The 288358-nt window shown below is 43.4% G+C and overlaps 6 protein-coding genes and 1 pseudogene across 6 annotated transcripts; 4 read left to right on the plus strand and 3 right to left on the minus strand.

The window, feature by feature from the left end:
* Positions 1-12108: 12108 nt before the first annotated feature.
* On the minus strand, positions 12109-23052 carry LOC133379001 (vomeronasal type-2 receptor 26-like; the record flags this gene model as incomplete). The annotated part of the gene is made up of 4 exons (XM_061613613.1): positions 22936-23052; positions 19042-19851; positions 16615-16741; positions 12109-12986 (listed from the first exon to the last, which is right to left on the minus strand). Coding segments are annotated over exons 1-4 (1932 nt in total), but the record flags the coding sequence as incomplete, so codon positions are not given.
* Positions 22032-63238, plus strand: LOC133381675 (vomeronasal type-2 receptor 26-like; annotated as a pseudogene).
* Positions 63239-74049: 10811 nt separating this feature from the next.
* On the plus strand, positions 74050-94999 carry LOC133379002 (vomeronasal type-2 receptor 26-like). Its single transcript, XM_061613614.1, has 5 exons — positions 74050-74061; positions 74281-74526; positions 78885-79112; positions 91317-91443; positions 94089-94999. Exons 1-5 carry the CDS (start codon positions 74050-74052, stop codon positions 94997-94999), a joined length of 1524 nt encoding a protein of 507 aa, XP_061469598.1.
* Positions 95000-129740: 34741 nt separating this feature from the next.
* On the plus strand, positions 129741-134942 carry LOC133379004 (vomeronasal type-2 receptor 26-like). The gene is made up of 3 exons (XM_061613615.1): positions 129741-129764; positions 130997-131123; positions 134032-134942. Exons 1-3 carry the CDS (start codon positions 129741-129743, stop codon positions 134940-134942), a joined length of 1062 nt encoding a protein of 353 aa, XP_061469599.1.
* A 19710-nt stretch (positions 134943-154652) lies between these two features.
* LOC133379005 (vomeronasal type-2 receptor 26-like) lies at positions 154653-188970 on the minus strand. Its single transcript, XM_061613616.1, has 4 exons — positions 188960-188970; positions 170776-171067; positions 170496-170670; positions 154653-155563 (listed from the first exon to the last, which is right to left on the minus strand). The coding sequence occupies exons 1-4, from the start codon at positions 188968-188970 to the stop codon at positions 154653-154655; spliced, it is 1389 nt and encodes a 462-aa protein (XP_061469600.1).
* Positions 188971-204281: 15311 nt separating this feature from the next.
* Positions 204282-210512, minus strand: LOC133379006 (vomeronasal type-2 receptor 26-like). The gene is made up of 3 exons (XM_061613617.1): positions 209757-210512; positions 205819-205945; positions 204282-205198 (listed from the first exon to the last, which is right to left on the minus strand). Exons 1-3 carry the CDS (start codon positions 210510-210512, stop codon positions 204282-204284), a joined length of 1800 nt encoding a protein of 599 aa, XP_061469601.1.
* A 36232-nt stretch (positions 210513-246744) lies between these two features.
* LOC133379007 (vomeronasal type-2 receptor 26-like) lies at positions 246745-262131 on the plus strand (the record flags this gene model as incomplete). Its single annotated transcript, XM_061613619.1, has 9 exons — positions 246745-247183; positions 248817-248940; positions 252203-252345; positions 252451-252730; positions 255075-255366; positions 255633-256442; positions 257591-257818; positions 258812-258938; positions 261254-262131. Coding segments are annotated over exons 1-9 (3321 nt in total), but the record flags the coding sequence as incomplete, so codon positions are not given.
* Positions 262132-288358: the final 26227 nt, after the last annotated feature.

Raw genomic sequence — 288358 nt, forward strand, 5'->3', positions numbered from 1 at the left:
ACTCTGAAGTGGCTTCCTCTGCCTCCTGACATAGAAGAACAAGCCTTGCTGAAGCAGAGCCAGCATGGCTTCTGCAAGGGAAAGTCCTGTCTCAGTAACCTATTAGAATTCTTTGAGAGTGTCAACAAGCATATAGATAGAGGTGATCCAGTGGACATAGTGTACTTAGACTTTCAAAAAGGGTTTGACATGGTACCTCACCAAAGGCTTCTGAGGAAGCTTAGCAGTCATGGAATAAGAGGAGAGGTCCTCTTGTGGATAAGGAATTGGTTAAGAAGCAGAAAGCAGAGAGTAGGAATAAATGGACAGTTCTCCCAATGGAGGGCTGTAGAAAGTGGAGTCCCTCAAGGATCGGTATTGAGACCTGTACTTTTCAACTTGTTCATTAATGACCTAGAATGAGGAGTGAGCAGTGAAGTGGCCAAGTTTGCTGACGACACTAAATTGTTCAGGGTTGTTAAAACAAAAAGGGATTGTGAAGAGCTCCAAAAAGATATCTCCAAACTGAATGAATGGGCGGAAAAATGACAAATGCAATTCAATATAAACAAGTGTAAAATTATGCATATTGGAGCAAAAAATCTGAATTTCACATATACGCTCATGGGGTCTGAACTGGCGGTGACCGACCAGGAGAGAAACCTCGGGGTTGTAGTGGACAGCACGATAAAAATGTCGACCCAGTGTGCGGCAGCTGTGAAAAAGGCAAATTCCATGCTAGGGATAATTAGGAAAGGTATTGAAAATAAAACAGCCGATATAATGCCGTTTTATAAATCTATGGTGCGGCCGCATTTGGAATACTGTGTACAGTTCTGGTCGCCTCATCTCAAAAAGGATATTCTAGAGTTGGAAAAGGTTCAGAAGAGGGCAACCAGAATGATCAAGGGGATGGAGCGACTCCCTTACGAGGAAAGGTTGCAGCATTTGGGGCTTTTTAGTTTAGAGAAAAGGCGGGTCAGAGGAGACATGATAGAAGTGTATAAAATTATGCATGGCATTGAGAAAGAGAAAAGTTCTTCTCCCTCTCTCATAATACTAGAACTCGTGGACATTCAAAGAAGCTGAATGTTGGAAGATTCAGGACAGACAAAAGGAAGTACTTCTTTACTCAGCGCATAGTTAAACTATGGAATTTGCTCCCACAAGATGCAGTAATGGCCACCAGCTTGGATGGCTTTAAAAGAAGATTAGACAAATTCATGGAGGTCAGGGCTATCAATGACTACTAGCCATGATGGCTGTGCTCTGCCACCCTAGTCAGAGGCAGCATGCTTCTGAAAACCAGTTGCCGGAAGCCTCAGGAGGGGAGAGTGTTCTTGCACTCGGGTCCTGCTTGCGGGCTTCCCCCAGGCACCTGGTTGGCCACTGTGAGAACAGGATGCTGGACTAGATGGGCCACTGGCCTGATCCAGCAGGCTCGTCTTATGTTCTTATGTTCCAACTCTACTATTCCATGATTCTATGAGTTCCCTTTTGCCCTAAGAAAAGCAGAGAGGTGGGGAGAGTTTAAGGAGCCTCACATTGCATTCATGGGGCCCTGCATGGGTCCTGGACATCTGCCTCATAGTCCAGCCCTGAAGGTGCCACTGCTTTAAGATCCTGGGTTCATACCATAAAGGCCAGCATCAGCAACTTGAATTGGTCTCAGAAAGCAACCAGTGAGGTGTCCAAGTTAAAAGTCTTGCAGCCACGTTTTGTAGTGGATGCAGTTCCCAACCTGTCTTTGTGGGGGGGGGGCATGTACAACACATTGCTTTAGTCCTGGTGGGGAAACAGCACCCCATTCTCAGTACTAGTTGCCTGGCAGCTTCCCATTCTCATCCAAATACAATCCATACATGGAAGTATTCAAAAACTGGATTCCTTTTAAGAAATGGTGAAGCTGGAATGACAGAGGAAACGCAGCATTAGGAAACCTTGAAACTGAGTTGGATATCTCAGCCATGCTCGCTTTGAGCTCTTATGAATAGGGGCTGGTGCATATCTCATCTAGACCCATAAGCCCTATTAAAGCAGTCTGCTTTATTTGTTTAACCATTTCTAGACCCCCTTTCATACAAAATAACAAGGTGGTTTGCAGAGTAAGGAACAATGAAATGCTTTTCTCCAAAACTGATCAAGAAGATAGGAGTCTGGTTCATAGTAGTCATGTACGGTCCTTTTTTTGGTCTTCTTTACAAAAGAGAAAGAACCACAAATATACTGGAAATCCTCAGGATCATAATACAAATTCACACTGATGTCATGAAAAGCTGTTGTGTTCCAGACTTTTGGCCCAATTTCTTTCTCAAAAAATGTTTTATTCCAATGATTATTATCAATCCCATGTGCATGGTTTTATAGTAAACAGATACAGGGACTTGTCTCCATGTTACAAATAGTTCACTCGACCAGAGCATTTCATGCAGACTCTTTTCTGATAGTTGTTTTGTAAGACAACATAAATTCCACACCTGATCATCAGAGATGTCAAGGCACTCAAGAACCTTTCTCCATTGTTATTGTCTGGAATAAAAATGGGGAATGGGGAAACCACATCGAGCTCTTTGGGAAAGAAGTGAAATAAAATGTAATAATGTTGGTAATCATCATCATAGTACAGACGTGGAGGGGCTGTCCTGGCTACCTGGACTTGCTGTGAGGAATAAGAGAGCAATTGTTGTCTGTCTGTCACTTCTTTGTGAGCAGAACTGCCCCCCCAGGCCAGGTTTATGCCACACCTTGAGCCATAACTGACTTTCTGCTGGTGGTTGTTGTGCAGTAAATTATGACCACCTTTTCAACTTTCCCAGTCATCAGAGTAGCCCTATACGAACCTGGCACTGGTGGCTGGCATCCCTAGGCAGATACTCTGGAGGGGACCACAGATGATGCCAGCCCTGGGTCTCCTTTCATTTTGAGCTGGCAGCAACTAGACACTCTTTCAGTTTCTCATGAAGCCACCAAACTAACATCTCTCTAGAGCAGCCTTTCCCAACTTGGGTGCCCTCCAAATGATTTGGATGGCAACTCCCATTGGAGTGGTGGCTGCTGAACATCTGGCTGGTCAACAGCTGTGAAATGGGAGAATTCTATCTTCGGGATTGCTGGGAATGGGATTAAAAACAATACCACCAAAATAATCATGCCTTTATAGAAATCTATGGTGCGAACACAATGCTGTGCGCAGTTCTGGTCACCTCACCTCAAAAAGGAGCTGGAGCTGGTTCCAAAAAGGGCAATGAAATTATCATAGGGCTTGAACAATTCCCGTCTCAGGAACAGGTACAACTCTTCAGCCTTTTTAGATTAGAGGAAGGGATATGGTTAGGTGTATACGGTTATGCATGGTGTATAGAAAGAATGGCCACCCACCTGGATGGGTTTAAAGGGAAATTAGGCAAACACACTGAGGATAAGGCAGTCAGTGGCTACTAGCCATGATGGCTATGCACCACGTCCACTGTCGGAGGCAGTGTGACTGTGGATCATACTGTTGGAAGTGGGGCAAGAGCAACACCTGTTTTGCTCTTTTGTTTATGTTTATTTGTTTGTTTATTCAATTTGTATCCTGCCCTTCCTCCCAGCAGGAGCCCAGGGCAGCAAACAAAGCACTAAAACACTCTAAAACATCATAAAAACAGGTCTTAAAATACATTAAAACAAAACAGCGTTAAAAACATTTTTAAAAAACTTTAAAAATGGTTAAAAACACTATTAAAAACATATTAAACAATTTTGACACAGATGCAGACTGAGATAGGTCTCAACTTAAAAGGCTTGTTGAAAGAGGAAAGTCTTCAAAAGGCGCCGAAAAGATAGCAGAGATGGTGCCTGCCTAATATTCAAAGGGAGGGAGTTCCACAGGGTTTATGTTCCAGAAGGGAGATAGAGTTAGGGTCCTCCAGATGGATAGTCTTGATTACCTTTACCTGTGATGCTCTGACTGACTTCCTTCCATCGCTAGACTGTGTCGTCTTTGGGAAGCTGACCTGCCCCTCCTCCTTCTACCCTTTCCTTTTTCTCTTCTCCACTGTCCGAGAGGGAGGAGACACCTTTGTCTCTGCTCTCTCCCTCCTGAGCCATGTGGGCTACTCCCAAGCCTCGGCGTTGCGCCTCCAACTTAGTTAGTTAGTTAGAACTAGGTATGCCTTTCTATCTACTATGTATTTCTAAAAAATAAAGTAGCTTTTTGAGAATGTAATGCTACACTAGAGAAGATTTTGGTCCGATCCATCAGGGATCTTCTTACGCTCTCTTTCCCGAGGAAGCCTTTCGTGAGTTTGCAAGCCGTGCTATTAGGTGGAGAATGAAGTTCTACCAGCATCCCGCGTTGGTGCTTCACTGGCAAAATGCTTCTCAGCTTGAGATTTTGGATAGCTCCTGCGTGCCAGAGTAGACAATATTGATGTTGATGGCTGCATTTTCTGCCTCAGTAAATCAGGGGAGAGGAACCTCAGGCCTAAGGGCTGAATGTGGCCCTCCAAGCCTCAGTATCTGCCCGCAGTACTCTCCTTAGGCAACACACTCTTCCCTAGCCATGTCCCCTACTGGCCATGATTTGCACCCTCCTTGAGTGTTTGTGCCTGACTGGAATGTGCCCCTGAACCTTGCCTGCATGGATGGGGGGTGCAGAGGGGTGTGTGACTGTGGGTAGAAATGAGTCTACTGTACCAAGGTTAAATTTACATTCATTGTTCTGCTCACTTTTGCCTCTGGGACTGCCCACCACTGGCATGTGGCGCCCTGAAGGTTGCCCAAAAGGGAATGCGGCCCTTGGCCTGAAGAAGGTTGCTGGTAAAAAGTAGTTTCATGAGCTCATAATGTTCAGAAGTAACTACTCCATGTAGTGCGTGTATATTCACGTACATCCTAAAAGTGTTTCTTGGTCCTGACTCTTTTGAAGGTGCTTTGTCAGTAAAGGCCAGGCCAGGCTCACCTTTTCCCCCCCAAGCTGACCCATGTCAAGACCAGGCAGCCACTTCTGTGAGTTCTTGCAAACATGCTTTCCTCCAGCTCTGCACCTGCGTCACACAGAGATGTTGTCGAGGTGATGCTTTCCCCCTTATAATTATTCTTACTATTGCCAAAGCTCCGGGGATTTATTTATTTAATTTATTTATTTATTCTATTTGTATACAGTCCCATAGCAGAAGCTCTCTGGGCGGTTTACAGTAATGGTTTAGCAGTTTAGCAAAATATTGCCTGTGAGACAAATCACCTAAACATCAGAATCAAGAACAATGTACCTAAAAAGTCTGGTGCATGAAATATCCCCTGGGCTACTGAGAGTCTGTCTTTTCCATTCCCTAGAGCCCTGATTGATCACTATGTTGTCCGAGTCCCTGAGGTCCCATCCCTTAAGGGACCACTGTTTGATACACCTTTTCAGCTTCCCCCCCCCAAACTCTGACCAAGTTTTCCTACCTCATCACCAACTTCTGCTGTTGCATCAATATGTCTCTCTTCCCTTTGTTAAATGGACTGTTACCAATTCCTGTTCTGATTCCCCTCAAGCCTAAGCATTTTTTTTTATCTTTATCCTCTTTTTGCAAGTCTGTCTGGTCTTTCCCTTCAAATCCTTGATTCCAGCTCCTGCAGCATAGGAGTCATGACTGTTTCCACACAGTCTTTGTTCCAGCCTGCCTTCACAGCTTCAGGGGGCAACAGAGTAAACATCCTATATCAGAAACCAGGTTCTGACACCTTTAAGTGACCTTCTCCTCATTTCTGACCATAATGAATGTGTTTTGATTCCCCCCTGACCCATGTGTCCCTCGAACCTCCTTTTGGTTTAAGGTCCCAGTGAACCTGAGTATTATTTTGGAGTGTTCTGTAAACTCTCCATGAACTTGTCTTATTGCCATGGAGGGATCCTAAGGAAGAGGTTTTGTGTCCTCTGCAGCCATCTATGTTGCAAACAGGAGGGCCCTCCATGTTGGGAAATATTGCTTCACATAATCTCTCTGTGATCCAATCCCATCATCCCCGATTCTGAGGGAAAGGTTTTTGAACTGCCCAGGACTGCCTCACCCGTAAATGCTTACATTTACTTCTCCTCCATATTCTCCAGGCAATGAACGTTGATGGGACATTGGTTTCAGGGGTCCATTATGAATTTAACTTATTTCATAACGCGGCTTTCACAGACACCACTTGCCCTGTGGGAAGGGAGAAGGGAGGCAGGCAAGCAAGCACGCAAAACAACATCAGGGCCTCCTCTCCTCAGATGGTCCCCTCACCACACAGGGCCAAGTTTACATTTTAATATCATATGTTTGTTTTAGTATTTTAAAACTGTAAACCACCATGTATGCCTTGGCAGAAAGGCAGCATATTAATGGAATAAATCATAATCCGGAGAGAAATATTCCTTCCCTCATTTATAGCAATAGTTTTCTTGCATAAAAGAGTTTGTGTTTGCTTCCAAACTCACTCCCCAGGTGATGATCTTGGAACATGGACTTCCACCTGTCACGTTTCCTTGGCAGCCATAGCCTGAATTCAAAAAGAACTCATTCAGCACTCACTTCCCCCCCCCCCCTTTCCCCTTCACCGGGTGCATTCCTCTCTTCTCCTTAGCTTATTCTCCTCTCCCACAACATTCCCATCACCCTGGAAATGATTGCCTGGAGGTCTGCACCATCTCCAGAAAAAACTGTTCCATCACTGCAGCCAGTGGGACTTTCCAAGTGTTTTTCTCTGGAAGTGAAATGAGGGACGTTTGACATTTTGCATGTGGTGTAGGGAGAAGAGGACTAAACTGAGATTCAGTGGCGTCACTAGGGTTGGTGTCACCCGGTGCGGTAACTCATGGTGTCATCCCCATGAACCTCCTCCTGTACCAGACCATACAGAATCCTTAGTAATGTTTTTTGTACTAATGTTACTCGTAAATCGTTCAGAGCTTGGAAAAGTTACTTTTTTGAACTACAACTCCCATCAGCCCAATCCAATGGCCATGCTGGCTGGGGCTGATGGGAGTTGTAGTTCAAAAAAGTAACTTTTCCAAGCTCTGATATATCACTGAATGTAATGGCAATAGTAGTGACATAAACAACTAGCAAAATTAAAATTACACCTTTAAATTACAATATCATACGCACAGCCCAAATTCTTGCTCTTATCACTAATGGGAGTTAATTATCTTGCATATGCCCATAGTAAATTTTCAGATACTTTCAGACCCTCAGCAATTTTCAAGTGGTCTATGTAGAAGAAAAGTTTGGGAATCCCTGGTATAAGACATCTGCTTATGTCCCTATGCTGCTCTCACCCCTCATTTAGGTGCCTGGGATGCATGCATGTGGACATACCTCCTTACAGTTATGGAAAGTGATTCTTAATAATAAGTCTCCAGACACAAAGTTACATAGGTATTTATCAGTTGTTTAGTAGAAAATTCAGAAGTGCAGAGTCCCTTCATGATAGTTGCAGCCACATAAACCCTTTTTTACTCTTGGATTAAGAATGAGATCTTTGTTAATGCATTCTCTCACAACAACAAACATCTCTAGGAGCCAATCAGCATGTAAGTGGAGAGCGTTAGCAACTGAGAAGAGTCTTCTTAGTGGCTGACTCACCTCCTTTCACTCTGATTGGCTCCAATCAGCAGGAAAGGCAAGGAAGCCTATTAGAAGACTCTTCTCAGTGACTAACACACTCCCTTTTCATGCTGACTGTAGGATGCTTGGAGACATAGGGACCCTGCTCCCAAAAAAGCAGAGGGACTAAGATCCCCTGGGCGACTACCCTCCTGGTGCTTATGGACATGACCATAATATATTTTGTGATGTGCAAGTTCGATATTATTTATTAAGTGTGTTTAGGATTACACTGATGGCATTCCCAAATATGTACTTTCACACAGACTTTGGTTTTCCATAACACAATGTTTGTCCAAGCCTCCACACTTGGGGGGGAACTACTTGCACACCCCTTCCATAAGCACATCAAAGTTGGATACACACCTGAACCAAGACCCAGACAAAAGGGCACTCAAAACAAAAAGGTAATTACAGTGGCTGAGTAGATCTTGTACAGTGGTTATACTGACTGGGCAGCCACTGTCCTTCATATTTTACAAAATACTTTTTCCTATACAAAGATTAAATTTCTGTGTATGAAAAAGTATATGCAGCGGTCTCAATAGTGAGAAAAGTAAACAAGTGAATGGTGATCCAAATGTTTTTCATTCTCACGTTATGAAGCTAGCTGCCAGATGATGTATCATCTTCGCTACGCATGCAGCGTAGACTGAAAAAACAGCACCCAAGCCACCATTCAATACGTGCACGTGTTCTTTCCGACATGAATCTACAGGTCTCAAAAAGTAATGTGTGACAAAGTCCTCAAACACCTTATAACATGCCTCAAACATGGTCTCTTGTTCTACCAGCATGCCTTCACACCATCACTTTGCCAAAACATAAGGATAGGTAAATTGCTTTTAGGGAGGTTCACAATTACGATTTCCTATTTATTTAATCTGAAAATATTTAAAATACATAAAAAACAGCCAGGGGAAGATATTGGAGAAATATAAAATAAATACAAATAAAAAAGGGGGGGAGGTGAAGAGACCTTAAATGTGCTACCCACTATCTCTCAGCCTATCCTCCCCTCAGGATGAAAACAACGGAGAACCATGACCACCCCCAGGAAGAAGGGCACACTTAAAATGTAGAGGAAAAAATCATCTACAACCATAGTGTGAAATCAAATACTGATTGGGACACAGTATGAAGAAATATTTATATAAACATGACTCTCAAATATGTTTATGAATTACACAATCTGTAAATATATTTATAGTGCAATCCGATGTTTGTTTACTCAGAAGCAAGTCCCAATGTATTCAATGGGGCTTACTCAAACTGGGAAGTGTGGAGAGAACTACAGCCTCAGGTGATAAGGAACTTGTTCTTTCAACTTGTTCTTTTAAATTGAGATGTTATCCCAGTCTGAGTCTGTGTTGGAATTGCTTTTTAATATGTTTTTAAGCCTTTTCTTCTTCTTCTTTTTTAAAAAATGTTTTTTTAAAGCTTTTAAAAAATATTTTCAAAGATGTTTTAATATATTTTAAAGTCTGTTTTTATGATGTTTTAAAGTGCTTTTAGTGCTTTTGCTTGCCGCCCTGGGCTCCTACTGGAAGAGCGGGATATAAATCAAATAATAAATAAATAAAGTTCATTCACCCAACCCAAAATTCAGAAATGCCTCTTTAGGTTGTTTTCCAACTGTTTATTCTTGCTTTATAGTTATTGGATTTTAAATGGCTTTATTTCTTGTTGTGAGCTGCCTTGGTTTCCAACCCTACCTCACAGGGTTGTTGGAAAGACACACACACACACACACACACTGCAGATGTATAAATACATAGAGCCCATATAATAGTTTATTGTCAAACCAGTTGGTCATTGCAGAAAAATCAGTATTAGTTTCCTACAGAATAAACTGTAATACCTAAGTAAGCCCTGCCTACTTGCTTTAAAATAGGACTGGGGGGGGGGGACCAAAAGAGAACACAAACACAATTCTTTTTATCATTCACACCAAAGTCCCATTGATTTTCAGCACATTCATAACCATGTCTACTCAAAAGTAAATCCTATTGAATTCAATGGGATTTACTCTGGAGATATGGGATTAGCAATGCTTTTACCCCCACAAAAGCAAGTATTGGGAAGGTTTTCAAAACACTGCCTAGGATCTGACTCCTACACGTAAGAGGGGAAAAAACAAATGTATATATTTACCCAATTTATGAGATGTTCAGATAAACAGGGGGGGAAACCACCATTTTCTGGCCTTGCAATGAGGTTTACTAGACACTGCCACAGGTCAACCCAACACTTCACTGATTGGCTGCAATTCTGAACAGGCGGGGTTAAAGCTACGAAGTGCTATACAGTAGTTTAAAAAAAGATTTAATGGGGGCAGCTGACGTTTTTATGTATATCTCAAGAACCGGACCACCTAGACACTTAATTTTTTTAAAATTAAAGCTGAGAATCACCCCCTCTGATGGTGTCACCTGGTGCTGTCTGCACCCCCTGCTCCCCCCTCGGGACGCCACTGGGTTCAGGTAAAAATTGAGGGGAAATGTTCAAAATTGGAATAGTGAAGTCTGAGCATCACAAATGAGCAAACAGAAAGCAAAGTAAAAAAATGAAATGAAAAGGATTTTAGGGAACTCAGCATCTATAAAAACGTATACCCATTTTAGGATGGAAGATCCCAAGGGCCATTCCTATCCTATACATTTAAAGAGGGTGGTTCTTTGCTGTTCACATTTTCTGCCTTGTTCAGATGTGTGTCCTGTTTTGCAGAGATGCCACAAAGTGACCCTGAGACCTTCAGTGGGCAGCATATGACACCTGATTTATGAATTTTTAGGATTCACCCTAATTGTGCCATAATATCCTTGTTCAGATGTTACGGTAGCAACGGGACATGCCTGTGGAAGGAAGGTGTGCACGCATTGCTTGGGAACAGAGGAGTTTATTATTTCTCTAGTTTCCTTTCTGTGCTGCTGGCGCAGTCCTTGTGTTGCTTGGAAGGTCCTAATGAGAACATGATTCCCTCACCACTACTCCTTTTATTCCCTGGCACCAAAATGGGAAGTTGACAAAGGCTGTTTCTAGAAAGTTGACAAAGGGTCCCTCCAGGCGGGTCTTTTATTGTGGGTGGCCCTGCAACATGTCATAGATTTACTCTGCTTGATTAGTGGTTGTACAATGCTTCTCCAATGCAACTAATGGGGATTTTTTTTTAGATACAAACAGTGTTCCAAAGCACAGTGTGGTGAAGCAGCTATGAGTCACCTCATGGCACAGCAGAAATACAAGTGCAGAGGAAGTGGTTCTCTTTTCTCTAAAAGTTCGCAAGGGGGTATTTGCAAGAGGTACAAAAGAAAATGAGAAGAGCAAGGCACATTTCCAGATAAGTTTTAACAGGCTTATGACAGGTCAAAGTCATTTCTACCGCACAAAATCATAGCCTCTTAGTGTGACTGACCAAACCCCCCCCCAAAGGTTTTTGAAACAGTTGTGAGAAAAAGAGACCTGCTTCATGAGTCTGCTTATATTCAGCCTGAGCTGTACAGCAGCGACTGTGTTTGGCTTTGTGCGAGAGTTTTCCTGCAATGAAATAGTTTAAAAGACAGACGGCACTAGCATGGCAGGCCGATCCCAGTGGGTCAGCTCTGAAGGGGTAACACTAAAGGGGGGGTTCCCTTTGAGGATCTACATTTCAGGAGGCTCCACAAGGGTGCTACTACTTGAGATCTTGTTTGTGGCTCCAGCTTGGATGAGCTGGTGGGAGAGTGTAGAAGGAACATTTTTGGTCGCCACATGGAGTGAATACACAATATTGGTGGGCAAAAGCCTCCTCTGGGTGAGAAGCAAGGTGGAAGTGTCTGCTCTACACCTAGTGAGAGATGGGATGTTCCAAGACTGAGTCTCAGATCCAAACTATTGGATACAAGCGCATTATCTGGAATGTGGTGATCATTTGGAAGCTACTGAACTATTTTTGTGTTGGAATTATTATTTAGCTATGAAAAGTAAACTATTATTTAGCTATTAAAATTAAGTTAGCTTCTTTGTATTGTTTTATTGAATGTTGGATTGTTTTTTTTTAATTTACCCACTGATATTATGATTATTTCTAATAGTTTATTTGTTATATTTATTCTTCATTTGTTATATTGTGATCTACCTTTAGCACAATTTTGTAGAAAGGGTACCATAAAATTAAACAGAAGATAATGATGATGTCAACACCAAAGTCCAATAGCAGAATATTTGCTAGAAAATAAGACTGCAAAGCCAGTGAGGGTGACCCCAGATGAGCGTTAGCAGCACAAAGACATTGTGGCTGATCAAGTGAGAATCAGGCTGTGACAAAGCAACACATGCCAAACATAAAGCCCAAAGCGCCTGTGGCCATTGCAGTCATGCTGCATTCATTTTCATCATTCATGATTTAGGCAAAATGAAGGGATAGTTATATCAAAGGAGCTGTATTCCAAGAGAAGCATGTGAGTTTCATTTCTGTTGTGCTGGACATACTCAAAACAGTATTTTAAGAATCAGATGCCATTTTTATTTTTGTTGTCAGATGCTCCTTTGTATTCAGATCAGGCCTCAGCACAATAATGTAGCACTTGGGAATGAAGATGCAGCCCAGAAGGCCAGCACTGGAGGCCAAAATAGAGAAGACCTGCACGGCTACCATGTATTTCCCCTTCGTGCTCAGGTAGGTGGGCACAAAGGAGACCCAAACACTGCAGAAGACCAGCATGCTGAAGGTGATCAGCTTGGCTTCATTGAAGGCCCCAGGCAGCTTCCTGGCAAGGAAAGCCACCGTAAAGCAGATGGCAGCCAGGAAGCCCATGTAGCCAAGGGAACCATAAAACATGGCAATGGACCCTTCGTTGCATTGCAGGATGATCCCCCCAGGTTGGGAGTGCATATCAGAGTCTGGAAAGGGTGGAGAGATCCCCAACCAGATGGTACAGATGACAACTTGGACAGTGGAACAGGAAATGACAATGGAATTGCCCAGACTCTTCCCCAGCCATTTCCGCACCCTGTTCCCTGGCTTTGTGGCCAGGAAGGCTAGCACCACAGTGATGGTTTTTGCCAACACAGAAGTGACGGCAACTGAGAAGATGATGCTGAAGGCTGTTTGTCTGAGAAGACAGGTCACTTTCCTTGGCTGGCCTATGAACAGGAAGGAAGACCAAAAGGAAAGCAGGAGAGAGATGAGGAGGATGAAGGAGAGGTCCCGGTTGTTGGCTTTGACTATGGGGGTTTCTAGAAATTTAATGAAGATTCCTAACACAATTCCTGTGGTTAAAGCGAAGAACAGGGAAATGGAAGCTAAGATGATCCCCAAATGTTCTTCATAAGCCAGGAAGGTGATAATCTTGGGGATACACTGATCTTGGTCGATGTTTGGATATTGATCTTCTGGACATTTGGTGCAATGGTCTGCATCTGTGTAGGAAAAAATGAGTGGTTTCAGCATTGCTTACATCCAAAATCAATTTTAATCTATTAGATCTTTAAAAAGATGCTGATGTGGGAGAAGTCATAAAATCAAAATGCATAATAAGGAGGGGAAGGCAAACATCTATTTATTTATTTATTTAGTTGGTTAGTTAGTTAGTGTTTACACTTAATCTTATTTTTCCTCCAATGACCCAAAGTGGGGCACAAGGTTGTTCATGCGCTCTATCGTCAAAACTACCTTGTGTTACAGGATAAGCCTGAGAAAATGTGATTGGTCCAAGATTACCCAATGAGTTGCATAGCTGAGAGGGAATTTGAACCCAGGCCCCTTGTGTTCTAGTGCAACTCTCTGACAGAGGACATGCTTTGTACTCAGAATGTGCCCTCACCAATAAAAAAAAAAGGATTTCAGTTGGTGGGGCCAGGAAATTTCCTCTGTGAGACTTTCCATAGTAGACAAAAACAGAGCAAGGTGGATCACTTGGCAGAAAGACAGATTCCTGCATTTTTCAAATCTGGAAGTGACAGGTGGGTAACCCACCATTACTTCAGAGAAAATAAGACTAGCATAGAAAAAATCTACATGTTAGAGGTAAACCGTATTCTTCCTCCAAGGAACTCAGGGTACCACCTATGTGAGGATCATGAGGCTGAGTGTTAACAAATGGCCTGAGGCAGTAAGAGCCTTTGTTCCTAAGCAGAGGTCTGCACTTTGGTCTGGTCCATCCATTCCATCCATCAGGCTCCTTCCAAGGAAGTTCTATGATGTTTCAAACCACAAACGCCGACCCTTCATGCAGCCTCCCTCTCTTATCACAGTCTTCCTGTCCCTGGGGCCCTCCAGATGTTTGGGGCTACAGTGCTCATTAGCCCCAGCCATCATGACTGCACTGGTTGGGGCTGATGAAAACTGTGTAGGAATTTGAAATGCTATCAGTTCGGGGTCTTAATTAAAAAATATAAAGGGGCTGTAACAACAGCTTTTGAGAAGCCTGACGACATGAGTAGAATAGTAAAATTCACCCACACACACTCAGTGAGATTTGTAAGAATTGCATTGCATTTGGAAACTTGCAAACTCACTGTGACTTTCTGTAGCTCAGTTGGCATTTGGAATAAACCAAGGTCAAGAGAAATATGGAACTCCATGGCGCAGAGTGTTAAGCTGCGGTAATGCAGCCGAAAGCTCTGCTCATGGCCGGAGTTCGATTCCAATGGAAGGAGGAAGTCGAATCTCCGATAAAAGGGGTCAAGGTCCACTCCATCGTCAGCAAAATGAGTACCCGGCATATGCTGGGGGGTAAAGAAAGGCCGGGGAAGGAACTGGTAATCCCACCCCATATATACGGTCTGCCTAGTAAACGTCGCAAGACATCACCCTAAGAGTCGGAAACGACTTGCACTACAAGTGCGGGGACACCTTTACCTTTACTGGCACAAAGACGCTATGGAGCCCTGAAGTATTTGTAATGGTTTACGCAGAAATTCTAAGGGGGATCTGGTTTTGACGGAATTTGATAGAGACCCTGGGACTCGGATACCCTCTTAATAATACAAGGAAGTGAGTGTGGGAAGGAATGAGACCACCTGAGCCCTTTTTTGGAAGTCTGTAAGGGGTTCAGGTATCATATAAGCAAAACTTGAAAACCCACAGCAGGTTTTACATTTGTGACTGGTGTATGGAGTAGGTAAATGAAGGGAATTTAGTCAAAGCTTGAGTGAATAAAGCTTCATAGAATGCAGAGGTAGTATTTTAAAACAAGTAAAACCGAAAGTAAATTAAAGTAGAAATATTAAAAGCCTCTGGATGAGAGCATAGTAATAGCTGTTACCCAAGCAGGCAAGGTGCATCCATTTGAACGGAGCAAGCAGAAATGATGATGTTCATGCCAAAGCCTGATATGCATCTGTGCGTGTCTGTGTGTCAAACGTAACATGTAAACTACATTTAATATAGGTGCTTTGCATAAATAAAATTTATAGTGTTAGGGGTTCAAGATGATAATAAAATACTAAAGGTACATTGCAAAGAAAGGGGGAGACAGTGAAGGTCATGTTCAGGTCATGACAATTGGCAGTTGAGCGTTGGAAAGTCCAAAAGTCATGTGAAAAGCAGAATCAAAAGTAGCAGTTAGCCACAAGGTTAGCCACAAAAAGGGAACCTAGTGAATACTTTGTGATCAACAACATACCATAGTCAGGGGTGGACATTTCCCAGGAAAAGGAGATGTCATGGACCAATTAACTTTAGAATTTTACCATCAATTAATACATTATCAGGTATGATGGTAGATCTTCTGTGAGGATGTATAAGTCCTGCACACAAGGAAGCTGGGTCACACTCCGGACTTCTGAAGGCAGGATCCATGTTGCCTGAGCCTAATGACTTGGGCCTGGACATTGCTTTTGGAACATCAATGTGTCCCTTTGCTGGTTGGATGGATATGAAGGATCTTTCTTACCTAAGTTGCTTCAGAGCTAGTAAGTAAATATTTTATTTGGCTTGCTGACTGAGAGTGAGCGTGCATGCTTGCATTTTTCTTTTTCTTGTCTTTAGTAAAGCATTGATATCTTATGTCCATTGGTTTAGCTTTACTTGCACTAAACAGGGCAAATTAGGGCACTTGAAGGAAAGGGGTGTTGGCTGGCAAAGCAGAGGCTAGGGTTCTTTGGCCTCTGGGCTGGCCGCGAGCCCTCCTCAGACAGGACTAAGAAGTGAGACTACTTTTAGCTATTGTTGCAGAGGTCCATTAGTAAGCACCCTGTGCACACAATTGCCAAACCTACACCTACGTTTGGGGGGAGAGGAGGAAAGATGTCGGTGGGTTGGGGTTGTTTAGGGTACCCTCTGGGCTTCCCTGGATCCATCTAAATTCAGTGCTTTAAAATCCTCCTACAACTGTTGTCCAACACATCTGCTGGAGGACAGGCTGCCTTACCCATTCCTGGAAGGCTTTGCTAAAGGGTTTTTAAGGAACAGGAGAATGAACCAAAGGTAGAATAGGGGTGATCTGCTCAATAAAAAAACAGGGGGTTGTCCTGGTGAAGTGGCCTTTATTTATGTTCTGAACTTTGCACATCAACTTTACTGCTAAGTAACCTCTGCTTGTCTGACACGGAATCACAGCATGTTGAGGAGGATTCTCAGCATATTTTTATGTTCACTGAAATTCCCAATCTGAGTCAATCCCTGCAATTGCATGAGGGATCTTGTGGCACATGTGCAAACCAGAGAAATTATCATAGGTACCCCGCAGTGCAGCACACACCTCAGTCTGTTTTATTGGCTGCCCCAGATTGCTTCTCTCAGTGAAAGGAGGGAAGGGATAAATCTGTGGGCGCATCATGCTGGTGATCCCTGTACAAAGCAGAGCATGGAGGGCATAGGTTAAATTAGAGAAGAGAGATGCATTCTGGGCAATGCATGATGAATCCTCCCCCTGATCTCAGCTTGGTAGCCCAAAGGTGATAAAAATTGCAGAAACCAAGACATTATCCATATTCAGAAATGTCTTTAGAATCATCACAGAAAGGGTCTCGGAGTGAATCTTTGTCCTATTTCTATCCTGCCAAGGACATCTTGGACTCCACCATCTCCCTTGGAGTCACCCACCTTCCTGAGTGGAGATTGTCCCTTCCGCACAAGGAGCGCAAGCATAGCAGCAAACCGGCTCTCCCTCTTGAACCACCTTCTTGTATCCAGGGCGACAGCTTTCAGTACACCTGGAGCGAGGCACGGTCTAGCCACAAAGAGAAGAAGGTGCACCAAGGGGAAAGGTTTAGGAGTATGTGTGTTTATGGAAATAGTTCTTAGAGTTTGGAAAGGACAGCAAAGGATCTCCTGTCCCTGTAACCCCAGGCTCACCCTCCCCCAATCCCGGAAATACGTTGGATGCAGAACAGCACGAAAAGGAAACCTTTTTGGTGTGGTTGCTTGCTTCTTTGAACATCTGTATCCTGCTCATTTTTGTCTCTCTAATCCCTCCTTGTCTCATTTTCAGTCTTAATCTGTATCTCTCTTTGCACTTCCTCCTTCCCACAAAGTCTCTTATCTCCACCGTCAACCAGACTTTCACTTCTGCCTCCTTCCAGCTACCTGCAACCTTGATTTCTCCTGATTTCAAAGTCATAACTGTCTTTTCTCTCGGCTCTCTGTCCAGAGCGACTTCCTTTCTCCTCCTCAATCTCTTTCCCATTTGTTCTTTCTGTCCTTCATGTTTAAAGTCACCCTTACTTTCTCTCTAATCACCTTCCGTTCTTCTTCTGCATCATCTCTCACACACTATGCCACACAGTGTTTGCTCAATCGTAGCTTCTCAGCTCCTTTAACCCACTTCTTTGTCAGTCCATCTTGGGACCCACAGCTTTATCTCCACCTGCAGTCCTTTGGACGTTTCTCTGGCATCGGGATTTCCTCCCCATCTACTGACACACCCTAATGACAACAGAATATGAGCTCCGAGGACTGATGATGCTACTGCTTCATCTCTCATTCCAAACATCATCTTCATCTTCATCATTATTAAATTTCCCATCTTTCCTCCAAGGAGCTTGAGGCGGCATCCAGGGATCTCTCCCACATTCAATTTTATCCCCAAAACAACCCTATTGGGTAGGTTAGGCAGAAAGTCTGTGACCTGCTCAAGGTCACCCAGTGAACTTCACCATGGCTGAGTGGGGATAAGAACATAAGAACATAGGAAGAGCCTGCTGGATCAGGCCAGTGGCCCATCTAGTCCAGCATCCTGTTCTCACAGTGGCCAACCAGGTGCCTGGGGGAAGCCCACAAGCAGGACCCGAGTACAAGAACACTCTCCCCTCCTGAGGCTTCCGGCAACTGGTTTTCAGAAGCACGCTGCCTCTGACTAGGGCGGCAGAGCACAGCCATCATAGCTTGGGATTAGAGGGTAATAGATGTTACGTGGAATACAAGTGTCCTCTACCTTTTTAAACCATGTTGGCCACACAATGGCTTCTGGGTCAATGGTGAACTTTATGTCAGTGGATGCTACTCTCTCTACGCTCCCAATTTTCACTCTAACACGAGACTCATTGGGAAACATCACCCAGTTCTCAATATTGAAGGTGGCCGGCAGCTCCCCATTCTCATCCAAATACAGTCCGCCTATGGAAGTATTTGAAAACTGGATTTCTCTTAAGAAATGGTGAAGCTGGAATGACAGAGGAAACACCAGCATTAAGAAAGCATGAAAGCATGTTGGATATCTCAGCCCTGCTCACTCTGAGCTTTTCTGAACTGTGGCCAGTGCACATCTCATTTGGACTCATAAGTTCTATTCGGGTATTCTATTTTATTTATTAAAACATTCATAGACCACATTTCATGGAAAATAAGGCAGTTTTAAGGGTAAGATCAACTCAAAAGGCGATAAAATACTTTTTAAAAACCCTCATTTACAATAGGTACCCAAACCTTCTTTCTAATAGAGATGGTATTATTACGGCAGATGCCCGCTATTCTTTAGAGAAGGTTTTTTCACAGCAAGGTCACTGCAGAGAGTGTCCTCATAGGTCTACTCACAGTCAGGAACAGCATATGAATGCGATGTTCAGCTGTGCCAAGAAGTAATACACTTTTGTTTCAACAAGCAACATGAATACCACTCTCCTGTAGATTATCTTTTGTAGTTCTCTGTTTCATATCCTCCATAGTTTTGTATTTTTTTTTTTAAAAAAAACTATTTTTAGCTGTTCTTATCTTGTTGTTTCAATATATTGTAAACCTCCTGGTGATTTTTTGACAGAGGGGGAGAACTGGAGAGCTCAACTTTAGCTGAGAAAGATAGATCTCTCTCAGGAAACCAGGGAGAAGACACTGGATAGGGGAGTCTTCTGACATAATCATAGCAGGCAAAAAGGTTGATCACCACCAGGAGCCTCACAAATTGGATTTGCCTCAGGAATGGGCAATAGCTTTTCCTCACCACTATATTTTGGAATGGACTCAGGATAATAATGATAATGATGATTCCAGAATTTGGGGGATGAGTTGCAGTTTGCAAAAAGGGAAAGGAAATACCTGCCATGGCTGCAGCCTTTGAGATTCCAACCTGCCTCCTGCACCCACCATCAACATCTGCTTTGATCTAGATGAATACGCTGCATTTAAGGCATGTGCAACGGCTTGGACACTGAAGTAAGTGCTGTAGCTGTCTTGAGACAGGGTACTCTCCACCTCCTCCTGGGGCAGCATATCCAGCTTCTCCTCCTCTGTGCATCTTGTCCAACCTCTCACGGACAACACATGCTTTGAATATAAACAACTAAATGCTTTCTTGGAAAACAGATGGAAAAGATACACATTTGGTTCATAGTACTCGTGTTTGGTCCTTATTTTGGTCTTCATTACAAAAGACAAAGAACCATGGAAGTATTGGAAGAGTTCAGGTCCAGCAGACAAGTTCATGTTGATGTCCTGAAACCCTGTTGTGACCCAGACTTTTGCCCCATTTCCCCCCTCAAAGCTTCTTTGCAGTGTTATGATTGAAATCAATCCCCTGTGAGTGTTTTCATAGTAAACAAATACACTAATTTGTCTCCATATGAGAAATGGCTTACTCTCGCTGAGTATTTTGTGCAGATCCTTTTCTGATAGCTGTTTTGATATGGCAACACAAATTCCACTGCTGATCATCAGAGGTCTCATGGCACTCAAGAACCTTTCTCCATTCTCATTGTCTGGAGCAACGAGACCGATCCACGTCCAACCAAAATGCAGGAGCAACTTGACAATCCCTGGGTATTGTGTTTCTTCCCTGGGGACCAGCCGGTAGACAAAAGGGAACTGGGTTTTGTCATCAATAGTCTGAGCAGTAAAGCCATAGCTGATCTAATGAGGAAATTAGGAACAGATATTTAACAACCTGAATGATAAATATCTAACAAATATTTTTGCTGCCTGATGCTAATAGTTTTCGTCTGAAACATCTGGAGGGTGCCAGGTTGGCAGAGGCTGAGGGAAGAAGAAAGAACCCTGGAACCACAGCTCAGGATTTTCTCACCTATTGATGTTGCTTATTGACTCTCCTAGAGAGAAAGAGGAATTTTATGCAGCTGAAGTTCTCCTCTGTCTCTGTGTGCCCCCCCCCGCCATTCATACCTGTGGGATTTTGTAGATGCCTGACCTGGTTGAAATCTCTTTTGAGATGACAGAATTGGCTCCTTCAAGAACAGCCAGCAAATGATTCCATTTTCCACAGGCATAGTTTGGAATATTGCTTTCCCCACCCGCAAGTAGGTCTGTCATGGCATCAGAAGTCATCCTTGCATCAAAGTAGTTCTCATACAGATTGTATCCCAGGGTGATGTTGGGTAAGAGCCTGGGATCTCGATTGATCTCATGAAGTGTGAACAAGAAGGACAAGATGTGCCAGTAGAACCTAGGTGATGAACTGCAATCAATCAATCAATTATTAAGTGTCAAACTACTGTTCAGGAATTAATTAAAACAAACATTATTTGATCCCCAAGTAATGATTTGTATGTTTGTAGAAGGGTGGGGGATAAGAAGAGGCATAATATTGCTGCAAGGTGGAAATCCATTTGCCACTTAAGAATAAAAATGGGGAGATATGCATGCTCCATTGCAGAAGAGGAGAAGCACCCATACTTCAAAGAATTATATATAATATATATACGGAAGGTTCATGAAATACAGGGAAATTGCTGCGAGGGCCGCAGCTGCTTCAGTGGTCTTTTTCCTTGAAAGGGGGTGCCTGTATGCCATTTTCCTGAAATTTACATCTCAGCCTATAGTCTAGGAAGAGAATAAAGCTGCAATCTGAACTCAGTTTACCTGTCAGGAAGTCCTGTTTAATCAGTAGGACTTACTGATTTATGTGTCAGTAGAAATGATTATCATCATGCTGAAAGTCAGTAAATATCACTTTCAGCCTGGCTAGTTATGGGCAGTCCAGCCCTTTTGTGAAACAAACCATCAGGAGACTGCAAGGACTTTTTGTGCCCTTTCTTTGACTTTCTCTTGTGCAAGTGAAATCAGCTGAGACTAGGCACAGCGACGAGGGAGAATCCTAAAGATTGTGGACTGATGTCAGGGGGAGACAGAGAAAAAAAATCTCAGAGCCAAATTGTGTCCCCAGATGCATTGCACTTGATTAAGCTTGCAATTGCATATATTATTTTGGACCTGAGGTGGTCTCAGGCTATGGTCTGAAGGCACATGAGCCCAGCACACTGAAGCTAAGCAGGGCAGGTCTGGTCAGTGCTTGGATGGGAGACAGCCTGGGAACCATATGTAAGCCGCCTTGGGTTTCTATCAAGAAAAGAAAAGTGGGGTATAGATGTAATAAATAAATTCTTGGGTAGATTCCGTTAAGAGACAAAAAACTCTCCAAGTAACATTGCACCCAGCTATAAAGGACAGACCTGCAGAAGCACATTTGTCTCTTTTAAGGAACCGTTTTGTTGCAAGGGCAGTGCCAGATGTGGCTGGGACACTCATTCTGCTGATACCTTCCAGGAGGTTACTTCAGACTGGAGAATGTAAATATAAAAAAAAAGCTAAATAAAAATCACATGCCCTCCAAAATATCAGAAGAAAATACTTGAAACAAACATCTGATTCTCAAGCCAGAGCACTCACTCACTCCTCCCCACTCTCCAAATGTTCAATTGCACAATGGATTTGGTTCTGCTGACTAAAGAAGAGATTTAGGGCTGGTTCACACAGAGTTTTAGTGTGGGTCTGGTGCTACTCACAGCCCCTTTTAATTTGGTTCGCATGACATGCCTGGCAACCAGCAGCTAAAACACAGTTTCCCCTTTAAATCCAACATAAAAACATGCTGTTTTAATCTGAAAACGGAAGGGGAAAACGTCTCCAGTTCTGTATCTCTAGGGGTTTGTAGATGCTTTAATCCAATGCTTCCCTTCTCCACGCCCACTCCCTTCCCCTCCCTTTGTTCATGTCACTTCCTGATTGGCTGCTGGCTCCCATTCTGCAAGCCTGCATGGTCATTAGGAAGCTACGTGATCGATCCTTTCCCTTCAGTATGAATGAAAAGCACCGTGTTTGAAGCTGGCTTTGAGCCCCCTATGTGGACTGTGCAAACAGAAAACAAAGGTAAAAGCAGCATTTTTGCTATGATGTTTTGCTCCATGTGGATAAGCCCTTAATGCAAACACTTGCAACCTTTATACTAGACTAGGGTTGCCAGGTCCATGGCCTGAGACTGATCCTGTATATTTAGGAGAAGAGAAGGTCAGCCAAGTGCAGGTGTTCTTGCAATACTGTAATGGGAAAAACCACAAAGTGGAATTCTCTCTGCTCCCTCCACAACTTTTAAAGATACAGAAGACCTCTTGGAGGCTGGGCCTGGCAACCAGGAGGTCTTCTGTATCTTTAAAAGTTGGACAGGGGGAAGGGAGATTGCCACCTTGTGGTTTTTCCCATTACAGAGTTGCAAAAACACCTGCACTTGGCTGACTCTCTCTTCTCCTAAATATACAGGATCAGTCTCAGGCCATGGACCTGGCAACCCTATACTAGACAATTAGGCTGGGGACAGAAGGGAGAGCTGTGCACTGGCATCTGTGTTGAGACCACTAAGACCAAGCCATCTTAGCTGCAGCCTGTGCCTAAGCAAAGGGGCTGTTCTTTTGGTGGTAAAGATGCCACAATCCCCTCATTCGCCATTCAGATGTGATTCTTCCTGGATTAGATGCTATCTCAGTGTTCATGCAATCCCCAGCTGTTCTCAAAATGGCAACAAGAGTCAAGTATGGGGATTGTTTTGCCAGGGATGGCAGGAAGGGGTTGAAAATAGGAGATGTCCCTGGTAATTAGGAGCACATGATTACACCTATACTTCAGGGGCGTCCCTACCGGGGTGCGGAGTGTGCAGCCCGCACCCGGGTGTCACCATGAGGGGGGTGACACCCAGAGCCATCCTGCCCCGTGCCGTTGCCTGGCAAGTCTGCGCCGACTCCTCCTCGGAGGCGGGCAGGCGGGCGGACAGGTGAGAGCGGGAGCAGGAGCAGCGTCGGTGGGGCGAGGGAGGCGCACCGGCATTCTAGGCCTTCTGCAGCTGGGTGCCCTCCAGCGTGCGTCCTCCCAGGGGCATAGACAGGGTAGCTGGCCTTGAGTGCGTGTGCGCAAGTGCGCGTGCACAAGCCCAGCCACCTCGTCCATGCCCCTGGGAGGGCGCGCACCGGAGGTCCGCACCCCCCTGCACTCCTGCTAGTGACGCCACTGCTATACTTGAATGAAGTCTGATGGACTGAAGGGAGGAAGGATTGAAAAAGTGGAATAATGAGGTACAGTAGGGCCCTGCTTTATGGCGTTCCATTTTCCGGCGTTCTGCTGATGCGGCGGCTTTCAATTAGGGGAAATTCCCTGTTTTAAAGCTGATTTTGCACTTTTGTGGCATTTTTGCGTGACGTGACTGTGATGTTGCTGCTTATATTGTAAATATGGTAAGTGCTGGTTATATAGAAGACATATGGTAAGTGGAGTGAAAGAGGAAGGGGAGTACATGAGCAATAGAATGCTGGATGATTGGCTGAGTGCTTGAATGGCTGGGAGTATAAATGGAAGAATGACAGTTGAATCTGAGAGGTGGTGAATTGGAGGTGGGGGTGTTTGGAGGTGAATTGTGAGGTGCAGGTTGGAGAGAGGTGGATGTTGGAGGGTTGTTGTTGTTGAGAGTGAGTCGGAGTTCTGAGGCAATTAGTAAGAAGTCAAGTACATGTCAGAACATATATGAAACCATAAGCTTGTCAACAAAGTAATTAAGTAATCTTGTTATTTCTAGTTCTTAATAAATATTTCTTGGTTAAACAAAAGCCTGATTCCTTCAGCTGGGATACACATACCAGGGGGAATAGCAAAGTAACCAAGGCTGAACAGTTGTATCGAATGGTGGCAGCGGCGGATCAGAGGAAAGTGCATCCAGTCCCACAGAGAAACCCAGGGCTGTAAGCTTCAGTGCAAGAGTCTGCAGGGTTTTTTGGGAATTACCTATACCCATAGACACAAGGTATCGAGATAGCCTGGCAGAGACTAAGGCACAGTCTAAAGGTTATAAGAGATACAGAGTGTGGGGTAGTAAGGCCTAGCAGGGGGATTTGTTGAAATCTGTGCTAGAGCTGTAAAGGGTAAGAATAAACCTGACGTTCCTATCTGCTGGTAGCCACAAAGTGAGAGCTTCACAGGTGGTGCCGGGGAAGGACATCACATGACCCATTATAGTCAATCGGTTCTGCTTTATGGCGATTTCTGCTTTACGGCGGGGGGCCTGGTCCCTAACCTGCCGTATAAGTGGGGCCCTACTGTAATCCCCTGGCCTTCTATATTTTACTTATTCATTTCATTTCAAGTATTTTTATCCTACTCTTCTGCCAAAAAAAAAAAAAAAAATCCCCCAGAGCAGCTTATAAATGTCATTTTTAAGACAGTCCCTGTCCTCAGACTTATAGTTTAAAGACAGAACATAAAAGGAAAGAGGATTAGGAGGAAGGAGGAAAGGTTTAAGTTTGCTAAGAGGGATTTTCCCCTGAGCTGCTGGGTTAGGAAGGAAGCCCATTCTACCCTCTCATCCAATGCAAAGCCTGGCATCTACTTGCGTGTAGGAAGCCATACAACTTGGGTTAATTCAGTGCATGGTTTTGATCCCTGATCAGACTCATTTGCATTCCTGTGTCACATTCTTCAACAGGCAACACAGCAGAATATCAGGGAGAGTGGTTTACTGTGGATGAATAAGGAAAACAGAAAATAGGACAGTGTGGCCAGTGGCCAGATACGATGGGAGCAGCTACATCTGGAGGGCTACAGGCTGCCCAGCCCTGAAACAGGGGCTACTTCCCTGGTAAATTGGACCACTTGAGAAGAAGGGAGACATAATGCCCATCTGCAGATAATCACTTACCGCTCAAGCCTGATTAAAGGGGTTTGGGAAAAGATGTATGGAAGTTGCCGAGCAAAATATTTTGGAGAGATGATCCCGCTGATGAGGAAGTCTCCAGACCGGTAGAAATTGAGTGCTCCATTTTGTTCCCTGATCAGATTCAAGGGGCATTTTGCCTTCAGGTTCCCACAGATTCCATGGGGCATGAGCAGCAGAAGTAGCAATAGAAACAGCAGGGAGATCATTCTGGCTTTGCCTCCTGCACCTGTCTTGAGAATCCTCCTCTCTCCTCCAGAGTCAGCTAAGCAGAAGAAGCCAAACACTTGCAAGACACAACCTTCAGTGGCTTCACAAATATGAGTGGCTTCAGAGTCATTAAATCCATGCAGGAACATCCCGCACCCCCCTTTGACCTGCTCTAAATCTTGACTCACTCTTTCTCTGACACAGGACAGGAGATATTCTGTGCACCACCATTCTTCCCCAGGTACAGTGGAATAAATAACCTCATTCTGCCCTTGATTCTGATGTTTGTACACTCTCCAGAAATATCTCTTGAGCTTTGGAAAGAATAATGATAAATCACTATGATTTTCATCATTATATGGGGGAGAAAGTTAATCTCTCCAACATTCTGGACTCTCTGAGTGATTCAAGGGGCAGGTGCAGAGCTGGAGATAAACATGTTTGTGGAAAATTGCAGATGTGGCTCCAAAGTTTGGCATGAGACAAAGTGTGTGTGTGTGTGTGAGAGAGAGAGAGAGGGAGAGAGGGAGCGAGAGAGAGAGAGGGGGAGGTGTTTGGTATGAACAATCCTGACAAGTGCATTGAAAGAGCCCTGTGTGATGTTCCCACCTTTGGCTCCACCTGTCAGGTTCCCATCTGCTTGTGGCTACCGCCTTTCACTAGGCACCACCTCAGGACACCACCAGTCAGGATCGTCATTTTTATTTTTTCTCACTCTGCTCTAGCACAGATCTCTCAAGATCCCACTGCTAGGCAGCACCACCAGGCACTCCCTGTAAACAATACTGCTAGAGACTTCGCCTAGTCTCCCTATGGCTTGTTACTTTGTGTCTGGGTGCCCTTGCTGTCCACAACCCCCTTGTATCTTTGTCTATAAAGCGTACAATCCTGGGTTGCTCTGGATACTTGACGATGTTACAATATCTCCCTTCACCGCTGCCACCATTAGAGGAGGTACGCCTGGCGCCTACGTTGTTATCCTTTCGGCGCCAGGCTAAAACCTTCCTATTCTCCCAGGCATTTTAATGCATTTTATATATTTTAATATTTTAATGTTTTAGTTATCTCAATACTGTTTAGTGTTATTATGTATCTGTATTTTATATCTAGTGATTTTTGTTGATTTATTGTATTATTGTATGTTGTACACCGCCCAGGGAGCCATTGGCTATGGGCGGTTTATAAATGAAATTAAATAAATAAATAAATAAATAAATACAGTTTCCCTTCAGCCTTGGTAATTACCCTGCCCTCCCTTCCGGTCTGTATATCCCCAGCCAAGGATCAGGCTTTCGGTAAACCAATAAAAGTATTTATTTGATAACACTAGGAAATAACAAGATTACTTTAGGAATGTTTAACAGGCGTACGGTTTCATACAGTGTCACTCTTTATGTTTCTGGTCATATATATACTGTCTAAATATCAGCCAAATATAATCCAACCCTCCCTCAGAACTCTGCCAACCAACCCATCCAAATAACTCTCCACTAACGACTCTCCAACAACTCTCACCAACCGACCCCCTCTCAACTGTCATCCTCTCATTTATACCTTCAGCCATTCAAACACTCAGCCAATCATCATCCAGCATTCTCCAGCCTTCCAACCCATGCTCTCCCCCCTCTCATTCAATTCACTTACCATATATCCCTTAATAAACCCACACTTACCACATTTACAGGTTTTAACATATAAGGACATCACAGCCTGCAGTTGTATCATCCTAAAGGCCCATCTAGTCCAACATCCTGTTTCCCAGAGGACACCTCTGGAAAACTCACAAGCAGGGCATGAGCGAAACTGGTGTTCTTCCCAGCGAGTGGCATTCAGGGACATGCAGCCTCTGATCCTGGGAGTTGGGTAATCCTCTTTCAAAACTCTCTAAGTTGGTAGCCATCACCATGTCCTGTGGCTGTGAGTTTCTCAGTCTGACTTTATGCTCTGTGAAGAAGTCCTTGGGTTCTTGTACTATGAGAAAAAACTTCTCCCTCCCCACTTTCTCCACACCATGAATAATCATATGCCGTTCTCTTGTGTCCTTCCTTTACTCAGTTTCCCCCCTAAGCCAGAGTTTGCCTACATTTTTAGGCCCATGGCCACATTTGGGATTTTGAGCAAGTGCTGTGGGTGCCACCCCATCTGGTCACTCCTCTCCCCCCTCCTCAAGACCTCCACCATCTCAGGGACAGAAAGAGAGAAGGTCTGTGCACTCTCCCTGGTAAAACGCTGATCCAGGAAATTAATCTGAGCCTTGATAGGCACATAGAGCTAAAATAGGAAATGGGAAAGAGTGTCACTTTTGCAACTTCCTCTTCAGCTCCAGGTACATTTCAACCACTCTCTCCACCTCATGACCCAAGTGGGCAATGCTTGTGTGGCCTCAGAGGATTCACAGCCAGCAGAGGAGGACGTCAAAGGAAGCATTGTGGCCGTGGGCACCACATTGGTGACCCCTGTTCCAAGTATAAAAGCTCCAGACATTCTAAGCTTTTTTCATAAGTGATGGCTATCCCCTAGATAAATTTGGGAACCCTTTTCTGCATTGTGTGGGATGGGATGTGCCCATGCTACTCCCCCCCCCACACACAAATGATTACTTGGATCTGTTTTAGTCTGGCTTCAGGCCTGGCCATGGCAATGAACTTGCCTTGGTTTCCCTGGTTGATGACATTTGTCAGGAGAGAGATAAAGGGAATGTGACCCTACTTGTTCTCCTGGATCTCTCAGTGGTTTCTGATACTGTTGACCATGGTATCTTTCTGCAATGTTTCGAGGAGGTGGGAACTGGGGGCACTGTGCTTCAGTGGTTCTGTTTATACCTCCCTGGTAAAGCTCTGATCCAGGAAAATTAATCTGAGCCTTCATAAGCTCACAGAACTGAAATACAGTAGGGCCCCACTCATATGGCAGGATAGGTTCCAGACCCCCGCCAGAAAGTGAAAACTGCCAAAAAGCAGATCAGCTGTAGCATGCTGGTCTGGAACCTAACCCGCTGATCACACCAGGGGAGGAGAAGATGAGATCTTCCCCTCCTCTGGCATGATCAGCTGGAGTGTGGGGAGCTCCAGGCCCCCTCCAGCTGATTGCTGAGAAGCGGGGCCCTACTGTAGGAAGTGGGAAAGAACATAACTTTTCCATCTTCCTCCTTCAGCTCCAGGTGCATCTCCAGCACTCTCTCCACCTCATGACCCATGTCATGAGTGGGCAATGAGTGCCTGGCGTCATTCACAGAGAGAAGAGGAAGACCTCAAGGGAAGCATTGTGCCCATGGGCACCACATTGCTGACCTCTGGCCTAAAGGTAAAGGCTCCAGACATTCTAACCTTTCTTCAAAAGGGATCATTATCTCCTGCATAATTTTGGGAAGCCTTTTCTGCGCGCGCACACACACACACACACACACACACACACACACACACACACACACACACACACACACACACACACACACTCTCTCTCTCTCTCTCTCTCTCTCTCTCTCTCTCTCTCTCTCTCTCTCTCTCTCTCTCACGGGGCTGATTGCGTTAGTTTAACAGATTAAAAGGGTAGTGCTTCTGTCCCGATTTCTAAAATCCCTTTCACACTGCAGTACCTCTAGTGTTAAGGAAGACCAGCTTTTTCAGCAGATATACCGGCATTTTGCGCAACGGTCTTTCACATGGCTTGTTTTCATCTCTCACCCATGCACACTGTTCCCCACTGTGTAGGAGGTCTAAGATCTCGCCCCATCATCATGCAAGCCCTCTCCCTTTAGGATCTGACTTTTTAAATTGTTTTAGTTGTATCAAGACAAGGGTGTGTGGGGAAAATGCTGCTGCTATCTGTGCCAATGCCGGAATACCGGTACAGCGTTCGTCAGGCAAAACAAACAAACAAACCCTGCTTGACTAAGGGTGGGAATTCAGAGCTTGGAAAAGTTACTTTTTTGAACTACAACTCCCATCAGTCCAATCCAGTGGCCATGCTAGCTGGGGCTGATGGGAGTTGTAGTTCAAAAAAGTAACTTTTCCAAGCTCTGGAGTGCATGCTGGGATGCTTGTCATGTGAGCGGCTGCAGCTAAGCAAGAAACTCCAGCTTTCCTCCGGGTTCCCAGCCTTGCAAACAAATTATTTCTGGTATCATTTATCATGGAAATTAGTGCTAAACTTGCACTACATTCCACTAGAATTCTGGAGCTAGCTTGTGCGTCCTGTGAAAGATCAAATATAATTACCAGGTAAGAAATCATCAGAATAACGGAGTAAAGTGCAGTGGAAAGCACCCACAGACAGAATATTACTGGTTCCATCCCAAATTCATTTGAGCCTTCACTTTTTAAAATTCTTTCCTCTCCCCTGACCCCCACCCCTGTTTAGAACATAATAAGAATGAATTCTCCAGTTTAAGGGTGTGCTGGGAGAAGTCCTTCCTTTTGTCTGTCCTCAATCTTCCAACATTCAGCTTCATTGGATGTCCCCAAGTTCTAGTATTATGAGAGGTAGAGAAACAGGATGTGCCCTGACCTTCTTCAGCCTCACAGTGCAAACGAGAGAGAAGGGAGGGGAAGAGGAGGCTGATCCATGAGCCTCAGCCTGGCCTCCTCACCCAACCCCCACCTGCCACCCTTCTTACTCAATCCCATGTTCAGAACCATTAGGAAAGTAATTGAAGATTCACTAATAGGCACCAGACCCATACAAAATCTCTGTGTGAACCAGCCCTAAATCTCTTCTCTAGTCAGCAGAACCAAATCCATTGTGCAGTTGCACAATTGGAGAGTGGGGAGGGGAGAGTGAGTGCTCCGGCTTGAGAATCAGATGCTAGTTTCAAGCATTTTCTTCTATGTTATTTTTATTTAGGTTATTTTTTTACATTCTCCAGTCTGAAGTAACCACAGCACCAGCACCCAGATGCTCTGAAAATGGAATGGACTGCCTTCAAGTCGATCCCAACTTATGGCTACCCTGTGAATAGGGTTTTCATGGCAAGCAGTATTCACAGGGGGTTTACCATTGCCTCCCTCTGAGGCTAGTCCTCCCCAGCTGCCTAGGGCCTGCTCAGCTTGTCACAGCTGCACAAGCCAGTCCCTTCCTTGTCTGCAACTGCCTGCTGGGGGGCAACTGGGCTCCTTGGGACTATGCAGCTTGCCCACAGCTGCACAGGTGGCAGGGCACGTAGCCCCTGAGCCACTGACTGTGGGGGTGATCTTTAGCTGGCTCTTTACACCAAGACACAGGCAGGATTTGAATTCACAGGCTCTGAATGTACCAACAAAAGTGTACCACCAGACAGATTTGCTTACCTCATGAGAGATGAACTTCCAGAGACAGAGACCTGGAAAGAGTTTGAAGCCAAAACTGAAGCTGGAAGCTCTACACAAGAATAAAACTTGAACACTGACCAAACTTCCTCAAGGAAGAAAAGCTGTAGGCTGCAAGTGGATATTCAAGAAAAAGCCAGATGCTGAAGGAAACATTGAGAGATACAAGGCAAGATTAGTAGCCAAAGGATACTCTCAAAAGCATGGATAAGTCAAACATACAACCATCAGAACTCTTCTAAGTGTTGCTGCTAACAAGAAAATGAAGATGGAGCACATGGATATAAAAATAGCATTCTTGCACAGAGAAATAGAAGAGGAAATCTACATGTAACAACCACCAGGGTTTGAAGTTCCAGGAAAAGAAACCCTTGTGTGTAAACTTGGAAAATCCATCTATGGACTTAAACAGGCTGCCAAAGTCTGGAATGAGAAACTGAGCAAAATGAGGGCTTTGTACAAAGCAGAGCAGAGCCATGCCTGTACAGCAGATTCAAGAACAACAGATGGACTGACTTACTGATTTACTTGGATGATCTACTGGTGGCTTATCAAGATCCACTGGACAAGCAACAACTAGTGAATCATCTCAACAAGGAGGTTGAAGTGAAGTGCCTAGGTGATGTCACTCACTACCTCAGAATACAAATTGAAAGAGAAGATGATGGATCCTTCTTGCTGAGACAAAAATAAAATATCCAAGACTTTCTCTTTTTTTTTTTCAATTAATTTTTATTCAAATTTTCAAAATCAAAACAATACAAAAAGAAAAAACACAAATTAATAAATAATACAATAAAAGAAAAAAACTAATACAATTAAAAAAAACGAAAAAAAACCTATTGACTTCCAATTTGTCGTAGTTCAGCTATAGGTCTATAATATATAACAAGCCTGTCTCTTAATAGATTATAAAATCATCTTCCTCCAGCGGTTATCTTAGTTGGTATCAAATCTCATTAACATCATATCATTTTATTCTTCCACAAAAAGTCAAAGAGAAGTTTCCAATCCTTGAGATATATGTCCATCAATTTTTTTCTAGATAGACATGTCAATTAATCCAACTCATCAAGTCTACTAAGTCCAGTAATTTCAAATCGCTCTTCTTCCATTATCCGTGTTGATTCCATCTTCCATCTTCCATCTTTGCACACCCAATAATCTTGCTGTCACAGTCATATAATAAGAGTCTGATAGGAATTTCCTTCATCACAAATATTTCCTTGCCATCAATTCCGAACGTATCACTGAAGTATTGTTGCAAAACCGGATCTCTGTTCCTCTTTTTTACAGAATGCACTAGCACATCTCTTGAAGGTTTTTCCATTGTCACAAAACAAGAATTAATTCTGTAAACTTTCTCCATTTCAAGTTCCATCAAATCCTTCCAGTCCAGGAATTTTTTCGAACCGATGATATCTTTATCTCCAATCTCTTCACCAATTCCTTCAGGGACAGCGCTGAGTTCCAAACAGTAATATTTGTCTCCAGGATCCATCACAGCCAGGAAATCCAAATCTTTTTCCAAGTCCATATTTAATCCAATCTCCATAGTTTGAACCTTCCCAAATATCCAAGACTTTCTCGAGAGTCTAGGACTGAAGGATGCACATCTAACACCTACTCCAATGGAAGTAAAAGGTAAAGGTAAAGGTGTTGACCCTCAGGCAGGACTGTCACTAGTGTTTCCATCAAGCCTGGAAGCAAGGAAGAGCAACAGCAGGGGTTAAGCTGCTTGAAGATCCTTGCTGAGCCTTGGCACGGCCTGTCAAGGCCAGCACCTGCTGTCAAGGCAACCAGGGAGATAAAGGCTGGGAAAGTTCTGCCAGCCTTCTTGTGTGGGGGTTTTGCTTCAGAGTGGAGAGGTTCTTGTTAGGAGGTGTCGTGGGGGAAAGTGAAACCGCTTGTATGCTGTATGCCTTAATGTCTGAAGTAAAAGACTCTTAACCAAGTTCTTTGTCTGTGGATTTCTGGATATCTTGCTCTTTAGTAGTAACGCGCTGGACACGCAAATCACCGCACACGCCAACAAAAGGTGCCCCCGCACTTATAGTGCGAGTTGTTTCTGACTCTTAGGGTGACATCTTGCAGCGTTTACTAGGCAGACCGTATATATGGGGTGGGATTGCCAGTTCCTTCCCCGGCCTTTCTTTACCCCCCAGCATATGCCGGGTACTCATTTTACTGACCATGGATGGATGGAAGGCTGAGTGGACCTCGACCCCTTTTACTGGAGATTCAACTTCCTCCTTCCGTTGGAATCGAACTCCGGCTGTGAGCAGAGCTTCGGCTGAGTTACCGCTGCTTACCACTCTGTGCCACAGAGGGTTTTTCCAATGGAAGTAGGATACCTGAAACCAGGCCACAACAAACAACCACGGCTAGACCATGAGAGCTACAGACAACCCATCGGGAAACTTCTCTATATCAGCACTGTTACCAGGCCAGATGTGGCAGCAGCAATAGGATACTTGTGCAGAAAAACCAGCTCACCATCCAAGAAAGACTGGGAAGAAATCAAGAGAGTGGCGAGATATCTGAAGGGCACTGCAACCATGAAACTAAAGTTAGTGGCTACCCGAGAACCCAAATTGGTGGGATATGCAGATGGTGATTGGGCTACAGACACTACACATTGAAAATCCACCAGTAGAAACATCTTCTACTATGGAGATTCAGTGATCATTTGGGCAAGTAAGAAACAAGAGATTGTAGCACTCTCTTCCACAGAAGCTAAGTGTGTGTCAGCTTTTGAAGCAAGCAGACAGTTGACATGGCTACTTGAACTGTTCAAAGATTTAAGCATCTCTATATCTGGGCATGTCGTGATGCATGAAGACAACCAAGGATGCATCAGACTCATGGAGCCAGAAGGGGTGAGTTCACAAACCAAGCACATAAACTTGAAGCACCATTTGAAGCACCATTTCATTAGAGATGGTTACCACAGAGGACTGCTCAAGATGGAGTATTGTCCAATGGAAGACTTGACTACAGACACTCTGACGAAGGCTTTGGGCAAAGTCAGATACTGCAAGCTGTGAGACAAGAAGAACCTCATGGACTGAACCAAACACTCATTGAGAAGGGGTGTTGGAAGCGAGGGCAAGAGCTCTCTGGGCAGTTTACAGCAATTAAAAACAAATATACAAATTTAAAAACACATTTTTAAAAAACAATTTAAAACACAATTTAAAAAATTTAAAAACAATTTCAAAACAAATGCTAAAATGCCTGGGAGAAGAGGAAAGTCTTGATCTGGTGCCAAAAAGATAACAGTGTTGGCGCCAGGTGCACCTATTCAGGGAGATCATTCCATAATTTGGGGGCCACCACTGAGAAGGCCCTCTCCCTTTTTGCCATCCTCCAAGGTTCCCTTGTGGTAGGCACCTGGAGGAGGGTCTTGGATGTTGAGCGTAGTGTACGGGTGGGTTCATGTCGGGAGAGGCTTTCCATCAGGTATTATGGTCCCAAGCCATGTTAAAACCAGCACCTTGAATCAAGCTTGGAAACATACAGGCAGCCAATGCAAGCAGGCCAGAATCGGTTTTATCTGTTCGAACCATCTGGTCCCTGTTACCAATCTGGCCACTGCATTTTGCACAAGCTTCAGTTTCCAAACCGTCTTTGAAAGGCAGCCCCACATAGAGTGCATTGCAGTAATCTAGAGGTTACCAGGGCATGGACAACTGAAGCCAGGTTATCCCTGTCCAGATAGGGGCATAGCTGGGCCACCAACCGGAGTTGGTAGAAGGCATTCCATGCCACCGAGGCTACCTGAGCCTCAAGTGACAGAGATGGTTCTAGGAGAACCCCCAAGCTATGAACCTGCTCCTTCAGGGGGACTGCAACCCCATCCAGGACAGGTTGGACACCCACCATCTGGTCAGAAGAACCACTCACTAACAGCATCTCAGTCTTGTCTGGATTGAGCCTCAGTTTATTAGCCCTCATCCAGTCCATTGTCGCAGCCAGGCACCGGTTCAGCACATTGACAGCCTTACCTGAAGAAGATGAAAAGGAGAAATAGAGCTACGTGTCATCAGCATACTGATGGCAATGCACTCCAAAGCTGCGGATGACCACACCCAATGCTTTCATGTAGATGTTGAACAGCATGGGGGACAGAACCAACCCCTGCAGAACCCCATACTGGAGAGTCCAAGGTGCCAAGCAATGTTCCCCAAGCACCACCTTCTGGAGCTGACCCGCCAAGTAGGAGCGGAACCACCGCCATGCAGTCCCTCCCACTCCCAACTCAGCCAGTCTTCCCAGAAGGATACCATGGTCAATGGTATTGAAAGCCACTGAGAGATCAGGAAGAATCAACATGTACTTTCTTTCTTGTTTAAGATAGACACCTCTCTCTTTCATATTCCTTTAAGCACGAATACAGGGCAAACGGAACAAGCTAGGTAAGCGAAAGGCACATCAAACAAATCCTCATCGTGACCATCTTCCATCTGGAAACTTATGTTCTCACTGTGGGAGGCTGTGTGGATCCTGAATTGGCCTCCACAGTCCCTTACGGACCCACTGTTAAAGACCTTATCTTGGAAGACAATCTTACTCAGCCACAAGTGATCGCCAATGAAAATGAATGAATGAATGAATGACATCTCCAATGAACTCTGCTGCATAAAGCAAACATCTTCATGGATAAGGTCTCTACTTAAAAGGCTTGTTCAAAGAGAAAGGTCTTGTGTAGGTGCCAAAAAATAACAGAGATGGTGCCTATCTAATATTTAAAGGGAGGGAATTCTAAAGGGTAGGTGCCACTATACTAAAGGCCTGCTTCCTATTGAGGAAGGAGCTGACCTTGACCCTTCCCAAAATAATAAAAGCTGGGATAATCAATATGCTGAAATAGATGTTATTGTTTGCTATGGCTTTCTTTGTCAGCACATATTTAGCTGAAACAGCAATGTACCAAGGAAAGGGTGAAAGGACAGGTGATGCCTGCTAGCTCTGGGAAAGGGAAGTTGTGGTTAGAAAAAAATTGCTTCTTCCAAACTGCTAACATCAGTCCATCTGTCTTCCCAAATAATTTGCAGAATTTTCCAGAGGCAGCGTTGGTGGAATCTTTCAAGAAGTTGGGAGTGACGTTTATAGATGGTCCATGTTTCACAGGCATTCAGTAAGGTCGGTAGTACAATGGCTTTGTAAATAAGCATTTTGGTCTCCCTGTGAATATCCCATTCCTCAAACACTATGCTTCCTTCGGGAGAATGCTGCACTTGCAGAGTTCAGACGATGTTGAATGTCAGCATCGATGTCAGCTTTTACAGAGAGATGGCTGCCAAGGAGTGATCAACGTTCTCCAGCGTCACACCATTAACGTACGATGCTTTGTTAGACCTGCTATCTACTGGGCAGGCTAACATTCCAAACTACAAGTGTGGTAGATGGAATAGCTTGCTGGCTTTTCTTGAAGGGACTGATACTCAAAACATCGAAATTTCAAGCTTATTGGGGCTCTATAAAATCCCACAGGTAGGAATGGAGAGGGGTGGGCCATTTGCTTCTGAGCCATGTTCCAGAGAACTCAGAAATGGGTGTGGTAGATGTCAAAAGTGAGATTGGCTTCAGGCACTCATTTTTAGAAGTGCTGAAAGTAATTTGAGAGATGTTTCACAGCTCTTTGTGGACAGACACAGACCTTTCTTTCCTCACACAATCATCTCTACTCAAATGTGTTTTTAGAATTTCAAAACAAGACAGAGGATGCTTCCGCACAGCAGTTTATGTGGCCTTGATGTTGCTCAGGCAGGGAAGTTTTGTGAGGTGTTGATACAATGTTGTCCTCAACCAAATGAAGAAGACCTGGGAGGTGAAGGCATTGAATAAAATTTTCAGTCTAAGGATACTGATCAAATGATGATTATGGACATATTAAATATGTAATGATTTGTTTTGGTATTGTAAATCAGGCAAAAAAAGAGAAAATTCTCAAAGAAATGCAGATATTGGCAGTAGTTTTATTTATCTAATGATCCCTAGCGTGGAATTTGCCTTTTTCACAGCTGCCGCACACTGGGTCGACATTTTCAGTGACCTACCCACTATGACCCCAAGGTCTTGTTCTTGGTCAGCCACTGTCAGTTCAGACTCCATGAGGGCCTGACTGGGCTTAAAAGCAGAAAATAGGGAAAGAGGTTTTGGCCAGCTGATTGATAGGTTTGAGAGAGAGTTTAATATATCTTTCCTTATTCTGCAAGGCTGGAGGTGAGTGGTGGTACGTGGTGGAGGTGAAAGAAAACACCTCTTCAGCAACAGAAAGTAATATTCATTCATTCATAATAGTAATCCGTAACATATTCATTCATTGGCGATCACTTGTGGCCGAGTAAGATTGCCTTCCAAGATAATTTGGTTGGAAGACTCCTGTGCGTGAATTTGTTTTATGTGGGGATATGGGTGCACAATGACCAACACACAATCTTGACAGAAAAAGGCTTTGATCTAATGGCATGGATACCATGACAATTGGAAGTCTTTTATCTGCTACAGCCTTCATCCTCCTTTACAGCCATTGTAGCACACACATTGTTATCCTCCGCCTGTTCTGCCATTGAGGACATTCTTGGATTGTTCTTTGTCTGGTTTCTCTCCCTTGACCTTACCGCCATGAGTGACTCTGCTGGGAGTACATGACTCCTGACAGCATCACTCACAGGGTTCATTGGAACATGCAAGCCCACTCACCACTGCAAGGTGATGATCCATCAAGTGGGAGAAAGTAATATAAAAAGGAAAAGACAAAGGAGAGAAAATCCACAAAGGAGAGTTCCTGGGCAGAGAGATGCAGCCTCTTTGGTTTCCAAAAGATTCCTAAGTACTAAATTGAAAAGGATCCACTCTTATGCCAGAATTGGGCTTCAAATTAGCATAAAGACTGCAAATCCTCTCTTGCTTTTCATTTCCATTCCCTTTCCTAATGATCTCTAGCACCAAAATTGCTTTTTATCACAGCTGCCACACATGGGGCCGACATCATAATCAAAAGATTCTCTGTGACCCCAAGATCTCATTCCTGGTCTGTTCAGACCCCATAGTGAATACAGGGACTGAACCACCAGTGACTGATGAGAAAGATGTTGGGGTCATAGTGGGTGGTGCGTTTAGGGTTGCAGTTTTTAATCTATTTCTTTTTTTAAGGTCACATGGGTTGTTATGTGCTCTTTGATAATATCTGCCCTTTTTCCCCTTTGTGTCTGTCTGTCTGTGCATGGATCAGCATATGTTTGGGAACAGAATAAAGCTGATGGCCATGCCACTAATTATTGGGGAAAGTGGATAAGTTTCCCCCGAGTGAAACATTGAAATTTAAAGTATTTATAATCAGCTAAATGCTATAAATATCTCTAAATGGTGTTCAACAAAAAAAATTAAAACAAAAAATATAATATACAGTAGGGCCCCGCTTTTCGGCGCCCTGCTTTTCGGCATTCTGCTAATACGGTGCCAGTGGAGCAATTAGCTGTAGCGCGGGGACCACTGTCAGCTGAAGTGCAGCGGCTGGAGCTCCCTGCGCTACAGTTGATTGCGCCAGAGCAGAAGCGGGCAATTACTTTTTCACACTGGGACATTGGGTGTTCCTTAACTTTCTTTAATAAATAAATGAAATAAGTATCAAAATTTTGTGTTGTTTGTTCACTCAGGATCCCTTTTCCCTAATATTAGGTTTGGTTCAAGATCTGACAACATTCAGTGACAAAAATATGCAACAATGCAGGAAATCAGACAGGGGGCAAATACTTTTTCACGGCACTGTATTTATTTTGCCTTTCATTTCTGTGGTGGTTGTGGGGAAGTAGCCATACGAAATAAGTTAAATCCAAAACAGAAACATGAAAAAGCCACCCCATCAAGACTTGCTGCCTGGAGAAAATGGAGGAGGAGTAAATGTAAGCAGTTAAGGGTGAGGCTCTGAAGTTCCTCACTGCTGCTTTTTTACTGAGTCACAAAATGGAGCCATCAATATGGTCCATTCTGGCAGGATTAAGGGGATTGGAATGTAGGTTAAGGGACTTTGTGGGGGCAGCTGGGCCAAGGGGAGGAAAAAAAGAGGTAGTAGAGGGCTAGCAAGAAATAAGAGTAGTGGGAGGTACCCTCTTGGCTGCTTATACTAGAGAAGAATAGAGTATACAACCTAGAAATGAGAATTGGGAAGTGTCCTGCTCCCATTAGCTTAGGATTCCCCCTGTATGGATTCCCCCTGAATTGGAGTGGCTTGTGACCCACCGATGCGACCATCTCATCCATCCTAATCCTAAGCAATGGGTCTTGAGTCCTTCTGAACTTCTGTTTGGGCCTGGAACCCACCCAAGGGGCTGGAAGCTCAAAACCTTTTCCTCAGAATCAGAGATGATGGAATCATAGAGAGGTTACATGACATCCTGAAAAAAAATTAGTTTCCATCACAGAGAAATAGGAACAGGGGCCCTCCTGTTTCCAGGGCAGCACAGATGGTTTAAGGGACACAAAACCTCTTCCGTAGGGTCAGTGGTGATAGGACAGGTTCACAGAGAGATTACAACACACCCCAAAACAATATTTAGGTTCATCGGGCCCTTAAACCAGAAGGGTTCAGGGGTCACATGGAAGGTCAAGCAGGACTAAAAAAAAATCCTTATGATCAGAAATAATGAGAAAGTCACCTCAAAAACAATTAGGTTAATTGGACCCTTAAACAAAAATGGGGGTTCAGGAGCCACAAGGAAGTTCAGGGGAAATAAAAACACATTTCTTATTATCAGGAATGACGAGACAATCACTTAGAGGGGTCAGAACTCAACTCACAAACAATATTTAAATTAAACAGGCCGTTAAACACAAATGGGTCTTGAGGGGCCATGAAGAAGTTCAGGGGGACTCTAACCCCATCCCTTTGGATTGTGGGAGGATGAGACAGTTGCATAGAGTGGTCAGAAGCTCCCTGAAAACAATATTTCGGGTGTCACCTTGAAATAGCCATGCAGGCTGAATCCTAAAGGCAAAGCGATCCCAGAAGGGGGCAGGACTTCCAGTGAAAAGGGGCCAGTCACTATTGATCTGTGATGTAGGATGTGTACTCTTTTCTTCTTCTGAACTGCTGATGTTGTTAGCGAAAGTTGGAAGAAAGTTTGTATGGGAAAAGCCATGACTTCTATGGCACAGGGCGTGGAAGCAGGGATTGTAGGACAAGGCTGGACGGATCTGCAAAAGCAGAAGGAAGATTTTGCCTGGGTAAAAACAAAATGCTTAGACTCAAGGGAAATCAGAACAGGTATTGGTAAGAGTCCATTCAACAAAGGGAAGAGAGATCAGTTGCAGGAATATCAGAAATTGGTGCTGAAATAAGGAAACATCCAAAAACAGCTGAAAAGGTGTGCCAGATAGGGGTTCCTTCAGAGGCTGGACCTCAGGGACTCAAACAATCTTAGGGTCTCTCAGGGAACTGGGGAATGGTCAAGACATGCTTTCGGAAGGTTCGGAAGCTCTTGTCCCGCGATAATTTTTTTTAGTTTATGCACGGGCCCCCAAGAGCCCCAAGAGCACAAGGGACGTTTTATGCACCATTGCAAGAAATCACCTCATCTTGCCCTTGGTTTTGATGTTCAGGCAACTGGTCTCACAGGCAATCTTTGGGTAAATCCCTTGAGTTTTGGCAACAAGAAAAATAATTATAAGGGAAAGAAGCATTACCATGGCAACATTTGGGAGTCTCTGAGTGACACAGGTGCAGAGCTGGAGGAAAACATGTTTGCGAGAACTCACAGAAGCAGCTCCCGGGTCTTGAGGTGGGTCAACGTGGGGGGAAAGGTCAGGTTGGCCTGGCCTTTACTGACAAAGCACCTTCATAAAAGTCAAGATGAAGAAATATATGTGAATATACATGCACTGCATGGAGTAGTTACTTCTGACCATTATGAGCTCGACACCACATTTTACTGCGGAGGTTGACAACCTTTTTCTGACCTTTTTCAGAATTTCTTTCTGGGCAATCTCCAAGGGGTCACATGCCAATGGTGGGGAGTTCCAGAGGCAAAAGTGAGCAGAACAATGACTATAAATGTACAGTAGGCTCATTTCTACACATAATCACACAACCCTGTCTATCCTCCATTGTGACAGATATTCCCACTTCTAACCAGAGATGATGAAGGATTCAGAGTTACTATTAATAATTCCCCTCAACCAAATGGGGCACAACTAAGTTTAATACACTGGGAATGAAGCATTCCTTTGTCTATTCATGGGGGTCTCACCATTATGACAGAAAGCACACCCACAATCCAAGGTTTGGGTACCCCAATCCCAATGTCTCTAGTCATAAAAAGATAAACCTCAAGCTTATTTCAAAGACGTAAAATCTCACAGTGACTACCATCAATTAGGAGCAACTCAATCACACAGATAGCAATGCAATATCGTAACTTGGTAAGTAGTTCTAGTTAGTTGGACAATTGTTTGTATAAACATTGAAAAACATTAATGAACGGATAATTCCTTAGTGTGTTCAGATGCAAACCAGATATCTTCCCATGCCTAAGAGATTTAATATACTATTCTGTTACTGAAATTTATTGTTTTATTTCTTTCATGTATTCAGATAGATTGAGGAATGTACCTTCTTGTTATATTTTAGAATGGTTAATTTTTCTCTGACAATTGCAATAAGCAGCAATTAAGGTAGGAATTGTTCATAAGCTTGTAATCTTCAAAGGAGAATTTAGTATAAATATTCCTATATTTTAATATCAAGCCAGTCTTCTCCTAGGAGAGGCTCATTAATGCTTGCATTCCCAGATACCCTTGTGAGATCCAAGTAGTTAAAGATACCTCAGCTCTGCATCAAATAGATCGCATCAATGTGTTTTTTCTGGTCTATATATCAGGACTTTAGATCTGTTAGGCTTTAAGATGTGTAATGCCTTCACCTGCTTTTATTTTGATTTTATGCTGATTAACTTATTCTTTCTTATGTAATGTTTGCTTAAGCTTTATAAGTAAAGGAAATGTGTTAGCTGGTCTTCTCTGTCTGAAGACTTGTTCCCGACAGGGCCGGATTAAGCTGAGGAGGGCCCCTAGGCTGATTGGTGTTTGGGGCCCTCTTCTCCCTACCTTTCTGCTTTTTTTCGTGCAGGTTTGCCATCAATCAAGATGGCAGCCGAGGTTTCCCTAAGGGGCTGAAGCCTCTGCCACCATCTTGGTTGATGGCAGCAATGCGCGCATGTAGGACGCATGCGTGCCATCAACCAAGATGGCGGCAGAGGCTTCAGCCCCTTAGGGAAACCTTGGCTGCCATCTTGATTGATGGCAAACTGCAAAAAACAGTGGAGAAAAAGGTAAGTGAAGCAGGGGGATGGCGGGTGGTTCGGAAGCTCTTGTCCCGCGATAATTTTTTTTAGTTTATGCACGGGCCCCCAAGAGCTCCGGGCCCCTAGGCTTTAGCCTAGTAAGCCTAATGGATAATCTGGCCCTGGTTCCCAAATCTTAAATTTCATGTGTGCTAATGTGAGGAGGGGGGCATCACTCTCCGCTTTTACGTGGCATCTCTCGCAGGGAGATCTGAAGCTTGCATCTTAACTGCCAGGCTTACAGCCTTCTACACAAACAGCACTCTGAGACTTCTCCCCTGGACAGAGCAAATCCATCACATGATCCATCCAGGGAAGCAAGAAGCATGAGGATAGTTCAAAGGCAGAGTCCAGCCAGGCAAAAACACTAAAGGAAGGAGCAAAGCAGGACCAGTAGGGGGCATGGCTGGGTAGGGGTGTGTGGCCTAGAGATAATATCAAGGGCCAGGTAGAGGGATGTGGAGGGCCACTTTCAGCCCCTGGGCCAAAGATTCCCCCTCCTGTTTCACTGAGTGGGAACATTGAGCAATCCAGACCAATATTATGTATGCTACCGGTTAGCTCATCAACACCTTCCTTTGGAAAGAGAGCATAGAAAGAGCCCAAAGGCCTGTCTAGTCCGGCATTTTCTTCTCACGGGCCTGAGGACAACACCGCTCTCTCACTCACCTTGTGCAGCAACTGGTGTGATTCAGTGGCATGCTGCCTCTCACAGTGGAGGTAGTGCATAGCCATCATGGCTAGTAGCCGCTGGAAGTCTTTCTCTCAGTGAATCTATGAGTGAGGATGGGGAGGGAGAAACTGCTTCTCCCCCAAGTGGTGGTTGGTGCTCAGTGGGACCCATAGGCAGGGAGACCCACAGGAGGCGCAGTCAGAGCCAACGATGGTCAGAACCACCACCTGAGGCCTGACAGGTTGTGGGGCAGATGGGGGTTGGATGAGGGGGGCAGGCTGAGGTTGGTGGGTTAGTCCCCCATTCAATCTATGGAGCCTGCCTCCGCTTCCCCCCATCTCACATATTTGCACTGTGAGGCTGGAGAAGGCCTGTTTCTCTCCAAATCTTATATACTCAAAGTCAGAGACATCCAGCTAAGCTGACTGTTGGAAGATTAAGGACAGACGGAAGGAAGGACTTCACACAGCACACCCTCAAACTGTGGAATTTTGTTCTAAAGGGTCGGGGGAGAAGGAGAGAATTTAAAAATGAGAACGCTCAAATGCATTTGGGATGAGAAAGGAAATAGTAACATTACCTAATATGGGGCCCATCCCATTCCACACACATTCAGAAAAGAGTTCCCAAATTTATCCAGGGAAGAATTATCGTTTATGAAGAAAGGTTGAATGTCTGGAGCTATTACATTTAGAACAGGGGTCGCCAATGTGGTGCCTATGGGCACAATACTTCCCTTGAGTCTTCCTCTGCTGCCTGTGAGTCCTCTGAGACCACACACTCCTTCCCCGCTTGGGTCACGAGGTGGAGAGAGTGATTGAAATGTACTTGGAGCTGAAGGAGGAAGTTACAAGTGTGACACTCGTTCCCACTTCCTGTTTCAGCTCTTTGTGCTCAGATACATTTCCCTGGATCAGACTTTTACCCAGAAGTGTACGCACATTTTCTCTCTTTCTCTCTGAGATAGTCTTGGGGAGAGAGGAGTGACCAGAAGAGGTGGCAGCCGCAGTGCTTGCTCAAAAACGCAAATGTGCCCATGGGCCTAAAAAGATTGGCAGACTCTGACTTAAAGAAAAAAGTGAGGAAGGGATAAAGGTGCATATGGTTATTCATGGTGTGGAAAAAGTGGGGAGGGAGAGGTTTTCCTCATAAAACTAGAACCCAAGGACTTCTTCACAGAGCACAAACTGAGAAATTCTCAGCCACAGGATGTGGTGATGGCTACCAACTTAGAGAGTTTTGAAAGAGGATTACCCAAATGCCAGAACCATTGGTTGCATGTCCCTGAATGCCAGTTGCTGGGAAGAACACCACTTTCCCTCATGCCCTGCTTGTGAGTTTCCCAGGGGTGTTTTACTGGCCTTTGTGGCAAACAGGATGTTGGACTAGATGTGTCTTTACAATGATGCAACTGCAGGACTTTTTTAATGCTCTTGTCTGGAAAGTTCACACCAAACTCCATACACAAAGACACACTTTGTCTCATGCCAAACTTTGGAGCTGCATCTGCAGTTTCTCACAAACATGTTTATCTCCATCTCTGCACCTGCCCCTTGAGTCACTCAGAGACTCCAGGATGTTCGAGAGATTAACTTTCTTCCCTGTATAATGGTCACAATCATGGTGATTTATCTTTGCTCATTCCAAAGCTCAAGAGATATTTCTGGAGAGTGCACAAACATCAGAATCAAGGGCAGCATGAGGTTATTTATTCCACTGTGCCTGGGGAAGAATGGTGGTGCAGAGAATACCTCCTGTCCTGTGTCAGAGAAAGAGTGAGTCAAGATTCAGAGCAAGTGAAAGGGAGGCAAGAGCGATGCATGCATGAGTTTAATGGCTCTGAAGCCACCCATATCTGTAAAGCCACCGCAGGTTGTGATTTGCAAGCTTTTGGCTTCTTCTGCTTAGCTGGGTCTGGAGGAGAGAGGAAGACTCTCAAGACAGTTTATCTGAAGGAGCGCCTCCAGCATCACCAATTATGCCGCCTAACAAGATCAGCCACACAAGACCTTCTCTCGGTCCCACCAGTTAAGATAGTGAGGCTGGTGTGGACCAGAGAGAGGGCATTTTCAATTGTGGCCCCCACCCTCTGAAACTCCCTTCCTTTTGACCTCCGCCATGCCCCTTCCTTGATAGGTTTCCGCCGGGCCTTAAAGACCTGGCTGTTCAGGCAGGCCTACGGGACCTCTGGGGTGGGTTAGTTTTTAATATGGTAATATTATTATTGTTGTGGTCCTCATTGGCTTTTATTGTATTTTTACTGTGAAGTTGTACGTCGTCTAGAGTGGCCGTTAATTCGGCCAGATAGGCGACTCACAAATAAAATTTTATTATTATTATTAAGATAAGCACAGGAGGCAGAGCCAGAATGATCTCCCTGCTGTTTCTGTTGCTACTTCAGCTGCTAATGCACGATGGAATCTGTGGGAACCTGAAAGCAAAATGCTCCTTGAATCTGATCAGGGAAAAACATGGAGCACTCAATTTCTACTGGCCTGGAGACTTCCTCATAAGTGCGATCATCTCTCCAAAGCATTTTGGTTGGCAAAATTCATACAACTTTTCCCATCCCCCTTTCCTCGAGCTTGAGAAGTAAGTAATTATTTGCAGATGGGTGTTACATTTCCCCTGCACTCCAGTGGTTCCACTTTATCAGGGAAGGAGCCCTATTTTCAGGGCTCAGCAGCCTGTATCCCTCCAAATTTTGCCAGACGATAGCTCTCATCGTCTCTGGCCACTGGCCACACTCCTATCCTATTTTCTCTTCTCCTTATTCATCCCTTTTAAAACACTTACCCAGCTATTCTACTGAGTTGCCTTTTGAAGAATGTGACACCAGAATGCAAATGAGTCTGATCAGGGATCAAAACCACACACTGAATTAACTCAAATCATGCAGCTTCCTACAGGGAAATAGATGCCAGGCTTTTCATTGGGGGAATGGGCTTCCTTCCTAACCCAGAGGCTCAGGGGAAAATCCCTCTTAGCCAAATTAAACCATTCCTCCTTCCTCCTAATTCTCTTCCTGTGTTTCTGTGTAGGGATATATATTTTAACATGTAGCACAACTCCGCCTCCCTTTCTATTCCTTCTTTTTGAACGTTACATCCCTCAGTTGCTATATTTCAGTCATAGAAGTCATCCCACCAAATTTCAGTTATACCTATCAAGTCATATTTACTCTCCTCTATTAAGAGTTCAAGAGAACCAGAGTGATGTAGTGGTTAAGGCAGCCTTTCCCAACCAGTGTGCCTCCAAATGTTGTTGGATCACAACTCCCATCTTTCCTGACCATTGGCAATGCTGGCTGAGGCTGATGGGAGTTGTGGTCCAACAACATCTGGAGGCACACTGGTTGGGAAAGCCTGGGTTAAGGTGTTGGACTATGACCTGGGAGACCAGAGTTCGAATCCCCACACAGCCATGAAATTTGCTGGGTGACTTTGGGCCAGTCATTGCCTCTCAGCCTCAGAGGAAGGCAATGGTAAACCCCCTCTAAATACCACTTACCATGAAAACCCTATTCGTAGGGTTGCCATAGGTCGGAATCAACTTGAAGGCACTCCATTTCCATTGTCATTAAGAGTTCAAGTTCGTCCTGCTTGTTTCCCATACTCTGAGCACTAGTATACAGACATCAAACACCATGTGATTTACGGCCCTGCTTCCTTGTCAGATTCTTATGAAGACTACTACTGGGTCCCATTAGAGCCATTTTCTCTGTTCCTCTTGCTGTGTACAAGCCTTTGTTAGTTGTTACCATCAAGTTAACGTCTCCCTCCCCCTTAGGATTCAGTTTAAAGCTCTCCTGATGAATTTCTCCTTGCTGTGGTCACACTCATTCTTCCTGGTCCAAGTACATTCACACCATAGATTTTTATCTAACGTATCTAACTATATAATATTTTTTAATCCCCACTAGTGGTCACCTCTGGTAAACACTTCCCCTACTTGACCCCTCTGTTGCCTTGTGAAGAACAGTTGGGGGCTTCGTGAACACTGAGAGCATCTAATCCTGGCAAGATCACATGCGACTGGATAATTAGCAGATTCCAGCATCGTTTCCACCCAAAGAACAGCCTCTTTGCTTAGGCACAGGATACAGCTCAGATGGGTCTTTCTTAGTGGTCTAAACAGAAATGGCAGTGCACAGTTTTCCCCTCTGTCCTTAGCATAACTGCCTAATATAAAGGTAGCAAGTAAAGTATTTGAAATGTGGTGTTGGAGGAGACCTTTGTGGATACTATGGACTAAGAAAAAGACAAATAATTGGGTGTTAGAAGAAATTAAACCAGAACTATCACTAGAAGCTAAAATGATGAAAATGAGGTTATCATACTTTGGACACATCATGAGAAGACATGATTCATTAGAAAAGACAATCATGCTGGGGAAAACAGAAGGGAGTAGAAAAAGAGGAAGGCCAAACAAGAGGTGGATTGATTCCATAAAGGAAGCCACAGACATGAGCTTACAAGATCTGAACAGGGTGGTTCATGACAGATGCTCTTGGAGATTGCAATTGCAGCTCCCCCCTTTTTTTAGTATAGCCTGAGCTCTCCGTTTCATCAAAGGAGCATTTATGCACCCCCTTTGAAGCAGTCAAGACCACTGAAGCAACTGCAACCTTTGCAAAAATTTCCCAATACTTCAGGGCATGCATATATATATATATATATATATATATATATAAATTGTTTTTATATTGTTTTGAATTTTAAAATTGTGTTTTAAATTGTTTTTAAAATATGTTTTTAAATTGTGTATTTGTTTTAATGTTTTTGATTGCTGTAAACCGCCCAGAGAGCTTCGGCTATGGGGCGGTATACAAGTGCAATCAATCAATCAATCAATCAATCAATCAATCAAAGGTTGTGTACTTCTTCTCTTCTGCAAAGGAGAGTCCATCTCCCCATTTGTATTCTGAAGGGGAAAATGGATTTGTCTCTTCTCACCCTGCCCCCAGCACAAGCATACAGATTACTATTTGGGGATCAGCAATTGTGAGATTTATATTGCCTGGAAAGACCCTGACGGATAAAAGAAAGAATGTGTTCATCGAATTGACATTTTTATTTCCTTGAATGGTGAATAGCAGTTGGACACATTTTAGCTGATTAATTCTTACAGGTTTTTCCCTCTGTACTTCTGGCACAACTTGCCCTCCCTGTTCACCATTCAGGAGATCAACCAGGATCCCAGGCTGTTACCTAACATGATTTTTTACCTTGCAACAGGGATATGTCTCTTCTTTGTCCCCTCCCCACTACAAACATGCAGACCATCATTAAATCTTGAATAGTAGTTTGACACTTTGTAATTGATTGATTTATTACAGAGTGTCAACTAGACTTTATTGGCCTTCCTGTTCACCATCCAGGAGATCAACCAGGATCCCAGGCTCTTACCCAACATCTCCCTGGGCTACAACCTCTATGAGAACTATTTTGATGCCAGGATGACCTCTGATGCCATGATCGACCTGCTTGCTGGCGGAGGAAGCAACATTCCAAACTATAACTATGGAAAAAGGAACAAGTTGCTGGCTGTTCTTGAAGGGGCCAATTCTGCAATCTCAAAAGAGATTTCAACCATGTCAGGCTTGTACAAAATCCCACAGGTATGAAGGGGGAGCCATGGAGGGACAGGGAATTGCAGTTGCTCCAGGGAGTCAAGAAGGGGCAACAGAAAATTGGGAAAGTCTGACCTATGCATTTAGGGCTCTTTCTTCAAATGCTAGCCTCCACCAACCTAGATCCCTCCAGATGATTGGGACCCAAACTGCCATCAGCCAAAGCTATCACAAATTTTGTTAGATATTAATCATTTCAGCTTAATAAATGTCTGCTTCTTATCCTGAAATAAAACAAAACATTCATCTCTTCCTTTCCTCACTAGATCAGTTATGGCTTTAATGCTCAGGTTCTTGATGATAAGACCCAGTTCCCTTTTGTCTACCGGATGGTCCCCAAAGATGAAATTCAGTGCCGGGGGATTGTCAAGTTGCTCCTTCATTTTGGATGGACGTGGATTGGCCTCTTGGGTCAAGACAATGACAATGGAGAAAGATTCTTGAGTACACTAACCCCTCTGTTGTTGAGCAGTGGAATCTGTATAGCCTTATCAAAAAAGCTAGTTGAAAAGAATATTTTTGAAACACCCGACCTGTTTGAAGCGGTTGATATATGGAAAGAAGTCAGAGTAATTATTCACTATGAAAACACTCTGAGAGGAAGGAATCTATTTATGGTATTACTGCAGATACTTGAGAAACAATTTCAGTCAAGATTCTGGATTACAACACATTTTCAGGACATCGACAGCAATTTGATTCTTGCTCCTGAGAAATTCAAGTGCATCCATGGTTCTCTGTCCTTTGTCATGAAGTCCCAAAAAATAACAAAAAATGTCTACTATGCTCCAGTTTCCCCTGTTATTCTACAGTTTTGGGGGAAAGCATTTCGTTGTTCCTATTCAGAACATGTGTTATCAGTGAGAGGTTGGACAAGATGCACAGAGGAGAAGGAACTGGACGCTCTGCCCCAAGAGGAGCTGGAGAGAGTCCTGTCTCAAGACAGCTTCAGAACTTACTTCAGTGTCCAAGCCGTGGCTCAGGCCTTATGTGCTGCATATTCAACTAGTTCAAAGCAGATGTTGATGGTGGGTGGAGGAGACAGGTTGGCATCTCAAAGGCTACAGCCATGGCAGGTATTTCCTTTCCTTTTTTGCAAACTGCTATCCATTGTTCCATCTGTAGCATCAAATTTAGTGCTGAGACAAAAATAATTTGTCCATCTTTGAGGAAAATCTAATTTGTGAGGCTGCTTGTGAAGGACAGCCTTCTTACCCGTAATGGCTATGTAAGAAGACTCATCCGGTTTCAAGTGCTTCCTTCCTGGTACCCTGATAGAGATCCATCTTTCCCAACAGAACCTGGACTCTTCCCATCTCCCCCTCTGACTCTGCCATGCCTTGAATTTTCTTACCAACATTCTTCCCCCTATGTTGAGGTGTACTGTTTGCTTGTTTGTTTATGTATATTTAAGCATTTCTATACCGCCCTTTGTCAAGAGACCCCAAGGTATTTTGCAATATAGCAAAAACCCAATATAATAAAAACAGCTAAAAAAAGTGTTTAAAACACCAAAAATGCAGACATTATAAAACACAATACAAAAACACAAAGGAACATCTAAGCCAGAGTCATTTTCATCTAGATAGAAAACCCTGTCAAAACAAAAATGTCTTTAACCGTTTCTGGAAAGCACAGATAGGACCTGTTTCAAAATTTGCATCTATGCCCGTAAATGAGCATGTGCAGATTTTTCACAACACTGTGTCATCTTTCATGGTGCTGTGTAAGTTGTACTGAAAGCTGTCACAGTCTGAACAGAAGGGAGAAACTTTGCATTTGCAGACTTTCCCATGATCTGAAACCCTGATCGCTCACTGTTGCAGATCACATGGGAAACTATGCATGCAAAAGCTCCCTTCTCCCTTCAGACATTTCTGCAAGACACTCACATGATGATCTTGACTGTGGGTAGACCTGTGAGGACCCTCTTTGCAGTGGCCTCCATACTGTGGAATAACGTTCTACAGATATACACTGGGCATCTAGGGGAATGGTTTTCCACTTGCTAGTTGCAGGATCCTCAGTCACAAAAGCATTCCCAAATGCTGATTTTAAGTACTTTCTATTATTTTCAAATGTTTGAAATTTTTGTGGGTTTTTAAGAAGCATTTTAGTAGTGCTGTGGTTCATATTCAGATGAGCATATTTAAGAACATAAGAAGAGCCTGCTGGATCAGGCCAGTGGCCCATCTAGTCCAGCATCCTGTTCTCACAGTGGCATTGATTTGTGCTGATACAGATCAGGTTGTGTCAGTTGCTGCTTCGTATGGGCAGATGATGCATTTCTGGATATTCACTTACAAATAAAGCTTATTCGGAGTTTTAAAAAGCCACTGGTACTCATGTGGCAACATCTTTTACTGACTCTCGCTCCTTCAGCAGAGTAGTACTTTCCAACACACCCACACTCACACCCCATATTGCTGAACAACAGGGTGAGGGAAATCTGTTTTATTGACTCTGTGTTGTCTCCCAGATGGGTTAGTTGCCCGGTGCGCAGTACAGCCAAATGACCACACCCAAGTTGAAGGGTCCAACAAGCTTTATTTCATTCTGGCCAGAAGAGGTGCAAGGCGATAATTTGCAAAACAAGCACACCCCTTATGGGAGGGTGCTACAGTTTTATACAATGCAAGAAAAAAACTCATAGCACATTCTAATTGGCCCCCTAATGCCATCCTGCCACCTTTCCATTGGTCCATCTTCTAACTTATGCATGCCCATCATTTCTTACGCACCCGGCACATTAATTTCTCCACCCATATCTGCATTCCAAGCTAGCCATTGCACCTCCCAGCACGTATTTTACTGATAAGCTTCTGCAAGGCGTGTAACTCCTCTAGGCCTCCTAATCTTAGTTTCTTTTTCCTTGAAAACACTGGCCCTTGAAAACGCTGGCCCTGAGTCATCAACTGCACGACAGCTCTTCCTGCCAGTCAGAACAGAAGCCCTGCTGTGAAGACAGCTTTGCTCCTCCAATCATAGTGCTTGGTGTGGGATCACAAACCATGAATAAAATGCTGAGTCTCTGCGTTTTATTGACAGCTATTTGTGCAAATGAGGATGGAGAAAAGGGTTGGGAGAGGAGGAGCAGGGCCTACTGTCTAATGGTGCTTGTTTTTGTGGGGCTGGGTGGGCTGTGTTGCTGACCTGTAAGGCGGATTCTGCTTGGCTCTCTCAGTCTTGTAAATCTCCAAGCAGAATACTTCTAAGACTAGTGGCTGTAGCAGATCTTGTCTCTTAAGCCTGCCTTATCTGCTTCCCCCCATTTCTTGATAATTGTTTATAACTCTTTCTCACTCTGTGTGTGACTGTGTATGTGTCACACCAGTTTTTTCAAAGGTTGCTAAGCTTACATTTTCTTCCCACAAACCCCCATTCACTCTTCTGTTTATTTGGCTATTTGTTTACTGCTGAATTCTTTCATTCTTATTTTTTTAGGAATCAACGCAGCCACATCATGCCTAGCTGTGTGTTTGTTACACACATTATCTTGAATGTCAGATTTTATTTACTAGCAGCCATTTCAGTCTTTTAAAACATATATTTTTATTTTCCAAACAGCCCAGTATTCTAGCTTTTATTAATTTTCTATCACTCACTGCTAAGAAATATTAGCACAGCCACCCACCCCACATCCACAGCATTTCTGTGGTCTTTTCTTTTGTTGATTACTCATCTCAGAGTTTATTGAGTGCCAGCCATTCTTAAATGTTAATATTATTACTTCAGTTGCTAACCACAAGCCATAAGAAGAAGCCAGCTTGCATGGTACAGCCTTGGGGGATACACAGTATTACTATTACCTAACCAGCTAAACCATGTGAGCATTTCTTAGCCTGCCAATTGGCAAGACTGAATGAGCACTCACAGTCTTTTTATAAATCTTTTTTGAAAAAAGGAAACTTCAAAGATGGCTAGCATGAAATACCCTGGATCTACCAACCTGATATTTGGAAGGGTTAATCTTCTCTGTGTCTCCAGATTTGAAGTCCCTATATGAAAAACAAACTGAGATGTCTCCATTTTAAATATTCAACCTTTTAAATTTTAAAGGGGGTTAGCATGTATACTCCTGTCGCTACCCACCTGATATTTAGAAGGGTTCATCCCCTCTTTAGGGGCCACCATGTCGCCAAATGTCATGTCTACAAGTGCATATATTATCTCCATGGTGCTGCCCACCTGTACCGGCTTGATGCTGCCAACCAGTGTCTAGTGATTCAAAAACCTATTTTATTAAAAAAAATAACCTCAGGGTTTTTTTTGTCAAAGCTTTGAAGGAACGGGACAAATACAGGAGCATGAGAACTGGCATGACTGAGCACTCAGAGGTTTTTCTTTTTTAAAAAATGGAAAAAGCCATCTTTAAAGGTGGCTAGCATGACATCTGGAGCTACCCAGATGAAATTTGGCAGGATTACTCACCTCCACAGAGACTACTATGCCTCCAAATTGCATGTCCCTATGTGAAAAAAAAAGAATGTTGTGTCCATTTTAATTTTAAAACCTTTAAAACTTAGAGGAGGCTAATATGAAAATCCTCATAGCTACCCACCTGGTATGTGGCAGGATTAATACTCTCTCTAGGGACTGCCATATCCCCAAATTTCATGTCCTTATGTTCAAAACCAAGAAGGTTATGACTATTTTTGTTTTGTAATGCAAGTTAATGGGATTTCTGGATACTTAATATCTGTATCTGGTTTGGAAAGGGTACAAATATGTCCAGACCAAATCAGGATTTATATATATTTACAAATCGAAGCCACAAATTGGGTTGGGGAGGTGTGTGTACAGTCCTACAGTTAATTGTAATTTGTACTGATTTTGTTTTGTAAACTGCCTTGCTATTTTTTTTTATAAAAGGTGGTCTGTAAATGTTTAAATCAATGAAAACGAATGTCTGAATAAGGTTTATAATCTAAACCAGCCTTTCCCAACCAGTGTGCCTCCAGATGTTGTTGGAGCACAACTCCCATCAGCCTCAGCCAGCATTGCCAAGGTCAGGAAAGATGGGAATTGTGGTCCAACAACATCTGGAGGCACACTGGTTGGGAAAGGCTGATCTAAACGATATGTGCAGTGGCCCCAATTCATAAGGGCTCAAACTGAGAAGGAATGAGTTAGCCAATGTGGTTTCATGCTTTGTTAATGCTGGAGTTTTCCATATCATTCCAGCTTCACCATTTCTTAAGAGAAATCCAGTTTTCAAATGCTTCCATAGGTGGCCTTCATTTTGACGAGAATGGGGAGGTGCCAGGTCACTATAATATTGAGAATTGGCTGATTTTTCCCAATGACTCTCTTGGTAGAGAGAAAATTGGAAGTGTAGCGAAAGAGGCATCTACTACCATAAAGTTCACCATTAACCCAGATGCTATTGTGTGGCCTGAGTGGTTTAACAAGGTAAGGGGCACTTTACTCAATGTATCATTTGTTAAGGTCTAGTAATTTGTTGGATAACTCACAGAGGATTTCCACTGAAATCCTTTCCACACTTACCAGGATGTATGTCCTGTTGAATATAGTTCAGGGGTGGATGGTGGCGGCCCAGGGTTCACCCTTGTATAGCAATTATGTGAACTGAGGAGCCTCTTACATTTGTAGAAGTTCCACATGTATTTTTCAGCCCTGGAGCTTATAGCTGGCCCAGCCATGGTGGTTGGCTATTGGCCTTAGCAGCTCAGAAGGACCTCTAACCAGTCTGACCCAGCTGTACTGCCTTCATTAAGAACATAATAAGAGCCTGCTGGATCAGGCCAGTGGCCCATCTAGTCCAGCATCCTGTTCTCACAGTGGCCAACCAGGTGCCTGGGGGAAGCACACAAGCAGGACCTGAGTGCAGGAACACTCTCCCGTCCTGAGGCTTCCGGCAACCACTTTTCAGAAACACACTGCCTCTGACTAGGGTGGCAGAGCACAGCCACCATGGCTAGTAGCCATTGATAGCCCTGTCCTCCATGAATTTGTCTAATCTTCTTTTAAAGCCATCCAAGCTGGTGGCCATTACTGCGTCTTGTGGGAGCAAATTCCATAGTTTAACTATGCGCTGAGTAAAGTAGTACTTCCTTTTTTCTGTCCTGAATCTTCTAACATTCAGATCTTTGAATGCCCACAAGTTCTAGTATTATGAGTATTGCCCTTTGTAGTGCCAGGACATAGGGCAGGTTTTTAGGATTCAGCAGGTGTGGTGTGGCTTTTGAACAGGAGCCAAGTTTGGTTTCCATTGGCAGTGAACGGCCACCATTTTAGTTTACCCAAAATGTAATTGTCTGGCCCACAGAAATATAAAGTGTTACCCACCACTAAAATGAGGAAAAAATACATGATAATCCATCCATCAGACCTTAATTCACCCATGTCCATTTCAGTGAGATTTTCCATGCAAAAACGGTGTGGGGATCACTTATGGTCAGTGGAACATCCACTTCTTAACAAGCCTTTCCATTTCTAGCTTTGGCATCAGGTTTCCTTCCCTTTCCGTGCCTTCTGCCCTGATACTGATAACAGTCAATATCCTTCAACTATGATATTACACAGTGTAAGACCTGTAATTACACAAAACCAACACTGAGCAATCCTGGGCCAGCCACAGTCTCTCTGTCTATCCTACCCCATGTCAGCTCTGCACTGAGACAGCAATGCACACGGGGCTGGAAATTCCTGGGTATTTACCAGGCCGGGAAAGTCGTTAGCTGGTAGCTTGGTTGTAAATCTGCCAGGCTAACAAGGATGAAGATGATAAGGGCAAGGCCCTTTCCAAGCTTACATGCCAAGCCAGAAGTCCAGAAGCGAGAACAGTAGAGGTCTAGGTTCAAGTGCTAAGGGGTCAGTCCAAGATAAGGTTCAGGGAATCTGGAAACACACAAAGCCACACCTGACATTGTAGTCAGCAACAAGCTGAACCCAAGGTTTGTCTTTTAAGGAGCAGGTTTGTCAGCAGGTGTGAGCCATCAGCGTTTTGGCCTTAAGTGGACAGGCCTGCCCCTCTTCTGCCTGACCTTCTGCTGTCTACGTTCTGCAGGTGAGGGGGGAGTATCCTGTTCACTTTCTGCATCTGGCTGAAGGGCTTCAGCTGTGCCTGGGGTGCTCTGCAGCTGAGGGGGAGAAGGAGCTGGGTTCTCAGGAGTTTCCTCCGTTTCTCCTGGGTCTGCTGCTTCTGGGTCTGCTGCTGTTACTCCTGAGTCATCCTTGTCTGATGAGTCCTCCGACGGGGCCATGACACCCCACAGGGTTGTTGTGAGGATAAGATGGAGGAAGAGGACCATGGACACCATCTTGAGCGATTGTAGAGAAAGGGTCTTTTCTATTGTTGAAAGAAGTAAGCAAATAAACCAAAGAAGTATTCTTGCCATGCAGTTCTGCATCAAAAGTGATTCCTTCTAAAAAGTGTGTGGGGGTCACTTATGGTCAGTGGGACTGGAGATCCTGATGGGTCCTTTCCAAACTCTGTGCATGAATTCCATAGACACAAATACTCTTAACACTTTCTCCTTGGCGCACCTCCTTCTCTTTATGGCTAGACGGTGCCTCGCTCCAGGTGTACCGAAAGCTGTCGCCCTGGATACAAGAAGGTTGTTCAAGAAGGAGAGCCGGTTTGTTGCTCTGCTTGTGCTCCGTGTGCAGAAGGGACCATCTCCACTCAGGAAGGTGGGTGACTCCTAGGGAGAGGGCATTCCTTGGGAGAATAGAAATAGGGCAAAGATTCATTAGAAACACTTTCTGTGGAGATCTGAGAGAAATTTCTGAACGAGGATCCTGTCTTGGCCTTTGTAATCTAGTGAGTTGAAAGAAATGACCTTGAGGAATCAATATTTGGGTACAGAGTGTGTGTGTATGGGAGGGGGCTCAGCATGCAGTGCCCACAATATGTCTCTCTTCTCTAGTTTAAACCATGCCCTCCACAATCTGCTTTATTCAGGGATCACTAATGTGGTGTGCCCATGGGGGCCTTCCCTGGCACCCACAGAGTCACCTCCCCCCATTGAAATTAGTCTTGAAAGAAGCATTATATAGTATCCCATAGAATAGGCTGCAATATTAGTCTGGTTGTGGGTTGCCTGTGAGAGTTTCTTTGGTTTGCAAATGTGTCACGAGATCCTTCATGCTATTGGAGAGATCAACTCAGACTGGGAATTTTAGCCAGTGGTAACAATACATAGAGAATCTTCTGCAAAGTGGGGAAGACCAGCAAAGTGGGGAAGACCAGAAAAGGATCCTTGGCAGTAAAACTGATGTACCAAGTTCAGGATAGAAATTTGAAGCACTCTTCACCCCGAACACCTCCCGGATTTCTATTTATCAGACCATTCCCTGCCATATTTGATTCACTCTTCTGATTCACTCTTTTGCAAAACCTTCCATGAATGGGTGAGGCAGGTGTCTTCAGACTGGGACCCTCCAGACGTTTTGGACTGAAGCTTCTATCAGCCCCAGACAACACAACCATGCTGGTTGGGACTTATGGGCAATGTAGTCCAAAACAGCTGGAAGGGCCCAGGGGCAGAAAAAGACTGTAGTAAGATAAGGAGGCTTTATGAAGGATTGCTGTTTCTGGTGTAAAACATCATGGGAGCCCTTGGTTTGATGATGATGATGTTGCTTGTTCCTTTAAAGTCTCCAAGTGACTTTCAGGATTGTTAAATCAAAAGTAAATATATAATAAAACAGCAACAACCATCCCTATAAAGCCACAGAAAGCTCTGGTCACAAACTAATACCAAACACATCATCTTACTCAATCAAATGTCTGGGGGGGAAATATAAGTCTTTACCTGGAACTGAAAAGATGGCAATGAAGGCACCACACAGACCTCTCTGGGGAGCATATTCCAGAGATGGGGACCCACAAGTGAAACCAGTTGTGGCCAGATAGATGAGGTAGCAGGAGTTTGGGCTTTGGACTCTCTGGATCTCTGCTCAGTGACAAGGGAGCTTGCTGCCTCAGGCCATTCGCTACTATTCAGCCTGACATATCTAAATGTGAATATAAAAATAAGATAACCACATGAATGGTAACTTGAACTCCTTGAAGGAAGGGTACGATTCAACTGTGACCCACCAATGTATTTTTTTCTGTCCTAGTCTCATTTTCTCCTAAGTAATGGTGGGCTTAACCTACTTTCCACTTCCAGATTTGAACAAAACAGTACCCTGTCTATACACCAAGCTAACAAACGGTTTCATCTTGCCCTGTGTGGTCTCCTCTAGAATGTCTCCCCCTTCTATCTGAAACCCTTTCTTGGGTGATGAGGCCATAGACTGAAGGGTGACCTCTGCTGGAAAATGCTAGTGTGGTATAGTTGCTGGAGTGTTGCATTAGGATCTGGAAGAACAGGGTTCAAATCACCACTCTTTTTTGAAACTCATTGGGTAACTACTGTTGGTCAGTGAAGCATGCTGTGAGACTCACAGACAGGGTTTTTAGCAGAGAGAGTGAAACCTGAAGCAGAAGGGTTAAGCTGTGAGAACAGAGTGCCAGGTTTGCCAAGGTCAGTAGCTGGCTGGGAAGCCTGATAAGGTGGGGAGCTTGGAAAAACTCAGAGAGTGGGGGAAACTGTCTGTGGAGAGAACTGTGTCTAATGTCTTTGCCTAGTAAAGACTCTTACAAGAAACTTGCCTGGCCTGGCTTATTCCTGTTCTATGCGGCTCTTGGATTCCATCCTTGTATGATCTACACACGCACACACGCAACAGGGGTTATGGGCCCAGCTTATCATACAAGGTAGCGGGTTCGAGAGCTGTTGACGTGGCGTTGTTGCAGAGAGAAACAAAGTGCAAGTGAGAGGCAAGTAAGAGTGGGCAACATGGCTGTAAACCTGTTATCCGGGATGCCGATGGAGAGACTGAATGCTGTAAACTACTCCAGCTGGAAATGGAGAATGAGAGCAGTTCTGATTAAAGAAGAGTTGAATGATGTCGTAGAAACCCCCCTCCGGCAGCTCCTTCAGCAGCGTGGTTGAAGAAAGACGAGAAAGCGAAGGCTTTTATTACTCTGGGGCTGTCTGATTCTCAACTGTTGCTGGTGAGTAATGAGCCGACAGCTAATCAAATGTGGGAGAAGCTAAGAGCCGCTCATGTGCAGCAAACTGCTGGGAGCAGGCTGTGTTTAGCACGGAAACTTTATCAGATGCGTTTTACAGATGAAGTGACTATGACAGAGCATCTGGCTGAATTTCGTAGATTAAATGCTGAGCTGCAAGATAGAGGAGTGCATCATAGTGACATTCAGATGGTCTATATCCTGTTATCTTCATTTCATCAAAAATGGGATGTCCTGGTCTCTAGCCTGGAAACTTTACCCGACGGACATCTGAATTTGGACTTTGTAGAACAGAAACTTCAACAAGAGTGGAATAGAAGACAAGAGAATAAGAAAACAGAGTTAAAAGAGACTGTGGCTGTACAACAACAACAAAATCAAAGAAGCAGGCAAGAGAATAAAATATGTTATTTTTGTGGGTCCCGTGGACATATACAGAGACATTGTTTAAAGAAGAGAAATAACAGGGACTTTGGAAGTCAGAGAACAAGCATGAACTTTGTTACTAAGGAGGACAATAAACTCATTAACTCTAAGTGGCTTCTCGACAGTGGAGCGTCTAATTGCCTAATCACAGACTCTAGTTTATTTTACACTTCAAAGCCGGCGCAGGAGAAGCTTTATCTGGCTGACGGATCGACTCAGGACGCGATTGCAAAAGGCACTCTCAGGTTATGTAATTTGGGAACTATATTGACAGATGTATTACTGGTGTCTGGTTTAAAATATAACATTCTATCAGTGAGAAAATTGGCTCAAATAGGTTGTAAAGTTACATTTGAAGGGGATAGATGTTTTGTGAGAAAAGATGGTGAAATATGCATGCAAGGGAAATTACAGAACCAAATGTTTATGGTTGAGTGCAATCTTGATAAACACACATGTGCTTGGATAGGAGTTAATAAAAATAAACATGATAATTGTTTACATGAATGGCACAGAAAACTGGCACACGCACATTTCAAAAAGGTACAAAACACCCCAAAGCATAGTCAAGATTTGAAATTAACACATTGTGAGCATGTGGATGAGTGTGAGGTATGCTATAAAACAAAAATGACTGTGACTCCAGTAAATAAGAGCTGTGAAAGCACGACCACTGAACCCTATCAGCTCATACATGTGGATTTGGCTGGACCTGTCCAGAGCTCAAAAGGTGGAGCAAGGTTTTATTTAGTGATTGTGGATCATTTCTCCAGATTTACACATGTGTTCTTATTGAAAAAGAAAAGTGAAGCAGAAGAGAAATTAAAGGCGTTTATACAGAGGACAGAGACACAATATGGGGTTGTTATTAAAAATATCAGATCAGATCGGGGTGGAGAATTTACCAGTAATTCATTTAAAACATATTTGGAAAAGAAGGGAATAATACAGAGTCTTACTGCTCCCTTCAGCCCATCCTCCAACGGAACTGCAGAGAGGAGGAACCGGTTATTGCAGGATTCAATGAGAGCCATGCTAGCAGATGCAGATATGAATAACACTTATTGGGGTGAATGTATTCTGTACACTGTTTATATTCAGAACCGCCTTATGCACAGAACAATAGGCATGTCTCCCTATGAGAAACTGACTGGAAGAAAGCCCAGGGTGAAACACATAGAGCGTTTTGGGGCAAAATGCTGGGTACATATTGCAAAACAGAAAAGGCATGGTAAATTAGGCTCAAGAGCTCAGGCAGGACGCATTTTGGGATTTCAGAATTCATACTATAGAGTTTGGTTGCCTGAGAAACAACAAGTAGTGTTAAGCAGAAGCATAAAGGTGATAGATAAACCTTGGAGAGACAGTCAAACAGTTATCCTAGATAGTGCAAGCAAGCAGGAAGCAGCAGATGTTCCTTTTGGGCAGCAAATTCCATTAAGAACTGCATTGACTGATCTAATACACGGTGGCAAACGTACTGTGAAAAGGCTGAGAAGTGAAGACATGGCAATGCAAGATACAGAAATGCCAAATACCAGTGCAGGAACAGGTGCAGGTCCAAGTAAAATAGAGAGTGAGGAAGAAATGGAAATAGATAATGTTAGGAGATCAGAAAGAAAAACGAAAGGTCAACCACCTCAAAGATTCACATTTAATGTTACACAACAGAATAATGAAACAGACAAATATCCAGTAGAATGGGAAAAAGAAGGACCAATAGATAAAGAAACAATGGATCTCATGTGGAAGTTTTGTGTTGAGGAATGAAATATAAATGTATTATTAAATAAAAGTGCACAAAATGAATCTGTGAAACTTGTGTGAATAAAGAAATAAAGAAACAAGAACTGAACTGAAAATGTAAATAGAAACTGTAAGGAAACAAACCATGTACTGATATGTATTGTAATGAAAAGTTAATATTGTAGAAATGTAATGATGAACAATGAACAATTTGTAATCTGTGAATCTGTGAGTCTCAGGTGGGGGCTGTTGGTCAGTGAAGCATGCTGTGAGACTCACAGACAGGGTTTTTAGCAGAGAGAGTGAAACCTGAAGCAGAAGGGTTAAGCTGTGAGAACAGAGCGCCAGGTTTGCCAAGGTCAGTAGCTGGCTGGGAAGCCTGATAAGGTGGGAAGCTTGGAAAAACTCAGAGAGTGGGGGAAACTGTCTGTGGAGAGAACTGTGTCTAATGTCTTTGCCTAGTAAAGACTCTTACAAGAAACTTGCCTGGCCTGGCTTATTCCTGTTCTATGCGGCTCTTGGATTCCATCCTTGTATGATCTACACACGCACACACGCAACAACTACCTCTCATCCTAACCTACCTCACAAGGTTGTTTTAAAAACTTTGAGTCCCACCTCCATGTACTTAGAGGAGCGGCAGCATACAAGGGTAAACATTAAATAAGTAAATGAACCAGGAATGGGTGAGAATTCTTTTCAGTTCCGAATCCATAGAATTCTCACGTTCTGAAACAATATGAGAACGGAAACACAACCATCTTTTGAAATTTGCACTTATTTAAATTTTACGATGCAGTTCAATAACCCCTGTTTACAAAAATGCATCTGATGGGGGAAAGTGTGCAGAAAAATGAATATATGAGTGAAAATAAAATGCAAAAATGTATGATATGACAATTGACTTGCAAAATGTGTGCAGTAGTAAAAACGTCAGTAAAATGTGTTTATTAGGAGAAATTAGCACTAACATCCTGTAGAAATTTGATGATGATTTTTTTTTTAAAAAATGCAAATTGCTGCAGAAATGTGGAGAACTGAATTTAAGTTTTGAAAAAGGAGCAACTGAGAGAAGTGAAATGGACAGGTCTTTCCATTTCTAAAATGAACAAGGTTTTTCCCTCCCCTTCCATTTCACTCATTCTTATTTCCTGAATTCTCCCACGTCAGCATCTTTTCCCCATAACTAATACAACACAAGTGGTTCTGGATGTAAGTCATGCTGAAGCCATTCTTTTTCTCCTTTGCAGATGCAGACCATTGCATGAAATGTCCAGATGATCAGCATCCAAACATGGAGCGAGATCAATGTATCCTCAAGACTACTACCTTCCTGACTTAGGAAGAATATTTGGGGATCATATTAGTTTCCTTTTCCCTATTCTTGTCCTTAATGACGGGCTTTGTGTTAGGAATCTTCATCAAATTCCTTGAAACTCCCATAGTGAAAGCCAACAACCGGGACCTTTCCTTCATCCTCCTCGTCTCCCTCCTGCTCTCCTTTCTGTCCTCCTTCCTTTTCATTGGCCAACCAAGGAAAGCTACCTGCCTTCTCCGACAAACGGCCTTCAGCATCATCTTCTCAGTTGCCATCTCTTCTGTCTTGGCAAAAACCATTACTGTGGTGCTGGCCTTCCTAGCCACAAAGCCAGGGAACAAAGTGAGGAGATGGCTGGGGAAGAGTCTGGCCAACTCCATTGTCATTTCCTGCACAAGTGCCCAAGTTATCATCTGCACCATCTGGCTGGGGATCTCTCCCCCATTCCCTGAGTCTGATATGCATTCCCAGGCTAGAGAGATCACCCTGCAATGCAACGAAGGGTCTGTGACCATGTTTTATGGTTCCCTTGGCTACATGGGCTTCCTGGCTACCATCTGCTTCACGGTGGCTTTCCTGGCCAGGAAGCTGCCTGGGGCCTTCAATGAAGCCAAGCTGATCACCTTCAGCATGCTGGTCTTCTGCAGTGTTTGGGTGTCCTTTGTGCCCACCTACCTGAGCACGAAGGGGAAATACATGGTCGCCGTGCAGGTCTTCTCCATCTTGGCCTCCAGTGCTGGGCTTCTGGGCTGCATCTTTATTCCCAAGTGCTACATTATTGTCCTGAGGCCTGATCTGAATACAAAGGAGCACCTGACCACAAAAACAAAAGATGGCCTCTGATTCTTAAAACATTCAGTTTTGAGAATTGATGTCCACCGCAGCAATAATGAAATTCACATACCTTGGGAATTTAGCTCACAAGATCTAAATCTCTCTTCCTTTTGCAGAAATCATGAATTAATCACAAAATAGGTACTGCAATGAGCTTAATGTTTTACATGCATTGCTTGATCACAACATGATCAACCACATTCATCTTTACACAGTCAGTGGCCATCTAGGGTCACTCTCACTGGGTTTGCACGGTCTTATTTTCTAGCAAATATGCACGCATGTGCGGCATGTTAACATCATTGTCACCATCATCATCTGTTTTATTTGTATGGTAACTTTTCCGAAAAGTAGGTAACATGTGAAATGAAAAATAGATAAAAAATGAACAACTAGAAGCAATCCTAACATTGATAAGTAAATCCATTCAGGATAAGCTAATTTTAATAGATTGAAAACACAAAAGAATAATATTTTCTTATTGTTTTATTAATGTTTATGCCACTTTTCAACAAGAAGTCTCAAAGCAGTTTGCATACTAGGACAACAACTTCAACATCCTGATAACAGCAACACAAAAACTGGAACAGTAGTATACAGAAACCGCCATCTTCTAGGCCATAAGTTCCCAAATATGGATTTTCAAATTGTAATACAATAAAACGGAATATAAAAAATAGCAGAAGCAGCAATGTGTTGCTGTAGGAATGAGGGTGTCCCTCCCCCTCATCTGGTTGGGGCAGAGGGTAGATTTTGTGTTAGTCTGATGTGGAGCTGGAAGCTGGAAAGACACAGTGAGGTTTGCTCTCTGGGCTGAACCCCAAGCCATGGATTTGGGATCTCCCCTAGAAACCTTATAGGGAAGCAAGATCTGTTGGAGTGTTACTGCTGAGAATATTTCCATCTTAAGCTCAGGTTGTGTATAAGTGTAAATCAACCATACATCATAAAGGCTCCTCTGTCTCCATTGACCTTCATTCCATGGAAACCAAACCCTCGGCAAGCACTGGAGTCCTGGAAATCTCACACCACACAGAGATTGGGATGTGTGCAACAGTATTTGTTAAGGAAGACACCCATGTACACAGCCAGTTGAGAATACATTTGCACACTGTCAAGGGCAACATAGCTTCCACATCTTTTAAATAGCTCTTTCCAATGAGGGATCTGTGAAGAAATCCTGGGTTTGACCATACTAAAATGGCTCTGTTATGAAGGATTTTGGGTTACTTTCTCTATATGTGTGTGGGGGGGCTCGTTCACATGCTGACTTACTGTGAGATTGGTGCTACTTGCAGCCCCGTTTAATTCACATGACGTTTTAGACAACACAATGGTATGTCGCTGCTTTCCCCTTTAAACCTGAATTAAAGAAATCCAATTCAAATGGAAAAAATGAAGGAGAAACTGTCTCCACTTAGCTGTACTCTTGCCATGTAGGCACTTTGCTCTGATGTTTCCTGCTGGGGGGTGGGTCGTCACTTGTAGGTACTCCCCTTTCTCTGCCCAATGAACTCCCCATGAATTCCATTTTGTTTCTGTTGGCTTAACCAGCCACTTCCGGTTGCTCTAGCCTTTCTTCCCCTTTCTCCCCCGTTAAGTTCCTTCCCTTCTTCCCGTTAATGCAGGTTTGTGGATGTGCAAAAGGGCAATGCTAATGCACCCCCCAGTGCAAGCCAAATAAACATCTGGGTTGTTTCAGGCTTGGAGGAACAGAACACAACTTAGTGCATACTCTCTCTCACACTCACACTCACACTGACACACTTTCACTTTCTCTCTCTCTCTCTCTCTCTCTCTCTCACACACACACACACACACACACACACACAGAGAGAGAGAGAGAGAGAGAGAGAGAACTGTCTGCCTGGAGGTAGAGAACCTGATCTCCCCTTCCTCATGTTCCCCATTTTTTATCTCCCTCTCCCCTCCCCATCAGTTGTTTTGACTGCTGCTGCATTGGCTGCAAGATCAATGCCACATTAAAGCACTAAAGCTTATCCCTTTGCCCCCCTTCCCCCTATCAGCCCAAGGAAACTGAGTTAAAAACCTCCTCTAAACTCCGTGTTTTCAATGAATTGTTTGTGTAATAACACAAAATTGCTTTTGTGGAAACATTATTCATTTAACATTTGATTTTACGTTTGATCGCAGCATAGCAGATTTTGTAGAAACAACAACCCAATGTGATACAGTTACAAAAGCCAGAAGGAGGAAGTACCCCAGAAGCAGGAATGAATTGTAAGGAAGAAGGAGGAGGTGTGGACAGAGGGTGGGGGGAAGGAGAAGGCTTCAGAGTGCAATTGACCAAAAAAAACCCTCCCCTTCTCAACTAGCAATATGGATACTCAGGAGGGAGTAAACATGTACATTTGGGGGCAGGGCCACAAGGAAACAGCAATACTAAACCTTTCCAGATGAACACATGACTGGAATTTTGTAGTTCATTGGACATGAGTAAAATGGAAGAACACAGGTTTGCAGCAAAAAGTTGGCCTTTATTGGATGACAAGTATATGCTTGGTCAGTCTCCCTCTTAGTGAGTGGAGAACTGCAACTTGGCACTGGTTGCCTGGTGTTTTTACACATTTCAGGACAAAGACTTTAGCATCTACCAATCAGGAGTTAACACATCAGTATGACACAGTATGACATAGGCATTACAGTATTGCACAGGCATTTGCATATGCATTGCACAGCTACTGTACTTTCTACATCATGTTCTGGTGAATTTGGCAATGTTCAGTACTTTACATAAAAGTACATTGTCACAGTGAGCTAAGCATTTTAGCGACTGCAATTCTTTCTACGTCTTAGAGACACCGAAATGTTCAGCACAGTGTTCTATGGTATCTTATCTATTAGAGTTGAAGCTGTGCCAAACATACCAGCACAGAAAGAAAAAGACACCTCTAAAGAGAAAAGGATTCTGGCTGACTACTAAACTTATTAAAATATTATAAACCTTTATAAAATAATGTTTCTGGTTACTGTTTGTATATAATAATTTCTCCATCAGTTCCCTGCTTTGAAGCTAGCTATAACACTAGCTTCACACATGTGAACAGGGGTCACTAACATGGTGCCCATGGGCACAATGATTCCCTTGAGGACTTCCTCTGCTATCTGTGAATCCTCTGAGACTACACACTCATTGCCCACCTGGGTCATGAGGAGGATAGAGTGATTGAAATGTACCTGGAGCCGAAGGAGGACGTTGCAAGAGTGACACTCTCCCATTTCCTATTTCAGCTCTATGTGCTTATCAAGGCTCAGGTTAATTTCCCTGGATCAGACTTTTACGAGGGAGTGTGCACAGACCTTCTCTCTTTCTGCCTCAGAGATGATGGTGAGGTTCTGGGGAGGGGGGAGAGGAGTGACCAGAAGGGGTGAACCCACAGAGCTTGCTCAAAATCCCAAATGTGGCCATGGGCCTAAAAATATTGGCAAACTCTGCCTTTTTTAAAAAAAGAAAATGATGCAACTGCAGGGCTCTTTCAATGCTTTTGTCAGGAAACTTCAGATCAACCCCCCCTACACACACACACACACACACACACACACACACACACACACACACACTTTGTTTCATGTCAAACTTTGGAGCCACATCTGCAGTTTCTCAAAAACATGTTTATCTCCAGCTCTGCCCCTGCCCCTAGAGTCAGTCAGACAGTCCGCGATGCTGTAGAGATGAACTTTCATCCCTGTATAATGATCAAAATCATGGTGATTTATCATTATTCTTTCCAAAGCTCAAGAGATATTTCTGGAGAGTGTACAAACATCAGAATCAAGAGTAGAATGAGGTTATTTGTTCCACTGTGCCTGGGGAAGAACGTTGGTGCACAGAATATCTCCTGTCCTGTGTCAGAGAAAGGGTGAGTCAAGATTTAGAACAGATGAATGGGGGCTGGGGGATATTCCTGCATGGGTTTAATGGCTCTGAAGACACTCATAGTTTTGAAGCCACTAAAGGTTGGGCCTTGCAAGTGTTTGTCTTCTTTTGTTTAGCTGACTCTGGAGGAGAGAGGAAGACTCTCAAGGCAGGTGCAGGACTCAGAGGCAGAATAAGATTCCTGTTGCTTATGTTGCTACTTCTGCTGCTACTGTCCCATGGAGTCTGTGGGAACTTGAAGGCAAAATGCCCCTTGAATTTGATCAGGGAGGAAAATGGACCACAAAATTACTACCAGCCTGGAGACTTCCTCATCAGTGGGATCATATTTCCAAAATATTTTTTTCGACAACTTCCATACATCTTTTCCCAGACCCCTTTAAACAGGCTTGTGGGGTAAGTAATTATTCACTAATAGGCAAAAAAAACCTTGTGATTTAAGAAGGTACCTATAGCCAACAGATATTTCTATCGAACTTTAAAAAGCAGGGAAATTGGGCAGCTATAGTGAATGCACCAGAGCAGTAGGAGACCTGACCTCCTCTCTGAGATATTGTACTCCCTACAAATTTGTAAAAATGCAAACATCATTTGGGTTGGTCTTTCACAGTCCAATCCACTTCCTGTGCAGCTTGGAAGAATTTGGTAACGAGTCTCTGAACAACAATTGAGTGACATCCACCCCTCTCTATCTCCAGACCACCCCTTCCTCCATCTGGAGCAAAAACCAAGTCAAGTGTGTGCCCTGTCCTATGTGTTGAACTGGTGACAAAGTGAGACAGTCCCATGATTGCCATGGAGGCCATGAAGTCCCGAGTCAGAACACTAGAGACAACTTCAGCATAAACATCAAAATCACCCAGGACTATTGTTTTGGGCTCCTCCAATACCACAGCCAAGATGGCCTCCACCAGCACAGTCAGAGAAGCTGCCGGGCAGCAGGGTGGATGGTACAATAGCAGCAACCCCAGTTTACTGTCTCCTTCCCTGACATCAGGTGCTGGTCTTCACAGCCAAGTCCAAGACAGAGTGGTTTCCTGGTGACAGAGATGGAAGTTCTGTAGACCACAGCATCTCCTCCCCCCGTCCCTGCAGCCTGTTTTGGTGTTGTATAGAGTATCCAGGTGGGCAAATCTGGGTGAGATCAATTCCTCCTAGCTCACCCACCCAGGTCTTGGTGGTGCACACCAAATCGGCACCTTTATCCATGATCAAATAATGGATGAGTGTGGTCTTATTGTGTACTGCCGTTAACAGCACACAGGCCGTTGGGCAGCAGAGGGGAGTGTGAGTGCTCAGGCAGTGCCTGTTGGTGGAAGGATCAGGCTGTTACTTTCAAGTGTTTTCTGCTGATGTTTTGGAGGGCATGTGATTTGTGGCACAGCCATTGCAATGAGAGTGAGGAGAGAACAGTTCCTTCAGGGAGAAAAATGAATGACAAGGGAACTCTCTTTCTGCAGGTCTCTCCTTGAGAGTTTGATGCAATTTTAGTCTGAGAGAATATTTTTCCCCACTGCAACTACTCAAGAGTTTACCTCAGCCCCAAATAATGTATGCTATCACAAGCCTAGACAGGTTCATCTGGGGGATCCCTTTGAGTCTAGGCATCCACACACAGTCCTGAGACTTCCTTCTTCCCACCGTGCCCCTCAGCTGATTTCTCTCAAGGAAATGACACAAGAAGTCCTTTCGGCTCCCTCTTGCTTTATTTCACTGAAGGGTTGGACTGCCTGTAGCTACCCAGGCTTGAAGTGGCATTTGTTGACCTATAGTGCAATCCTAACCATGTCTGCTGGAAAGTAAGCCCTACTAATGTGTGTACGTGGAATTGCAATTGCAGCTTCCCCCCCTTTTTTGAGAATAGCCTGAGCTCTGAGTTTCATCAAAGGAGTATTTATGCACCTCCTTTGAAGCAGTTTTTTTTTTGCAGTGTGCTGCATCCAAAGATCTGGCACATCTTGTCCTTCCTGTTCACCATCCAGGAGATCAGCCAGGATCCCAGGCTGTTACCCAACATGATATTTACTTTGCAACAGTGATATGTCTCTTCTTTTTCTCCCTCCCCACTACAAATATGCAGACCATTATTTGGGGGTCAAATAATGTTTGTTTTCATTAAATCTTGAATAGTAGTTTGACACTTTGTAATTGATTGATTTATTGCAGTTTGTCACCTACACTCTTCTGGCACATCTTGTCCTTCTTGTTCGCCATCCAGGAGATCAACCAGGAACCCAGGCTCTTACCCAACATCACCCTGGGATACAACCTCTATGAGAACTATTTTAATGAAAGGATGACTTCCAATGCCATGATAGACCTGCTTGCAGGAGGCGGAAGCAATATTCCAAACTATAGCTGTGGAAAACAGAACAAGTTGCTGGCTGTTCTTGAAGGGGCCAATTCTGTAATTTCGAAAGAGATTTCAACCATGTCAGGCATCTACAAAATCCCACAGGTATGAAGGGGGAGCCATGGAGGGACAGAGAATTGCAGTTGCTCTAGGGAGTCAAGAAGGGGCAACAGAAAATTGGGAAAGTCTGACCTATGCATTTAGGGCTCTTTCTTCAAAAGCCAGCCTCCACCAAACTGGCACCCTCCAGATGTTTCAGATCCAAACTGCCGTCAGCCGGACCTAACACAAATTTTGTTAGATATTAATCATTTCAGCTTTAAAAATGTCTGTTTCTTATCCTGAAACCAATACAAAACACCCATCTCTTCCTTTCCTCACTAGATCAGTTATGGCTTTAATGCTCAGGTTCTTGATGATAAGACCCAGTTCCCTTTTGTCTACCGGATGGTCCCCAAAGATGAAACTCAGTGCTGGGGGATTGTCAAGTTGCTCCTTCATTTTGGATGGATGTGGATTGGCCTCTTGGGTCAAGACAATGACAATGGAGAAAGATTCTTGAGTACACTGACCCCTCTGTTGTTGAGCAGTGGAATCTGTATAGCCTTATCAAAAAAACTAGTTGAAAAGAATATTTTTGAAACATTCGACCTGTTCAAAGCATTGGAAATATGGAGACAAGTCAGTGTAATTATTTACTATGAAAACACTCTGAGAGGAAGGAATCTATTTATAGGACTACTACAGGTATTTGGGACACAATTTCAGGCAAAAGTCTGGATTACAACACATTTTCAGGACATCAACTGGAATTTGTATTTTGTTCCTGAGGACTTCAAGTGCATCCATGGTTCTCTGTCCTTTGTCATGAACTCCCCCAAAAGAACAAAATATGACTACTATGCTCCAATTTCACCTGCTCTTCTACAGTTTTGGAGGAAAGCGTTCCTTTGTTGCTATTCAAAACATGTGTTGGCAGTGAGAGGTTGGACAAGATGCACAGAGGAGAAGGAACTGGAAACTCTGCCCCAAGAGGAGCTGGAGAGAGCCCTGTCTCAAGACAGCTACAGCACTTACTTCAGCGTCCAAACGATCGCACACGCCTTAGATGCAGTGTATTCAACCAGATCCAAGCAGATGTTGATGGTGGGTGGAGCGGACAGGTTGGAATCTCAAAGGCTGCAGCCATGGCAGGTATTTCCTTTCCTTTTTCGGAAACTGCTATCCATTGTCCCATCTGTAGCATCAAATTTAGTATTTCAAATTCAAGAATATCCAATCAACCAATTATAACACATGGGCAGGTGAGGAATTGAACTATTCTGGTGCGGATGCAATCCCTGCAGACCCCTGGGCAAGTATCACAGCTGATAGCTGTGAAAGGTTGTCACATAGAGGAGGGCCGGGATGTCTTCTCGATCATTCCAGAGTGCAGGACATGGAATAATGGGCTCAAGTTGCAGGAAGCCAGATTTCAACTGGACATCAGGAAAAACTTCCTAACTGTTAGAGCCATACGACAAAGGAACCAATTACCTAGTGAGGTAGTGGGCTCTCCGACATTGGAGGCATTCAAGAGGCACCTGGACAGCCATCTGTCGGGAATGCTTTGATTTGGATTCCTGCATTGAGCAGGGGGTTGGACTTGATGGCCTTATAGGCCCCTTCCAACTCTACTATTCTATGATTCTATGATTCTAGCTATGGCTCCTCAGGCAAGGACATGGGCTAAGGCTCCCTCCTTGCTAGGTGAGCCTTGGTAGTGGATCCCCCATGTGCATCCTTGCTCCACTGTACACATATTCACCCTGATGCCCATGACAGTCCACATGGGCATCCTACAGACCCAGAGGCCTGCAAGAGTCCTGAAGGACATCCTTACCCAATAATGCCTCAGTATACCTACCTGTACATCTCTCCCCCCAAATACCTTACCTCCCCAAACTCAATGCCATGAGAGGCATATAGCTCATGCTTAAATACCTCATCCCACTAACCCCAACAACTCTGCCAACCCCTTGAGCTAATCCTCCAATAACATACCACATCCTAGTTCAGAGAGGTGAATCCCATCATCCCTAAATAATTGGGGGAAATTAATGCAAGTCCTCGGATGTGCGATGTAACCCCACACTTTTGCTGGTACAAGCTTCTTAACCCTCCTGTTCACTCCCTGCCTAGCCCAATCAATTTCATGACCCTCCAAACCTGCAGCTCCTTACCCGTTGCTCCAGTAGTGCAGACCAGGGAACCAAACAATGGGAGAAATTGTACTTGATCCATCCCAGATCATGCACCACATTATAGAATGGATCTAAGCCAGGTCGCTGTACAAGACCATTCTCACCCAAGTGAACAACTAAGATGTTAACTGGGGGTCTGGCTGAGAATGCCCACCACAGTGTAGGAAGAGGTTCACCCCATAGTATTCCTCTCCTAGCCTGCCAGTGCAAATTAGCCCTGCCTGAAAGATAGAGCTGGGTTCCCAGGTCTGAGGATGAATCCCTACTGAGAGCCCAGAAGAGAATGGAATGCCCACATAACAAAACACACACTGGGTAAGGGAGGAGCCTGAGACCTGGAAGAAGGGAAGAAAACAATTACCAAGCAGAACAACTTCAACATACCAACTGGACAAAACTGTGCAGATCTCTATCTGCCCTTGGCTGCAACTCCATGCACACCAGCATTTGTATGAGTCATGAGACTGAAGATCGCTATCTGCCCTTGACTATCCACTCATATGCACTACCACCCACAGGTCACCGACTGCCTCCTCACAAGGTGCTCCATCATATAGGACAGATGCTTTGTAAGCTGCAGATTACCATCTGCCGATAGCCCATATTTCGGAGGCTGAGAGGCCCATTAGGGCCTTGGCAGTAGCTGCCCCTATGCGAAAGCAATGCAGGCCAAATACTGCTGGGTCACAGCAACACATCATCAAAGCCCGTTTGAGGACTGCCCAAAATTGAGATTGCATGAATGGAAACCGGTCTCTGTGAATGAAGAAGTAACCTGGGCCTGGAGGCCGAGCTTCTAGGTAACCCCGCAAGGTGGCAACAGAGCATAACTGCAAAATCAGGCAAGGACCTAGTACAACCTGCTTCCCATTGTGATCTGTTTTGGACAGAGCTTGGAAAAGTTACTTTTTTGAACTACAACTCCCATCAGCCCCAACCAGCATGGCCACTGGATTGGGCTGATGGGAGTTGTAGTTCAAAAAAGTAACTTTTCCAAGCTCTGGTTTTGGACATGGGTAAGGTAAGACAGGCTGCTGACTCGGATAATCCACAGTCACTAAGCTGGAGGATCCTGGCAGAGAGATCCCTCTTTGAACCAGCCAGCAGCTCTCTAGGGCGAAAGGCCCCATAAAATGCTGTAAGAGAAGCTGCCAAGAAGAGAGTTGCATCGTATGAAGATGAACAGAGGCCCTGAAACTGTGGAAACAGTTGCAAAATAATAGCAGGTGTAAACGGCTGCCTCTTATCAGGGATGGTGGGTGATATTTAGGGATGGGTGAGAATTTCGATTCAGTTCACATTTGAAGAAGAATTCATCAAATTCACACTTTCTGAAACCATATGAGAACTGGGACATAGCCACCCTTCCAAATTCATTTATTCAAATTTTGGGATGCAGTTCGCCAACTAAACAACATTTACAAAAATGCATATATTAGGGGAAAGTGTACATAAAAATGAACACTTGAGTGACAATAACTTGCAAAAAGACATGAAATGATGAGAAATGGCTTGCAAAAATGTGTACCTTTATCAAAACTGCCTACAAAAATGTGTTTGGAGAAATTCGCACTAAAATATTGAAGAATTTTCATGAGGATTATTCTTTTAAAAAATTGCAGAAATGTAGAGAACTGAATTTAACACTGGAAAAATGAGAAAAGGAAGGAACCGAAATTGACAGATCTTTCTATCCCTAGTGATATTCTGGCCCATCCTTCTAACATCTTCTGGATCCTGAAGTCAGCCGTGACCACAAGAAAGTCCCTGGCCTTTGACTGAAATGCCAGGGCTGACAATTGACCCGTGAGGGTGGTGACTGCCTTACCCCTAGCCTTTAAGGGAACTAAAAATTGTATAAAGTGGCTCAGTGGGATGGGCCACTGCTGTTGTAGATCGTTAGCCTCTCAAAACTCCCAGAATTCAGCACAAGTGAGCTGGTAGGCTCTCCAAGTACTGAGCACCAAGGCTATGGCAATGCTTGCTTCCATCTGCCAAGGCTCCAGAGGCTGGCAGGCGTCTGGGTCAGGACGGATGAAGTGCCTGGAGCCAACTTCCAGAAACGCTCCATCTGGAAGCAAGAAAGGGCGTCAGCAGTGCTGTTCTGGAGGATTGGAACATGCCTGGCCACATAAAGGATGTTAAAACGTAAGCACTGCGAAACAAAAGCCCTAACTAGGTGCATTGCTCATGCCTACTGAGAAGTCTCTGTGTTAATAACATGGACGTGGCCTGATGGTCACACCAAAACTGTACCGTACGGTTCTGGAATGCAAGAGGCCAGATGTGCGCACTACAATGGGGAAAAACGCCAAGAAGGTTAGATCAGTAGTAACCACCGCCTTTCACCAGTCAACAGGCCACCTCTCAGTGCACCACTCAATGCAGAAGATAACTCCAAAGCCAAGACTACCAGCTGCATCGGACTGGACCTGAAGCTCCGCCTCCAACAGCGTCTCATGGCACCAGAAGGAAACTCCATTGCTTCAGAAGTGGAATATGATATGGAGCAACCCACAGGCATGGCTCGGTCCACATAGAATTGTCCGCAGAACTGGAAGCCCAAAAGGTCAATGTCCTTGGGGGTGCATGGGCAGGAGGCGGAAGGCTGACTTGATGTCACACTTTGCCAGCAGAGCCCCTCTGCCAGCTCTTCTCACCACCCTGACAACCTCATCAAAAGATGTGTACCTGACTGAGGCTGCATCAGGAGAGATGCCATCAGGAGAGATGACAGAACTACCCTTCGGGAGGAGAGATTCTGAATGAGCCGGTACTCACCCAGCTGTTTTTTAGGCATGGTACCAAGGGGTGAGATTCGAAGCTCTGGCGGGGGGGGAGAAGGGAAGGGACCCAAAATTCTATTGGCAGCTATCTCCTTGGCAAGCTTTGTGGCCACCATCACTTCCAAGCTCCTTATGGAAGCCTGGTCAGGTGCCCAGACTGGAACCTTAGATCCCTCATGAAAAAAAATGGAAATGGACTGCCTTCACGTCGATCCCAACTTATGGCGATCCTATGAATAGGGTTTAAATGCGGCCACTCCACTTCCTCCCTTTGGCGTGAGACATCAGGTCACCCAGGGCCGGTGTAACATGGTAAGCAAGGTAAGCATGGCAGGAGGATGCAACGCTTGAGGGGTGCCGGAGGAGCCTGGCCGCTCCTTCTTCCTTTGCCTGACGTGCACAGCGGGGGAGAGAAATGTCTCTGAAATGGAGTGCACCCGCTAGCGGTGGCCAAGCTGCCCCAAAGGCTGCCTCCTTCCCTGGCGGGACTGGGAGGGCTCCACTGGAGCAGGCCGCCCGGCTCTCCCATGGCACCCAAAGGATGCCCCTGTGGGGCGGCTCCTTTCGCCTGCCGAGCTCCTGCCTTTGAACAAGCACTCGAAGCTCCTTGGCGTTGTCTGCCTCCCGTGCTCACGTGCCATGAGGGGGCGATCGGAGAGACTGCCCCGGCCCTCCCTCAGCCGGAGCCGGCTCTACTTCTTCAGAGAGTGCTGTCGGCGAACGGACAAGAAGGAATGCACCATAGACCAGGGGGAGAGTGCTGGCTTCTTAAGCAGGCAAGAAGACGTATGCTCCTGGCTCTCTACCCCAGAGGAAACCCCAGGGCACTTTACCTCGGGGAAACTACTTCGGAGTAAGAGTGCGAGGCAGCTCCGTGGTAGTTTGTTGTCCTCAGGTTTGTGTGTTCTTTTTCTGCCTCCCGGGAGGGTTTCTCTGAGAGCAGTGGGAGATTTTTGGCGCTCAGTTGGAGAAATCCTGGCTTCTGCGTAACATGACTATGATAATCAGAGCTTGGAAAAGTTACTTTTTTGAACTACAACTCCCATCAGCCCAATCCAGTGGCCATGCTGGCTGGGGCTGATGGGAGTCGTAGTTCAAAAAAGTAACTTTTCCAAGCTCTGGTGTTGTTGAGCATGGACAGAGGGCCCCCGCCTCAGCACTGAAGGGTGGTAACTATATTGAGGTGGGTTTAAAGATTGATGGGTGGCTACTGCTCAGTGTGGGGCTGTCAGGCGGTCATTCAGGAAGTGCGGCTTTACCCTGCCTGGCCATGCAGAGATGGGGAAGCCTGCTTCTGTTGGATTTCTGACAGCCCCACAACTGTGAAGAGGGCAGGAACCCTCCCACCAATCTGGTGCCCACGTTCTGCGATCTTGCCCGCCACAGCAATGGTGGTGCCTGAGACCTCCCCCATGAATCTGCCACCTCTAAGCAGGGCCCCCTCTCCCCACTGGCTGGAATGGGGCGAGTCCTGCACAGCAGGTGTCTGCTTGCGGTTACCAACTTCCCTGGCTTGGCCATGCTCTTCTGCCTTCTAAATTAGCCAGCTGTAATAGACAGAACACAACTATGGAAGCACTCTTCCTGTCTTTCTCTCCTTGTTAGGATAATCTTTGTCTGCTAGATTTTTGCCTGTTACGAGCCAAAAAGCTGACATCTCATATCTCTGTGTGTGCCTGTTTGAGAGAGAAAAATCTTATAGGGGTGCAGACTTGGTAGTTGTGAAATGCTGGGGGGGGGGACTCCTGTTAGAAAAAAAAATATTTTTTAGAAGTCAGGCTATAAATGCATTAGAATAAATTGATAAAACCAATAAATTCACATGCACTCCCAGCATCTTGGAAACTCAGCAGTTGGCATAGTTTCAACTGAAAAATGAACAGAAAAAAATATAAAAGGTAAGGGTGCGGATTTATAATTTGCAGGGGTGTGCTGAACACACCAGCACCGGCCCTGAGGTCACCCCACTCACTCAACCAATCGGGAGTGGCCCTCCTGAATCTTCCATGACCAGTGGGGTGGGAACAAACCCGCCCCCATGTGACTGGGGGGAACGCCATATTCAGAGTTTGAAAAAACAACTGGTGCTCATGTGTCGACATCTCTTTGCCTGGCTCTTGGGCACACACAGGCACACACAGACATCCACAAAGACACACACCCTAATACTGAGACATTAACAACAGGGTGGGGAACGCTGCGTTTTATTGACACCACACTACAGCTCTCCCTGCCAATCAACACAGGAGCCCTGCTGTGGAGATGGCATTGCTTCTCCAATCATAGTGCTTAGGGTGGGATCACACACCATGAAAGGAAAACGCTGAGTCTGTGTTTTATTGACAGCTAGTTGTGCAAATGAGGATGGAGAAAAGGGGTTGGGAGAGGAGGAGTGGGACTTTGCTGTCCAATGGTGCATGTTTTCGGGGCTGGGTGGGATGTGTTGCTGACCTGTAAGGCGGATTCCACTTTGCTCTCTCAGTCTTGTAATTCTCCAAGCAGAACACTTTTAAGACTAGTGGCTGTAGCAAATCTTGTCCCTGAAGCCTGCCTTATCTGCTTTCCTCCTCTTTCTTTATAATTGTTTACAACTCTCTCTTCCTCTCTCTCTCTCTGTGTTACAGCAGCTTTTTTAAAGAGTGCCAAGCTTACATTTTCTTTCCACAAACCCCCATTCACTCTTCTGTATTTTTGGCTGCAGCCAAATTCTTTCCTTATTATTATTTTTAGGAAGCATCACAGCAATATCATGCCTACAATGAGGACATTGAACTTGTCAAGGATACCTCGGCACAGTCATTAACCAAAATGGAGACAATAGTCAAGAAATCAGAAGGCAGCTAGGACTGGGGAGGGCAGCTGTGAGAGAACTAGAAAAGGTCCCCAAATGCAAAGATGTATCAATGAACACCAAAGTCAGGATCATTCAGAGCATGGTATTCCCGATCTCTATGTATGGATGTGAAAGTTGGACAGTGAAAAAGGCGGATAAGAGAAAAATCAACTCATTTGAAATGTGGTGCTGGAGGAGAGCTTTGCGCATACCATGGACTGCAAAAAAGACCAATAATTGGGTGTTAGAACAAATTAAACCAGAACTATCACTAGAAGATAAAATGATGAAACTGAGGTTATCATACTTTGGACCCATCATGAGAAGACCTGATTCACTAGAAAAGACAATAATGCTGGGAAAAACAGCAGGGAGTACAAAAAGAGGAAGGCCAAACAAGAGATGGATTGACTCCATAAAGGAAGCCACAGACCTGAACTTACAAGCTCTGAACAGGGTGGTTCATGTCAGATGCTCTTGGAGGTCGCTGATTCATAGGGTCGCCATAAGTCGTAATCGACTTGAAGGCACATAACAACAACAACAACAAATGAGCACTCACAGTCTTTTTATAAATCTTTTTGGAAAAAAAGGAAAGTTCAAAGATAGCTAGCATGAAATATCCTGGAGCTACCCACCTGATATTTGGAAGGGTTAATCCCCTCTGTGAGGGCTACCATGTCTCCGGATTTGAAGTCCCTATATGAAAAAACAAAACTGTGATGCCTCCATTTAAAATTGTAAACCATTTAAACTTTAAAGAAGGCAAGCATGTAAACATGTGGCCTTTGTTGACCTACAGTACAATCCTAGCTGTGTCTGCTGGAATGTAAGCCCTACTGATGTGTGTATGTGGAATTGCAATTGCAGCTCCCCCCTTTCTTAGTATAGCCTGAGCTCTCCATTTCATCAAAGGAGCATTTATGCACCCCCTTTGAAGCAGTCAGGATCACTGAAGCAACTGCAACCTTCGCAGAAATTTCCCAATATTTTAGGGCATATATATATTATTTATACCTAAAAGGTTGTGTACTTCTTCTCTTCTGCCCCCAGCAGAAGCATACAGATCATTATTTGGGGATCAGCTATTGTGAGATTTATATTGCCTGGAAAGACCCTGAGACGGATATAAAAAAGGATGTGTTCATTGAATTGACATTTTTATTTCCTTGAATGGTGACACATTTTAACTGATTAATTCTTACAGGTTTTTCCCTCTGTACTTCTGGCACAACTTGTCCTTCCTGTTCACCATCTAGAAGATCAAGATTTGAAGTCCCTATATGAAAAAACAGAACTGTGATGCCTCCATTTAAAATTGTAAACCTTTTACACTTTAAAGAAGGCAAGCATGTAAACATGTGTGGCTAACCACCTGATATTTGGAAGGGTTAATCCCCTCTTGAGGGGCCATCATGTCCCCAAATTTCATGTTGCTACATGCATATAATATCTCCATGGCGCTGCCCACCTGTACCGCTTGATGCTGCCAACCAGTGCCTACTAATTCACAAACCTTTTTTTTTTTAAATAATCTCAGTATTTTCTTCCAAAACCTTGAAGGAAGGAACAGGACAAACACAGGAACATGAGAACTCGCATGACTGAGCACTCAAAAAAAAATGGAAGAAAATTTAAAGGTGGCATTCATTAAATCTTTTGGAGCTACCCAGATGAAATTTGGCAGGATTAATCCCCTCCACAGAGGTTACTATGTCCCCAAATTTCATGCCCCTGTATGAAAAAAAGAAGAAAGTTGTGTCCATTTTAATTTTAAAACCTTTTAAAATGTAAAGCAGGGTAACATGAAACCCGCTCTGGCTACCCACCTGATATTTGGAAGGATTACTCCTCTCTCTAGGGACTACCATGTCCCCAAACTTTCATGTTCCTATGTCAAAAACCAAGAAGGTTATGGCCATGTTTGTTTTGTAATGCAAGTTAATGGGATTTCTGGATGTTTGTAATATCTCGAACTGGATTGGAAAGTGTACAAATATGTCCGGATCAAATCAGGAATTATATGTATTTACAAACTGAAGCCACAAATTGGGTTGGGGGGGGTCTGTGCACAGTCCTAGAGTTTATTGTAACAGATACTGATTTTGTTTTGTAAACTGCCTTGCTATTGTTTTATGAAAGGTGGTCTATAAATGTTTTAATCAATACAATTGACAGTCTGAATAGGTTTTGTAATGTAAATGGCATGTGCAGTGGCCCCCATTCATAAGAGCCCAAAGTGAGCAGGAATGAGTTAGCCAATGTGGTTTCATGCTTTTTTTTAATGCTGGTGTTTTCCATGTCATTACAGCTTCACTCTTCCTTGAGAGAAATCCAGTTTTCAAATGCTTCCATAGGTGGCCTGCATTTTGATGAGAATGGGGGGCTGCCAGGCCACTATAATATTGACAATTGGGTGATGTTTCCCAATGGCTCTCATGCTAGAGTGAAAATTGGGAGCATAGAGAAAGAGGCATCTACTGATGTAAAGTTCACCATTAACCAAGAAGCCATTGTATGGCCCACGTGGTTTAACAAGGTAAGGGGCACATTACTGAATGTGTCATTTGTGAAGGTCTAATAATTTGTTGGATAACTCATGGACAACTTCAACTTACAGGAAGTAAGTCCTATTGAATATAGTGCAGGGGTGGGAGGTGGCATCCCAGGGGTTCACCCTTGTATAGCAATCGAGTCAAATGAGAAGCCTCTTGCATCTGCAGATGCTCCCCATGCATTTTTCAACCCTGAAAATTCAGAGTTTATAGCAGGCCCAGCCATGGTGGTTGGCTATTGGCCCTAGCCGTTCAGAAGGACCCCAGCCAATCTGACCCAGTTGTGCTGCCTTTACCGCCCTCCTTATCAACAGGATGTTGCAAACATTTTTATGATTCAGCAAGGGTGGTGTGGGTTTGAACAGGAGCCAAGTTTGGTTTCCTTCTGCAGTGAACACTCTTTTAGTTTGCCCAAAATATAATCATTTGGCCCACAGAACTAAGAAATTTACCTCACCACAAAAATGGGGCAAAAATACATGATAATTCATCCATAAAATCTTAATTCACCAATGTCTATTTCAGTGAAAGCTGAAAAATCATATATATACAGTGCAGAGTGGCCATGCATCAGAACCCAAAAGTCATCATTCACTCATCCAATGTGGATAAATCCATCATGTACATACACAAACACAAACACACCCAACTCATCCACTTCTTAACAAGCCTTTCCTTTCCTAGCTGTGGTATCAGTAGGGTTGCCATATTGCCCGGTTAGCTGGGTTTTGCCCGGATTCTATGCATGCCACCCAGCGCCCGGCTAGCCCCTTATGTGGCCCGGATTCTCAGCTTTAATTTTTTTAAAAAATTAAGTTTCTAGGTGGTCCGGTTCTCGAGATATGCATAAAAACGTCAGCCGCCCCCCGACTGTTAAATCTTTCTTTAAACAGTACTGTATGCACTTCCTAGCTTTAACCTCGCCCGTTCAGGATTGCAGCCAATCAGGGATTGTGTTTCAGTTTCATTGATCTGAGGCAGTGTCTAGAAAACAAAATGGTGGTTTCACCTCCTGTTTATCTGAAAATCTCATAAATTGGGTAAGTATATACATTTCAGTTTTTTTCCCTCTTGTGTGCATGTCGAGAGGCAGAGCTGGGGTCCCGGGGGGTTGGCAGAAGAGGATTCAGACGGATGGCAGAGGGGAGGGGGAGGAACTTCCCCCCTTTGGAGTGAAGACGAAACAGAGGAAATGCCAGTGATAGGGTCGTCTAGCAACGGGGAGCCTGAGAGCTTTGAAGTTTCAGAATCCTCCTTGGACATTCTCACGCCTCCCCTTGTCCGAAGCTCAGAGCAAGAGGGAGGGCTGCCCACAGCAGAAAAGCGGCGAGACAGTTTACCAGGCAGTTTACCATCAGCCCCTTCCCTATCCCCCATACTGGAATCGGAAACTTCAGAAGAGGAGGGGCCGATGCTTCCCCCCTCACCGCGCACACGTAGACAGCTGAAAAGACAGGAGAGAAGGGGGGGAAGGCGGGCAGTACCTGAGGAGCAGTTAAGGAGGAGCGAAAGGTTGCGCGCCCGTTTGGCCCCTTCTTAAAGAACAGGCAGGAAGCAGCCCCTTGCTCTGTCAACTTTCTCCCAATGCCGCAGGACCTGTATCCCTGTATTGCTTCATGAGAAGACGCAGTCTTTGCTTGGACATTACCCTAATAAAACACGAATTACTTACAACCTGTGGTCTGGTTCCTGAGTCTCATCCTGGGCCTGACAGCTTGACAGAGCCACCTAAATCACCCTCAACGCTCTCTTCACTTGACTGGGACAAGATGTCAAAGGGAGCAGCGGGGGGGACGAACCCCACTTCTGAGATGGAAGAAGTGAAACTCTTGAGGACTAAGGTAGCTGATTTGCAGATGGATGTTCAAGCCCTGCTAGCAGCAGTCAAGGTGCTGAAGACGGATAATCAAACCTTGAAGGCCACGATAGACCAGATGCGTACAGCCCCTCCAGCTGCTGCAGTAAAAGTTCCCATTGGACTGCCCCCAAAATACGTGGGACAAAGTGATCAGTTGGCAACCTTCATGGCTCAATGTGAGTTATATCTGGATGTCAGGCACACGGAATTTCCAGACGATGGGGCTAAAGTAGCCTTCGTGATTAGCCTCCTGGAGGGAGAAGCTGCAAAATGGGTGACTCCGTATCTCGTGAGAAAGGATACTGTCTTAAGAAGGTACAGAGGATTTATACAGGAGATGACCGAGATGTTCCAAGACCCCCAAAGAGCTGAAACAGTAGCGCAGCAGCTAGGCGCTCTGAAGCAAGCTAAAGGGACTGTTTCCGAGTACACTAACGCTTTTAAAATTCTGTCCCAGGAAACTGGTTACAATGACGCCGCCCTGATGTTTATGTACCGGAGTGGATTAAATGCTGAAATCCTGGATGAGCTGGCCAGGACCTCCCCCCCCCCCGCTGACCTACCAGGGCTCATCCGGCTATGTCTACAGATAGATCACCGGATGGAAGGGAGGCGCCTGGAAAGGAAGCAGGAGGCCCCGAGGTACTCAGCCTCGGCATCCTGCAGCAAGACCCTTCCCGCTGCAGGGATGGCAGGTAATACAACTGAGGGACAGGGAGGGGCTAGGCCAAGACTGTCGGAAGAAGAAAAGGAAAGACGACGCCGGGAACATTTATGCTTTTATTGTTCAAAGCTGGGCCATGTGGCCAGAGACTGTGGACTAAAAGGGGGGAAAGCCGAGCCGTCGGGAAACTAGAACACCCAGTCCACGTGCAGGCCGATGGACTGGGGGCAGCATTGTATAAAGGCCCCCAACGACCCAACATCCCTCAAAAGGGGTGTTGGTCTTGCCTATTCAGATTACAACTTCCAGAGGAGTGGTGTTTAACTCTACTGCCTTAATTGACAGTGGAGCCTCCACAAATTTTATTGATGGAAAGCTAGTCAAGCGTCATGGAATTTCCCGGTGGAAACTGGACGCTCCCCTAGCTGTGGAGACCATCGATGGGAGACCCCTGAAGTCAGGAGGGGTGACACAAGCCACGGAGGAAGTGAAACTTCAAATCCCTGGGCACGAAGAGTTCATTTTGCTATACGTGTCAGATCTCTCGAACTTTGAGGTGATTCTGGGAATGCCCTGGCTAGCAAAGCATGAACCCACAATAAGTTGGAAGGAGGCGGTGGTGTGGTTCACCTCACAGTATTGCCAGGAGAACTGTCAACCTGAAGGAATTAAGGATACCTTAGCGGGGGCAGTGCAAGAGATCGAGCAAGTGACCCTACCGCCGAAGTATGAAGAATTCAAAGATGTGTTTGATGAAAAAGAGGCAGAGACTTTACCCCCCCACCGCCCTTACGACTGTGCGATTGATCTCGTGCCAGGAGCCAGCATCCCATCGGGGAGAATCTACTCTCTCACAGAGATTGAGAGGGAGGCCCTGAAGGAATTCCTGGATAAAAACCTGAGGCGAGGATTCATACGCCCCTCACAGTCCCCTGCTGGAGCACCACTATTGTTTGTGAAAAAGAAGGGGGGGGACTCAGACCTTGTAATGACTACCGCGCATTGAATCAGATCACCATCCCCAACAGCTACCCGCTGCCCCTGATTTCAGAGCTGCTAGACCGACTGCGCTCCGCAAAAGTCTTCACGAAGCTGGATTTGAGGGGAGCGTACAATCTGATCAGAATGAAGGAGGGAGATGAATGGAAAACAGGATTCTTGACCGCTTATGTTCAGTTTGAATACCTGGTCATGCCGTTCGGGCTTTGTGGAAGTCCAGGAGTTTTTCAAAAGTTCATGAACGACGTGTTTAGAGACTTGTTGGACACGTATGTAATCTGTTACTTAGATGATATCCTGGTGTTCTCAAAGAACCGGGAAGACCACGACCAGCATGTGAAAACGGTGTTGAAGAGACTGAGAGAAAATCACCTGTATGCTAAGTTAGAGAAATGTGGATTTGACCTCAAGTCTCTAGACTTCCTTGGGTATCGAATCTCAGCGGAAGGCGTGGAGATGGATCCAGGGAAAGTAAGCTGTATATTGGACTGGGGCCAACCTGTCACCAAAAAGGATGTGCAACGGTTTTTAGGAGAACGCGGCCCAGACATGTAGTGGCTGTGCCGCGTTCTGGTCCTTCTCATACCCACAGGGTTGTTGGTTGTCCTATCAGCCAACTCTCATATCTCCAGCTGCTGCTCTTTAATGCCAGATCGGTACATAATAAAACCTCCCTCGTCCATGATTTGATTATGGATGAGGTGGCCGATCTGGCATGTATAACCGAGACCTGGGTGGGCGAACAGGGAGGAGTTAGTCTCTCCCAGCTCTGCCCACCGGGGTATCTGGTTCAGCATCATGGTAGATCTGAGGGTCGGGGAGGTGGGGTTGCTGTGGTCTATAAGAGTTCCATCTCACTCACCAAGCACCATGTCCATGCAATCACTGGTCTGGAGTGTTTGCACCTTGTGCTAGGCCAGAGGGACAGACTGGGAATCCTTTTGGTGTACCGCCCACCTTGCTGCCCAATGGCTTCCCTAACTGAGCTGACGGAAGTGGTCTCGGAGGTACCGTTGAGATCCTCCAGACTGTTAGTACTGGGAGATCTCAGCATTCATGCTGATGCTACTTTGTCTGGGGCAGCTCAGGACTTCATGGCCGCCATGACAACCATGGGGCTGTCTCAATATGTTAGTGGCCCAACACATACATCGGGGCATACTCTTGACCTGGTCTTTGCTACCGGACATGGGGATAGTGATCTGGATGTGGGGAGTTTTACATTTACGTTGTCATGGACAGATCATTGCTTGCTGAAGTTTAGACTTTCAGTAGCCTTTTCCCTCTGCAAGGGTGGGGGACCTATTAAATTGGTCCGCCCCCGGAGACTAATGAATTCTGAAGGTTTTCAAAAGGCTCTGGGGGTTTTTCCGGCTGATAAGACTGGCGCTCCTGTCGAAGCCCTGGCCAATCTGTGGAATACAGAGATGACCCGGGCTGTTGACACGATCGCTCCTGCGCGCCCTCTCCTATGTAGAGCTCATACAGCTCCTTGGTATACTCCGGAGCTGAGAGCGATGAAACAAGACAGGAGGCGACTTGAGCGGAGATGGAGACGAACTTCCAAAAAATGCAATTATGAGCTGGTTCGTGCTTCTACTAAGCTCTATGTAGGAGCGGTGAGGGCGGCAAAAAAACATTTCGCCGCCACTATTCAGTCATCTCTCTCACGCCCACAGGAGCTTTTTAAAGTGGTTCGTGGCCTACTCCATCCAGGCCTACAAGATACGCCAGATACATCGGTAGCTTGATGTAATAAATTTGCTGAACACTTCCAGCATAAGATCTCATGCATTCGCCGGGACTTAGACTCCTATTTAATAGCAGTTAATCCTACTGAGGTGTCCGGAGCACAGTCTTGTCATGTTTTGTTGGATGAGTTTCAGTTGGTTCAGTTCGAGGACGTGGACAAGGTGTTGGACAGGTTCGTGCGACCACTTCGGTACTGGATCCTTGCCCCTCTTGGCTAATTAAAACTAGCAAGGAAGGAACAGTTGGCTGGGCCAAGGAAGTGATTAATGCCTCTTTACGAGAGGGAGTGGTCCCTGGCTGTCTGAAAGAGGCGGCAGTGAGACCACTCCTGAAAAAACCTTCCTTGGACCCAGAGGATTTCAGCAGCTACAGACCAGTAGCCAATGTTCCGTTCCTGGGCAAGATCCTGGAACGTATGGTTGCTGACCAGCTCCAGGCGCTATTGGATGAAACCGATTGTCTAGATCCATTTCAATCGGGGTTCAGGCCCGGTTTTGGCACTGAGACTGCCTTGGTCGCCCTGTTTGATGACCTATGTTGGGAGAGAGACAGAGGGAGTGTAACTCTGTTGATTCTCCTTGACCTCTCAGCAGCTTTTGATACCATCGACCATGGTATCCTTCTGGAGAGGCTTGCGGAGTTGGGAGTTGGAGGCACTGCTTGGCAGTGGTTCCGCTCCTACTTAGCGGGTTGTCTCCAGAAGATAGTGCTTGGGGAACATTGCTCGACACCGTGGGTTCTCCAATGTGGGGTCCCTCAGGGTTCGGTTCTGTCTCCCATGCTTTTTAACATTTATATGAAGCCGCTGGGGGCGGTCATCAGTAGTTTTGGAGTGCGTTGTCATCAGTATGCTGATGACACGCAGCTCTACTTCTCCTTTACATCTTTTTCAGGTGAGGCAGTCGACGTGCTGAACTGTTGCCTGGCTGCGACAATGGACTGGATGAGAACTAACAAACTGAGACTCAATCCCGACAAGACTGAGATGCTGTTGGTGGATGGTTTCTCTGACCGGATGGTGGATATATACCCTGTCCTGGATGGGGTTACACTCCCCCTAAAAGAACAGGTGCGTAGTCTGGGAGTCATCTTAGACTCTTCCCTCACACTTGAGGCTCATGTAGCCTCGGTGGCCCGGAATGCGTTCTACCAACTTCGGTTGGTAGCCCAGCTACATCCCTATCTGAGTAAGGAGGACCTCACATCAGTGGTACATGCTATGGTAACCTCGCGTCTGGACTACTGCAATGCGCTTTACTTAGGGCTACCTTTGAAGACGATTCGGAAGCTATAGCTAGTGCAAAATGCGGCGACCAGACTGCTAACAAGGACTAAGCGGTCTGAGGATATAACACCTGTGCTAGCCCGTTTGCACTGGCTTCCAATATGCTTCCGGGCCAGATTCAAAGTGTTGGTACTTACCTATAAAGCCTTATACGGCGCGGGACCACGATATCTGTCGGAACGCCTCTCCCGATATGAACCGGAACGTACACTACGGTCTACTACGAAGGCCCTCCTCCGGGTTCCGACTCATAGGGAAGCCCGGAGAGTGGTGACAAGATCTAGGGCCTTCTCAGTGGTGGCCCCCAAACTATGGAATGGTCTCCCCGAAGAGGTGCGCCTGGCGCCGACACTATCATCTTTTCGGCGCCAGGTTAAAACCTTTCTCTTCTCTGAGGCATTTTAATTCCTTTTAATTCCTGTTATTTCTAAATTATTATATTTTGATTTTAGACTGTACAGTTTTTTGTACAGTTTTGTATTGTGATATACTGTATTGTGTTATTTTTATTGTATTTTTAATGTTCACCGCCCAGAAAGCTGTTGCTAGTCGGGCGGTATATAAGCTTAATTAAATAAATAAAATAAATAAATTAGGGTTTGCCAATTATTACAGAAAGTTCATTCCAGGGTTTTCCAAATTAACAGCTCCTCTGACTGACTGTTTAAGGGGGAAGAAGAAGTTTCAATGGACAGAGAACGCCACCGAGGCCTTTGAGGAGCTGAAGAGAAGGTTTGCTACCGAGCCCATTCTGCGCTTTGCTGATCCGAACCGCCCTTTCATCGTGAAAGCAGATGCTTCAGATTTTTCCATCGGGGGGGTGTCCTTCTGCAATTAGACCAAGAAGGGAAGGAGCTGCACCCCTGCGCGTACTTCTCTCGGAAGTTAAAGCCTGCAGAGAAGAACTACACGGTATGGGAGAAGGAACTGCTGGCCATCAAGGATTCTTTTGAAAACTGGAGACAATACCTAGAGGGGGCCTCTCATCAGATTGAAGTGCGCTCCGACCACAAGAATCTTAAAAGCCTCCAAACAGCCAGAAAGCTGAACCAGAGACAGATAAGATGGTCCCAGTTCTTCACTAGGTTTAACTTCAAGATTACTTACTATGCCCAAGCCAAAAACCAGAGAGCGGATGCCTTATCCAGACAGCCACAATACAAAGAAAGTGAATCTGAGGACCAGCCTCAGTACGTGATTCCGCCAGAGAAATTAACGTTGGGAGCATGCCAGCCCTCATGGGAAGAGGAACTCAAAAAGGCACAACAAGAAGATGCGGACATGCTAAAATATCGGCAGGAGACGGGACAAGGTCAAGACTCAGAAGTAACCTTTCACTGGAGAAATGGACTGTTATGGTTCAAAACAGCCAGATATGTGCCAGAAGGGGAATTAAGACTCAGAATCCTACGCCAGTGCCATGATTCCATCACAGCGGGGCACTTTGGGATTTACAAGACCATTCAGAACGTGGCCAAGGACTTCTGGTGGCCTAAAATGCGTCGGGATATTGAGAGCTATGTAAAGTCCTGCTCTGTCTGTCTGCGGACAAAAACACAAACAGGAAAACCAGCAGGACTGTTACAACCATTACCTGTCCCACACAAACCCTGGAAGGACCTCTCCATGGATTTTATAACTGATCTACCCAAGTCCCAAGGAATGACAGCCATCTTAGTAGTGGTAGATCTACTTATCAAAATGGCGCACTTTCTTCCTTGTGCAGGGGCCTTAGAGGCTAAAGAAACGGCCAAGTTATTCATCAAAGGAGTCTACCGGCTGCATGGATTGCCAAACAGCGTAGTCTCAGACCGAGGAACTCAGTTCACAGCCAAATTTTGGAGAGCAATGTGGAAGCAGTTGCAGACGGAACTAAAACTCTCCTCCGCCCATCACCCCCAGACACATGGGCAGACGGAACGCTTGAACGCCGTTTTGGAAAGATATTTACGAAGCTATGTGTCCTATCAACAGACTGACTGGGTAGCATATTTGCATTTTGCAGAGTTCGCCTATAACCATTCTCTGCACTCCAGCACTCAACAAACCCCGTTCTTCGCTAATTAAGGATTCCACCCTAAAGTCTTTCCAAGCAGCTCAGAAGGAATGCTGGTACCGGTAGCTGAGGACTTCCTTAAAGAATTGCAAGCGGTGCAACAGACACTGAAACAGCAGCTAAACGAAGCCAAAACGGAGTACAAGCGAGTTGCTGACCTGCACAGGAAGGAGGGGCCCCCCCTTCAACCGGGAGACCAGGTATGGCTGTCCACCCGCTTCCTCCAGATGCCGGGCAAATGTAGAAAATTACAAGACAAGAGGGTGGGTCCTTTCGAAATAGAAACTCAAATTAATCCTGTGGCGTACCAACTGAAGCTACCTGACACGTTTAAAATACATCCTGTGTTTCATCGATCCCTCTTAATGAAAGCCGCCCCTCCCAGTGAGTTGCGGCCGGAGGAGCCTCCCGGAGCTCCACTCCTGATAAATGAGCAGCTTGAGTTTGAAGTTGGGGAAATCTTAGATTCCAGGATCAGATGCCACAAGCTGCAGTACTTGATTCACTGGAAAGGCTATGGAGTGGCTGACAGATCATGGGAAGATGCAGCTGATGTGCATGCTCCAGATTTGGTAAAACTTTTCCATCAATGTTTTCCCCACCGCCCCAAGCCAGACAGGGGGAGGGGGGCACAGCTTGGGAGGGGGGATGGTGTCGAGAGGCAGAGCTGGGGTCCCGGGGGGTTGGCAGAAGAGGATTCAGATGGATGGCAGAGGGGAGGGGGTGGAACTTCCCCCCTTTGGAGTGAAGACGAAACAGAGGAAATGCCAGTCTAGCAATGGGGAGCCTGAGAGCTTTGAAGTTTCAGAATCCTCCTTGGACATTCTCACGCCTCCCCTTGTCCGAAGCTCAGAGCAAGAGGGAGGGCTGCCCACAGCAGAAAAGCGGCGAGACAGTTTACCAGGCAGTTTACCATCAGCCCCTCCCCTATCCCCCATACTGGAATCGGAAACTTCAGAAGAGGAGGGGCTGATGCTTCCCCCCTCACCGCGCACACGTAGACAGCTGAAAAGACAGGAGAGAAGGGGGGGAAGGCGGGCAGTACCTGAGGAGCAGTTAAGGAGGAGCGAAAGGTTGCGCGCCCGTTTGGCCCCTTCTTAAAGAACAGGCGGGAAGCAGCCCCTTGCTCTGTCAACTTTCTCCCAATGCCGCAGGACCTGTATCCCTGTATTGCTTCATGAGAAGACGCAGTCTTTGCTTGAACATTACCCTAATAAAACACGAATTACTTACAACCTGTGGTCTGGTTCCTGAGTCTCATCCTGGGCCTGACAGTGCAGGAGTCAGATCTTGGGCAGTGTTTTGAAAACCTTCCCAATGCTTGCTTTCTGTAAGAGCAATGCTAATCCCATATGCCCAGAGTAAATCCCATTGAATTCATTAGGACTTACTTTTGAGTAGACATGGTTATAAATGTGCTCACAATCAATGGGACTTTGGAGTGAATGTAAAAAAGAATTGTGTTTGTGTTCTAACTCTTTCTGCCCCCTTCTCCAGTCCTATTTTAAAGCAAGTAGGCAGGGCTTACTTAGGTATTACAATTTTTATTCTGTAGGAAACTAATACTGATTTTTTTAAAACTAATACTGATTTTTCTGCAATGACCAACTGGTTTGACAATAAACTATTATATTGGCTGTATGTATTTATACATCTGCAGTGTGTGCGTGTGTGTGTATGGAGTCTTTCCAACACCCCTGTGAGGTAGGGTTGGAAACCAAGGCAGCTCACAACAAGAAATAAAGCCATTTAAAATCCAATAACCATAAAAACAAGTATAAACAGTTGCAAAACAGTGTAAAGTTGCATGATTCAGAATTTTGGGTTATGTGAATGAAGTTGCTTATCACTTGAGGTTGCATTTCTGTCCCTGTTTGAGTAAGCCCCACTGAATACGCTGGGACTTGCTTCTGAATAAATAAACCTATAAATATCTTTACAGTTTGTGTAAATAATAAATATATTTGATAGTCATGCTTATATAAATCTTCATTTATCTTATTTTTGGTTTTTGGTTAGGAATCCTGACTGGTTGTGAGATGCTTAGTTTTTTGCCTTACTCATAGGAATCTTGTTGTGGTTGGTATGGTATTACATTTAGGAAAGTGTTACTGCCTTCTGTGTTTTTTTTTCCTATTTGCATTTCACATCATTAACCTCACTCCGTTACAGCCATAGAAGCAACAGCAGCATATGCAAGATAATTAACTCCCATTAGTGATAAGAACAAGAATTTATAATTATTATTTCAATTAAAACAAAAGGCTTATCAATACTTTGAAGAGGACCAGATATTTATTTTGTTTCTGAGCCCAGGACTGGGTCTTTCATGATGCCCGGGGGGGGGGGAGCAGGAGAGTAGTCAATAAGACAGACATCCTGGCGTTGATAATTTAATTAGCAAGGTATGTGTGGGGTTGTTGCACACTTCCAGGCCCAGTTTCATTTTGAGTATGGAGGTGGAACCTGTGTAGATGTGGTTGAGAAATTTTGAGTTAAGCAAAGCTCTGCTTTTATAAAACCTAAGAAACATACAGTACTTTGAATGTCTGAGTGCCTGCACCAGTGGAATACTGGAGGAACTTGTAAAACTTGCTGCAACAGTATTTAGAACTGAGGATGTGGTGTGAAAGACTCCTTTTCCTAACATTTTGGCTTCTTGTTTTTCTCCACCCACTGCACCTTTGAAATATATCGTATATGGTTAACCGTACTGCTGCCCTGACTTACTTTATGTTTGTTGCTATTTTGTGTTTTTATTATGTTTTTATATTGATTGTGTATTTTTATTGTTTTTATTATATTTGTAAGCTGTGCTGAGCTCTGTTTTGAACAGCAAAAGGGCAGGATATAAATTCTCTTAATCAATCAATAAATACTCCATAGTGTTGGAAACTAGAGTCTAGGCATTTAAGGCTGAAAATGTTGCTTTTAAAAAAAAGATTTCTCACATCTTTCCCCAGCTTTTGGTGGTAATTCCTAGGCACAAAAACAAAACAACTGGACAATCCAAATATTAATATGCAGGTGTTTTGCATAATATACAAATAATATGCAGATATTTGCATAATATGCAAATACTTTACATAGTATGCAAATGAACCTGCCCGGATTTGTGGAACTGGAATATGGCAACCCTAGGCATCAGGTTTCCTTTCCTTTCTGTGCCTCCTGCCCTGATACTGATAACAGTCAATATCCTTCAAGTGTGGTATTACACAATGTAAGACAGAAAACCAACATTGAGTGATCCTTGGCCAGTCACAGTCTCTCTGCCTATCCAATCCCATGGAGTTGTTGTGATCATAAAATGGGGGGAGAGGACCACAGATACCACCTTGAGCATCTTGGAAAGGGTCTTTTCCATTGTTGAAAGAAGTAAGCAAACAAACCAAAGTTTCCCTGCCATTCAGTTCTGCATCAAAAGTGGTTCCCTCTAAAAAGGGTGTGTGGGTCACTTATGGTCCGTGGGACTGGAGATTGTGATGGGTCTTTTCCAAACTCTATGGATGAATTCCATAGACACAAATACTCCTAACGCTTTCCCCTTGATGCAACTTCTTTTTATGGCTAGACGGTGCCTCGCTCCAGGTGTACTGAAAGCTGTCATCCTGGATACAAGAAGGTTGTTCTAGAAGGAAAGCCGGTTTGCTGCTTTGATTGTGCTCCATGTGCAGAAATGACCATCTCCACTCAGGAAGGTGGGTGAGTCCTAGGGAGAGGGCATTCCTTGGGAGAAAATAAATAGGGTAAAGATTCACCCAGAGACACTTTTTGTGGAGATCTGAGAGACATTTCTGAACAAGGATCCTGTCTTGACCTGTACGTTTAATCACCTCCATTAAATTCAGTAAGTGAGTTGAAATAAATGACCTTGAGGAATCAGTCTTTGGGCTACAGAGTGTGTGTATGGGGGTGGGTGGGTTCAGCATGCAGGGCCCACAATGTGTCTCTCTTCTCTAGTTTAAACCATGCCCTCCACAATCTGCTTTATTCAGGGATCACTAATGTGGTGTGCCCATGGGGGCCCTCCCTGGCACCCACACAGTCACCTCCCCCCACTGAAATTAGTCTTGAAATGAGCATTCTATAGTACCCCATAGAATAGGGTGCAGAATTAGTCTGGTTGTGGGATGTGTGGGTTGCCTGTCAGAGTTTCTTTTGTTTGCAAATGTATCATGAGGTCCTTCACGTGCTCAACTTCTAAGGCCCTCCTCCGAGTGCCATCTCATCGAGAAGCTCGGAGGGTGGTGACCAGATCTAGGGCCTTTTCAGTGGTGGCCCCCGAATTGTGGAATAGTCTTTCTGATGAGGTGCGCCTGGCACCGACGCTGCTATCCTTTCGGCGTCAGGTGAAAACCTTTTTATACTCCCAGGCATTTTAAAGTGTATTTTAATCTGTCTTTTAAAGGGTATTCTAATAGTATTTTACTAGTGTTGTATTATGATGCTGTTTGCTTTTTGTTGTTGTTTGTTTGTTTTTGGCTTTTGACTTTGTTATATTTATTGTAGTTATATACTGTGTTGTTTTATCTTTTATGTACACCGCCCAGAGAGCCGTTAGGCTTAGGGCGGTATATAAAATAAATAAATAAATAAATAAATAAATAAATTTCTATGTATCAGACCATTCTCTGCCTTACTTTGATTCACTCTTCTGTTTTGCCCTTTCAGAAAACCTTTCATGATGTTTTGGACTGTAACTTCCATCTGCCCCAGACAACTCAGCCATGCTGGTTGGGACTTATGGGCATTGTAGTCCAAAACATCTGGAAGGGCCCAGCGACAGAAAGACTGCAGTAAGATAAGGAGGTTAAATGAAATATTGCTGTTTCTGGTTAAAGACATCATGGAAGTCCTTTGGGATGATGATGATGATGATGATGTATGTTATGTGAAGGTCTCTAAGTGACGTTCCAGATTGTTAAATCAAAAGTAATTATATAATAAAAGAACAACAGCCATCCCCATAAACCCACAGAAACCTCTGGTCACACACTAATACTGACCACATCTGTCAAATAACTGCAAAAAAATACGGCTTTACCTGGAACTGAAAAGAGGGCAATGAAGGCACCAGGCAGACCTCACTGGGGAGCATATTCCACAGATGGGCAGCCACAAGTAAAACCAGTTCTGGCCAGACTGATGAAGCAGCTGGAGTTTGGGCTTTGGACTGAAGAGTACCAAGTTCACACCTCTGCTCAGCAACAAGGGAACCTCCTGCCTTAGGCCATTTGCTACTATTGAGCCTGAAGTACCTAACTGTTGCAAATATAAAAATAAGATAACTATGTGCATGGTAAGCTGAAGGAAGGGTAAAATTTAAATGTAACCCACAAATGTATTTAATTCTATCCTAGTCTCATTTTCTCCTAATTGTGAGCTTAATCCACCTTCCACTTTCAAATTTGAACATTATCTGTCTATACACCAAGCTAACAAACTGCTTCATCTTGCCCTGTGTGGTCTCCTCCAGAAGATCTTGCAGAGGCAGATTTCCTGCCATTGCTATCTGAAAGCCTTTCTTGGGTGATGAGGCCATGGACTGAAGCATGTCCTCTGCTGGAGAAAGCCAGTGTGGCATAGTTCCTGGAGTGTTGCATTAAGACCTAGGAGAGCAGGGTTCAAATCCCCACTCTAACTTGAAACTCATCCGGTAACTAACTCTCATTCTACCCTACCTCACAAGGTTGTTTTAAAAAACTTGAGTGCCACTTCCATATACTTGGAGGACCAGGGGCATACAAGGGGAAACATTAAATAAGTAAATGAACCAGGGAGGAGTAATAATTTCTGTCTAGTTTGCTTTTCAACCTGAATCTATCAGATTCTCACATTCCGAAACAATATGGGAACTGAAACACAATCATCTTTTGAAATTTGCACTTATTTGAATTTTGTGATGCAGTTTGCCAACCCATGTTAACAACAATGCATCTCTTAGGGGAAAACGTGCATAAAAATGAACATATGAGTGAAAATAAAATGCAAAGATGTATTATATGACATTAAATGACTTGCAAAATGTATGCAGTAGTAAAAACTTTATTTAATATGTTTATTAGGAGAAACTTTCAAAAAAATTCGGGAGAAATTTCATGAGGATTCTTTTTAAAAAATGCAAATTGCTGCAGAAATGTGGAGAACTGAATTTAAGTTTGGAAAAATGAGAAACTGACATTTTTCCATTTCTAAAATGAACAATTTTTTTTGCCTCCCCTTTCTTAACACTCATTCTTATTTCTTCACCTCTCCCACATCTATATCTGTTCTCCAAATGTAATAGAACACAGATGGTTATGGATATAAGTGATGATGAAGCTATTCTCTTTCTCCTACACAGATGCAGATGACTGCATGAAATGTCCAGATGATCAGCATCCAAACATGGAGCAAGATCAATGTATCCCCAAGTCTACCACCTTCCTGACTTATGAAGAACATTTGGGGATCATCTTAGTTTCCATTTCCCTATGCTTGTCTTTAACCACAGGTTTTCTGTTAGGAATCTTCATTAAATTCCTAGAAACCCCCATAGTCAAAGCCAACAACAGGGACCTCTCCTTCATCCTCCTCATCTCCCTAATGCTTTCCTTTTGGTCCTCCTTCTTGTTCATTGGCTGTCCTAGGAAAGCAACCTGCCTTCTCAGACAAACAGCCTTCAGCATCATCTTCTCAGTTGCCATCTCTTCTGTGCTGGCAAAAACCATCACTGTGGTGCTGGCCTTCCTGGCCACAAAGCCAGGGAACAGGGTGAGGAGATGGCTAGGGAAGTGTCTGGCCAACTCCATTGTCATTTCTTGTTCCAGTGTCCAAGTTGTCATCTGCACCATCTGGCTGGGGATCTCTCCCCCATTCCCTGAATCTGATATGCATTCCCAGGCTAGAGAGATCATCCTGCAATGCAACGAAGGGTCTGTGGCCATGTTTTATGTTGCCCTCGGCTACATGGGCTTCCTGGCTGCCATCTGCTTCACGGTGGCTTTCCTGGCCAGGAAGCTGCCTGGGGCCTTCAATGAAGCCAAGCTGATCACCTTCAGCATGCTGGTCTTCTGCAGTGTTTGGGTGTCCTTTGTGCCCACCTACCTGAGCACGAAGGGGAAATACATGGTAGCCGTGCAGGTCTTCTCCATCTTGGCCTCCAGTGCTGGCCTTCTGGGCTGCATCTTCATGCCCAAGTGCTACATTATTGTCCTCAGGCCTGATCTGAATGCAAAGGAGCACCTGACCACAAAAATGAAAGATGGCCTCTGATTCTTAAAACATTCAGTTTTGAAAATGCATGTCCACTGCAGCACGTGCCAGCACATACTCACATACTGTGGAAATGTAGCTCCTTAGACCTAAATCTCACTTTCTTTTGCAGAAATCATGAATGAATTGCAAAATAAAGGTTGCAAATAGGTTAATGTTTGACATGCCTTGCTTTATCACAACATGATCAACCACACTCGTCTTTAAGCAGTTAAGGGCTTTCTGGAGTCACCCTCATTGGGTTTGCACAGTCTTATTTCTAGCAAATATGCACACACTTATGGCATGTTAACATGATCATCACCACTATCATCTTTTTATTTGTATGGTAACGTTTTCAAAAAGCAGGTAGCATACCAAATGGAAAATAAGTAAAAGATTTAAAAATTAAACAATAAGAAACAATCATAATATTGATAAGTAAATCCATTCCGGATAAGCTAATTTAAATAGATTAAAAAACAGTAAAGAATATGTTTTATTTTATTAATATACCACTTTTCAACAAGAAGTTCTCAAAGCAGTTCACATAATAGAGCAACATCCTAGGAATAGCAACACAAAATGGAATAGTAGTGTAGAACACATTGCCATCTCTAGGCCAGCAATTCCCAGATATGTTCTTATACTATATTATTCTATGGATTTTCAAATTGTAATACAATAAAATTGAATATAAGCAACAACAGAAACAGCAATGTGTTGCCATCGGAATTAGGGTTTCCATCCTCCCTCATCTGGTTGGGGCAGGGGGTAGATTTTGTGTTAGTCTGATGTGGAGCTGGAAGCTGGAAAGACACAGAGAGGTTTGCTCTCTGTGCTGAACCCCAAGCCATGGATTTGGGAAAGACCCTAGAATCTTGATCAGGAAGCAAGATGTGTTGGATTGTTAAACCTGATAAATTTTCCATCTTAAGCCAGTGTGGTGTAGTGGTTAAGGTGTTGAACTACAACCTGAGAGAATTAGGTTCAAATCCTCACATAGCCATGAAGCTCACAGGGTGACCTTGGGCCAGTCACTGCCTCTCAGCCTCACAAAAACCCTATTCATAGGATCGCCATAAGTCGGAATCGACTTGAAGGCAGTACGTACACATATAAGTGTAAATAAACCATACATCATAAAGGCACTATATTCCCCACTGACCTTCATACCATGGAAACCAAACCCTGGGCAAGCCCTGGAGCCCTGGAAGTCTCACACCATTCAGAGATTGGGATGTGTGCAACAATATTTGTTAAGGAAGACACACATGCACACAGCCAGTTGAGAATACATTTGCACATTGCACATCCTAAACTCAGTCTTCAAACATGCAGAAGCTTCACCCCATCTCTCAACATTGATGGGGCAGATACACGTTCCCTGGCTCTCACCCAGATGGGTCTTCTGCCCACCATTATTGTGGGCTTTCACCGAAAGCTGTAGCCAATAACTTTCCCTCCACACTGTCCTACTGACCAACAGAGAAAGATTGAGCCTGGGGCAATAAAAAGGGGCTCAAGGGGTAGTGTCCTCATGGAACCCCCTGAAGTGCATCTTCAAAGGAGCAATTACTGCTTTAATATTGCCTCTTCAGGGTTGACCCACTGGGATTGGGTCCCCAGGCTAGCACATTCTGCATCTTAAGTTCTTTCATTGCAGGGACACTCCCACCAAACCAACCACCACTTCTGCTCTCCAGCTGGGCTCATTAAAAGCAGTTTAATCAAGCATCAAGGAAGTGTCTGCCACCCAAATATTATTTATTTTTCATTTCCTTTATAGCCTAGCTTTCTTCTGCTATGGAACCCAACAATGTAGTAAGTAACCAGGAGGTCCTCACTTGGTCTCCCATCCAGACTCTGACCAGGCCCAGACCTTTTTAGCTTAAGCAAGCCTCAGGCGCCTTCAGATCAGATTCACTGGCATCTGAATTCACATTTCTCCAGAACCTCACGGTATACCCTTTTCCTCCCCACACAGCAAAAAAAAGAAAAAAGAAAAAAAGGAAAAGTCAAATATCACTCATTTCACTTCCTGAGGAAAAGACTTTGAATGTCCCACTGGATGGACCGAAGGAAAAGTGTTTTCACAGATGGTGCAGACCTCCAGGCAACCATTTCCAGGGTGATGGGAATGTTGTGGGAGAGGAGAATGGCACTTAAGCTGAGAAGAGTAGAGGATTGTGGCAGGTGAAGGGGAAAGAGGGAAAAAGTTAGTGTTGAGTGACTTCTTTTTGAATTCAAGCCATGGATGCCAAGGAAACGTGACAGGCGGAAGGCCAGACTTCCAGTTCACTGTCTGCGGAGGAAGTTTGGAAGCCAACACAAACTCTTTTATTTATTTATTTATTACATTTCTACCCCTCTTTTCTTTTCATGATTGAAACCCAAGGCGGCTTACATATGGTTCCCAGGCAGTCTCCTATCCAGGCACTGAGCAGACCTGACCCTGCTTAGCTTCGGCAGGGAGCTGGCCTTATGTGCTTTCAGACCATAGCCTGGGTCTTATGCAAACCAACTATTTCTATAAATGAGGGAAGGGATAATTCTTCTCCAGCCTATAATTTATTGATTTGTTGCATTAATATGCTCCCTTTCTGCCAAGGCACACAAGGTGGTTTACAATACTAACATACTAAAAGAAATATATGATCTTAACAGAGCTTGGAAAAGTTACTTTTTTGAACTACAACTCCCATCAGCCAAAAGTCAGCATGGCCACTGGATTGGGCTGATGGGAGTTGTCATTCAAAAAAGTAACTTTTCCAAGCTCTGGATCTTAAAATGTAAACTTGGCCCTGTGGGGTGAGGGATCATCTGAGGGGCGCAGGACCCAATTTTGCCTTGGCCTCCCTCCCTCCCCCCTTCCCACATGGCAGGTGGTATCTGTGGAAGGAGCCTTATGAAATAAGTTAACTCCAAAACAGAAACATGAAACGGCTGCCCCATCAAAGCTCATTGCCTGGAGAAAATGGAGAAGAAATAGCTATAATCAGTTAAGGGCGAGGCAGTCCTGCCCCTGGGGATTCACCCCCTGGGTCTGAGGTTCCTCACCCCTGCTTTTTACTGAGTCACAAAATGGAGCCATCGAGAAAATATGGTCCACTCTGACAGGATGAAGGGGATTGGAATATGGGTTAAGGGACTGTGTGGGAGCAGCTGGGTTGAGGGAAGAAAAAAGAGGTAGTGGAGGGATAACAAGAACTAAGAGTAGTGGGAGATGCCCTCATCTGCGTGTATCAGAGAAAAATTGAGTACACAACCTGGAAATGAGAATTGGGAGGTGCCCAGCTTCCTTGAGGTTAGGATCCCCTCTGTATGGATTCCTCCTGAATTGAGGTGGCTTGTGAGTGACCCATTTATGTGACCATCTCATCCCTCCCAATCCTAAGGAAGGGGTTTGGGGTCCTCCTGAACTTCTGTTTGGGCCCTGAACCCATGCAGGAGGCTGGAGGGACTCAAACCCTTTCCCTCAGAATCAGGGCTGATGGGACTGGATCATAGAGACATTACATGACAACCTGAAAAAATTTATGTGGCAACACAGATGGCTTGAGAGACACAAAACCTCTTCCGTAGGGTCAGTGGGAATAGGATAAGTTCACAGAGAGATTACAACACATCCCAAAACAATATTTAGGTTCATTGGGACCTTAAACCATAAAGAGGATTTAGGGCCCACATGGAAGGTCAGACGGGACTCAAAAAACATTCCTTATAATCAGGAATAATGAAACAGTCAGAGTTGTCAGAACCCACCGTGAAAACAATCTTTCAGTTTATTGGGCCCATAAGAAAATTGGGGGTTCAGGAGCCACATGGAAGTTCAGGGGAAATAAAAACACATTTCTTATGATCAGGAATGATGGGACAATCACACAGAGTGGTCAGAACTCAACTCACAAACAATATTTAGGTTATGCAGGTTTTTAAATCCAACTGGGCCACACAGAAGTTCAGAGTAGGGTTGCCAGGTCTCTGGTTTTCTCCCAGAGACTCCAGGTTTTTTTGGTCAGCTCCAGGTCTCCGGGTGAGTCACCCCAATCTCTGGACTCCTAGCTTTCATTTTTTTTAAAAAAGTTTCTAAGTGGCCTGCACTCTCCACAACTTCTGTTAGTACTAGCTGCTCTCAGCCCTGCCCTTCTGGGTTTTTAGCCAGTAAGTAAAGTCAAGGTTGTGACTGACAAGTGATTTGTTGACCTTAAGGCAATGGCTAAACCCATTGTAAGTTCTGAAAAGAGTTTTGTTTTCCTGCTTGTCTGCACTTCAGGAAGTCAGTAAATTTATAGCTTTCAGCAACATCAAGAGTTCTTTCTCTGTGCAGGAGATCTGAATACATTGGGACTGGCTTCTGATTAAACATGCATGGGATTGCACTAGAACAGAAGATCTCGGTGGGATCTTGGTAGGCATACACTCACTTTTCTGGTAGTAAACCTGTAATGCTAATCCCACGTACCTGGGAGTAAACACCATTAAATTCAATAGGGCTTGCTTTTGAGTATACTTGGTTAGGATTGTGCTGAAAATCAATGGGACTTTTGAGTGAACATAGCAATGGATTGTGTTGTAAATCATTTTCTCTCTCTCCAATCCTTTCCCCCAAGCAATTAGGCAGAGCTTACTTAGGTGTCATAGCTTTCATTTGGTAGGAAACTAATACTGATTTTTTTTAAAAAAAATGATCTGCAATGACCAACTGGTTTTGACAAAAAGCTGTTACATGGGGTGTATGTATTTTTACATCTCCAGTGTGTGTGCATATATGGAATCTATCCAACAACCCTGTAAGGTAGGGTTGGAATCCAAGGCAGCTCACCACAAGAACTAAATCCATTTAAAATCCAATAACCATAAAACAGGCACAAAACAGTTGCAAAGCAGCTTAAAGTGGCATGATTCTGAACTTTGGGTTTGATGAGTGAAGTCCCTTTTCACCTGAAGTTGCAGTCTTGAGCACGGTTTCCTGTTTGAGTAAGCCCCACTGAATATATTGGGACTTGCTTCTGAGGAAACATGCATAGGATTGCACTTTAAATATTTTCACTGGTTGTGCAAATAGCAAACATCTTTGACATTCATACGTCCAGAGAGCTTCGGCTATGGGGCAGTACAGAAATTTAATAAATAATAATTATACTAATAATACTATGTCTTTTTATGTATCTGGTTTCATACGATGGTTGTACATCATTATTATTTCCTCTTCATTTCATGTGTGCCCTTCTTCCTTGGGGTAGTCATGGGGGCCCCTCTGTTCTTTTTACTTTGAGGGGCAGATTAGGCTGAGAGATTATGAGTAGCAATCTTGGAAGCAGGGATTGTAGGGAAAGTCTGGACAGATCTGCAAAAGGAGAATGAAGATTTTGCCTGGGTTTTGAAATAAATGCTTAGGCTTGAGGGGATTTGCCAAAGGTCTATGAAACAAAAGGAAAAGAGATCTGTTGAAGAAAGAGCAGAAGTTGGTGCTGCTGAGGTAAGGATGCTTGCTCAGAGTCATTGCATATCCAAAAGCAGCTGAAAAGGTGTGCCAAACAGGTGTCCCTTCAGAGGCAGGACCTTAGGGGTTCAAACAATCTCATGGTCTGTCAGGGCACTGGGGAGTGGACAAGGAGCACAAGGGATTTTTTATGCACCAAACTTTTCAGGCACGTTGGAAGACATCACCTATCCTTCCCCTTTACTCTGATATTTAGGTGACTGGTCCCACAGACAATCTTTGGGTAAATCCCTGAAGCTTTGGCAAGGAGAATAATTATAAGGGGGAGAAGCATCACCTGGCAACAGGAGTCTCTGTGTAACGCAGGTGCAGAGTTGGAGGAAAACTCACAGAAGTGACTTCCTGGTCTTGACATGGTTCAGTGTGAGGGGAAAGGTCAGCTTGGCCTGGCCTTTACAGACAAAGCACCTGCATAAGAGTCAGGACAAAGAAATATTGTTAAGATGTATGTGAATATACATGCACTACACGGAGTAGTTATGTCTGAACATTATGAGCATATGACACCACATTTTACTGTGGAGGTTGGCAACCTTTTTCAGACCTTCTTCAGAATTTCCTTCTGGGCAACGTCCAAGGAGCCACATGCCATTGGTGGGCAGTCCCAGAGGCAAAATTGATAAATTATAAATGTACGCTAGGTTCATTGCTACACACAGCCACACACCCCTGTCTTTCCTCCATTGTGGCAAATATTCCTTCATGGAAGAAGAGTCAGTAGGGGGCATGGCTGGGAAGGGTGGTCTGGCCTAAAGAGGGTATTGAGGGCCAGATAGAGGGATATGGAGGGCCACATACAGACCCTGGGTCAAAGGTTCCCCCTCCCATTTCACTGAGTTGGAACATCGAGCAATCCTGACCAATATTATATATGCTTCCGGTTGGCTCATCAAAAGGCAGGTGGGGGTTGTTTGGTTTTTAAATGAAATGGGAACAATATGTAGTCCTATTTCTTAGCAAAGTATAAATGCAACAGCGGATTTTGAGAATAACCAGTCCCAAACATTCTCTCAGGTATATTAGTTAATCAAATAAATCAACAGAGACAATCTTCTTAGGTAAAAAGAATATTTACTCAAGACCTTCATACGTTTAAGAAAACATAGGCTCTAGTTTAGACAGAAAGAATCTGCAGTCTCAGTCCATTTTCAGTCACTGGTGAGGATGCCCCTGGAAGGAATGTCTGCCTGCTCCCTCTGCTAGAGGTTAATGGAGAATATGCAAAAGGATCAATATCCCCAGACAAAGGAGGAGGAAGAAGAAGATAAATAAACCCACCCTTTCAGGAAGTTACATCGTGGTAAACAAACATATAGAGATATCCCCAATACTGGTTAGAGGGAACATCTCCCTATCAAAGGGTGCAGCATGCAAGCTTGCTTAAGCCCAACAGGGGTTGGGTGAGGGGGCAGGCTGAGGTTGGTGGGGCAGTGCCCCATTCACTGTCCACCAGTGGCATAACTAGGGTTGGTGTCACCCAGTGTGGTAACTCATGGTGTCACCCCCATGGACCTCATCCCGTACCAGACCATACAGAATCCTTAGTAATGTTTTTTGTACTAATGTTACTTGTAAATCGTAATTCCCATATATCACTGAATGTAATGGCAATAGTAGTGACATAAACAACTAGCAAAATTAAAATTACACCTTTAAATTACAATATCATACGCACAGCTCAAATTCTTGCTCTTATCACTAATGGGAGTTAATTATCTTGCATATGCCCATAGTAAATTTTCAGATACTTTCAGACCCTCAGCAATTTTCAAGTGGTCTATGTAGAAGAAAAGTTTGGGAACCCCTGGTATAAGACATCTGCTTATGTCCCTATGCTGCTCTCACCCCTCATTTAGGTGCCTGAGATGCATGCATTTGGACATACTTCCTTACAGTTATGGGAAGTGATTCTTAATAATAAGTCTCCAGACACAAAGTTAAATAGGTATTTATCAGTTGTTTAGTAGAAAATTCATGATAGTTGCAACCACATACACCCTTTTTTACTCCTGGATTAAGAATGAGATCTTTGTTAACGCATTCTCTCACAACAACAAACATCTCTAGGAGCCAATCAGCATGAAAGTGGAGAGTGTTAGCAACTGAGAAGAGTCTTCTCAGTGTCTGACTCACCTCCTTTCACTCTGATTGGCTCCAATCAGCAGGAAAGGCAAGGAAGCCTATTAGAAGACTCTTCTCAGTGACTAACACACTCCCTTTTCATGCTGACTGTAGGAGACATAGGGACCCTGCTTCCAAAACAGCAGAGGGACTAAGATCCCCTGGGTGACTACCCTCCTGGTGCTTATGGACATGACCGTAATATGTTTTGTGATGTGCAAGTTCGATATTATTTATTAAGTGTGTTTAGGATTACACTGATGGCATTCCCAAATATGTACTTTCACACAGATGTTGGTTTTCCATAACACAATGTTTGTCCAAGCCTCCACACTTGGGGGGGCACTACTTGCACACCCCTTCCATAAGCACATCAAAGTTGGATACACACCTGTGTTGGTCAGTGAAGCAGGCTGTGAGACTCACAGACAGGGTTTTTAGCAGAGAGAGTGAAACCTGAAGCAGAAGGGTTAAGCTGGAAGAACAGAGCGCCAGTTTTGCCAAGGTCAGAAGCTGGCTGGGAAGTAGATAAGGGAACATCTTGCTGTGTCTCAGTGTGGGGGAAGGTTTCTGGTTAGAGAGAACTGTGTCTAATGTCTTTTGCCTAGTAAAGACTCTTACAAGAAACTTGCCTGGCCTGGCTTATTCCTGTTCTATGCGGCTCTTGGATTCCATCCTTGTATAATCTACACACGCACACACACAACAGGGGTTATGGGCCCAGCTTATCATACATGGTAGCGGGTTTGAGAGCTGTTGACGTGATGTTGTTGCAGAGAGAAACAAAGGGCAAGAGAGAGGCAAGTAAGAGTGGGCAACATGGCTGTAAACCTGTTATCCGGGATGCCGATGGAGAGGCTGAATGCTGTAAACTACTCCAGCTGGAAATGGAGAATGAGAGCAGTTCTGATTAAAGAAGATTTGAATGATGTTGTAGAAAAACCCCCTCCGGCAGCTCCTTCAGCAGCGTGGTTGAAGAAAGATGAGAAAGCGAAGGCTTTTATTACTCTGGGGCTGTCTGATTCTCAACTGTTGCTGGTGAGTAATGAGCCGACAGCTAATCAGATGTGGGAGAAATTAAGAGCCGCTCATGTGCAGCAAACTGCGGGGAGCAGGCTGTGCTTAGCACGGAAACTTTATCAGATGCGTTTTACAGATGAAGTGACTATGACAGAGCATCTGGCTGAATTTCAGAGATTAAATGCTGAGCTGCAAGATAGAGGAGTGCATCATAGTGACATTCAGATGGTCTATATCCTGTTATCTTCATTTGATCAAAAATGGGACGTCCTGGTATCGAGTCTGGAAACTTTACCTGACGGACATCTGAATTTGGACTTTGTAGAACAGAAACTTCAACAGGAGTGGAATAGAAGACAAGAGAATAAGAAAACTGAGTTAAAAGAGACTGTGGCTGTACAACAACAACAAAATCAAAGAAGCAGGCAAGAGAATAAAATATGTTACTTTTGTGGGTCCCGTGGACATATACAGAGACATTGTTTAAAGAAGAGAAATAACAGGGACTTTGAAAGTCAGAGAACAAGCGTGAACTTTGTTACAAAGGGGGACAATAAACTAATTAATTCTAAGTGGCTTCTTGACAGTGGAGCGTCTAATTGCCTAATCACAGACTCTAGTTTATTTTACACTTCAAAGCCGACGCAGGAGAAGCTTTATCTGGCTGACGGATCGACTCAGGACGTGATTGCAAGAGGCACACTCAGGTTATGTACTTTGGGAATATTGACAGATGTATTACTGGTTTCTGGTTTAAAATATAACATTCTATCAGTGAGAAAATTGGCTCAAATAGGTTGTAAAGTTACATTTGAAGGGGATAGATGTTTTGTGAGAAAGGATGGTGAAATATGCATGCAAGGGAAATTACAGAACCAAATGTTTATGGTTGAGTGCAATCTTGATAAACACACGTGTGCCTGGATAGGAGTTAATAAAGATAAACATAATTGTTTCCATGAATGGCACAGAAAATTGGCACACGCACATTTCGAAAAGGTACAAAACACCCCAAAGCATAGTCAAGATTTGAAATTAACACATTGTGAGCATGTGGATGAATGTGAGGTATGCTATAAAACAAAAATGACTGTGACTCTGGTAAATAAGAGCTGTGAAAGCACAACCACTGAACCCTGTCAACTCATACATGTGGATTTGGCTGGACCTTTCCAGTGCTCAAAAGGTGGAGCAAGGTTTTATTTAGTGATTGTGGATGATTTCTCCAGATTTACACATGTGTTCTTATTGAAAAAGAAAAGTGAAGCAGAAGAGAAATTAAAGGTATTTATACAGAGGACAGAGACACAATATGGGGTTGTTATCAAAAATATCAGATCAGATCGAGGTGGAGAATTTACCAGTAATTCATTTAAAATATTTGGAAAAGAAGGGAATAATACAGAGTCTCACTGCTCCCTTCAGCCCATCCTCCAACGGAACTGCAGAGAGGAGGAACCGGTCATTGCAGGATTCAATGAGAGCCATGCTAGCAGATGCTGATATGAATAACACTTATTGGGGTGAATGTATTCTGTACACTGTTTATATTCAGAACCGTCTCATGCACAGAACAATAGGCATGTCTCCCTATGAGAAACTGACTGGAAGAAAACCCAGGGTGAAACACATAGAACGTTTTGGGGCAAAATGCTGGGTACATGTTGCAAAACAGAAAAGGCATGGTAAATTAGGCTCAAGAGCTCAGGCAGGACGCATTTTGGGATTTCAGAATTCATACTATAGAGTTTGGTTGCCTGAGAAACAACAAGTAGTGTTAAGCAGAAGCATAAAGGTGATAGATAAACCTTGGAGAGACAGTCGAACAGTGATACTTGAGAGTGCAAGCAAGCAGGAAGCAGCAGATGTTCCTTTTGGACAGCAAATTCCATTAAGAACTGCATTGACTGATCTAATACACGGTGGCAAACGTACTGTAAAAAGGCTGAGAGGTGAAGACATGACAATGCAAGATACAGAAATGCCAAGTACAAGTGCAGGAACAGGTGCAGGTCCAAGTAAAATAGAGAGTGAGGAAGAAATGGAAATAGATAATGTTAGGAGATCAGAAAGAAAAACGAAAGGTCAACCACCTCAGAGATTCACATTTAATGTTACACAACAGAATAATGAAACAGACACATATCCAGTAGAATGGGAAAAAGAAGGACCAATAGATAAAGAAACAATGGATCTCATGTGGAAGTTTTGTGTTGAGGAATGAAATATAAATGTATTATCAAATAAAAGTGAACAAAATGACTCTGTGAAACTTGTGTGGATAAAGAAATAAAGAAACAAGAACTGAACTGAAAATGTAAATAGAAACTGTAAGAAAGCAAACCATGTACTGATATGTATTGTAATGAGAAGTTAATATTGTAGAAATGTAATGATGAACAATGAAGTTTTGTAATCTGTGAGTCTCAGGTGGAGGCTGTTGGTCAGTGAAGCAGGCTGTGAGACTCACAGACAGGGTTTTTAGCAGAGAGAGTGAAACCTGAAGCAGAAGGGTTAAGCTGGAAGAACAGAGCGCCAGTTTTGCCAAGGTCAGAAGCTGGCTGGGAAGTAGATAAGGGAACATCTTGCTGTGTCTCAGTGTGGGGGAAGGTTTCTGGTTAGAGAGAACTGTGTCTAATGTCTTTTGCCTAGTAAAGACTCTTACAAGAAACTTGCCTGGCCTGGCTTATTCCTGTTCTATGCGGCTCTTGGATTCCATCCTTGTATAATCTACACACGCACACACGCAACAACCTGAACCAAGACCCAGACAAAAGGGCACTCAAAACAAAAAGGTAATTACAGTGGCTGAGTAGATCTTGTACAGTGGTTATACTGACTGGGCAGCCACTGTCCTTCATATTTTACAAAATACTTTTTCCTATACAAAGATTAAATTTCTGTGTATGAAAAAGTAATATATGAAGTGGTCTCAATAGTGAGAAAAGTAAACAAGTGAATGGCGATCCAAATGTTTTTCATTCTCACGTTATGAAGCTAGCTGCCAGATGATGTATCACCTTCCCTACGCATGCAGCGTAGACGGAAAAAACAGCACCCAAGCCACCATTCAATACGTGCATGTGTTCTTTCCAACATGATTCTACAGGTCTCAAAAAGTAATGTGTGACAAAGTCCTCAAACACTTTGTAACATGCCTCAAACATGGTCTCTTGTTCTACCAGCATGCCTTCACACCATCACTTTGCCAAAACCTAAGGATAGGTAAATTGCTTTTAGGGAGGTTCACAATTATGATTTCCTATTGATTTAATCTAAAAATATTTAAAATACATAAAAACAGCCAGGGGACGATATTGGAGAAATATAAAATAAATACAAATTAAAAAAGGGGGGGAGGTGAAGAGACCTTAAATGTGCTACTCACCATCTCTCAGCCTATCCTCCCCTCAGGATGAAAACCATGACCACCCCCAGGAAGAAGGGCATGTCATGAATCCCTACCGTCAGGGCACAGGGATCATGCGTCAGACCCAAACCCCACCCTTAGGGAAATGGGACTGGAACCAAAAAATACCACTTCACCCTTGCCAAGGCTGTGTACGCTCACAACAACACTGCAAGGTAGAAGATAGGCTGCCACCACCCCTGTTACTGGTCCACTCAGAGCCAGGGGATCTCTGAGCCCAGGAAATAGGTAAAACCAAGATCCTATAAGGCAAGAGCCACAGTTACACTCCTTGTCAGGAACCTCTGGTTTAACACCTCAAATTAGAATTAAGCTTTTAACTCCTTTTCCCTCTTTGGTAGTTATGTGACTGAGATTGGCCAAGGTACTGAATCCAGAACCACCCTTTCTCTCAAGGAACACACCAGGTTAAATAGAAGTAGCTTTATTAAAAGTATATAACTGCACATAAAACATACAGCAGCAAGTAATCCTTTAAGACCCTTCACCCAACAGGGGGTTCAGGTACAAACAAGAGAATTCAAAGACACAACAGAAAATAATAACCTTGCTAGCCTAATACTTACACATGAGGTAGATGGTTGCAAAGGCTACTCTCCTAAGAGAGGTTGGCATCAGAACAAGAAGAATGGAACCCTGTGTAGTTGCCTCCCATAGGCAACTCTTGGGGAACCAGGAACCCCTTAGGTCAACTTCAGGGAACAAAGGCTAGGGGTTTTCAGCCCTATACTTAAGGAAAAGAATCCTAACGGTCCAAGATTAACTTGACCAATCAGGAACTGGCTGATGTAACTTCTTTCTAGGTGTTTCTCACTTTTTCGCACCTTCCAGGCCCCCCTCCCAACTGTGTTTCAAACTTCACAGGCCAGGGATGACCTTGAGTGCCAGGCACTTGTTAATCAGCACAGATAACCAGGCTCGTTGAGGCTTCTCCCTAACCGACTTCAGCTGGAAAGTGAAACTCAGAATAGTACTTTGTCAGAGGCCAGTCTTTTCTAACTGTAAACTCTCCCAGAGTCCCTTGCTTGAGCCAAGATATTACTTATGAGATTTTTAATAACTCATGAACATATACAGGTTCATGACAGGGCACACTTAAAATGTAGAGGAAAAAATCATCTACAACCATAGTGTGAAATCAAATACTTATTGGGACACAGTATGAAGAAATATTTATATAAACATGACTCTCAAATATGTTTATGAATTACACAATCTGTAAATATATTTATAGTGCAATCCGATGTTTGTTTACTCAGAAGCAAGCCCCAATGTATTCAATGGGGCTTACTCAAACTGGGAAGTGTGCAGAGAACTACAGCCTCAAGTGATAAGGAACTTGTTCTTTCAACTTGTTCTTTTAAGTTGAGACCTTATCCCAGTCTGAGTCTGTGTTGGAATTGCTTTTTAATATGTTTTTAAGCCTTTTTTTTTTTAAAAAAAATGTTTTTTTAAATCTTTTAAAAAATATTTTCACAGATGTTTTTAATATATTTTAAAGTCTGTTTTTATGATGTTATAAAGTGTTTTTAGTGCTTTTCTTTGCCACCCTGGGCTCCTACTGGGAGGAAGGGCAGGATATAAATCAAATAATCAATAAATAAACTTCATTCACCCATCCCATAATTCAGAATCATGCCTCTTTAGGCTGTTTTCCAACTGTTTATTCTGCTTTATGGTTATTGGATTTTAAATGGCTTTATTTCTTGTTGTGAGCTGCCTTGGTTTCCAACCCTACCTCACAGGGTTGTTGGAAAGTCTACACACACACACTGCAGATGTATAAATACATACAGCCCATATAATAGTTTATTGTCAAACCAGTTGGTCATTGCAGAAAAATCAGTATTAGTTTTTTAAAAAATCAGTATTCGTTTCCTACAGAATAAAAACTGTAATACCTAAGTAAGCCCTGCCTACTTGCTTTAAAATAGGACTGGAGGGGGGGGGACAGAAAGACAACACAAGCACAATTTTTTTCCATTCACTCCAAAGTCCCATTGATTTTCAGCACATTCATAACCATGTCTACTCAAAAGTAAATCCTATTGAATTCAATGGGATTTACTCTGGAGATATGTGATTAGCAATGCTTTTACACCCACAAAAGCAAGTATTGGGATGGTTTTCAAAATACTAACCAGGATCTGAATCCTACACACAAGCGGGGGGGAAAACTGAAATGTATATACTTACCCAATTTATGAGATTTTCAGATAAACGGGGGAGGGGCACCATTTTCTGGCCTTGCAATGAGGTTTACTAGACACTGCCACAGGTGAAACAAACACTTCAGTGATTGGCTGCAATCCTGAATGGGTGGGGTTAAAGCTACAAAGTGCTATACAGTAGTTTAAAAAAAGATTTAACTGGTGGGCTGATGTTTTCACGTATATCTTGAGAACCGGACCACCTAGAAACTTATTTTTTTTAATTAAAACTGAGAATCACCCCCCCTCTGATGGTGTCACCTGGTGTGGTCCACATCCCCCGCACCCCCCTAGTGACGCCACTGCTGTCCACTTTCCCCTTTTCTCCCATTTGAACTTTGAGGCTGGAGAAGTGCAGTGGGCATCCTCTTCTTCTTATAATACTCGAAACTGGGGACATCCAATGAAGCTGAATGTTGGAAGATTGAGGACATAGAAAAGAAAGGACTTCACACAGCACATCCTTAAACTGTGGAATTCATTCTTAATATGTTCTAAATGGGGAGGAGAAGGAGAGAATTTAAAAAAGAGAAGGCTCAAATGAATTTGGGATGAGAAAGGAAACAGTAACATTACTTAGTATTGTTTATTTGTGGCAGTGTGGGGCCCACCCCATTCCACACAAATGCACAAAAGAGTTCCCAAAATTATTTCGGGGATAATTATTCCTTATGAAGAAAGGTTGAATGTCTGGAGCTTTTACGCTTGGAACAGGGATCACCAATGTGGTGCCCATGGGCACAATGCTTCCCTTGAGGTCTTCCTCTGCAGTCTGTGAGTCCTCTGAGACCACACACTCATTTCCCATTTGGTCATGAGGTGGAGAGAGTGATTGAATGTACCTGGAGCTGAAGGAATGACATGCGTTGCCACTTGCTCTTTTATCTCTATGTGCTTATCAAGGCTCCGATTAATTTCCCTGGATCAGACTTTTGCTGGGGAGTGTGCACAGAGTTTCTCTCTTTCTATCTCTGATGGTGGAGGTCTTGAGGAGGGGGGAAGAAAAGTTACCAGAAAGAGTGGCTCCCACAGCACTTGCTCAAAATCCCAAATGTAAAGATGGGCTTAAAAACATTGGCAAACTCTGGCTTAGAGAAAAAAGTGAGTAGTGGAGGGTCATGATACAGGTGCCTAAAATAAGAATGGTGTGGAGAAAGTGGGGAGACAGAGGTTTTTCTCATAGTACTAGAACCCAAGGACTTCTTCACAGAGCATAAAGTCAAACTGAGAAACTCACATCCACAGGACATTATGGTGGACACTAACGTAGAGAGTTTTGAAAGTGGATTACCCAATTGGAACAGCTGCAGCATGAGGGGACTGAAGAAGTCCTGCCCTAGGAGTGAGTGCTAGCTACTAGCTCATTTGGGCTCCTCTCTGTCCCTGGGAAGTGCTGCAAGGACTGGGACCCCCTGCCTGGCCCTTGCTCCAGAGAGAGGCTGCAGTTAATCTTGCAGCCTCTTGCAACAGCTGCTGGCTGGGCCAGGAGGCATAAAAGCCCAGCTGCCCTTGGGGAGCCCCTTAGGGAGTCCCGAAGGCGAGGACGCTACCCCCTTCTATTACTTTTTCTTGTTTTGCATTTCTTAATTTTTTTTCCTGTTAAACCAGTCTAGAGGAGATTGGTGGTGTGGAGGGCAAGTGTAGTTCCTGCACAGGGTGGGAGCCTGTGCAGTGAACTGATTGGTAGGAGAAAGTCGCCAGATGCCTTCCGAGTGAGAGTCTGTAATTGGCAGAAGGCTGGTCCTCCCTGGGTGTGAAACAGGAGGGGGTGTAGATGGGCCCTGTGTGAAAGATTTTGAATGTGTGTGACTGTTCCCAATCCTTGCAGAGGCCTACTGGGATAATTGGCTCTGGCAAGCTTTGTTGGTGGGCTCGCGTTGAGCCCATATCAGGTGTTTAGGAGGAGTCTTAGCACAGAGGGACATGGGTGATGCCACCCCAATTTCAGTGATTACAGGCAGAGGGAAATATAGCCATGGGGAGGTGGTGAATTACCATTGAAGGCAAAGGCAAGGCTACCTGTCTCTGATGGTGGAGGTCTTGAGGAGGGGGGGGGAATTGACAAGAAAGAGTGGTTCCCACAGTGCTTGCTTAAAATCCCAAATGTACCCATGGGATTAAAAACACTGGCAAACTCTGGCTTAGAGAAAAAAGTGAGCAGTGGAGGGTCACAATAAAGACGCATAAAATTAGGATGGTGTGGAGAAAGTGGGGAGGTAGAGGTTTTTCTCATAGTATTAGAACCCAAAGACTCCTTCACAGAGCATAAACTCAAACTGAGGAGCAACAGGACGTGATGGTGGACACCAATTTAGGGAGTTTTGAAAGTGGATTACCCAACTGCCAGGATCAGAGGCTGCATGTTACTGAATACCAGTTGCTGAGGAAAAAGAGCAGGAGTAGACTCTTCCCCTCATGCTCTGCTTGTGAGTTTCCCAGAGGTGTTTTATTGGCTACTGTGGCAAACAGGAAGTTAGATTAGATGGGCAGTTAGGATGATGCACCTGCAGGGCTCTTGTCAATGCTCTTGTCAGGAGAGTGTTATGGAAATGTGTATGCAGAGATCCTCAGCGGTCTGAGCTGCATGTGTGCCAGTGTGTATTTACCTGAGTAGCAGGCTTTTACCCTGCATCAGCATCACTGAGACTTAAGACTTAGTAAAATAAGAAAAGCTACTTTATTTATAGAAATACATAGCAGATCGGAAAGGCATACATAGTTCTAACTAAGTTGGAGGAGCAATGCCCAGACTTGGGTCTTGCCCTCATAGCTCAGGAGAGAGAGCAAAGACAAAGATGTCTCCTCTCTCCTTGGACAGTCAAAGAAGATGACAAAGGAAGGAGGGGCAGGTCAGCTTCCCTCAGCTTATCAGTTTACAATGGAAGGAAGCTAGGTAGAGAAGAGCACAGGTCAAGGTAGGCAAGCCTAGCCAGCTGGAGGTCCCTAACTGTGTCTTCCTTCTGGAATACAAGCAAAATAACCCAAACAGGAGTTGTTCTTGCCCCCAAGTCCAACAGAAAGTTCATTCCAAACTCCACACACTCACACACTTTGTCTCATGTGAAACTTTGGAGCCACATCTGCAATTTCTCACAAACATGTTTATCTCCAGCTCTGCCCCTAGAGTCACTCAGAGAGTGCTGGATGTTGGGGAGATGAACTTGCTTCCCCGTATAACGATGAAAATCATGGTGATCTATCTTTGCTCTTTCCAAAACTCAAGAGATATTTCCAGAAAATGCACAAACATCAAATCAAGGGCAGAATGATGTTATTTATTCCACTGTGCCTGGGAAAAAACAGTTGGTGCACAGAGAATCGCCTGTCCTGTGTCAGAAAAAGAGTTTTTAGCTTCTTCTGTTAGCTGGCTCTGGAGGAGAGAGAAGAACTCTCAAGACAGGTGCAGGAGGCAGAGCCAGAATGAGATTTCTGTTGCTTCTGTTGCTACTTGTGCTGCTCATGCCCCATGGAATCTGTGCGAACTTGAAGGCAAAATGCCCCTTGAATCTGATCAGGGAAGTATATGATGCACAGAATTACTACCAGCCTGGAGACTTCCTCATCAGCGGGATCATCTCTCCAAAATATTTTGTTCGGCAACTTCCATACATCTTTTCCCAGCCCCCTTTCTTCAGGCTTACGCAGTAAGTGATTATTTGTAGATGGGCTTTATGTTTCCCATTTCCTCCAGTGGTCCAATTTACCAGGGAGGTAGCTTCTGTTTCAAGGCTGGGCAAACTGTAGCCCTCCAGTTGTATCTGGACAACAGTTCCCATTGTATCCGGCCATTGGTCACATCTATTCTTGGTTTCTCTTGGTCATCTCTGGAAAAATGTTCTCCCTGCTATTCTGCTGTGTTACTTTTTGAAGTATGTGATACAAGAATGCAAATGAGTTTGATCAGGGATCAAATCCATGCACTGAGTTAACCCAAAACACACAGCTGCTTCAACCTACTCCTCTTCCTGTATTTCTGTGCAGGTCTATATATATATATATATATATATATATATTCCCTCTGTCCTTTTTGAACAAGTTATATCCTTCAATTGCTGTATTCCAATCATGAGAGTCATCCCACCAAGTTTCAGTTATACCTATCAATTCGTATGTACTCTCCTGTATTAAGAGTTCAAATTTGTCCTGATTGTTTCCCATACTCTGGGCATTATTATACAGACACTGAAGACCATGTGATTTGTGGCCTGGCTTCCTTCCTACATTTTTATGAAGACTATTACTGGGACCCATTAGAGCCATTCCCTCAGTTCCTCTTGCTGTGCAAAAACCTTGCTTAGTTGTTACTGCCATGTTTACGTCTCCCTTCCCCTTAAGATTCAGTTTAAAGCTCTCCTGATGAATTTTTCCTTGCTGTGGCCAAACACATTCTTCTCAGTCCAAGTACATTCACTCCATAGAGTTCTATGCAACCTATCTAAGTATATAATATTTTTGTAAGCTATGATGCCATCATGCACGGGGGAAGGGTGTGGTAGCTGGATGGCAAGCAAGCGGGTTGGGGAAGGGGAGAAGTAAGAATGTCTGGTGAGGGGGCAATGGCAGGTGGGGGTGTGCAAGTGGCAGGGGCAGGCGGGCAAGCGGGCAGTGGGTGGGTGGAGGGAGAGCAGGTGGAGGGGAGGGTGAAGTTGTGAGGGGCAAGTGGGGGCAAGTGATTGGGGGTGAGTAGGTGGGTGGCAGCAACAACTCAGGAGGCAGTCAGGTTTTGAGGTGGGTGGCGGTGGCAGCAGCAGCTTGTGCAGGGAGAAAACTTAAACAGGCTGGCGTCAGGTGCCTGGGATGTGATTTTTGCTTCCCTGTCATAAATTCAAACTGAACTCCTGAAGAGTGCTCAGTTCTCTTCACTGGGAAAATGGAATCCCCCAGTTGAGGCCCTGCTGTCAAGAAAGCATCACAGAGTCCACATTGCTCCGGACCTGCCATTTTGTGTCAGGTTCTGAAGCCAACAGGGCAGGGCAGGAGTTGCACAACCAGTTGGAGACCTCTGTGTGAGCAACGTGCACTAACAAACTCAACATGAATATTTTAAAGCCATGCTCAGCAGATTCCCTCTCCCATACTGTGCCCCTTGTATGAGAACTTACTTTCTTAAGGAGCCAGGCCTCTGGTCTGAAGACGGACACTCCTTCTGCTTTCCGTGGCTCGTGCCTGGTATGCTTCCTGGGCCCTTGGACCACTGGGGTTGTCTACAGGCCCTGTTGCTACGGGAGGATGTTCTGTTGACTCCTGCCTGTCAGCCTCAGTGGCCTCCTGATCTCCAGCAGCAGCCTCAGAGCTCTGCACCTGGTCCACCTGCTGAGTCAGAGGTTCTCTCAGACCCTGATTCTGAGTCTTGATCACTGCTGAACTCTGGGTCATGAGAAGTTGTAGAGTCCCTAAAGTTCAGGATCCAACACCTAAGTGCCTTTGCACATGACCCCTCTTCCCCCTCTTCATGTTTCACATCATGTGAGAATAGGTCCAGAGCTGACTCCGGGTTACTGCAGGATTCTGGAGAAAGACAAGTCCTTCCTGGAGACTGGACCCCGGAGGAACAGCCTGGCTTTGGCACTCCAAGGAGCCCTGGGTGGCTAAGGCTAGCAACCCTTTTAGTTCCCACAATGTCTTTGTCACACTGGGATCCTCCAGATATTTTGGACCACAGCTCCTACCAGCCCCAGCTGGCACACCAATGGGAGCTATAGTCCAAAATATCTGGAGGGCACCTGGTTAGCAAAAGCGGATGTACAGCAAAGCTAGGTTGGGGGCTTCATGGAAACTGGAAAGAGTGGCTAGTTCCTGCCAACTCAGAATGAAAGGAGACCAGCAGTGGATCCCCACCTGGGTAACTGCCCAAGGATGACAGGTACTGATGCCAGTCTCAGATAGGGCTACTCTGCTGACTGGTGTGCAGCTATAGAGAAAAGAGTACGCTCCACCAAGTGGTGGAAGCAGAAAATGGAGAGAAAACATAGCATCTGACCCCAGGATGCCACATTCATCTGCATGTTGGATACAGCTGCACTTGATGTTTTACTGTAGTGGTTGAGTAAGTTAACAGACTGAAGGGCACTTGTGCCACTTGTGCCTTCTTGTCAGCTAGCTATGGATGAAATCACACCTCTAATGAGAAGCTTGCAGTTGAGCTGTTCCTATTGTCTTGGAGTTGTAAAGTTTCTCTGCTGTTTTTCCTGGCATTATTGCCTTTTCTAGTGAATCCTGTTTTCTCATTATGTTTCCAAAGTATGATATTATTCATTTCACATTTTAGTGATAGTTCTGGTTTAATTTGTTCTAACACCCAATTAGTTGTCTTTTTCACGGTCTATGGTATCCTCTCTCTTCCACCACCACATTTCAAATTAGTTGTTTCTTCTATTATTCACTTTTTTTCATTGTCCAACTTTCACGTCCATACATAGAGATCAGGAATACCATGGTCTGAAAGAACCTAACCTTAGTGTTCAGTGATACATCTTTGCATCTGAGACCTTTTCTTGTTCTCTCATAACGTAACTTGCATGGAATATTAAGGTGATAGTTTGATAATTACTGCATTCCCTGGGATCCCCTTTCTCTTGTATTGGGTTGATATTAAATGTTTCCAGTCTGTGGGCTATTGTTTTATTTCCCATATTTGTTGACACATTTGTCAACATGAGACTGAATCTGTCCAAATTTTGACAAGAATCTGTCAAGAAATATGGAAAAACTGAACAATGGACCACAGACTGAAAGTGTTCAATATACATCTCAATTCCAAAGAAAAGTGATCCCAGGGAATGCAGTAATTATCGAACTATTGCCTTAATAACCCATGCAACTAAGATTCTCCAACAAAGGCTCTTACCATATATGGAGCAAGAAATGCCAGACGTCCAAGCTGGATTTAGAAAAGGAAGAGGCACTACAGATCATATTGCAAACATATGTTGGATAATGGAATGGACCAAGGAATTTCAGAAGAAAATCACCCTATGCTTTATAGATTACAGCAAAGCCTTTGACTGTGTAGATCATGAAAAACTATGGAATGCTTTAAAAGAAATGGGTGTGCCACAGCATCTGATTGTCCTGATGTGCAACCTGTACTCTGGTGGCTAGTGTAAGGACAGAATATGGAGAAACCAATTGGTTCCCCATTGGAAAGTATATGAAACAGGGGTGTATTAATCAAAATGGGGACAATAGTCAAGAAATCAGAAGAAGGCTAGGACTGGGGAGGGCAGCTGTGAGAGAACTAGAAAAGGTCCTCAAATGCAAAGATGTATCACTGAACACCAAAGTCAGGATCATTCAGACCATGGTATTCCCAATGTCTATGTATGGATGTGAAAGTTGGACAGTGAAAAAAGCGGATAAGAGAAAAATCCACTCATTTGAAATGTGGTGTTGGAGGAGAGCTTTGCGGATACCATGGACTGCGAAAAAGACAAATAATTGGGTGTTAGAAGAAATTAAACCAGAACTATCACTAGAAGCTAAAATGATGAAACTGAGTTTATCATACTTTGGACACATAATGAGAAGACCTGATTCACTAGAAAAGACAATAATGCTGGGGAAAACAGATGGAAGTAGAAAAAGAGGAAGGCCAAAGAAGAGATGGATTGATTCCATAAAGGAAGCCACAGACCTGAACTTACAAGATCTGAACGGGGTAGTATATAACAGATGCTATTGGAGGTCGCTGATTCATAGGGTCACCATAAGTCATAATCGACTTGAAGGCACATAGCAACAACAACAACAACAACAACAGTAGTAGTAGTAGTAGTAGTAGTAGTAGTAGTAGTAGTAGTAGTAGTAGTAGTAGTAGTATCATGGCTGAGTTGCTTGTGGATCTCCAGATGTTGCTTGACTACATCTCCTGTCTTCCATGACCTTTGGCTATGCTGTCTGGGGCTGATGGGAGTAGGGACCTAGCAACAACTGGAGGGCCACAGGTTCCCACCCCTGTCCCCTTTTCTTCTTCCCTCGGCATCTTTGGTAAAATAGCACCTATACTATGCTGCTGTGTTGCGTTTTGAAAAATGTAAAGAAATCTGATCAAGGATCAAATGTTTCCTTTTCTGTTATGTCTTTTTAAATCTTAAGCCTGAGAACAGGGACTGCCTTAACAATGTGAAATGCTCTCAGAGACTTTTTTTGACTGAAGAGTGGGATAAAAATGCTTTAAATAAAATACAAGCCGGTGGACTTTCTCATTAATGGAGCCAGAGCTCCAAAATTTGATAAACAACTTTTTCACACAAGCCATTCATTCAACCAGTATTCATGTTAAGTAAAGATGGATTGATATATTTAGTGTTTCCACACTGCCTGCACTCAAATTGTTCCTAGAACATCCCCAATTTTCTAATCTGCACTGGTGGTCACCTCATGCAAAACGCTTCCCCTACTTGACCCCTCTCTTCCTTTTGAAGAACAACTGGGGACTTCATGAACACTGAGACAACATCTAATCCTGGCAAGATCACATATGACTGGGTAAGGGATTCCAGCATAATTTCCACCAAAGAACAGCCTCTTTGCTTAGGCACAGGCTACAGCTCAGACGGGTCTTTCTTAGTGATCTAAACAGAAATGGCAGTGCACAGCTTCCCCTTCTGTCCCCAGCATAAATGCCTAATATAAAGGTAGCAAGTATGTTTGAATGTGTTTGAATGACATCTATTTAAGGCCCCATTAACATGGGAAGTGAATATCAGATTAAAGACAAAGTGTTCCCCATTGCGATAGATTTCCAAGATTCACACTGCCAATCCGCTGTTTTCCATTCATGTTTTAGTATCACTTTTTCCTTATGACCCCACCCCCCAATTTACATGTTTGCTCCTTCCAGAGTATTGCTAATGAAGAAGGGGGGGGGGGTTGCTGAAGCCCGGAGAGTGTGGGGGTACAATTGACACAAAAACTTCATTTTTATGTCAATTTCATTTCCTCCTGATATATATCTGTCACATACGGAACTCAGAATGAAGAGGGGGGTGCAATCTCCATGACTATTCAGGCATAAAAGTTGAAGCCAAGAGATCACCTCAGCATGAAATTGTCATGACATTGACCAGACCCCCCTCCTATTCCTAGTAAAACCCTTTCTTCCTTTTTCTTTTTTTTAAATTAGGTTGCCGGAACCAGGTTTTGTGTGTGTGTGTGAGAGAAACAATGCTGCAATAAACAGTAGCCGCTGCTGCCTCTGCTGCCCCCATTATGCAGGAAAGTCATGGGGGTAGTTCAGCTTCGCTTTTGTAAAGCCTAAGGGAATTTGGCTGGAAAAAGTATGAAAGAACAGGAGTGAAGGAAGGCACTTTACTGGGTGAGCAAGGGGTGAGAAAAAGGAGGGCTCCAGCAGTTCTGGAGCAGCCAGTTGCTAGTTGCTTCTTGAGCCACCGGAAGTAAAATTGAGAGTTTAGTGGGCAGAGAAAGGGGAGTATCTGAAGTGACGGTCGACCCTCCAGCAAAAAAACTCAGAGCAAAGCGTTTAAGAACATAAGAACATAAGAAGAGCCTGCTGGATCAGGCCAGTGGCCCATCTAGTCCAGCATCCTGTTCTCACACTGGCCAACCAGGTGCCTGGGGAAAGCCTGCAAGCAGGACCTGAGTGCAAGAACACTCTCCCCTCCTGAGGCTTCCAGCAACTAGGCAGAGCACAGCCATCATGGCTAGTAGCCATTGATAGCCCTGTCCTCCATGAATTTGTCTAATCTTCTTTTAAAGCCATCCAAGCTGGTGGCCATTACTGCATCTTGTGGGAGCAAATTCCACAGTTTAACTATGCGCTGAGTAAAGAAGTACTTCCTTTTGTCTGTCCTGAATCTTCCAACATTCAGCTTCTTTGAGTGTCCACGAGTTCTAGTATTATGAGAGAGGGAGAAGAACTTTTCTCTATCCACTTTCTCAATGCCATGCATAATTTTATACACTTCTATCATGTCTCCTCTGACCTGCCTTTTCTCCAAACTAAAAAGCCCCCAATGCTGCAACCTTTCCTCGTAAGGGAGTCGCTCCATCCCCTTGATCATTCTGGTTGCCCTCTTCTGAACCTTTTCCAACTCTATAATATCCTTTTTGAGATGAGGCGACCAGAACTGCACACAGTATTCCACAGTATTCCGCACCATAGATTTATACAACGGCATTATGATATCGGCTGTTTTATTGTCAATACCTTTCCTAATTATCCCTAGCATGGAATTTGCATTTTTCACAGCTGCCGCACACTGGGTTGACATTTTCATTGTGCTGTCCACTACAACCCCGAGGTCTCTCTCCTGGTCGGTCACCGCCAGTTCAGACCCCATCAGCGTATATGTGAAATTAAGATTTTTTGCTCCAATATATATAATTTTACACTTGTTTATATTGAATTGCATTTGCCATTTTTCCGCGCATTCACTCAGTTTGGAGAGGTCTTTTTGGAGCTCTTCGCAATCCCTTTTTGTTTTAACAACCCTGAACAATTTAGTGTCGTCAGCAAACTTGGCCACTTCACTGTTCACTCCTAATTCTAGGTCATTAATGAACAAGTTGAAAAGTACAGGTCCCAATACTGATCCTTGAGGGACTCCACTTTCTACAGCCCTCCATTGGGAGAACTGTCCATTTATTCCTACTCTCTGCTTTCTGCTTCTTAACCAGTTCCTTATCCACAAGAGGACCTCTCCTCTTATTCCATGACTGCTAAGCTTCCTCAGAAGTCTTTGGTGAGGTACCTTGTCAAGCGCTTTTTGAAAGTCTAAGTACACTATGTCCACTGGATCACCTCTTTCTATATGTTTGTTGACACTCTCAAAGAATTCCAATAGGTTACTGAGACAGGACTTTCCCTTGCAGAAGCCATGCTGGCCCTGCTTCAGCAAGGCTTGTTCTTCTATGTGCTTAGTTAATTTAGCTTTAATAATACTTTCTACCAGTTTTCCAGGGGCAGAAGCTAACTGGCCTGTAATTTCCAGGATCCCCCCTGGATCCGTTTTTGAAGATTGGTGTTACATTTGCCACTTTCCAGTCCTCAGGCACGGAGGAGGACCTGAGGGACAAGTTATATATTTTAGTTAGCAGATCAGCAATTTCACCTTTGAGTTCTTTGAGAACGCTCGGGTGCATGCCATCTGGGCCCAGTGATTTGTCAGTTTTTATATTGTCCATTAAGGCTAGAACTTCCTCTCTTGTTACCACTATTTGTCTCAGTTCCTCAGAATCCCTTCCTGCAAATGTTAGTTCAGGTTCAGAGATCTGCCCTATATCTTCCACTGTGAAGACAGATGCAAAAAATTCATTTAGCTTCTCTGCAATCTCCTTATCGTTGTTTAGTATACCTTTGACTCCCTTAACATCCAAGGGTCCAATCGCCTCCCTAGATGGTCTCCTGCTTTGAATGTATTTACAGAATTTTTTGTTGTTGGTTTTTATGTTCTTAGCAATGTGCTCCTCAAATTCTTTTTTAGCATCCCTTCTTGTCTTCTTGCATTTCTTTTGCCAGAGTTTGTGTTCCTTTTTATTTTCTTCATTCAGACAAGACTTCCATTTTCTGAAGGAAGACTTTTTGCCTCTAAGAGCTTCCTTGACTTTGCTCGTTAACCATGCTGGCATCTTCTTGGCCCTGGCGGTACCTTTTCTGATCTGTGGTATGCACTCCAGTTGAGCTTCTAATATAGTGTTTTTAAACAACTTCCAAGCATTTTCGAGTGATGTGACCCTCTGGACTTTGTTTTTCAGCTTTCTTTTTACCAATCCCCTCATTTTTGTGAAGTTTCCTCTTTTGAAGTCAAATGTGACCGTGTTGGATTTTCTTGGCAATTGGCCATTTACATGTATGTTTAATTTAATAGCACTATGGTCACTGCTCCCAATTGGTTTGACAACACTTACATCTCGCACCAGGTCCCGGTCCCCACTGAGGATTAAGTCCAGGGTTGCCGTCCCTCTGGTCGGTTCCATGACCAACTGGTCTAGGGAATAGTCATTTAAAATATCTAGAAACTTTGCTTCTTTGTCATGACTGGAACACATATGCAGCCAGTCTATGTCTGAGTAGTTGAAGTCACCCATTACTACCACATTTCCTAGTTTGGCTGCTTCCTCAATTTCATATCCCATCTCAAGGTCTCCCTCAGCATTTTGATCAGGGGGACAATAGATCGTTCCCAGTATTAAGTCTCTCCTGGGGCATGGTATCACCACCCACAACGATTCTGTGGAGGAGTCCGCCTCTTTTGGGGTTTCCAGCTTGCTGGATTCAATGCCTTCTTTCACGTATAGAGCGACTCCGCCACCAATACATCCTTCCCTGTCCTTCCGATATAGTTTATATCCAGGGATAACCGTATCCCACTGGTTTTCTCCATTCCACCAGGTCTCCGTTATGCTCACTATATCAATGCTCTTCTCTAAGACCAAGCACTCCAGTTCTCCCATCTTGGTTCGGAGGCTCCTAGCATTAGCGTACAGGCACTTGTAAGCAGTGTCTCTCTTCAAGTGTCTTCGGCACTTGTGGTTTGGCCTGTGGTAATTTTGCCCTTCTGAATTGATATCCTGTGCCCCTGCTCTCACAATGCCTACTTCTAGGCCTACCCTTTTTAAAATTTCATCATTTCTTTGGTCTTTATCCCAGCGGGGGAGGTTTATTCCAAACCGGACCTTCCTCAGCTCCCGTTGGATTTCCCCCCTCAGTCAGTTTAAAAGCTGCTCTGTCACCTTTTTAATTTTAAGTGCCAGCAGTCTGGTTCCATTCTGGTTCAAGAGGAGCCCATCCCTTTTGTACAGGCCCGGCTTGTCCCAAAATGTTCCCCAGTGCCTAACAAATCCAAACCCCTTCTCCCGACACCATCGTCTCCTCCATGCATTGAGACTACAAAGCTGTGCCTGTCTGGCTGGTCCTGCATGTGGAATTGGTAGCATTTCAGAGAAAGCCACCTTGGAGGTCCTGGCTTTCAGCATCCTACCTAGCAATCTAAATTTTGCTTCCAGGACCTCACAGCTGCATTTCTGCATGTCATTTACATGGGAGGGGGGTACAGCAAAGTGGAGACTGTTTTTTCTTCTCTTAATGCATTTTCAGTGGGTTGCTTTGATCCAGATTTAAAGGGAAAAGCAGCGACACACCGTCCCCTTGTCTCCAGCGTCATGTAAACTGTATGAATTAAAATGGGGTGCAGGTGGCACACATCTCACAGTAAATCTCCATGTGAACCAGCCCTTATAACAAGCAGAACCAAACTCCATCTCACAATTGAGTGTTTGGAGAGAGTGGAGGGGAGCGTGAGTGCTCAGGCACTGCCCTTTGGTGGAAGAATCAGGGTGTTAGTTTCAAGTATTTTCTGCTGATATTTTGGAGGGTGTGTGATTTATGGTACTGCCATTCCAAAGAGAGTGAGGAGAGAACAGTTCCTTGAGGGAGTAAAATGAATGACAAGAGTGCTCTCCTTCTGTGGGTCTCTCCTTTATAATTTGATGCAATATTAGTCTGAGAGAATATTTTTCCCCAGTGGAACTACTCAAGACCGTACCTCAGCCCAAAATAATGTATGCTATCACAAGCCTAGACAAGTGCATTTAGGGACTCCCTTTGGGTCCTGAGACTTCCCCCTCACTGCTGCACCCCTCAGCTGATTTCTGTCAAGGGGTCCTTTGGGGTCCCTCTTGCTTTGTTTCACTGAAGGGCTGGACTGCCTGTAGCTAGCCAGGATTGAAGCAGCCTTTGTTGACCTACAGTGCAATCCTAACCATGTCTGCTGGAAAGTAAGCCCTACTAATGTGTGTATGTGGGATTGCAATTGCAGCTTTCCCCCCTTTTATGAGAATAGCCTGAGATCTGTTTCATCGAAGGAGCATCTATGTCCCCCCCTTTGAAGTAGCCAAGACCAGAAAGCAACTGAAACCTTTGCAGTAGTTTCCCAATATTTTTGGACATATATATATTATTTATATCAGAAAGATTGTGTGCTTGTCCTCTTTTGCAATGGAGTGTCCATCTCCCCATTTATATTCTGAAGGGGGAAATCGATTTCTACACTGAAACAAGGATATGTTTTTTCTCACCCTGCCCTCAGCGCAGGCAAACAGATAAACATTTTGGGATCAGCTATTGTGAGATTGCCTGGAAAGACCCTTAGACTGTTAAAAGAAAGAATGTGTTAATTGAATTGACATTTTTATTTCCTTGAATGGTGAACAGCAATTTGACACATTAACTGATTTACTTATTGCAGTGTGTTGCATCCAAAGATCTGGCACATCTTGTCCTTCCTGTTCGCCATCCAGGAGATCAACCAGGATCCCAGGCTGTTTCCGAACATGATTTTCACCTTGCAACAGGGATATGTCTCTTGTTTGTCACCCTCCCCAATACAAGCATGCAGACTATTATTTGGGGGTCAAATAATGTTTGTTTTCATTAAATCTTGAATATCACTTTGACACTTTGTAATTGATTTATTTATCACAGTGTTACAATTAGGCACTACTGGCACATCTTGGCCTTCCTGTTCACCATCCAGGAGATCAACCAGGATCCCAGGATCTTACCCAACATCACCCTGGGCTACAACCTCTATGAGAACTATTTTGATGCCAGGATGACTTCCCATGCCATGATAGACCTGCTTGCAGGCGGGGGAAGCAATATTCCAAACTATAACTGTGGAAAATGGAATAAACTGCTGGCTCTTCTTGAGGGGAGCAATTCTGAAATCTCAAAAGAGATTTCAACCATGTCAGGCTTGTACAAAATCCCACAGGTATGAAGGGGGAGTCATGGAGGGACAGAGAACTACAGATGCATAAAATTCCTCTTTCTGCTCTAGGGAGTCAAGAAGGGGCATACAAAAATCAGGAAACGATGACCTATGGATTTGGGGCTCTTTCTTCAAAAGCCAGCCTCCACCAACCTGGCACTGTCCAGATGTTTTGGATCCAAATTGCCATCAGCAAAAGCTATCACATATTTTATTAGATATTAATCATTTCAGCATAAAAATGTCTGTTTCTTATCCTGAAACCAAACCAAAACATTCATGTCTTCCTTTCCTCACTAGATCCGTTATGGCTTTAATGCTCAGGTTTTTGATGATAAGACCCAGTTCCCTTTTGTCTACCGGATGGTCCCCAAAGATGAAACTCAGTGCCAGGGGATTGTCAAGTTGCTCCTTCATTTTGGATGGACGTGGATTGGCCTCTTAGGTCATGACAATGACAATGGAGAAAGGTTTTTGAGTACACTGACCCCTCTGTTGTTCAGCAGTGGAATCTGTGTTGCCTTATCAAAAATAATATATGAAAAGAATATTTCTGAAGACTTCAGATGGCTTGATGAATTGGAAATATGGAGACAAGTCAGAGTATGTATTTTATATCAACCCACTTATGTGGGGATGGTTGTTGTTATGTCACTACAACATATATTTGAGAATAAAAAGCAGCCAAAAGTCTGGATTTCAACATATTTTCCGGATATCAAATTGTTTTTGGATTTTGGTCTGAATTACAGGTACATCCATGGTTTTCTGTCCTTTGTCGTGAAGTCCCCCAAAAGAACAAAAAATGACTACTATGCTCCAGTTTCCCCTGTTCTTGAACAGTTTTGGGGGGAAGCATTTCATTGTTCCTATTCAGAACATGTGTTGGCAGTGAGAGGTTGGACAAGATGCACAGGGAAGAAGGAACTTGAAACTCTGCCCCAAGAGGAGCTGGAGAGAGTCCTGTCTCAAGACAGGTACAACACTTACTTCAGTGTCCAAACTGTGGCTCAGGCCTTAAATGCTGCTTATTCAACCGGATCAAAGCAGATGTTGATGGTGGGTGGAGGAGGCAGGTTGGAACATCAAAGGCTGCAGCCATGGCAGGTATTTCATCTGCATTGGAAAGGGTACGAATATGTCCGGGCCAAATCAGGATTTATACTTATTTACAAATTGAAGCCACAAATTGGGTTGGGGAGGTCTGTGCACATTCCTACAGTTTACTGTAATTTGTATTGATTTTGTTTTGTAAACTGCCTTGCAATCTGTTATGAATGCTGGTCTGTGAATGTTTAAATCAATACAATTGAATGTCTGAATAAGTTTTATAATCTAAATGATATCTGCACTGGCCCCAACTCATAAGAGCTCAAAGTGAATGAGTTAGCCAATGTGGTTTCATGCTTTCTTAATGCTAGTGTTTTCCATGTCATTCCAGCTTCACTCTTTCTTGAGAGAAATCCAGTTTTCAAATGCTTCCAATGGTGGCCTCCATTTTGATGAGAATGGGGAAGTGCCAGGCCACTATAATATTGAGAATTGGGTGATGTTTCCCAACAGGTCTCAAGTTATCATGAAAATTGGGAGTGTAGAGAGAGAGGCATCTACTGACATAAAGTTCACCATTAATGAAGAAGGCATTGCATGGCCCGAGTGGTTTAACAAAGTAAGGGATACTTTACTAAATGTATCATTTGTTAAGGTCTAATAATTTGTTAGATAACTCACAGATGACTTCAGCTGCAATCCTTGCATGCTTACCAGGAAGTAAGTCCTATTGAATATAATGCAGGAGTGGGAGGTGGCAGCCCAGGATATATTTTCCAACCCTGGAAATTCAGAGTTTAATGCAGGCCCAGCCACTGTGGTTGGCTATTGGACCTAACAGTTCAGAACCAGTCTGACCCAGCTGTACTGTCTTTATCCTTACCACCCAGTCATAGGACAGATTTTTAGGATTCAGCAGGTGTGGTGCGGCTTTGAACAGGAGCCACATTTGGTTTCCATCTGCAATGAACACCCTCCATTTTAGTATACCCAAAATGTAATTGTCTGGCCTACAGAACTATGAAGTGTTACCCACTACTACAATGAGGAAAAAAATACATGATAATCCATCCATAGACCTTAATTCACCAATGTCCATTTCAGTGAGATTTTATTTTCAGCTTGAAACCTGTGGAAACATGTATATGCAGTACTGGGTGTCCATGAATCTGAACCCAAACGTCATAATTCATTCATCCAATGTCGATGAATCATAGAATCATAGAGTAGTAGAGTTGGAAGGGGCCTATAAGGCCATCAAGTCCAACCCCCTGCTCAATGCAGGAATCCTAACCAAAGCATTCCTGACAGATGGGTGTCCAGCTGCCTCTTGAATGCCTCCAGTGTTGGAGAGCCCACTACCTCTCTACGACATTGGTTCCATTGTCGTATGGCTCTAATATAGCATTTCCCTTTTTTTGCAGCCACATCACACTGTTGACTCATATTCAGCTTATGGTCAATGACAATTCCAAGATCCTTCTCACATGTCTTATTGCTGAGCCAAGTATACCCCATCTTATAACTGTGCATTTGGTTTCTTTTTCCTAAGTGTAGAACTTTGCAGTCATCCCTGTTAAATTTCATTCTGTTGTTTTCAGCCTAATGCTCCAGCCTATCAAGGTCTATTTGAATTTTGTTTCTGTCTTACACTGTATTAGCTGTGACCCCCAATTTTGTATCATCTGCAAATTTGATAAGCATCCAAGTCATTAATAAAAATGTTGAAGAGCACTGGGCCGAGGGCCGAGCCCTGTGGTACCTGTGACGTCCTTCCCTGGTTCTCCCTGTCAGGTTCCCACCTGCTTGTGGCTACTGCCTTTCACTAGGCACCACCAGGGACACCACCAGTCAGGACCGTCCTTTATATGGTTTCTCACTCCGCTCTAGTACAGATCCCACTGCTAGGCAGCACCACCAGTCACTTCCTGTAACCAATACTCCCAGAGACTTTGCCTAAGCCTCTCTATAGCTTGTTACTTTGTGACTGTGTGCCTATGCTGTTCCCGACCCCCTTGTATTTTTATATATAAAGCATACAACTCTGGGTTGCTCTGGATACTTGACTTGTTACAATTTCTCCCTTCACCGCTGCTACCATTAGATACAGTTTCTGTTCAGCCTTGGTAATTACCTTGCCCTCCCTTCTGGTCTGTATATTCCCCAGCCAATGATCAGGCCTTTGGTGAACCAAATAAGTATTTATTTACTAACAACAGGAAATAACAAGATTACTTTTAGAATGTTTCACAAGCGTATGGTTTCATATATGGTCACTCTTTATGTTTCTGTTCATTTATATGCTCTTTAAATATCAGCCAAATCCAATCCAAACTTCCCTCAGAACTCTGCCAACCAACCCTCACCAAATGACCTCTCTCAACAACTCAACTCAACAACTTCTCTCCCTTAACCGACTCAACTCCCTCATCACTCACAAACCTCCATTTATACCTTCAGCCAGCCAGCCACTCAGCCAATCATCATCCAGCATACTTACCCCACTCATTACGTCTGCCCAGTTTGAGAAGGAACCATTAATAAGCACTCCGAGTAAAATACTGGAGCCAACTGTGGATCCACCTGATAGTTGTTCCATCCAGCCCACATTTAGCTAGCTTGCTAATCAGAATATCATGGGGCACTTTGTCAAAAGCTTTGCTGAAGTTGAGATGTATTATGTCCACAGCATTCCCACAGTCTACCAGGGAGGTTACCTGATCAAAAAATGAGATAAGTTTAGTTTGACAGAATTTGTTCTTCATAAATCCATGTTGGCTCCTAGTAATCACTGCATTGTTTTCAAGGTGCTTACAGATTGACTGCTTTATAATCTGCTCCAGAGTTTTTCCATGGATTGATGTTAGGCTGACTGCTCTGTAGTTCCTTGGTTCCTCCTTCTCGCCCTTTTTGAAGTTAGGGACAACATTAGCTGTCCTCCAGTCATCCGGCACTTCACCAGTCCTCCATGATTTTGCAGATAATAGACAGTGGTTCTGAGAGTTCTTCAGCCAGTTCCTTCAATACTCTAGGATGCAGGTTATCAGCCCCTGCTGAATTGAACTCTTTCAAAGTGATTACGTGTTCCTTGACTGTTTATCTATCAATGTCAAGCTCCAATCCTGACCGTTCTACTTCACGTTTCCCGGGAGGGTCATAGGCCCTTTTTTGGGAGAAGACTGAGCCAAAGTAGGAATTGAGCACTTCTGACTTTTCTTTATCATCTGTTATCATTTTGCCATCCTCATTGAGTAGCTGTGCCACCATTTCTTTTCTCTGTCTTTTACTATGGACATACCTGAAGAAAGCTTTTTTGTTGCTTTTAGCGTCCCTTGCTAGTCTCAGCTCATTCTCAGCTTTAGCCTTCCTGGCACCATCCCTGCAATTCCGTGATACCTGCCTGTACTCTTCCTTTGTGGCCTGCCATTCTTTCCACTTCCTGTATGTGTCCTTTTTTGTTTTCAGGTCATCTCTAAGCTTTTTGTGAAGCCACATAGGCTTCTTCTGTTGTTTCCCCCCTTTTACCCTTGTTGGAATTGCTTGCCATTGTACTTTTAGAATTTCCTTTTTTAGAAACTCCCACCCATCTTGGACTCCTTTTCTCATTAGGGTCACTTGCCATGGAGCTGTACTTACAATTGTTCTGAGTTTATTAAAATCAGCTTTCCTGAAGTCTAAGGTGTGCGTATGGCTACTCTCAGCTTTTGCTTCTGTTAAAATCAAGAATTCAAATATGAGGAAATTCTTGGAGGGGCCATGTTTGGCAGAATTTGTCTCCCAACAGATATCGGGATAATTGAAGTCCCCCATTACTTCTATATCATGCCTCCTTGAAACATTGGCAATTTGCTTTTCAAAAGTTACATTCTTGTCTTCTCTTTGATTGGGTGGTTGGTAGTAGACTCCAAGCACAACATTTTTTTTATTACTTGCCCCATTAATTTTAATCCAGATACTCTCGGTGAAGCTACCAAGCTCATCTTCCTGTATTTCTGTGCAGGGATATATATTTTTAACACATAGCACAACTCCACCTCCCTTTTTATTCCTTCTGTTCTTTTTGAACAAGTTATTCCTTCAGTTGCTGTATTCTACTCATGGGAGTCATCCCACCAAGTTTCAGTTATAGCTATCGTCGTAATTACCCTCCTGTGTTAAGAGTTCAAGTTTGTCCTGCTTGTTTTCCATGTTCTGCACATTAGTATACAGACATCGAAGACCATGTAATTTATGGCTTGGCTTCCTTACTACATTTTTCTGTTACTGGGACCCATTAGAGCCAATCTCTCTATTCCCATTACTGTGCACAAGCCTTCATCAGTTGTTACCACCAGGTTTACGTCTCCCTCCCTCTTAGGATTCAGTTTAAAGCCCTCCTGATGAACTTCTCCATGCTGTGGCCAAACACATTCTTCCCAGTCCTTGTGAGATGCAACCCATCACTTGCCAGCAGTCCATCTTCCAGGAAGCATAGCCTGTGGTCCCAGAATCCAAATTTCTCACATTGGCACCACCTTCCTTGCCATTCATTCACACAGAGTGTTTTTCTTTCCCTTTCTACTCCTCTTCTAAGTGCTGGCAGGATGGATGAAAAAACTATCTGGGCCCCAAAGTCCTTGAGTTTCCTTCCCAGAGCTTCAGAGTCTGATGTGATTTGTTCATAGGTCCATTTGGCAGGATCATTTGTTCCCGCATGGATGAGGAGAAAGAGATATCTGTTGGTGGGTATGATGAGTGATGGCAACTCTTCAATCACATCTCTAATCCGTCCTCCTGGAAGACAGCATGCCTGGCGAGTCCACAGATCTTCTCAGCATACTTGGGTTTTGATCCCTCGCAGTAGGGAGTCTCCCACTACTAGTACTCTTCTCTTTTTGTTGTGGGGTGTGGTTTCATTGCCCCTGCTTGACTGAGCCTCAGCCTCTTTCTCATTGTCGCATGGGGTCTCCTGTCATACTTCCTCCACAGGCTGTCCTCCAGTCTCATCCTCAAGTGGTTGAAAGCAGTTCCATCGTTCCTCTGGTGAAGGGTGTCTGCTAGCTCTTCTGCTCCTGTCACCCTTTCCCATGGAATTTCCTCCACTTTGTTGTTCCTCTCCAAAGCAGTCTCCTCTTCCACTACTACATGCTGTTGCTCCTCCACCTCCACTTCTCTTTGCTGCTGTTGTTCCAGTGTTGTAAGAACGCTTCACTTTCTCTTATGGCCCTCGGTGTGGCCACCCACCATTCCAGGCTTCTCACTTTTTCTTCCAATAGTGCCATGAGCTTGCACTTGTTGCATGTGTATGCCATGTTGTTCTCAGGCAAGAATACAGACATGGCACACACCTTTCAGGTCACAACTACTGAAGTATCCTTCCGATTTATTCTTCTTCTACCTTTTGTTTCTTTCTAACTAAATCCACCATGTACGTGCACAAACACACAAAACACACCCATTTCTTAATGACCCTTTTCTTTCCTAGCTCTGGCAGCAGGTATTTTTTCCTTTCTGTGCCCCTGCCCTGATACTGATAACAGTCAATATCCTTCAAGTGTGGTATTACACAGTGTAAGACCTGTAATTATAGAAAACCAACACTGAGTGATCCTAGGCCAGTCACAGTCTCTCTGTCTATCCTATCCCATAGGGTTGTTGTGAGGATACAATGGAGGGAAAGGATCACAGACACCACCTTGAGCACCTTCAAGGAATAATTATGATAATGATACAGGGATGGTAAAGGGCCTTTTCCATTGTTGAAAGAAGTAAGCAAAAAAAACCAAAGAGGTTTCCCTGAAATGCAATTCTGCATCAAAAGTGGTTCCCTCTAAAAAGGGTGTGGGTGTCATTAATGTCAGCGGGACTGGAGATTGTAATGGTTGCTTTCCAAACTCTATGCATGAATTGCAAAGACACAAATAATCCTAACACTTTCCCCTTAGTGCACCTTCTTCTCTTTATGCCTAGACATTGCCTCACTTCAGGTGTACTGAAAGCTGTCACCCTGGACACAAGAAGGTTGTTCAAGAAGGAGAGCCGGTTTGCTGCTATGCTTGTGCTCCGTGTGCAGAAGGGACCATCTCCACTCAGAAAGGTGGGTGAGTCCTAGGGAGAGGGCATACCTTGGGTTCCCAAGGCAAACTGGAGATCTGAAGGACATTTCTGAACAAGGAAACTGTCTTGTTTCCTGTACTTTTAATCACCTCCATTAAATCCAGTGAGTGAGTTGAAACTGAGACTCAATCCTGACAAGACTGAGATGCTGTTGGTGGGGGGGCTCTCTGCCCAGATGGTTGATGTCCGACCTGCCCTAGATGGGGTTACACTCCCCTTAAAGGAGCAGGTCCGTAGTTTGGGGGTCTTATTAGATCCGCTCCTGTCACTGGAGGCTCAAGTAGCCTCGGTGGCACGGAATGCGTTCTACCAGCTTCGGCTGGTAGCCCAACTACGACCCTATCTGGATAGGGAGAACCTTGCCACAGTTATCCATGCTCTGGTAACCTCTAGATTGGACTACTGTAATGCACTCTACGTAGGGTTACCTCTGAAGACGGTTCGGAAACTTCAGCTGGTGCAGAATGCTGCGGCCAGAGTTCTTACTGGGACAAAAAAATTTGATCATATAACACCTGTCCTGGCCCAGCTGCACTGGCTACCAATATGTTTCCAGGCCAGATTCAAAGTGTTGGTTCTTACCTATAAAGCCCTTAACGGCATCGGACCGCAATACCTGGCGGAACGCCTCTCCCGCTATGTACCTACCCGTTTGCTGTGCTCGACGTCGAAGGCCCTTCTCCGTGTCCCAACGCATAGGGAGGCACGGAGAACGATAACTAGAGCTAGGGCCTTCTCAGTGGTGGCCCCCGAACTATGGAACGCCCTCCCTGATGAGATACGCCTGGCGCCTTCTTTGTTATCTTTTCGGCGCCAGGTAAAGACCTACCTCTTCGCCCAGGCATTTTAAAAATTTAAAAAAATTTTTTTTTAAAAAAAATTGAATTAAAATTGAAAATTTTTAATTATGTTTTATTGTGTATTGTTTCCACTTGTATTTTAACCTGTTTTATTATGCTGTACACCGCCCTGGGAGCTTATTGCTATAGGGCGGTCTAAAAATGTAATAAAATAAAATAAAATAATAAATAAATAAATAATAAACAGATGACACTGGAGTTTTGGCTTTGGATTGAGGAATATCAAGTTCACATCTCTGCTCAGGAAGAAGGGAGCTTCCTGCCTCAGGCCATTTGCTACTATTCAGCCTGATGTACCTAAATGTTGTGAATAAAAAAAATAAGGTAACTACATGAATGGTAAGCTGAACTCCTTGAAGACAGGGTACAATTCAACCGTAACCCACAAATGTATTTTTTTCTGTCCTAGTCTCATTTTCTCCTAAGTAATGGTGGGCTTAACCCACCTTCCACTTCCAGATTTGAACAATACAGTTCCTTGTCTGTACACTGTGCTACAAAATCGATCCATCTTGCCCTATGTGGTCTCCTCTGGAACGTCTCACAGAGGCAGATTTCCTGCCGCTGCTGTCTGAAAGCCTTTTCTGGGTGATGAGGCCATGGACTGAAGCATGTCTTCTGCTGGAGAAAGCCAGTGTGGTATAGTGGCTAGAGTGTTGCATTCGGACCTTGGAGAGCAGGGTTCAATTCCCCACTCTGCCTTGAAACACATTGGGTAACTACCTCTCATCCTATCCTACTTCACAAGGTTACCTTAAATGAGCACCATCTCCATGTGGATAGAGGAGTGGCAGCATACAAAGGTAGACATTAAAAAAGCAAATGAATTAGGGATGAGTGAGAATTTCTATTCAGTTTGCATTTCAGCCTGAATGTATCAGATTCTCACTTTCTGAACATTGGGCTCATCCAGACGACTGGATAACGTGCAACATGATTGCTTTGTGTACTCATATTTTTTTTGGTGGTCCATATGATGTTGTGCGTTTTTGCACATTTTTGCTTTTTTAAACCGGTAATCATCTGCTGCAACATGGGCGGTCCGATGCAATACCACATACTTTACAGCTGTGGGCGTTTGATGGGCAGTTCTTGGGCATTTCCCCATACCCCTTCCCTCATTCCGAGCCAATCACATATTTCCATTTTTGCGCATGTGCGCGAATGTCTGGGGAAAGCCCAGGAAAATGGAACCAATCAGAGCAATGGTGTGGTGTTGGGGGGGCTCCTTGTCCTCTCCTTGCCTATGCAGGCTTCCTTGAGAGAGCTGCTGCTGTACAGCCAGCTGGTTTGGCAGCTGCAGGCATGGTGTTGACAGCCCACCTGCCCGCTGATCCAACAGCCCCCAGACATGGCACTATTGCCCACTCCCCCACCCCTGGCATCACCTGTTGGACTAGCAAGCCCCCAACTACCCTGGCGAGTGACTTACTTGCCAAGGGTTTCTAGCTGGAGGGGGGTCTCCTGGCTATCAAGGGACACCCCCTTTCCTTCCTGTGGAGCCTCTGACACCCCTTCTCCCTCTCCTTCTGGGGGATCCCCCACTCCGCTCTCCTCTTTGTTGCTCTTGCTTTCTGGGAATCTCCTTTTGGTGACCCGCTCCACAGTTTGTGGCTCACCCTTCGTTTCCCAGTCTCCAGCCTCCGAGAGCCTGGCCACACCCCCACTGCTCCAGCCCTGGCCTTGGAGAGCTGGCAAAACAAGCCTCCAAAGTCTCAAAAGTTTATTAGGAAAAATTCACACTAAAATTCTGCAGACATTTCATGAGGGTTTTTTACATATATAAAAAAACGCAAATTGCTGCAGAAATGTGGAGAACTGAATTTAAGACTGGGAAAATGAGAAACTGAGAGAAATGAAATTGACAGATTTTTCCATTCCTAAAACGGAAAACTTTTCCCTCCCATTCCCTAACACTCATTCTTATTTCTTGACCTCTCCCACATTCACATCTTTTGCCACATTTAATAGAACACACGTGGTTATGGATGTAAGTGATGCTGAAGCCATTCTCTTTCTCCTCCACAGATGCAGACCACTGCATGAAATGTCCAGATGATCAACATCCAAACATGGAGCAAGATCAATGTGTCCCCAAGACTACCAGCTTCCTGACTTATGAAGAACTTCTGGGGATCATCTTAGTTTCCACTTCCCTATTTTTGTCCTTAACCACAGGCTTTGTTTTAGGAATTTTCATTAAATTCCTAGAAACCCCCATAGTCAAAGCCAATAACCGAGATCTCTCCTTCATCCTCCTTGTCTCCCTCCTGCTCTCCTTTCTGTCCTCCTTCCTGTTCATTGGCCGGCCAAGGAAAGTGACCTGCCTTCTCCGACAAATGGCCTTCAGCATCATCTTCTCAGTTGCTGTCTCTTCTGTCTTGGCAAAAACCATCACTGTGGTGCTGGCCTTCCTAGCCACAAAGCCAGGGAACAAAGTGAGGAGATGGCTGGGAAAGAGTCTGGCCAACACCATTGTCATTTCCTGCACCAGTGTCCAAATAGTCATCTGCACCATCTGGCTGGGGATCTCTCCCCCAATCCCTGAATCTGATATGCATTCTCAGGCTAGAGAGATTATCCTGCAATGCAGCGAAGGGTCGGTCGCCATGTTTTACAGTGCCCTTGGCTACATGGGCTTCCTGGCTGCCATCTGCTTCACGGTGGCTTTCCTCGCCAGGAAGCTGCCTGGGGCCTTCAATGAAGCCAAGCTGATCACCTTCAGCATGCTGGTCTTCTGCAGTGTTTGGGTGTCCTTTGTGCCCACCTACCTGAGCACAAAGGGGAAATACATGGTAGCCGTGCAGGTCTTCTCTATTTTGGCCTCCAGTGCTGGGCTTCTGGTCTGCATTTTTGTTCCCAAATGCTACATTATTGTCCTCAGGCCTGATCTGAATACAAAGGAACACCTGACTACAAAAATGAAAGATGACCTCTGATTCTTAAAATATTCAGTTTTGAATTGATGTCCACTACCGGAGACATGAAACTCACATACCTTTGGAATTTAGCTCCTTGGACCTATATCTCTCTTCCTTTTGCAGAGATCATGAATGAATCACAAAATAAAGACTGCAATGAGCTTGATGTTTTACATGCATTGCTTTATCGCAACATGATCAACAACACTCATCTTTTCACTGTTGATGGCTGTGTGGAGTCACCCTAACTGGGTTTGCACAGTCTTATTTTCTAGCATGTTATCATCGTCACCATCAACATATTTTTATTTGTATGGTAACTATTCCAAAAACTGGATAGCATACTAAATGAAAGACAAGTAAAAAATTTAAAAAATGAACAATTAGAAACAATCATAACATTGATAAGTAAATCCATTCAGGGTAAGCTAATTTTAATACATTAAAAACACTAAAGTTTAATATTTTATTGTGTTATTATTTTATTAATATCTATACCACTGTTCAACAAGAATTTCTCAAAGCAGTTTATATTATTGGGCAACAACTTCAATTTCCTAATAATAGCAACACAAAACGCCATCTTCTAGGCCAGCAATTCCCAAATACATTTTTTGTTATATTATTCTATGGATTTTCAAATTGTAATACAATAAAATTGAATATAAGCAATAACAGAAACAGCAATGTGTTGCCATCGGAATTAGGGTTTCCATCCTCCCTCATCTGGTTGGGGCAGAGGGTAGATTTTGTGTTAGTCTGATGTGGAGCTGGAAGCAGGAAAGACACAGAGAGATCTGCTCTCTGTGCTGAACCCTAAGCCATGGATTTGGGAATTCCTCTAGAAACCTAATAGGAAAGCAAGATCTGTTGGAGTGTTACTGCTGGGAATATTTCCATCTTAAGCTCAGGTTGTGTATAATTGTAGATAAACCGTACATCATAAAGGCACCACAGTCTCCACTGACCTTCCTTCCACGGAAACCAAACCCTGGGCAAGCACTGAAGCCTGGAATTCTCACACCACTTGGAGATTTGGCTGTGTGCAACAATATTTGTTAAGGAAGACACACATGTACACAGCCAGTTGCGAACACATTTACACACTGTCAAGGACAGCATAGCTTCCATGCCTTTTAAATGGCTCTTTCCTATGAGGGATCTGGGAAGAAATCCTGGGTTTGACCATACTAAAATGGCTCTGTTATGAAGGATTTGGGTTACATTCTCTCTCTGTGTGAGAGAAGGATGAAATCTGGGCCGAGAAGCAAGCCGTTCTCACAAATAAGCTGTCAGTTCAGTAATTAGAGACACATGCGTTATCTAGTCACTGCCTGGATTTCAAGGCCAACCACCTCAGTTGACTGTGGGAACACAGATAGGAGATTGTCCCCAACCCGCTGGAATATCACATCTTCCAGAGGCCCCTTGATTGGCCACAGTTTGCCCTAGAGACTTGTCGTAGGTCTCAATGGTTCCAGCCTTTGATCTTTGATTGGTAAAGTCTGTCCCCAGTCCAGAAGATTCTGCCCATTTAGCTCTCTGATTGGTTCTAGTTGGCTAGGTCCAGAATGTTCTGTCCATTTAACATTCTGATTGGCCTCAGGATCTGTCCTGCTGCTGCTAGGCATATCTTATAAAAGTATTTTGGAATCCTTGGTTCATTTCCCCATTCCCCCTTTCCCATTCTTTCTGCCCTGATGTTGGATATTCCTGATGACACCAAACCACCTTCTGCTTTCCTGAATTCTGATGGTATGTTTAGTGTTACTGTCCAGACCCTTATCTAGTGGATGCACAGGGATGGTTCTACAGGTTCTTCCTAGCCTTATGTCTATCAAGAGTCTTATATGCCAAACATTGTCCTCACCTGAGTCCTGTTATTGACTGCAGATAACTAGCTAAGTAAAAAGATAAAAAAGAGGTCCTACCCAAGTTCCCCTTGGGACTCAGGATTTACCAAGAAAATACTAATAGGATTCCGCAGCTGGAAAAAATATATATTTGTATACTATACTCTGGTTCAGAAATATAAGTAGCTGGCTTCAGCCACTGCAGAAATTGTGCACACATATTTATAGTAATAATGAAGACTTACCCAGTAGCTTAACAGTTAAAGAGATGTATGCTGTTGGCCGTAACCAGGACATACAATGCTAACAAGCATATAGCTGGCTCTATCTTACATCAAATGGGCTAAAGCAGCACATAGCTGGCTCTATCTTATACCATAATGGTTAAATCAGCACATAGGTGCCTTTAGCAAGTTTACTAGTTAGTGCTGATAACTGTGAGGCAATTACACAGTGCCTTAATATGGCTGGCAAATAACATAATAGTACACTATATCAGTGACTAGCTTCAGGGCAAATACACAGTGTCTTATACATAAAAGCATTTATTAATAACAGCCTTATACAAAGAGCTTTATCTGTTTATTGCCACCACGCCAAAGGAGACTCAGAACACATATGGTATAATGTTATATTTATTAAAATATAACAAATATTAAGCCAAAATCCAATTCAATCAAATTAATCCAATTTAACTCCTTCGGGCAGGTGAGGTGCAGACTAACTAGTAGGGAATACTCCCTCAATCTTAAAATAGGTCAGTCACCTTGGACTGCAACTCCCCACCAAGGATGTGGGAAAAGTCATCCCACCTTGCTATTGGAGTCAGGCATGTGGTTCCAACTTCTGCATCCTGGACCCACTGTACAGGCATTCATCATGATGCACAAGCCGGTCCCACTAGGACACTCCCCAGATCTGCACTAGACATTAAGCACTGATGGTTCCCTAGGGAGTGCCCTTTACCAAAATGCCTCAGCCTCCTTACTTTTTCCCAAAATACCTCACCTGCCCAAATTCCATGCCACGAGAGGGGATCAGCTGAAGCTTGGTCCCCTCAACCCAAAGAAAACAAAGTCCCCAAACCCGACCTAAGATCCTCCAGTAACAAATCACACCCACACTCCGAGAGATGAACGCCATCATCTCAAAAGAAATGTTGGGAATAAAACTGAATCCTGTTGTGGTGAATGAAAGCCCCACCAAGAGAAAAAACCATGTCCCTAACTTTTCTATTAACCCACCTTTTGGACCTATCAATCCTGTTGGGGTAATCGCACCCCTCCACACTCTTATCACCAGCATATCTGACCATACTAGAATGAGATCTGGATAAGAATGTATGAGCCAGGTGGAAGCATGAGTGACCTTGAGCAGCAAATCCATACCTGGCCGCTGCACCAAGTCATTCTCCCCCAAATGAACTAACAAAATGTGGGGCCAGTTAGCCAAAGACATGATTTGGCATACCAAAGGCATCAATGCATCCCACAACATGCCCTCTGAGCCTCCCAGCTAACTGTTGCTCGAACAGAAAGCTGCAGCTGTGTCCCGGCAAGAGAAGAGAAGGCCCTCTGGTGGGCCCAAAACAGAATAGAATGGCCACACTGGACGATCCTTGCAGGGACTGGAAGGCTCTGTGCACCTAAGGAAAACAGAAAAACACGAGGCTTTAGAATTATTACCTGACATATGACTTGAAAGCTGAAGATCCCCACCTGCCAAGCGCCTGGATACCATCAACACTCATGCCCATGAGGGCTGTGGCTGTGGCCACCCTAATACGAAAAGAATGCAGCCCACAGACTCCAGGATTGTGACCACTGGCCAACAAGGCCCGCTGAACAACAACCCAAAACTGAAACTCAGTCAGGGCGGAACCATCCACATGTATGTAGAGATAACACTGGCCCGCTGGCCTGATAGACAGAAATTGATGCACTGCAGAAACTGGGCATAATTCAGTTAACAGGCAGCTGCACAGACATACAACACTGCCACAGCCCTTTCGATCAGTCTTAGAGACTCTTAGGGAGAATCTCACTACATCAGCACCTAATGTGCAAATGCCAGAGCATAAGGCTCGATAGGACACATCACTCTTCGAAGAGTCTAATGCTTCACAGAGACTAATGCTTCACTAGGGCGAAAGCACCATGGAACATCGTCAGAGCTAATGTGGTGAAAGGTGCGACATACTGAGATGAGCATATAGAATGAAAAAAGGCAGGATCTGGAGGAGGACATCGGGTATGATTAGCCTCCTCCGGTCAGTGGGCCTGTGAGCGAAACGTAACCAACCCTGAAGGACCTTTCTGACCCTAAAAACTACAGAATGATCCTGCAATTCTCTTGCCTTGGAAATAAAAGCCAGTGTGGAGAGGTGTCCAGCAATAGTTGGATGAGCTGGAGGGAGCCCCAGCTGACGAAGCATCAAGGCCCCAGCTGACAAAGCGTCAAGGCAAGTTAAGCAGCAGAGCGAGAAGAGGGTAAGTAGCTCCCATTTATTCCATTATTTAATTGAATTAAAACAGCTCAGAGCAATAAGTAATAAGGGCAGCCTAAGGTCACCCTGAGCTAGGAGCCAAATCCTGAAAGAACCTATATCTTAGGAGACAGATCCTAGGAGAAGGAAGCCTATAGAAAGCTAGTTTTCAACACCACCCTAGCAGGAAAGCTTCAGGGGACACTGTAAACAAGGCTAAATTCCAGTCGGAGCGAAGGGGGGAAAGGAAACTCCACCAATACATACAGGGAGAGAGTCAGCTCAGTTGTTGCTAAAAAGGGCAGCTTTAGCTTTCCTTAAACACAACCACAAGCTCTGTTTCCCTAGGTTAAAGAAAGGTCAGGCTGTTTGAGGTGGGAAAACAACAAACAAACTAAAGTCCTTAAACAGCCCCACCCCTCGCTAAGGAAGGAAGCCTGCCTTCCTGCCTTCAAAGGAAGGAAGCCTGAGATAATCCTAAGGAGTTAAGCCCCAGCTGATAGTTGAGCCATCAGCCTCAAGTAACACATCATTGGCTGGCAGCAGTAGCTGGGAGACACCAGCCACACATATAAATTCAGAGCACCCTAGCAAGGGAGCCTGCTCCACAAGCTAGAGGGAGCCCCAGCTGACAAAGCGGCAAGGCCCCAGTTGACAAAGCGTCAAGGCGAGTTAAGCAGCAGAGCGAGTTTGGCAGCAGGGTGAGGAGGCCAGGGCCTCCCACTCTGCCCGTCTGTTCCCTGATGTCAACTAAACCGCAGTCCCCAACACATTGATGTAATAAACCTTAAACAAAACTATGCAGGTAAGAAGCCAGCAGGGGTGGGGGGGGCTTTCCAGTGTTTTGCACTGCCTGCAGCATGTACGACTATCTGCCTGTTGGACAGAAGTCGTGGGTGTGCTCTCAGTACACTGAGCTCCTGGCTCTCCAGGAACAACTTCATTTCCTTGAGGCCAAGGTGGCTGACCTGGAAAAGCTGAGAGAGGCAGAGAGGTGTGTGGAGGAGGCCTTCAGGGATGTTATAGCTGTGTCCCGCTCCAAGGGTGATAGCTCTCCTGCTATCATGAGGAATGATGGTCTCGGGGAAGGAGAGCATCCAGCCAAGGAAGAGAGAAACAATCCCTTTACAAGGGACCCATTCCTTGGGGGATGAGCAGCTATCCTCTTGTGCCGAGGATATATCTCCAGGGGATGCAGGGATCCTTGTAGTGGGTGATTCGATCATTAGAAACATAGACATTGGGGTGTGTGATGGGCGTGCAGACCGCAAGGTGTTTTGCTTCCCTGGTGCAAAAGTTGTGGATATCGCCCGTCATTTAGATAGTTTGGTAGACAGTGCTGGGGAGGAGTCAGTGGTCGTGGTGCATGTTGGCACCAACGACATGGAGAAATGCAGCTGTGAGGTCCTGGAAGCCAAATTTAGGTTGCTAGGTAGGAAGCTGAAAGCCAGGACCTCCAAGGTGGCTTTCTCTGAAATGCTACTGGTTCCACTCGCAGGACCAGCAAGACAGGCACAGCTTTGCAGTCTCAATACATGGATGAGACGATGGTGTCTGGTGGAAGGGTTTGGATTTGTTAGGCACTGGGGAACATTTTGGGACAAGCTGGGCCTGTACAAAAGGGACAGGCTCCACTTGAACCAGAATGGAACCAGACTGCTGGCACTTAAAATTAAAAATGTGTCAGAGCAGCTTTTAAACTGACTGAGGGGGGAAACCCGACAGAAGCTGAGGAAGGTCCTGTTCAGAATAAACCTCCCCCGCTGGGATAAAGACCAAAGAAATGATGAAATTTTAAAAGGGGTAGGCCTAGAAGTAGGCATTGTGAGAGCAGGGGCACAGGATATCAATTCAGAAGAGCAAATTTACCACAGGCCAAACCACAAGTGCCAAAGACACGTGAAGTGAGACACTGCTTACAAGTGCCTGTACGCTAATGCTAGGAGCCTCCGAACCAAGATGGGAGAACTGGAGTGCTTGGTCTTAGAGAAGAGCATTGATATAGTGAGCATAACGGAGACCTGGTGGAATGGAGAAAACTAGTGGTATATGGTTATCCCTGGATATAAACTATATCGGAAGGACAGGGAAGGACATATTTGTGGTGGAGTCGCTCTATATGTGAAAGAAGGCATTGAATCCAGCAACCTTGAAACCCCAAAAGAGGCAGACTCCTCCACAGAATCGTTGTGGGTGGTGATACCATGCCCCAGGAGGGATTTAATACTGGGAACGATCTATCGTCCCCCTGATCAAAATGCTGAGGGAGACCTTGAGATGAGATATGAAATTGAGGAAGCATCCAAACTAGGAAAGGTGGTAGTAATGGGTGACTTCAACTACTCAGACATAGAGTGGCCGCATATGTGTTCCAGTCATGACAAAGAAGCAAAATTTCTAGATATTTTAAATGACTATTCCCTAGATCAGTTGGTCATGGAACCGACCAGAGGGACGGCAACCCTGGACTTAATCCTCAGTGGGGACCGGGACCTGGTGCGAGATGTAAGTGCTGTTGAACCGATTGGGAGCAGTGACCATAGTGCTATTAAATTAAACATACATGTAAATGGCCAATTGCCAAGAAAATCCAACACGGTCACATTTGACTTCAAAAGAGGAAACTTCACAAAAATGAGGGGATTGGTAAAAAGAAAGCTGAAAAACAAAGTCCAGAGGGTCACATCACTCGAAAATGCTTGGAAGTTGTTTAAAAACACTCTATTAGAAGCTCATCTGGAGTGCATACCGCAGATCAGAAAAGGTACCGCCAGGGCCAAGAAGATGCCAGCATGGTTAACGAGCAAAGTCAAGGAAGCTCTTAGAGGCAAAAAGTCTTCCTTCAGAAAATGGAAGTCTTGTCCGAATGAAGAAAATAAAAAAGAACACAAACTCTGGCAAAAGAAATGCAAGAAGACAATAAGGGATGCTAAAAAAGAATTTGAGGAGCACATTGCTAAGAACATAAAAACCAACAACAAAAAATTCTATCAATACATTCAAAGCAGGAGACCATCTAGGGAGGCGATTGGACCCTTGGATGATAAGGGAGTCAAAGGTGTACTAAAGAACGATAAGGAGATTGCAGAGAAGCTAAATGAATTCTTTGCATCTGTCTTCACAGTGGAAGATATAGGGCAGATCCCTGAACCTGAACTAACATTTGCAGGAAGGCATTCTGAGGAACTGAGACAAATAGTGGTAACGAGAGAGGAAGTTCCAGGCTTAATGGACAATATAAAAACTGACAAATCACCGGGCCCGGATGGCATCCACCCGAGAGTTCTCAAAGAACTCAAATGTGAAATTGCTGATCTGCTAACTAAAATATGTAACTTGTCCCTCGGGTCCTCCTCCATGCCTGAGGACTGGAAAGTGGCAAATGTAATGCCAATCTTCAAAAAGGGATCCAGAGGGGATCCCGGAAATTACAGGTCAGTTAGCTTAACTTCTGTCCCTGGAAAACTGGTAGAAAGTATTATTAAAGCTAGATTAACTAAGCACATAGAAGAACAAGCCTTGCTGAAGCAGAGCCAGCATGGCTTCTGCAAGGGAAAGTCCTGTCTCAGTAACCTACTAGAATTCTTTGAGAGTGTCAACAAGCATATAGATAGAGGTGATCCAGTGGACATAGTGTACTTAGACTTTCAAAAAGCGCTTGACAAGGTACCTCACCAAAGACTTCTGAGGAAGCTTAGCAGTCATGGAATAAGAGGAGAGGTCATCTTGTGGATAAGGAATTGGTTAAGAAGCAGAAAGCAGAGAGTAGGAATAAATGGACAGTTCTCCCAATGGAGGGCTGTAGAAAGTGGAGTCCCTCAAGGATCAGTATTGGGACCTGTACTTTTCAACTTGTTCATTAATGACCTAGAATTAGGAGTGAGCAGTGAAGTGGCCAAGTTTGCTGACGACACTAAATTGTTCAGGGTTGTTAAAACAAAAAGGGATTGCGAAGAGCTCCAAAAAGATCTCTCCAAAGTGAGTGAATGGGTGGAAAAATGGCAAATGCAATTCAATATAAACAAGTGTAAAATTATGCATATTGGAGCAAAAAACCTGAATTTCACATATACGCTCATGGGGTCTGAACTGGCGGTGACCGACCAGGAGAGAGACCTCGGGGTTGTAGTGGACAGCATGATGAAAATGTCGACCCAGTGTGCGGCAGCTGTGAAAAAGGCAAATTCCATGCTAGCGATAATTAGGAAAGGTATTGAAAATAAAACAGCCGATATCATAATGCCGTTGTATAAATCTATGGTGCGGCCGCATTTGGAATACTGTGTACAGTTCAGGTCGCCTCATCTCAAAAAGGATATTATAGAGTTGGAAAAGGTTCAGAAGAGGGCAACCAGAATGATCAAGGGGATGGAGCGACTCCCTTACGAGGAAAGGTTGCAGCATTTGGGGCTTTTTAGTTTAGAGAAAAGGCGGGTCAGAGGAGACATGACAGAAGTGTATAAAATTATGCATGGCATTGAGAAAGTGGATAGAGAAAAGTTCTTCTCCCTCTCTCATAATACTAGAACTCGTGGACATTCAAAGAAGCTGAATGTTCGAAGATTCAGGACAGACAAAAAGAAGTACTTCTTTACTCCACGAAACGCTATGTGAAGGCGGTGAGGATGGCAAAGAAGCAATACTTCGCTACCTCCATTCAGTCATCTTGTAACCGCCCAGCGGAACTTTATAAGGTTGTCCGGAGACTTTTACACTCTGGTTCTCCGGACGCAATATTACCATCAATAGCCCGCTGTAATGAGTTTGCGAGGCACTTCCAAGACAAGATCATAAACATCCGTCGGGACCTTGACTCCAATATTGTAACAGTTGAATCTAATGAGGTGTCCAGAACACAGTCTTGTCCTGTTTTATTGGATGAGTTTCAGTTGGTACAGCTCGAGGATGTGGACAAGGTGCTTGGACAGATACGGGCGACTACTTCCGCTCTGAACCCTTGCCTTTCGTGGCTAATAAAAGCTAGTAGAAATGGAACGGCCGGCTGGGCCAAGGAGGTAATTAATGCCTCGTTACGAGAGGGAGTGGTCCACCTTGCCTGAAACAGGCGGTAGTGCGACCGCTCCTAAAAAAGTCCTCCTTGGACCCTGATAACTTTAACAACTATAGGCCGGTAGCAAATGTTCCATTTCTGGGCAAGGTTCTAGAGTGCGTGGTCGCTCGCCAACTCCAGGCCCTCTTGGATGAAACTGATTATCTGGATCCATTTCAATCCGGCTTTCAGCCGGGGTTTGGTTCAGAAACAGCCTTGGTCGCCCTGTATGATGACCTCTGTCGGGAGAAAGACAGAGGGAGTGTAACTCTGTTGGTTCTCCTGGATCTCTCGGCGGCTTTTGATACCATCGACCATGGTATCCTTCTGGGGCGACTCGCGGAGTTAGGAGTTGGAGGCACTGCTTGGCGGTGGCTGTGCTCCTATCTTGAGTGTCGTCTCCAGAAGGTGATGCTTGGGGAACACTACTCGAGTCCTTGGGTGCTCCAGTATGGGGTCCCTCAGGGCTCAGTTCTGTCCCCCATGCTTTTTAATATCTATATGAAGCCGCTGGGTGAGGTCATCAGGAGTTATGGAGTGCGTTTCCAGCAATATGCTGATGATACGCAGCTCTATTTCTCCTTTTCATCTTCTTCAGGTGAGGCTGTTGCTATACTGAACCGCTGCCTGGCCGCGATAATGGACTGGATGAGAGCAAACAAACTGAAACTCAATCCTGACAAGACTGAGATGCTGATAGTTGGGGGGCCCTCTGCTCAGATGGTTGATGTCAGACCTGTCCTAGATGGCGTTACACTCCCCCTAAAGGAACAGGTCCGTAGTTTGGGGATCTTATTAGATCCGCGTCTGTCACTTGACGCCCAGGTAGCCTCGGTGGCACGAAATGCGTTCTACCAGCTTCGGCTGGTAGCCCAACTACGACCCTATCTGGACAGGGAGAACCTAGCCTCAGTTATTCACGCTCTGGTAACCTCTAGATTGGATTACTGTAATGCTCTCTACGTAGGGTTACCTTTGAAAACGATTCGGAAACTTCAGCTAGTGCAGAATGCTGCGGCCAGAGTTCTTACTGGGACGAAGAAATTCGACCACATAACACCTATTCTGGCCCAACTGCACTGGCTTCCAATATGTTTCCGGGCCAGATTCAAAGTGTTGGTCCTTACCTATAAAGCCCTTAACGGCACTGGACCGCAATATCTGATGGAACGCCTCTCCCGCTATGTTCCCACCCGTTCACTCCGCTCGACGTCTAAGGCCCTTCTCCGGGTCCCAACCCATACAGAGGCCCGGAGAACAGTAACAAGATCTAGGGCCTTTTCGGTGGTGGCCCCGAATTATGGAATGCCCTCCCAGATGAGATACACCTGGCGCCTTCTCTGTCATCTTTCCGGCGCCAGGTAAAGACCTACCTCTTCACCCAGGCATTTTAAAATATTTAAGCTTTTAATCTTATTTTTTTTAGTTTTCTTTCACTTTGTTTATATAATGTTTATATTGTCTGCGCAATACACACTTGCTGTATTTTAAATATTGTGGTTTTATCATGTTGTACACCGCCCTGGGAGCTGCTAGCTATAGGGCGGTTTAGAAATGCAACTAAATAAATAATAAATAAATAAATATACTTAGCACATAGTCAAACTATGGAATTTGCTCCCACAAGATGCAGTAATGGCCACCAGCTTGGATGGCTTTAAAGGAAGATTAGACAAATTCATGGAGGACAGGGCTATCAATGGCTACTAGCCATGATGGCTGTGCTCTGCCACTCTAGTCAGAGGCAGCATGCTTGTGAAAACCAGTTGCCAGAAGCCTCAGGGGGGGAGAGTGTTCTTGCACTTGGGTCCTGCTTGCGGGCTTCCCCCAGGCACCTGGTTGGCCGCTGTGAGAACAGGATGCTGGACTAGATGGGCCACTGGCCTGATCCAGCAGGTTCTTCTTATGTTCTTATGTTCTTATAGTTGTAACAGAAATATTTTGCCTTTTTAAATATAACATAAATTGCAGCAAATGAGATAAAGGAATTGGAAAATCAAAAGGCCAAGCATTGTGAGCTCAAAACACCTGGAATTTTCCGAAAGTACACTGGTAGGCTCTCTGAGTGCTGGGAGCAAGGCAGAGGCTATGGTGGCCCGCACTTCTAATTCCAAGGCTCCACAGGAAAGGAGGTAATGCTGGCTCGTATGGCCTGAATATGATCTGAATGCATGCCCGCAAGGGTGGTGGCTGCTGCCACTCCAGTTTGAAGGAATGTAATTCATACTCTCCTGTATCTCACCACATCCCTGTAAGGGCCCCCCAAACGTGAGATCAGCATTGCAATTGGGTTAGGGTGGACACATCGAGATGTATGAACAAGTAACGCTGGCTTGGGTGATCAGAACGCTTCCAGAACGCATGTCCACGAGGGCAGATGCCACAGCCGCTCCTATATGAGAGCAATGTAACCCCTAAACTCATGGATCTCACCACAGGCCCTAATGGCCCTGTGAACAACATACCAATAATTAAAATTGAAACAATGCATAGCCATCGATGCATATGAAGAGATAGCTCTAGCCCACTGGCCTAACAGAAAGAAAGCTCTGTTAGAGTGAAACTGGAGACAGAATGGGCGATGGGCAGCCCCCCAACTTCACCACCCAGTCACTACCCCACTGGTCTATCTTAAGGATATGCACTGAAAACAGCACAGAAATGTCAGCGCAGGGCTCAAATATGACGTGACTTGCCTGGAAAGGTAATTTTACCAGATTTAAAACAGAAAGAAACAGCTAGAAACCATTAGCAATTTTTCAGTTCTTCTAAAACAGGCAAACTAATATCAGATATCCTTTTACGTATGGACTGAGCTACATATAAAAATTTTGCAACAGATTTAGTAGTAGCTTTATCTGTATCAGATAGAAAATGCTTTAAAAGCCAATCGGTAGATCTACCAGGAAAAGTTTTAATAATTGGTAAAATAAGTCTAGTTCGGGCATCCTTATACATATCACAGGCGAAAAGAATATGTGGAATTGTTTCAATCTCTCTCAATGTACAAATACAAAAACGGCTTTCATATGAGACACCATTAAAGCGGCCTTCTAACATCGCCGACGGAAGGCAATTAAATCTTGCCTTGGCATATAAATTCCGATAGCGAGGAATGAAGAAATCATCCAAATAGGCCGCATGGTTGGGAAAAAGGAAATTTAAGCCAAAATAGGATGGAGAGCAGGTTTTATGAGCGTTGGCCATAGAATATTGAAGGTCAATGTCCTTAATACGCTGGCCAATAATATGGTTAGCTGTGCCAATATCCATAGTGGATAGAAGATCCATTTGAAAGGCCAAGAATCTTTATTTTCTCATTGAAGCTTTTAGACCAGGAGCTGGTATATGAGTCACTCCAGATTAAGTTTGGGAGTCCTGAAGGAAGGTTTGCATAGGTTATTTTGGTCCAAAATCTAAACGCCTGGAGGCAGGCAGAACACTTAATTGAGATGAATCCCACTTCAAGATGCAAACCAGCTGCGGAAACACAGCGTGGCATTCTAAATATTGATCTCAGGAAGCCAGAAAGTACCGATTCGATCTTGGCATTAAAACATGGTACCCAAATTGGAATTCCATATAAGAGTTGCGGAAGTATTTTAGTTTTGAAAATTTGAAGAGCAGCTGGAATATACTGACCGCCCTTTATGAGAAAAAAAACAAAGGATGGCCTTTAGATTGTTTTTTTTTACAGATTGAATAGTAGCCCGAATATGTGTGGACCAGGAGAGTGAAGCACAGAACAAGATCCCTAAGCATCTGTACTGTCTGACCTGGTCTATCTTTTTGCCGTTTATTAACCATGGATGCAACGAAGACCGATGAGAGAAAACCATAATTTCAGTCTTATTGAAGTTGATAGTAAGCAAATTTTTATCACAATAAGTCATAAAGGCCTGTAGCAGCCGTTTAAGGCCAACCTTCGTAAAGGACATTAACACAGCATCATCTGCATATAGCAGTACCGGACACTTAATACCAGCCAGCTTTGGAGAATGAAAATGATCGGCAAGACGGTGCTTAATCAGATCATTTAGAAACAAATTAAATAAAGTGGGGGCCAAAATACATCCCTGTCATACCCCTTTAGTAGCGGGGATGGAATTTGTCAAACTGCCATCAGCCCCACAGCGTACCCGAAGTGTTGTGCATTGATAGAGGCATTTAATCAAGGACAGAAGTCGCTTCTCCACTGATGTCTGGGATAGCTTAACCCATAATAATTTTCTTGGAATAGAGTCGAAGGTGGCCTTAAGATCAATAAAGGCAACAAAAAGGCCCTTACCATAGGAGTTCTTATATTTCTCCGCCAGATGACTAAGAACTAGGCAATGGTCAATTGTAGATCTGTTTTTCCTAAAACCCGCCTGCTCCCAGCCCAAGATATCCTCCTCCTCTATGCAAGATTTCAGTCTCTCATTTAGTAGGCTAGCATACAGCTTTCCCACAACAGATAAAAGGCTGATCGGTTTATAATTTGAGGGATCGTCCCTGTCCCCTTTCTTGAACACTGGAATAACAACCGCTTCAAGCCAATCTAGGGGGAGTTTTATCTGGGTAAAAAGATTTGCCAGTAGTGGAGCCCACCAATCAATACGTGCCTTGATTAATTCTGGGGGTATGATGTCAATTCCCAGGGCCTTCCCTGTTTTTAAGTTGTTAACCAGGGTAATTATCTCCTGCTGCTGTATGGCTCTTTAACATTTTTATTAACAACTTGAATGAGGAGGTACACAGCATGCTTATCAAATTTGCAAATGATACAAAATTGGGGTGGGCACAGATTATACCGTGGACAGACACAAAATTCAAAGGGACCTTAATAAGCTGGAGTATTTGGCTGAAAACAACAGAATGAAATTCAACAGGGATAAATGCAAAGTTCTGCACTTAGGAAAAAGAAAACAAATGCACAATTATAAGATGGGGGATACTTGGCTCAGCAATACGACATGTGAGAAGGAACTTGGAATTGTCGTTGATCACAAGCTGAATATGAGCCAATGGTGTGATGTGGCTGCAGAAAAGGCAAATGCTATATTAGGCTGCATTAACAGAAGTACAGTAGGGCCCCGCTTTACGGCATTCTGTTTTCCGGAGTTCCCCTGATGCGGTGGCTTTCAATTAGGGGAAATTCCCCATTTTTAAAGCCGATTTTGCACTTTTGAGGCATTTTGCGTAGTTTTTGTGTCATTTTCATGTGACGTGACCCATTATAGTGAATGGGTTCTGCTTTATGGTGATTTCCGCTTAACAGTGGGGGCCTGGTCCTTAACCCACCATATAGGCAGGCCCTATTGTATAGTTTCCAAATCGCGTGAAGTACTGGTTCCCCTCTATTCAGCACTGGTTAGGCCTCATCTTTAGTACTGCATCCAGTTCTGGACACCACACTTCAAGAAGGATGCAGACAAACTGGAACAGGTTTAGAGGAGGGTAACAAGGATGATCAGGGGACCAGAAACAAAGCCCTATGAGGAGAGACTGAAAAAACTAGGTATGTTTAGCCTGGAGAAGAGAAGACTGGGGGGAGACATGATAGCACTCTTCAAATACATGAAAGGTTGTCACACAGAGGAGGGCCGGGATCTCTTCTTGATCATCCCAGAGTGCAGGACATGGAATAATGAGCTCAAGTTGCAGGAAGCCAGATTTTGACTGAACATCAAGAAAAACTTCCTAACTGTTAGATCCATATGACAATAGAACCAATTACCTAGAGAGGTAGTGGGCTCTCCGACGCTGGAGGCATTCAAGAGGCAGCTGGACAGCCATCTGTCGGGAATGCTTTGATTTGGATTCCTGCATTGAGCAGGGGGTTAGACCTGATGGCCTTATAAGCCCCTCCCATGTCTACTATTCTATGATTCTATGAAATACTAATAATTGTCCCACTAAATGGAACAACTTAACAATTTACGATATTGTATTGATATCAGTGTGATTTAATTGCTGCTAATTAATGGTTGGGATTTTATGTCTTTGAAATAAGCTTGAGGTTTATGGTTTTATGGCTAGAGACATCAGGAATGGGCTACCCATACCTTGGATTGTGGGTGTGCTCTCTGTCATAATGGTGAGACTCCTATGAATAGACAAGGAATGCTTCAATCCCAGAGTATTAAGCTTAGTTGTGCCCCATTTGGCTGAGGGGAATCATTAATATTAGGTCTGACTCCTCCATCATCTCTGGGTCCAGCTAGGTTAGAAGTGGAAATATTTGCCACAATTGAGGATAGACAGGTGTGTGTGACTATGTGTCGGAATGAGCCTACTGTACAAAACTAACTTTTATGTTAATTGTTCATCTCACTATTGCCTGCCCACCACTGGCATGTGGCTCCTTGGAGGTGACCAGAAGGGGATTCTGAAAAAGGTCAGAAAAAGTTTGCCAACTTCCACAGTAATGTGAACAGGTCGTAATGTTCAGAAGTAACTACTCCATGTGGTGCATGTATATTTGCATACAGCCTAAAAGTATTTCTTGGACCTTACTCTTATGCAGGCACTTTGTCAGTAAATGCCGGCCCAGGCTGACCTTTCCCCCCATGATGACCCATGTCAAGACCAGGAAGCCACTTCTGGGAGTTCTCACAAACATGTTTTCCTCCAGCTCTGCTCCTGCGTCACACAGAGACTTCCGAATGTTGCCATGGAAATGCCTCTCCCTCTTATAATTATTCTTCTTGCAAAGGCTTTACCCAAAGGTTGCCCATGAAACCAGTCACCAAAACATCAGAATGAAGGGCAAGGTGAGGTAATGCCTTGCAAGGTGCCTGAAAAGTTTGGTGCATAAAATATCCCTTGTGCTCCTGTCTTGTCCATTCGCCAGTGTCCTGACAGACCATGAGATTGTTTGCACCCCTGAGGTCCAGCCTCTGAAGGGACACCTGTTTGGCACATGTGTTCAGCTGTTTCAGGATGTGCAATGACTCTGAGTAAGCACCCTTACCTCAGCAGCACCAACTTCTGCTCTTTCTTTAATATATCTCTTTTCCTTTTTTTTTTTCATGCAGCTTTGCCAATTCCCCTTCTGATTCCCCTCATGCCTAAGAATTTTTTTTAACCCAGGCAATATCTTCATTCTGCTTTAGCAGGTCTCTCCAGCCATTCCCTACAACCCCTGCTTACAGGCCCTGTGGGATAGGAGTCATGGCTTTTCCCTCACAATCCTTCCTCCAACCTTTACACATCCTACATCACAAATCAACAGTGACAGTGCCTCCTTTTCACTGACTATGCCTGAGAAGATTTCCTCTCCTGACAACAAAGCTCAAAAGCATCTGGAAACTACTGGAAAGGGTCCTCCGATTGAAACCAGTCTCACACCCCATACGCAATATCATTGCTTAGAAATCCACCTCTCAAGGGCTGAACTTTCTTCCTCTTCTTTCAAGAGTCATTTCACCACACTCACTGATGAAGTTATGCCCTCTGCCATATCTTCTGTTTTTATATGCAATTATTTCATTGCCTTAGCAAACACAATGGGCAAAGACTTAATCTTCGTAATGCGAAGTTCCTTCCTAATTCCTCCAACTTGTTCACCTATTAGCACTGAAATTGCCCAACAGCTCTGCCAAAAAGCAAGGAAGCTAAAGGACTTTAATCCAATTTAAAGGGACAGGTACAGAAAACTTGGGAACTCTGCAGGATGGTTCCTTGCCCTCAGGGTTTTTAATCTTTCCTATGGAAATTCTTCTCCAAAGACTAGCCCTAGTCAGGGCCTATTCCTAAAGTTACTCTGATCCCAGTTGTAAAAACCCCAAAGTTGCTGAAGAGGAGAGAAGAAAAGACACTGCCTTTGGAAACCACAACACCATTTTCCAAAGAGGAGAGGGTTAATCCTGGACAAATCAGCATCCCAGGATCTTAAATCAGCTTTGCCCAAGTGCCCAGTTCCAAGGTGAACGTTTGCCCTCAGTCATCATTCACCAATTGATCACTTTCAGGGGTCGAGGAGCGTTTGTTTGGGAAAAGAAATACTTCCAATTCCTAACCTTTTACATTAACCATAACCCACCACACACCTTAAACATTCAAGGAGAGAGGGAGAACATGCAGGAACATTCATACAAAAACGCTGTACACAATCAGAGCTAACTGCATGGTACTCCAAGTGTCTGGGTTCTTTCACGTGTTGCAAAGCCACATGTCAACACTTATGTACAGGTCACAGAGCACCCTCACTGCCCACCATTCTCCACCAAGCTGTTCCATGTGGACGTTTGAATCCCCATACTGGTGTATACTTGTTGAAGACTCAAATGCCACCCCTGAGAGTAAAGCAGAACCTTTTGCTGGAATTAAACCTGCACGTCACTCTTACACTTGTATAACCTTACCCTTAACCATCAAAACGCACACAGAAAATAAAATAAAGCTTGGTTCATTAGAAGATAAAACAGGAAGAATATTGCCTTTACAAATACAGTAAATGTGAGCAGTGTCTAACTTTACTTCTGTCGTTCATTCCCTAATGCTATCGATAGAATAAGACAGAGATTCTCAACCTCTGAGGGTACATTCAGAGTTGTGGGAAGTCATACAGAAGTCAGAAAGGAACTTTCGGACTTGGCCTGTAAGCCAAACCTCTGCCCTTACTGAAAGCTTTACAAGACCCACAATTTCTCACCCTTCCTTTGTGCTGGTAGTTCTGTGCAGCCCCAATGTTGTTCCTAGAGTGGAATGTGTAGAGTAAGGCTGCAGTTGAGCCCCCAAGAGAGGTGCTACGTGACCCCTCTAAACTGTTAGATTAAAATACACTTTGTGCCCCCTTTGGGCTTGAACATAAATTGGGAGGGGGAATACGGCTGTGACAAATGGAGAACAAAGGAAAAATTTGAAATTCTTGATAGGGGTTCTGGCTTTACCAGATATGTTTCCTGTTAAGACTCCTGTTTCCTAAGGAATGTCACTGTAAATTCCTGGTTTGGGGTGATTGATCTCTTACCCCCTAAAAGACAAATAATATTGTAACCTTTATTGAGATGGCTCCATTTTTAGAAGCGTCTGTTCTCTAATGACAGAGAAACTCATAATTTTTAGGTTTCTTCTTGTCTCTGTGATCTTTGGCTCCCGGCAGTTACAGGTAGCTCATGCTTCCACAGAAGGGCTGTTTCCCAGGATTCTTTGCAACTCTTAGACTTCCAAACTTTGAGATGAATCAAAGAATGAAAAATTGCCCAAAATATTATTATTATTATTATTATTATTATACTTGTACACCACCCCATAGCCGAAGCTCTCTGGGCGGTTTACAGTAACATCCTTTGTAACAGTGTCTTTATGATATATGGTTTACTTACGCATATATACAACCTGAGCTTAAGATGGAACAATTCTCACTGTTAACACTCCAACAGATCTTGCTTCCCCTTTTGGTTTCTAGGAGTTTTCCCAAATCCTTGGCTGAGGATTCAGCCCAGAGAGCAAATCTCTCTGTGTCTTTCCAGCTCCATATCAGACTAACCCAAAATCTATCCCCTGCCCCAACCAGTTGTGTGGGAAGGGAAACGCTCATTCCTACGGCAACATATTGCTGTTTCTGTTATTTCTTATACTCAATTTTACTGTATTACAGTTTGAAAATCCACAGAATAATAAAATATAAGAACATATTTGAGAATCCTTGGTCTGGAAGATGGCAATATTTCATACATGGCTATTCCACTTTGGATTGCTATTCTTTAATCTTGTTTAATCTAGTAAAATCATAGAGCCAGTGTGGCATAGTGGTTAGAGTGTTGGACTAGGACCTGGGAGACCAGGGTTCGAATCCCCACACAGCAACGAAGCACACTGGGTGACCTTAGGCCAGTCACTGCCTCTCAGCCTCAGAGGAAGGCAATGGCAAACCTCCTCTGACTACTGCTTACCAAGAAAACCCTATTCACAGGGTCACCATAACTCGAAAACGACTTGAAGGCAGTACATTTACATTTCTTTTAGTAAAATTAGATTATCTCGAACAGATTTACTTACTGATATTATGATTATTTCTAATTCTTTCTATTTTCTATTTTCTTTTACTTATTTTTTATTTGAGATGTTACACAGTTTTTGGAAAAGTTACCGTACAAATAAAAAGATGATAGTGGTGATGATGATGTTAACATGCCATAAGTGTGTGCATATTTGCTAGAAAACAAGACTGTGCAAAATCAGTCAGGATGATGACAGATGCCATTAACTGCATAAATATGAGTGTGGTTGATCATGTTGTGATAATGCAATGCATGTAAAACATTAAGCTCATTGCAGTCCTTGTTTGTGATTCATTCATGATTTCTGCAAAAGGAAGAGAGACATCAATTCAAAACTGAATATTTTAAGAATCAGAGGTCATCTTTCATTTTTGTGGCCAGGTGCTCCTTTGCATTCAGATCAGGCCTGAGGACAATAATGTAGCACTTGGGAACAAAAATGCAGACCAGAAGCCCAGCACTGGAGGCCAAGATAGAGAAGACCTGCACGGCTACCATGTATTTCCCCTTCGTGCTCAGGTAGGTGGGCACAAAGGACACCCAAACACTGCAGAAGACCAGCATGCTGAAGGTGATCAGCTTGGCTTCATTGAAGGCCCCAGGTAGCTTCCTGGCTAGGAAAGCCACTGTGAAGCAGATGGCAGCCAGGAAGCCCATGTAGCCAAGGGAACCATAAAACATGGAGACAGACCCTTCATTGCATTGCAGGATGATCTCTCTAGGCTGTGAGTGCATATCAGATTCAGGGAATGGGGGAGAGATCCCCAGCCAGATAGTGCAGATGACAACTTGGACACTGGTGCAGGAGATGACAATGGAGTTAGCCAGACTCTTCCCCAGCCATCTCCTCACTTTGTTCCCTGGCTTTGTGGCCAGGAAGGCCAGCACCACAGTGATGGTTTTTGCCAGGACAGAAGAGATGGCGACTGAGAAGATGATGCTGAAGGCTGTTTGTCGGAGAAGGCAGGTTGCTTTCCTTGGCCTGCCAATGAACAGGAAGGAGGACAGAAAGGAGAGCAGGAGGGAGATGAGGAGGATGAAGGAGAGGTCCCAGTTGTTAGCTTTGACTATGGCAGTTTCTAGGAATTTGATGAAGATTCCTAAAACAAATCCTGTGGTTAAGGTCAAGAATAGGGAAATGGAAACTAAGATGACCCCCAAATTTTCTTCATAAGTCAGGAAGGTGATAGTCTTGTGAATACACTGATCTTGTTCTGTGTTTGGATGCTGATCATCTGGACATTTTGTGCAGTGGTCGGCATCTGAGGAGAAAAAAAGTTGCTAAAGCGTTAGTTACATCCTTAACCATCTGACTTCTATTAGACATGGACAAAATATGCAGATGAGGGAATAAGAATGTGTGTTTTTGAAGGGGAGGCAAATACCTTGTTGATTTTACAAATGAAAAGATCTGACAATTTCAGTTCTCCATCCCCTAACAGATGCCTTGTTGTAAACATTGTGTGGTTGGCAAAGTGCATCGCAAAATTCAAACAAGTGCAAATGCAAAAGATGGTTGTGTTTTGGTTCTAATATTGTTTTGAAAATTGAGAACCTGATAGATTCAGGTTGAAAAGCAAACGGAATAGAAATCCTCACACATTCCTTATTTCCTTATCTAATGTTTACCCTCGTATGCTGCTGCTCCTCCAAGTTTATGGAGGTGACACTCAAGTTTTTTAAAACAACCTTGTGAGGTCGGTTAGGATGAGAAGTAGTTACCCAATGTGTTTCAAGGCAGAGTGGGGATTTGAACACTGCTCTCCTGGGTCCTAATGCAACACTCTAGCAACTATACCACACTGGCTTTCTACAACAGAGGGCATGCTTCAGTCTTTGGCCTCATCACCCAAGAAAAGCTTTCAGACGGCAGGGGCAGGAAATCTGACTCTGTGAGATTTTCCAGAGGAGACCACAGAGGGCAAGATGAAGCAGTTTCTTAGCTTGGTGTATATAGATAGAACTGTGTTGTTCAATTCTGGAAGCGTAAGGTGGGTTAAGCCCACCGTTACTTAGGAGAATGAAATCCATTTGTGAGTTACAGTTGATTTGTACCCTTCCTTCAAGGAGTTCAGCTTACCATGCTTGTGGTTATCTTATTTTTATATTCACAACATTTAGGTACAAAAGGCTGAATAATAGTGAATGGCCTGAGGCAGCAAGCTCCCTTGTTCCTAAGCAGAGATGTGAATTTGGTACTCCTCAGTCCAAAGCCAAAACTCCAGCTACCTCATCAGTCTGGCCACAACTGGTTTCAGTTGTGGCTGCCCATCTGTCTGGTGCCTTCATTCACATCTTTTCAGTTCCAGGTAAAGACTTAATCTTTCCCCCAAGCATTTCGCAAAGCAAGCTGGAGGCCAAAGCTTCCTGAGGTTGTATGGGGATGGTTTCTTTTTATGATTATTTACATTACTGTTGTTTTTATCAATGTTGTAAGTAGCTTGGAGACATTCAGGTAACAAGCAACATCATAAACATAATCATAATTCTGATACTAATTATAATGTTTTAAACAAATTAACAATACAGAATTGGGATTTTGTATCCGAGTCTAAAAATATTGATACCCAAGTTAATGAAATAGCTAAAAATGTCCAAATTGAATCTCAAATAATTAATGTTTGTGTAAACAATAAAGGGGAAATACCAGTGAATTGACATGTATATGGAATATATCAAAATATCAACTGATATATATATATATATATATATACACACCACCCCATAGCCGAAGCTCTCTGGGCAGTTTACAGCAATTAAAAACAATAAAAACAAATATACAAATTTTAAAACAGAAAAACAATTTAAAAACAATTTTAAAAAAATTTTTTTAAAAAAATTTAAAATCACATGCTAAAGTGCCTGGGAGAAGAGAAAAGTCTTGACCTGGTGCTGAAAAGATAACAGAGTTGGCGCCAGGTGCACCTTGTCAGGGAGATCATTTCATAATTTGGAATGCTATAGTGAATGCACCAGGGGAGCAGGAGACTTGACCTCCTCTCTGAGATATTGGACTGCCCTACAAATTTGTCAAAATGCAAACACCATTTGGGTTGGTCTTTCACACTCCCGTCCACTTTCTGTGTAGCTTGGAAGAATTTGGTAACATGTGCCTCTGAGCATATGGTGAGTGGTGGCAACCCCTGCAATCAGCCCAAATAATAGACATGTGCTGTGCTGATCTTGTTTTAGCCGGGAGGAAGCAACATTATTAAGACAGTTGATATAGTTCAGATGGTCGCTTTAAATATGCCTGATATACTTTGCAATTTTAGTGAAATGTCCTATAGGAAATCATTTTCTTTTGTTTCTATTTCTGTGACTATGTGAAGTACAGCAACACTTTGCAAAATTTACACTAAAAAATCTCCAAACATAATTGTGGAATAAGGGCACTGACTTCTGCAGAATAGTCACCAGTGGACCTCAGAAGTGTCTCAATTTGCACAAGATAAAACTGTGGGAGGTGAAATTTATTCTAGCAAAATTCTAGGTGTACTCTATGTGTTTAATTGACCGTGCCCACCTTGCCTTAAATGAAATGGTTTAAACATAGCAGGCTGAAAACATGCACCCTCTTTTTTTCAACAGCTAGAGTCATTGCTGAAGGAGCAACATATTTTAATCACTCTGATTTTACATCAAACTGCAGTTTCAGATTCAACTGTTAATGTACGCAAAATAGAAATATAACCTCCAATTCGAAACACAAAAGGCTGTCTTCACCATCATATGACACTGACCAATAAAAAGGCTTTGAAATTAATAAAAATAAATTTGACACAGATTTCTAGGATGAATAATGAGGGAAATAAAATGTTCTAGTTTAGATTCTCTGTAGAAACATTAGTAACACAGGAAAGAAGCAAAGTAAGAACACCACCAACAAACATACAAAAATATACTTCTTTATCTTTGGAGATGGCAGGTGTTGCCAGCACTCCCCATATGCTCAGAGGCACATGTTACCAAATTCTTCCAAGCTACACAGGAAGTGGATTGGACTGTGAAAGACCAATCCAAATTGTGTTTGCATTAATTTGTAGGGCAGTCCAATATCTCAGAGAGGAGGTCAGGTCTCCTGCTCCCCTGGTGCATTCACTATAGCATTCCAAATTATGGAATGATTTGCCTGGCGAGGTGTGACTGGCACCAACACTGTTATCTTTTCAGTGCCAGGTCAAGAATTTCCTTTTCTCCCAGGCATTTTAGCATGTATTTTAAAATTATTTTAATTTTTTTTTAATTGTGTTTTTAAATTGTTTTCCTGTTTTAAAATTTGTATATTTGTTTTTATTGTTTTTAATTGCTGTAAACTGCCCAGAGAGCTTCGGCTATGTCGCGGTATATAAATGTAATAAATAAATAGCTACCCAATTTCCCTGCTTTTTAAAGTTTGATAGAAATATCTGTGGGCTATAGGTACGTTCTTAAACCACAAGGCTTTTTGCCTAGTAGTGAATTAACCTGCTTTTTAATCGGGGAGGTAAGAAATGGGATCCTGTGCAAGTTTGCTGAGAATGGATTGATCATTTGCATGCTTATTGAGTTCAGTGGGATTTACTCCCCTGCAATCATGCTTAGGATAGGTGAAACTGACCACAGGGGATGGGGAGGGGAGGGGGAGGGGGAGGAGGAAGGAGGGAGGGGACAAAATGCAGAGGGGAGGACTGGGATGGGAGCAGGCAGGATAGGGAGGGAAGGAGGACAGGCTTGATCATTTGCATGTTTATTGAATGCAGTGTGATTTACTCCTGTGCAATCATGCTTAGGATAGGTAAAACTGACCAGGAAGGGAGGGAGGGAGGGCTGGAGTAGGCAGGGGAGGAGGAAGAGAAGAGGGGAGGAGGAAGGGAGAAGAGAGGGGAAGGAGGGGGAAAGCAGGTCTGATCATTTGGAAGGGGGTAAAGGAAGGAGGAGGGAAGGGTAGGTTTGATCATTTGCATGCTTAATCATGCTTTAGATAGGTAAAACTTAACATGGGGAGGAGGAGGGGAAGGGGAAGGAGGGGATGGGGATGGGGAGGGAAGGGGAGGGAAGGGCAAAGGAAGGGGGAAGGAAGGGGCAACCAGGAGGGGATACGAGGGAGGGTGGGTTTGATCGTTTGCATACTTGTTGAATTCAACGGGATTTATTTCTGTGCAATCATGTTTGAAAATGGAAATGGACCGCCTTCGAGTCAATCCTGACTTATGTTGACCCTATGAATAGGGTTTTCATGGTAAACGGTATTCAGAGGTGGTTTTTCCATTGCCTTCCTCTGAGGCTGCAAGGCAGTGACTGGCCCAACATCACCCAGTCAGCTTCATGGCTGTGTGGAGATTTGAACCCTGGTCTCCCAGGTCATAGTCCAACACTGACCTGGGGGAGGAGCAGGAAGGGGAGGGGGAGTAGATTGGGTGGGTGGGCACTGGGCAGAAGGGAAACCCCTTTCCTTTCCAAAAGGAAAACATTCTGAACGGTATCTTTGCTTTTCAGCATTTCCGCCACCTTTTTATTCTACAGCAGGCACATGTAGCCTCCCACCTAAATTTAAACCAAAGCTGTGCCTCGCCACATCCACACCAGGCCTTTATTTTACTTTGGACAGTCATGGCTTCTCTCAAAGAACCCTGGGAAGTGTAGTTAGGGAAGGGTGCTGAGAGTTGCTAGGAGATGCCCTGTTCCCCTCACTTCAATCAGAGTGGCTGACTGTTAAACCAGTCTGGCCGCTGGAGCTCTCTCAGTGGAACAGGAGTCTCCTCTCAGCACCCTTCACAAACCACACTTCCCAGGATTCTCTGAGGGAAGCCATGACTGTCTCAAGTGAAATCAAAGTCTGGAGTGGGTGTGGTGCCCTGAGTAGGCGTCCAGCAGCTGCGAGTCTGGCTTTTAGAATGCTGACAGTTGGTTCTTACTGAGCATGCCTGACACTATAATAGGGTTCCAGCCAAAATTTCTGAAATTAATTAAAAATCAGCCAATCATTTTTTTAAAAACTTTTATACTGCAGAAGGTGAAGGTCAGAGTATGGGGCAAGGTCAGTGTTAGGATTACAGGTACTCTGTGAACATGGCTGATTTTTAATGAATTTCAACAGATTATGAGAACTCTCAGAGAAAGTCCGAAAGGGCTCTAGAGTTTTTCTCTCTCTTTTTAGACTTTGAACTCTTTATTCTCTGACTGTTTTGTGTATCACCATGAAAATTGACAGCGTTGTTAAGCAAGCATTTCTGAGTTCAGGACTATAAGTTTTGTAAGGTTTTGTTTTGAAAGGAGCTTATGGGAAGCATCAGAATGGCGTGGGGGTATTTTTAATTTAACATTGCGGAATGTGAAAAATCCATGCTGGCTATAGTACACAGCCACTCTTGTGGCTGTATAATCCAAATGTAATATACAAATACTTAGATAGTAGGTGAGCCGGGCTGTATATTTAGCAAACCTTGAGCTGTCCTACATGCCATTTGCTGGCTGACCTGTGAGAGACTTACTATTTGGAAAAGGCCCCAAATGGTGAGTGACAACGGAAAGTGGCTAGCATCCAAACCAGGAGAAAAAGACGGGCAGAAACCAAGATGCTAGAAACGTAGAAATTTATTGTTTGTAATACCCAACACGTTTCAGCCTGTTGATTTTCAGGCCTTCATCAGGAGCTATAAATAAATGAAACAGCAGGGACAAATTACTTACATAAACATGTAAAATCATACATATGAAATCTATAAATCAATCTGAGACTTACATTATAGGCTGGCAAGAAGTTCAAATGAGCAGACCGCTTCCAACAATATAAATGCCTCAAAGAAGAGTACATAGGCATATGTATATATACAAGCAACCAGAAATGAGATGTAGGTGAAATCACTTAAACGTTCTTCTTATGGTTAAATAAGAAACACCTGAGAGTGGAAAACAAGTAAGGGACCATGGATATTATCTGGATTTCATAATAGAAGAAGGAACCCTAGTGGTTTAAATGAGGAACTCGAGTTCTATAACGTAAGCCTATAATGCCTATAGTCTCAGTTTGATTTATATATTTCATATGTATGATTTTACATGTTTATGTAAGTAATTTGTCCCTGCTGTTTCATTTATTTACAGCCCCTGACGAAGGCCTAAAAATCAACAGGCTGAAATGTGTTGGGTTTTTACAAACAATAAATTTCTACTTTTCTAGCATCTTGGTTTCTGCCCCTCTTTTTTCCTAAATGGTGAGTGCCCACTGGTAAAATATTTGGAGGTATCACCTCACATTAAATCTGGACAATTTTGAACCAGTTAATACCTATTTTTCAGATTGCGCAAACCACATGTTCATTCAAGATGCTTCAAAGGATATACATATTTTCTCAGGAGAAGATAGGTTAGTAGTATAAAGATTTAGGTTCGTTCAGCTCTGGTGGGCTTACTGATTTGTTTGTTACATTTTTCTCTCTAGGTGATTATATTATGCTTTGTTACAACAGCAAACCGTCTTTGTAGTGACAAAATCGAATCATATATTGTATCTATATTGAGCACTGAACAAGACCCATTTAGGGTAGAAATGTATTTGGTCTACTATCTAGGTATTTATATGTTTCATTTGGTTTGTCACAACATTGCTGGCTATATCAGTTGATATTTTGACATACTGCATATACATGTCAATAATATAGAACTTTTAGACATTTTAATTATTTGTATTTTCCTTGCATTGTTATATACATGCATAGAAAAAGGAAATGGACTGCCTTCAAGTCAATCCCGACTTATGGCTACCCTGTGAATAGGGATTTCGTGGTAAGCGGCATTCAGAGGGGTTTACCATTGCCTCCCTCTGAGGCTAGTCCTCCCCAGCTGGCTAGGGCCTGCTCAGCTTGCCACAGCTGCACAAGCCAGGCCCTTCCTTGTCTGCAACTGCCAGCTGGGGGGGCAATTGGACTCCTTGGGACTATGCAGCTTGCCCATAGCTGCACAGGTGGCAGGGCACGTAACCCCTGAGCCACTCACTGTGGGGGTGATCTTTAGCTGGCCCTTGACACCCAGGAGATTGACATAAAAGTTGGATACTTTATTTTATTACCTTCGTAATCAATATTTTAAACCCAGATACTCAAGCCCAATTCTGCATTGGTATCCATTTTTGTAGGTTGGGTTTACATTCCCTTGTTCCTTAAATCAGAAACAGGAATCCTTCTTAAAGCCTCCTTCTCTTACTACAGTGTATCTGCACCCAGAGCTGTTCCAGATGTTTTGGCCTACAATGCCCATAAGTCCGAACAACATGGCTGTGTTGTCTAGGACTTGTGGAAAATGATTTTAATCTTGTTATAAGTTGTTCGTTAGGATGTTAAAAGAAATAGATGCCCACATCACCCTGAGAGAAATTCCTTGACGTAGCTCTTGTAGAAAAGCCTGTAGCATCAGGGAAGATGTGTGTCAAGGTCGCTTAATTTGCTTAGGCATCGCATTCCTATGTTAGAGTAATGGCGCTTATACCCCTACCAACGCCCTAACCTGAAGAAGAGAAAACCAACACCATATAAGGAAAATGGAAACTGGACAGGGGTCTTCCATGAGGGGAGAACGAAACTACACGTATGGAATTTCTTGTAAATGGGCTGATTTCGGGGAAATGGGCAGGGGCATATGTTGTACTTTCTATACGTAACCTTCCTGTGAGTAAAAAAGGCTGGCTGCGCCCAGCCCAAGCAGAATCGGCCTGGCTGCTTCTCCTCTTGCAAGTGTACTAATAAACTTGGCATATTTTTACCTTACTTGTTTCATTGTTCCTGGGTTTATTGGAACCTTGTGATCTGGGAGCGAGCCTTAGCCTATCAATATTTAAAATATTGAGGCGTTATTGTTATTATTGTTAACAGACTGATGGAAGTTGAAGCTCAAAATGTCTGGAGGGTCCCAGGCAGCAGAAGCCTGCCTCACCCATTCCTCTAAAGCTTTGTGAAAGGCTGAATCAGAAGAGTGAATCAAAATAAGGCAGGGAATGGTCTAATAAATAGAAATCAAGGGATTGTTTGGGAGGTAAAGGACCATCAAACTTACTATCCTGAACTTTGTACATCAGTTTTACTGCCAAGGATCCTCTGCCTATCTTCCACAGAATCACAACACTTTGCAAAGATTTCTTTACTTATTGTTACACTCGGCAAAATTTCCAATCTGAGTTTATCTCTGCAATTGCATGAAGGATCTCATGACACATTTGCAAAGTAAAGCAACTCTCACAGGCAACCCCACAACCAGACTAATACTACAGCCTATTCTATGGGCAACTATAGAGTGTTTCTTTCAAGCCTAATATCAGTGGGGGGAGGTGACTGTGGGTGCCGGGGAAGGCCCCCATGGGCACATCACATTAGTGATCCCTGAGTAAAGGAGATTGTGGAGGGCATGGTTTAAATTAGAGAAGAGAGACACACTGTGGGAAATGCATGCTGAACCCCCCCCTACACACTCCCTCTGTAGCCCAATGAATGATTCCTCAAGGCCATATGTTTCAACTCATGTACTGGGTTTAATGAAGGTGATTAAAAGTACAGAGGCCAAGACATGATTCTTGTTCAGAAATGTCCCTCAGATCTCCACTGAAAGTGTCTTTGAGTGAATCTTTGCTCTACTTATATTCTCCCAAGGAATGCCCTCTCCCTAGGACTCACCCACCTTCCTGAGTGGAGATGGTCCCTTCTGCACATGGAGCACAAGCAGAGCAGCAAACCGGCTTTTCTTCTTGAACAACCTTCTTGTATCCAGGGCGACAGCTTTCAGTACACCTGGAGCGAGGCACCGTCTAGCCATAAAGAGAAGGAGGTGCACCAAGGGGAAAGCGTTAGGAGAATTTGTGTCTACGGAATTCATGCACAGAGTTTGGGAAGGACCCATCATGATCTCTGGTCCCACTGACAATAAGTAACCCCCACACCCATTTTACAAGGGAAATCTAACTGAAATGGACATTGGTGAATTAAGGTTTGGTGAATATATTATCATGTCTTTATGTCTCATTTTAGTGGTGGGATAAAATTTCATAGATCTGTGGCCCAGATGATTACATTTTGGGTAAACTAAAATGGTGTGCATTCACTGTAGATAGAAACCAAAGTTGGCTCCTGTTTAAAAGCCAAGCTCCACCAGATGAATCTTAAAAATCTGTCCAACATCATAGAATCATAGAACAGTAGAGTTGGAAGGGGCCTATAAGGCCATCAAGTCCAACCCCCTGCTCAATGTAGGAATCCAAATCAAAACATTCCTGACAGATGGCTGTCCAGCTGCCTCTTGAATGCCTCTAGTGTCGGAGGCATCCTGTGGTAACAAGGGCAGTAAAGCAGTACAGCTGAGTTGGCCTTGTTAGGGGTCCTTTTGAACTTCTAGGGCCAATAGCCAAACCCTGTGGCTGGCCTTGCTGTGAGCTCTGGATTTCTAAGGTTGAAAAATGTATGGGGAGTTTCTACAGATACAAGAGGCTTCGCTTGTGCCTGCTTTTTGAGACGAGCTCTCGTCTCAGAAGAAGCTTTTTCAGTTTTAAAATCAGTCAGAACGTTCTTTTTGACTGGTAAAGATTTTCTCCCAGGCAGGGAGAAACGTAGAGATTAACCACAAAAGCCTGTTTTTGTTGGGAGGACTGGATTTCATTAATTTATGAGAGAAGGTTCAGCCAGCAATGCCGGACGGACTTCCAAACAAGCTCTAACTGATTAATGCAACACGTTTATCTTTTCTTCAAAGAAAAACGGACTTTAACAGGCAAGCATCCTTCTTTCTATTTTTTTTTCACTTGGTTTAAATTGTTGCAGCAAAAAGAGATTTGTCAATGAATCAGCTATAAAGAATTTCTGGGTGAGTTATAACTCTTCTCTATTATTCACAAAATTAAGGAGGAAAGAAATTGAAAAAGCTTATCTTTGTTTTTATTGCAAAAAGCTGTCCTGGAAGTGCATTCTAAAGATATAAACGGAAGAGGGATTTCTATTCCGAGGAGAAAAAAATAAATTTGATTTATGAACTTTGGAATATTATATGTCTGGGACTATTTTCTTTTTGGTCTATTTCATTTTGACGAATCTGCTTGTTCACGACGCCACTAACTGTTTTGATGCTGGGAACTAAATTTGTTTTGTATTCTTGAACATATAAGAGATAAGGCAGGCTGTTCTGTCTACACTGTGATGTCATCAAGCCTGGAATATTAACCCAATTGTTGCTGAAATAAGAAGTGGTTTTTGTTTTGTTTTGTTTTCGTGGTTTTAAGAATGGCAATCAAGGAAGTGGCTGAGAATCTGGAAGTAATTATGTTTCAGAAAATAATGGATGAGATTGAGATAACGAAACAAACCCTGAGACAGGGTAGAAAGGAGATGAAAATTGAACTGAGCAAAATGACGCAGGAGCTTAAAAAAATAGGGGATCTTGTGAGAGAGGAGATTGATGAGATTAGAGATGAGAAAAGAAAAATTAAAGGGAAGATACAAGCCCTGGAGATTGGAACAAATGTGGAATTGGAAAAAGATCTGGAGTTTATGGATATTAGAAACAAAGTTTACTGTTTGGAATTCAACGTTGTTTCTGAAGAAATTAATGAAGATATTAGAGATAAAGTTATCAATGTCTTGGATAATTTTCTGGACTGGAATGATGTGATGGAGCTTGACATAGAAAAAATCTATGGAATTAACTACAGATATGTGACAATGGAAAAACTCTCAAGAGATGAGCCAGTGCATTTTGTAAAAAAGAAGAACAGAGATATGACTTTACAACAATATTTCAGCAACATATTCAGAATTGATGGCAAGGAAATATTTGTGATAGAGGAAATTCCCATCAGACTCTTATTATATGACTATGGCTATGACAGCAAGATTATTATGGGATACTGATAATGGAAGAATGGACACTGAAATTACTGGACTTAACAGGACTATTGAAGATGGAAGATGGAATTAATATTGATAATGGAAGAATGGCTATTGAAATTATTGGACCTAACAGATTTGATGAGATGGATTAATCAATATGTTTATTTGGACTATGGCTATGACAACAAGATTATTATGGGATACTGATAATGGAAGAATGGCTATTGAAATTATTGGACCTAATAGATTTGAATGAGATGGATTAATCGACATGCTTATTTGGAGAAGAACTGATAGATATATTTCTCAAAGAATTGAAACCTCTCTTTGACTTTTTGTGGAAAGAATAAAGTAATGTTTATGAGATTTGATGATTAATTAAGATAACTACTGGAGGAAAGTGATTTTATAATATAATTTAAGAGACAGGATTGTTATATATTGTAGACCTATAACTGATCTGCGACAAATCGGAAGTCAACATTTTATTTTACTGTTTAATCATTTTTGTTTTGTTTTGTTTTTTGTCTTTGAATGTTTTTTTATTTTGTTTTGTTTGTTTTATGAAAACTTGAATAAAAATTATTGACACAACAAGAGGCTTCTCAATTCACATCATCGCTATACGAAGGTGAACTCCTAAGCTGCCACCTCTCACCCCTGCACTATATTCAATAGGACTTACTCCCTGGTAAGTGTGCCAAGGATTTCAGTTGAAGTTGTATGTAATTTATCCATCAAATTATTAGACCTTAACAAACGTCACATGTGCAATAACATGTCCCCTACCTTGTTAAATAACTTGGGCCACGCAATGGCTTCTCGATTAATGATGAACTTTATGTCATTAGATGCCTCTCTCTCTACGCTTCCAATTTTTACTCTAATGCGAGAGCTATTTGGAAGCACCACCCAGTTCTCAATATCATAGTAGACTGGCAACTCTCCATTCTCATCAAAATGCAGGCTACCCATAGAAGTATTTAAATACTGGATTTCTCTCAAGAAAGAGTGAAGCTGGAATGACATGGAAAATATCAGCATTAAGACCCCATGAAACCATATCTCAACCTTGCTCACTTTGGGCTCTTATGAACTGGGGCCAATGCACATATTTAGATTATAAATGCTATTCAGACAATCAGTTTTACTGATTAAAACATTTATACACCATCTTTCTTAGAAGATAGCGTGGTGGTTTAGAATAAGATCAGTACAAAATATAATAAACTATATGGCTGTGCACAGACCACCCAAACCAATTTGTGGCATCGATTTTCAAATACATATAAATCCTGATTTGGTCCAGACATATTTGTACCCTTTCCAATCTAGATCCAGATATTACAAATATCCAGAAATCCCATTTATTTTTTCATTACACAACAAAAACATCTATAATCTTCTTGGTTTTTTACATAGGAAGATTAAATTTTAGAACATGATAGTCCCTAAAGAGAGGGTTAATCCTGCAGAATATCAGGCAGGTAGTTACAGGTGTTTTCACATTACCCTCCTCTAAATTTTAAAAGGCTTTAAAAGTAAAATGGTCATAAAGTTCTTGTTTTAACACAGAGACATGAAATTTGGAGTCATTTGGCAGGATTAATCCTGCCAAATTTCATATGGGTATCTCCAGGAGATTTTATGCTAGCCAACTCTAAACTTTGCTTTTTCCATATTTTTTTTAAAGACCCTTTGAGTGCTCAGTCATGCCAGTTCTCATGCTCTGGTGTTTGTCCTGTTCCTTCCTTCAAGTTTGTGAAAAAAACCTGATATTTTTTTTAAAAAAGGTTTGTGAATTACTAGGCACTGGTTGGCAGCATCAAGCAGGTACAGGTGGGCAGCACCATGGAAATAATATGCATGTAGAGGCATGAAATTAGGGGACATGGTGGCACCCAAAGAGGGGCTTGTGACCTGGCAAACCTAGTGCTAATACTTCTTAGCAGTGACAGAAAATTAACAATAATTAGAATACTGGGCTGTTTGGAAAATAAAAATATTTTTTAAAAGGCTGAAATGGCTGCTAGTAAATAAAATCTGACATTCAAGATAATGTAAGTTATCAGATTTAGGATTTAGGAGACAAGATTTGCTACAGCCACTAGTCTTAAAAGAGTTTTGCTTGGAGAATTACAAGACTGAGACAGCCAAGCAGAATCCGTCTTACAGGTCAGCAACACATCCCATCCAGCCCCACAAAAACAAGCACCATTGGACAGCAAAGTCCCACTCCTCCTCTCCTGCCCCTTTCCTCCATCCTCATTTGCACAAATAGCTGTCAATAAAACACAGAGACTCAGCGTTTTCCTTTCATGGTATGTGATCCCACCCCAAGCACTATGATTGGAGAAGCAAGGCTGTCTCCACAGCAGGGCTTCTGTGCTGATTGGCAGGAAAGGCTGTTTGCAGTGTCAATAAAATGCAGCATTATCTCACCCTGTTGTGAATATCTCGGCATTATGGTGGGTGGGTGTGTTTCTGTGTGCATGTGGATTGGAATATAGTGCTATGTTGCAGCATGAGAGCCAGGCAAAGAGATGTCAACACATGAGCACTAGTTACTTTTTACAACTCTGAATAAGCTTTCTTTGTAAGCAAATATCCAGAAATGGATTATGTGCCCCGTTTGAAGCAGCAACTGACATAACCTGATCTGTATCAGCTAAAATCAGTGATAAATATCTGAATATGGACTGCAACCCTACTAAAATGATTCCAAAAAACAAGTAAACATTTTATACAAGGGAAAATATTTAGAATCAGCACTTGGGAATGCTAGGTACATTATAACTAGCTGGTGGAACACCATTACGCCAGATGCGCACTGTATTTCTGGGGAAGGTTATTCCACAGTATGGAGCCCAAGGCAAAGAGGTCTACTCATAGTCAAGATCATCATGTGAGTCCCTTGCACAAAAGTCTGAAGGGAGGGGAGAGCTTTTGCATGTATAGTTTACCATGTGATCTAGAACCCTGATCACTCAGGGTTCCAGATCATGGAGAAGCCTGCAAATGCAAAGTCTCTCCCTTCTTTTCAGACTGTGACAGCTTCCAGTACCACTTACACAGCACCACGAAAGATGACACAGTATTGTTGAAAATCTGCACATGCTCATTTATTGGCATAGTTAAAAATTTAGAAACAGTTCCTATGATTTTTAAAAATATCTATGCTTTCCAGAAACAAAGACATTTTTGTTTTGACAAGATTTTCTATCTAGATGAAAAGGTCTTTGGCTTAGATGTTCTTTTTGTATTGTGTTTTATACCGTCTGCCATTGTTCTGTGCTGTTTTAAAAAAGGGTTTTCAGTTGTTTTTATTAAATTGGTTTTTTGCTATATTGTAAAATGCCTTGGGGTCTTTTGACAAAGGGTGATATAAATATCAATAAACAAACAAACAAATATAAAGTACATCTTAACATAGTGGGACGACTGTGACCAAGGGACCTCTGTGTCTGCTCAGTCTGTGTTCCTAATGAGGAGAGTCCAACTTTAGCTAAGAAAGCTGCATCTCTATTGGGGGACCAGGGAGGAACCACTGGAGATCATACGAGTCTTCTGATATAACCATATCAGGCAAGAAAGCTGTCCTTCCCCAGGAGCCTCACAAACTAGATTGTCCACAAAACCAGGCATTGTTTTGGTCTCACTGCTAAATTCGATGCCACAGATGGGGCAATGGGTACCAGTTTGCAAAAAGGGAAAGGAAATACCTGCCATGGCTGCAGCCTTTGAGATGCCAACCTGTCTCCTCCACCCACCATTACCATCCACTTTGATCTGTGTGAATATGCTGCATCTAAGGCATGTGCAACGGCTTGGACACTGATGTAAGTTCTGTAGCTGTCTTGAACCAGGGTATTCTCCAGTTCCTCTTGGGGCAGAGTTTGCAGGTTCTCCTTCTCTGTGCACCTTCTCCAACCTCTGACAGACAACACGTGCTTTAAATATGAAAAGTGAAACGCTTCAAGCCAAAACTGTACAAGAGCAGATGAATTTGGGTTATAGTAGTTATGTTTTGTTCCTATTTGGGGCTTCATGACAAAGGACAGAAAACCGTGGATGTACGGGGATTCCTCAACATCATAAAACATCATGTTGATGTCCTGAACATTTATTACAATAGAAACTATTGGTATATTATATCGCTGAAATGTTTTTTGTTGTGACATAGGTATAGTTATTCCAAAACGAAGGAATTCATAATAAATAACTACACTGACATTTTTCCATGGTTCTGATCCTTCATAGAGCATGGGTGATTGAAACATGAAGCTTTCATATAGTGTTCTTAATATAGCAATACAGATTCCACTATTAAGCAGCAGAGGTGTCAGTGTACTCAAGAACCTTTCTGCATTGTCATTGTCTGGAGTAACAAGACCGATCCACGTCCATCCAAAATGCAGGAGCAACTTGACAATCCCCCGGTACTGAGTGTCTTCTCTGGGGACCATCCGGTAGACTAAAAGGGACTCGGTCTTATCAACATCCTGAGCACTAAAGCCATAACTGATCTAGTGAGGAAAGGAAGACATTTTGGTTACAGATCCTCAGAACAGAAAGAGGAATTTTATGCATCTGAAATTCTCCTCAGTCCCTCCATGGCTCCCCCTTCGTACCTGTGGGATTTTGTACAAGCCTGACATGGTTGAAATCTGTTTTGAGATTTCAATACTGGCTCTTTCAAAAACAGCCAGCAGCTTATTCCGTTTTCCACAGTTATAGTTTGGAATATTGCTTCCGCCGCCTGCAAGCAGGTCTATCATGGCATCAGAAGTTATTCTTTCATTAAGATAGTTGTTATAGAGGTTGTACCCAAGAGTGATGTTGGGTAAGAGCTTGGGATCCTGGTTGATCTCCTGGACGGTGAACAAGAAGGCCAAGATGTGCCAGAACTTTGAAGAGGACCGACTGCAAAAAAATTTAAAAAATAGTTAAAAAGGCAACAGGGGGATCAAGTAGAGGAAGTGTTTTGCCAGAGGTGACCACCAGTGGGGATAAGAAAACTGGGGATGTTCTAGGAGCAATATGAGTGCAGGTAGGTGAGGAAACACTAAATATATCAATCTATCTTTACTTACAGTAGAGAGCCAGTGTGGTGTAGTGGTTGGACTACAACCTGGGAGGCCAGGGTACAAATCTCCACATAGCCATGACGCTCACTGGGCAACCTTGGGCCAGTCACTGCCTTTCAGCCTCAGAGGAAGTCAATGGTAAACTCCCTCTGAATATCGTTTACCATGAAAACCCTATTCATAGGGTTGCCATAAGTTGGAATTCATTTGAAGGCAGTCCATTTTTACTTACAGTATGGGTAACCTGGTGGGTTGAAGGGTTTGTGTGAAAAAGTCGTTCATCACATTTTGGGGCTCTGACTCAGCTAATGAGGAAGTTCACTGGCCTCTATTTTATTTAAAGCATTTTTATCCCACCCAAAACCCCAATAAGTCTCCCAGAGCATCTCACATTATTAAGACAGTCTCTGTCCTCAGTCTTAAGATTTAAAAAGACGTGACATAAAACAAAAGGTTTGATCCTTGATTCCTTTACACTCTTCAAAAAGCAAAACAGCAGCATAGTGTGTGGGCTGTTTTATCAGGAATGTCCAGCAAACCAGAAGAGAGGATGGGGTGGGAACCTGTCGCCTGCCAGTTGTTGCTAGATTCCTACTCCCATAAGCCCCAGCCAGCATGGCCAAAGGTCATGGAGGACATGAGATGTAGTCCAGCAACATCTGGATGGCCACAGGCAACTCAGCCATGATACTACTACTACTATTTGCCCTTCACCCAAAGCTCCCAAGGTGGGTCACAACAATATTAAAATACATTTAAAACCATTTAAAATCAGTCTAAAATCCAAAACTAGGATGAGTCCTAAAAGTAAATGTCTCAGGTGTCAAAGACTGGGTACAGAGGTGTGTTTTCAGCATTCACCTAAAACTATACAGTGAAATTGCCAGTCACACTTCGGTGGGCATAGATTTCTACAACTTAGGGGCCGCCACAGAGAGTGCCCTTTCCTGGACCACCCACCCCTCTGAGATACTGAGGGAGGCAAAACTACCAAAACGGCCCCCTCTCCTGATCTCATAACCTGGGAAGGTCTGTAGGGAAGGAGGCGGTCTTTCAGATATTTGAGACCTAAGTTAAGACTTTCAACACTAGCGTGAACACTTTCAATTAGACCCAGAAACTAACTGGCAACTAATACAGCTGTTCTTAAGCAGGGGTTGTATGAGAACTAAAAGGAACACCTGCTAGTAACCTGGCTGCTGCATTTTGGACCAGTTAAAGTTTCTGAGTCATCTTCAAGGAGAGCCCCACATAGAGCATTGCAATAATCCATTCTGCATGTTACTAGAGCATGGAGTACTATGGCCAATTCATCTCTGTCCACAAGGGGACGAAGCAGGCAAATCAGCCAGAGCTGGAAAAAGGGACTCCTAGCCACTGAGGCTCCCTGATCCTCCAGTGACAATGATGGATTCAGGAATACCTCCAAGCTGTGAATCTGCTCCTTCCAACAGAGTGCAACCCCATCCAAAACAGCCCATCGCCCCAGCTCCCAGACATGAGAACTCTGGACAAATATTTGGCTTATCCACATGGGAGCATTACCTGGCACTAAAGATGCTGTTTTTACCTCTGTTTTCTATTTGCACCGTCCACAGTAAGGGCTCAATGCCGGCTGCAAACATGGTGCTTTCTGTTCACACTGAGAAGAAGGATCAATCATGCAGTTTCCTAATGCCCACACCCTCTAATTTAACATTTTCACTCATTCTGGTTGCTTGGTAATCAAGCATGCTGCAGTGGGTTCCTTTAATAAAAAAACCCCGGAAGTGCAAATATCCTTTTTCCCTTGTAGGATACAGGTGAAATACAAATCTTTGTTTGAGCAGTGTTATGCTTTTGCACACATGTTGGGGGAGGGTGAAGAAAATAAAGAGACTGTTTGCCATGACATAAAAATGCTAGCAACATGAGAGAAACCAGCTGGGAGTTGCTTTTCAGCCTAGAGGAAATAACATGAATGAAGGGAGTAGGAGGAGGGAGTAGGCGTAGAGAGGGGAATGATTGACACACTCACCTAAAACCACTGGAGCAAAGCATCTGGAAGCACTAGAGACATGGAGTGAAGACTTTTCCCTTTCTTTTTCATATTATCAGAGGATTGAGTTAGTAGGGATTTACAGGGTGAAAACTGCATGATAGCTTCAGTTTGCTGGTAACATCATGTGAACCATGCACATTAAAGGGACATGTGGTTAGCTCTAAACACACAGTAAATCACCATGTAGATGAGCCCATAACACCTCTGTGTTTTCAGAATTCAGGCTCAGTTTCTCAGCCAACATCCAGCCCATTACCGCCTCCAAGCACCTCAACCTATCTTCCAATTCAGACGGAACAGAGTGATAGAGTTGGGTCTCATCTGAATACCAATGGCACCTTACTCCAAATCTCCTGATAGCAGCTCACAGAGGCTTCCTATAGATGTTAAATAGCATGGGGGACACCTCAGGAAAGCTCTCATGTTGCCAAAGAGGACTCCTTATGGAATAAAGGGTATGATATAGATTTAATCACAAAACAAACAAACAAACAGTAGCCTCCCATAACAAAATTTTGTTATGCCGCCCTGGGCTCCTGCTGGGAGGAAGGGTGGGATATAAATCAAATAAGAAATAAATAAAATTTTGGAAGCAGCCCTGGAGGTACACACAGAAGCACTGAAGCAGAGTGACACCAACCCGCACCTCCCTGAGATGCTCTAGAAGTATGCCATGGTCAACAGTATCTAAAGCCACAGAGAGATCAAGCAGGGTCACATTTCCCTACCCCTCTCCCAACGGATGTCATCAACCAGGGTGACAAATGTAGTTTCAGTGCCACGGCCAGGCCTAAAGCCACACTAGAATGGAAAGTAATTCTGAAAACAATCAGTTTCCTCCAAGCATGCTTGAAGCTGGACTGCCACCATCTTCTCAAGCGTGTTACCCAAAAAGGGGATATTTGCCACTGGGTGATAGTCGTTTAACATTTCTAGGTCCACAGAGATTGTGACGTTCCTGTGTCTCTGGGATTAGAACCTACTGATTCCTTCTTTAGCTCTGCCCTTTGAACCACAGGCTTCAGCCCCATGATCTTCTCACCAAACGTTACCACTAGTATAACCTGTATGTAAAACTGGTATACAGAGAAGTTCAGAATCGGACCTTAGTATGGTAGCACTCTTGACCAAGATAGCACCTGGGATTTTGAATCAAACAAATAAAGTTTATTATATACAAGATGTTCCTTCTCTAGGATACACACCTTAACATGGTGAGGGGGGTTGAGAGTGTGGAAGAAGCTGAGAGCAATGCCGTCAGGAGTCTAGACCAAGAGGCTAGACACCTAATAAGGTCACCCAAGGTGGAATGGTCAAAGCTGAGACACCAGACTAAGATGCATCCAAACTCAGAAGAAGGCAATGGTAAACCACCTCTGAATACCTCTTACCATGAAAACCTTATGAACAGAGTATCCAAAATGCAACACAAGATGGCGCTGGAAGATGAGACCCCCAGGTCAGAAGGCACTCACTGAGCTACTGGGGAAGAACAAAGGACAAGCACGAATAGTGCTGTGACTAATGACACAGCTGGGTCAAAGCCAAAAGGGAGCCCAGAGGCTGATGCGCAAGATATGAAAGGAGAGTCCAGAGTTGTACGACACACACAGTAGGAACCTGGAATGTGAGAAGCATGAACCAGGGAAAGTTAGAAATTGTCAAGCATGTCCCCCATGCTGTTCAACATCTACATGAAGCCATTGGGTTTGGTCATCTGGAGCTTTGGAGTGCATTGCCATCAGTATGCTGATGACACACAGCTCTACTTCTCCTTTTCATCTTCTTCAGGTGAAGCTGTCAATGTGCTGAACCGGTGCCTGGCTGCGGCAATGGACTGGATGAGCGCTAATAAACTGAGGCTCAATCCAGACAAGACTGAGATGCTGTTAGTGGGTGGTTCTTCTGACCAGATGGTGGATGTCCAACCTGTCCTGGATGGGGTTGCACTCCCCCTGAAGGAGCAGGTTTGTAGCCTGGGGGTTCTCCTAGAATGATCTCTGTCACTTGAGGCTCAGGTAGCCTCAGTGGCATGGAGTGCCTTCTACCAACTTTGGTTGGTTGCCCAGCTGCGCCCCCTATCTGGACAGGGATAACCTGGCTTCAGTTGTCGATGCTCTGGTAACCTCCAAGTTAGATTAATGCAATGCATTCTACGTGGGGCTGCCTTTGAAGACAGTTTGGAAACTGCAGCTTGTGCAAAATGCAGTGGCCAGATTGGTAACAGGGACCAGACAGTTCGAACTTATAAAACCCATTCTGGCCCACTTGCATTGGCTGCCTGTATGTTTTGGAGCTCGATTCAAGGTGCTGATTTTGACCTATAAAGCCTTACATGGCTTGGGACCACAATACCTGATGGAACACCTCTCCTGATACAAACCTACCCATACACTACGCTCAACATCTAATGCCCTCCTCCGGGTGCCTACTCCGAGGGAAGCTCAGAGGGTGGCAACAAGGGAGAGGGCCTTCTCAGTGGTGGCCCCCAAATTATGGAATGATTTGTTTGACAAGGTGCACCTGGCGCCATCACTATTATCTTTTCAGCACCAGGTCAAGAGTTTCCTCTTCTCCCAGGCATTTTAGCATGTGTTTTTAAATTGTTTTAAATGTTTAAATTGTGTTTTCAATTGTTTTTAAAAGATGCGTTTTAAATTTGTATATTTGTTTTTAATGTTTTTAGGTACTGTAAACTGGCCAGAGAGCTTCAGCTATGGGGCGGTATATATATATAAATAAATAGATAAATAGATAGACAGGCAGACAGACAGGCAAGCAAGCAAGCAATGGAACGTATCAACATTACAATACTTGGTGTGAGTGAATTAAAATGGACGGGAATGGGACATTTTCAATCAGGCAACTACAAAATATTTTATGCAGGAAATGAGAAATCAAGAAGAAATGGGGTTGCTTTAATAGTGAGAAGTGATGTAGCAAAAGCAATTAGGATTTATAATGCAAGCTCTGAGTGAGTGATATGAATAAGATTAAATGGAAAACCATTAACATAACAATCATCCAAGTCTAAGCTCCAATGTCAAACACAGAAGAAGAGGAATTGGAGAGATTTTACACAGAACAACAAGAAGAAATTGATGATGCACCAAAACAACATGTGCTGATAATCATGGGGGACTGGGATGCAAAAGTAGGGAACAGAGAAGAACTAGGAATTGTGGGAAAATTGGGCTTAGGAGACAGAAATGAAGCAGGAGAGAGACACTGAATTCTGTGAAGCCTATAATTTGTTTCTTCCTAATACATTTTTTGAGCAACTGAAAAGATGACTATACATATAGACATCACCAAATGGTCAATATTGGAATCAAATTGATTATATAATTGGTAGCAGAAGATGGAGAACTTCCATACTTTCTGCAAAAACAAGACCAGGAGCAGACTGTGGTGCAGATCATGAACTGGTAATTAAAAAAACAGAGTAACCCTAAAGAAGAAAAGCAAAGCAATCATAATGCTAAAATACAATTTAAATACCATCCCAGAAGAATATAAAGTTCAAATAAGAAACAGATTTGAGGCTTTAAACTTTGTTGATACAGAACCAATAGAACTATGGACTGAAGTCAGAGACATGATCAGGGAAGAATGCAAAAAGACAATACCTCTAGTTAAAAAGAGAGAAAGACCTCAATGGATGACTGAAGAAACTCTTAAAATGGTGAAAGAGAGAAGGAAAGCAAAAGCAAAAGGAGTTAGAAACACAGTCAGAACCCTAATGCAACTGTTCAGTGACTAGTACATAGGAACAAAGAGAACTATTGCAATAATTATTGTACAGAAACAAAAGAGGACAACAAAAAAAGTAGAACAAGAGCCCTGTTCCAAAAGATTAGAGAAATGAAATGGAAATTTAAACCAAGAGTAGGAATGTTGAATAATCAACAGGGGAACACACTGACTGACCGAGATGAAATAAAAGGAAGATGGAAGCAATACACTGAAGAACTCTGTAAAAGAGATGCCAGGATGACAGATTCATTCATGGAGGAACCGTATGATGAAGAACAAGAAATTTTAGAATGTGAGGTGAAAGCTGCTCTTAAAATTCTTGGAAGAAATAAATCACCAGGAACTGATTGCACACCAATAGATTTGCTACAAGCTACTGAGACTGAATCTGTCCAAATTCTGACAGAAAATTGTCATCAAATATGGAAAACTAAACAAAGGCCCACAGACTGGAGGTATTGAATATATATCCCAATTCCAAAGAAAGGGGATCCCAGGAGATGCAGTAATTATCAAACTACTGCCTTAATATTCCATGCAAGTAAAGTAATGCTTAAGATTCTACAACAAAGGTTCTTACCATATATGGAGCGAGAAATGCCAGATGTCTAAGCTGGTTTTAGAAAGGAAAGAGGCACCAGAGATCATAACGCAAACATATGTTGCATAATAGAACGGACCAAGGAATTTCAGAAGAAAATCACTGTGTGGTTTATAGATTACACCAAAGCCTTTGATAGTGTAGATCATGAAAATCTATGGAATGCTTTAAAAAAAATGGGGGTGCCACAGCATCTGATTGTCCTGATGCACAACCTATACTCTGGACAAGAGGCTACTGTAAGGACAGAATATGGAGAACCCGATTGGCTCCCCATCGGAAAGGGTGTGAGACAGAGGTGTACAGAATAAATTTTTCTGAAAAGTTTCCTCCCTTCCATCAGGAACTCCAGCAGCTTTCTTGCAAACTGAATCTGGTTGGCCATCAATAAAGACTACAGCAGATTGGGTTCAGTTAAAGTACTTTAAACGAATAGCCACTCTGTTAAATGAACGCCTTCCAGCATTGTGCTATATGGAAATGAATAACAATCAAAACTGGAAGTTAACTTCCCACAGACTTTTATATAGTTACTACCTCCCTGAGCTAAACTCAGGGCGAGAGGATTCAGAGTCGAGTGGGAAGATTTGAGGGGGCCCCAATTGGCGTGGTGACAGGCAGGGGGAGATATGGCGTTGTGAGGAAGACTTGCCAGGTAAGGGGAACTCGGCCCAGGCAGCTAATGGCTGTGCCTTGTTCCAGTCTTCCTCACACCCACAGGTCTTTTGGTTGTCCTATCAGCCAGCCCTCAGATCTCTGGATGCTGCTCCTAAATGCCAGATCGGTACACAATAAGATCTCCCTCATCTACGATTTAATTGTGGATGAGGTAGCCGATCTGGCATGTATAACTGAGACCTGGGTGGGTGAGCAGGGAGGACTTAGTCTCTCCCAGCTGTGTCCACCGGGATGTCTGGTTCAGCATCAGGGTAGATCTGAGGGTCGGGGAGGGAGGGTGGCTGTGGTCTATAGGAGTTCCATCTCCCTCTCCAGGCACCCTGTCCATGTGGTTACTGGACTGGAGTGTTTGCATTTTATGTTGGGCCAACGAGACAGATTGGGGATTCTGTTGGTGTACCGTCCACCCAGCTGCCCAACGGACTCCCTAACTGAGCTGACAGAGGTGGTCTCGGATGTACTGCTGAGATCCCCAGTCTGTTGGTGCTGGGGGATGTCAACATTCATGCCGAGGCCGCCTTATCTGGGGCGGCTCAGGACTTCATGGTCTCCATGACAACCATGGGGCTGTCACAATACGCTGTTGGCCCAACACATATAGCAGGACATACTCTAGATTTAATTTTTGCCACTGGACAGGGAGATGGTGATCTGAATATAGGGAATTTTACATCAGTCCCTTTGTCATGGACAGATCACCGCTTGTTGAGGTTTAGACTCACAGCGACTTTTCCCCTCTGCAAGGGTGGGGGATCCATTAAGATGGTCCGCCCCCAGAGACTAATGATTTCTGATGATTTTCAAAAAGTTCTGGGGAGTTTTCCGGCTGATAGGGCTGGCGCTCCTGTCGAAGCCCTGGTGGAACTGTGGAATACAGAAATGACCCGGGCAGTTGACATGATTGCCCCTGCGCGCCCTCTCCTGTGTAGAGCCCATGCAGCTCCATGGTATACTCCGGAGCTGAGAGCAATGAAACAGTCTAGGAGACAGCTGGAGTGCAGATGGAGGCGAACTCCTGATGGATGCAATCATGCACTGGTAAGTGCCTATACTAAGTTGTATTTATGGGCAGTGAGGGCAGCAAAAAAGCAATATTTTGCTGCCACTATTAAATCATCTATCTGCCGCCCAGCGGAGCTTTTTAAAATTGTCCGAGGGCTATTTCATTCTGGCCCTATGGACATGGTGGAGTCATCTGAGGCACGCTGTAATGAATTTGCTAAGCATTTCCAGCATAAAATCTCTTGCATCCGCCAGGACTTGGACTCCAATGTTATAGCAGTTGAATCGAATGAGGTGTCCAGAGCACAGTCTTGTCCCGATTCCTTGGATGAGTTTCAGTTGGTACAGCTTGAGGATGTTGCACAAGGTGCTTGGACTGGTGCGTGCAACCACTTCTAGGTTGGATCCTTGCCCTTCTTGGCTAATAAAAGCTAGCAGGACCGGAACAGCTGGCTGGGCCAGGGAAGTGATTAATGCCTCATTGCGAGAGGGAGTGGTCCCTGGCCACCTGAAAGAGGCGGCAGTAAGACCACTTCCGAAGAAACCATCCCTGGACCCGGAAAATTTTAACAATTATAGGCCGGTAGCTAATGTCCCATTCCTGGGCAAGGTCCTGGAACGAGTGGTTGCCAGCCAGCTCCAGACACTCTTGGATGAAACTGATTATCTGGATCCATTTCAGTCAGGCTTTAGACCCGGTTTTGGCACGGAGACAGCCTTGGTCACCCTGTATGATGACCTTTGTCGGGAGACAGACAGGGGGAGAGTGACCCTGCTGATCCTCCTTGACCTGTCAGCGGCTTTTGATACCATCGACCATGGTATCCTTCTGGGTCGACTCACTGATCTAGGAGTAGGCGGTACTGCTTGGCAGTGGTTCCGCTCCTACTTGGCGGGCCGTCTCCAGAGGGTAGTGCTTGGGGACCATTGCTTGGCACCCTGGGACCTCCAGGATGGAGTTCCACAGGGGTCAGTTCTGTCCCCCATGCTCTTTAATATCTACATGAAGCCGCTGGGTGCGGTCATCAGGAGCTTTGGAGTGCATTGCCATCAGTATGCTGATGACACGCAGCTCTATTTCTCCTTTTCATCTTTTTCAGGTGAGTCTGTCGACGTGCTGAACCGATGCCTGGCTGCAACACTGGACTGGATGAGGCTTAATCCAGACAAGACTGAGATGCTGCTGGTGGGTGGTTCTCCTGACTGGATGGCGGATGTTTGACCTGTTCTGGATGGGGTTGCACTCCCCCTGAAAGAGCAGGTCCGTAGCTTGGGAGTCCTTTCAGAACCATCCCTATCACTTGAGGCTCAGGTAGCCTCGGTGGCACGGAATGCTTTTTACCAACTTTGGCTGGTGGCTCAGCTATGCCCCTATCTGGACAGAGAGAACCTCGCTTCAGTAGTTCATGCCCTGGTAACCTCTAAATTAGATTACTGCAATGCGCTCTACGTGGGGCTGCCTTTGAAGACGGTTCGGAAACTGCAGCTTGTGCAGAATGCAGCGGCCAGATTGTTAACGGGGACCAGACGGTCTGAACATATAACACCGGTTCTGGTCCACTTGCATTGGCTGCCTATATGTTTCCGGGCCCGGTTCAAAGTGCTGGTTCTAACCTACAAAGCCTTACACAGCACAGGACCACAATACCTGATGGAATGCCTCCCCCGATATGAACCTACCCGTACACTACGCTCAACATCGAAGACCCTCCTCCGAGTGCCTACTCATAGGGAAGCTTGGAGGGTGGCAACAAGAAAAAGGGCTTTTTCAGTGGTGGCCCCCAATTTGTGGAACAATCTCCCTGAGGAGATACGCCTGGCGCCAACACTGCTATTTTTCCGGTGCCAGGTTAAAACTTTCCTCTTCACCCAGGCATTTTAATATGTTTTCGTATGTGTTGGAACTGTTTTATCTTTTTAAAATTTTTTAAAACTTTTAATGTGTTTTAAATTGTTAATATGTGTTTATTGTATTTTGATGTTGGTCTTGTGAACCACCCAGAGAGCTTCGGCTATGGGGCGGTATATAAGTTTAATAAATAAATAAATAAATAAACTCTGTGTTGGGTACATATAAGAGTTATTTAAGGGGCTGGCTTTTCTGGATAGATGCTAGAAGGGACTTACAATTAATTAAGACCTCCAGATTCTCTCCATGGTTCTCTTCTGTGAAAACTGAACATTTTAGAGCCAGTTATTTGATAAAATTAATGCCAGTTTCCCTAAGAAATGCTTTTATGGAAATTCATTTCCAAGTCATGCCAACTGCAGTATTAGGTGGAAGTTACAAAAAGGTGCCATTTGAAAATAGATTGTGTATTTGCGACCAAGGTCAGGTGGAGGACATTGTTCATTATATGTTAATTTGTCCTCTGTACAGATACCCAAGAGAGAGATTTTTGAAACCTCTGTTGTCTCAGGGAAGTGGGAATGCCCTTCTCGAATCAGTACAATTCCTTCTGAGCGATACTCATGGTTATGTGACATGCAAAGTGGCTCTTTTTGCCCTTGCAGCAAAAAAAGATTAGAAAAAAAGAACTTGATAAAATCGCTACAAATTGTTTAGGAGATTCAGAGTCTTAAACTGAGCTCGCTGATGGTAACTCTGAAATTATTTCATATTATTGGTTGCAACAGCAATTTGTTCTCTGTATACTTCTGTATGTTTTTCTGTTTTTAATGTATTTGGCTAGTATAATAAAATTGAATTGGTTGATTGATTGATTGATTGGTTCCCCATCGGAAAGGGTGTGAGACAGGATTGTATTTTATCACCCTATTTATTTAATCTATATGCAGAACATATCATATGAATTAATCTCCCAGCATCCATCGCAACAGTCCTTCTATGAAAATCATGTAACTAATCAGGAATCATCTGCGCACTCTGCCCCCCCCCCGACTACAGAAGGCCCCTCAATCAATCGATGGCTCTTCCTGATTTCAAAACTCATTGAGTTAATAAAATCCTTTTTGGATAAAAGTAATAGCCTGTTAACTACCCTCACAGAACTCTTAAGGGCGGTGAATCCGGTACAATTCAGAGAGGGGCCAATAAGCCAGACAAGTGTGAATAAGTCCATTAATTATAATTCAAGGACATTAAATAAAAGAGGACTAAACAAAACCTCTAGGAAAAAGAGATCTAGTATTCTGAAAAAGAGCAAAAACGTCAAAAACCAAAAGCCCCTAAAACAGTGGTTCCCAACCTGGGGGCTAGGACCCCCAGGGGGGCCACGAAGTAATCCACAGGGGGCCGTGAACAGTAAAGAAATGAATTATTTATTAATTTTTTTAAAAAATCTTCACTCCTTCTACACTGTCTGCTTTCCACTGCCGCTGCAGATGACACCTCCCCCTTGCCCCAAACAAGAGGGGAGGCCTTTTGCTGAAGCGCCAGATTGTCTTTCAGGTGCACTAAGGGCAGGCATCTGCCTATAAAATACATGGCAGATGCCAAAGGAGGCTGAGGGTGGAGCTACCAGGAAGAAGAGGGGATTACTATCACTGATTCCCATCTCCTTGCACTGCCGCTACTGGCATATCCTTACTTAGAATGAGAGGAGAGGGCTTTTTGCGAAGCCAAAAGAAGCAAGCCTGCAAAGAAAGGCTGCTTTCCCCCTTCCTTCCTGGCAGCCAGCCTGCCTCCCTGGGGGGAGGGGGTCACAAAAAAAATTCAGCTTATAAAGGGGGTCCCGTGCTCATAAAGGTTGGGAACCACTGCCCTAAAATATAAGAAAATGGAATTTCGGAAACTGTTCAGACACCTAGACCCTGAGCCTAAACAGAGAGCTCTGCAACAGGACTACATGGCCTGCAGAAGTATGAAAAGTTCTAAGGACAAGATCTTATTGCACTCTCCTAATGTCCCTGGTTCTATTTTGCACCCAGCCTCTCTTCTTCTAGTTTCTAGGCTGAAAATAACACCACAGGGTGAGCAGACCAACACCAACACCTTATCTGAAATCAACAGTGACAAGGAAAAGCATCTTATTTATTTATTTATAGAATTTATTAGTCGCCCATCTGGCTGGCTGTCCAGCCACTCTGGGCGACGTAGAACATAGGCATATAATACCTAGACATTGACAATCTAAAAACAATGAAGATAAAATCTAGCCCACCCCAAAAGCCTGCCTGAAGAGCCCGGTCTTCAAGGCCCGGCAGAAGCTCATCATAGAAGGGGCATGGCGGAGATCATTTGGGAGAGAGTTCCACAGGGTGGGGGCCACAATTGAAAAAGCCCTCTCTCCCGTTCTCACCAGTTTGGCTGTTTTGACTGATGGGATGGAGAGAAGGTTTTTTGAGGCTGATCTTGTTGGGCGGCATAGCTGATGATGCTGGAGGCGCTCCTTTAGATAGACTGGGCCAAAACCGTATAGGGTTTTAAAGGTCAAAACCAACACCTTGAATTGGGCCCAGTAAGCAACTGGTAACCAGTGCAGCTCTTTTAGCACTGGAGTGATATGATCTCACCGACAGCTGCCTTTAATCAGGCGCGCCGCCGCGTTCTTGTGAAAAATAAATGGAACTTAACCCTGATCCGGACAAAATTGGTGCTTTGTAATTTCTGACTCAAGAAGAATGAAAACTTCATCTTATAAATGTTCTAAAGCAGATATTACCGGGTACGTTTTCATTAGCCAATATAGTCTGAGTCAAATACCTTTACTATGATGGATTTACAGCTAGAGCGATGATCACCTTAAAAGAATGGAGTTTAGCCACTGCCTGCTATGCTCGCAGAGATGCTTTCCACAGTCTTAAGATCTCTGTTTTGCGAGTCTTTGAGAATGCGGCTCCCCCCTTGGCGCTGATCTCCCTCTCCCCCAATTACTTATGCAGCACTGAAGTGGAGGAAGCGCCTAACCCTACGAATTTAATAAAAGTGGACATGGGCAAAAATTCTTTCCACCCATATGTTGAACGTGATGCAAGTGCTCATATGATGATTGAGGATGTTGGGGATGCAAGTAAAGCTCAGTCCTCCGGCGACGAGGCACGGTTTTTCGACAAGGAGGAACTTAGATTATTCAATTCGTTTGGAGCATTACCAGATGCAGCCCAAATGGAAACTATAGCACGTCTGGAATCCCTAAAATCCTGTCTGACATCACTTTCTCTTGCTAAAAGTGGATCAAAAAATGAAAGCCTCAATGCTGTAGCTGAATATTCAACTTCAACTCAAAGGGAGACCTGCCCGATGGTTTTGAAGGATGTGCAAGGTAGAGTACCTGGGGCATGTATGCTCCAGGTTTTTGCGGATGTGAATCCTGCAATTAGCAACCTTCTCTGCAGTGATATCTTGAATATCTCAAAACACATATCTACCAGCAATAGTCCTGTGAGGTCAAAAGCGATCCCCTCCTGGTTAGAGATGAGAAGGTTGGAGCCGATGGAATTGGGTATGCTGGAACCAACACTCTCCACGAATGAATACCCGAATATGAACTTTAGTCGACCACACTCTAATGTTAGCAGGTAGAGTCCATGTTTGGAGGAGACTGAGCTTCTCGAAAAAGACGTTGAGGTTTCAGAGAGCCACGGAGTCAAGTCTGAAGTGAGAAATAAGCAAATACCAAAACCGGGAAAACACTGAGTTCTAGCTGAGACCATATTGGTCCCTCCCACCAGTGTTCCTCCCCAGGCCTAAGTGGACCCCAGAGAGCAGGAAAGTCTAAGCAATCACAGAAGGACGTATATGGTGTCATGGCATCTAAAAAAGAACAGGATAGCCACAGGAACAAAATGGCAGGAAAGCCTCTTAGTCCCTCTTCCTGACAGAAATTTCCCCAGTCAAATGAGCAAGTCTCTTTACTGTCATGGAACATTGCCGGTTGGGCGAATAAGAGCTTCGACCCCTCCTTTTTTGCGTTTCTCAATGTACAAGACATCATCTTAGTATAAGAGACTTGGCTCTGAGAGGAATTAGTCTTGAGTGACTTTGCAGTCCATTCACTCGAGGAAGCTCCTAGCGACAGAGGGGGTCGTCCCAAAGGAGGCATAGCCATGCTGGTGTCAACCAAACTTGGTCTCTTTACCACAAGGATAGGAGAGCTGGAAAATCTTGAGATGGCCCTGCTGCTCAAACTCCCTTCGTTCCATTTATTGTTGATCAACATTTACCTTTCTCCTTTGCAGCGGAAACTCCTAATAAAGGGTATTTGGAGGAAATTGGAGGAATTTATTGCTAACTTGATGAGTGAATACCCTGAGGCTTATGTTACCCTGGCTGGGGACTTTAATGCAAGGATAGGCCCCAACAATGCAGCTCTATATTCCCATTTCCATCTGGTCCCACCAGAAGTGGAGATAGCTCAGCTCCTCCCTACCAGGCAATCCAAGGATAGTAGATGCAACTATGCTGGACTTTACTTTATACAGTTGATAAACAGATAAAAACTGGTGATATTGAACGGGAGTGTGGCAGGTGATAGGTGTGGGGAATTTACTTGTATTAAGTCCTCGGAGGCCTCAACGATAGATTATATCAGCATGCTTCTGAAAACCGGTTGCCGGAAGCCTCAGGAGGGGAGAGTATTCTTGCACTCAGGTCCTGCTTGCGGGCTTCCCCCAGGCACCTGGTTGGCCACTGTGAGAACAGGATGCTGGACTAGATGGGCCACTGGCCTGATCCAGCAGGCTCTTCTTATGTTCTTATGTTCTTATATTGTTGTCTCACTCAGCTTTTTAGTATGTGTGCTCAACTGTTGTGTGGGGACAAGTGGGATAGTGACCATCTACCCTGATTCTTTCTCTTGATTTGGGGAACCAGCTGCTTGGGGTGCCCTCCGAGCCTATGCTAAATTTAGCTGCTGAACAAAGAGCCCTGCGTATCAAATAGACCCCCAAGTTAGCAAATAATTTATCAAATTTTTTGCATTCGGCTGGTCCTTTCAGTCTGTGCGAGTCCCTATTATCCACCAAGGGCCCTGAGACAGTTGTAGATCTCTTCCAGGAGATGATCAGTTCTTTTGACACACAATTGACTGTCAAAAATCTAAAAAAGCCATATGCTTCTTTACTTGGCTCCAAATCCTGGTTTGACCAGGAATACATGGACTTAAAGAATTCCCTTGTAGACAAATATAAATTATACAGAAGTCTTGAGTTAACTTCCATGCCCGCAGAATACCTGGAGCTAAAGAAAAGTTATAGATCTTTAATTAAGCAAAAAAAGAAGCAGGCCCAACGAGAGGAGTGGCAAAACCTAATACCGCTAGAGCAAAGGACATGGCCACATTCTGGAGACTGGTCTCCAGGGGATGGCAGTCTAATTTTGTTAGTATGGATTTCTACATCCCACCCAGTGCTTGGGAATCTCATTTCAGATCCATCTTTACGAAAGGGCAACATACTTCATTTTTAGGTTGGGAGGATATCAACACTCTCCCTACTTGGCCCCAGTGTCTATCTCTGAAACTACCACTCTTCTTAACAACCTTAAATTGGGCAAGGCCCCCGGGGGTGATGATATCCCCCCGGAACTTCTTAAGGATAACATAGAGTGGTGGGCGCCAATCTTGGCAGCCTTATTCACATCTATTGACCAAGCAGGTTACATCCTGGAGGACTGGAGATTAGCCATTATAATCCCTATTTTTAAAAAAAAGAATAGAGCCAATCCGGCAAATTACTGACCTATCAGCCTGCTGAGTATCATCAGAAAGTTCTACGCAACCCACCTTCTAGGGAAACTAACGGATTGGATGGAGGCTGAAAATATCTTAGCTGACAAACAAGCCAGATTCAGAGTAGGATGATCCACAGTAGACCAGTGTTTGGTGCTCCAACATTTGGTGGATAAGTACACCTCAAAGCCCGGGGGGATCTCTCCATGCAGCATTTATAGACTTCAAGGCAGCTTTTGGTCCAATATTGATACACGATTATTAACTCTCATCCGGAGTCTTTATGAAAACACCCATCTAAAGGTGAAATGTAACCGCGCTGGACATCTGACTGCCCCGATTCCAACTACTAATGGAGTCAAACAGGGTTGTGTACTCGCCCCTACCCTTTTTAACTTTTACATCAATTCTCTAATTACTAGTATAGCGGCAGTAAACTCTCACCCTCCCAAATTGGCTGGTAGATCTATATCTGCTTTGCTTTATGCCGACAATGCAGTTCTCCCGTCCCTAATGATCGTGGGACTCCGGCGTCTCTTGAGAGTGCTAACTGCTTGCTGCAAGGAAGAGAGGCTTGAAATTAATTATGATAAATCTAAGATCCTGGTCTTTACCCAAAAAAGGACCAAACACCACTGGCAGTTAAATGATCATCGGATTGAACAAGTCTCAACCTTTAGATACTTAAGAAGATTATTTCATTCCTCAGGATCGTGGTCTGCGCATATGAACAGTGTGGCTGAGAATGCTAAAGGCAGCTAGTTCATCCCCTTGGGTCTACAGGTGTTCAACGCTAAGGTCGTCTCCCAAATGTTATATGGCTCACAGCCCTGTATACAGAGCGCTTACTCCGCATTTAAGTGTATACAATCTAGATTTTTCAGAAGCATTCTCGGTGTTCCTAACTGTGGCCCAAATGTAGTGTTGCACTTGTTATTATTATTTATTATTATATGTATTTATACCCCGCCATTTTTCCAAAATTGGAACTCATGGCGGCTTCCAGATTTAAAAAAAAAAACATATAATTAAAAACATACAAAGTTTACATTAAAATAAGATTAAACTATTTCCAATATTAAAAACCATACACACATATAGCTAAAAAAGTTCAAACTAGTTTAAAAATGATATAATAGACATTAACAATGCAGCAGCTTTCACGCCCTATCCTTGGCCTTCAATGCCAAAGGCTTGTTGGAATAGGAAGGTCTTTGCTTGTCGGCGGAAGGACTGCAAAGAGGGGGTCATTCTTACCTCCCTAGGAAGGGAATTCCAAAGCCTAGGGGCAGCCACCGAGACAGCCCTCTCACACGTCCCCACTAGTCGTACTTGAGAAAATGTGGGTATTGAGAGAAGGGCCTCTCCTGAGGATCTCAGGGCCTGGGCAGGCTCATACAGGGAGATACGGTCTGATAAATAGCCTGGGCCTAAGCCCCTAAACTTGGGTCACTTTTGGTAGAGACTCGTGCCTGGATTTACAGGTTTAACCTTTGGCTAAAATGGTTATTCCTCCCCTCAGTGCTTGCCCCACTAATTATGGTAGACACTTTTCAATCACGGTGGCAAACCATCGTAACTAATAAATTACACTCTATTGGTCTATCGAGGCAGGTGGGGCTAGGCCTAGGTTACCATAAGGCCAAGGAGTCATCTGCCAATGTATTAGAGACATCAAGCTACAAAATAATTTGAGTTGTGTGGCTGCATACCCTTCTTATCAGTTCAGCGTGATACCCTTTGTGCCTGTGGGCTACCTAACCAACTTGACTATTGCCAAATACAGAAAATCATTCACATTGGCACAACTCAATGTACTTCCCTCAGCACTCTGGGAAGGAAGGTACAAGAAAATCCCCTACGCTGACCGGGTGTGCCCTTGTGAGAGCGGTGCAGTGGAAACCACGGACCACATTTTATTACACTGCCCGTTATATTATGATCTCCATGATCTTTTTATTTCCCCTTGTCTGGCCAAAATGCTGAGAGACCTAGAGGCAACATATGTCTATCGCTTACTCGAGGATCATCGCCCCGGGGCCACAGATTTGGTAGTGAAATTCTGTGCAGCAGCTATCGCTTGCAGGAGGGTCTTAGTTAAAGATTTTAAAACGTCTCTCTAGTTTTTATTGAGAATAGTTTTAACGACAGTTTTGCAAATCGAGCCTCTACTTAGTAAATATTTATTTTATAAGTGAGCTGTTTTGTATTGTTATTGCTGGTATATGACTGAAATAAATTATTCATTCATTCATTCATATCATACAGAAAGTGGGATTGGACCAAGATGAAGGAGGTGTGAATATTGGAGGGAGAAATATCAATAATTTAAGATATGCAGACGATACCATACTACTAGCAGAAACCAGTAATGATTTGAAACGAATGCTGATGAAAGTTAAAGGGGAAAGCACAAAAGCAGGACTAGAGCTGAACGTCAAAAAGACTAAAGTAATGACAACAGAAGAGTTATGCAACTTTAAAGTTGACAACGAGGACATTCTCCGAAGCATTTTAATCTAAATTTGATTTAAATTTAAAATGTTACTGCATTGATTTAGATTGTGTTATTTTATATTATATTGTGTTATTTATTGTATTTTTTATGCTTTGTATTTCTATGTTCACCGCCCAGAGAGCTATTGCTAGTCAGGCGGTATATAAATTTAATAAATAAATTAAATAAATAAATATTGAACTTGTCAAGGATTATCAATACCTTGGCAGTCATTAACCAAAATGGAGACAATAGACAAGAAAAGACATGATGTGAAACATGAAGAGGGGAAAGAGGGATTGTGTGCAAAGGGTGCCTCAGAATCAGGGACTGACAGAGCATCTGGCTAAGGATGTGAACAAGATTCAGAGCTCTGAGGCTGTTGCTGGAGATCAGGAGGCCACTGAGGCTGACAGGCAGGAGTCAACAGAACAACCTCCTGTAGCAACAGAGCCTGTAGACAACCCCAGTGGTCCAAGGGCACAGGAAGCATACCAGTGAGGAAGGCAAATTCGGCCTTCCCTCAGGAATCACTTGGGAATACTTTAATTAATAATCGGTATTACTTATGAAGCTAAATGGCTTTTTTGTATCCATATAATAAGTGCAGGAGCAGAGCCGCAGAAGAAACTGGGAAATAGTAGATTGTGCCAGCTAGCTCCTGCAAAAGGAGAAGTTGTGGTTAGAGAAACAATACAGTGATTGAGGGATATAACTTGTTCAAAAAGAAGAGAAAGAATTGAAAGGCAGATGGAGTCATTCTATAGTTTAAAAATATATATCCCTGCACAGAAATACAGGAAGAGGATGAGGAGGAATGAGGAATGGTTTAATTTGGCTAAGAAGGATTTTCCCATGAGCTGCTGGGTTAGGAAGGAAGCCCATTCTCCCCTCTCCTCCAATGCAAAGCCTGGCATCTACTTGCCTGTAGGAAGCCGTGTGACTTGGGTTAATTCAGTGCATGGTTTGATCCCTGATCAGTCTCATTTGCATTCTTGTGTTGCTTTCTTGAAAAGGCAACCCGGTAGAATAGCTGAGACAGTATTTTATCAGAGATGACAAAGGAAACCAGAAAATAGGGCAGAGGTGTGACCAATGGCCCAATAAAATGGGAGCTGTCATCTGGCAACATCTGAAGGGCTACAGCCTTCCCATCCCTGAAACAGGGGCTACCTCCCTGGTAAATTACACCACTGCAGGAGAAGGGAAACATAATGCCCATCTGGAAATAATCACTTACCGCTCAAACACGATAAAAGGGGGCTCGGAAAAGTTGTATGGAAGTTGCCAACCAAAAATATTTGGAAACATGATCCCGCTGATGAGGAAGTCTCCAGGCCGGTAGAAATTGGGTGGGTTAAGTTTTTCCCTGATCAGATTCAAGGGACATTTTGCCTTCAGGTTCCCACAAATTCTATGGGATATCGGGAGCAGAAGTAACAACAGAAGTATCATGGAAATCATTCTGGCTTTGCCTCTTGAACCTGTCTTGAGAGTCTTCCTCTCTTCTCCAGAGTCAGCTAAGCAGAAGAAGCCAAACACTTGCAAGACACAACCTGAAGTGGCTTTACAAATATGGGTGGCTTCAGAGCCATTAAACTCAAGCAGGTATATCTCCCAGCCCCCTTTCACCTGCTCTGAATCTTGATTCACTCTTTTTCTGACACAGGACAGGAGATAATCTTTGCATCAACTGATTTTTCCCAGGCGTAGTCGAATACATAACCTCATTCTAACTTTGATTCTGATATTTGTGCACTCTCCAGAAATATCTCTTGAGCTTTGGAAAGAATAAAGATAAATCACCATGATTTTGATCATTACATAGAGAAGAAAGTTTCTCTCTCCAACATCCTGGGCTCTCTGAGTGACTCAAGGGGCAGGTGCAGAGCTGGAGATAAACATGTTTGCGAGGAATTGCAGATGTGGCTCCAAAGTTTGACATGAGACAAAGTGTGTGTCTGGGGAGTTTGATCTGAATTATCCTGACAAGAGCATTAAAGAGCTCTACAGTTACATCATCCTAAAGTCAGCCAAGTGTAGGTATTCTTGCAATGCTGTAATGGAAAAAACCACAAGGTAGAATTCTCCCTTCCCCCTGCACACCTTTTAAAGATACAGAAGACCTCTTGGTCCTCCAAGGCTGGGCCTGGCAACCAAGAGGTCTTCTGTATCTTTCAAAGGTGTGCAGAGGGAAGGGAGAATTCCACCTTGTGGTTTTTCCCATTACCATGTTGCAAGAACACCTGCACTTGGCTGACTGTCTTTTCTCCTAAAGATACAGGATCAGTCTCAGGCCATGAACCTGACAACCCTAGGCCTCTCTCTCTCTCTCTCTCTCTCTCCCTCTCCCTCTCTCCCTCCCTCCCTCCCTCCCTCAGATTTGCCAGTTCCATTGTGTCTCCAACTCTCTCTTCTAAAATGAGGACACATAACATTAGTGAAACCCCACATCTTTTTACTGTAAAACCTAGTGGGAGCAGCTTGGGTGCATTTTTGAAAAATTCATCTTCAAAGAGATTTTTCAACTAGGATTACCAGAACTCTGGTTTTTGGCCGGAGTCTTCGGTTTTTGGGGGGCCCTCCAGCTCTCCGGCTAGCACCCCTTAATCTCTGGACTCCTTAATCTCCAATCCAGTGGCCATGCTGGCTGGGGCTGATTGGAGTTGTAGTTTAAAAAAGTAACTTTTTCAAGCTCTGGCTCTAACCCTGCCCTTTCAGGATTGTAGCCAATAAATGAAGCCAGGTTGTGACTTCTTGATCCAGGCATGCCTATGCTTCATTTCAACGTCAGAAAATGGTGGCTTTGAGATTTTGCAGTTTGCATAAGTAATATGGCTTAACATTTTTTTCCTCTTCTGTGCAAGAGTCAGACCCTGGGCTATGAAATATGAAAGTATTTAATCCAATACCTGCTTTTCTGGGAGTAAAGCAATGCTAATCCCATGTACCTGGAGTAAACCCCATTAAATTCCATTAGGACCTACTTTTGAGTAGACATGGTTAGGATTAGATGGGGTGTATTTTTACACCAGAGAGAGAGAGAGAGAGAGAGAGAGAGTGCGCTCACAATAAGAAATAAATCACTTGCGGAGTTAGGAGTTGGAGGCACTGCTTGGGCTGTGCTCCTACCTCGAGAATCGTCTCCAGAAGCTGGTGCTTTGGGAGCATTACTCGAGTCCCTGGGTACTCCAATATGGGGTCCCACAGGGTTCAGTTCTGTCCCCCATGCTCTTTAATATCTATATGAAGCCGCTGGGCGAGGTCATTGGGAGTTTTGGAGTGCGCTTCCAGCAATATGCTGATGATACGCAGCTCTACTTCTCCTTTTCAACTTCTTCAGGTGAGGCTGTCAATGTACTAAACCGCTGCCTGGCCGCGATAATGGACTGGATGAGAGCTAATAAACTGAGACTCAATCCTGACAAGACTGAGATGCTGTTGGTGGGGTGACTCTCTGCCCAGATGGTTGATGTCCGACCTACCCTAGATGGGGTTACACTCCCCCGAAAGGAGCAGGTCCGTAGTTTGGGGGTTTTATTAGATCTGCTCCTGTCACTGGAGGCTCAGGTAGCCTCGGTGGCACGGAATGCGTTCTACCAGCTTCGGCTGGTAGCCCAACTACGACTCTATCTGGACAGGGAGAACCTCGCCTCAGTTATCCATGCTCTGGTAACCTCTAGATTGGACTACTGTAATGCACTCTACGTTGGGCTATCTTTGAAGACGGTTTGGAAACTTCAGCTGGTGCAGAATGCTACGGCCAGAGTTCTTACTTGGACTAAAAAATCTGACCATATAACACCTGTCCTGGCCCAGCTGCACTGGCTACCAATATGTTTCCGGGCCAGATTCAAAGTGTTGGTTCTTACCTATAAAGCCCTTAACGGCATCGGACCGCAATACCTGGCGGAACGCCTCTCCCGCTATGTACCTACCCGTTTGCTGTGCTCGACGTCGAAGGCCCTTCTCCGGGTCCCAACTCATAGGGAGGCCCGGAGAACAATAACTAGATCTAGGGCCTTCTCAGTGGTGGCTCCCGAATTATGGAACGCCCTCCCTGACAAGATACGCCTGGCACCTTCTTTGTTATCTTTTCGGCGCCAGGTAAAGACCTACCTCTTTGCCCAGGCATTTTAATTTTAATTTTAATTTTAAATTTAATTGTAATTGTAATTTTATCTCAATTTTTGTTTTAATCTTGCTCTTAAATGTTTTTATAGTTGTACATTGTAACCCACACTCGCTGGTATTTTAATGTGGTTTTATTCTGTTGTACACTGCCCTGAGAGCCTGTCGCTATAGGGCGGTCTAAAAGTGCAATAAATAAATAAATAAATAAATATTAAAAACCAATAACCAGAAAACAAGTATAAACAGTTGCAAAACAGCTTAAAGTGGCATGATTATGAATTTTGGGTTGGGTGAATGAAGTTTATTTATTTATTTTTATTTATTTATTATTTGATTTATATCCTGCCCTTCCTCCCAGTAGGAGCCCAGGGTGGCAAACAAAAGCACTAAAAACACTTTAAAAATAATAAAAACAGACTTTAAAATATATTAAAACAAAACATCTTTAAAAACATCTTTAAAAGCTTTAAAAACTTTTTTTAAAGAAAAGGTTTAAAAACATATTAAAAAGCAATTCTAACACAGACAGACTGGGATAAGGTCTCAACTTAAAAGGCTTGTTAAAAGAACAAGTTTCGTATCACTTTTCCCTGGTTGAGTAAGCCCCATTGAATACATTGGGACTTGCTTCTGAGTAAACAAACATAGGATTGCACTACAAATACCCTTACAGGTTGTATAAATAATAAACGTATTTAATAGTCATGCTTATATAAACATTTTGTCATTCTGTGTCCCATTAAGTATCCGATTTCACACTATGGTTGTACAACACTTCCTTTACATTTTAAGTATGCCTTGGGGTGGTCATGGTTCTCCATTGTTTTCATCCTGAGGGGCAGATAGGCTGAGAGATGATGAGAAGCCCATGGTCACCCACTACAGTCTATAGCTCATTTCCATTTTGAAAAAAATAATTAAAACAATTTACATGCAGGCAAAATTTATTAAGTGGATTCACACAATACGTTTAAAGCACATCCAACTCTCATTTAAAGTGCACGACTTTCCCTAAAGAATCCTGGGAAGTGTAGTTTTCCCCTCACAGTTATAGTTCTCACCACTCTTAACAAACTGCAGTTCCCATGATTTTGTGGTGGGATTCATGTGCTTTAAATGGGTGTTGAATGTGCTTTAAATGAATGGTGTGGATCTGCCCTAGGTATGATGTGTATTCAAAAGTGAATTGAAAAGAACAATTTTAAAAGATACTTCTTACTCTTACTCATTTCTCAGACCTCTTTCTGAAGTGAAGGGTCAAATCTGTAAAGAAGTTTGGAGCAGACATGTTAAAAGATAAGGGCAGGGCATTCCAGGCAGGGGGTTGCCAACCCTGCTTGGATATGGATGTCTTTGCAGAGGATCCCTGGTCAAGGTTTACCAACAGCACAATCCAAACTATATCTACTAGAAGTCAGTCCTGTTGAGTTCTATGGGGGCTTAGTCCCTTAGTAAGTGTGTTTAGAATTGCAGCCTTCAGGAGCATCCATCTTTACTCCCCAAAGCTCCCATCTAACATCTCCACAACACTAAGCTCCTTTGTCCCTAAAGTGACCTTCTGGTGACTGGCCTGGCCTGAAGGCACTTCACCTTTCTTGCTGAAAGCACGTAGGCTAAATTAAATGTTCGCTACCCAGGCTCCATCTTTTAGCTAAGATTTCTATCTTAATTTCCAATCAGATATTTATTTTTAATTGTATGCTCCAAGCAACTGTGATTGATGCTTAATGTATCATGCTTAATGACATCACTCTGGCCTGCCCTGTGATATCACTCTGGCCCGCCCCATGACATCACTAGGGCGCAGAGCTTGGAAAAGTTACTTTTTTGAACTACAACTCCCATCAGCCCCAGCCAGCATGGCCACTGGATTGGGCTGATGGGAGTTGTAGTTCAAAAAAGTAACTTTTCCAAGCTCTGCAGGGCCTGCCCCTCAAATCTCAGGTTTTGGGATGCTTCTGACCTGGCAACCCTATTTGCAACTGATCGGCCGATCAACCCATTCCCCCTCCAGGGTATTCCCAGGGCAAGATCATTAGCCACACCTGGAGAGGGCACGGGTTGATCTGCCAATTGGTTGCAAAATCTCTTTGAAGATGATTTTTTTAAAAAACCACTCAGGCTGATCCCACCAGGTTTTACAGTAGAAGGGGATGGGGTTTGACTAACATTGTGGGACCCCTAACATTGTGGGACCCCTTTTTTAGAAGACCGAGGTGAAGACACATTGAAACCTACAGGGCTGGTTCTTAAGGGCAGCTAGGTGGGGCACTGACCTGAGGGCCCTGGAGCTACAGGAGCCCCTGAAGGGCCCTCCACTCCCCTTTCATGATCCGCACCCCCCATGCACCCCACCTACCTGTCTCCTGCCTTTTAGCATTGCCCTTCATGAAGATGGCGGCTGCAGCTTCCCTAAGGTACTGAAGCCGCTGCTGCCATCTTAGTTGATGGCAGAGATGCATGTGCGTAGCACGCACATGTGCCATCAACAAAGCTGGCTGCGGAGGCTTCATCCCCTTAGGGAAACCGCAGCCGCCATCTTCATTAAGGGAAATGGTAGGTGGGGTGGCATGGGGGGGCGTGCACGCTGGGGTCCAGGGCAAGCTGACGCCCAAGGGCCCTGGCATGCCTGGAGCTGGCCCTGGGAACCAGAGCAGTGAGTGTGTTTCTACCATTGGTTGCTGGCTATCACCACGCCCTGTAGCTGTGAGTTTCTCAGTCTTACTTTACGCTCTGTGAAGAAGTCCTTGGGTTCTAGTACTATGAGAAAAACCTCTCCATCCCACTTTTTCCACACCATGAATAATCATATGCCCCTTTATTTTGACTCTCCCTTACTCCCTTTTTTCTCTAAGCCAGGGTTTGCCAATCTTTTTAGGCCCAAGGGCACTTTTAGGTTTTTGAGCAAGCACTGTTGGTGCCAACCCTTCTGCTCATTCCTCTCCCACTTCCCCAGACCATCGCAGAGAGAAAGAGAGAAGGTGTGTTCATACTCCCTTATAAAAGTCTGATCCAGGGAAATTAATCTGAGCCTTGATAAGCACATAGGAAGTGGGAATGAGTGTCACTCTTGCAACTTCCTCCTTCAGCTCCAGGTACATTTCAACCACTCTCTCCACCTCATGGCCCAAGTGAGCAATGTGTGTGTTGTGTTACAGGATTCACTGACAGCAGAGGAAAGCCTCAAGGGAAGTATTGTGCCCATGGGCACCACACTGGTGTCTCCTGTTCTAAGCCTAACCAGACATGCTAAGTTTTCTTGATAATGATTCACTATCCCATGGGTGACCTTGGGCCAGTCACTGCCTCTTGTCGAATATACCTCACAGGGTTCTTGTGAAGATAAAACTGGAGATGGGGAAATCCATGTGTTAAGCTCCTTGGAAAAAGTGTTGCATAAAATACAATTCTAAGGATAATAAGAAACGGAGGGGTCATCCTGGATACCTGAACTGCTGTGAAAGAGGCAGTCCCATGTTCAGGATCTCTAGGAAAGGAACTGAAAACAAACCTGCCCAAATAATGATGCTTTGATGGAACTCTATGGTGCAAGGTTCAAACACACTTGGAATAGTGTGTACAGTTCTACTCGCCTCACCTCAAAGATGATCGGGAAAAGGTTCAGAAAAGTGCAACCCAAGTGTCCAAAGAGCTCGTACAATTCCCATATCAGGAATTGCTACAACATTTCAGCCTTCTAGCTTAGAGGAAAGGCAACTAATGGGGGGCATGGTAAAGTATGTAAATAGTGGTTAGAAAGAATAGCCACCAACTGCAATGGCTTTAAAGGGGATTAGACAAACTGACTGAAGAGAAGACTATTGATGGCTATGCATGACTTCCCTTGTAGAAGGCAGAGTGCACTGAATCTTACTAATTGATACAGACAAGTGGGAGAGTGCTGTTGCCCTCATGTCCTGTGAGAAGACAACGCTGGACTAGATCGTTTTTTTGTCTGATACAACAGGACTCTTTTGACATGTTCTTTCCAAAGGAAGATTTTGATGAGCCAACCAGTAGCGCTATTAGATGGATTTTTACCAGCATCCCACTATTTGTGCTTCACTTGCAAAATCAGTTTATCCAGCAATTGAGGTGGAATTTGGAAGGCCAGGAATGGAAGTGAGGTTGGGGGAAATCCTCCTGTGTTTGGCATCTCATGTAGCTCCTGCCGGTCAGAGTACAAAGTATTGATCCCGATGGCTCCATGTTCTAAATCAGTGAAGCAAGGGTGGGGAATCTTAGGCCCAGGGGCTGAATGTGGCCTTCCATGTCCCTCTACATGGCCCTTGATACTCCCCCCTCCCCAGCTATGCCCTCTATTGGGTCTGCTCTGTGCCTTCCTTGAGACATTTTGCCTGGCTGGACTGTGCCCTTGAACTCTCCTCATGCTTCTTGCTTGCCTGGCTGGCTGGAGAATAGAGAGGGGAGTGTTAAATTTACATTCATTGTTCAGTCCACTTTTGTCTCTGGAACTGCCCACCACTGGAATATGGCCCTCTGAAGGTCACCCAAAACAGAAAGAGGCTCTTGGTCTGAAAACGTTTGCCAAGCCCGGCAGTAAAAGGCAGTTTCATGAGCTCATAATGTTCAGAAATAATTGCTTCATGTAATGTGTGTATATTTGCGTTCATCCTAAATATCTTGGTCCTGACCCTTATAAAGGGGCTTTATCAGTAAAGGCCAGGACAGATTAAACTTTCCCCCCATGCTGACCCATGTCAAGAGTATGCAGCCACTTCTGTGAGTCCTCGTAAACATGTTTTCCTCCAGCTCTGCACCTGCGTCACACAGGGACTCAAGGATGTTACTGAGGTGATACTTTTTGCCTTATAATTATTCTTCTATTTGCCAAAGCTCCAAGGATTTACCCAAAGATTTCCTGAGCATCAGAACCAAAAGAAAAATGAGTTAATTTCCTGCAATGTGGCTAAAATGTTTGGTGCATAAAATATCCCTTGTGCTACTGAGAGGTTGTCTTGTCCATTCCCCAGTGCCTTGAGGGACACATTGTTTTTCAGCCCCTGAGGTCCAGGCTCTGAAGGGACCCCTATCTGGCACACCTTTTCAGCTGTTTTTCAATGTGCAAGTTTCGTTATCGCAGCCCCAACTTTTGCTCCTCCTTCAACAGATCTCTCTTTCCTTCGTTTCATGGACACTTACTAATAGCTTTTATGATATCCCTGCAGCTCAAACATATTTTTAGCCCAGGCAATATCTTCATTCTGCTTTAGCAGGTCTGTTCAGCTTTTCCCTACAATCCCTGTTTGTAGGCCCTGCATCATAGGAGTCAAGGCTTTCCCCATGCAGTCTTTTCCAACCTGCTGAAATGGCCTCAGGCCATTTCTATCTTGTGAATGTACTGGATTGAGGGTTCTTGAGTACTCCTCTTAGTACATATCTACACAGACAACTTACATGACACAATTTGTGGTTACCTGAGCTTCCACAGTTTTTGCCAGCAGTTACATCTGTCTAGGAGAACTAACGGTCAGAGGTCTCAGGAAAAAATGGAGTTCAACAGCAGATTATCTTTATAAATCTTATAATATTTATTCTTTCACACATTAAACATATTTGCTAGTAATGCATCCAGTGGCCTTAGCCATTGGGTCACAATTTATTATAATCAGTAGTCAAATATCAGGCTTATAAATCAGTATGCCCCTTCTATGATGAGCTTCCGCCGGGCCTTGAAGACCTGGCTCTTCAGGCAGGCTTTTGGAGTGGGTTAGGTCTTTACTGTTATGGTTTTAAATTTTAACATTTTAATGTATTGGTTTTTTTTTATCTTGTACGTCGCCCAGAGTGGCTGGACAACCAGCCAGATGGGTGACTAATAAATTTAATAAATAAAATAATAAAATAAATAAATACATATATATCAGTTCAGTCATTTATGTTATACAAGTTACATTGCAATATTTGTGAAGTCATATTGCAAGGAATCAACATGAAACAAGTTATATCTCCCTTTTTGTATAATGAAATGGAGCCATCTCACCCTTGTGGGAGGCAGACCTATGGTTATCAGAAGCAGCAGTGTGTGTTTGGCCCAGTCTCCAGGGAGACTGGCGCAATACTGCTCCTGAACTCCTCTAATTATTGGAGTGTTTCAAGGCTGTGACCTTGCTCAACAGCTGTCTGCTAGCATTTGCTGCCTTATCAGCTGCTGTGTCCCTGTGTCGCCTGCCGGGGGCAGCAAGTGGGACCAGCTAAACCTTGTCCAACAACAACTAGTCACTTGAACCAGAAGCAGGTGTTGTCCACACCATATAAGGCAGCTGCAGCTGGCAGCTATGTGTTGCTATCTCTTTTTGTTTATATGAGCAAGAGTACATTGGTTGACTGCCCAGAATAGCAAAAAGAGGGGGAGGAGCAGAAAAACCTTTTCCAGTTTGAACTTTACAAGGCTTGGCTGGAAACTATGTGGAGGTCTGCATACCTGGGCATATAATAACCTATACATTGGGAGTAAAGGCTCTTAGATGGGAAATGTAAATACATTGAACATGGGGTCAGCCCATAACACAGCCCTCACAACTTCAGCTGGTAATAAAAATACACACCCTGTATCAGAAACAAGTAGTGACTACCCCCTTTTCCCTGGAAGTCCTACCCCCTTTCAGGATTGCTTTTGCCTTTAGGATTCACTCTAAATGGGCACTTTATTTCAGACTTAGGAATCTGCTCAAGCATATGAAAGGTCCAACACAAATGTGAATTCATGGTGACTGTGGTGATTACATGAACTCAGCTGTAATTATAAAGCAACTGCAACTGATGTATAACCATCAGAGGCATTTAACAACTGTTTTTAAGGTTACTTTTCTGCTTCTCCTCTAGTTTAGTTTATTCATATACAGTCATAGACCCATTCAAATAAAATAGTCAATAAAAACATCAGAATACTTAAGATACAGAAATATAAAAGTACATCATAAAAGAAATAGAAATTAAGAGAGAAGAATCCTCTTGCGACTCCCTTGAGCAGAGAAAAGGAACTTAGCCACTGTCTCTGTTGTAGACTTATTAAAATCAACTAGGAAATATTTCAACAGAACCCACAGAAAGTATTCCAAATGGGCTTTTTCAGAATGCCACACCAAACTTTGTTGTGGGGGAGGTTGTGACCCCTCTATGCAACTGTATCATCCTCCCACAATCCAAGTCTCCCTGACTTTGTGTGGCCCCTCAACCCCCTTTTTGTTTAAGGGGAAGATGGTCTGTGAGCTGGGTTCTGACACCTCTCAGCGACTGTCTCATCATTCCTGCTCATAACGAATGTGTTTTTATTTCCCCTGACCTTCCATGTGGCCCCAACCCCCCAGTTTGGTTGAAGGGCTCGATTAACCTAAAGATTGCTTTTGAGGTGGGTTCTGACTTTATGTGACTTTCTCATCATTCCTGATTATAAGGGATGGTTTTTGAGACCCGTCTGACCTTCCATGTGGGCCCTAAACTCCCTTTTATGTTTTAAGGACCCAACGAACCTAAATATTGTTTGCAGGTGTCTTATAACCTTTCTATGAACCTATCATATTGCCATTGATCATCTAAAGATAAATCTAAAGTGGTGATATTCACCAAGCAAAAGATCAGACACCGATGGTGAATAAACGATCGCCCGATCCAACAGCTTCCATTTTACAGGTACCTGGGAATAGTCTTCCATGCCTCCGGCTCCTGGAAGCCCCATTGTATAAATGTTTCTGTGAAGAAACCTTGTAGGCATTTTTAAAAAAATAACTGAAATGTAATTGTAGTGATTACTTTTGAGAAAAAATAATCAGTTACTTTCAGAGCAATTGTAATGGTAATTACTACTTTTTGGTCCATGTAATTGTAACTGTAATTTATTACTTTTTAAAAGTAATCTTCCAAGCTCTGGTCCAACATCCTGTTTGCCACAGTGGCCAATCAAACACCTCTGGAAAACTCAGGAGCAGGGCATAAGGAAAACTAGTCCTTCCTGCTGTTCTTCCCAGCAACTGGCATTCAGGGACATGCAGCCTCTCTAAGGTGGTGACCATATGGGCCTGTCAGTGTCTCAGTTTAGACTTCACGCTCTGTGAAGAAGTCTTTGGGTTCATCATCCTAATTTTATGCACCTTAATCGTGACCCTCTGTTACCCACTTTTTTCCTCTCAGCGACATTTTGCCAACCTTTTTAGGCCCATGGGCACATTTGAGTTTTTGAGCAAGTGCTGTGGGTGCCATCCCTTCTGTTTACTTCTCTCCCCCCTCCTCAAGACCTCCACCATCTCAGAGACAGAAAGAGAGAAGGTGTGTGCACCACACTCCCTGGTAAAAGTCTGATCCAGGGAAATTAATCTGAGCCTTGATAACCACATAGAGCTGAAACAGGAAGTGGGGACGAATGTCATACTTGTAACGTCCTCCTTCAGCTCCAGGTATATTTCAATCACTCTCTCCACCTCATGACCCAAGTGGGGAATGAATGTGTGGTCTCAGAGTATTCAGAGACAGCAGAGGAAGACTTCTAGGGAAGCATTGTGCCCTTGGGCACCACGTTTGTGATCCCTGTTCCAAGTGTAAAAGCTCCTGACATTCAACCTTCCTTCATAAGGGATAATTATTCCCTAAATAATGTTGGGAACCCTTTTCTGCATTGGTTTGGAATGGAATGGGCTCCATTCTGCAACACACACAATATTAAGCAATGTTACTGTTTCCTTTCTCATCCCAAATGCATTTTGTTAATGAGACTCCTCTATAGACACACATTTCATATTCACATGTTCTTCAAGTCTTGTGAATTGGCATGTTTTGACATTGGCAATAGTGTGTCTTGGCAGATTTGCCCAGTAGCTTGCACTCATACAGATTTTAAACATGGGGGTACTTATTGAGCATAGACACACAGAGAATCAAAATATATGCATTTAACACTTCAATGGGAAATAGCTCAGTAACAGTACATATCCATTGACATTGGTGGGGCTAATTCAGTAACAATATGCATGTGGGAATTACCTAAATAAACCTAATCATAACTAAACTCACATAGACCCTCAAAATACACACACACACACAAACGAAGGAGCAAGCACATAAGGCACAAGAGGAGAAGGGGGTTGAGTTCAGCACAACTGAGGAAGGCATACTAGCCTGGCCTTTCTCTCTCTCTGGGCTCACTTTGCAGACTAGGCCTCAGTCATGTGCAGCTAGGCAGAGAGGACCAGAATATGGCTTCTGAACACAGTCACACAGTCAAATATAGGCAAAGGGAGCAGATGTGGATGCTACAATTTGTAAGGAAAGGACTTCCAGAAGACAGGACCTGACAGATGTCTTTGCAGATGATCCCTAGTCATGCTTTACCAACAGCACAATCCAAACTATATCTACTCAGAAGTAAGTCCTGTTGAGTTCTATGGGGCTTAGTCCCTTAGTAAGTGTGTTTAGAATTGCAACCTTCAGGGGCATCTATCCTTACTCCTGAATGCTCTCATCTAACATCTCCAAAGCACTAGGTTCCTTTCTTCCTACAGTGGCCTTCTGGTGACTGGCCTGGATTGAAGGCACTTAAACCCTTCTTGCCAAAAGCAAGTAGGGTAGGTTAAATGTTCCCTACCCAGGCTCCATCTTTTAGCTAAGATTTCTAGCTTAATCTCCAATCAGATTTTTTTTAATTATACGCTCCAAGCAACTGTGATTGATGCTTAATGTATCATGCTTAATGACATCACTTGGGCCCACCCCATGACATTACTTGCCCCCCCTAAAATCTCAGGTTTTGGGATTCTTCTGACCTGGCAACCCTAAATGGGTGGTTGCCCCTTTGAAGGGGTTTCCATGAGGGAACTAACCCTTCAGCCCTTGTTTACATCCACAGTCTAGATCAGCCTTTCCCAACCAGTGTGCCTCCAGATGTTGTTGGACCACAACTCCCATCTTTCCTGACCATTGACAATGCTGGCTGAGGCTGATGGGAGTTGTGGTCCAACAACATCTAGAGGCACACTGGTTGGGAAAGGCTGATCTAGATGTTTCTACGTTGGTCAGTTGTAGAGTGCGGAAGGGATGTTATTGGCTGCAGTTCTGGGTGAGAGCCCACAATAATGGTGGGCAGAAGACCCCTCTGGGTGAGAGCCAAGGAGGGCATGTCTGAACTATCCTTGTTGAGAGATAGGGTGCAGCCTCTAGATGTTTGAAGATTGAGTCTAAGATCCAAATTATTGGATACAAGTCCATTGTCTGGAGCATGGTGGTTTTAGCTATTCTCCTATTCTAATGATAAATTTGGTTACTTTATTTGTCTTGGTTTATACAATACTGGATGGATTAATTCTTGTGTGTTTACTAATTGGCATCAAAACATATTTTACTTTAAAAAAAAAACGCTTACGCTTATGTTCATTTCTTTTGTTACGATCCAGTTAAGGCACAGTTTTGTGGGAAAGTTGCCATAAAAATTAAAAAAACCGTGATGTTAAGAATTTTCCCTAGAAGACTATTGAGAGTGACTCCAGTTGAGGATTAGCTGCATAAAGACCAGCGTGGTTGATCAGGTACCTAGTTCAATTCAGGTTGTGATAAAGCAAAATGTGTAAAAAAACCTCAGTTTCATCATTCATATTTCCTGCAAAACAAAGAGAGATTTATATTTAGGGAGCAGTATTAACGACACAAGTATGTGGGTTTCATTACTGCTCTGCTGAACAACACATGTCAAAACTAAATATTTTAAGAATCAGATGCCATTTTTATTTTTGTTGTCAGATGCTCCTTTGTATTCAGATCTGGCCTCAATACAATAATGTAGCACTTGGGCATGAAGATGCAGCCCAGAAGCCCAGCACTGGAGGCCAAGATGGAGAAGACCTGCACGGCTACCATGTATTTCCCCTTCGTGCTCAGGTAGGTGGGCACAAAGGAGACCCAAACGCTGCAGAAGACCAGCATGCTGAAGGTGATCAGCTTGGCTTCATTGAAGGCCCCAGGAAGCTTCCTGGCCAGGAAAGCCACCATGAAGCATATGGCAGCCAGGAAACCCATGTAGCCAAGGGAACCATAAAACATGGCAACAGACCCTTCGTTGCATTGCAGGATAATCTCTCCAGGCTGGGAGTGCATGTCAGAATCTGGGAAGGGTGGCGAGATCCCCAACCAGATTGTGCAGATGACAACTTGGACACTGGAACAGGAAATGACAATGGAATTTGCTAGACTCCTCCCCAGCCATCTCCTCACTTTGTTCCCTGGCTTTGTGGCAAGGAAGGCCAGCACCACAGTGGCAGTTTTTGCCAACACAGAAGAGACGGCAACTGAGAAGATGATGCTGAAGGCTGTTTGTCGGAGAAGGCAGGTCGTTTTCCTTGGTCGGCCAATGAAGAGGAAGGAGGACAAAAAGGAAAGCAGGAGGGAGATGAGGAGGATGAAGGAGAGGTCCCGGTTGTTGGCTTTCACTATTGGAGTTTCTAGGAATTTAATGAGGATTGCTAACACAAAGCCTGTGGATAAGGACAAGAAGAGGGTGAAGGAAGCCAAGAGGATCCCCAAATCTTCTTCATAAGCCAGGAAAGTTATGATCTTGGGGATACAGCAATCTTGCTCCTTGTTTGGATGCTGATCTTCTGGGCATTTGGAGCAACGCTCTGCATCTGCAAAGAACAAGAGAAACATCTTCCTTATATCCATTTGTACCAGAAAGTACAATGAAAGTGGTTCAGAGTACAAGAAGACATAACTATATCCAATAAAAAGAAATAAAAGTAGTAAAATCATTGCATATATTATCTTGAATAAAATCATTACATAATATTAAAAATATTACGGGGCAGGGATAGCCTGGGGAACTGGTACATCTTCAGTTGGTAGTGAAAACACCCCACAGTTGACGTTCATATGATCTCAGCAGGGAGAGAAATCCACATTGGGGGAGTACCCGAATAGAGAACAACCCAGGAATACTACACAAATTGGACCAGCTTTATCCTGTCTCACTGGTCAGGAATGATTTTGGAAATGCTTTTAAAAGGCACCTGCAAGGCATTTTTTAATGGGCGGCCAGACCAAATATTGGCAGCTTATGAGCAGAAGCAGTGATATTGGGTGGTGCTGCCTTGCAAGCCACTTCCCTGCAGCCTGCAGGGTTACTCTCTCTGCTCAACAGCTGGCAGTGGGAGTTATATGTGCCTGTAAATATCATCACAAGTTGGAATTCAGGTTGCCTCTTGCGTGAACTTTGACTACAACACTTTTTTTGCCTGGAGTCACCCACCTTCCTGAGTGGAGATGGTCCCTTCCATGCAGGGAACGCAGTCATAACAGCAAAGTGGCTTTCCTTCCTGAATCACCTTGACAAATCCAGGACTGCAGCTTTCCACACACCTGGAAGGAGGGAGGGTCTAAGCATAAAGACAAGGAGCATCAAGGAAAATGTGTTACTGGTAAAATATCTTTGGAAATGAGGCACAGGATTGGGAAGGACCAAATGGGACTTCTAGCTGTGGGCTTGGCTTGAAGCTTGTAACTAAGGATAAGCTGGCAAAATTGAAACAACAGTGTTGCTGCTTGGAGCCCAGGTGGCCTCAGTGGCATGGAGTTCCCCTTTCCAGCTCTGGCAGCTTCACCAGGTACAATTGCTCGAGGACAGGGTCATTCTGGCCTCAATTATCCATGCTCTGATAACCTCAGGACTGTATTATTACAATATACCCTATGCAGGGCTACCCTTGAAGATGGCCCAAAAGCTGCAGCTGGAGCAAAAATGCAGCTGGCAGGCTGTTCAGTTTGGGATGGCCAAGTGGGATCGATCGATCGAATTTTGCAGCTAATGAGTATAAAAATGCATGCACCGTAAAAGCATTCATAAATACGTTCACTAGTGAAAATTCCCTACAAAAATGCATCATATAAGGCGGAACTGGTGGTGAAATAGCATGCAAAATGGATTTTAGGAAAAATCACACAAAAATGTTGATTATCTTTTTTAAAAAAAATCTCAAACTGACACAGAAAGATGGAAAGTGAGCTCAAGAATGGGAAAAACAAGCAGAGCTTGGAAAAGTTACATTTTTGAACTACAACTCCCATCAGCCCAATCCAGTGGCCATGCTGGCTGGGGCTGATGGGAGTTGTAGTTCAAAAAAGTAACTTTTCCAAGCTCTGAAAACAAGTAATTGAGAAGGACAGATTGATCCATTCTTACATATCACTAAACCTTCAATAACTAACAGTTTAAATATGGCAGGGATTGGGGAAACCCTTGGCAACCACATCCAGTATTTTCTTTTAATTTTATTTAACAAAATGTATATGCCACTTGTTTGTAATAAAACCTGTAAGTAGTTTACAACACAAGTTACTAAAACAACAACCCCATTGAAAACTTAAGGGGGAAAATGCCCCTCCTCAGACAAACCAGCTGACCCCTCCCCATACGACACTGACAGGGATCCACTGCTAGATCTTCAAGAAATCCGGAATGTTGGAGTTGACAGGCATTGGAAGGCAGCCCCACACAGAACACAATACTCTAATTGGAGCTTAAATGATGAAAATACAATGAAATGAAAGACATTATTTTCCCCCACCTGGTTGAGCCATTTGGGCCACACAATGGCATCCTGGTCAATGGTGAACTCTATGCCTTGGGGTCTCTGTCTGCATAAACTCCCAAACTTCACCCTGAGAATGGACTTATTGGGAAACTTCACCCAGTTCACAATGCCCATGTCAGCTGCCAGCTCCCTGTTCTCATTCAAATACACTCCTTCCATGGAAGAATTGTAAAATTGGGAGCTTCTCAGGAAAGGGTGGAGCTAGAATGGCAGAGAAAAGAGCGGCATTTAGAATACAGAGAAACCACACTGGCTATCAGGGCAGGTGCCAGAGGGTGGCCAGATTAGGCACTGGCTGAGGGCCTCTGCTGCCCTGAAGGGCCCTTCAGGGCTTCTGAATTCCCCCCCTTAGGGTCAGGGGTAGCACTCCCATTCTGCAATCCACTGTAACATCGGTTCCCAACCCTGCCTTGGATTGCAGAGAGGGAGTTCCCAGGGACCCCCTCATATAAGTGTGCAGGCCTGTGACACCCACCTGCATGCCCCACCTACCTCTCCCATTGTGGTGAATGGTGTGCATGCTGTGTGTGCATAGCTCCCATCATCCAAGATGGCGGCCAAGGCTTCCCACAGCATTCAGCGCAGTCGTAGAAGTAGGTGATGCATGCAGGCAGCTGCCATGGGCCTGGGGCAGGCTGGTACCCAAGGGCGCAATCTTGCCTGTTGCCAGCCCTTCTGGCTATCCAATTCTGTCTATTTCATGCTTGGATCATCGATGACTCAGGGCTTGTAGCTGTGTGTCTTTTAAAATGTTTGCTTCATTGAGACTACTCCCAATAACAGTTACTTCCTGGTAAGTGAGGCTACGCTGCCATCCTATACACACTTATCTGGGGAGTATGTCCCATTGAAAATAGGATTTCTGGCTAGCAATGCATATGGTAATGTTGCAAAATATTATATTTTTATTATGCAGCTGGGAGAGATATCTGAATTTCTTGCCACAGCATCAAATTGTTCTAGTTTAATTTTTTTTAAATCCCAGTTCACAGCTATTTTCTAATCTATATAAAAACAAGTACAAGGAACTCTGCTACATATAAATGAAAACTTTTTAAAAATATATATATATCCCCAATACATACCTTTTTTAACCTATTTAGAAGATTAAAGTAATGACAACAGAAGATTTATGAAACTTTAAATTCGACAATGAGGACACTGAACTTGTCAAGGATTATCAGTACCTTGGCACAGTCATTAACCACAATGGAGACAAACGTCAAAAAATTGGAAGAAGGCTAGGACTGGAGAGGGTAGCTATGAGAGAACTAGAAAAGGTCCACAATGCAAAGATGTATCACTGAACACCAAAGTCAGGATCATTCAGACCATGGTATTCCCGATCTCTATGTATGGATGTGAAAGTTGGACAGTGAAAAAGAAGATAAGAAAAAGATCAACTCATTTGAAATGTGGTGTTGGAGGAGAGCTTTACGTATACCATGGACTCCGAAAAGACAAATAATTAGGTATTAGAACAAATTAAATCAGAACTATCAGTAGAAGCTAAAATGATGAAACTGAGGTTATCATGCTTCGGACACATCATGAGAAGACATGATTTTTATTTATTTATTTATTTATTTATTATTAAATTTGTTAGTCGCCCATCTGGCTGGATGTCCAGCCACTCTGGGCGACGTACAAGATAAAACAGTACATAAAACAATTCACTAGAAAAGACAATAATGCTGGGGAAAACAGAAGGGAGTAGAAAAAGAGGAAGACCCAAAAAGAGATGGATTGATTCCATAAAGGAAGCCACAGACCTGAACTTACAAGATCTGAACAGGGTGGTTCATGACAGATGCTACTGGAGGTTGCTGATTCATAGGGTCACCATAAGTCGATTGACTTGAAGGCACATAACATAAGACAAGGTTTATAAACTGCTTAATCAACAAAAACCTTAAGCAGTTTACACAAAACAATAATAAATGTTAATAATGCAATGCCAATAAAACAAGTATTGAAAACAAGTAGATATAAAATTTAATTGTTGAGAATCATTTTGGTATTATTTCTGAGTATACAATTAAATGGTCGAAGTATTAGTTAATGCCAGTGGACAATTGTAGATAACTTACTTTGCATGCTATGTGGCAATTTTGTTCATGCCCAGAGACAGGTCTTAACATACTTAGGTATTTTGGTTCTGAGAGATATTTTTCAAGTGATTAAACTGAATTTGAACTGTTTCCCAGTGATTTGGAAAGTTGCCCCTTAATTAAATTTAGTACTTGGGATAAGGTTAATACACTTAAGGTGAATATTCTCAGTTTAGTGCATATTAATAGGGAAACAATATTAAGACATGAGAAATATTATAAATGTACATATATATCAAAGGATATCATAATGAGCTCAGACTCTGACTACATGTCCCAACATCACACATAGTCCTTTGGACAGAAGTAGGCAGGTATTATGACCTATGCAAGTATGGGGGCTGTTAACAGAAGGGTTGTGAAGCAAAATTTCACCTCCTTACTATATTTACATTTTCTCTGTTTCTAATTCCACAGCAATGATTCTGGAATTGGACTGTCAATTGTCGTGTGCAGCAGAGACTGTGTGATGGAAAAGTAACTACCTGCCATGGCTGTAGCCTTTGAACTTCCACACCATCACTGTCTACCTCTATCACCTTCCTCTTAGATCTAGAGGAATACATAACTTTTAAGGTAAGGGCCACAGCTTGGACAGTGTTGTAAATCCTGTAGCTGTCTAGAGAGAGGATTCTTTCCAGATCATCTTGGGGCACCATCTCCAGGTCCTCTCTCTCTCTGCATCTTGTCCAGCCTTTCACCGACAACGCATGCTTTAAATATGAACAATTAAAAGATTTCTCCACAAATTGCTTCATAGCAAAGAAAAATGGCTCAACATCATCATATTTTATCTGTTTATTTGTCTCAATATAAAAGGAAAAAATACCATGGATGTGTTGGAAAGATAAGCGACTGTACATTAAGTCAAAGGAGATGTCCCATACAGCTGTTGTGATCCAGATTTTCCCTACAATGGGTTTTGTTAACTTGTCAAATATTTTTTCTATAATTGTTATTCCCAAGGAGAAATAAGTTGTCTCTGCATTGTAAACAAATGCATGGACTTGTCTCCACTTGAGGAACAGAAAAGAACTGATCTTCACTTTATTCGTATTCAGTCGTGGGATGCTTTGTGAGAAGGCAACACAAATGCCATTCCTGAGGAGCAGAGGCATCAAGGTCTTCATGAATCTCTCTCCATTGTCAGTGTCTGGAGCAAGGAGACCAACCAGCGTCCATCTGAAGTGCAGGAGCAGCTTGACAATCCCTGGGTACTGGGCTTCTTCGTTGGGGACCATCCGGTAGAAAAAAGGGAACTGCGTCTCATCACTTAGAACACGAGAGACAAAAGCATAACTGATCTGGCAAGGAAAGGAAGACAAGTGGCTTATGGTGGTTTTGGATCAAAGCCCAAATACTTTTTACCGCAATTAACAAACATCTACCTTGCAAAAACAAATCTTTTTGCCCAAGCTTTCCTTGACACAAAAGATCAGACCTTGGTTTATCTCTATGAATTCTCTGAATCCCTGTTTTTATTGTTTTTAAAGAATACGCTTTTATCCAACACTTTTACTGGTTTTATATTATATTTTTTGTTTTAATTAGTGTTTTTTTTATGTTGAACACTGCTTGTAGATATTTATAATGTTATGGGGATTATAAATACTTTAAACTTCAATGTTGCACTCAGGGAAAATCTATCCACTTTCCCCAATAATTAGTCACATGGCCACCAGTTATATTCTGTTCCCAAAAATATGCACATGCATGCACAGACAGACAGGCAAAGAGTGCTTAGAATCCCCTTTTGGCACAAAGGGGAGGAAGGACAGGTATTATCAAAGAGAGCACAGCAGCCCTTGTGACCATAAAAAAAGAAATAGTCTGAAGACTGCAATCCGAAACACACCACCCACTATGCCTCCAACATCTCTTTTCTCATCACTCACTGCTGGTTCAGTCCTTGTATACATTAATGAAGTCTGAATGGACCAGAAATGAGACCTTGGGGTCATAGTGGATACCTTGATGATGATGTCAACCCAGTGTGTGGTAGCTATGATAAAAAAGCAATTTTGTTGCTAGAGATCGTTAGGAAAGGGAATGGAAACAAAATGGAAGAGAGGATTGCAGTCTTTGTGCTAATATCATTCCCAACTCAGGCATAAGAGTGGATGCTTTTCAATTTTGGGCTCATTCACATGGGAGATAAATTTCACAGTAAAGACACAGCTTTTGCCATTGCGATAGATTTGAAAGGTTCACACTTCCTACCTTCAAATCCACTGTTTTCCTTTCACACAAGTAGGCATTCCTCTGGAAAGGTTTAGTATTACTGTTTCCTTGTGGCCCCGTCCCTAACTTTTCATGTTTGATACTCCCTCCAGAGTATTGATATTGCTACTGGAGAAGGGGAGGTTTTTTGTCAGTTTCATTGTTTCTTGTCAATTGCATACCTATCCCAGCAAAGCCAGGAGAGCTTTGGGGTGCAATTGACACAAAACTGTATGAAACTGAATAGAGAGGGGAGGGAGTGAAAGGCAAAGTAGGCAGCAGCTGCTGCTGCTTTTGTGAGCAGCAGAGAGAGAGGAAGCTGGTGATGGGGCATAAGAGAGCTCATCCACTAAAAAAAACATTGAGGCAAAGTGCCTACATGAAGGAGCGCAGGTGAGATGTTTTTTCCTTTCCTTTTTGCATTAGAATTGGAATGGATAGATATGGGAAAATTGTGCAATGCCTGCTGATTGACTGCAACGTCATGTGAACCATGCAAATTAAATGGGGTGCCAGTAGCACCAATCTCACAGTAAGTCGCCATGTGAAGGAGCCCATAGTACTTAAAAATCTGCATCTCTTTGCCCAGGAACTCTCCTTTGTGGACTTTCCTTTGTCTTTTCCTTTTATATTACTTTCTGCTGCTGAAGAGGTGTTCTTTTTTACCTCGACCACATACCACCACCAAACTCCAGTCTCACAGAGTAAGGAAAGATATATTAATTTTTCTCTCTCTCTCAAGCCTATCAATCAGCTGGCCAAAACTTCACTCTATCTCTTTCCCTATTTTCTGCTCTCAGGCCCTCATGGGGTCTGAACTGGCAGTGGCTGACCAGGAACAAGACCTTGGTGTCATAGTGGGTAGGCTCAATGAAGATGTCAACCCAGTGTGCAGCAGCTGTGAAAAAGGCAAATTCCATGCTAGGGATCATTAGGGAAGGGAAAGGATCTACTGCCAAGTTCTATATTTCTTTTGAGAATTTTTTTTGCCTGATTTACAATTCCAAAATAAGTCATTACATGTTTTATATGTCCATTAGAGTAATTTCATTTGTTTCCTTTGACTGATAATTTCATTCAATGCCTTGACCTCCCAGGTCTTCCTCATTTGGTTGAGGGCAGCATCATGTCAACACCTCACAAAACTTCCCTGCCTGAGCAACATCAAGGCCACATAAACTGCTGTGCGGAAGCATCCTCTGTCTTGTTTTGAAATTCTAAAAACCCATTTAAGTAGAGATGATTATGTAAGAAAAGAAAGGTGTATGTCTCTCTCAAATTACTTTCAGTACATTTGAAAATGAATGTCTGAAGCCAATCTCACTTTCGACATCCACCTCCCTGACGTTTGAGTTCTCTGGAACTTGGCTCAGCAACAAATGGCCCGCCCCTCTCCATTCCTACCTGTGGAATTTTATAGAGGCCCAATAAGCTTGAAATCTGGATGGAGTTTTGAGAGTCAGCCCCTTCAAGAACAGCCAGCAAGTTATACCATCTTCCACACTTGTAGTTTGGAACATTCGCCTGCCCAGTAGACAGCAGGTCTAACAAAATATCGTAAGTCACCCTTCTGTTAAAAAAGTTCTCATAGATGCTGTAGCCTAGGGTGATGTTGGGTAAGAGCCTGGGATGTTGGTTGATATCCTGAACGGCAAACAAGAAAGAGAGAACCTGCCAATACTTTGTGGATGCTTTCCTGCAAAAATAATAATATACATAGTGCAACATCATCGTGCATTCAATGAATATACCAGATTCATCTCTGGCTTTTTTTGACCAGCTTTTGCAGAAAATATGCAGCTGTGGATTTTATTTCTTGCAGTTTACTTATGCTAATACTGATCCAGAGCAAAAAGACACAAAATCAACAGCCAACCCTCACTTAATGATGTATTAGCAGGGGGGGGGTAGCCTTCTTCATGAATCAATAGTCACTATACTTTTGAAAACAAAACTAAGGCAGACAATCATTCTAGTGATGGAATTAGGCAAGCACAGCTCCTTAAAGGACAATAGCAAATAAAAGGTTCAGGAACTTCATTAAATGATTGGGAACATTTACGGCTATCTATGTGATTTGGGCTGTGAGGACACTAGCAATGTACAGCAAAGAGTTTCTTTTGGCTGCACCTGGAGGGGAAACAGGTTGATCTGCCAATCATTTGTGAAATCTCTTTGAAGCATTGCTTTAAAGAGAGGTGGAGACGCGTTGGAACCGGCCAAAAAATAAGTGGTTCTCTACCCTTTGGCAGAGCTTGGAAAAGTTACTTTTTTAAACTACAACTCCCATCAGCCCAATCCAGTGGCCATGCTGGCTGGGGCTGATGGGAGTTGTAGTTCAAAAAAGTAACTTTTCCAAGCTCTGCCCTTTGGCTATGCTTTAAAATGGAAGATTCAGTCTCTAAGTTAGGGAGTAAATAATCTCTCTTTCTCAACTCATTTGAAATGTGGTGTTAGAGGAGAGCTTTGTGCATACCATGGACTGCGAAAAAGACTAATAATTGGGTTTTAGAACAAATTAAGCCAGAACTATCACTAGAAGCTAAAATGATGAAACTGAGATTATCATACTTTGGAAACATCATGAGAAGACATGATTCACTAGAAAAGACAGTAATGCTGGGAAAAAACAGATGGGAGAAGAAAAAGAGGACAGGCCAAACAAGAGATGGATTGATTCCATCAAGGAAGCCACAGACCTGAATTTACAAGATCTGAACAGGGTGGTTCATGACAGATGCTCTTGGAGGTCACTGATTCATAGGGTTGCCATAAGTCATAATTGACTTGAAGGCACATAACAACAAAACTCTCTCTCTCTCTTTCTGTTGGGAACGAGACAGTGGGGAGATTTGGGATGGCTTCATTTGAATTGCAGTGTCTTGTGCTCTTGACTTGTACTGCTTCTCTTCTGAGATTTGGGTCCTCTTCACTTGATTTTGAATCTGTGATAACAACACTGTAGTAGGCTACACATGCAAGGATGTGTCACAGTTTTAGCCACCACCACTACCTCCACTCCAGTTCTGCATCTTTGAAATTCTGGATTTAGAAAAAGAAGAAAGAGCAACCGAATTACAAGAGCCATGTGTCTCTGTGAGTGATGTAATTCCACTGCAGCTTGATATGTCTTAGCACTCCGGGGATGCATCCACGTTTTGTTTCCTTGGGGGGGGGATTACTGGAGGTTTGCGATGTTTTTGTGATATGCATTTTTATTGACACAGATAAACAGGCTGAACCTAAGTAGAAGGTTCACAGCATTAACACTCCAATACATCCTCCTCCCCATTCAGGTTTTTTTGGGGCTACACAGGTCCTTCAGCACTCAGCAGAAACCTCACAGCTCCCTGACACTTTCCTCAAGCTGTCTCCAAAATGAAAATGCTCAGCTTCCCATCAAAACTCCCAGATGACAGCAGGGGCAGGAGACAAACCTTCCTTCCCTTTCCACAAGAGCCTATCCATGAAGACAGTGAAAGCAACATATCTGGGCCACTCTGCCATGGTCATGAAGATGGTATTTCTGAAATGTCCCCATTTTAATGCTTTTGTATTTTTAGTTTTTAGTGTCACAAGATTGCAGGGTTGATTTGGATGATGGAGGAATTTGGAGGAATTTCCTAGTGGATTTTGTCCTACTTTACTACAGATAAGCTGCAATTGGGCAACATTCATTGGCTTACTAGGCAGCAATTGGGAAGACTGATCAGGAGCAAAGGGCATTCACTCCTTTTGCCCCTACAATACCAGGGAAGAACCACTTTAGCCACAGTCCTCCATCTGTTCACATGGCTTAAAAGAAAACTGGATGTTTGTTCTGTTCATTACAGTTACATCAGAAAGACACCATTGTCCTAAGATGCTGTCAATTACAATTTAAGAAAAGACTTCTCCAGGAGCAGGGTCTATGCATTCAATGGTGCCTTAGCACTGATGCACCCAGAAAGTTTTCCCCAAAGACAAAACAGCACAGGGGTCATCTAGGAGCAGGAAAGGCCCAGATAGCAGTGGACATTGGGAGGCCATGAAATCACAGTGAATGGAAAAGCAGTCTCTCCATCTCCACAAAATGACTTACCGGCTAAAGCTGGTTGAGGGAGGTTTGTTGAAGACGTGGAGATGAAATAAAGCTCTTGTGGCCGAGATGATCCCACTAATGATGTGGCCCCCTGGCCTGTAGTAATGGAAAGGGTCTATTCCATCCACCTCCAAAGTCAAGGGGCATTTTGCCTTCAGCATCCCACAGTCTGCATAAGGCACTTGCAGCAGAGCCAGCATCAGAAGGATCAAGAGCATTCTGTGTCTGCCTGCAAGAGTCACCTACCTTGTGTCTGCTCCCCTCAACTAATTAAAAGTATCATTAGATGAAGTTAAACCTTTTTTGGGGAGGTTCAGTGGTTTTACTAATGCTGATGAAGCATCTAAAGGGGATGGAAATCAGCCTCACACCCACACAGTCCTCCTCACCTGCTCTAAATCTCAGCCCAAGTTCTTGTCACAGGATTCATATATGCCCCAGTCCCTTCCTGCTCGGAGTGAAGATGTCGCCACATGTTGCTCTTGATTCTGGTGTTTATTTTAGTGGACTCAAAGGTGATCTTCCAACAAATCCCTGGAGCTATGGTGCATAAAAAAAGCACTATCATTTGGGTAATTATAAGGGGAAGATGCATCATCTCTCCAACATCCTTAACTCTTTACACAGCTCGATGAACAGGTGCAAGGCTGGATAAAAACATGTTTGCAAAAACTCTCAGATGTGGCTTAATATTCTGAGATGGAGGCAGCAGCTGAACATGTCTGTTGTTGTTATGTGCCTTCAAGTCAATTACAACTTATGGCTACCCTATGAATCAGTGGCCTCCAAGAGCATCTGTCATGAACCACCATGTTCACAAGAATCAGGAACAAGATTTCCTTTTAGGACAATGTCTGGGAACTTCAGGCCCACAGGCCAGAAAGGAGCACAAAAAGGGAAAGGCCAAACAAGAGATGGATTGATTCAATAAAGGAAACCACAGACCTGAACATAACAAGCAGGGCCGGCTTTTGCAAATGTGGGGGCCGATTGGGAACCTTATGGCAGGGCCCTAAAAGTTATTGGGCGGGATCAGGACATTTGAAGCAAGGCGATTGCTGGTTAAAAACAGTAAGGGCAGGCAAGAAGGAAAGGGTTAAGCCTAGACATTGCCCTCTTACATTATTGCAGCTTGTAACCAATCCCCAATCCTCAAAGTTTTAGAGCGGTGGGAAATTGAGCCAACAGCTTTCCAGCAACTCAGGTGGGATGTGTGTCATTTTCCCCCAATCCCCTTCCTTTTAGAAGATACAGGTGCACCAGGCGTATCAATCTGCAATCCTATGCACCTTCACCCTGGCTGGGAGCAAGTGTTATTGGATTCAGTGGAATTGCTTTAGAAGTAAAACTGTGTGGGATCGGGGTATAAACACCTCTCAAGTCAAAGGAGCTTTAAGGGCATGCTGGATAGTTTTGACTGGAGATCTCTGCTTTGGCTGAAGTTTGTTGGGCGTGTGTGTGTGAGAGAGAAGGAATGATTGACTTCAGGGGAAGGGATTCCTACACAGTTTAGTCTCTTTTACGATTAGTTCATCAAGTAAACAGATCCTATTTCTCCTACTATATTATGCATGCTGTCAATTTCAAATAAAATAAATAATTTTAAACTGTATGGTCACCTTTAGTCAAGAAATCAGAAGAAGGCTGGGACTGGGGAGGGCAGCTATGAGAGAACTAGAAAAGGTCCTCAAATGCAAAGATGTATCACTGAACACTAAAGTCAGGATCATTCAGACCATGGTATTCCCAATCTCTATGTATGAATGTGAAAGTTGGACAGTGAAAAAGAAGATAAGAGAAAAAGCAACTCATTTGAAATGTGGTGTTGGAGAAGAGCTTTGTGGATACCATGGACTGTGAAAAAGACAAATGATGTTAGAACAAATTAAACCAGAACTATCACTAGAAGGTAAAATGATGAAATGGAGGTTATCATATTTTGGACACATAATGAGAAGACATGATTCACTAGAAAAGACAATAATGCTGGGAAAAATAGCAGGGAGTAGAAAAAGAGGAAGGCCAGACAAGAGATGGATTGATTCCATAAAGGAAGCCACAGACCCGAACTTACAAGATCTGAACAGGGTGGTTCATGACAGATGCTCTTGGAGGTCACTGATTCATAGGGTTGCCATAAGTCGTAATCGACTTGAAGGCACATCACAACAACAATAACAACAACAGGAGGTATGCTTGGGGTGGGGCAGCCACTGCTGTCTTCGTGCTTTGACCAATCTGATGTGGTTACATCACTTTGTCCAATGTTAGAGCCAGCCATGAGAATCAGGAGTTTGAGGGGGTCCTCTGAAAGTCAGTGGTGTAAGTCAAACATGATTCTTGTGGCTCTGGGTTATGGGGCAACAGGTGGAGGCAAACAGGAGAGGGGCAAGACAGGATCCTCACCCTCATGTACCTAGCACCACATTCCTTGTGGGTCACCCTGTTGATCTTCCCTTCCTCACACTGAACTCCTCTTGAATCATCCTGGCAGAGAGACCCTGATGAGAAGTTGCATTCAGCTTCTGCCATCTTTCACCCACCCACTTCCCCCCTTCTGGATCTGTCTCTTGATGGTCCTTCCATCCAGCTCTTCCCTCAGGCAGTGGACAGGATGGCAGTGGGATCTGATGGGTTTTGTCACACATGGGGCAACAACAATCAGATCCTGACGTTAAGACAGGGATGGGGGACATTTTACAGCCTGAGGGCCACATTTTTCCCCATGGATAACCTGGGGGCCAGGCAAATAAACATGCACATTGCATTCACCACATACTGACAACATCTCCTTTCATCCCAGATCATCTGCCTTGTGGCACTGGGGACAGCCAATGGGAGGGAGGGTGAGAGAAGAAAAAGCCAATCTAGAATCAGGGCCCATAAGGCTCACCCTCCATGCTCTGATGAGACTTTTTATTTTGGAGGAAAGATCCTGAGGGGAGGAACACACCTTGACCCATGACTGACTGAGGTGGACTGATGTGTCAAGTATCTAGCAGAGGATATTCTGCACATTTTTGTGGAAAATGCCAGAAACTGATGTTGTTAACCATCTAAACCAAACAAAAATTAGTCCCTGACTGATAAAACAACATTGAATCATATTAAAATAAAATAAAATGTGCCCAGTTGTCACAGGTTTTCAAATAACCCCATCTGCTGGAAGCAATGAGTAATATGTAAAACAGATAGACACAAATCTATATCTATATATTTTTGTAAACAAAATACCAATAACTTGCCAATATGAAATTCTGGGACCCAATGATCATACTTTTTTTCCCTGTGAAGGATCTACTATTATATAACCAAACAACATCTCTTGCACACCTGATCTTACACTATTAACCAGCTTCCTAACTCCATTCTATGCATTCTGCAAAACCTTACTGTAGCTGCAATAACCAATACTTCAAACATACATGTATTCATACAGTCTACTATCCACAATGGCAAGATGTGTGACATCATTCCCAGAAAGACTGGATCAACAATTTCTACATAACAGACACCCATTCAATGTCCCCAGTAAGTCCTTAAGGTGTTGTATTTAGTCTATAGATCCACTTGACCTCCTTCCTTTTTAATTGTGTATATTATAGTTTCCCTGAACCACATACATTCTCAGTGCACCAAAATTTTAAGGATTTAATATCATGCTCTTGCTCTAAAAATGTTTCACCAATGGTGCTTGAAGATTTTTGGTCCTAATGCAGTTTTTGTGTTCCCCTATCTAGATCTTAATCTTTCTCATAGTCATTCCAATGTATAGCAAAGGGCATGGACATTGCACTGCGTAAATAACTACGTGGGTATTGAAGTTATATAATTTATAAACTTTGTTGTCATAAGGTGTAGTTTAAAATTTTCAATTTGGCACAATTGGTACTTGTGCTACAATTTCTGCATAGAACTTGTTCCACACTGATATTATCTATTTTCTCAAAGCAGCTTTGATTTGGCTTTACTTTGGCTGGTATAGCGCCCAGACTCTGTGAGTTCAAATCCCTGCTTGTGTCTCCTGGATGTCAAGAGCCAGCTAAAGATCACCCCCACAGTGAGTGGCTCAAGGGTTACATGCCCTGCCACCTGTGCAGCCGTGGGCAAGCTGCAGAGTCCCAAGGAGCCCAGTTGCCCCCCAGCTGGCAGTTGTGGACAACTGTGGCAAGCTGAGCAGGCCCTAGCCAGCTGGGGAGGATGAACCTCAGAAGGAGGCAATGGTAAACCCCCTCTGAATACTACTTACTATGAAAACTGTATTCATAGGGTCGCCATAAGTTGGGATTGACTTGAACACAGTCCATTTCCATTTCTTTTAGTGTGCACCATCATATCTCTCAGATTTGCTTACACGTGTGTAAGCAAACAAAGGGGGCAGTGTTGCACTTAGATATATTTTCTAGCAAGTCCCAGTATTTCTGAAATTAAATGAGGCCTGTGCAGTTGAGGTTTTTTTGGCTCTTTGATGTAATTTTGAAAGTTGAAAGCTAATTCATCTTGAAGCCTTTAGTGCTTCCCTCTGCTGAGTTCTCGTCCTTACATTTAGCCTGTTTGAAGTTAACCAGTGAAGAAATTGATAATGCTGAATCCACCACCAACACGCAGAGATGATGGCCATTTTTATTAATTATTTCTCCCCCATCACCTGGGTCAGTTTTTCACTGTGTGCTACTGCTGGCCTGACTGGTCTTTGCCTTCCTGAGGCAACAGACTAGTAAACAAAAAGAACAAAATTGTGATGCTAATCACTCAATGAGCCGTTTCATTGACTGGAGTACCTCACAGAAAGAGACAAAAAGGCAACCATCCTAACCTTTTTCGACAGACTGGCCAATGAGTAAGTGGCCTGAGAGGAACCACAGGCACCGGGGAAGACCTCAAGGGCACTATTGTGCCCATGGACACCACTTTTGTGACCCCCAACCAAATATTCTAAATTTTCCTCATAACTGATCATTATCCCCTTGACCATTTTGGGATCTCTTTTCTATATTTGTATGGGATGGGATGTGCCCCATGCTACCACAAATACTTAAATATTATTTTAGTACTGTTTTCTTTCTCATCCCAAATACTTATTTTGGAATTGTCACCTTCTCCCCACCCCACTTTAAAAACATAGTAAGAATGAATAAACATGGCTTCCACAGCTTAAGTATGCACTATGTGCAGAAGTACTTTTCTTTTCTCTATCCTCTATCTCCCAACTTTCAGCTTAATTGGTGAAGTATGTTAAATCCAAAACAACCAGGTGAAACAGCCATCCCAGCAAAGCTTGTTGCCTGGAGAAAATAGAGAAGTTGATGTCAGCAGTTAAGGATCAGGCAGTCCTGGAGAAAGGAAGAGGTAATGGCCAGTGAGGAAGAAGAATGGGAGATGCCCTCTTGGCCACATATACCAGAGAAGAATAGAGTGTACAACCTAAAAATGAAAAGTGGGAGGTGCCTTGCCCCCATTATCTTAGGATTCCCCCTGTATGGATTCCCCCTGAATTGGGGTGGCTTGTGACCCACCTATGTGACATCTCATCCCTCCCAATCCTAAGGAATGTCTTTCAAGTCCCCCTGAACTTCTGTTTGAGCTCTGAACCCACTCAGAGGGCTGAGGGGACTCAAAACCTTTCCCTCAAAATCAGGGATGATGGGATTGGATTGTAGAGAGATTATGTGACTCTCTGAAGCAACGTTTTCCTCCATGGGCCCCTCCTGTTTCTGGGGCAACACAGGTTGATTGGGGGACACAAACATCTTCCTTATGATCAATGGCAATAGTACAGATTCACAGAGAGGTTAAAAGACACCTCCAAACAATATTTAGGTTCATTGGGTCCTTAAAACAGAAAGGGAGTTTAGGGCCCACATGGAAGGTCAGTTGGGTCTCAGAAACCATCCCTTATAATCAGGAATGATAAGAAAGTCACTTAAAATCAGAACCCACCTCAAAACCAATCTTTAGGTTAATCGGGTCCTTCAACCAAAATTGGGGGCTGGGGCCATATGGAAGGTCAGGGGGAATAAAACACATTTGTTATGATCAGGAATTATGAGACAGTCACATAGGGGTGCCAGCTCACAAACCATCTTTAGATTAATAAGCCCCTTAAACCAAAAGGGGGTTTGAGCAGTCAGGGAGACTTTAAACCCATCCCTTTGGATTGTGGGAGGATGATACAGTTTCCTAGAGGGGTCACAACCTCCCCAACAACAATGTTTGGTGTAGCACTCTGAAACTGCTCATTTGCAGAGAATCCTAAAGGCAAAAACAATCCTAAAAGGGGATGGACTTCCAGTGAAAAGGGGACGGACACTACTTGTTTCTGATACAGGGTGTGTATTTTTATTACCAGCTGAAGTTGTGAGGGCTGTGTTATGGGCTGACCCCATGTTCAATGTATGTACATTTCCCATCTAAGAGCCTTTAATCCTAATGTATAGGTCAGCCTTTCCCAACTAGTGGGCCACCAGATGTTGTTGGACCACAATTCCCATCTTTCCTGACCATTGGCAATGCTGGCTGAGGCTGATGGGAGTTGTGGTCCAACAACACCTGGTGGCCCACTAGTTGGGAAAGGCTGGTATAGGTTATTATATGCCCAGGTATGCAGACCACCTCACAGTTTCCAGTCAAGCCTTGCAAAGTTCAAACTGGAAAAGGTTTTTCTGCTCCTCCCCCTCTTTTTGCTATTCTAGGCAGTCAACCAATGTACTCTTGCTCATATAAACAAAAAGAGATAGTAACACATAGCTGCCAGCTGCAGCTGCCTTATATGGTGTGGACAACACCTGCTTCTGGTTCAAGTGACTAGTTGTTGTTGAACAAGGTTTAGCTGGTCCCACTTGCTGCCCCCGGCAGGCGACACAGAGACACAGCAGATGATAAGGCAGCAAATGTGATAAGGTCACAGCCTTGAAACACTCCAATAATTAGAGGAGTTCAGGAGCAGTGTAGGGCCAGTCTCCCTGGACAATGGGCCAAACACACACTGCTGCTTCTGATAACCATAGGTCTGCCTCCCACAAGGATGAGATGGTTCCATTTCATTATGGGTAAGAAACAGAATTATACAAAATGGGAAGTGGAACTTGTTTCATATTGATTCCTTGAAATATAACTTCACAAATATTGCAATGTAACTTGCATAATATATAAGACTGAACTGATAGCACATTATACTTTAAGATATGTTGATTTTATACTGCAGTGCATAGTGATGTATAAGCCTGATGTTTTACTTCTGATTATAATAAATTCTGACCCAATGGTTAAGGCCATTGTATGCATTACAAGTAAAGGTGCTTAATGTGTCAAGAATAAATATAAGATTTATAAAGTTAATCTGCTGTTGAATTCCTTTTTTCCCTGAGATCTCCCTAAACCTTAGTATCTTTGTTGGTGGGACCTCTGACTATTAGTTCTCCTAGACAGATGTAACCACCACCTGTGTCATACAGGTTGTTTGTGTAGATGCGGACTAAGGGGAATATGCAAGAACCCTCAGTCAGATGCATTCATAAGATAGAGATGGTCTGAGGCCACTCCAGCAGGTTGGAAGAAAGACTGTATAGGAAAAGCCATGACACCTGTGCTGCAGGTCTGGAAGCAGGAACTGTAGGGAAAGGCTGGACAGATCTGCATAAGCAGAAGGAAGATTTTGCTTGGGTTAAAAAAAAAACTAGACTGAAAGGAAATCAGAACAAGTATTGGTAAGAGTTCATTACACAAAGGAAAGAGCGATCTGTTGAAGCAACGTCAGAAATTGATGCTGAGAGAAGGAAACATCCAAAAACAGCTAAAAAGGTGTGCCAGATAAGGGTCCCTACAGAGGCGGGACTTCAAGGACTCAAATAAATTAAATATTAGGCAGGCACCATCTCTGCTATCTTTTCGGCGCCTTTTGAAGACTTTCCTCTTTCAACAAGACTTTTATTGATTGATTGATTGATTGATTGATTGCATTTCTACCCGGCCTTTCTTTTTCATGTTTGAAACCCACGACGGCCTACATGTGGTTCCCAGGCAGTCTCCCATCTGGGCACTGACCAGATCTGAACCATCTTAGCTTCAGCAGAGAGCTGGCCACATATGCCTTCAGAGACATGTTGAGACCTATCCCAGTCTGCATCTGTGTTAGAATTGCTTTTAATATGTTTTCTTTAATAATAAGTTTTTAACCTTTTTTTAAAAAAAACACATTCAGCCCCTGGGCCTAAGATTCCCCACACTTGCTTCACTGAGTTAGAACATGGAGCCATCAGGATCAATACTTTGTACTCTGACCGGCAGGAGCTACCTGAGATGCCAAACACAGGAGGATTTCCCCCAACCTCACTTCCATTCCTGACCTGCCTAATTCCACCTCAATTGTTGGATAAACTGATTTTTCCTTTGAAAGAGAAATAAGGGGATGCTGGTGAAAAAATCCATTCTCCATTGTGGAGGCTGGGCCTGGCAACCAAGAGGTCTTCTGTATCTTTAAAAGTTGTGCAGGAGGAATTTCACCTTGTGGTTTTTCCTATTACAGTGTTGCAAGAAAACCTGCACTTGGCTGAACTTTCTCTTCTCTTAAAGATACAGAATCATTCTCTGGCCCTGAGCCTGGCAACCCTACCTATGAGTAATAATTGGCAGAGAAAACACACATGGTTTGATCTACCTTCACAGGCAGTAGCTTGGGAGCAACAGCAATTGCAGCCACACTTTTCAGTATGTGAATTACCTTTTACCACTATTGGGCAAGAAACAAACCATCATACAATGAACAAGGTGCATCATCAGTAGGTTTAAGGGGCTTGAGCAGAGCACATGGAACTACTGTTGTTGCTTCCATGCATGTAAGGGAGTGAGGTTAAAAGTAAATGAAATGCGAATAGAAAAAGAAAAGAAAGTAATGATTTCCTAAATGCAATACCATACCAACCACAACAAGATTTCTGTGAGTACAGCAGAAAACTCCCACAACCAGTCAGAATTCCTCACCAAAACTGAAAACTGAAAGAATCCCGGCAGCCAGTCAGCCAAGGTCACAGAAATCCCCATGCACCACAACCTGACCCAGAGGCTGCAGGTAGTGCAGAATGCTGTGACAAGATTGCTGACATGTGAGAACTTATCAGTACATAATACTTCTGCTGTGAAATCTGCACTGGTTGGCAATTTGCTACCAGGCCAAGCACAAGCTGTGCTTTCCATGTCATGGGTTCCACATAGTACTTGTTCTGCTCTTGTAAGAAATCAGTCATTTAGTGTGGCAGCACCTATCCTTTGGAACTCCCTGCCTAGTGACATTAGGCAGACGCCTCTTTTCAGCACCTGCTAAAATCAGTTTTGTCTAGGCACGCCTACTCAGGCATGTAGAAGCTGAGGGAGAAAACCCCCAAGTACCCTGGCCCCCAAGTAATTTGGGCCCCTGAAAATTTATTAAGGAAAAAATTGATTTCTTCTCCCGTATTCACACACAGCAGGAATTAAAAAGCAAAACCTGTGTGTCCAGGGAAAAGCAGAGAGGTCAACGTCACCTCTCTGCAAAATTCCTGAGGAAATCACTCCGAGCCAAGAAACGGCTAGAAGCGTGACGGAACATCATTAATTTAGTATTGTTAAGCCATCTCTTAGTTAATATGATTTTACTGTCGGATCTTGGAACCCGGGGATTCTGATCTCTCTTATTTAAAAGCAAAAGAAATCTTTATATAGGAAAATCTAAGTAGACAGAAATTTTAGCTTGATACTGATTTTATTATGGCATGATGTATTCCATAAAATCATTAAGTGTGTTCTTGAGGTAAGGGGTATTTTGAGATGGGCTGCCTTTCTTCATTTCTCTGTGTTTTATGGAGAAGTGGCTGGCTCAGATTTACTCTTTTTCCTTTTCTGTGTTCCCTAATCCTTCTTTATATTATATTCTTAATGTTCTGTTATGTGGCTTTTGGTTATAACGTGGTGATTAAAATTAATCTTTCTCTATAGCAAGGTAGCAAGAGGAATTCTCACATGGAATTTCCAGTCACTCTATGTGAACCAAAAATTGGCCCTGCATCATGGTATTGTCTAGAGCAGCCTTTCCCAACCAGTGTGCCTCCAGATGTTGTTGGACCACAACTCCCATCAGCCTCAGCCAGCATTGCCAATGGTCAGGAAAGATGGGAATTGTGGTCCAACAACATCTGGAGGCACACTGGTTGAGAAAGGCTGGTCTAGAGGAACATACTGTTATGTCCTACAGATACCGTTGTATCCTGTGGATGTTCCTTCCCAGAAAGGAATGTAATGGTACATATTCAGAACAGAACAAGATCATCAGTAATATATGACAGTTGAATAGTGGTGGATCTGAGAAAGGGGACAGGTTGACATCATTGAACACAATGGGAGATGGGAGGTATGAATATACATGTATTCATTTTAATAAAGTTATCTGATTGATTTGGAATGAATGTAGACAGGAGGAACTGTGATGTTGGGTGGGCAAGGACTCATAAGATTGGTAAATCATTGTCACATGTTGTAATGGTATCCTATAAAACACCTGTGCACACTATATTTCTTTGCAGTCCCTCTCAGATTTCTGATGGACTGTCCCCACATATGCTTGTACTGAAAATAAAGGCCTACCTTTTTGCTCCAAGCTTGTGTCTTCAATTTTATTCAAGGACCCCCAGCAAAGATCCCACAGGAGAATAATTACAATTTCTCCATCTGAAGCTATTATGTTTTTGCTTGTTTTTAACTCATTGTTGGATTTATTATTTTGAAAGTTTTTAAATACCTGTCTTTAACTGTTTTTGCCAATATTTTTATTGTTTTAATTCCTTCTGTAAACCCCTTTGAGGTTTTTAATAATAAAGTGGTATAAAAATGTTGTAAATAAAATACATAAATAAATTTTGGAGTCGCTGTGGCTCTTGGGTCTCTTTTCTCTTTTAGGAACAAAGGTATCTGCCATATACCAACTCAGGCCATTTGGTACCATCTAGCTCAGTGGTGATGACATGGACTAGCATTAGGTCTCCACGATTCCAGGCAATAGTGTTTCTGAGAGATTGAATTTTGGACCTTTGTATGGTGACCATGTGCCCTACCACTGAGCTACAGCCCTTCTCTTATTTAAAAAAGTATCTTTTAAAGTTGTTCGTTTGAATACACTAATGAATGCATAGCATACCTACTGCAGATCCACACCATTCATTTAAAGCACATTCAACACACAACTGTGAGGTGGAAACTACACTTCCCAGGATTCTTATGGAAAGTCATGTGCTTTAAATGTGAGTTGGATATGCTTTCAACATATTGTGTGGATTGACTTAATAAACTTTGCCTGCATGTAAACTGTTTTAACTATTTCTTTAAATGGAAATCAGCTACAAAGTTTACTGGATAACCATGAGCTACACACCATCTCTTTGCCTAATCTGCCCCTCAGGTTGAAAACAAGAGATGGAGACCATGATCACCCCAAGGAAGAAGGGCACACTTAAAATGTAGAGGAAATAATAATGTACAACCATAGTGCGAAATCAGATGTATATCAAGACATAGCATGAAGAAATATTTATATAAGCATGACTGTCAATTATGTTTATTATTTACACAACCTGTAAAGATATTCATAGTGCAATCCTGTGCATGTTTCCTTAGAAGTAAGTCTCAATGTATTTAATGGGGCTTACTCAAACAGGGAAATTCAGAAACATGCCACTTTAAGCTATTTTCCAACTATATTATACTTGTTTTTATGGTGATTTGATTTTAAAGAGATTTATTTCTTGTTATGAGCTGACTTGATTTTCAATCTGCAATGCTACCTCACAGGGTTGTTGGAAAGTCTCCATACATACATACACACTGAAGATGTAAAACCCTATATATTAGTTTATTGTCAAAACCAGTTGGTCTTTGCAGAAGATCTTTTTTTAAAAAAAATCAGTATTAGTTTCCTACAAAAGAAAAGCAGTGACAGTTAAGTAAGCCATGCCTAATTGCTTTAAAAATAGGATTGGAGCAGGAGAGAAAGATTTACAACACAATCCTAACCATATCTACTCAAAAGTAAATCCTATTGAATTCAATGAGATTTACTCCTGGTATGTGGGATTAGCACTGTAGCTTTACTCCCAGTAAAGCAAGTATAGAATTAAAGTTTCATATTGGGAAACTTTTCAAAACAGGCTATGAATTAGACAAATAAACTACCCTCTTCAACAGCCCAGAAAAAGTTTTACTTGTTTGACTAATTAGAAAAGTATAACACATTGTAATGGCATCATAAACTGCATGTATACTTTTAAAAATGTCTGTTCAAACCTTATTTGAAAGATAATGGCGTTCCACTTCCGGGAAGTGGTGCTGGCTGGTGGTTGTCTCTGAGGGAGCTCTGCCTCAGAGGAAGCTTTTTCCAGGTTAAAAGCCAGCCAAGAGGAATCTTGGACTGGCTCAAATGTTCTCCAAGGTATAGGAGAACCGATCAGATCTCCCACAAGACTTCGTTGAGCTGTCGGCGGCTGGAATTGATCAGGAAATTCCTGAGATAAGAAGGCAAGCCGATCGGCTGAAGACGGAGTCTGGACTTCCACGCAAGCTGCACTGGGATAAAGCGAAGCGTTTTTTCTTTTTAAAAAAAAAACGTTCTTAACCAGCGAGCCCACTTCTACCTAAATCTTATCATTTGGCTTAAATTACTGCAATAAAAGGGATTTGTTTATGAATCAGCAACTGAGAAACCTGGGTGAGTCATACCTTTTCTCTTTTAAATATAATTAAGGAAGAAAGAAAATATAAACAACTTATATACTTCTTTTACGACAAAAAGCTGGCTTGAATTTGGAGTTATAAAGTTTAAAAACGGATGAGAGGCAATTATTATATTTTGGACTAATTTTCTCTTTGGACTATTTCTTTTTGGATAAATCCGCTGCTCGTATATGCTAATAACTGTTTAGTCTTGGCAACCAGAATTGTTTTGCATTCTTGGATACAGATAAGAACTGCTGGCTGGATTTCAATAATAGGCCTGGAATATTAACTCTTTTTTCGGTGGAGAGAAAAAAGAAAAGAAATAGATTGCCTCTAGGTTCTGAAATAGTGATTAATATTAGAAATTAAAGGCTTATTTTTGAAAATGGCAACTAAAAAAACAACTAAGGGGCGAAGAGGTTCTATTGATACACAGGAAGAGGATATGCCCTCAGAAATGTTTCAAAAAATAATGGAAGGGATCAATGCTATAAAACAGGAGATGAAACAGGAAATGAATGAAATGAAAACTGAATTGACAGATATAAGAGACTATATTAAAACACAAGTGGATGAGATTAAAGGGACAATTGGGCAAATAAAGGAGGATGCAAAAAATACTAAAGAAAAGGTACAAACCTTGGAGAATAGAACAGATATATTAAATCTGGAATTAGAAAAAAATTTGGACTATGGGGCTGTGACTGAAATGAGAAGTAAAGAGCATTGTTTGAGATTCCGTGCAATCCCTGAGGAAACAGGTGAAGACATCAGAGATAAAATTGTTAATGCTTTAGTAAAATTTCTGGATTTGAATGAAGATCGGATGGAATTTGAAATAGACAAAGTTTATAGAATTAATTCCAGATATGCAACAATGAAAAAAATTCCAAGAGATGTGCTTGTTCATTTTGTAAAGAAAACGACCAGAGATATGGTATTACAGCAACATTTTAAATATACCTTTAAAATTGATGGTAAGGAAATACTGGTGTTGAAAGAAATCCCTATTAGACTTTTACGTAAGAGAAAAGAATATGCTTTCCTTACAGAAAAACTTAAGCAATGCAAAATTCAATTTAGGTGGGATGTTCCAGAAGGAGTGATTTTTACATTCAGACAACAGAAATATAGATTGAATACTGTTCAAAAAGCAAGGGACTTCCTGAGAAAAGCTTCAAAAGATATGGAAGAAGATAAACTCAAAGATATGGATATAGTTCCTGGGAAACAAAGTCAACAAGGATATGCAGAGGAGGGGAAGGAAGATGATGGATCAAAAGGAGCACCAGGCACATTTTAAAATACATGCTTAATGATGGATTACAAATACCTAACTTGGAATATAAATGGAGCTAACACGGCACAAAAGAGAAAGAAAGTGTTTCATTACTTGAAAAAATTAAAATTGGATATAATTTGTTTACAGGAAACTCATATTCAGAAGAAAGACTCCAAATATTTGATTTGTAAAAATTTGGGTGAAGAATTTATTTCAGCTGGACCAAAAAAAAAAAATGGAGTTGTTCTTTATATTAATCCACAATTGCTTCCTAAATTGGTATTACTGGATGATAGTGGTAGATTTGTGGGGGTTGAAATTACTTTACAAGGTACAAACATTTTGATAGTGGGTATTTATGCCCCCAATGAAGATAAAACAAGGTTTTATACAAGACTTATGGAAAAATTGTCAGAGCTTTCATATGAGCATTGGTGTGTCATGGGTGACTGGAATGGGGTAATCTCACCAAAAATTGATAGGCTTTCTGAAAAAAATATCAAAGAGACACAAGGTAAATTACCGAAGATTTGTTTTGAACTCATGGAACATTTAGAATTGGTGGATACCTGGAGATACATAAATGATAACGCAAAGGAATTTACTTATTTTTCAGAAAGACATAAAACATTTTCGAGGATGGATATGATTTGGATGTCTAAAATTTTAGCGAAGGATATCTTTAAAATGGATATATTACCAAAAACTTTTTCGGATCACAATCCCGTGATATTAACTTTAAAAAAAAAAAATCTTGGATTTAGATGGAGACTAAATGAATCTTTATTACAGAATGATAAAGTAGTACAAGAATGTAAGAAGAAATTAAAAGAGTTCTTTGAATATAATTTATATAAAGGAACAAGTGAAAATATTGTTTGGGATACAAGTAAGGCATTTATGAGGGGATACTTTATTAAATGTAACTCTGAATTAAAAAAAAAGAAACAACAGAAAATGCAATTAATTTTGGAAGAAATAAAACAAAAAGAGGAAGAATTGAAAAAGAATCCAGCTAAAGTTTCTATTGTAAATCAAATTAAAATGTTACAGAAGCAAGTATCAATGTTGACAGTCAGAGAAATTGAAAGGAAATTAAATTTTGCTAAACAAAGGACTTTTGAATTTGCAAATAAACCTGGGAAATGGTTAGCATACAAGAAAAGAACGTCAAAAAAACATTATTTTAAAGATACAAGAAGGAGACGAGATGCTCACAGATAATGTAAAAATTAAAAAGATTTTCCATCAATATTACTCAACATTATACAAGTGTCAAGAAATTCCATCTGAAAAAATAGAAGAGTACTTATCCAAACAGAATTTGCCTAAAATTACAGATTTTCAGAGACAAGTTATTAATGGCCCTATTACGTCAAGAGAGATATCTGAAGCTATAAATAAAATTAAATTAGGAAAGGCACCAGGACCAGATGGGTTATCTGCAATGTATTATAAATGTTTGGAGGAAGAACTCTTGTTACCCCTACAGTCTACAATGAATTCTATTTTGCAAGAGGGAAAGATACCCGATAGTTGGAAAAATGCTAATATAACATTAATACCTAAAGAGGACCAAGATTTAACTAAAACAAAAAATTATCGGCCAATATCTCTATTGAACAATGACTATAAAATTTTTACAATGATCTTGGCTGAAAGATTGAAAATAATATTGCAACAATTTATTCAGGAAGATCAATCAGGGTTTCTACCTAAAAGACAATTACGTGACAACGTCAGGAATGTTTTGAATGTGTTGGAATATTTAGAACAACGAAATGATAAACAAGCAGCTTTGATTTTTTTAGATGCTGAAAAAGCGTTTGATAATTTGAATTGGAAATTTATGTTCCAGGTTTTGGAGCAAATGGATTTTGGAGACAACTTTATAAAATGGATTAGATCGATTTATACATCACAGAAGGCCCAGATAATTGTTAATGGAGACTTAACGGATTCATGTGAAATACAAAAGGGTACAAGACAGGGATGTCCATTATCTCCCCTTTTATTTATTTTGGTTTTAGAAGTGCTGCTTAGAGATATAAGGCAAGATAAAAGGATTTCGGGTTTGAAAATAAAAAAAGAAGAATATAAATTGAGAGCATTTGCTGATGATTTGATAATTGTATTAGAAAACCCTTTGGAAGGAATTCATATATTGATGGATAAATTAAAAGAATTTGGACCGTTAGCAGGATTTAAGATCAACAATCAAAAAACAAAGATGTTGGTGAAAAATTTAACTTTAAGTGAACAGAAAGAGTTAATGGACAAGACAGATTTTACAATAGAAAAAAAGTTGAAGTATCTAGGTATTATTATGACAAATAAAAACTCAAAGTTGTTCCATAACAACTATGAAAAATTATGGACAGAGATTAAGAAAGACTTGCTAAGATGGGATAAATTACAACTGTCATTAATGGGTAGAATATCTGTGATAAAAATGAATGTATTACCGAGAATGATGTTTTTGTTCCAAACAATACCTGTAATATCCTCTGATTTACCTTTTAAACAATGGCAAAAAGATATTTCTAAATTTGTATGGCAAGGAAAAAAACCAAGAGTTAAATTTAAATTACTTCAAGATGCTAAAGAAAGAGGAGGACTGGGATTACCAAATTTGAGACTTTATTTTGCTGCCTGCTGTTTAGTCTGGATAAAGGAATGGATTTTATTGAGGAATAAAAGACTATTGGATTTGGAAGGCCATAACTTGAAGTGGGGATGGCACGGATATCTATGGTATGACAAAGTAAAAGTAAACGTAGACTTTAACAATCATTTTATAAGACGTCCTCTGTTGAAAATATGGAATAGATATAAACCAAGGTTTTTTTCGAAAATACCATTATGTGTCTCAAGTCAAGAAGCGTTTTATAGAAGAGAAATGACTGGAAAAGAGAAATGGTTAACTTATCAAGATCTATTAGAAAATGTACATGGAGAATACACAATGAAAGAGAGAGAACAACTGATAAAGGAAGGATATAGTTTTCATTGGTTTGCTTATTTACAATTGTTAGAAAGATATAAAATGGATAAGAAAATGTATGGGTTTGAAATAAGTAAATCTGATTTTGAAATAGGTTTGTGTACAAATGATGAAAACATAATTGCGAAAATGTATAAACTTTTACTGAAAATGGATATGGAGGAAGAACAAGTAAAAGAGTGCATGGTAAAGTGGGCAAAAAATTTTGGTTATAACATACAAATGGATCAATGGGAAAATATGTGGAAAAAAGGCTTGAAATTTACATTATGTTATAATCTTAAAGAAAATTTTTATAAAATGATGTACCGTTGGTACATGACTCCAGAAAAGCTGTCAAAAATGTATAGTAATGTCTCTAATGTTTGTTGGAAATGTAATCAACAAGAAGGATCTTTTTATCATATGTGGTGGTCATGTAAAAAGGCAAAATTATTCTGGGCACAGATAGGCAGGAAGATGCAAAAAATTTTAAAAATAAATATTCAGTCAAAACCAGAATTTTTTTTATTGGGCTTTATGGATAAACAAATAGAAAAGAAATATGGAAGAATAATATTATATATGATTACGGCAGCAAGATTATTATATGCACAAAAGTGGAAAATGGAATCAATACCAACAATGGAAGAATGGCTATTGAAATTAATGGACTTAGTAGAAATGGATAAATTGACGTGTTTACTTAGAGAAAAATCGACAGATACATTCCTTAAGGATTGGAAGCCTCTCTTAGACTTTTTGTCAAAAGATCAAAATAAAATGATGATACTGGGATTTGATGATTAATTAAGACAGCTTATGGAGAAAAGGGACTATGTATGTATATATATTAAGGGACAGGTTTGATGTATATTATATACTTATAGCTGATTTGTGACAAATCGGAAGTCAACCATTTTATTTTCATTTTTTGTTGTAATATTGTTATGTTTTTTCTTACTTTGTTTTGTTTGTTTTTGGAAAAATTTGAATAAAAATTATATATAAAAAAAAAAGAAAGATAATGGCGTTCCCGCCTTTGAGGGGGTGTGTTTGCTGCCACCCCAATTCACTAGAGGACTCAGGAAGGTTCTGGAAATAATTTGAGTGTGCCATGTGAGATCTCTTTACCAATCAGGAAAGGGTTGGAGCAGGAATATATAAGACCGCTCCTCCCTTAACACTTGCCTTTTTTGCCTTGTGGCAGCTGATCTCAATGGTCGCTGGTAAAAGCTCCTTTGGCATCTGGCTGGTAATCTTCCTTGCTGCATTCAACTGATTTTCATAGTTTCTAAACTCCTGCCTTTCCATCGCGGGTTTCCCATTCAATCTCCTCGTTAGTTTGGGAGGTGGGGGGTGTTCCTGCTAATCAGCTGGGCTGCGGGCATATAGCCACTGCTTAGCAGCCTCACCGCTGGTGTTATTGCCTGCACCTGATCCACTTGCAATCGCTTGGATGAGTTAAGGAGCTCATGGATTGTAATCCCCCCCATTTGATTCTCATTTCCTGCTCATCAGCTGAGCATCGGGGCCAGGCTCCGGCTGATTGATAACATGGCTTAATTACAGCAGCAGTGTCTGTACCTTTTTCTCTAATTTATTTATTTATTTATTTATTTAGAACATTTATAACCCGCTCTATTTCCGAAAACTCAGAGCGGCAAACAAAAAACACTCACATACAAGATTAAAATTCACATAATAAAAACACTATTAAAATAAGCATAATCAACAGCAAGGTCTATCAAGAATTAAAAACATCCTATACATCACTTAAGTTAAATGCTTGCTGAAATAAAAACGTCTTGACCTGACGGTGGAATACAATAAGAGACGGAGACAGCTGCACTTCTATCGGTAAAGAATTCCACAGACTAGGGGCCACAACAGAAAAGGCCTCGAATCTAGTTCCCATCAGATGAACTTGAGAGGTTGGTGGGACCAAAAAAGGAGGGTCAATAGAGGACCTCAAGGGTCTGGAGGGTTCATAAAAGGACATACGACCAGCCAAATAGAGAGGGCCCAAGCCATGTAAGGCTTTAAAGGTTAGAACCAGCACTTTGAATTGAGCTCGGAAACAGATTGGCAGCCAGTGTAGTTGTTGTAAAAGAGGAGTTGTATAGGCCCGTAGGCCAGCTCCTGTTAACATTCTAGCTGCCGCTCTCTGAACTAATTTAAGCTTCCAAGCTGTTTTCAAAGGCAGCCCCACATAGAGCGTGTTGCAGTAGTCTAATCGGGATGTTACTAAGGCGTGTGTTACCTTTGTCAAGTCGGATGTCTCCAGAAACGGGCGCAGTTGGCGGACCAGTCTTAACTGGGCAAAAGCGCTCCTGGAGACCGCCGAAACTCTGTCATTACACACACACCCTTCTGCCAAGATTAATTTTATTATAATTAAATAATTGAATAAATAAATACATAAATTACTATTCTAATATTTATAGATATGAATGTATATGTATATATTGTTCTATAAAGGTTAGTCTGGGTGGTGGCATTGCAGAAATATATATTTTGGATAGTCCTTCATTTATTGATCAAGTCCATATCAATTTTAATTTTTTATATATTGCCCCATTTGTATCCCCAAATTATTTATTTAATTTGATACATTGTTTTGGATCATTTAGCTTCACATTTCTGCTCCATGTATCATGAATAACCAGAGGTGTGCTGGTAAATGTTTAACAACCTACTCTCTGGAAAAAATGTATGCATATATATACGTACATACGTTTATTATAAATTTTACTGATATAAAGGATGTGTAGCACACAATTTATAAATAATAATAAAATATACAATACTCTTTATTTTGCAAGTCGGTACAAGCCGGCTCCAGCACACCACTGTGCATACTGATATATGAATAGATGAATTTAAATACAATAACAATAATATGATATATGCCTATGCAATATCATCTTTAGAGGTCATAATAGCTATTTTAGTTTATTATTATTATTATTATTATTTATTTATTTATTTATTATTAAATTTGTTAGTCGCTCATCTGGCTGGTTGTCCAGCCACTCTGAGCGACGTACACAATAAAACAGAAACACAATAGTTAAAATTTTAAAAACAGTAAAAACTTAATCTGTCCTAAAAGCCTGCCCAAAAAGCCAGGTCTTCAGAGTCCGACGGAAGTTGATCATAGATGGGGCATGGCGTAAGTCATTTGGGAGAGAGTTCCATAGGGTGGGGGCCATTACTGAAAAGGCCCTCTCTCTGGTCCTCACCAGCTTAGCTGTTTTAACCGGTGGGATCCAGAGAAGGTCCTCTGAGGTTGATGTTGTTGAGCAGCATCCTTGTCGACGCTGGAGGCGCTCCTTCAGATACGCTGGGCCACAACCGTTTAGGGTTTTAAAGGTTAAAACCAACACCTTGAATTGGGCTCGGTAAACAACCAGTAACCAATGCAACTCCTTCAATATTATTATTATTATTATTATTATTATTATTATTATTATTATTATTATTATTATTTATTACATTTGTATACTGCTCCATAGCCGAAGTTCTCTGGGCAGTTTACAGCAATTAAAGACATTAGAAATAAATATATAAAATTAAAAACACTTAAAAAAAATAAGATAAAAAACCATTTAAAGATACATCCTAAAACGCCTGGAAGAAGACGTGATACAAACATATCATAATGCATGCTCAATAAACAGCAGGAATTATATAACCTCCCCACAAACATTTTACTTTAATGTGAGTGACTGAAATCCTACCTCTCACGATTCCTATGAGGTTTTAAAATATGTCAATAAGTGAGACTCAGAGTAAGGTAATGTATGCCATGTACGTTTAAGGGGAATACTCTTCCGCCAGTTAAAATTCATTGTTGTGATTATCATTATGAGTCAAGATGTTTCAGGGAAATAATTTTAAAGAGTATAGGTTGGCTGAATCGGAAGCCTAGTTTTTTGTATCATTAAGTTTAATTGTAATTTTCTTGAAGGATACCTAGTAGTCAATAAGCTTATAAAAATAGTTCTTCTAGAGTGTAGCAGGGACATTTTGATATGTTGGTTGTCTGTAGTTTCAAATGCTCTGTTCTCATTCCTGAAATATCTAAATGAAACATAAAATTATTTTAAAAAAGGACAGCTTTATTTTTTTATTGGTCCTTGCTTAATGTGCTGCTCTAACATTTGGTAAATCCAAATTCTGAAGCTTTCACAGGGCTTGTTTAATTCAATTTAACTTTATTCCAATATATGAATTGTATACTGCTTGTTTCACGAGATGCAGGTACCCTCTTCAGTCGTGATGATTTCATGGCAGTCTCTTGCACATATAGGCACTGCTACCTGTTAGATTCATATTTATTCTACTTCAGGCTGGTAGTACTTGTTTATATCATCTGAAGGAAAATCTTCAGTCGGAAACCTCCATTGGTTGTGTGGGCATTTTGCATCATGACCAGGCTGACGTTTAGATCTTGACCGCTTCTCTGTGATTGTGCGAGTGCTGCTGGTCGGATGTGACTTCAATGGCCATTCTTTCTTTCCGTGAAGAGGACCTGCTCTTGTAGCCTGAACTGCAGGTAAGCATTGATACAGTTGATGGTTGGAATTTTGGTGTCAATTTGCCCCCTCCTTTTGTGTGTGAGTGTGTGTGTGTGTGTGCCGAGAAATGGCTGGCTGCCTTGATGGGCATGGGGCTTACTCTAGCTTTTAATTTCTTGGACTACTTTCCAATAGTGCTCGAGGTACATATGTGGCCTTCTGCCCTTCGGTACCGCATGATACGTTGTCAGTGCACCACTTGGCTATGATTCTGTGCTAAATCCCCAGACATCCAATGCTACTTGAGCTTTGTGCCTTGTGTGTGAGTTTGTTCTGCAAAGTATAATATAATATTCCATTCATCGCTCGGCATGTCCGGGTTTGCAGAATGACGGCTGTGTCACCTTTGTATGCCCTACTTTGGGCTTGGCTGATATCAGTTTTACACCTTTACAGTTTATGGTCTCCTAAAGGGGGCAGGGTGTTACCTTGAGACATACATCTGGCCACCTTTCAGCCCTGAACTTTAATTGCAGGCCAAGCATATCCAAGAACCCAATTTATGAACATCATAAGGGGTTGTTTGTATTCCTCCCTAAGTCCGCCTGGTCCTATGTGGCTATCTCTCTGATGTACGATTGTTGTACATCTTTGCAGTTTATGCTCTCCTAAAGAGGGCAGGGTGTTATTGTAAGGAATATATTTCGCCTCCCTTCTGCCTTGGCCTTTAATTTCCAAGCCAAGTGCATTTTGGAACCCATATTATGAAAATCAATGGGGGGACTGGTCGCATTCCACCTTAAGGCCACCTGGTCCTATGTGGCCATTCACCCCGATAAAATAACAATGTTCCTGCCTTCGATGAGCACTTTCCTTATGAGGAAAGTTATTCCAGGCGGTGGCCTTAACAGCTTTTTCAGGAGCCTTTTGCACTGGAAAAATTAGCTTTCCAGGCAAGTCACGTCATATTTGACCCTTGCACTTACTTTTCTGTGATATTTTTAGTGCATACGCTTAACATTGACCAGTGAGGTTGTGCCTCAGTGGTGAAGTTGAGGGGCTGCCCATCGCCCACTCTGTCTCTGGTTTGATTTAATGGTGCTTTCTTTCTGTTAGCCCAGTGGGCCAGCATTATCCTTTCATATGCATCAATGTCTACACATTGATTCGATTTTAAATATTGATATGTTATTCACAGGGCCATTATGCACCGTGGTGAGAACCATGAGTTTGGGGGTTCCATTTCTTTCACACAGGAGCAACTGCAGCAGCTGCCCTTGTGGGCATGCATTCTGGTAGCATTCTGTGTAGGTTGCTAGGAAGTCTATCGGTCTAGTTTTCCAGAAAGACAGAAACAAAAGACAAGTAAAGGGTTAGGGTGTGCAGCAGCTCAAGGACAGTGCACAGAAGAGGCTGCAGCTGGCACAGAGCTAACCCAGTCTATAAAGCCTTGAAAAAGAAACTACAAGGTGTGGGGGTGTTAGGAGAGTGAAGGAAAGCATTAGTATCTGTATCTGTATTGTATCCGTTCCTGTAAGAAATCCTGTCAGTAAAGACTCTTAACAAATAACGGCCTGTGTGTGGGTATCTTCGACGAGAGCTATTCCTGTGGGCACACGCATTCGACACACCACTGCCAACAAGGGTTATGGGCCAAGCTGGCCCAGCTAGCCCAGCAAGCCCAGCAAGCCAGCAAGCCAGTGAGCCAGATAGCGCAGAAAGCTCAGATCATCCACAGGAAAGAAAGGAAAAGTGAGTGATCATCGATAGTGTCTGGGAGCGTTCAGGAGACGTGGCTACGGGCATGGTGGTCTCACTTTCAGCAGGGATGCCATTGGAAAGGCTCACCGACCGAAACTATTCCTGTTGGCGATTAAGGATGCAAGCTTTCCTTACTAAGGAAGATTTATGGCAGGTGATTGTGAATGACCCACCGGCAGAACCGCAACCGGCTCCATGGATTCGAATGGATGAAAGAGCAAGGGCATTTATCATCTTGGCAGTAGATGATTCCCAGTTGCTGTATATATAAGAGAAGCCGACAACGAGGCTGATATGGACTGCTTTAAATGAGGTGCACGTAAGAAAAGCAGCCAGCAGTAAAATCCATTTAGCACGCAAACTCTATCAGATGAAGTTGCCTGACGATGGGACATTGCCACCCCACCAAAGAAGACTCGTGACACAGATATGGTATAATGTTATATTTATTAAATATAACAATCTAAATCCAATTACGCTCAGCCAATTATTCCAATCTATATTACTTTGGGCAGGTGAGGCTATACCTATCTATGAGGGAATACTCCCTCCCCTTCCAAAGGTAAATAATTCTCCTAATACTGTAACTCCATAGTCAAGGATGAGGGAGAAATTCACCCTCCTTGCTTTGGAGGCAGATGTGTGGTTCCAACCCCCGCAGCATGGCCCCGCCGTACAGGCGTTCACCATGATGCGCAAGCCGGTCACCATGAGGACACTCCCCAGATCCCCACCAGGCATTAAGCCCTGATGGTTCCCTAAGGAGTGTCCTTTACCAAAATGCCTTAACCGCCTCAGTTTAACCCCACTATACCTCACCTGCCCAAATTCCATGCCACAAGAGGGAATCAGCTGAAGCTTGGTTCCCTCCACCCAAAGAGGAAAACAAACCCTGAAGACCCCACCTAAGATCTTCCAAAAACAAATCACAACCCTGGTCCGAAAGATGCACTCCATCATCTCGAAACAGGTGAGGAAAGTTGAACTTAATCCTCCCATGAGGAATAAAAGCCCCACCCAGGGATAAAATCAAATCCCTGATCTTTCTGTTGACCCATTTCCTGGACCTATCAATCCTATTGGGGTGAATAGCACCCTGCCATACCCGTCTCTCAAGCATGTCAGACCACACTAATATGAGATCAGGGTAAGAACGAATGAGCCACTTTAGGTCACGAGTGACCTTGAGCATCAAGTCCATACCGGGCCGCCGCACCAAATCATTTTCCCCTAAATGGATCAACAGAACATGAGGCTGCTTAGCAGAAGACATAATTCGGCAAATAGAGGGCATAAACGTGTCCCACAACATGCCCCTCCGTGTCTCCCACCTGACTGTAGCCCAAGTGGAAAGCTGCAGCTGTATGCCAGAAACCGTCGAAGAGGCCCTCTGGTGCGCCCAAAACAGGATAGAATGCCCACATAGGATGATCCGTGCAGGAACTGGAAGGCGTAACACACCTGAAGAAAACAAAAGGAACAATACTTGAAATCAAAACCTAACATACGACTTGAAAGCAGAAGAATGCCACCTACCAATTGCCTGTATATCGTTAACGCTCATGCTCACGAGGGCTGCGGCCGTGGCCGCCCCAATTCAAAAAGAATGCAGCCCATAGACTCCTGGATCGCGACCACTGGCCAACAAGGCCCGCCGAACAATGGCCCAAAATTGAAATTGAGTCAGGGCAGAGCCATCCGCATGTATGAAGAGATAATGCTGGCCGAACGGCCTTATAGACAGGAATTGACGCATCGCTGCCACAGGGCATAATTCAGAAACCTGGCAATTATGTAACGAAATAACAGCACCACGGCCTCTCTGATCAGTCTTAGAGACTCTTAAAGAAAGCCTAACAAAATCAGCACCTAATGTGCAATCGCCAGAGCATAAGGCCCGATAGGACACATCACGCTTAGAAGGAACTAATACTTCACTAGGGCAGAAAGCACCATAGAACATTGTCAGAGTTACTGCAGCGAAAAGGTGCGACTCATACTGGGATGAGCATAAAGAGCGAAATAATGCCACGATCTGAAGGAGGACATCGGGGGTGATTGGCCTCCTCCAGTCAGTGGGCCTGGGAGTGGAACGCGACCAACCCTCAAGGACCTTTCTGACCCTAAAATCTACAGAATGATCCGGCAGTCCCTGTGCCTTGGAAATAAAGGCCAGCGCAGAGAGGTGTCCAGCGATAGTAGAAACAGAATTGTTTTGCCCTTTCAAGTGCAGCATAAACTGTAATAAATGGGATACAGGAACAGGCCAGACTAAAGGCAGAACAGCACTGATACGGAAAGCTTGAAACTGCGCAACAGAACGCTGATACGCTTTTTGAGTACTGGGAGCAAGGGCAGAAGCAATAGCAGCCCCAACTGCTAATTGCCAAGGCGCCACAGGAAAGGTGGGACCGGAACCGGGTGCTGGGCTGCTCCAGGTGCAAGCTCTCGAAAACGCGCCATCTGTAAGCGGGAAACAGCATCAGCAACACAGTTCTGTAAACCTGGAACATGTTGAGCAATGAATAGGACATTAAAATGCAAGCATTGCAAGACGAAGGCATGCACCAATCACATAACGAGGAGATTTAGATGTCTGAGCATTAATAACACACACTGTGGCCTGATTGTCACACCAAAAACGTACGGTGCGATTCTGAAATGCCAACGGCCATATATGAACGGCTACCACAATCGGAAAAAATTCTAAAAATGTCAAATCAGACGTAATGCCCGAGGCACGCCACCAGGCAGGCCACCTCTCAGCGCACTATTGGGATCTAAAAATTACCCCAAAGCCTAAGCCACCAGCAGCATCAGAATGTACCTGTAACTCCGCCTCTAAAAGCAATTCCTCGTGCCAAAAGGAGAAACCATTAAAATCCTCCAAAAAGGCAAGCCACATGCGCAAATCCGCTCTCATTCCAGATGAAATCCTTATAAAATGGAAACGAGAGCGAACTCCCTTCATCGCGTCACATAGACGCCTGAGGAATGCACGGCCAGGGGAGATGACCTTAGAAGCGAAAACTAAATGGCCTACTAGCTCCTGCAATTGTGCTAATGTAACCTTCCTCAATAGAAGTGCTGTGTTAAGTCATTGCCGCAATGCAAGCAACTTGTCCTGAGGCAGACAGGAAGACTGAGCAACAGTATCCAAATGAATCCCTAAAAAAGCAAGGGAAGTGGACGGGCCCTCTGATTTTTCACAAGCTAAAGGGACGCCCAACTCAGTGGTTAAAGCTTCAAAGGATTGCATCAAATAGCGGCAATGTGAAGATCCCGCTGGCCCTACAAACAAAAATCATCGAGATAATGGGCGGAGAAGGAAGAAGAGGCCCTCCTTCGCAATGCCCACTCAAGGAAAGTGCTAAAAGTTTCAAAAGCAGCACAAGACACAGAATAGCCCATAGGCATTGCCCTGTCAACATAAAATTGGCCCTGAAAGGTAAAACCTAGCAAATCAACATCGTCGGGGTGTACTGGTAAGAGGTGAAAAGCAGATTTAATATCACACTTCGCCATTAAAGCACCCCTACCAGCCCTGCCGACTACCCTAACAGCCTCATCAAAATATGTATATCTGACAGATGCATACTGACGAGAAATGCCATCGTTAACAGATGCAACCTTTGGAAATGATAAATTATGGATGAGGCGATATTCCCCAGGTTGTTTCTTAGGGACCACACCCAAAGGAGAAATACGCAAATTCTCCAATGGAGGAAAGGCAAAGGGGCCTGAAATACGGTAGGCAGCAATCTCTTTATTGAGTTTGGCCAAAACCACTGGTGCCATAGAGCTAAGGGAGAGCTGATTGGCAGAGGAAGAAGCAACCCTGGGACCCTCAAAAGGGATGCGAAAACCTTCAGAAAAACCCTGCGACAAAAATTTTGCTGCTCGCCTATCTGGGTAACCAACCAACAAACCGGCAAGCGGAATCAACTTAATAGGGCTACTGGCCTTGCAACGTACTGCCGCTATTGCCAGAACCTCGCTTGGGATGGTGCTGCTCCCCTGCACTCTGGCGAGCCTGACGTGCATGCTGGCAAGAGGAACTGAGGTGGGTGCCACCACACAGCCCACAGACATGGCGGAACCGACAGGGACGCCTGAAACATCTGCCAGCGCTGTTGAAGGCCCAACAGACTTGCTGGGGTTGAACCCAGTGCCCGCCTTGGCCGGGGCCAGAGGCGGAAGTCTGCGCGCATGCCAAAAGGTGCCCTCTATCAGCCCTATCACCCAAAGTGGGCCTAGCAGGGGTCATAGAACGCAGCCACAGGCCAGCATACTCTACATCCCAACGAAGGGTGGGGTCCAAAGTGGCCCTTTGTCTAAAATTCTCATCATACCGCAACCAAGCGGTCCCAGAGAATTCACGAAAGGCACGATGAATAATATCCTGGTATTTTATCATCAACAAGGCCCTGGACAGATAAGCTTGAGACATAACACCCATATAAATAGTGTAGGCATTGAGCCAATTGGGCCATATGCGGTCAGCCCTCTTTTTAGTGGCTGCCTCACGCTCCCTAACCTCTTGGCCTTCCTTAGACTTCACCTCGTTTTCACGAAAGAAGAGAGTAAACAAATCAATATACTCTCCCCGCCAAATTTTCTCCTTCGTAGTCAGTAATAAATGGTCACCCAAAGGAAGGGAGGTATCACCCTGCGGATATACTCCCTGAGGACGGGGCAACAAATTAGGGGATTGGCTTAAAGAAGAAGCAGGCGGCTGCCATGGTGTCACTGCCGCCGCAGGCCACGGAAGCTGAGGCTGCTGCGGAACAAGCACTCCACCCATAAAAACCAGAGGCTGCGTAATACCACCTTCCAGTGGTGCTCCAGCCACTGAAGGGGCTTGAGATTGAAGACCTTGAGCCTGTGCCAGCATGTTGTGAGCATGATGTGGTGCATTGTGCTCACCTGTATAAACAGCAGGAGAGGCAACCACAGGTGGGACGACAAACCCAGAAGCCTCAGTTGGAATGGGCGGGATACCAGTGGAAGGAAAGGAAGGTTGCCCTTGAAGTGTCCCCGCCGCCGGAACTGGGAGCGTGGACGCAGACATTGAAGATGTACCAGCCGAAGAGCCAGCTGAAGGCAGCAGAACCGTGGGCTCCTCAGCAGATGTTGCGGCTTCCAGAACTCTGATCCTAGAAACCAAATCAGCGAGAATACGTGACTTAGGCTTCTTAGCTGCCAAGCGAGAAGATTTCTTACCTGAAGGGGTGGAACTCGATCCTGCCTCAACATCCACCGTCTGCCTGCGCTCCCTCTCAAGAGCTTCTACCCTAGCCACCAAGGCTGGCATGGTGCCCATGTCTTCATCCTCATCAGAAGACTGGTGCTGCTGAGATGGAGGGCGCTTGGAAGCCTGCTTCACCACCCGAACACCTTTTTTCTGCTGAACCTTCCTGGGTGGCATATTGAAACTCTACTCAGCGAGGAAGAAAATAACAGAAGAAACAACACTTGAGAAAATTGAACTATAACAAAACTCAACAACCAGAAATTACAAAACAGCGAGATATAACTCCCAACAAAGATATATATGCACAATAAGAATAGCGAAAAGGAAACCACAATAACCACCACCAAAAAAGAAAGAAAAAATATACAAATAAAAATTTTTATCCCTTTAATTTAAATTGTTATTCTTTATTTATTTATTTATTTTGTATTGAAGATGGGGGGTATTATAAGGGGGGAATATTAATAAACTGGAACAATTAAAGGAAATCAAATTACCAAACCTGTAAATAAACAAAGAATAAATTAATAACTCCTTAGTCAATTAAAGCAACTGCTATCCACAATTAAGAAACCAAATGATCAATTTAGAACCTAAACCAAGAGAACACACGAACCACAAATCACTAACAATGCTAATAAGGAAAATAGGAAAAGTTTTTTGGGGGGTGGGGTGGGGGGGCGGGAGTGTTTCAAACGGAAACGAAACTAACTGTAACAAATGCTAGGATAAGAGCAAGCACAGAGAACTTCACCACCTCCAGCCCCCTCCTAGGAAACCAGGCTGCACAAAAGGATCCCAACAAACAATATCAAGCCCAATAAACTTAATTGCAAAGCACACAGCAGCCCAGCTGAGTGGCAGGAAGCAGACTAGCAAACAAACAATGGGATGGGAAGACCACAGAAGGAAAACAAACAACAAACAACAATAAAGGAGGCAATAAACAGTATAAACGATCACCACACGGACGCTGAAGGAGCCACTGGAAGCAGGAACCAACAGTAAGTGCCACAAGGCAAAAAAGGCAAACGCTTGGGGGACAGAGCAGCCTTATAACTGCTGCTCAAACCCCTTCCTAATTGGAGGATCAAACCCACGTGACACAGTTCTAGATTTCTAGAACCTTCCCGAGTCTCCTCTCTATTTCGGGTTGTGGCAAAACACGCCCCTTAACAGGAACGCCAATGTCTGCTCACTTATTGGACATTAAGAAACTGTTTGCGGAGTTTCAAGAAAGGAATGTGGTGCACACACAGTTGCAACAAGTGTATATCATTCTCTCTTCACTAAATTCGTCATGGAATCAGGTCATGAGCTCGTTAGAAGCCATGCCAGACGAGGGTCTGACAGTCGAGTACGTATCGGGCAAGCTGCTCCAGGAGTGGGAGAGACGAAATGAAGCCGAAGGAAGGGAGTGAAATGAGAAAAGAGAAAGCAGAAAGCTAAACTTTAAGGACACGGAAGCTCGGTCTTTCGGACTAAAGGCCTGCTACTTATGTGGTTCTAATACTCATCTACAAAGGGACTGTGATGCAAAGCGGAAAGGACAAGGAAGAAAGTCTTCAAAAGTGCAAGTCGTAAGAGTATCAGGTTCAAGAAAAGAGGACAGAGATTGCACTGTATGGGTTGTAGACTCAGGTGCTACCCACAGTATGGTTAAGGACAAAACATTATTCAAAACTACAATTCCCACGAAAGAGGATGTTGTGCTTGCGGATGGCATGCACAGACAGGTATTGGGGAGGGGAACTGTAAAGTTAAGTGTACTTAACATTGTAATGACTGACGTATTTTATGTCCCAGGTTTAGAGAGTAATATCATGTCTGTTAGGAAACTAAACGCTATGGGATATGTTGTCACATTTAGTCAAGGAGCATGTGAGATAAAGAAAGGGGACAAGTTCTATTTAAAAGTATCTTGAGAATTCACTGTTTTACATACAATTAAACCCCACAGGAAGTGTCACTATGATAGCAAACAAGAAAACTCATGATAGATGCATTCACCTATGGCACAGAAAACTTGGCCACGCTAATTTCGGTGCCATCATAAAAACACCCAATAATAGTAAGGATGTAACATTCAATGAGTGTAACCAGCATGTGGAATGTGATGTATGTAATCAAACTAAAGCCACAGTTGCTCCCACATGTAAAGAAGCAGAGAGCAGCACCAGCGCACCATATCAAACTATCCATATTGATCTTGCAGGACCGTTTCAAAGCTCCCAAGGTGGTGCCAAATTTGTCCTAGTAATAGTAGATGACTATACCAGGTTTTGCATGATTTATTTGTTACACACGAAAGACAAAGCAGAGGGGAAACTGAAACTGTTTGTGAAAAGGATTGAGGTGCAACATGGTATAACAATCCAACGAATACACTCTGACCAAGGGGGAGAATTCACTGGTAAATCACTAGAGCAGTATCTGTTAAGGAAAGGGATAGAACATACTTTAACAGCCCCATTTTCTCCGTTTCAGAACGGAATAGCGGAGAGAAAAAATAGAACACTACAGGATGCAACTAGAGCCATGTTCAGGGACTCTGATTTAACGAATGCTTTTTGGGGAGAGTGTATGTTATACGCAAATTATATTCAAAACAGGCTGTATCATAGGGCAATACACATGCCACCATATGAAAAACTCAATGGAAAGAAACCAAAACTGAAGCATATTGTGAGATTGGGGGTGAAGTGCTGGGTGCACATCCCCAAGGGAAAACGGAAGGGGAAACTGGCTCCCAGAGCACAAAAGGGACATGTACTGGGATTCCAAAATGCCTATTACCATATTTGGATACAGAATCAAAGAAGGGTGGTGCTTAGCAGAAGCATCAAAGTCCAAGAACAGGATTGGGATAACATTGAGTATGTCGAACTAGGCAACTCACATAGGCAGGACGAACCCACTGAACGAGAGATAAAGCAAGGGATAAAACAGGAGGAAGAGGAACAACCTCTTGCTAGCGTGAATGAGAGAGGCAAAGAGGAAACAGAGCCTCCGATGACATTGAGACGCTCAGAAAGAGCGAATCAAGGAAAGCCACCTGAGAGGTTTCAAATTGGTACAGTAAAGGGCCAAGACACAATGAGGTGCAAAGAAAAGGACGATGGTGAAACATTGTACCTGGATTGTATAAAATAAAGATCGCCAGAACGGTAGAATATGTCTATAGAAAATGACCATAACTGTGAAAATTATCTTTATGGAAAAGGTGGGAACTGTAGGCTGCTGGGAAGTCTATCGGTCTAGTTTTCCAGAAAGACAGAAATGAAAGACAAGTGAAGGGTTAAGGTGTGCAGCAGCTCAAGGACAGTGCACAGAAGAGGCTGCAGCTGGCACAGAGCTAACCCAGTCTATAAAGCCTTGAAAAAGAAACTACAAGGTGTGGGGGTGTTAGGAGAGTGAAGGAAAGCATTAGTATCTGTATCTGTATTGTATCCGTTCCTGTAAGAAATCCTGTCAGTAAAGACTCTTAACAAATAACGGCCTGTGTGTGGGTATCTTCGACGAGAGCTATTCCTCTGGGCACATGCATTCGACACACCGCTGCCAACATTCTGATCACAAGCATCACTTGTTCATACATCTCAACGTATCTGCCCTAACCCAATGGCAATGCTGATCTCAAGTTCAGGGGGCCCTTATGGCCCTGTGGCGAGATGCAGGAGAGTATGAGTTGCATTCCTGTGAAATTGGAACGGCAGTAGCCACCGCCCTCGTGGGCATGCGTTTGGATCATATTCAGGCCATATGAGCCAGCGTTACCGCCTGTCTTGTGGAGCCTTGGATTTAGAAGTGGGGGCCGCCATAACCTCTGCCCTTGCTCCCAGCACTCAGAGGGTGTATCAGGGTGCTTTTGGAACATTCCCGGCAGTTCGAGCCAGCAGTGCTTTGCCTTTTGCGTGGCCTTTGTCTGTATCGCATTTGCTGCAGTTTATGTTACATTAAAAGGGCAGAATATTTCTGTTTCAACCATCGCCAGACACCTCTCTGCGCTGGCCTTTATTTCCAAGGCAAGAGGATTGCAGGATCATTCTGTAGATTTTAGGGTCAGAAAGGTCCTTGAGGGTTGGTCCTGTTCTGCTCCCAGGGCCACTGACTGGAGGAGGCCAATCATGCCCGATGTCCTCCTCCAGATCCTGCCTTTGTTTGATTCTATGTGCTCATCTCAGTATGAGTTGCACCTTTCGCCGCAGTAACTCTGACAATATTCTATGATGCTTTTCACCCTAGTGAAGTTTTAGTTTCCTCAAAGTGTGATGTGTCCTATCGAGCCATATGCTCTGGCGATCGCATGTTAGGTGCTGATTTAATGAGGTTCTCCCTTCGGGTCTCTGAGACCGATCAAAAGGGCCATGGCAGTATTGTATCTTTATACAGTTGCCAGGTTCCTGAATTATGCCCTGTTTCTGCAGTGTGTCTATCAGGCCAGTTGGCCAGCGTTATCTCTTTATACATGTGAATGGTTCTGCCCTGACTCAGTTTCAATTTTGGGCCATTGTTCAGTGGGCCTTGTTAGCCAGTGGTTGTGATGCTGGACTCTATGGGCTGCATTCTTTTTGGATTGGGGTGGCCATGGCCGCAGCCCTCATGGGCATGAGCGTTGATGACATCCAGGCTATCAGCAGGTAGCGTTCTTCCTCTTTCAAGTCTTATGTTAGGTATTAAGTAACTTTGTTTTCTGTTTTCCTTAGTGCACGGAGCCTTCCAGTCCCGGCGAGGATCGCCCTGTGTGGCCATTCTATCTTATTTCATGCCCACCGGAGGGCCTCTTCGACTGTTGCCGGGACACAGCTGCAGCTTTCTGCCAGAGCTGCAGTTAGTTGGGTGACTCAGAGGGGCATGTTGTAGGATGCTTAGATGACTCTGGTGTGCCGAATCTCATCTTCGGCTGGCCAGCCTCATGTCTTGTTAATTCATTTGGGGGAGAATGACTTGGTGCAGCGACCGGGTATGGATTTGCTGCTCAAGGTCACTCATGATCTCACATGGCTCATTCGTATTTATCCCAATCTCATTTTAGTATGGTCTGACATGCTCGTGAGAAGGGTGTGGAGGGGTGAGATTCACCCCAATAGGATTGACAGGTCTTAAATGTGGGTTAATAGGAAGGTTAGGGATTTGGTTTTGTCTCTTGGTGGGGCTTTCATTCCTCTTTATAGGATTAAGTTTCATTCTCCTCATCTGTTTCAAGATGATGGGGTTCATCTCTCAGAGCAGGGGTGTGATTTGTTATTGGAAGTTCTTAGGTTGGGTCTGGGGTTTTTGTTTTTGTTGGGTTGAGGGGACCAAGCTTTAGCTGATCCCCTATTGTGGCATGGAATTCAGGCAGGTGAGGTATATTGGGGTTAAAATTGAGGCGGTTGAGGCATTCTGGTAAAGGGCACTCCCTAGGGAACCATCAGGGCTTAATGTCTGCTGGGGATCTGGGGAGTGTCCTCGTGGGACAGGCTTGCGCATCTTGGTGAATGCCTGTACGGCGCGGCCAGGGTGCGGAGGTTGGGACCACATACCTGACTCCAATAGCAAGAAGTGAGGATTTTTCCCACATCCTTGACTGAGGAGTTACAGTCTGTGGAGAATTACTTGCCTTCAGGATGGGAGGGAGTATTCCCTCCCACTTAGGTTTAGCCTCACCTGCCTGAAGTATTTTATATTCGATTAATTGGCTGAATTGAATTTGATTTAGTGTGTTATATTTTAATAAATATACCATTATTCCATATTTGTGTCACGAGTCTTCTCTGGTGTGGTGGCAAAATGTATAGTATACCATTTTGCAAGTAATTAAAAAAGCCCTGCATGTACACCTTTATTATAGTTATAATGGAAATTGTTTACTGTGCATGCCTATCAATATCCTGCTGTGATCTTCTCTTCTACATCTCCTGCACAGAGAGAGAGGGGGGCTTTTGCTACTGCTGAAAGCAGTATTATTCAGTTTATGAGGTTGTCAGATAAACAGGAAAAGGCAACAGTATTTTGACCTTACAATGGGTTCTAGCTATTGCCTCAAAGTCAACAAATCGCTTGTCAATCAAAACCCTAACTTCATTTATTGGCTACAAACCTGAAAGGGTGGGATTAGAGAAGACAGCTACGAGCTCATTTTACAGAGGTTGCAGGGTGGGGCTGATATTTTAGAATATATCTCTTGAACCAGACCCCCTAGGAACTTATTTTTTTCAGAAATGAAATCTGAGAGTCTGGCGACTGGGGCAACGTACCTGGAAACTTGGAGAGGAGCCCCAAAATTTGGAGTTTCCAGGCAAAAACCAGACACCTGGCAACCCATGTGTGTATGTGTGTGTGGTAGCATGGGACACATCCCATCCCACACCAATGCAGAAAAGTGTCCCCAAAATTATCCAGGGGATAAAGATCCCTTATAAAGAAAGGTGAGAATGTCTGGAGCTTTTACAGAGGTCACCAACATTCCCTACCCAGTCTGCTTAAACAGGTGAGTGGTGGGCACAGTGCTTCTCTTGAGGTCTTCTTCTGCTGGCTGTGAATCCTCTGAAGCCGCATATTCATTTCCCACTTGGGTTATGAGGTGGAGAGAGTGGTTGAAATGTATCTGGAGCTGAAGGAGGAAGTTGCAAGAGTGATGCTCTTTCCCACTTCCTGTTTCATCCCTATGTGCTTATCAAGGCTCAGATTAAATTCTCCAGATCATAATTGTGTGCACACACCTTCTCTCTTTCTGCTTCTGAGATGGTGGAGGTCTTGGGGAGGGAGGAGAGAAGCAACCAGAATGGGTGGCACCCACAGTGCTTGCTCAAAACCCATATGGGCCTGAAAAAATTGGCAAATTCTGGTTTAGTGGGAAAAGTGGGTAACGGAAGGACATGATAAAGGTGCATATAATTAGTCATGGTGTGGAGAAAGTGGGGAGGGTGATGTTTTTCTCATAGTACTAGAATCCAAGGACTTCTTCACAGAGCGTAAAGTCAAACTGCCACAAAACACGGTGATGGCCACCAACTTAGAGAGTTTTGAAAGAGGATTACCCAACTCCCAGGGTCAAAGACTGTATGTCCCTAAATGCCATTTGCTGGGGAAGAAGATCAGGAACAGACTATTCCCCTCATGCTCTGCTTGTGAGTTTCCCAAGGGTGTCCTTGTGATGTTCCTATATTAATGTATATATGGTAAGTGTTGTTGTTTTACAAGATACATGGTAAGTGGAGTGAAAGAGGAGGGGGAGTGAATGGGCAGTAGAATGCGAGATGATTGGCTGAGTGTTTAAAATGGCTGAATGTATAAAAGGAAGAGAGACAGTGGAATCTGGGAGGTGGTGGTGGTGGATGAGGTGAACTGAGTGGGTTGCTTGGTGGGGTTTAAAGAGTTGTTTGCCAGGAGAGAGTGGAGAAGGAGGGAGGTGGAGTTCGGATTAGTATTGAGTAAAACCATATGCTTATGTGCCTTAAGAAGAAATCTTGTTAATCTTGTTAGCTTTGTTATCTGTAATAAATACTTAATTTGGTTTACCAAAGGCCTGATCCTTGGCTGGGGTTTCACAGACCAGAAGGGAGGGTAAGGTAATGACCAAGGCTGAAGGGGAACTGTAACAAATGGTGGCAGCGGTGAAGAGAATAACAATACCAGTATTCAGAGTCTCTGGGAATACTAGTATTGGGACGTTACTGGTGGTTGCCTAGCAGGGGGATCTGTTGAGATCTGTGCTAGAGCAGGGAGAGAAATCATAAGAGAGAGCGGTCTGGACTAGTGGAGTCCCTGGTGGTGCCTAGAGACAGGCAGTAACCACGAGCAGGTAGGAACCTGACAGGGAGAGCCAGGGAAGGACGCACCACAGTCCTCTTGGCCACTGTGGCAAACAGGATGTTGGAATCTTTTAATGCTTTTGTCAGGAAATTTCAGATCAACCTTCTTCCCCAGCCCCCATACTTTGTCTCATGTCATACTTTGGAACCACATCTGAATTTTTTCACAAACATGTTTATCTCCAGCTCTGCCCTTGCCCCTAGAGTCACTCAGAGAGTCCAGGATGCTGGAGAGATGAAATTTCTTCCCCGTATAATGACAAAATCATGGTGATTTATCTTTGCTCTTTCCAAAGCTCAAGAGATACTTCTGGAGACTGCACAAACATCAGAATCAAGAGCATTTATTCCACTCTGCCTGGGAAAAAATGTTGGCACACAGAATATCTCCTGTCCTGTGTCAAAGAAAATCTGAGTCAAGATTCAGAGCAGATAAAAGGTGGGTGGGGGATGTGCCTGCATGAGTTTAATGGCTCTGAAGCCATTCATATTTGTAAAGCCACTGCAGGTTGTATCTTGCAAGCTTTTGGCTTCTTCTGCTTAGCTGGCTCTGGAGGCAAGAGAAAGGCTCTCAAGACAGGTGCAGGAAGCAGAGCCAGAATGATCTCCCTGCTGCTTCTGTTGCTACTTCTGCTGCTGATGCCCTATGGAGTCTGTGGGAACCTGAAGGCAAAATGCCCCTTGAATCTGATCAGGGAAGAAAATGGAGCACAAAATTACTACCGGCCTGGAGACTTCCTCATCAGCGGGATCATCTCTCCAAAATATTTTGCTCGGCAACTTCCATACATCTTTTCCGAAACCCCTTTAATCAGGCTTGAGCGGTAAGAAATTATTTTGAGATGGTGTTACATTTTCCCTGCACTCCAATGGTTCCACTTTACCAGGGAGCCTGTAGCCGTCCAGATATTGCTGGACAACAGCTCCCATCATATCTTGCCATTGATCACATTTCTGTCCTATTTCCTGGTTCCCTGGGAAGAATGCAACACAAGAATGCAGATGAATCTGATCTGGGTCAAATCCATGCATTGAGTTAAGCCAAGTCATGCAGCTTCCTGCAGGGAAGTAGATGCCAGGATTTGCATTGGAGGGGAGGGGGGAGGGGCTTCCTTCTTAACCCAGCAGCTTCTGGGAAAAATCCCTCTCAGCCAAATCAAACCTTTCCTCCTTTCTCATGATCGTCTTTCCTTTTTTTTCCTGTCTTTAAATTATAAGTCTGAGGACAGGGACTGTCGTAAAGATGGCATTTATGAGCTGCTCTGGGAGATTTTTTGGGGGGTGGTGGAAGAGTAGGATAAAAACACTTGAAATAATATGAATAAAGTAAAATAACACAAGGCCAGGGGTTTACCTCATTAGCCACATTTGTTGAAGATTTATCCCTCTTTTTCAGTCCCTCCCCCCTTTAATCCACTAAACTTCATTCAAGTAAAGCAATACTCATGTCTTTGGTGCATACTCAGCTGCACTCAAATTGCTCCCAATTCCCAGAGATATTTCCTATTCCCCCACACTCACCTCCACCCCATGGTCATCCATGGCAAAGTATTCCCCATCCTTGACTCCTGTTGCCTTTTGGAGAAGAGGTGGAGACTACAGGAAGACTGAGACAGCATCTAATCCAGGAAGAATCACGTCTGATTGGCAAATGAAGGAATTCTGGCATCATTACCACCAAAAAACCAGCCCCTTTGCTTAGACACAGGATGGCTTGGTCTTAGTGATCTAAATACAGATGCCCGGGCACAGTTTCCCCTTCTGTCCCAGCATAACTGTCTAATACTAAGGTTGCAAGTGTGGTTGAAAGTGTTTGCATTAAATCTCTTCTCTAGTCTACAGAACCAAATCCATCCTGCAGTTGAACATTTGGAGAGCGGGGAGGGGAGAGTGAGTGCTCAGACTTGAGAATTAGATGTTAGTTACAAGTATTTTCTTCTGATATTTTGGAGTGCATGTGATTTGTATTTTGTGTTCTTACATCCTCCAGTCTAAAGTAACCTCCAGAATTAGTGTCCCAGCCAGGTCTGGCACTGCCATTGCAATGAGACTGTTTCCTACAAGAGAAAAATGAATGAGAAGGCAGCGCTTCTTCTGCTCTGTCCTTTATAGCTGGATGCAGTGTTAATTTGGGAGAACATTTTTTTTCCTAACTGGATCTATACAAGAATTCCACCCTAGCTCCGAAATAATGTCTGTAACTGGAAGCTTAGATCTTAGTGTTATCATTGGAATGTTAAGGCTCTAAGGTGAATTGTATGTTTTTATGTTGTGCGTCACCCGGAGTGGCTGGACAACCAGCCAGACGGGCGACTAATAAATTTAATAAATAAATAAATAAGCTTAATCAGTTGCAATGCATCTGGAGACACAATCTGACTCTGGGATTTTTTCTCTGCACCCCCTCCAGCATCAGCCCACAAACTTTAGAGTTCTCCCACACTGCTGTGCCTAGTCTCAGCTGATTTCACTTACCCAAGGGAGACTCAAGGAAAAGGCACAAAAAGTCCTTGTAGTCTCCTGATAGTTTGTTTCACAAAAGGACTGGACTGCCCATAACTAGCCAGGCTGAAAGTGACATTTATTGACTTGCACCACAATCATAACCATTTCTACTGAAAAGTCAGGGGGCAGTTTCAACAGGGGCTTTAAAGGGTACCTACCCACCACCCATTCATTCCCACTCCTCCTGCCCTCCTCCTTGGAGAAAGCAAGAGATTGTTTTAATGCAAACACACAGGCTTGTCAGTTTCACCACAGCAATGCACAGGATTATCAGTTTACCCATAGCAAAGGAAGGACACAGGCTGGTCAGTTTTACCTTAAAACAAAGGCAGAGGTTTGAAAGTTTATCCATAGCAAAGACACAGGCTGGTCAGTTTCACCTTAAAAAGGGCCTTCCATAGGAGAAGCTTTGTTCCTGAAGGATTCATTAACTGTAGTATTACTGTATACATACTCATTTTGTTCTTTGAAGGCTGTATCAGAGCATGCAAATCTCACCATTTTTAGTTTTAAGTGGCAAATAGATTTTCACCTTGGAACAAGATTATGCCTCTCATTCCCCGCTACAAACATACAGACCATTATTGGGGGATCAACTAATACCTGTTTTAATTAAATATTGAATAGTAATTTGACACTTTATAATTGATTGATTTATTGCAGTTCATCACCTAGGTTCTACTGGCACATCTTGTCCTTCTTGATCACAATCCAGGAGATCAACCAGGATCCCAGGCTCTTACCCAACATCACCCTGGGATACAACCTCTATGAGAACTATTTTGATGCCAGGATAACTTCTGATGCCATGCTAGATCTGCTTGCAGGTGGGGGAATCAATATTCCAAGCTATGCCTGTGGAAAACGGAATCATTTGCTGGCTGTTCTTGAAGGAGCCAATTCCGTAATCTCAAAAGAGATTTCAACCATGTCAGGCATCTACAAAATCCCACAGGTATGAAGGGGGGCACACAGGGACAGGGGAGAACTTCAGCTGCATAAAATTCCTCTTTTTCTCCAGGAGAGTCAATAAGGAACATCAAAAAGAGAGAAAATCCTGAGCTGTGGCTCCAAGGTTCATTCTTCAAAATGAATCCTTTGCCAATCTGGCACCCTCCAGATGTTTCAGACTAAAACTCCCATCAGCACCAGGCAGCAAAAATATTTGTTAGATATTTATCATTCAGGTTGTTAAATATCTGTTCCTAATTTCCTCATTAGATCAGCTATGGCTTTACTGCTCAGACTATTGATGACAAAACCCAGTTCCCTTTTGTCTACCGGCTGGTCCCCAGAGAAGAAACACAATACCCAGGGATTGTCAAGTTGCTCCTGCATTTTGGTTGGACGTGGATCGGTCTCGTTGCTCCAGACAATGAGAATGGAGAAAGGTTCTTGAGTGCCATGAGACCTCTGATGATCAGCAGTGGAATTTGTGTTGCTGTATCAAAACAGCTATCAGAAAATAATCTGTATGAAATGATCAGTGAGAGTGAGCCATTTGTCATATGGGCAGAAATTAGTGTATTTGTTTACTATGAAAACACTCATAGGGCATGGATTCCAATCATAACACTACAAAAAAACCTTGAGGGAAAAATTGGGCCCAAAGTCTGGATCACAATAGGGTTTCAGGACATCAACCTGAACTTATCTTTTGGGCCTGCTGTCTTCCAGTACTTCCATGGCTCTTTGTCTTTTGTAATGAAGAGCACAATAAGGACCAAACACGAGTACTATAAACCAAATGTGTATCTTTCTTCTCTGTTTTTCACGAAAGCATTTAGTTGTTTATATTCAAAGCATGAGCTGTCTGTGAGAGGTTGGACACGATGCACAGAGGAGGAGAAGCTGGAGACTTTGCCCCAAGAGGAGCTTGAGAGAGCTCTGTCTCAAGACAGCTACAGCACTTACTTCAGTGTCCAAGCCGTGGCTCAGGCCTTAAGTGCTGCCTATTCAACCAGATCAAAGCAGATGTTGATGGTGGGTGGAGGAGGCAGGTTGGAACATCAAAGGCTACAGCCATGGCAGGTATTTCCTTTCCCTTTTTACAAATCAATTCATTTCCCAAACTCTGGAATCATCATTGTCATCATTATCTTGAATCCACACTGAAATATAGTGATGAGGCAAAACTATTGCCCATTCCTGAGGCAAATCCAATTTGTGAGGCTCCTGGTGGTGGTCAACCTTTTTGCCTATTACGGTTATGTCAGAAGACTCCCATATCCAGTACTTTCTCCCAGGTGCCCTGAGGGAGATCTATCTTTCTTGGTTAAAGTTGGGCTCTCCACATCTCCCTCTCTGTCAAAAGATCACCAGGTGGTTTACAATATAGTAAAACAGCAATATAACAAACAGAGATAAAAACAGGTTTTAAAACAATACAAACCAACTGCAGATAGTATAAAACCGAAAAAATACAAAACGATCATCTAAAGCAGAGACTTTTTCATGTTGCTGCAAAAGCTTGTTGAAACAAAATTGTATTAGTGCTTGGCACAGCCGAACATCCCACTCATATGCTAACCCAAAGTGTGAGTATATCTGTGAGGAACCTCTCTGCAGTGGCCCCCTTACTGTGGAAAAAACTTCTCTAGAGAATAGTGGGCACCTGCGGTAATGGTGTTCCCCCAGCTGGTTATAATACACCTATTCACAAGAGCATTTTGGAGTGCTAATGTTCAGTATGGTACCTGTTAGAAAAAGGAAGGCAATGGTAAACCACCTCTGAATACCGCCGACCATGAAAACCCTATTCACAGGGTCACCATAAGTCAGAATCAACTTGAAGGCAGTTCATTCATTCACCTGTTTGAAATAAGTTTTGGGTATCCTTAATATTTGTGGGTTGTTTTATATATAACTTTTATATATAATGCCTCTCTGAGCATTCCATCCTCAAAGCTCTATAACTGCCACCTTGGTAACAGCATTTGTATGTTAGCAGCTGATGAAGGCGGAAGCTGAAACATTTTAATACAATAAAGCCTTGTTATTTTATATGAACTGTGGTCTATGAATGTTTTAATAAATAAAATAGAATACCTGAATAGAATTTATGAGTCCAAATGAGATGTGCACTGGCCACAGTTGAGAAAAGCTCAGAGTGAGCAGGGCTGAGAGATCCAACATGCTTTCATGGTTTCTTAATACTGGTGTTTCCTCTGTCATTCCAGCTTCACCATTTCTTAAGAGAAATCCAGTTTTCAAACACTTCCATAGGCGGACTGTATTTGGATGAGAATGGGGAGCTGCCGGCCACCTTCAATATTGAGAACTGGGTGATGTTTCCCAATGAGTCTTGTGTTAGAGTGAAAATTGGGAGCGTAGAGAGAGTAGCATCCACTGACATAAAGTTCACCATTGACCCAGAAGCCATTGTGTGGCCAAAGTGGTTTAAGAAGGTAGAGGACACTTGCATTCCATGTGACATCTCTTAAGCTCTAATCCTCACTCAGCTATGATGAAGCTCACTGGGTGACCTTGGGCAGGCCACGGTCTTTCTGCCTAACCTACCCAATAGGGTTGTTGCGGGGATAAAATTGAATGTGGGAGAGATCCCTGGATGCCACCTTAAGCTTCTTGGAGGAAAGGTGGGAAATGATGATGATGATGATTGAACTGGGAGGTGAAGCAGTGGCATCATCAGTCCTTGGAGCTTGTATTCTGGCTTGATCAGGGTGTGTCAGTAGATGGGGAGGAAATCCCTATACAAGAGAAATGTCTGTCTAAAGGGCAAATGAAAGGACTGCTGGTGGAGATAAAGCTGTGGGTCCCAAGATGGACTGACAAAGAAGTGGGTTAAAGGAGTTGAGAGAAGCCAGGATTGAGCAAACACGGAGTGGAATAGTGTGTGTGAGATGACTCAGAAGAAGAACGGAAGGTGGTGTTTGAAAGAGAATGTGAAGGTGAGTTTGAAAGCTTGAGTGACAGAGAGAACAACCACACTGAGTTGAGACTGAAGAGGAGAAAGGAAGTGGCTCTGGATGGAAAGCTGAGAGTGAAGGCACTCCTTGGAAAGCTGGAGAAATCAAGGGTGCAGGTATCTGGAAGGAGGCAGGAGTGAAAGTCTGGTTGACGATGGAGATAAGAGACTTTGTGGGAAGGAGGAAGTGCAAAGAGAGATACAGATTAAGACTGAAAATGAGACAAGCAGGCAATAGAGAGACAAAAATGAGCAGGATGCAGATGTTCAAAGAAGCAAGCAACCACACCAAAAAGTTTCCTTTTTGTGCTGTTCTGCATCCAACGTATTTCCGGGATTGGGGGAGGGTGAGCCTGGGGTTACAGGGACAGGAGATCCTTTGCTGTCCTTTCCAAACTCTAAGAACTATTTCCATAAACACACATGCTCCTAACCCTTTCCCCTTGGTGCACCTTCTTCTCTTTGTGGCTAGACCGTGCCTCGCTCCAGGTGTACTGAAAGCTGTCGCCCTGGATACAAGAAGGTGGTTCAAGAGGGAGAGCCGGTTTGCTGCTATGCTTGCGCTCCTTGTGCGGAAGGGACAATCTCCACTCAGGAAGGTGGGTGACTCCAAGGGAGATGGTGGAGTCCAAGATGTCCTTGGCAGGATAGAAACAGGACAAAGATTCACTCCGAGACCCTTTCTGTGATGATTCTAAAGACATTTCTGAATATGGATAATGTCTTGGTTTCTGCAATTTTTATCACCTTTGGGCTACCAAGCTGAGATCAGGGGGAGGATTCATCATGCATTGCCCAGAATGCATCTCTCTTCTCTAATTTAACCTGTGCCCTCCATGCTCTGCTTTGTACAGGGATCACCAGCATGATGCTCCCACAGATTTATCCCTTCCCTCCCTTCACTGAGAGAAGCAATCTGGGGCAGCCAATAAAACAGACTGAGGTGTGTGCTACACTGCGGGGTACCTATGACAATTTATCTGGTTTGCACATGTGCCACAAGATCCCTCATGCAATTGCAGGGATCGACTCGGATTGGGAATTTCAGTGAACATAAAAATATGTTGAGAATCCTCCTCAACATGCTGTGATTCCATGTCAGACAAGCAGAGGTTACTTAGCAGTAAAGTTGATGTGCAAATGGTACAGAAAAATGGAAATGGACTGCCTTCAAGTTGATTCTGACTTATGGCAACCCAACAAATAGGGTTTTCATGGTAAGCAGTATTCAGAGGTGGTTTACCATTGCCTTCCTCCGAGGCTGAGAGGCAGTGAGTGGCCCAAGGTCACCCAGTGAGCTTCATGGCTATGTGAGGATTCAAACCCTGGTCTCCCACTAACCACTATGCCACACTGGCTCTCAAATGGTACAAAGTCAGAACATAAATAAACTCCTCTTCCCCAGGACAACCCTGTTTTTATTTATTGAGCAGATCATCCCCTATCCTACCTTTGATTCACTCTCCCATTCCTTAAAAACCCTTTAACAAAGCCTTCCAGGAAAATGTAAGGCAGTCTGCCCCACCATGCCTCCCCCACTGCAGATGTTTTGGACTACAGTTGTACGGAGATTTTATAGCACTAAACTTAGATGGACCCAGGGGAACTAGAGGATACCCTGAACACCCCCACATCACTGGCATCTTTCCTCTCTTCCCCCCAAACATAGGTGTAGGTTTCACAATTGTATACACAAGGTGCTAACTAATGAACCTCTGCAACAATAGCTAAAAGTAGTCTCACTTCTTAGTCCTGTCTAAGGAGGGCTTACTGCCAGCCCAGAGTCCAAAGAACCCTTGCCTTTGATTTGCCAGTCAACACCCCTTTCTTTCAAGTGCCCTAATTTGCCCTGTTCAGTGCAAGTAAAGCTAAAACAGTGACATCAGATAACCTCAGTTTCATCATCTTAGTTTCTAGTGACAGTTCTGGTTTAATTTGTTCTAACACCCAATTATTTGTCTTTTTTGTAGTCCATGGTATCCGCAAAGCTCTTCTCCAACACCACATTTCAAATGAGTTGGTTTTCCTCTTATCTGCTTTTTTCACTGTCCAACTTTCACATCCATACATAGAGATGGTCTGAATTATCCTGACTTTGGTGTTCAGTGATACATCTTTGCATTTGAGGAACTTTTCTAGTTCTCTCACAGGTGTCCTCCCCAGTCCTAGCCTTCTTCTGATTTCTTGACTATTGTCTCCATTTGTGTTAATGATTGTGCCAAGGTATTGATAATCCTTGACAAATTCAATGTCCTCATTGTCAACTTCAAAGTTACATAAATCTTCTGTTGTCACTGTAACACAATTGTAATACACAGGGGTTTTTTTCTATCCTGATCTTATTTTGTCTTAATTAATGGTAGGTTTACCCTCCTGTCATTTCCAGATTTGAATAATGCAGGAACTTGTCTTTCTACCAAGTGACCCCATTGATCCATCTTGCCCTGTTTTGTCTACTATGAAAAGTCTCACAGAGACAAATTTCCTGGCACCACCCACTGAAATCCTTTTTTGATTGATGAGGGCATATTCTGTGTTCAAAGCATGTCCTCTGTCAGAGAGTTGGACTGGAACCCAAGAGACCTGGGTTAAAATCCCCACTCAAACATGCAACTCATTGGGTAATGTTGGATCAGTCACACTCACTCAGGCTTATCCTATAACACAAGATAGTTTTGAGGATAAAGAGGATGAAGAACCTTGTGCCCCACTTTAGGTCATTAGAGGAAAAGTAAGATTAAGTGTAAACACTAACTAGCTAACCAACTAAATAAATAGATGTTTGCCTTCCCTTCCTTATTAAGCATTGCTATTTTATGATTTCTCCCACATCAGCATCTTTTTACAGATCTAATAGATTAAAATTGATTATGGATGTAAGCAGTGATGAAGCCACTCATTTTTTCCTCCTCAGATGCAGAGCATTGCACCAAATGTCCAGAAGATCAATATCCAAACATCGACCGAGATCAGTGTATCCCCAAGATTATCACCTTTCTGGCTTATGAAGAACATTTGGGGATCATCTTAGCTTCCATTTCCCTGTTCTTGGCTTTAACCACAGGCATTGTGTTAGGAATCTTCATTAAATTTCTAGAAACCCCCATAGTCAAAGCCAACAACCGGGACCTCTCTTTCATCCTCCTCGTCTCCCTCCTGCTTTCCTTTTGGTCGTCCTTCCTGTTCATTGGCCAGCCAAGGAAAGTGACCTGTCTTCTGCGACAAACAGCCTTCAGCATCATCTTCTCAGTTGCCGTCACTTCTGTGTTGGCAAAAACCATCACTGTGGTGCTAGCCTTCCTGGCCACAAAGCCAGGGAACAGGGTGCAGAAATGGCTGGGCAAGAGTCTGGCTAACTCCATCGTCATTTCCTGTTCTAGTGTCCAAGTTGTCATCTGCATCATCTGGCTGGGGATCTCTCCCCCATTTCCAGACTCTGACATGCACTCCCAGTCTGGAGAGATCATCATGCAATGCAGCGAGGGGTCTACTGCCATGTTTTATGGTTCCCTTGGCTACATGGGCTTCCTGGCTGCCATCTGCTTCACGGTGGCTTTCCTGGCCAGGAAACTGCCTGGGGCCTTCAATGAAGCCAAGCTGATCACCTTCAGCATGCTGGTCTTCTGCAGTGTTTGGGTGTCCTTTGTGCCCACCTACCTGAGCACGAAGGGGAAATACATGGTAGCCGTGCAGGTCTTCTCTATTTTGGCCTCCAGTGCTGGTCTTCTGGCCTGCATCTTCATTCCCAAGTGCTACATTATTGTGCTGAGGCCTGATCTGAATACAAAGGAGCATCTGACAACAAAAATAAAAATGGCATCTGATTCTTAAAATACTGTTTTGAGTATGTCCAGCACAACAGAAATGAAACTCACATGCTTCTCTTGGAATACAGCTCCTTTGATATAACTATCCCTTCATTTTGCCTAAATCATGAATGATGAAAATGAATGCAGCATGACTGCAATGGCCACAGGCACTTTGGGCTTTATGTTTGGCATGTGTTGCTTTGTCACAGCCTGATTCTCACTTGATAAGCCAAAATGTCTTTGTGCTGCTAACGCTCATCTGGGGTCACCCTCACTGGCTTTGCAGTCTTATTTTCTAGCAAATATTCTGCTATTGGACCTTGGTGTTGACATCATCATTATCTTCTGTTTAATTTTATGGAACACTTTCCACAAAATTGTGCTCAGAGTAGATCACAATAGAACAAATGAAAAATAAATATAACAAATCAAAATCAAATCAAATTGTATTATGCGGTCATAGACCCAATATACAATTGATTTAACAGGAGTTAAAATAATATAAGTTATAAAATAGAGCTAACAGAGCTCATATTAATACAGCATTAAAATAAACATTACTGGCTAAGAGAGATCTTACGTATGATTTGGGCAGCAAAGATGAACTTAGCAGCAGATAGGGTGGTTAACTTGTCAGTGCTGGCCAGAAAATGTTTCAGTAATCGGTCAACAAGCCTGCCCGGGAAGCTTAGAAACTATTAGAAATAATCATAATATCAATGGGCAAATTAAAATAAATATTCCAACATTCAATAAAACAATACAAAGAAGCTAACTTAATTTTAATTGCTTATGGTAAACAAAATAATAATTCCAACACAAAAATAGTTCAGTAGCTTCCAAATGATCACCACATTCCAGATAATGCGCTTGTATCCAATAGTTTGGATCTGAGACTCAGTCTTGGAACATCCCATCTCTCACTAGATGTAGAGCAGACACTTCCACCTTGCTTCTCACCCAGAGGGGGCTTTTGCCCACCAATATTGTATATTCACTCCACGTGGCAGCCAATAAAATTTCTTCTACATTCTCCCACCAGCTCATCCAAGCTGGAGCCATAAACAAGGTCTCAAGTAGTAGCACCCTTGTGGAGCCAACTGAAATATACATCCTCAAAGGGAACCTCCCCTTTAGTGCTTCCCCTTCACAGCTGACCTACTGGGATCCGCCTGCCATTCTAGTGCAGTCTACCTTTTAAACTGTTTTATTGCAGGAATACTCTTGCACAAAGCCAAACACCGCCTCTGCTGTACAACTCAGGCTGAATATAAGCAGACACATGAAGCAGGTCTCTCTTTCTCACATATGTTTGAAAAAAAAAATTTTGGGGTGAGTCACACTTCTTCTTCTAAGAGGCTATGATTTTGTACGGTAGAAATGACCTTGACCTGTCAAAAGCTTGTTAACACTGACATCTGGAAATGAGCCTTGCTATTCTCATTTTCTCTTGCACCTCTTGCAAATACGCTCCTCACAAACTTTTAGAGAGAGGAGAGCCACTTTCTCTGCACTTGTATTTCTGCTGTGCAATGAGGGGACTCACCGCTGCTTCACCACACTGTGCTTTGGAACACTTTCCTCTGAAATACCTCAGAGATCATCTGCTGAATGCAAGGAGAAAAGCATCCTATTTAATATATACGGAGTGTGTGTGGAGAGATTTCCACGCTAGGCATTGTTAGGTTATTTTTTGTCTGTCCTTCTGGTTATGTCATCTTTTGTAATGTATCACGTTTTCTCCCCTTTTACAGTAAAATGTTACTTTATTGTAGAACTTGATTACAAATACAACAACAACAACAACATTTTATTTACGGTCAAAGACCCGTCTAGTGTACATATATTACAAATCATACATAGTACATAAAAATTAAAATGGGAAATGGTACCTGTCAGTCACTGACAAGTTGTTGGATACAATACAGCAAATTAACTAACTAAAACCTCGTCTCTTAGCAGTTGTGCAGCGAAAACAAAATTGGCAACTTTCATGGTAATTTCCTTGTTTAATCCTGACATAAGATAACCAATCATATTATCTGGAGCCATTGCAGAAATATTTTCCAAAATGCTTGCTAAGAATTTGCGGCGTATTGATTCATAACAGGGGCATTTAATTAAAACGTGAAACAGAGTTTTGATGTTACCCATCCCACAAGGGCATAAACGTTGATCATAGGGAGTTCCTTGAAACCTTCCTATCAGTAATGAAGCATGGAGAGAGTTAAATCTGGCCTTGGTGAAAGCTAAGCGAAGTTTTGGTACTGTGAGAAAATCCAGATAAGGGGCTTGGTGTAGAAACTCAGGCTGTAGTTTAAAATAGATGGGAGAACATGTTTTAGAGGCCATGGTTATAGTGGTTTGAAAGTCTATGTCTTTTAGGCAGGACCAGATTTCAAATTTGGCCGTAATAGCATTTTGTATAGATAAGTACTCTGGAGACAGGCCAATCGAAGATAGTTTACAAATATTGCAAATAAGACAAAGACACGGATTACAGTACTGGGACTTTTAATAAAGCAATAGTTGAAGGAGGCCTTAGAAATATTGTTTCTGAATAAACCGAGAAAGGGTGTTCAAAGGAACTGTTCTCTCCTCAGTCTCATTGCAATGGCAGTGTCATAAATCTCATGCCCTCCAAAATATCAGCAGAAAAAACTTGAAGCTAACAGCCTGATGCTTCCACCAATGGGCACTGCCTGAGCACTCACTCTCCCCTCCACTCTCTCCAAATGCTCTGTTGTGCAATGGATTTGGTTCTGTTTACTATACAATAGATGTCATTCAAACACATTCAAACATACTTCCTACCTTTATATTAGGCAGTTATGTTGGGGACAGAGGGGGAAGCTGTGCACTGCCATTTCTGTTTAGACCACTCATTTTTATTGGCAATCTAGACCAAGAGGCTAGACTCCTAGCAGGGGCACACATGGCAGAATGGTCAAAGCTGAGACACCAGACTAAGATGCATCCAAACTCAGAGGAAAGCAATGGTAAACCACCTCTGAATACCATGAAAACCCTATGAACAGAGTATCCAAAATGCCACATGAGATAGTGCTGGAAGATGAGACCCCAGGTCAGAAGGCACTCACCGAGCTACTGGGGAAGAACAAAGGACAAGTACGAGTAGCGCTGTGACTAATGACGCAGCTGGGTCAAAGCTGAAAGGAAGCCCACAGGCTGATGTGCAAAGATGCGAAAGGAGAGTCCAGAGTTGTACAACCCACACAATAGGAACACAGAATGTGAGAAGCATGAACCAGGGAAAGTTAGAAATTGTCAAGCAAGAAATGGAACGTATGAACATCACAGTACTTGGTGTGGGTTAAAATGGGTGGGAATGGGACATTTTCAATCAGGCAACTACAAAATATTTTATGCAGGAACTATGAAATTAAGAAGAAATGAGGTTGCTTTAATAGTGGGAAGTGATGTAGGAAAAGCAATTAGGAACTATAACGCAAGGTCTGAGCAAGTGATATCAATGAGATTAAATGGGAAACCTATTAATATAACCATCCATGTCTATGCTCCAACGGCAAATGCAGAAGAAGAGGAATTGGAGAGATTTTATGCAGAAGTACAGGAAGAAATTGATCACACACCAAAACAAGATGTGCTGACATGGAGGACTGGAATGCAAAAGGAGGGAACAGAGGAGAACTAGGAATTGTGGGGAAATAGGGCTTAGGAGATAAAAATGAAGCAGGAAAGAGACTTACTGAATTCTGTGAATCCAATCATTTGTTTCTTGCAAACACATTTTTTGAGCAACTGAAAAGATGACAGCCCCCATCACTGGTGTAACTACCCTTTGCCTGCAGTGGTCCTTTTAGAGCATGTTTCCCTCTGTATGTTGGAGTTCCCTTGGGCAGGAGAGACAGCATTGCACAGGCTCTCTCAGATTCTTCCTTCCTCCTTCCTGGGGTGCTACTTTGGCACGACCTGGCTCCACTAAGCTCCAGCCTCTGTCCAAGGGAGTGTGTGCATGTCATTGGAACCTGTATCATCTGGGTGGCCCATGGACTGATTATGACATATAGATATGTAACATTTCTGGTGTCTTAATATTGTTTCCTCAGTAATATACATCACAATTATACAGCCACAAGAGTGGCTGTATACTATAGCCAGCATGGATTTTTTTGCATTCCACAATATTAAATTGAAAATACCTCCATACCATTCTGATGCTTTCCATAAGCTCATTTCAAAACAAAACCTTACAAATGTTATAGTCCTGAACTCAGAAACACTTGTTTAACAACCTTCTAAATTTTCATGGTGATACACAAAACAGTCAGAGATAATCCAGAGTTCAAAATGTAAAAAGAGAAAGAAAAAAACCAGACCCTTATTGGACTTTTTTTCTGTCAGTGGTCTCACAATTTGTTGAAATTCATTAAAAATCAGCCTTGTCCACAGAGTACCTGTAATCCTATTACTGACCTTGCCTTCATCTTCTGCAGTTTAAAAGATGCCTGGCCTATTTTTAATTAATTTATGAAATTTAACATTGGAGTCTATTATAGCATCAAGCATGCTCAGGAAGAACTGTCAGTGTTCTAAAAGCCAGAGTCACAGCTGCTTGGCTAATCAGGGGGCCACACCCATGCCAGACCTTTATTTCACTTGAGAAATAAAGTCCTGGTTTTCCCCAAAGAATCCTGAGAAGTGTAATTTGTGAAGGGTGGTCAGAAGAGACTTCTCTTCCCCTGGCAGAGCTCCAGTGGCCAGAGGGGTTTAACAGTCAGCCGCTCTGATTGAAGCTCTGTGAGGGGAACAAGGTGTCTCCTAGCAACTCTCAGTACCCTTCACTAATTACATTTGCCAAGACTCTTTAGGGGAAGCCATGACTGTCTAAAGTGAAATAAAGGCCTGGTGTGGATGTGGCCAGGGACAGCTTTGGTTTGAATTTGGCTACATGTGCCTGCTATAGAATAAACAGGTGCAGGAAACCCTGAAAAAGAATGATACTGTTCACAATGTTTTCCTTTTGGAAAGAAAAGGGGCTTCCCTCTGCCCAGTGCCCACCCATGCAATCTCCTCCCCTCCCCCTCCCTGTCCCTCCCCCAGGTCAGTTTTACCTATCCTAAGCATGATTGCAGAGGAGTAAATCCCACTGAACTCAAAAAGCTTGCAAATGATCAAACCTGCCCTCCCCTCCTCTTCCTTCTTATCTCCTCTCTCTTGCCCCTTCCCTCCCCCTTCCTTTGCCCCTCTCTCCCCCTCCCTCATTCCCTTCCAGTCTCCTCCTTCCTCCTCCTCCTCCCCCATGGTCAGTTTTACCTATCCTAAGAATGATTGCATGGGATTAAATCCCATTGAACTCAATACGCATGCAAATGATCAAACCTGCCCTCCTCCTCCTCCGTGTAATGGATGACAGCTTGTTTTAAGAACAGGAACAATGTTAGAATAGGACCCTTTGAAAAATTCAGTGAATAAGGCAGAGTGACCGCACAACAAAAGCCTCATCTGGGAGAGCCTGCTCACTCTCCCTGACTGAGGGTGGACTTTTCTTCATCACAATCTCCCTACGATTACTTAAGTGATCTTTTAAAAAGCAACCTGTATAGTAACATATTTGAGATCCATGGCCTAGAAGATGGTGACATTTTGCACACTACTATCCTATGTTTGTGTTGCTATTATTATTTAGTGCTGTTGAATCTATTAGAATTAGCATATCCTTAATGGATTTAATTATCATTATTATGCGTGTTTCTAAACGTTCATTTTTAAAATATTTTGCTTATTTTTCATTTGACGTTATCCAGTTTTTGAAAATTTTACCATACAAATAAAAAGATGATGATGGTGATGATGACATGTCACACACGTGTGCATATTTGCCAGAAAATAAGACTGCAAAACCAGTTAAGGTTACTCCAGATGTCCATTAACTGTTTAAAGATGAGTGTTGTTGATCATGTTGTAATAAAGCAATGCATATATAACTCGCCCATTGCAGTCTTTATTTTGTGATTCATTCATGATTTCTTCAAAAGGAAGAGACATTTAGGTCTAAGGAGCTAAATTCCCAAGGTAACTATTTGAGTTTCATTATTGCTGTAGCGGCTATCAGTTCTCACAATTGAATGTTTTAAGAATCATAGGCCATCTTTCATTTTTGTGGTCAGTTGTTCCTTTGTGTTCAGATCAGGCCTCAGGACAATAATGTAGCACTTGGTCAAAAAAATGCAGATCAGAAGCCCAGCACTGGAGGCCAAGATGGAGAAGACCTGCATGGCTACCATGTATTTCCCCTTCGTGCTCAGGTAGGTGGGCACAAAGGAGACCCAAACACTGCAGAAGACCAGCATGCTGAAGGTGATCAGCTTGGCTTCATTGAAGGCCCCAGGCAGCTTCCTGGCTAGGAAAGCCACCATGAAGCATATGGCAGCCAGGAAGCCCATGTAGCTGAGGGAACCATAAAACATGACAACAGACCCTTCATTGCATTGCAGGATGATCTGTCTAGCCTGGGAATGCATATCAGATTCAGGGAATGGGGGAGAGATCCCCAGCCAGATGGTGCAGATGACAACCTGGACACTGGAACAGGAAATAACAATGGAGTTGGCCAGACTCTTCCCCAGCCATTTTCTCACCTTGTTCCCTGGTTTTGTGGCCAGGAAAGCCAGCACCACAGTGATGGTTTTTGCCAAGACAGAAGAGACGGCAACTGAGAAGATGATGCTGAAGGCTGTTTGTCTGAGAAGGCAGGTTGCTTTCCTAGGACGGCCAATGAACAGGAAGGAGGACAGAAAGGAAAGCAGGAGGGACATGAGGAGGATGAAGGAGAGGTCCCGGTTGTTCGCTTTGACTATGGGAGTTCCTAGGAATTTAATAAAGATTCCTAACACAAAGCCTGTGGTTAGGAACAAGAATAAGGAAATGGAAGCTAAGATGATCCCCAAATGTTCTTCATAAGTCAGGAAGGTGATAGTCTTGGAGATACATTGATCTCGCTCCATGTTTGGATGCTGATCATCTGGACATTTTGTGCAGTCATCTGCATCTGTGTAGGAGAAAGGGAATGGCTTCAGCATCACTTATATCCATAACCATCTGTGTTCTATTAGACGATAGATAGATCAATATTAGGGATAATAGGTAATAGAGAATAGGATAAAGATGCTGACTTGGTAGAGTTCAGGAAAGAAGAATGAGTGTTAGCGAAGGGGAGGCAAAAATTGTTCATTTTAGAAATGGAAAAATCTGTCAATTTCAGTTCTGTCAGTTTCTCATTTTTCCAAACTTAAATTCAGTTCTCCACATTTCTGCAGCAATTTGCATTTTTTTAAAATATCCTCAAGAAATTTCTCCAGAATGTTAGTGTGACTTTATCCTAATTAACACATTTTAAGGACGTTTTTACTACTACACACATTTGTTGTCTTATAATACATTTTAGCACTTTATTTTCACTCACATATTCCTTTTTAGGCACACTTTCCCCTGTCAGATGCATTTTTGTCAACAGGGGTTGGTGAACTGCAACACAAAATTTGAATAAGTGCAACCTTTGACAGATGGTTGTGTTTCTGTTCCCATTAGTGAGAATCTGATAGATGCAGGTTGAAATGCAACCTGAATAAAAATTCTCACCCATCCCTGGTTCATTTACTTTTTTAATGTTTACCCTTTTATGCTGCTGCTCCCCCAAGCACATGGAGATGGTGCTCAAGGTATTTAAAGCAACCTTGTGAGGTAGCTTAGGATGATAGATAGTTACCCAATGAGTTTCAAAGCAGAGTGGGGATTTGAATCTTGCTCTCCCAGGTCCCAATGCAACACTCCAGCAACTATACCACACTGTCTTTCTCCAGCAGAGGACACACTTCAGCCCATGGCCTCATCACCCAAGAAAGGTTTTCAGATAGCAGGGGCTGGAAATGTTCCTCTGTGAGACATTCCAGAGGAGACCGCACAGGGCAAGATGAAGCCGTTTGCTAGCTTGGTGTATAGACAAGGAACTGTGTTGTTGAATTCTGGAAGTGGAATGTGGGCTAAGCCTTAAGAGAAAATGAAACTACGACAGAAAAAATTACATTTGTGGGTTACATTTGAATTGTACCCTTCCTTTAATGAGTCCAGGTTACCATGTATGTGGTTAGCTTAAATTTATATTCACAACATTTAGTTACGTCAGGCTGAATGGTAGCAAATGGCCTGAGGCAGCAAGCTCCCTTGTTCCTGAGCAGAGATGTGAACTTGGTACTCCTCAACCAAAAGCCAAAACTCCAGCTACATCATCATTCTGGCCACAACTGGTTTCACTTGTGGCTGCCCATCTGTGGAATATGCTCCCCAGTGAGGTCTGCCTGGTGCCTTCACCATCTTTCAGTTCCAGGTGAAGACATATTTTTCCCAGGCATTTGACTGAGTAAGACGATGTGGCTGGTATTAGTCTGTGACCAGAGCTTTCTGTGACTTTATGGGGATGGTTGTTGTTGTTTTATTATATAATTACTTTTGTTTTTAACAACCTTAAAGTAATTTGGAGACCTTCAGGGAACAAGCATCATCATCATCCCAAAGGACTTCCATGATGTTTTACACCAAAAATAGCAATCCTTCATAAAGCCTCCTTATCTTACTAGTCTTTCTTCCCCTGGGCCCTTCCAGATGTTTTGGCCTACAATGCCCATAAGTCCCAACAAGCATGGCTGTGTTTTCTAGGGCTAAAGGAAGTTTCAGTCCAAAATGTCTGGAAGGTAATGGAAGGTTTTGCAAAAGGGTGAATGAGAAGAGTCAATCAGAGTATGGCAGTGAATGGTCTGATACGTAGAAATCAGGGGATAGTTACGGGGGAAGAGTCCTTCAAACTTTCTATCCTGAAGTTTGTACATCAGTTTTACTGCTAAGGATCCTCTGCTTGTCTGGCACAGAAACAGAGCACTGTGCAGAGGATTTTCTACATATTGTTCCACTCGCCAAAATTCCCAGTATGAGTTGATCTCTGCGATTGCATGAAGGAACTCATAACACTTTCGCAAACCAAAGAAACTCTCACAGGCAACCCACACACACCACAACCAAACTAATACTGCAGCCTATTCTATGGGCTACTATAGAATGCTTCATTCAGGCCTAATTTCAGTGGGGGGAGGTGACTCTGTGGGTGCCAGGGAAGGTCCCTGTGGACACACAATATTAGAGCAGATTGTGGAGGGCATGGTTTAAACTAGAGAAGCGAAACACATTGTGGGCACTGCATGCTAAGTCCCCTCCCCTCAAAAAACCACACTCTGTAGCCCAAAGATTGATTCATCAAGGTCATTTCTTTCAGCTCATTGGATTTAATGAAGGTGATTAAACGAACAGAGGCCAAGACATGATCCTTGTTCAGAAATGTCTCTCAGATCTCATAAGAACATAAGAACATAAGAAGAGCCTGCTGGATCAGGCCAGTGGCCCATCTAGTCCAGCATCCTGTTCTCACAGTGGCCAACCAGGTGCCTGGGGGAAGCCCGCAAGCAGGACCCGAGTGCAAGAACACTCTCCCCTCCTGAGGCTTCCAGCAACTGGTTTTCACAAGCATGCTGCCTCTGACTAGGGTGGCAGAGCACAGCCATCACAGCTAGTAGCCATTGATAGCCTTGTCCTCCATGAATTTGTCTAATCTTCTTTTAAAGTCGTCCAAGCTGGTGGCCATTACTGCATCTTGTGGGAGCAAATTCCATAGTTTAACTATGCACTGAGTAAAGAAGTACTTCCTTTTGTCTGTCCTGAATCTTCCAACATTCAGCTTCTTTGAATGTCCACGAGTTCTAGTATTATGAGAGAGGGAGAAGAACTTTTCTCTATCCACTTTCTCAATGCCATGCATAATTTTTATACACTTCTATCATGTCTCCTCTGACCCGCCTTTTCTCTAAACTAAAAAGCCCCAAATGCTGCAACCTTGCCTCGTAAGGGAGTCGCTCCATCCCCTTGATCATTCTGGTTGCCCTCTTCTGAACCTTTTCCAACTCTATAATATCCTTTTTGAGATGAGGCGACCAGAACTGTACACAATATTCCAAATGCGGCCGCACCATAGATTTGTACAACGGCATTATGATATCGGCTGTTTTATTTTCAATACCTTTCCTTATTATTGCTAGCATGGAATTTGCCTTTTTCACAGCTGCCGCACACTGGGTCGACATTTTCATCGTGCTGTCCACTACAACCCCGAGGTCTCTCTCCTGGTCGGTCACCGCCAGTTCAATTCAGATTTTTTGCTCCAATATGCATAATTTTACACTTGTTTATATTGAATTGCATTTGCCATTTTTCTGCCCATTCACTCAGTTTGGAGAGGTCTTTTTGGAGCTCTTCGCAATCCCTTTTTGTTTTAACAACCCTGAACAATTTAGTGTCATCAGCAAACTTGGCCACTTCACTGCTCACTCCTAATTCTAGGTCATTAATGAACAAGTTGAAAAGTACAGGTCCCAATACCGATCCTTGAGGGACTCCACTTTCTACAGCCCTCCATTGGGAGAACTGTCCGTTTATTCCTACTCTCTGCTTTCTGCTTCTTAACCAATTCCTTATCCACAAGAGGACTTCTCCTCTTATTCCATGACTGCTAAGCTTCCTCAGAAGCCTTTGGTGAGGTACCTTGTCAAACGCTTTTTGAAAGTCTAAGTACACTATGTCCACTGGATCACCTCTATCTATATGCTTGTTGACACTCTCAAAGAATTCTAATAGGTTACTGAGACAGGACTTTCCCTTGCAGAAGCCATGCTGGCTCTGCTTCAGCAAGGTTTGTTCTTCTATGTGCTTAGTTAATCTAGCTTTAATAATACTTTCTACCAGTTTTCCAGGGACAGAAGTTAAGCTAACTGGCCTGTAATTTCCAGGATCCCCTCTGGATCCCTTTTTGAAGATTGGCGTTACATTTGCCACTTTCCAGTCCTCAGGCACGGAGGAGGACCCAAGGGACAAGTTAGGGACAAGAATTCATTTAGCTTCTCTGCAATCTCCTTATCGTTCTTTAGTACACCTTTGACTCCCTTATCATCCAAGGGTCCAATTGTCTCCCTAGATGGTCTCCTGCTTTGAATGTATTTATAGAATTTTTTGTTGTTGGTTTTTATGTTCTTAGCAATGTGCTCCTCAAATTCTTTTTTAGCATCCCTTATTGTCTTCTTGCATTTCTTTTGCCAGAGTTTGTGTTCTTTTTTATTTTCTTCATTCGGACAAGACTTCCATTTTTTGAAGGAAGACTTTTTGCCTCTAAGAGCTTCCTTGACTTTGTTCGTTAACCATGCTGGCATCTTCTTGGCCCTGGCGGTACCTTTTCTGATCTGCGGTATGCACTCAATGGAAAGTGTCTCTGAGTGAAACTTTGCCCTATGTATTTTCTCTCTAGGACTCACCCACCTTTCTGAGTGGAGATGGTCCCTTCTGCACACGGAGCACAAGCATAGCAACAAACCGGCTTTCCTTCTTGAACAACCTTCTTGTATCCAGGGCGACAGCTTTCAATACACCTGGAGCGAGGCACCGTCTAGCCATAAAGAGAAGAAGGTGCACCGAGGGGAAAGCGTTAGGAGAATTTGTGTCTATGGAATTCATGCATCGAAAATGTACCCATCATGATCTCTTGTCCCACTGGCCATAGATGACTCCCACACACCCTTTTTGAGGGAACCACTTTTGAAGCAGAACTGCATTTCAGGGAAACCTTTTTTTGCTTACTTCTTTCAACAATGGAAAAAGCCTTTTCTCTACCATCCCTGTATCGTTATCATCAATATTCCTCTTAGACACTCAAGGTGGTGTCCGTAGTCCTCTCCCTCCATTTTATCCTCACAACAACCCTATGGGGTAGGATAGACAGAGATACCATGACTGGCCCAGTATCACTCAATAGTGGTTTTCTGTAGTTACAGGTCTTACATTGTGTAATACTACACTTGAACAATATTGACTGTTACCAGTGTCAGGGCAGGAGGCACAGAAAGTAAAGGAAATCTGATTGCACAGCTAGGAAAGGAAACGCTTGTTAAGAAGTGGATGAGTTGGGTGTGTTTGTGTATGTACATGGTGGATTTATCCACATTGCATGAGTGAATGATGAGTTTTGGGTTCAGATTCATGGACACCCAGCACTGTGCATACATGATTTCACAGGTTTCAAGCCGAAAAGAGAATCTCAGTGAAATGGATATTGGTGAATTAAGGTTTGATGGATGGATTATCATGTATTTTTGCCTCATTTCATGGTGAGGAAAAATTTCATAATTCTGTGGGACAGGCAGTTACATTTTGGGTAAAATAAAATGGTGGGTGTTCACTGCAGATGGAAACTAAACTTGGATCAATTCAAAAGCTGCACCATGCTTGCTGAATCCTAAATACCAGTCAGATGTCCTGCCAGTAAGGAGGGTGAGAAAGGCAGTACAGATGAGTCAGATTGGTCAGGAGTCCTTCTGAGCTGCTAGGGCCAAGAACCATGGCTGGGCCTGCTGTATACTCTGAATTTCCAGGGTTGAAAAATGCATGGGGGGTGTCTACAGATACAAGAGGTTCCTGAGTTCACATGGTTGATATACCCCCCAGGCTGCCACCTCCCACCCCTGCACTATATTTCTGTTTTGATGCTGCTGTAAAGTGTTTTTAGTGCTTTTGTTTGCCACCGTGGGCTCCTACTAAGAGAAAGGGCGGGATATAATTCTAAGAAATAAATAAATAAATAAATAATAAAATAATTATGTAAAATGGGACTTAGTACCTGGGAAGTGTGCAAAGGATTGCAGTTGAAGTAATCTGTGAGTTATTCAATAAATTGTTAGACATTAACAAGTATCACATGTGCCATAAAATGTCCCCTACCTTGTTAAATAACTTGGGCCACACAATGGCTTCTGGGTTAATGGTGAACTTTATGTCAGCAAATGCCTCTCTCTCTATCCTCCCAATTTTCACTCTAACACGAGAGTCATTGGGAAACATCACCCAATTCTCAATATCATAGTTGACTGGTAGATCTCCATTCTCATTAAAATGCAGGCCACCCATGGAAGCATTTGAAAACTGGATTTGTCTTAAGAAAGGGTGAAGCTGGAATGACATGGAAAACACCAGCTTTAAGAAAGCATAGAACCACATTGGATACCTCATTACTGCTCACTTTGACTTCTTATGAATTGGGGCCAGTACACATATCATTTAGATTCTAAAACCTATTGAGACATTCAATTTTGTGATTAAAACATTTATAGACAATAAACTGTATGACAGTTCAGAGACCTCCCAACCCAATTTGTGGCTTTGGTTTGTAAATACATATAAATCCTATTTGGTCCAGACTTATGTGTTCCCATTCCGATACAAATCCAGATAATATAAATATGAAGAAATCCCATTAACTTGCATTACAAAACATAAACCGCCATAACCTTCTTGGCTTTTCACATAAGGATATGAAATTTAGCGACATGGTAGTCCCTGGAGAGAGGATTAATTCTGCAAAATATCTGGTGAGTAGCCAGAGAGGTTTTCATTTTATCCTTCTCTAAGTTTTAAAAGATTTTAAAATTAAAATGGACATAGCTTTCTTCCTTTTTCACACAGGGATATGATATTTGGGGCCATAGTTGCCTCTATGGAGGGGAGTAATCCTGCCAAATATATATATTTAAAAATAGGTTTATGAATAATTAGGCACTAGTTGGCAGCATCAAGCAGGTTAGGTAGGCAGCACCATGAAAATAATATATACATGTATAGACATGAAATGTGGGGATATGGTGGCCCCTAAAGAGGGGATGCACCTTTCCAAATATCAGGTGGTTAGCCACAGGAATTTACAAGCTAGCCCTCTTTAAAGATTAAAAGGTTTAAAAAAATTTAATGGAGACATCTCAATTTTGTTTTTTCATATAGAGACTTTAAATTTGGAGACATAATAGCCCTCACAGAGGAGATTAACTCTTCCAAATATCAGGTGGGTAGCTCCAGGGTATTTCAGGCTAGCCACCATTGAAATTTCCTTTTTTTCAAAAGAAGATTAAAGACTGTGAGTGCTCCTTCAGTCTTGCCAACTCTCAGGGTAAGAAATGCCCACAAAGTTTAGCTGGTTAGGTAATAATAATAATGTGTATCCTCCAAAGCTATATCACACAATCTGGCTGCATCTTATACTTAGTGGTTAGCAACTGACGTAGTAGTAATGACATTTAAGGATGGCTGGCAGTCAGAATAAACTCTGAGATAAGTTATCAACAAGAGAAAAAACCACACAAGTGTGATGGATGTGTGGTAGGCTGCAAGTGAGAGAATTTGGCTGCAAACAAATAGCCAAAATCTACAGAACAGCAAATGGGGGGCCGGGCGACAGAATATAACAGAACAGTAAATGGGGGTTGTGGAAAGAAAATGTAAGCTTGGCAACCTTCAGAAAAGCTACAGTAACACACACAAACATGCAGAGTGTGTGAGAGAGATAACAATTATATAAAAATAGGGGGGAAGCAGCTAAGGCAGGCTTAAGAGACAAAATTTTCTACAGCTACAGAGAGCCAGTGTGATGTAGTGGTTAAGGTGTTGGACTACGACCTGAGAGACCAGGGTTCAAATCCATGAGGCTCACTGGGTGACCTTGGGCCAGTCACTGCCTCTCAGCCTCATGAAAACCCTATTCATAAGGTTGCCATAAGTCGAAATCGACTTGAAGGCAGTACAGACTAGAGACTAGTCTTCAAAGAGTTTTGCTTGGAGAATTACAAGACTGAGACAGCCAAGCAGAATCCGTCTTACAAGTCAGCAATACATCCCATCCAGCCCCACAAAAACAAGTACCACTGGACAGCAAAGCCTCATTCCTCCTCTCCCGACCCCTTTTCTCCATCCTCATTTGTACAAATAGCTGTCAATAAAACACAGAGATTCAGCGTTTTCCTTTCATGGTGTGTGATCCCACCCCAAGCACTATGATGGGAGAAGCAAGGCTGTCTCCACTGCAGGGCTTCTGTGCTGATTGGCAGGAAGAGCTGTCATGCGGTGTTAATAAAATGCAGCTCCACCTCCTGTCAAACTGCTAAGCCCCACCCCTTTTGAGTTTGATTGATTACACCACCGGATATCCCACCCCAGAAATTCCACCCCAGAAATCCCACTCTGGAAGTTCCAGTCCCCCCGATGACGTCACTGGAAATTTGCCCCAACCCCAGATGTCCCACCCTGGAAACAGGAGTCATGTGACCCCACATGAGCATGTGTCCTCCATTGGACCAAAGGGTGCATTTTTACTCAAAATAGGGTCCTAGATTGGTCCTATAGAGACATGTGACCCCTCTATGAGCACATGGTTTCCAGGGGAAGAAATCTGAAGACGTTTAGCCCCTTTCAGTCAATATTTGGTCCCATAAATGGACCCTGAAGGGATCCATTTTCAGCCCCCTCTCCAGATTGGCCTTGTAATCATAGCTTTCACAGAACTATCAGAGCAAGCCCTGTTAATATTAATCATTCTAATGCCCTGTCAGTATGGAAAACAATTTATGGAGTCTGCATATACAAAAAAGAGCGGAGGAGCCTGTAGTTGGTTCTTTCTATTCTGAAGAATTGCAGAAGGTTAATGCTAATCAGGACAAGGTGTACAGGACTGAAAAAAATCTATCAACAAAAGGCAGGGGTAAGAGAAAGTATCATCTCGTGAAATGGTTAGGCTGGCCCAGTAAGTTCTACAGTTGGGTACTTGCTTCTGATCTTCATGAACCTGCACAGAAGAATGGGAGATAGTGGTCTACCTATACTGCTCATGAGCATCAGTTGCTTCTTCAACTCTGAATAAGCTTTATTTGTAATCTAATATCCAGAAATGCATTATCTGCCCCATATGATACTTATGTATCAGCACAAATCATTGCCAAATATGTCCATCTGAATATGGACCACAGCCCTACTAAAATGCTTCTTAACAACCCCCCCCCAAATATCAAACATTTTTAAATAATAGAAAGTGTTTAAAATCAGCACTTGGGAATGCTCTTCTGATTACCTTGTGCACATAATAATTACCTAGTGGAACACCATTACCCTAGATGCCCACTGTATTTCTGGGGAAGGTTATTTCACAGTATGGAGGCCAATGCAAAGAGGTCTACTCACAGTCGAGATCACCATGTGAGTACCTGAAGGGAAAGCGGAGCTGTTGCATGTAGAGTTTACCACGTGACCTAGAACCCCGATCACTCAGGGTTCCAGATCATGGAGGACCCTGCAAATGCAAAGTCTCTCCTTTCCGTTCAGACTGTGACAGCTTTCAGTACCACTACAGCACCATGAAAAATGACACAGTGCGGTGAAAATCTGCACATGCTCCTTTCACTTTACAGCGGGGGGTCTAAAAACTGTTTTTATTGTCTCCCTTTTTTGGCTATATTATAAAATGCCTTGGGGTCTTTTGACAAAGGGCGGTATAGAAATGATTAAATATAAATAAAAAACATAGAGTACATCTCAAAACAGAGGGAAGACTGTTGATGAGAAATGTCAAGGCATGGCAGAGTCAGAGGGGGAGATGGGAAGAGTCCAAGTTCTGTTGGGAAAGATGGATCTCTATCAGGGGACCAGGAAGGAACCACCAGAAAGATGTTAGTCGCTTACAGACCCACTGTTAAAGACCTTACCTTCAAAGACAATCTTACTCGGCCACGAGTGATTGCCAATGAATGAAAATGAATGGGAAAGAAGGCTGTCCTTTACCAGGAGCCTCACAAATTAGATTTTCCTAAAAAATGGGCAAATTATTTTTGTCTCAGTACTAAATTTGAGGCCACAGGTGGGACAATGGATAGCAGTTCACAAAAAGGGAAAGGAAATACCTGCCATGGCTGTAGCCTTTGATGTTCCAACCTGCCTCCTCCACCCACCATCAACATCGGCTTTGATCTAGTTGAATAAGCAGCACTTAAGGCCTGAGCCACGGCATGGACACTGAAGTAAGTGCTGTAGCTGTCTTGAGACAGAGCTCTCTCCAGCTCCTCTTGGAGCAGAGTTTCCAGTTCGTTCTCTGTGCATCTTGTCCAACCTCTCACTGCCAACTCATGTTTTGAATAGGAACAACGAAATGCTTTCCCCCAAAACTGTTCAAGAAGAAGGGAAATTGGAGCATAGTAGTAATTTTTTGTTCTTTTTGGGGACTTCATCACAAAGGAGAGAGAACCATGGATGTACTTGAAGATATCAGGAGCAAAATACAAATTCATGTTGATGTCCGGAAAATGTGTTGTAATCCAGACTTTTGCCTGAAATTGTTTCTCATATATTTGTAGTAGTCCCATAAATAGATTCACTCCTCTCTGAGTGTTTTCATAGTAAATAATTACACTGACTTGTCTCCATATTTCCAATGCTACAATCAGGCCGAGTGTTTCAAAAATATTCTTTTCAACTAGTTGTTTTGATAAAGCAATACAGATTCCACTGCTGAACAACAGAGGGGTCAGTGTACTCAAGAACCTTTCTCCATTGTCATTGTCATAACCCAAGAGGCCAATCCACATCCATCCGAAATGCAGGAGCAACTTGACAATCCCCTGGCACTGAATTTCATCTTTGGGGACCGTCCGGTACAGAAAAGGGAACTGGTTTTTATCATCAAGAACCTGAGCATTAAAGCCGTAACTGATCTAGTGAGGAAAGGAAGAGATGAATGTTTTGTATGGGTTTCAGGATAAAGTAAAAGTAAAGGTCTCCCCGCACCTAGAGTGCGAGTCGTTTCCGACTCTTAGGGTGACGTCTTGCAACGTTTACTAGGCAGACCGTATATATGGGGTGGGATTGCCAGTTCCTTCCCCAGCCTTTCTTTACCCCCCAGCATATGCCGGGTACTCATTTTACTGACCACGGATGGATGGAAGGCTGAGTGGATAAGAAACAGACATTGATTAAGCTGAAATTATTGATATCTAACAAAATTTGTGTTAGCTTTGGATGATGGCAGTTTGGGTCTGAACCATCTGGATGGTGCCAGGTTGGTGGAGGCTGGGTTTTGAAGAAAGCCCTAAATTCATAGGTCAGAGTTTCCCGATTTTTTCATGCCCCTTCTTGACTCCCTGGAGCAGAAAGAGGAATTTTATACAGCTGAAATTCTCTGTCCCTCCATGGCTCCCCATTCATACCTGTGGGACTTTGTATAGGCCTGACATGGTTGAAATCTCTTTCGAGATTGCGGAATTGGCCCCTTCAAGAACAGCCAGCAGTTTATTCCATTTTCCACAGTTATAGTTTGGAATATTGCTTCCCCCGCCTGCAAGCAGGTCTATCATGGCATCAGAAGTAATTCTGGCATCAAAATAGTTCTCATAGAGGTTGTATCCCAGAGTGATGTTGGGTAAGAGCCTGGGATCCAGGTTGATCTCCTGAACGGTGAACAGGAAGGACAAGATGTGCCAGTAGAACCTAGTTGACAAACTGCAATAAATAATTAATTACAGAGTGTCAAGCTACTATTTGAGATTTAATGAAAACAAACATCATTTCATATGTTTGTATGTGCTCTGCATGTTTGTATTGGGAAGGGGACAAAGAAGAGACATATCCCTGTTGCAAAGTAAAAATCATGTTGGGTAACAGCCTGGGATCCTGGTTAATCTCCTGGATGGTGAACAGGAAGGGCAAGTTGAGGGAACAATCTGCAAAAACAAATCAGTTTAAATGTGTCAAACTGCTATTCACCATTCAAGGAATAAAAATGCCAGTTCAATGAAGACATTCTTTTATCAGTCTCAGGGTCTTCCCAGGCAATATAGATCTCACAGTAGCCGATCCCCAAATAATGGTCTGCATGCTTGTGCTGGGGGCAGGGTGACAAGAGAATATCCTTGTTGCCAGATAAAAATCCATTTTCCCCTTCAGAATAAAAATGGGAAGTTGGACATTCCATTGCAGAAGAGAAGAAGCACACCACCTTAAAAATAATATACTCTCTCTCTCTATATATATAGGTCCTAAAATACTGGGAAATTTCTGCATAGGCTGCAGTTGCTTCAGTGGTCTTGGCTGCTTCAAAGGGGGTGCATAAATGCTCCTTTGATGAAACTCAGAGCTCAGGCTATTCTCAAAAAAAGGGGGGGAAGCTGCAATTGCAATCCCACATACACACATTAGTAGGGCTTACTTTCCAGCAGACATGGTTAGGATTGCACTGTAGGTCAACAAAGGCCACTTCAAGCCTGGCTAGCTACAGGCAGTCCAGCCCTTCAGTGAAAGAAAGCAAGAGGGAGCCGAAAGGACTTCTTGTGCCTTTTCCTGGAGAGAAATCAGCTGATGGGCACAGTGGTGAGGGGGAAGTCTTAGGCTGGGTGTGGATGTCTAGACCCAAAGGGAGCACTTCTCTATGCTTGTGACAGCATACATTCTTTTGGGTGAGGTAAACTCTTGACCAGTTCCAGTGGGGAAAAATATTCTCTCAGACTAAAATTGCATCAGACTATAAAGGAGAGACCTGCAGAAGGAGAGTTCCCTTGTCGTTCATTTTTCTCCCTCAAAGAGCTGTTCTTTCCTCATTCTCAATTCGATGGCTGTGCCATAAAATACATGCCCTGCAAAATATCAGCAGAAAATACCTGAAACTAACAGTCTGATGCTTCCACCAATGGGCACTACCTGAGCACTCACTCTCCCCTCCACTCTCTCCAAATGCTCAATTGTGCAATGGATTTGATTCTATTTACTATACAATAGATGTCATTTAAACACATCCAGACATACTTGCTACCTTTATATTCGGCAGTTATGCTGGGGACAGAAGGGGAAGCTGTGCACTGCCATTTCTGTTTAGAGCACTAAGAAAGACCCATCTGAGCTGCAGCCTGTGCCTAAGCAAAGAGGCTGTTCCTTGGGTGGAAATGATGCTGGAATCCGCAAATTATGTGATCTTGCCAGGATTAGACGCTGTCTCCGTGTTCGTGAAGTCACCAGTTGTCCTTCAAAAGGCAACAGAGGGGTCAAGTAGGGGAAGTGTTTTGCCAGAAGTGATCACTAGTGGGGATTAGAAAATTGGGGATGCTCTAGGTGCAATGTGAGTGCAGGCAGGTGTGGAAACACTAAACGTACCAATCCATCCTTACTTATGAATAAATGCTGGTGGGTTGAAAGGTTTGTGTGAAAAAGTTGTTCATCACATTTTGGAGCTCTGATTCCACCAATGAGGATGTCCACTGGCCTGTATTTTATTTATTCATTTTATTTAAAGCATTTTTATCCCACTCAATAACCAAAAAAGTCTCCCATTGTTAAGTCAGTTCCTGTCCTCAGATTTAAGATTCAAAAGGACTTGACATACAAGGAAATGTTTGATCTCTGATCAGAGTCCTTTACGCTCTTCAAAAGGCAACATAGCAGCATAGTTTGGGTGCTCCATTACCAGGGATGCTCAGGGAACCAGAAGAGAGGACAGAGGTGGGAAAGTGGCTCACTAGTTGTTGCTAGATCCCAACATCCATCAGCCCCAGCCAGCATGCTGCTACCGGCTGCCCAGCCCTGAAACAGGAGCTACTTCCCTGGTAAAGTGGAACCACTGGAGTGCAGGAGAAACATAACACCCATCTGCAAATAATTACTTACTGCTTAAGCCTGGTTAAAGGAGTCTGGGAAAAGATGTATGGAAGTTGTACAAAAAAAAAATTTGGAGATATGATCCCGCTGATGAGGAAGTCTCCAGGCTGGTAGTAATTGCACACACCATTTTCTTCTCTGATCAGATTCAAGGAGCATTTTGCCTTCAGGTTCCCACAGACTCCATGGGGCATGAGCAGCAGAAGTAGCAATAGAAGCAGCAGGGAGATCATTGTGGCTCTGCCTCCTGCACCTGTCTTGAGAGTCCTCCTCTCTCCTCCAGAGCCAGCTAACAGAAGAAGAAGAAGACTTGCAAGACCCAACCTGCAGTGACTTTACAAGCATGGGTGGCTTCAGAACCATTAAACTCATGCAGGCAGATCTCCCGGCCCCCTTTCACCTGCTCTGAATCTGGACTCACTCTTTTTTTCCCCCAGGCACAGTGGAATAAATAACCTCATTCTACCCTATTTCTCCAGAAATATCTCTTGAGCTTTGGAAAAAGCAAAGATAGATCACCATGTTTTTGATCATTTTACAGGAAAGAAAGTTCATCTCTCTAACATCCTGGACTCTCTGAATGACTCTAGGGGCAGGTGCAGAGCTGGAGATAAACATGTTTATGAGAAATTGCAGATGTGGCTCCAAAGTCTGACATGAAACAAAGTGTGTGTGTGTGTGTGTGTGTGTGTAAGCTTGGTCTGAACTTTCCTGACAAGAACATTAAAAGAGCCCTGCAGTTGCATCATTCAAAAGGTCCATCTAGTCCAACATCCTGTTTGCCACAGTGGCCAAGAAGACACCTCTGGGAAACTCACAAGCAGACTATGAGGGAAATAGTCTATCCCAGCGTTCTTCACAAGCAACTGGCATTCAAGGACATACAGCCACTGATCCTCGCAGCCATGTAATCCTCTTTCAAAACTCTCTATTTTGGTGGCCATCACCATGCCCTGGGGCTGTGAGTTTCTCAGTTTGACTTTGTGCTCTATGAAGAAGTCCTTGTATTCTAGAACTATGAGAAAAACCTCTACCTTCCCACACCATGAATAATCATATGGACCTCTATCGTCAATTATCTTCAGATAATTGGTCAGTTGCCTGCTTTGGATGGGGTCCTACTCCCTCTGAAAGAGCAGGTCCATAGTCTAGGGGTGCTCCTGTATCCATCTTTGTCACTTGAGCCCCTGGTGACCTCAGTGGCTAGGAGTGCCTTTTACCAGCTTCAGTTCTGTCCTCCATGCTGTTCGACATCTGCATGAAACCGTTGGATGAGGTCATCCAGAGCTTTGGAGTGTGTTGCCATCAGTATGCTGATGACACGCAGCTCTATTTCTCCTTTTTATCTTCTTCAGGTGAGGCTGTCAATGTGCTAAACCGGTGCCTGGCTATGACAATGGACTGGATGAGGGCTAATAAACTGAGGTTCAGTCCAGACAAGACTGAGATACTGCTAGTGGGTGGTTCTTCTGACTGGATGGTGGATGTCCAGCCTCTCCTGGTTGGGGTTGCACTCCCCTTGAAGGAGCAGGTTCATTGCTTGGGGGTTCTCCTAGAATCATCTCTGTCACTTGAGGCTCAGGTAGCCTCAGTGGCATGGAGTTCCTTCTACCAACTTCAGTTGGTTGCCCAGCTACGCCCCTATCTGGACAGGGATAACCTGGCTTCAGTTGTCTGTGCTCTGGTAACCTCCAAGTTAGATTACTGCAATGCACTCTATGTGGGGCTGCCTTTGAAGACGGTTTGGAAACTGCAGCTTGTGCAAAATGCAGCGGCCAGATTGGTAACAAGGACCAGACGGTTAGAACATATAAAACCGATTCTGGCCCACTTGCATTGGCTGCCTGTATGTTTCTGGGCTTGATTCAAGGTGCTGGTTTTAACCTATAAAGCCTTACACAGCTTAGGACCACAATACCTGATGGAACGCCTCTCCTGATACACCCATACACTACGCTCAACATCCAAGGCCCTCCTCCGGGTGCCTACTGTGAGGGAAGCTGGGAGTCTGGCAACAAGGGAGAGGGCCTTTTCATTGGTGGTCCCCAAATTATGGAATGACCTCCTTGATGAGGTGCGCCTGGCACCAACACTGTTATCTTTTTGGTGCCAGGTCAAGTTTTTCCTCTTCTCCCAGGCATTTTAGCATGTGTTTTTAAATTGTTTTTAAATGTTTTAAATTGTTTTTAAATTGTTTTATAAAAATGTGGTTTTAAATTTGTATATTTGTTTTTAATGTTTTTAATTGCTGTAAGCTGCCCAGAGGGCTTCGGCCATGGGACGGTATATAAATGTAACAAATAAATAAATAAATAAGACAGCTGAGGCCGTTTCTCTATTGACATAGCCTGACCACTGTTGTCCACCCACTGGTAACCTCCAGACTGGATTACTGCAACACGCTCTATGTGGGGCTGCCCTTGAGGTTGGTCCAGAAGCTGCAGCTGGTGCAAAATGTGGCAGCGAGACTGCTCACTGGGGCAGGGTATTGCCAACATGTCACCCCACTGCTGAAAGAATTGCACTGGCTACCCATTTGCTACTGGGCCAAGTTCAAGGTTCTGGTTTTGGTATACAAAGCCCTATACAGTTTGGGACCAGGATACCTGAAAGACCGTCTTACCCCTTATATACGCAGTCGATCACTGCGCTCTGCAGGTGAGGGCGTCTTGCAGATACCATCTTATCAGGAGGTCTGTTCCGCACAACATAGGAAACAAACCTTTAGTGTGGCGGCACCTACCCTGTGGAATTCTCTACCCTTAAATATTAGACAGGCACCATCTCTGTTATCTTTTTGGTGTCTATTGAAGACCTTTCAACAAGCCTTTTAAACTGAGACCTTATCCCAGTCTGCGTATGGGTTGGAATTGCTTTTCAATAAGTATTTAAACCTTTAAAAAAAAACGTTTTTAACCTTTTTTTAAAAAAAATAAGATGTCTTGAAAGCTTTTAAAAATGTTTTTAAAGATGTTTTGTTTTAATGCATTTTAAAGTATTCTTATGACTTTTTAGTGTATTTTTGGTGCTTTTGCTTGCCGCCCTGGGATCCTGCTGGGAGGAAGGGCGGGATATAAATCAAATAAATAAATAAATAAATATTGTGTCTTTTTATTCCCTCAGCCAAAGTTAGCCAATATTTTTAGGCCCATCGGCACATTTTGGATTTTGAATAAGCACTGTGGGTGACTCCCATTCTGATCATTCCCCTTCCCAAGACTATCTCAGAGAGAAAGGGAGAAGGTGTGTTCATGGCACTGGTATGCCAGCCGGACAAAATGAATCGGGAAGTCTGTTGTCTCCCTGGGGCACGCATCTGGGACATCGCTGACAACCTGCCAAGGCTCATTGGGAAACAAGATAGGTACCCCTTTCTTCTCATCCATGTGGGCACAAACGACATGGCCAGAAACACCTTGGAACAGATGACCTCGGACTATGAGGCTCTGGGTAGGAAGGTCAAGGATTTGGGGGCGCAGGTGGTCTTCTCGTCAATTCTTCCCGTGAAGGATAGAGGACTACAAAGGGAAAGGAAGATATTTTATTTATTTATTTATTTTATTAAATTTCTATACCGCCCCATAGCCGAAGCTCTCTGGGCGATGTACAAAGATACTGCAGGTCAACAACTGGTTACGCAGATGGTGTCGACGGGAGAGGTTTGGATTCTGGGACCATGGTCTAAGCTTCTTGGAGGGCGGACTGTTGGCAAGAGATGGGCTGCACCTCATGAGGACTGGGAAGAATCTCTTTGGCAGAAGTATGGCAAAACTCATCAAGAAGGCTTTAAACTAAAGCCTCTGGGGGATGGAGATGATAGCTTAACTACCGATCCAAAGACAGCAGGTTGTAAACGCAACGATTTGAAGGGTACAGCAGACACTGGGAGAGAGAAAGGGATGCACGGCAAAGCTCACAGTATATTAATGGAGGAATCCAGTCAGGACAAAAGAGACTTCTGGTGTCTATATACCAACGCACGGAGCTTGGGAAACAAGCAAGGGGAGCTTGAAGTCTTAGTGCATCAAGGCAAATATGACATCATAGGGATAACAGAAACTTGGTGGGATGACTCCCATGATTGGTATATAGCCATTCAAGGATATAAACTCTACAGATTGAATAGAAGCAACAGAAAAGGAGGGGGAGTAGCGTTATACATCAAAGACAAATATACCTCTATGGAAATCCAAGAGAGCGAACAAAGGGGTCCGGTAGAGACCATTTGGGTAAAAATAAATGGAGAAACAAATAAAACCAACATGGTAGTAGGTGTCTACTACAGACCCCCTGGCCAAGAAGAGGTGGTAGACAAGGCCTTTCTCAAACAAATCTCTGAAATCTCAAGGAGGCAAGAAGTAGTAGTGATGGGGGACTTCAACTACCCGGATATCTGCTGGGAGACAAACTCTGCGAAGCACAAAGCCTCCAACAAATTCCTGATGGGCCTTGCTGATAATTTCCTCTTTCAAAAAGTAGAAGAAGGAACAAGGGGATCGGCAATCCTGGACCTGATCTTAACTAACATGGACGAATTGGTCATGAGAATTAAAGCGGTCGGTACCTTGGGGGAAAGTGACCACGTAATGCTGGAATTCGGGATTCTGAGGAAAGCCAAAGAAGAATATAGTCAAACATGGACCTTGGATTTCAGGAAAGCCAATTTTAGCAAGCTCAGGGATATGATGGGTAGGATCCCGTGGCTAGATAGACTAAAGAAAAAGGAGTCCAAGAAGCGTGGGAGTTCATGAAGAACGTATTACAAAAAGCGCAATTGCAAACAATTCCAAAGAGGAAGAAAAATGGAAGACATCGGAAAAAGCCAATGTGGCTACACGGAAGACTGGTGGAGGAGGTAAAAGTAAAAAAGAGCATGTATGAAGAATGGAAGGAAGGACGCATCACCAAGGAAGAGTACCGAAGAGTGCCTCGGGCTTTCAGGAATAGCGTAAGGAAAGCTAAAACCCAGAATGAGCTGAGGCTGGCGAGGGAAGCGAGGAACAACAAAAAGGGGGTTTTCAGATATGTTCGAAGCAAGAGAAAGACCGAGGAAACGGTGGGACTGCTGCTCAATGAGGATGGCAAAATGTTGACAGATAACAAGGAAAAAGCAGAACTGCTCAAAGCCTATTTTGCCTCCGTTTTCTCCCAAAAAGGGAACAGTGTGCAACCTTGCATCGGTAGCAATCTCAGTAAGGGGTCAGGATTGCAGTTCGAGATTGATAAGGAGATAGCCAGGAAATACCTAGTTAACCTAAATGAGTTCAAATCTCCAGGGCCTGATGAACTACATCCCAGAGTATTGAAGGAACTTGCGGATGTACTCTCGGAACCTCTTGCCATCATCTTTGAGAAATCCTGGAAAACGGGAGAGGTGCCGGAGGATTGGAGATGGGCAAACGTCGTCCCACTCTTTAAAAAGGGTAAAAAAAAAGATCCGGGGAATTACAGGCCAGTCAGTCTGACTTCAATACCGGGAAAGATATTAGAATGGATAATAAAAGAGTCCATTGGCAACTATCTAGATGACAATGCTGTGATTAGAAGGAGCCAGCATGGGTTTGTCAAGAACAAATCCTGTCAAACTAATCTCATCTCTTTTTTTGATCGGGTCACTAGCTTAGTAGATG

This window comes from Rhineura floridana, chromosome 3 (genome assembly GCF_030035675.1).
Source record: "Rhineura floridana isolate rRhiFlo1 chromosome 3, rRhiFlo1.hap2, whole genome shotgun sequence".
Taxonomy (NCBI): domain Eukaryota; kingdom Metazoa; phylum Chordata; class Lepidosauria; order Squamata; family Rhineuridae; genus Rhineura; species Rhineura floridana.

Coding starts and splice junctions, on each gene's coding strand:
- LOC133379002 (XM_061613614.1), top strand. Junction 74,527..78,884: donor TCTTAAGCAGGCAAGAAGAC/GTATGCTCCTGG, acceptor ATGTCATTACAG/CTTCACTCTTCCTTGAGAGA. Junction 91,444..94,088: donor GACCATCTCCACTCAGGAAG/GTGGGTGAGTCC, acceptor TCTCCTACACAG/ATGCAGATGACTGCATGAAA.
- LOC133379006 (XM_061613617.1), bottom strand. CDS start 210,512: ATGGTCCCCAACGAAGAAGCCCAGTACCCAGGGATTGTCAAGCTGCTC. Junction 205,946..209,756: donor AAAGGCTACAGCCATGGCAG/GTAGTTACTTTT, acceptor CTTTATGCTTAG/ACCCTCCCTCCTTCCAGGTG. Junction 205,199..205,818: donor GACCATCTCCACTCAGGAAG/GTGGGTGACTCC, acceptor TGTTCTTTGCAG/ATGCAGAGCGTTGCTCCAAA.
- LOC133379005 (XM_061613616.1), bottom strand. Junction 170,671..170,775: donor GCTTGTACAAAATCCCACAG/GTACGAAGGGGG, acceptor TTTCCTCACTAG/ATCAGTTATGGCTTTAGTGC. Junction 155,564..170,495: donor CAATGCAGAAAGGTTCTTGA/GTACACTGACAC, acceptor TTTTCTCCTCAG/ATGCCGACCACTGCACAAAA.
- LOC133379004 (XM_061613615.1), top strand. CDS start 129,741: ATGGATGAGGAGAAAGAGATATCT. Junction 129,765..130,996: donor ATGAGGAGAAAGAGATATCT/GTTGGTGGGTAT, acceptor CTTTATGCCTAG/ACATTGCCTCACTTCAGGTG. Junction 131,124..134,031: donor GACCATCTCCACTCAGAAAG/GTGGGTGAGTCC, acceptor TCTCCTCCACAG/ATGCAGACCACTGCATGAAA.